The sequence below is a fragment of the Thermobia domestica genome, chromosome 8 (assembly GCF_964235325.1).
Source record: "Thermobia domestica chromosome 8, izTheDome1.hap1.1, whole genome shotgun sequence".
In the NCBI taxonomy this organism is placed as follows: domain Eukaryota; kingdom Metazoa; phylum Arthropoda; class Insecta; order Zygentoma; family Lepismatidae; genus Thermobia; species Thermobia domestica.
Genome location: NC_137461.1, coordinates 268,787,324 through 269,040,497, shown reverse-complemented (window position 1 = coordinate 269,040,497; position 253,174 = coordinate 268,787,324). Strand labels below are relative to the sequence as shown.

General features: G+C 36.0%; 2 protein-coding genes across 3 annotated transcripts; both read right to left on the bottom strand.

Moving 5' to 3' along the window:
* Positions 1-242: 242 nt before the first annotated feature.
* LOC145693617 (uncharacterized) lies at positions 243-52,562 on the bottom strand. Of its 2 annotated transcripts, none has more exons than XM_081769770.1 (7): positions 52,020-52,562; positions 27,416-27,494; positions 20,299-20,403; positions 11,513-11,611; positions 8,541-8,807; positions 4,470-4,534; positions 243-417 (listed from the first exon to the last, which is right to left on the bottom strand). In XM_081769770.1, the coding sequence occupies exons 1-6, from the start codon at positions 52,182-52,184 to the stop codon at positions 4,488-4,490; spliced, it is 762 nt and encodes a 253-aa protein (XP_081625896.1). In that variant the 5' UTR covers positions 52,185-52,562; the 3' UTR covers positions 243-417; positions 4,470-4,487. The 2 variants fall into 2 exon arrangements, with proteins under 2 accessions (XP_081625896.1, XP_081625898.1); XM_081769772.1 differs by lacking the exon at positions 52,020-52,562 and adding an exon at positions 51,821-51,955.
* Positions 52,563-73,522: 20,960 nt separating this feature from the next.
* Positions 73,523-212,605, bottom strand: LOC145693616 (inter-alpha-trypsin inhibitor heavy chain H4-like). Its single transcript, XM_081769769.1, has 17 exons — positions 211,994-212,605; positions 170,057-170,250; positions 166,017-166,124; positions 154,788-154,926; positions 152,741-152,849; positions 150,443-150,609; positions 146,218-146,418; positions 142,515-142,683; positions 138,870-139,261; positions 122,790-123,191; positions 121,633-121,714; positions 118,298-118,336; positions 101,856-101,936; positions 95,706-95,936; positions 83,719-83,843; positions 76,412-76,545; positions 73,523-73,925 (listed from the first exon to the last, which is right to left on the bottom strand). The coding sequence occupies exons 1-17, from the start codon at positions 212,231-212,233 to the stop codon at positions 73,844-73,846; spliced, it is 2,895 nt and encodes a 964-aa protein (XP_081625895.1). The 5' UTR covers positions 212,234-212,605; the 3' UTR covers positions 73,523-73,843.
* Between the last annotated feature and the right edge of the window lie 40,569 nt (positions 212,606-253,174).

Genomic DNA, 253,174 nt, shown 5'->3' with positions numbered 1-253,174 from the left:
CTTCAGGAACACTGTTCGGATCTCCAGGTGGAGATTACTCCAGGAACACTGGATCTCCAGGTGGAGATTACTCCAGGAACACTGTTTGGATCTCCAGGTGGAGATTACTCCAGGAACAATCATCAGAGGATAAAGACATTTTCTAGCAACAAAATAATATCTTTTAGTAAAAAAAAAAAAGTTTTCAGCAATCAAATGGCAAGGATGTTAAAATAATTTTATTACAAAATGTTGCACCTTACTAGAATATAAATGAAATTTATTACATAAAAATGTCTTATGTGAACAAATACAGTACAGTGCTGTTTTCTTATCTTGTTAAGTACTTTTATTAATTAGTTTCTTCTTCCAGCTAGAATTCAGACTGAATTCTTAAGTCATTCGATCTACTCCATCCATACAATTTACTCCGAGCATCTGAAATAAAGACGTCCATAAATTTAATGTTAAACTTGCATAAATCCATGTTTACATTGAACACTTAGATAATGGTATTTTATTATATCTTATACACATAAAAAGAAAGAAAGAAAAACATTTTTGATGCAGAATTACTGTACGGATCTACAGGTTTGTAAAAATTAAAGAACATATTTTGTAATAATAATTATTTTAATAGATTAATGTGTAAATAACCTAAATATGCTGCGTTCTTAGCTGTAAGATCCGTAACTACGTAAAAATACATTAATGAAAGTCGACCTGTTATCTACGGATTCGCCCATAAGGTAGCTAGTAACCACATGGTAAGTGAAGTGAAGTGAAGTACCTGAAGTTAATGTGCTAACTCATGACGCGGAACTGTACAAATGTCCGAGAGTTAAGGGACACACATGATTGTGAAAACTACGTTAATAATGTGTTAGGTTACTTTGGAACATATGCAAGCAATGAAAATATATCGGGATATTACATATAATGCTTTAGTAACGTACAAATAAATAATTCAACGCGTAAGGTAAGTAATTTTATGCCATAAACAGTGTTTGTGCTATCCTCGTTTATATGTATATCCGCCTTTCGCTGATGCGCCTGCTCCCTCGCTACTGCTTGAGCCCACCTGCTACGCTCCTGCTCTGACTGTTAGATAGCATTCGTACATTTAGTTGTCACATAGCACAAGTTGGTTAGTGTCTTTTGCATAATAGTTCTTATCGTGTACGTAGACTGAAGCTTCTTAAAGTAAATCTGTACAGAGGAATGAAGTCCACAATCCAAAAATAATGGTTAAGATACAAAAAGTCGATTTGCAGAAAAAGAAGTATACATAAAATGAATTTATGTATCGATACCTACAACAAATCTGCACCACATTTTTGCCATAGTTGATAAATCGAATTTGGAGTAATGATATTTAGGTTATCATTCATGAGGAATATACAAAAGTTCATCTCAAGTCTTTCACAATCTCCAGTTCTTTCTGATATTGTTGAGATCTACAAATGAAGCCAATCAGTAAGGAAAAAATAATCTACAGGAAGTTTTAAGTATTAATTTAAAAATAAAAGTTTCTTGCGAAATATCTTGAGACTGACTGCTTGTTCCAATAATTAATGTAACTCGTTGTTACAATGTTCAGCGGTGATGTAGTAATGTCAAAATCCCATAGTGAGGTGTGTAGAAGAGGAAGGGAACCAGTGAAAATTTCACATTTCACACTATTTACGCACATTTATCAACGGGTTATCCACACACACCCACAAATAGTCTACACATCTTCATTTTATTTATTTTTCACTTTTCCCAACTTTTACACCCTCACAATCTGGATAGCTGGCCCTTTTCATCCCGCTGGAACTCCTTCCCGATTTTGACCTTGATTCACCCTTATTATGACAATTCTGTAATTTACCTGATTTAGCATTTTCTTTCCCCAACCATGACTATACAGAATTCTATTTTCAACTTTTGTCAATTTCTAAAATGTATAATTCATGCGCTTCGGCTCTCATGCCGGCCAACCGATACAAATGGCGACGTCCGGCATTTTAAAAATTATTATTCATTTTCCTTAAAAAAAAATATTTCGTTTTCTATACAAATAATTCAATAATCTTACATTTTTAGCACACGTGATCTAAGTTGCTGGTGCACCTAATTAATAAACACCATTAATGGTGACGAAGACAAAGACAAGAGAATCATCACCCATCATTTTCATAAATTTGAACACAATTTACTAACATTATTTAGCAATATAGGCTACTGAAATCCAGATTTGCAGCTGGAAGAAGAAAAGTACGCAAAAATGTTCTGGATAAACGGCGTAGTGTGCAAATGTGAATGCATGTGCTATTTTTTTTTTTTTTTTAATTTTGCCAACAATTTAATTTGAAATAATAACGAATTTCAAATTATGAAATGACTTCTACTAGTAACCAGTAAACAAACTGCAAGGAAATGCATTCTAAAACATCCTAAACTTTTTTCAAACATATCATCACCAGAAAAACAGTTGGATATATGATTATATTTAGATCTTATCATGGCAAAAGTGCAGTTTCAGCAGAGCATTCATAGAAGCCTATTGTGAATCGAACCTAACCTAATGCAATTAACCGAATTTTACCTATTACGAACAAATATTGATTTTATTACTTCTCCAATGCCACATCCTGTGACAAAATCACTTGTTCTGCTCAAAGTGCACTCTTATCCCATATCGTTATCTTATTAATTCACTAATTATTATTTATCAATATATACATCACTAATGAATATTTATATAAACATACGATACCCAAGCGATATAAAATGCAGACAATGAAAGTGCATCACAAGTCTTCCGGTATATTATATAATTTATTAATACATTATAATTAGTTCAAATGTAAGTGTTCTAGGTGAGTAGTACGAAATGTCTCCGCCTAGTAAGGCGGCTTGTAAGTAAGTTACTAAGAAGTGCATTGATAGAAAAGACAATATCATTGAAAACAAAGTAACTACTATTTTTTCTAGTTTAATGTCCCACGAAAATGCACCAAGGCTAAGGGAGAGTGATGATAAGATGGATGATAATGGTGGAATGACGAAAGTGGGAGGAAAGGGGATAACCTCGAAAAAAATCCACACACTATGTTTATCCTCCATAAAGACCACTGGGCGGGAACTGGGATCAAACCAGGGACCCCATGCGGAAGATGTTAGTGCTCACCGTGGCCTCCAAAAAACTAATAAGAATTAGTAAAAAGAGAGCAAATGGAATGTTTTAATATATATTTATAGTGAAAATACAATAATCAGATGTTATAATTGATATATAATAATGTCTTCTAAAAGATCCTAAGGTTCAAGCAGTGGTGCTATTCAGCTGGCAGTATGTTTCTTGGAATGTATCTATTTCTTAACTTTAGCAAGGCTAGAGAGGCAAGATTGCGAAAACAGCTTGTTATCTAGTAATACCTTATTCTTCCACTGTCATTATTCAAGTATACTTCGTATTACAAATACAAGTATGCTTGCATAATGCTAAAACATGTATGCTAAAAATGTATGTATACAGGGTGTTTCAAAACAACACCGACAACGATTGGGAGGTGATTCCTGATATCAAGATAAGACAAAAATTATAGTCCAACCCAGGCCGGTAGCCAGCCCAAAAATGTAGGGAGGCCCGGCTGAAGTTAGGGGGGCCCGCTCCAACCATATTATAGTTCATTTGCAAGCCTACCGTGAAAATTTTAGGGGGCCAGCAAAAATTATGGGGGGCGGCCCCCCAGACCCCTCTGGATACGGGTCTGGTCCAACCTGGATGCACAAATGCTTCCTTTCGGAGTTATAGTCTGCCGAAAGCTTAGCTCCAAAACTATGGGGCCTATCGTAGTCGGGTCAAGACCTTATTTAGGAACTAGTATGTGTTCTATCCAAATATCGATGTTTCAGAATTATGAGGTACTTCCACAACATTTTTTATAGAGGTAGTTGGTAGAGTACTTCAAATTATATGCCCGTAGCCAAACAGCCTGTATAAAAATTGTTGCGTGAGTACCTTAGGACTTTGAAACATGTATTTTTGAACAGCGCACATATGAGTTCCTAAGTAAAGTTTTGACCCAAGTACGGTAGGTCCCATAGTTTTGGAGCTATGGACCTTTAAAGTACATTTTTTCCATGTTTTCGGCAGCCTGTAACTCCGAAAGGAAACATTTGTGTACCTAGGTTGGTGTATACTTTCAGTCTTATCTTGGGGTCAGGAATCACCTCCCAAACTTTTTCGGTGTTGTTTTGAAAGACCCTGTATATTAATCTCAAGTATCAAAGATTATATACGAGTATAATCTTTAATAACTTTAAATAATACATTGAAACTGTACAATTCCCAACTTTTAGTTGGGCTAAATTAAATCTGCACCGTATGGACTACTCTGCCTTTCAAATGATATAAAGGTAACTTTATAATGTGAAGTTTTATCTTTTAAATATTTATGCTAGTAAGTTTCCTACTATTTTTACTTATGCTATTAATTTACCTGTTTGTGAAGTAATGCTTAGTTACTGGAACGGAGGTAAGCTAGCAGCAGAATTTCTGGAAGTCCTGAAACAAAAGTTAAATCGTATGAGATTTTAAATAAATGAATATAAATCTACTAATCCCTAGCTCAATTCATTGAACTCTTACGATGTCGGATTATTGAATATCCGTGAGAAAAGAATTTTTGGAATCTTCCAAAAAATGGAATTTAAAAATTGAGATCTTGGCCAAGAATTGTAAGAATGATAAAAAATGCATCAAAAGATTGTGATCATGGCCAATAATTAGTTTTAGAGACCACAAAATTATTAAACGTCCCCTAAATCAAGTTTTCTTATTTTTTACAACAAAGACATCATACTTAGTTAAGTAATAGTTTGGGTTTCGCTACACTATATATAGTTCTCCAGATATAAAACCAATAATAAAATTCTTGATTGAACTATACTGGATCGTTTGATTCAACAAAAAACGAACTCCGTAGCGCATCGGAACAATTCTTAGTCGATAGAAAGAGAAACAAGGCTTTGTCAAGAAAATACCCGAGCACACATTTGCCGTGGTTTACGGCTCGAAGACGGTAATAACATGAATAGTTATTTTGTGTTTTAGAATAGGCGAGAACCTCGTCCGTTGTAATTGCAGTGATGATTTCGAGCAGACAGCTCCGGACTTGTACATACTATAATGGACGAGTTTATAAGGGCTGCGTTGGTAAGCTTGTTTAACAGCATTCAAAATTTCTTCGCTGGATTATGAACTTTCAATGAGTGCTATGAGTTGTGACATGAATAATCATCAGATTTGAAATTTAAAATTAAGGGCTAGCCAAAATTCAAATAAAATATTGGATATGTTTTATGAAAAATTTAATGAAATTATTAATTAAAAAAAATAAACTGACGTATGATTATAACTATTAATTTAAACTCAGCAATACGTCTAAATATTTATTAATGCCGAAATTTTCAGTGGAAATCTTCACCTTCGTCACTAATTCCTATTGAAAATTTCGGCATTAATAAATACTGTATTTACTGTATGATATTAATAACCATTATTAATAATTAAAAATGAGAAATATAAACATATAGAGATTAAAAATAAAGCTAACGTAAGTATTAAAGGGACAATCAAGTTCTTTCTCGTTATATTGAATTTATTTAACTTTAGTTGTCAACCTCTTTCAATAAAGTTTTAATATTTATTTTTCTTTTCCTATATTCTCCTATAAGAAGGGGTATTGATTTTTTAATGAGATACCTATTGCAAATATACTAATACTTTTGATTCATTATTTAGTTTTTATGGTTCCTTTTCTTATAACAATAAAGTAGCACTGTTTTTCTTAAAATGTATCACCCATATCATATAGAATAGCTAGAAACTTTTAATCTTATTGTGGCATATTATATAGGAACATATCTAACGATTGCAACGATAACGTTTATATATATTTAGTTATAGTGCAACAAGGAAAATAGTCCGTACCTTATGATAACAAATCTTGTGGCCAGACTTTTTTAAACTTGTTTTATCTATGCTGTTAAAGATATAGCCTAATAAGTGAGGAAGCCATAGCTAATTGAAGTGTCTTTTTAATTTCTACGAAATAATTTATTTAAATAATTATCGTAGTAAAATTTTGACGGTTATTAAAGTAATTTTAATCGAACTGGGACCTCAATATTTAATTGTGTGTATGTATGTATGTTACAGGGTTAGATTAAACGTTCCAGAGTTGTGCTACAAGGGTGAAATCCCAAGGAAGAGCAATGTAGAACAAAAAAAGTTAAAATAAATAAATAAAATACTAGAAAGTAAATAACGCAATTATTATGTTTACTATGATATATATTGATTCCAGAATCTTCTATTCGATAGCTAAGTATATTAACTACGTATTTCACATCTCATTACAAATATAAGGTAACAATCAAAGTCAGTCATTAAGTTGTAACTTGCAGGAGATCCGAAACTACATCACATTAATGAGTGTTATGATTGTCACTATGTTTGTAATGAATAATGGCATCGCATTTAATAAATAAAGTTATCGATTTGATTTCAGTTTAGCGTCTCTTTCAATAACGAGAATACATCAGACGTGAACGTGGGATCCGAGCCATATGAGCTCCCACCGGGTCACCTGTGATGCCAAAGGCGTGTACAGTACGCTAACCGCTTACACATGATGTAGCTCTTAAGGATTTCGAATAGAAGTTCCTGGAAGCGATATGACTATAACAAACAAACTGATATTGTATCTGCATTATCACTTCCTAGTCTATACGTAACTTCTTCCGAGCCTCACGCTTTTAAACCAACACACTAAAGTTTCATCTAACCGCAGGCGAACATTTCTGTAAAGTTAATTTGATTATGCCTTAGCAAATTTGATTTTAACTAGAAGGTTGGGCTTTCTAGATGTTATGGCTGCCGTTGCAGACTGAATCGAAATTAAAGTAAAGACAGAAAAGAAAGAAAACTGATAATAATACGAGATTAAAATAATATATATATATATATATATATATATATATATATATATATATATATATATGAAGATAGATTAAAGCAGTGGTGATTAGTATGACTGAGGCTGTGATAATTTTAGAAATCTGAGGAAAAAATAAAATAGATGGCTAGTTTTTCTATACTTAAGTAGTTAATGTTCACGAAGGTATGAAATCCAACTGATAAATAAAAAGCAACATGCGAAATGGTAAAATATCTATGATTGTGGTTATTATGAGAAGCTCACTATGTGAATCACTAAATAATGAGGTAGAAGAAGCAAGTTAAATAGTGAATATTGTGTTGTGTATGCAGTAGAAACATGAACATTAAGAAAAGACCAAATATAGGGTGAACGGTAACTACGTGGACAAACCTCAGCAGGTGATTCCGGATACATGTACGAGTAAACTATCTTGGGAACAGATACGAGTCGATCAATAGTTTAAGCACTACAGGGCGCCGAAAGCGTGGGAATATTAACTTGAGAGCCCCATATCTCCACTATCTTGAGTGATAGAGTTAAGATGGCAAGATCACGTAAAAAGAAACTGAACCTGCTCTGTCCAAAAATGCCTATTCTGCAAGTGTAACATTCGTTCGTAATGGAGTCCCAAAGAAAGAGGAATTCCCGGAAAATTTCTGCCGAAATGTGGGTCCCAATTTGCATAGTTCGACGGCTAGATGAACAGCAAGCAATGATGTATTGTCCGAAATGTCATATCGTCAACATTGTCAATATGGCGCAGGAATTTACATTTGCTATGTGAGGTTGCATAACTAACAGCAGGCAGGCGTTAGGTAATAAGACTATGTTCTTGAGTGACCAGACCTGAGAGGGAGAGTCTTTTGAAATGAATAGAAGTAGCACATTATGTAAACAACTGCAACATGTAGACATGGGAGTTAGTCGGAACAGAGGAAAATAAAGTGCAAGAACTCGAAACTATGATGTGTGAAAAGCTACTAAATAAGACAAACACGCATGTGTATGCAACAGGTGGACCAAGTAAATGCAATTGGAAGGTCAGTCTTGTCTCGTTGTCATGTCTCGAAGGCTCTGAAAGTTATATATTGTGCAAAATGCGAAAACTTGATTGGAAAAATAAACCTATAAAACGCATTAGAAATAATAACTTTAAAATAATTAAAAAGATGTTAGAACATTGTCGAGCAAGAAATTGTACTTTGGGTGACGTGGTAGAAAGTATGATAGAAAAAGAACAAGGAAAGTAGGAAGATATAAAATAAGTGGATAGTTTTAATGGTGTAATTTCTACATGAAAAATTCCTAAATCGTAGTATACAGAAACTTTTAAATATCTAGTAAGTGACCTACCAGTGACGGAAGAATCTATTGATTGATTATACTGGTAAAAGTAGAAACCCAACCCAGCTAGTAAGTATCTACCAATTTATCTCAAAATTTTGACAAAAATTTAGTTGAAGTTTACATCATTCTTTATTCTAGTTGTCCCCCTCAATTTTTACATCCCAAACACACCCAAGCAAGTAAGGTTGTACAAAATGAAGACAAATAAAATATACGTACTCTCATATTCTTCTACACCTGGTGTTATCTCTTTCTGTTCAATCCATTGTGAATTACGTCTATCGTCTTGTACGGTTTCTCTCGAGTCATCATCTGCTGAAGAATCACTAAATGTTGGTTTGATTCCAATGGCTCCTATCACTCTGCTTTCTAACCCAGGAGGTGAAAACATGGGTCTCTGAGGACGTTGGGCGTCTCTAGTTACAACACGGTATTGGCCTACTGAATAAGGAGTTACTGGCACTAGATTTGGCGGAAGACTCCAAGCTGCAATAGAATGTACAAGGCAAAAATTAAAAAGAAAATTTATTTGGTTATGATTTACTTAAATTCATTAGAAATCCTGCATTATTACTTTTCAATAAATAACTACAAATTTATTCCAACCTTCCTAGCAGTTATCTCTACAGCTCTCCATCGGTTTTGGGCTCCTGTGCAAAACACTTACATTATTCTATTTTTTTCTTACTCATACAAACCTGATGTGTTTTCTCTCGATAGAAACTGTATATTGTCATAATATGCCTTATTGTCCCACTTTAATTTTTCCTGGGATAATATTTCTAAGGTAACTTCCTATTAATACTTATACTTCCCAAAATTTAATTTTAAAAAAGCGAACGTTCATTGTATTGTTACTAGAAAACAAAACATTCTAAAATTAAAATATTGTTAGCAATAATACTTTTAATAAACTGGATACTTTCAAATATCTAGAACCGATATTAACGGACGAAAGCCATATTCACGAAGAAATTCAATGTCGACTAAAAGCAGGGAATTCGTGTTATTCAGTTCAAAATCTCTTGTCGTCGCGAATTCTGTCGAGGAATTTGAAGCTTAAAATATATAAAATGATAATCATGCCTGTTGTTCTGCATGGTTCCGAAACATGGTCGCTTACTCTGAGGGAAGAACATAGACTGAAAGTATTTGAGGATTAGATCCTGAGACGAATATTCGCACCCAAGAGGAACAGGAATGGGGAATGGCGGAAACCTCATAACGAGGAACTACATAAATTATACAGCTTACCAAACATTTATCAAGTCTAGGAGACTTAGGTGGGCAGGACATATAGCCAGGATGGAAGAAAGTATGAACGCTTTCAAAGTCTTGACTGGAAGACCAATCGGAAAACGACCATTAGGAAGACGTAGGCGCAGATGGGAGACAATATTAAGATGAATCTCGCAAAAATAGGAATAGAAAGTAGAAACTGTATCCAGTTGGCTAAGGACAGAAGTCAGTGGAGAGCTTTTGTGAACGCGGTATTGAACCTTCGGGTTCCACAGGCCATGGAGTTAGTTAGCGATTGTCGGAGGCTACAATGGCAGATAGATGGTTTGAATTAGTTCTTTAATATTTTAGACATTTATTTTCAGGTCAGTTTAATTTTAATATGCTTAATATTAACAAACATTATTTTATTTAAGAAATCGAGTTAAAACATAACAGCTATAAGTCACGAAAGTACTTCGAAACGAGAAATAAGCAACGAAGAATCTTCCAGAAGATGTAACAATTTCTAGTTACAATTGCAATTAATAATAAACATTGTTGACTTCTATTTAGTGCACTTACATATATATTAAATAAATGTATAATAAATATACCCAGGTCTCAAATGACGTATATGAAGGTGATAAACAGTTACAATTAAGACAATTACTTAAAATAAATGAGACACTATTTTAAAAAAAAAAGTTTAAACCAAGAGACCTAGATAAAAATATAATTTTCGCTAAATACAACGATCAGTTATAAACAGTATTACTACTATTGATGAATCAAACAATGAGATCTGTACCGTTATAAAGTACCTCGACTGAGGTGCAGGAAGTGATCGCGAAAAATTTGTTACTTTTGATGAGCTGTTATAAGAGAATTTGTTTTAATTTTATTGCTAAACTGATTATTATTAAACTGATTTAATTTCTCGAAAATTTTGAGTTTTAAACTACTATCCTCTAACAAAATAATTGTGCTATAAATTCAGTATTTTAAGCATAATCATTTTATCGATATTACGACATTGTAATCAGTAGCTTCATTCAGCCGGTTCGCACGAACTGAATGTTAAAATTTTTCCTGAGTACCAACTGTTAAAGTTTTCTGTAATCTCTGGATTCTGTTTTAGTACTAGTTCTCTAGTACTATCTCTGAGAATCCCTAGTACTAGTTCTCTAGTACTATCTCTGAGAATCCCTAGTACTAGTTCTCTAGTACTATCTCTGAGAATCATTAGTACTAGTTCTCTAGTACTATCTCTGAGAATCCCTAGTACTAGTTCTCTAGTACTATCTCTGAGAATCATTAGTACTAGTTCTCTAGTACTATCTCTGAGAATCCCTAGTACTAGTTCTCCAGTACTATCTCTGAAAATCCCTAGTACTAGTTCTCCAGTACTATCTCTGAAAATCCCTAGTACTAGTTCTCTAGTACTATCTCTGAAAATCCCTAGTACTAGTTCTCCAGTACTATCTCTGAGAATCCCTAGTACTAGTTCTCCAGTACTATCTCTGAGAATCCCTAGTACTAGTTCTCCAGTACTATCTCTGAGAATCCCTAGTACTAGTTCTCCAGTACTATCTCTGAGAATCCCTAGTACTAGTTCTCTAGTACTATCTCTGAGAATCCCTAGTACTAGTTCTCCAGTACTATCTCTGAGAATCCCTAGTACTAGTTCTCCAGTACTATCTCTGAGAATCCCTAGTACCAGTTCTCCAGTACTATCTCTGAGAATCCCTAGTACTAGTTCTCCAGTACTATCTCTGAGAATCCCTAGTATTCTCTCTAGTACTATTTCCGAGAATCAAAAATGTAAAGCTATATAGGACTTAATCCTAAACACTGTTGCTAGTATCATTGAAAAAAATAAATAAATTTTGAAAAATCTAATAATATAACCATTCAGTAACAACATTTAAGGAAAATATATTTACTTTTATATTTAAGAAAAATATACTTACGAGCTATAACTAAGTTGCTGCGGCTGGCATTCGACGAGAACAGTGCGTGCCACTTGCTGTCTGACAGTAACGTTTCGAAGCTTCCAACCTCCGAAAGATCTGAAAGAGAGAGATTAATTTGAAAGAGAGAGAAATTTAAATTCTGAAGCTCAATTTATTTGGAAGACAGATAAGAAATAACAATTAGGAAATCAATTTAGTCTGTAAATTGATTAAGGAATTTTAATAATTAACATTCTTAGTAATTTACCAGATGCCCACGTACATATACCCTATACTACTTAAGGCCTGTCAGCCAACCCACTCAAAAAACCAATCATAATTGAGTCCATAGTCTGACGCTGATGGACGTCGCCGTTGACCGATCAAATTCCACCTTTTCCTGCCAACATCTATATAATAAAGGCTTCTATTATTTTTTGGACTCTCATATTTTACTTTAAAGACGAGAACAGTGTTATCGGTTCTCGAAATGTTGGACGACGTAGAATTTATATGGCTGATTGCCCGAGAACAGCTATATTCCTAGACTACCAACTGGCTGTAGTATGCTGTAGGAGTCCGCTTTTGCAATTGAAGGAGTAGAATTAGCAGATGGAGCAAATAAGGGGAAATTACAAGAAAGGAAAACAGAATCAAACAACTATTGGCTGAGTACGAATAGTTATGGGTCCACAAGAAGAGTATATGCAGAACCATAGATTACATTGGGAGCGCGCTGGCTCAGTGGTAGAGCGTTCACCTCTGGTGCGTGGGGTCCCTGATTCGATCCCAGCTCGTGCCAAGTAAAATTTGTGGTGGACAAACACTGCGTGCGTAGGTTTTCTCGGGGTTCCTCGTTTCCTCCCACTTTATACATTCCACTATTTTCATCCACTTATCATCACCGTCTTCTTTAGTCTAGCCGGCATAAGTGTGGGACGTAAAAGTGAAAGATTTCATTTTTTTTTTCATTAGCTATATCCATGTTCTTGTTCGCTTATCACAACTTTCTTGTATCTAAAGGCAGCTTTCCAGTCGTCTTTTCCTCTCTGTGTGGTTTGCTACAAAAGAGAACAAACAATGACATCATAAACCAGCGTTTCCCAACCGGTGTGCCGCGAATGGGCAGCTGGTGTGCCGCGAGGAAATGGAAACAAAATTATTAATTATATAGGAACCTAATTGCAAGACAGGAAATATGTGTATTTAAATTTCGCATTACTATGAACCTCTGCAATAAAAATACTGTAATCGTAATATATTATTGTACATACATTACTACTACATAGATTGTATTTCGAAAACAGAATTTTATTAATATTTAAAATTGTGACGTATATTAACCATGTTAATAAATTATAAGTTTCACACTGTGTTACTTATCTGTTCATTTTTAATGTTGAAAAAAGTATTAATCATCATTGTTATGACCATTATTGTTTCTTTATTGTTATAGATTATTTCGTAACTTGAAATTTTAAAATCTCATTCTATACTTTCGACAAAGCAAACACACATACAAATTACCGCAATTCTGTTTTAAAAGTACAAGGGATTTGTTTGTTCGTTCGTAATTTAGTGATCTTCCTTGTGAAAGGTTGGATACATTCTTCGAAAAAGAAAGTGCATTTTTTAAAAGACTGAGTTCTATATTTCATTGGAACTGTTTTCTATTTTTTAATTTGAATGAAAAGTAAGTATAATGATTTACGATGGAGGAAAACCAGTGATCGAGCTTTATTCTTTGAGAGAAGGTGGTTAGTAATCAAAGAAAACAAATACGACGGTATTTTCTATTTACAAATAATAATAATAATAATAATAATAATAATAATAATAATAATAATAATACCTATGAGTGTGCCGCGAGAATTCAAGTTAGACCCGTAGTGTGCCGCAAGTTAAAAAAGGTTGGGAAACGCTGTCATAGACTATCCTATTCGGAACGACCGTCCTTCACATTTCGTACAGAGGGGGTAAAAAAAAAGTAACGGGTTTGAGGGTGCTTCCTCCCGTAGCCATGTAGTTATGGACGCTAGAGTTAGAAACGAAGACGTCAATGAGAACATGTGAAACACGGCAACCCAAAAGAGGTTACATGATTTGTGTTCTTTACGAGTTTCAACTGACCAAACGTTACTTAAACGAAAAGAAAGAGAAATATGCCATGTATTCGGTTCGGGTATAGTAAATGAGTGTATAGTACAGCCTTTGTTAATGGCGATGAATCCCTCTAAAATGCACCTCGTATACAAGATACGTAAAGGTGGCTATTAAAAGCCGATAATGATCAAACATGTGAAACATTGGAAGATGCCTTCCTTTTGGTTTTCCATGGAAAATACTTTCTCTTCCCTTACGGGCCTTGAAGATTTTCTTTGAAATCCAAATACTTTTTGCCTTCGTTAAACAATATTAAGGAATATTCACTATTTCTGTACTAACTTCATGTAGGTTTTTATTTAAAACTTATAAAAGTCTTATTACTTGCATGTTTACTGAAAGTAGCTTTTTTTTTTTTTTAAACGAACAATAAAAATCATGTCATATTCCATATATCCCATTCTTTATCATGAAAGGCTCTGCACGAACTGCACTAAACTAATTAAGCAACTACGGTCATTTAAAACCAATCAAAAATGAAACTTTATAAGGGAAATCTTTTCAATTTTCTAGTGAATAAATGTTACTTATTCGTCAAATTAATACCAAGAAGAAATTTAATGTCATGACTTTTAAAGACACTAGTTGTTTTAAATTGGAAAACCGCATGCACAGTTCAATACTCGATAGTGCAGGAAGTGTCATTTATTAGGGCAATTAGCACCTGATAGAGCAGGTAGTGACATCTAAGGGTGATTATTATTAATATTAGTAGTCCGAACAGTTTGGCCCTTTATTATTATATCAAAATTTTAAATTCATAGATTTTATTATGTATTGCATTAGAGTTCATTGTTCTATAGGGTATTGCAATTAAAGTTGATAAATAAAGGTTGTATTAAAATTAATGGATTAAGGTGTTATTCTATATTTACTTTTTTTTTTTTTATTTCAAAAGGTTTACTGAACGCAATGTTGATGTTTGCGTATTTTTATATCTACTAGCTAGATTGAAATTTTCTGTCTCAGTGTGTGTTTATAATATACTAACATTAATTACCCGATTCGCTGGATCAATTAAAAAAAAAAAAAATTGTAATATTTTCCGTTAGTCAGTCACTTTTTACTATTGCTAAAGCCCTCTTTGATATCGGTCATTTTCGATGATTTTTATCTCTCCCCCCCCCCTCCCATGTTGCGAGGAACGGCATCGGAAGTATCATTGTTTATCTTACAAGTAAACCTTACGTTTGGGTGAATCGAGTTGCTGACTGAGACACATATGAGAAAGTTGTACTAAATATGGTAAGTATTTCAGTGAAGTTGTAGGTGCGAAGCTCCAGGGGTTTAGCAGATACAGCTACCAGAACATCACATGGAAGTACAGAATAGTCTTCATACAGTTGGAGGTAAAATCCCTGTAAGACCTCTTGTAACGACAAAAGGTGAATAACAAATGTATGGGTACATATTAGGACTAGGGGGAAGTCATATAGTAAGGGTATAATTGACGGCGGCCATCTTGAAATCCGCCATTTTGAATTAAGGTTAAGTTTTTAAAATAGGAATAGGGTCATGTGATACATGATTTAAGGCGCAAATTTAATCAGAAGAACAATGGTGACGTTAATTTTGATTTACGCGCAATTGGTAAAAAGTTATAGGGAAATTAAATATTGTTGCAGCATATGTATTAGTCCTTTACCCCACCTTGTAAATCTTGTGTTAATGATAATAATTAAATAAAAAGCAGGTGGATAAATATTAGGTCTATGGTAAGAGTTGCCTTGATGGCGGCCATGTTCAAATCCGCCATTTTGAATCAGACAAAAGTTTTAAACAAAACGCATAACATTGACACCTTATTAATAGCAAATTTTACCATAAATCCAACGGTACAACCATTTTTGCTTTATCATTAACCAGCATATGTTATCGCATAAACAAGTTGCTAATTTAAGGAAGTGTGACCAAAGTGGAATTGAGTCATAATTGAACTTGGGTCTTTCTTCCAGAAAAGTCCTCAATTAGTACAATCAATATGTAGTTCAGAAAAGAGTGCATAATTTGCACAAATGCTCTGCTCACAGTGAGCACACCTGACAAAGGCAACAATATTTAATTACCCTATAACTTTTTACCAATTGCGCGTAAATCAAAATTAACGTCACCTTTGTTATTCTGATTAAATTTGTGCCTTAAATCATGTATCACATGACCCTATTCCTATTTTTAAAACTTAACCTTAATTCAAAATGGCGGATTTCAAGATGGCCGCCGTCAATTATACCCTTACTATATGACTTCCCAAGAGTCCCAATATGTACCCATATATTTGTTATTCATCTCTTGTCGTTACAAGAGGTCTTACAGAGCTTTTACCTCCAACTGTATGAAGACTATTCTGTACTTCCATGCGATGTTCTGGTAGCTGTATCTGCTAAACCCCTGGAGCTTCGCACCTACAACTTCACTGAAATACTGACCACATTTAGTACTACTTTCTCATATGTGTCTCAGTCAGCAACTCGATTCACCCAAACGTAAGGTTTACTTGTTAGTGACCCTGGAAACTATGAATTCGATACTGATGGTCATTTCGATCATCCCCTCCTCCTTCCCCAAGTTGCGGGGCTGAATTTGGATTTAAACGGCTTCAGAAGTGTCACTGTTCGTCTCAGTCACCCAAAAAACCATAGATTCGACACTAATATCGGTCATTTTCAAACGCCTCTCCCCCTCCCTTAAGTTACCCCGTTAAGTGATATGACAAAACCCATCCCAGGTTCGAACTAAACCGGCATAACGTGGGACGTAAAACTCAAAAAATGTCATTTCATTTCAGATTCGAACCTCATTTAGGTTCAAAATTTGATCGAGATCGGTCCTGTGGTTTAAGAATAATTAAGTTTATATATATATATATATCCCGTCCCCCACTACTAAGTTCTACGGTCAAAGTGATATGATAAAAAAAAAAAAAAAAAACCTAAGGTCCGGACCTAATCTATGTTGATAATTTCATTAAGATTGGTCGGGTTGTTTATGCGTGATAAAATGACAAAAACAGTCACTTTTATTATTATTTTTTTAAACATATACGTCCCCCTCCCATACATTGTGCCGTCAAAGTAAAATGACGAAAATATCCCAGGTCCGAACCTTAACTATCTTGAAAGTTTAATCGAGATCGGTGCGGTGGTTCAAGAGCTATTAAGTTTTATTCATTTTTATATATATTCCCCCTCCTCCCTAACCCCTAAGATCTACAGTCAAAATGAAATAATAAACTTTCCAGGTTCGAACTTCATCTATGTTGAAAATTTGATTGAGATCGATCGGGTGGTTCAAGAGTTATTAACTCACGAACATAGCCACTTTTATTTTTATATTTATTGATTTTTGTATATCTCCTCTTCCTTTACGTTGTTCCGTCAAAGTGAAATAGTAAATTCCATCCCGGGACACAAATCTCATCTATGTCGAAACTTTGATCAAAATTGGTCGTTTGGTTCAAGAATTATTAAGTTTTATTTATTTTTTATCTCTCTTCCCTCCCCTTCCCTAAATTCTACCGTGAAAGTGAATAGCTAAAAGCACTCCCAGGAAAGAACTGTCTACATAAAAAAAAAAAAAAAAAAAAAAGATCGAGATCGGTCGGATGGTAGATTAAAAGTCACAAACATAGTCACTTTCAATTTTATAATGTTGATAAAAAGTTTAAAATATATAAAACGACAATTATGCCTATTGTACTGTGTAGTTGCGAACCATGGTCGCTTACTCTGAGGGAAGAACGCAGAAAAAGTATTTGAGAATAAAATACTGAGACGAATATTCGGACCCAAGAGGAATGTGAATCGGGAATGGAAAAAACTTCATTACTAGAAACCACATAATTTATACCGTTTAACAAACATAGTTAGGTCATCAAGTCTAGGAGCCTCAGATGGGCAAGTCATGTAGCCAGAACGGAAATCTTAACTGGAAACCGAATCGGAAAACAACCATTAGGAAGACCTAGGTGAAGATGGGAGGTTAATATTAAGATGGATCTCGTAGAAATAGGAATACAAAGTAGAAACTGGTGCAGTTGGTTCAGGACAGAAGTCAATGGAAAGCTTCTGTGAACGCGGCATTGAACCTCCGGGTTTCATAGGCCACAGAGTTAGTTAGTATGTTGTTTTCATGCCCAACATTACAATTTTATGAAGATACTACTTAGCTCGTAATTCGAAGAAGCCTAATGCATTTTCATACAAATGCACATTTTAATGCAGAAAATTATGTGGTAACTTCTTAAGTAGAGAATCTTCTCTAATTCTTCGTCCTTCCCATTCGCGATGAAACAAGAGTGCCGCAATATGATTGTTCAAAAAAGTTGAATGAAAAAAAAACTTGCTTTGCTTAGCATTTGTATTTTAGTGTATGAATGTAGTTGTGTTTTTTGGTTTACCTACACATTATAGTAGTGTGAATACATTTCTGAGTTGATTGATTATTCATAATGTAGAATTTCTTCGTTATTAGTACTTTTCATGTCAAAGGACCAACTAGTGTGATTTGAGTAGTGAGTGTGTACAGAAAACTATCAAAATTATGCTTGTCGTCGGAGCCGTGCCGTGGAAAATCAGCAGACTATATGACGCGCCCCCCATACATATGAGTGTGGTCGACAGACCAGCCACGGAGCGTCACCATGGTTGACGCGAATCGTAAGAAAATTTTCAAAAATACACCCTGCTTTTCCTTGATTTTGAACACATTTTATCACTTTTTCATTCCATTTTATATACTGCGCACATACTTTTTCCTAACATAAGTAACGTTATAGGACCGCTTCCTAAAGCAAGAAGAGGATTTAAGTAAATACGAGAACCACTATTTATATTTTGAGCCTTGGCAACACTGATTGTAGTTAGGCGCTCTTTTGTTTGTTTGTTTGCATAGAAACCTTTGACATTGTTGACCATAACGTACTTCAAATTTTTTTGTCAAAAGCCTTATTTGTGTTGTTTACATTGACTTCAAGATAGCGTGACAACAGAAAAATGGAATTAATTCGAGAAAATTTTCGTGCGATGATTTATTACGATTTTCGACGTGGATTATAAAGACAAGAGTGCATCGATCAACAAACTTCCACATTTGGCGATGAAGCCCCATCCTTTGCAACTGTGAACCGCTGGTGCAACGATTTTACACATGGCCGCCATTCGCTCACTTACGAAATTCGCGAAGGTCGTCCAAAATCAGTTGTTATTCAAGAAAACGTTGACGCTGTGCAAAACTTAATACTGCAAGATGGTCATGTGACATACTATGAACTTGAGGCAAAACTAGGCATTAATTCCACCAGCATATATAAAATATTAGATGATCATTCAGTTATGAGAAAGGTTTGTTCTCGTTGGATCCCATATAATTTGACAAAAGCTCAAAAAGAAGCTCGCGTCGATTGGTGCACACAAATGCTCAATAAATACAATGGCGGTGCTTCAAAAGACGTATATAAGATTGTAACAGGTGACGAATCATGGATATATGCATATGAGCCAGAACGTAAACAGCAGTCGACTGTATGGTTGTTGCAAGATGAACCCAATCCAACAAAAGTTGTTCGCGCTCGAAGCACATCCAAAACAAATGGTCGCCTGTTTTTTTTTTTTTTTTTTTTTTTTGAGAAAACTGATCATCTGGCAACTGTGCCTTTAGAGGAACGTAGAACAGTCAACTCTGAATGGTAAACCACAATTGTTTGCCGAAGGTCTTCGGACAAATACGGAATACAAACAAGCACCGTTGGATCATTCTTCATCAAGACAATGTGAGCTCTCACACGTCTCGCCTAACAACAGACTATTTGAACACACAAAAAATCGAATTGATGAGTCATCCGCCACACAGTCCTGATTCGGCATTCAATGACTTATTGTTCCCGAATGCCAAGAATAAATTGCATGGACAATTATTTTCGTCGGCGGAAGAAGCCCTTGATGCGTTCAAAAACCATATTATGGAGGTGGCTGAAGAAGATTGAAAAAAATAATGCTTTGAAAAATGGTTCGAACGAATGCAAAAGTGTACTGATCACAAAGGAGAATATTTCGAAAAGTAATAAATCAATTTTCAATGACAAATTACTGTTTTTCCATTATTAGGCTGAAAATATAAATAGTGACCCTCGTACTAGTAATATTCCAAGTAATTTTTCCTCTCTCTTTTTCTTTCCTTCTTTTGCTTTTCTCCCTAATTTTGCGCCCCCCTTACTTCGGCGCCCGGGGCAATCACTCCGCTCGCCCTTCCCACGCCATGGCACTGCTTGTTGTTAAGATGATTGGACAACAATAAAGTCAAAACGTGAAAACATGTATGTTGCTTCATTAAGATGAGCGTTTATTAAATTTACAAGTGGAAACTGGATTATTTCTTCAAAATGTGAAAATCTATCTTGCTTAAAATACCTCAACTATTTGCCCTTGAAGACTGACCACACTCCATTTATAGGAATTTATTACGCTTTCAACATTCATGAAATAGCTGTGAGGTAAGTAATTTACATAAAGTAATACGTATATGTACCGCGCTCCAAAGTTTCAATTGTATGAGTTCATTACTACCATGCGTCATGCCTGCTGATACATATTAGAAATTAAAAGAAAATAATTAAAAGTAATTATAAATAACAAACTAATACTTACCAGGTCTGAATGAACTACCACCACCAGCAGCACTGTTAGAAGAAATCGGTTGATACCATTGCAGAAGACGAAGTGGCATTTTATATGGTGTGTAGACTTTACCACCTGTTTTGAGAAAGACATAAGATAAATCAAAATTGTTTATTAAATCAATTAAAGAATAACATTCAGTATCTGATTTACAAGCTTTCTGTTATCAGACAGACAAAATCATTAGCAGTTTATTAGAAGAAACGTCCAAGCTACCACCCATTACGTTCTCAATTGATTGCTTAACCACTGATTAAGGACTAGCTCAGGAGAGTAATGCTCCCGGAAGTAGAAACGGAAAACACAGTTCTGATTGGTTGGCGTTATGTATGTCTTGCCACGTTGCATTCAAATAGCAGAATTCAGACGATTGTTGTTGTCGGTCCTCGTGGCCGAGTGGGATAGCGCTATATGCTAGTAACGAAAACCTCTTTTGGCGTGAGTTCAAACCCGGCCCGAGGAAAGTTTTTTAAACATTTTTTTTACATTTTTATAACACTTTTTAAATTAAAATAATACGAAAATAATACTACAAAATGTGATTTACTTACTTTTGTGCAGATAAGTAGTAGTAGTAGTAGGAACGGGTTAGAAGCCCCGCAGGGCTCGTTTTGTTGCCCTTGTACTCCACGATATAAGGCTCGTTTTTTTCCCCTTGTACTAAATGATATAGATTTTGTGACTAAGTTAAAACAACTGACTAGGATAGCGAGTAAAACAGCTGGCTAGAGTAGCGCGCGAAAAAAACGTACTTCCGGGAGTATTACTCTCCCGAGCAGGTCGTACTGATTACCCAGATGAACCACTCCCTATATTCCAAATGAAAATTCAAATCGTTCCCACAATGCAACGAAAGTGACTCGGCGACATTACCGGCTAGAGTTGTGACTAACTGCGTCGTCTGCTACTGGCAGTAGCTAAGTGCATCATTGGCCAATTCTATCAGACTCAAGCGCTCTGAATGATTTGATTCATTCTTGCTTTTAGTAGTTCGTAGTACCAAACTTCCTTGAGTGGCGGCGCCACAGTCTTCACAGTTTCAGCGGGAAGAGCAGCTATAACCTCTTACGCAGAAGACTTACTCTCTTTAATACCTTCTGGTAATTCCCATCTTTACTTTCATACATCATTTCTCTTAAGAACACAATTTCTCAAACAATGTTCTAATCAGATTATTTTCAATCTTTCCATCAGTTTCTTATTGTTCTTCACTCCCTCCAGCTAATTTCCTCTACTCTTTCTCATACCCGCATTCGGATCATGTTTTGAATTGCTTTTCATCGTTCGTTCATAATATCCGCATGTCTACTTCGAACAAGTCATACCTCACATGAAACCTTTGATGTATCTTTTCCTTAATTCTTTATTCAATAACCCATAAAATGTGCTTTTCTTCTTATTAAAAGTTTACTTTTATCCTTCCTATCATTGCTTTTATTTTTGCTCATATTACAGATCGCTTAAATCACTATTGTCATTGACATTTAAGAGATAAAGACATTAACCTGCGTTAAAACCGTACTAGCCAAATAATTCTCATTCAATATTAGAGCCTTTCGATTTCAAATATGTCCTTGTTGGCGCTGCTGTCGATGTATTTTCCCGTACCTCACTCGGAGGAGAAGTGACAAGTTGCTGTGGTCGAAATCTTTCAATAGTTGGATGCGGACATGGTTGCCCCCAGTGAATTGTTTCATAGACTTTGCTGTGCACTGTTTTGTTAGCCATTATAAGTAACCTACGATCTTCCCTTGCCAAGAGCAAACGGTTGAATGACAAATTGACATCACAGACAAGATCATTCACTTCTTTCCCCGAAGCAAAGGGAAGGTTTCCTCCGTAAGAGGGCGGCGAGGGTGGGGCCGAAGTATGTTCCACATATTTTCCGAGGGCACACTTGAAATAAAAAGGCTCTAGAATAATTATTTGAAAAAAAAATATTGTAATAGTTACTCGAGCAATAGTTCCTTAGAACCAGTTCTACAATACGAGGGCTGTGTAAAAAGTATCCGACCTTTGGCCAGAAAACTAGTTGCGAATACCTGACAGATTTGGGACCCTAATCTCCTTCAAAGTAGGCCCCTTGTGCTTCCACACACTGAGCCCACCGATCCTTCCACTGCTGGAAACACCGCTGGAAGTCTTCTTTTGGAATGTTGTTCAGCTCCGTCGTCGTGTTCCGCATTATTCTTCTCTACTCTCAAAACGGGATCCCTTCAGAGGCGTCTTCAATTTTGGAAACAACCAGAAGTCACAAGGAGCCAGGTCTGGAGAGTAGGGAGGTTGGCGAACGGTTGTAATTCCATGTTTGGCTAAGAACGTGTGGATCAATTGGGATGAATGTGCTGGGGCGTTGTCATGATGGACGTGTACAACGAGATACTTTGTATCGTTTAATAATTACCTGTACCTTGGGCAGAAAGTGCTCATACACAAGCACTATACCTGATATAATGTTAATTTTTAAATAACAAAAGAAGAATGTTTTTAATATATGTAGGAAAAATACATTATTGTATAATTGGTAGCTATGTAGTTGTTTATAGATACCTAACTAACATGTATGCTTACAAGACAGTGTGGAGTGAAAATACGTTAAAAGAGTATCAACTAATAAATTATTTTATACTCATCATCGACTTGTAATTTCGATAGAAAAGGTGAGAATACTAGTGTATATAATTATTGAAGATATTTTAATGTGTAAACAATTACTACCACTCAAGATTTACTTATATTATTAGCCGAACCAGGTTGACGACTACCTTTGGTGAGTCGTAAAATTTTTGGTTTACCTCACCCGGGAACTTTGTAAATTCATATCCTGAAGTATAAAGTAAGGGTGAATTTACTTCAGCAATAAGGTTCATGACTACGAACTTAACTATACTTAGAAGTGGTAGAACAATCACAAGAAAAATGATGATCGGTGAGGCAATGGAGAAAGAAACTGGTGACAGTGGTAACGAAGAACAAAATACAGCTCCTGTTGTATCTGAAGTGTTGACATTTGAAGACAAAATCTTAATGGCTTTACAGCGACAAGAACAAAATCTGGCTCAGATGTCCAATGAATTAAAACAGACGATGGAGCGGAAATCCGAAGAATCCAGCAAACAGTATGAGGAATTAAAACAGACGGTGGAGCGGAAATCCGAAGAATCCAGCAAACAGTATGAGGAATTAAGTAAACGATTGAAGCAGACATCCGAAGAGACGAAACAATCTATTATCCAGGCGGTGAGTGACATCACATCACAGTTCGATGAAAAGCTAAGAAGAGTATCTGAAGATTGCCAGGATAATTACAACCATATAAGTCAAGAGGTCAATTGTGTAAAAAAGGATTTGGAAGTAATAGAATCTTCTGTACGGCAACAAAAGATTCAGGTCACGGATAATTCTAACAAAATACGTGCGAATACCCAGTTGATATCTGCATTACAAGAGGAAATCAGGACGCTACAGATTAAGGACAACGCATACCACAACAACATGGTTAATGATCATTTGGAGTTCCCTTGTTCACAGGAGATGACCTCGCATTCACCCGTAGCAGATCAACGTGGACCTCACATTATATCATCTTCAAGTAACCCATCCGATGAGGACATTATTTTGGAAGGAATCCATCCAAGGAATACAGATGGGCGTAAAAGAGATGGTGGAACTACACATCACGCAGTAGGTAGGAATTGTCACTCAATACGAACACGGAATGGTGAAAGAAAGGTAAAGTTAAGTGTAAAGATGAGTGAAATACGTGCTATGAGTAAGTTCAGTGGTAAATGTAACGAAAATGCTACTTCTTTCCTAGAAAAATTTCAGGATGAGTGCAATATAATGTGTATAGATAAATCGCAATATATGAAACTAATCCCTCATTTATTACTCCCACCATGTTCTTTATGGTTTAAAGCAGTACGAGATCACATCAATACGTATGAGGAATTCAAAGCAGCGCTGATTGCAAATTACGAAAATGACTTTTTGCTTGCAAACAGAGATGCCACGATTAGAAACCAACCTTTTAATCCTCGTTTGCACAAATCTGTTGTTGATTTTGTTGTAAATACATATAACGAATTAAAAGTCGTAAATCCGTTGCAATCGGAATCTAGAGTAATTGCATCAATTCGATATTTGCTACCGTTTAAACTACAACAGATCTTGTTTTCTACACAGTGCATGAGTTTTAATCACTTATTAATGCTTGTCCAATGTTATGAAACTCAATACCACGCTCAGAATCATCAAGCAGGATTAGGCAAAATTAAAAGCAATTCAGATCACCTTGTACCTGTTCGTAATCTAAATATCCGTAATGCGAACGATACGGAACACAACCTAAATCGAGTGAATTTAAACAGTCAGAACGAGCAAAATAGGCAAAGGTATGTTGGGAATCCACATAACCTAATTAATCGTGACAATCCTTATGTCAGACCATATAACCAAAGTAGATTTAAAAATAGACGAAATACATGGCGAAATTCAAGGAATACAGTAAACTGCATGGATAGACGTAGTCGTAATTCAAGAGATGGCACTTCGCATCAAAATCAAGAGAATGACACAATTCTTGTACAGAATAACAATACGGGACATAATCACGATTGTGCAGTACAATGTACTTTATTAGAACCATATACGAGTATGAATTTAAACTAACTGCAGCTGATGTGGTAGTGGTTAGACTCATATCAGCTATAGATTGTCATAAACATTTATTTTATTTTTATTCAATTTAATTTTCTTTAATTCTCATTAACCAATGATAATTTTTAAATGATTTTAATTCTCTCTTGTTAATGTGAAGAATTATAATTCGATTTATAATTGATTAAAAGCAAAGGTTATTGATATTATATGGATTTGTGTTGAGAATTTGTTGTCAAAGATTATGTTAAGAATAAGATTCATTCTATTAAGCTAATTATTCGACGACTGTCTTTATGCGCTACCTTACATATTACTCGAATAAGATTCTTCTATATTCTGATGCCTTATGGATACAATGTATATTTTAAAATATCATCTAATGTAGTTATTATATAATGCGCCCTGGAAAGATCAAACATTTTTTTCTTAACATCACCGTTGTAATAATGATTGAAACTGTTAATCATTATGATTTATGTTTTAAAAAGTAATTTGCCTCTTACGATTTTGACTTCGTACCCTTCATTAATTAGATTAATAAGCGACGACGTTTCTATAATAAAAGATAAATATTAATGAAATAAGAGATTTATTATAAATGTAGTTATATATATGAAGCTTAATGAGGATATATATATATATACGAGGGGCGATCAAAATGTAAAGGACATAAGTAATGTAATACCATTATTCTAAACGGACCAGTGGTTCTTAAATATAAAAGCCAAGCTCGCTTGTAACTTTTATATTCAGTCCCATCGTCGGGCGACATTTTTATACAACGAGATACTTTGTATCGTTTAATAATTACCTGTACCTTGGGCAGAAAGTGCTCATACACAAGCACTATACCTGATATAATGTTAATTTTTAAATAACAAAAGAAGAATGTTTTTAATATATGTAGGAAAAATACATTATTGTATAATTGGTAGCTATGTAGTTGTTTATAGATACCTAACTAACATGTATGCTTACAAGACAGTGTGGAGTGAAAATACGTTAAAAGAGTATCAACTAATAAATTATTTTATACTCATCATCGACTTGTAATTTCGATAGAAAAGGTGAGAATACTAGTGTATATAATTATTGAAGATATTTTAATGTGTAAACAATTACTACCACTCAAGATTTACTTATATTATTAGCCGAACCAGGTTGACGACTACCTTTGGTGAGTCGTTGTACGTGCCAGTTCTTCGCTGTCCACATGTCTGGTCTTTTGCGCCGGACTGCGTCACGGAGTCGCCTGAGAACATCTTGATAGTACTCCTTTGTCACTGTTTGTCCTTCCGGTGCGTACTCGTGATGCACAATTCCACGGGCATCGAAGAAAACAGTCAGCAACACCTTGATTTTGCTTCGCACCTGCCGCGCTTTCTTCGGCCTTGGAGAATCGGGATGCTTCTATTGAGACGATTGTTGTTTTGTTTCTGGGTCGTACCCGTACACCCATGACTCATCTCCAGTTATCACGGAATTCAGATACCCAGGATCAGTGTTGGTGGTGTCCAGAAGGTCCTGTGCAACGTCAAAACGGGTGTCTTTTTGTTCCTGAGACAACAACTTGGGTACAAATTTAGCAGCCACTCGTTTCATGTTCAAATCGTCACGCAAAATTGCATGTGCAGAATCTTTACTCACTCCAACATCTTCTGCAATCTCCCGCACTGTCAAACGGCGATCTGCCATCACCAAATTTCGCACCCGCTCAACAACAGCTGCATTCCGAGCAGTTTGGGGCCTGCCGCTACGCTGCTCACTCTCGACTGATGTGCGGCCATCTTTGAATCGGTTGAACCATTGTTTAATTTGTGTTACACCCATCGCATCTTCTCCAAACACCTGCTGAATCTTACGAATTGTTTGGCTTTGAGAATCACCCAGCCTTTGACAGAATTTGATGCAGTATCTTTGCTCAATTCGTTCAGTCATCTTGCGAGAAACACTAAATCCGACGAACACTACCAACAGCACCTCACTTCGCGACCACCAGCTCACGACTGGCACACGCGAACGCGGTGAAAAAATTCAAGCATGCGCATTAACGTTCCTCCTTCCACCGTGCACGGTGGCGCCGCCTGAGAATCACTACTTTACGTGGAAAAAATTAAGGTCGGATACTTTTTAGACAGGCCTCGTATTCCGCGAGATTTCTCTATAACTGTTTTGGGAGGAGGACATTCAGGTTTTTCAGATATAATCTAACAAGATCAATGACGATTTTAATACAAATACGTAGGTCCAAGAGAACTTCAGGGGTGCCAATAACCTCGATTCCCGGCGCCCATGCTGATAAACCTTGAGTCCTAAGAGCTCTTGTGTCAAGATATTATAGTATTGATAGCTGCGAAATAAGACACGTTAGAAGATGCAATTTTGCCAAGAGTATCACATCACTAGAGAAAACATATGTATTTACCTTTGCATTTACAAGGTGTCTCCACGAGAATTACTCCATAGTTTGGCTCCACAACCACCAGCGACGGTCCAGAAGAAACCTGAAAGGCAAATTAAGATCACGTAAAAAAGATTAGTCCTCTAAAAGAATGATTTTTTATTATTAATTATCAACTTTAAATTATTAAGATACATAGTCTTTATCATAACTTTATTAGCTCATGACGTAAGCATACGGCAGGTTGTAGTTTCACTCCAGGTATGTGTTGGCGGAGGGTGTATTTTAGTTCTATTTTTCGGCAACTAACTGGCTAGATCTGAACTAAATTTGGTGGGCAAGAAGACCAATGAGTAGAGACGATTTGGTGGCCGAGCTCGGCAAAGGACAGGCTCACCTCAGCTTGTATGTAGTATTTTATTTGTCGGTAACTTATTGGCCAGATCTGTACGAAACTTGGTGGATAAGTATTCTATCGTCTATGGAAAAAGGATCACTCTACAAAAAGTTGTTCGCTGTACATCCGGGTCAGAGTGGGTCACGGTGGGTGGTGGGTCAATGGGTCATGGTGGGTCAAGTTTTCATTGACACACGCCAACTCTGGTTCCTTCAAGCGTGGTATTTTGTATGTTCTATTCCCGTGCAGATGTTTGTAAGTTACTTGTGTTCCCTAGTGCATCTATTTTGTAAGTTAAATTACCCAGTGAAAATTTACTCTAGAGGACATAATCATCATGGCTAAAATTCCAGCTTTTTCTGGACCAAACACGGTGCGTTAAATGAAAACTATTACCAACTTTTACTAGGTTACTTAGATTTATTCCACAATCCAAGTGGAATGAGGAATCAGACTTATAGCGCCTTATGCAGTCGTTTTTACGTATGATTAGCGTCATATCAAAGGCCTGACTACTGCAAGAAACATATGTTAATATAGCACTCATCGCGCGTCACAACGACTGTACATAAGGCTCACAGCGAGTAAAGCTACGCGGTTAGCACGGGTGTTAGGGTGCCGAAGGCGCTATTTGAAATTTTCTAGTTTAATAATCAACGATTATACTCCGAACCTAAAAGGAACAGTGATAATGATGATTATCGAAATGGTGCACTGAAGGAAGTGGGAAAACACCGAGAAAATCCCCTATACAAAGTCTTCCTGGCGAGAAGTGGGATAGAACCAGCGATCTCGTGCACCAGAGGTGATCTATCTACCGAGCTATTTACAGCTAATTTTATTAAAATCTACAAGTATATTTAACCTACTTCATTTCTTCAAGTGATTTGCAAGTACTTGCTTTTGAAACTTGAATGCTGTGCTTCATATACGAGGCCTGTCTAAAAAGTATCCGACCTTAATTTTTTCCACGCAAAGTAGTGATTCTCAGGCGGCGCCACCGTGCACGGTGGAAGGAGGAACCTCAATGCGCATGCTTGAATTTTTTCACCGCGTTCGCGTGTGCCAGTCGTGAGCTGGTGGTCGCGAAGTGAGGTGCTGTTGGTAGTGTTCGTCGGATTTAGTGTTTCTCGCAAGATGACTGAACGAATTGAGCAAAGATACTGCATCAAATTCTGTCAAAGGCTGGGTGATTCTCAAAGCCAAACAATTCGTAAGATTCAGCAGGTGTTTGGAGAAGATGCGATGGGTGTAACACAAATTAAACAATGGTTCAACCGATTCAAAGATGGCCGCACATCAGTCGAGAGTGAGCAGCGTAGCGGCAGGCCCCAAACTGCTCGGAATGCAGCTGTTGTTGAGCGGGTGCGAAATTTGGTGATGGCAGATCGCCGTTTGACAGTGCGGGAGATTGCAGAAGATGTTGGAGTGAGTAAAGATTCTGCACATGCAATTTTGCGTGACGATTTGAACATGAAACGAGTGGCTGCTAAATTTGTACCCAAGTTGTTGTTTCAGGAACAAAAAGACACCCGTCTTGACGTTGCACAGGACCTTCTGGACACCACCAACACTGATCCTGGGTATCTGAATTCCGTGATAATTGGGGATGAGTCATGGGTGTACGGGTACGACCCAGAAACAAAACAACAATCGTCTCAATGGAAGCATCCCGATTCTCCAAGGCAGAAGAAAGCGCGGCAGGTGCGAAGCAAAATCAAGGTGTTGCTGACTATTTTCTTCCATGCCCATGGAATTGTGCATCACGAGTACGCACCAGAAGGACAAACAGTGACAAAGGAGTACTATCAAGATGTTCTCAGGCGACTCCGTGACGCAGTCCGGCGCAAAAGACCAGACATGTGGACAGCGAAAACTGGCACGTCCATCATGACAACGCCCCAGCACATTCATCCCAATTGATCCACACGTTCTTAGCCAAACATGGATTTACAACCGTTCGCCAACCTCCCTACTCTCCAGACCTGGCTCCTTGTGACTTCTGGTTGTTTCCAAAATTGAAGACGCCTTTGAAGGGATCCCGTTTTGAGAGTAGAGAAGACATAATGCGGATCACGACGACGGAGCTGAACAACATTCCAAAAGAAGACTTCCAGCGGTGTTTCCAGCAGTGGAAGGATCGGTGGGCTAAGTGTGTGGAAGCACAAGGGGCCTACTTTGAAGGGGATTAGGGTCCCAAATCTGTCAGGTATTCGCAACTATTTTTCTGGCCAAAGGTCGGATACTTTTTAGACAGCCCTCGTATCTCATGATCTTCGGCACCAACAAGCTCAAGCATGAGTTCTCTAATTCTTGTTTATAGTGGCATATATTGAAACAGTTTCACGATATCTTTCAGTACTGGTTCATATTTCATACTATCCACACCTGAAGATAATAACAGCTCCGAATAAGAATACTTTTATCCCGAAACATCCGCAGAATTTTTCAAGGACGGCGAAGGGGCAAACCACGACATATATTGATGCGCATAACGCTTAATGCAAAACAATTATTATTGAGGCATATTGCATGATTTTGTGGGCTACATTAAATAGGCCTATGTTAAATATTCTAGTGGGTGTAACCAAATACAATGTGCCTTGGCATGTGTTTCTGGATAAAAGAGTTTTGAAACAACCGAACATCTTTCGAAAATGCAAGGTAAAGTGATTTTCCCCTTGCCTCCGGTGCGGGCGCCCATGGCCTTATCGTTGACAGCATATTGCTTTTGTTCAATGGTGTCGTTCACCTGGTTCGCCCGAATCTGTTAGTAAAATTTCTCAGGTTCTTGGAACCGATTGTTAAAATTTTATCTCCACTTCCATATCCAGTACTTACGGAAGCAATTTTCTAGTTACAAGGTCAGTCAAAAAAAAAAAAAAAAAAAAACTTGAAAACTTGTTTTTTTCACATTGGGCAAGTATGAAACACACGAATTTAATTTTTCTACAGAATCCACTCTACGCTCAATACAAGTTTCCCATCACTTACAAAAAGTGTACCAATGTCTCTGAAAAGCTTATATATATATATATATATATATATATATATATATATATAGGCTACGCAACTAGTCATACACCATTTGTGGCACCTCTTCATCAGATTGCAACTTCTTTCTGTCTAGTGCCTTTAAGAGATACGAATATGTGAAAACCACTGAGGCGAGATTCGGTACGCAAGGAAATGAAGGTTTTCCAATGGTTGCAGCCATTGCACAGGCAGTAGTATGAGGCCGAGTATTGTTATGTTGTAGAAGAAAATTTGTTGTCAGAAGTCCGTGTCACTTCGCATAGCAGGTTTAAAATCTTTTTGGAGATCGGAATACAAGATATTATTGACTATGCGTTCCGTAGGCTCCAAAATGACACCGTTTTAGTCCCAGAAGAATGTACTAACTTCCATATAGATGATTGTGTCCGATAATGGATACTGCCATTGCATGTTCGGTTTCTTACTTCCGGAATGTAATAATGCATCCATATTTCATACCCAGTAACGAATATCTTTTGAAAGTCGCTACCTTCTCTTTTGCGGCGTGGCAAAATCTCGTCACACATCAACACATTGCTACTTCAGTTTGTCTATCAGCTGACGTGGTACCATCCTGGCGCACACATTGCAAAATTGAGCACAGCGTGGATAATGTTACAGATTGAACCGTGACTTATGCCAATGATAGTAGCTACTTCATCCAGTGACTCTGCATTGCTCCTTATTGCACTTTCAATTTACATAGAGCAAAGACGGTAAGCGATAACAAGAAATTATTTGTTGGTATCACGGCCGGACTGGCTACTAGTTGGCGCCAGCGGCTGACATATTGTGTTGGCCCCGAATTCTCAATTCCCCCAACCACAATTACTCCAACTGCCCACTGTTTTCCCCACGATAAAAGCACACTATTATATTAAATAAAGCCACTATTCTTTAGTAAGCACACCGTACATTGTACCATAAAGAGCATAATATAAGATCAGGGTATATGTAATGTAACAATATTTATATGAACAACACAAACAGTAATCGTTAGCATTTTTTCATCTCGCCTTGGGATAGCTGAGATTTGTAATTTGCTAATTAAGAACTACGGACAAATTAATTTAAAGTTAGCACTGGCGATTTCAGTATTCATAAAGGAACGCCCACTGCACGTAGCCCGAAATAATTTTCCGAGAGGATATACCTTCCGAAACAAGCGCAACAAAATCTTCTCGTAAGGACATTAATATCAGTATGCACTTGTGGTACACGAACTATGTCAAGTACCCAGATTGTGTGTATTTATGCAAATCTTGTGCACATATAGACCTACACGGTGGTAATAATGGAATTACCTACTATGGTTGCGACGTGATAAAAGATCAGGAAAGAAATTGTCACTAGTATATCTTAATATTGGTAGCGGAAAGTGGTGTAATGAATTTTTAATTTGATTTACGTACTTTATTCGAAATGTATGTGCAATAGTAATTGTAGTAGCCCTATATGAATACACAACAACTGTGAAGCCGGATTTAACAGCAGCAGCCACAGTTTCGTTTAAAAGAAACACCTACGTACAAAGAATTTACTAATTTTTTACTTATCAGTGCTGTAGATTCAAGAAGTTCGAATTTATAATCAATTTGTTACAATAGCACTAACCTATTTTTCCCACGGTATTTTTCGAAACAACACAATAAGGACATACACTACCTCACCCGTGTGACTTTGAATAACTGACCGCGGCTCGACTTCTTGGCTGATAAAATTGGCAACTACTAAGAGATAGAAACAAACACTCACGAGTGACTCAACAATGGCAAAACCACGGGATCTTGTTACGGTATCCGGTCAAAACAGCGCATGGACAAAAACAGCGCATAGACAAAAACCGCGTAAGGACGAAAACCGCGCATGCAAATACCGCGTGAACAAAAACCGCGTAAAGACAAAAACCGCGCAAGGACAAAAACCGCGCATGGAAATACCGCGAGGACAAAAACCGCGCGAGGACAAAAACCGCGCAAGAACAAAAACCGCGCATGCAAATACCGCGTGGACAAAAACCGCGCATGGACAAAAACCGCGCAAGGACAAAAAAAGCGTAAGCAAATACCGCGCATGGACGAAAACCGCGCATGCAAATACCGCGTGGACAAAAACCGCGCAAGGACAAAAACCGCGCATGCAAATACCGCATGAGCGAAAACATACAACAGCCATGGACAAAAACCATGGATGAACATTTTGCACTAACCACGCTCGCACTCGAGCTCACTCCTTTTAACTGAGTTCGCGCTCACTCAGGTTTGCGATCACTTACCTCAATTGGGCTAACGCTTCTGACCATTTCCCTCGACTGTTCTCGCAATCACTCGCGCTCGCGGTCACTTGAGCTCGCGCTCAGCTCTCTCGACTGGGTTCACTCGGGCTTGCATTCGGGTCAAGATAGAAATTAGGTTGAGAACCACTGCCACAGACTTTACAATTTTTATAGACATCCTTAGGAAAGAGGAGTCAGGGATAATTACAGCATAAGTCCCGTAAGTTTGACAACCCAAATGGCTTTACTGTGTTCAGGTGTCATAATTGACAGGCACTCTTCCTAGTTAAATCGATATAAGGACTAAAAACCGCGCAAGGACAAAAATAGCACATGCAAATACCGCGTAAGCGAAAACAGCCCATGAAAAAAACCACAGATGAACATTTTGTACTAGGCTCGCTCGCGATCGAGCTCACTTTTTTTTCAACTGGGCTCGCGCTGACTGGGGCTCGAGATCACTTACCTCAATTGGGCTCCCGCCTTTGACCACTTTCCTCGACTGTTTTCAAAATCACTCGTGCTTGCGGTCAATGTGGCTCGCGCTCACCTCTCTTGACTGGGCTCGTACTTACTCGGACTTGCACTTACACGAGCGGGTCAAGATAGGAATTAGGTTGAGAACCACTGCTACAGACTGTTCACAATTTTTATAGAAAGGCTTAGCAAGAGGAGTCAGGAAAAATTACAGCAGAAAAATAAAGAATTTTTATTTTATTTATTTAAAGAAAAAAGAAAACTTAATATATTCTGTTTATCCAGTATATTAAAGCATTTACTTAAAAATACATAACCATATTAAATTAAAAATAACAGTATACAAAATATTAAGTGAATAAAGTAAAAGAATAAGGAAAAGTAAACTGCTACAGAAATCAACAAGTCAAATTTCTTACTTGTAAGTTTTATTAATTCTCCAAAGGAAATCGGACTTCCTAGATTCCCTTTATTAATAGTTTAACGTACCTGGTATTCAGAGATCACAGGACCTCGAACTTCCAGAAGTAATGTCTATCTTCTGGTGTCGGGCAGATTAATTCAGTGCACTTATTTCTATATTGCGAAAATTTTTGAACTTCTTGTGTAAAGAATAAAGAAAAGATAGAAAATGGCTCACATAATCAACATCTTGTATGTGAGCCTGATTCTAGTATTTTATTTTCTTACCGCAACATATAAGGTTTATAATTCTAACTTTTAGTTAACGATAGTTTTTTTAAAAATACTTTTGGATTATTTTAACCACTGTAAAATTAACCTTTTATATACTTTAAAATTACTTTCTTCTTTGATTCGGAGTGGGAGTTCATTATAAATCATCTGAGCTCTGTAATATGTTTGATATTGAGTTATAGATTTACTCGTTGCTTTAATTTTTAAATTTTTGTTTGTCATATTTCTGGTTATGTACATGTTGTATTCCGTCCCATTAGTTTCTATTCTTTTTAACATATGTTAATACGTTCTGCGAATATAATTTTGAAAGTGGTAATACTGAAAATTGGTCATAGAGTCTATCTAGTCTAGGGTTGCCAGATTTTGTAAACGAAAAACCGGGACACCATTCTCAGGCTATACAGGGTGATTCACGAAATCCGTAAAAATAATACCAAAGTGCATATGCTGAATTCGTATGGCGATGTTTCTGACCTCAGGAACGCCTCAGTAATTCCTCTATGGGGGAACAAATTCAAAATTTTAAATGGAAACAGGGATTTATTTTGCCTCCATTGAAAGAATCACTAAACGAACAACTTTGAGAGGAAAACACTTTGCCATGTCTCTTTCTGTTTGAGAGCTACACGAGCACATTAATACTTCAATGCGAGGATAGTAAATAATTGAAACTAAAGCGAAATAAGGAAGTGGACATGAGGAAACAAACTGTGTTATTTTCGGAAACAGTAGTTTCTCGTGAATACCTCTATTGAGGGCGGCCAACTTCAAAATGTCAGATAGATACAGGAGGTCGATTTTGCTTGCGTTGAAAAAACCACTAAATATTGGACACTTTCATAAGAATATTTCGTGATAGTTGGTACAGTATGGATACTACAGAAGCTGAGTTGTTGGAGGAAAATACGAAGAGATACGATTTACGACGCCACGTTGGGGTGAATTTTGTTACTTCATATTGCAAAATATCTTGAGAAACAAGCATCGGACGAAAAAAAAAACTGTAGGAAATAAAAAAAGTTAATATTTTGCAGGGAGAAATTTACGTATGCTAAAATTAACCTCTGCTTCTCCACTTAGGGGCGAAACTGAAAACTGATATATGAACTCCATTATTTTAATTGCAGATTCGGGTTCTAAGGGGAAAATATGTAAATTTTATCCGAAACAGTTTTTCGAACTCTGATAGGTGGTGGTGTAATCAGTTAAATATAGGTTCACTAAGGTATCTTCAATTAAGTTTGATAGATAGGAGTTTAGTCAGCACCGAGGCTACATAAAATGCATATGGACCATTTAACGTGGAATTCGAACCACTGTAATAGGTTAAAATCAGGGCTAGATTAACCTATCTCCGTATTGATGCGCACGAGACGAGTCGAGATAGGGTTTTCCTGACCAAACTCGAGTCGAGACACGGCTCTTCCAATAGAAAAATATACATTTTTCGATTCGAGACATCACTTTTACAGCACATTTTTGAGACGAGACAGCCACAAATCTTGTGCACATCCATACCTATCTGGAGGTCTGGAGCTAGAAAAAATAGGTAGGCCCTGCCGGCTTCACTCTGTGAAAGTACACTAATGTCCAAAATGATTGTCGCATATCTATAACTGTCTTCTTGTAAGAATATAATTTGATAATGATTTTGTAGAGCACTTTTAATACTGATACTATTGTATAATCGGGAAATGTATATTTGTGGTAAATTTCATAAGAAAAGAATTATAAATACGAAAATTAGAATGAGTAAAACAAAATGTTGCTAAATAGACAAGAAAGTATTACTTTCGTTTTATCGTTCTTATTTACTGCTCTTTTGACATGAAATTTGTCACATACATGTCTTTTCCGATTATACACGTACTAACATTGTAAGAAATACCGGGCGAATTCGTTATCAAATTATATTCCTACAAAACATTTATAGACATTCGACATAATTTTGGACATGAGTGTACAGTAGGGAAGTTGACGGAATATGCTTCATATTTTTGGTCATATTTTATTTTACGATGATGATTGTATCTTCATGATTCTTTCAGGATAGCCAGTTGAAATTTTGATCAGAGTGGAAGCACCTGTCCACCTGTTGGTCGGAGGCTATAGTCCCTTAAGCCCTCGTTAATCCGACTCTGGTTCAAATGTCAATATTTTCACACCCAGAATCGTATATTTTGTATGTAGATATTACCTTATTTGCAAATTGCAAATTTTATTTAAAATAAATTTTATTTATAATTATATAATATAAAAACAACAACATAATACACGTTGCACTGTAATTTAAGTAAAACATAAAACTATCATTTTTGGTATGCAAAAATAGCCGCCCCCCAAAAATGGCTCTGTCTCTCCTTTGCTCCCTAAGAAATTAAAGTTGGCGTCGTCATTGTTGTAAAATTGTGCCTCAGAAGACAGCAGACAGGACGAAATAGTTTAAATGCGGCTAACAAACAGCGACTGAGAGCAGTAGGTATTTCCATTGTTTACTAAAGTTCCAGCAATGAAACGGTTCTTCGCTGGCAATTGAAGTATAAAATAACTAGTAGTTAAAGCCTGTCACCAGAAAAAATACATTCTTTTTTCTATTGAAAGTAATATTCAAGAAATTATTGCCATAACATATGATCCCTCTTGAATATTTTTAAAAGGCCATTTTTTCCCCTCTGGAAGCTCGATAACTTATAGTACGAAAGAATGGATGTGAATTTCAAACTCCTGGTTGTTTGATTAGTAAAATTAATTGGCTACACAAATCTTCCGAAAACCTTTCGTTTTTAGCTGAGACATACTATTTCTTGTACGTTAATTTTTTTCAACCTAAAGAACCAAAACCGGAACAAACAGGCGTCCCGAAAGTCTTTTTCGGGACAGTTAATTCTACCATTGAAAACCGGTACTGTCCCGGAAAACCGGGACATCTGGCAAACGTAATCTAATCTACTGTCAAGTCCTTGTTTTAAACATATTCTTATAATATTATTTTCTTGAACCATCAAAGGTTTTAAACAGGGTGGATTGATTTAAATCAGTCGGATTTAAATCACGATTTAAATCTTGATTTAAATCACTTGATTTTTTAAATAAAAATCGTTGATTTAAATCAAATTCCGAAATAAAATAATTTAAAATGAAAATAAGTAAAATTCCGTTTCTGTTCTGTTATTTCGGTTACAGTAGTTAATAATCATAATACAATGAGGCTCAAATGTACAGTATGTACACCATAGTATGAAAACAAGTGTCATGCACAAGATGATTAGGGAAAATCCAGTTTTGAACGGGTAACGGAGCAATGCTGCTTTCTTCTCTTCGTAACAATGGGTTTGTGTTTTTAAATCGTTAACTATTCCAATGGGGAAATCAGCATCGACATTTAAGACGGAAATTCTTTCGCATGCGTGTCTGCTTGTTTGTTCCCAGATAATAGGGCGTATTTAGAGGGGTCCTATCTACTCTCCGATTTTTTTTAAAGATTTATAACTTTAGGCGAAATTTATGCATTTCGTGCCTTAAGCTATTTCCATTTTTTTTAAAATATGCCCCCTACCAAACTAACTTCATATCAGTAACTTTTGTGAAAAAAGTGAAATTTTGATAAACGTTGCTATACTTTTTCCTTAATGCTTAATATTTAAATTATAATACCTATCTTTATTCTATTAAAAATCGAATCTTCATTGCTCGATTAAAAAAAGTACCAATAAACTTTTTTGCTTCGTTTTATTTTTTTTTTTTCAAAATTGAAGGCATTGTAGAACATGTTAGATATGCTTTCACGCCTTTCTGCGTCGAGACATAGTATGTGATGACATCATAAATTTAAAAAGATATTTTTTGTTATGCCTATTATTCTTATTTTTTGGCGGGTTTACATTTTACATTCAAAAAACTGAAATTTTACACAGTCGTTCAGTGGACTCCTTAGCATTTTTCAGATGTTTTCAGATCTCTGCTTGAAAACAGGGGGGTCTAGAGGGGAAAATGTAAAAAAAAAAAAATTAACAAAATAGCTTTCTACGGTATTCAGATGGAGTCATATGAATGGTACCGTTTGAAAAGGCTGTTCTATTCTGAAGAGAAGGGCGTACGAACCATGATCCTAGGATAAATAGGGATGTTTCGGGAAACTGTTACCTGAGATCCTGTTTTATACGGGAATCTAGGGTATTTGGGGGATATTATTTTTCGCGGGCTTACTTTTGCACCTAGAAGATTGAAATTTTGCACATTTATTCAATGTACCCCTTAGTATTTTTCAGTTTTTCAGATCTCTACCTTAAAACAGAGGGTTGGTCCAGAGGAGTAAAAAGTAAAAAAGGATATTTTTAACAGAAAATCTCTTTTTCGTGATTTTTCCGCCCCAGATACACGATGGAGACATTTGAATGGTACGATTGAAAATCTTTTATATTACACATCACGACCCTAGGATAAGTAGAGATGTCTGAGGAATTTTTTTTATTACATGTGGGTTATCTGGGGCATTGTGGGGATGTTCTTAGCTCATTGTTAAATATTTTCCCCGCCCTTACTATTCAAGATAGCTTGGGATTTTATACACACATTTAGTACACCCCTTAGTATTTCCCAGTTGATTTTGAGATATGTGCGTTAACACAAGGGAGTCCAGAGGAGATCAAAATTTGAAAAAAAATCAGAAAGATCCCATTTTCTCTCAAAATTTCCCGCTTCAGGGACATGATAGGGAAATGTGAATGTTACCGTTTCAAAGGCTGTTCTATTCTGAAGAGAATGAGGTATGAACCATGATCCTAGGATAAAATAGGGATGATGATATAGCTGCTTATCCATAATTTTCCTTCTAAAAAAGCCCAAATTTAAAAGTGTTAAGAAACATTGTTTGGGATTAACAGAGGTTAACAATTTGGGATTAATTGAAAATTCAACTCTAATACTTTCATTAAATGGCATAATTAGCATTCAATATTAATTCCTAATACTTTTTCTTCAGTCCGCCACTTGTAATTTACGTGAAGAAAGATTTGATTTAAATCAAAAAATCGATTTAAATAAAAAAAAATCAACAAAAATGATTTTTTAAAAAAAAATCATGATTTTTAAAAAAAAAATCATGATTTTTTTCCACCCTGGTTTTAAATGAGTAGGGTAAGCAGCACCCCAAATTAATATACCATATATAAGTATACTATTTACAAGAGCATAATATACAGTACGTAATATTTTTATGCTTACAATGTATCATAATTGAACAAATTTATATAATTTTCATATAGAAGTATCTTAAGTTTGACAACCCAAATGTCTTTTCTGTGGTTCAGGTTGCATAATTGACAGGCACGCTTCCCAGTTAAGTATGTATAAGGACAAAAACAGTGCATGGACAAAAACCGCGCAAGCACAAAAACAGCGCAAGAACAAAAACCGCGCAAGGACAAAAACAGCGCATGCAAATAACGCGTGAGCGAAAGCAGCCCATGGACAAACACCGTTTTACACAAAGCTCGCCCGCGCTCGAGCTCATTCTTTTCAACTGGGCTCGTACTCACTCGGGCTCGCGATCACTTACCTCAATTCGGCTCGCGATTCCGACCATTTCCCTCGACTGTTCTCGCAATATTTGGGCTTGCGCTCACCTCTCTCGACTGGGCTCACTATTCTTAACTGGGCTCGCGCTCACTCGAGCTTATGCTCACTTCTCTCAATGAGCTCGCACTCACTCGGGCTCGCGCTCATTTCCATCAGCATGGCTCGAGCTCGCGATCAGTTCCCTCAACTGGGCTCGTGATCATTTCCCCAAACTGGGCTCGCGCTCACACGAGGTCACACTCAATTCTCTCGAATGGGCTTGCGCTCACTAAACGTAAGTCAGCTCGAGTTCACTTGGACTCGCGCTCAGTTCTCTTAACTGAGCTTGCGCTCACTCAGGCTCACGCTAAATTCCCTCAACTGGGATCGCGCTCGGGATCACTTCTGTCACTTCTTTCGCGATCACTTCAGAAACTAGGCTCGCGCTCACCCGGGCTCGCATTCAATTTTCCCGAATGGGCACGCCCTCAATAATCCTAAGTGACCTCGCGTTCACTCGGACTCGCGCTCAATTCTCTCAAATGAGCTTGCGCTCACTGAAGCTCGCTATCACTTCTCACAACAGGCCTCACACTCATTAAGTTTCGGATCCACTTCTCTCGACTGGGCTCACGCTCACTCGGACTCGCGCTTCGCTCGGACTCACTCTAGTTCATGGTCAATTATTCAGAACAAGCCCGATTGAGCGTGAGTGCCGAGCTCACGAGCGTCGAGCTCGCTACTTTGGACCAGAGCCCTGCAAACCCAGGCCCGAAGACAACCCAGTCCGGCCCAGATGGATCTATATTCTCTGCCCGGCCCAGATGGATATATATTCTGTGCCCGGCCCGGCCAGAATGTCGAGCCGGGCACAAACGGGCCAGACCCTAAACTGGTCTGGCACAAACGAGCAGAGATCTAAACGGGCCGGGCGTAACTTGCCTTAGAACAACTAAGTCTGATAAGTCAATCCTTCAATATGCAATGGAAAATGAGAAATGTTTCGTCATAATATTGCAATGTCTATTTGTCTTTCTCGACTATGAAAATCGTGTGAAAGGTCACCGAAGGTTTGTTTTCTATATACCTATTCTGTCTGTCTATTTGTTATCTGTGCTTGCTCCGTCTAGCCATGTTTATTATACAATAATACAGCTCATGGACGTAAAAGTCTTATACTACACTCATTAGTGCATTACGAGTAACAGAGAAGATATGTAAAACTGCTAACACACTATATGTAACACTAATACTACAACTACTACTGCTAATACTATTATTACTATTACGATCACGAATGCTAGTGCTAATTCCACTATTGCTGCCACTGCTACTATTACTACTACTACTACTGCTACTACCCATTACAATACTAATACGACAGCAAATACCACTACTGCTATTACTAGTAATACGAAAACAAAACAATGAAAATGAAATCTTTGAGTTTTACGTCCCACAGTTATGCCGGCTAGGAGAAGGAGACGGTGATGATGAGAGATAAATGAAATGGTGGAATGAATAAAGTGGGAGGAAACAGGAGAACGCCGAGAAAATCCTCCACAAGGTGTTTGTCAACCACAAAGTTCACTTGGCGAGATCTGGGATCGAAACAGTGACCCCATGCACCAGAGGTGAACGCTCAACCACTGAGCAACCATTCCAGAACACCTAATCGACCCGGCGTCTTGTTGATTGATTTGATCATTATATTCTTTTATGTTTGTAGTATCATACTATAAAGAATACAGGAACATGTAACAACATTTGGAATTTGACTTGATAATTGAACATTAGTAAAAATTGCATTGATCTTATGAGCACGCCAGTTCACGATTTTGACCTCCGTGTTTTAATGGCAGAGCACCAAATTCTACTTAGTAGGTCAAGTACTTGACTTGATCATATGTACTTTAGGTAGCTACGGCTCAGGCCGTATGGATGATAATGGGATGAATTGGTGGAATGAATACAGTGGGAGGAATCGGAACTCACACGCACACGGTGTTTGTACACATAGCACGAGCTGGGATTGATTCGATGATCTCTAGCACCAGGTGTGAATGCTTTAGCTACTGAGCCACCGTTGTCTCTCGTAGATCAAGCATCGGTTCACATTCTACGCAGCCCTGCCATAATAACTAGCATTTCTCCGATTCTTTCTGTGCACAGAAGGTAAATTCGGTACCACCAGACATGCCAACTCTGACGCGAAGTCGTAGCAGTTGTAGTAGTATTAGGAGTGGTTTGTAGTAGTGTTAGTAGAAGTAGTAGTGGTAGAAGAAGTAGTAATAGTAGTAGTATTACAGTACTTTGCAGTCTTGAATAAGTAGTAATAGTAGTAGTATTACAGTACTTTGCAGTCTTGAATAAAGAGTCAGTTTCCCAAACACATTACGATTAACATAGGCTGACAACATTAGTTTTCGATCCGTCTTTCAGTGTTTGGGCCGGGCCGGCACGAAAATACATGTGCCCGGTTCGGCCCTATAGCATTTCTGTCCGGCCCGGTCCAGTTTGATATTACTTGAAACAATTTGCTATTTCCTGAAACGGGCAGGGCCGGGCCGGGTAATTCGCCGGGTCAAATGGGCGCGCTCGGCCCCTGTAGGGCTCTGCTTGTATGTGCAGATGTAGTGTGCAGTGCTTCTAACCATCTACCAAGGTCTCATTGTTTCCGCCCCAAACTGAATTGCTGCTGTCCTGCGAACCAAAGGTAGACACAGGAAATATTAAGTGGGTGGTCATAATGTTCTGGCTAGCCAGTATCGATTCGTAGATGGTTGATTTTTTTATAATCTTGAGCATTGAAAGGCAAGAAAGTCACAATGTTGATATTGACAAAGTAATCAACGAATACCTCTTCCAAATGGTTTGTCGCTTTGGAAAATTGTGAGCAGATTCCAGAAATTTTGATGGCTTTTGATATGTTACTTGTGAACATTTTATTCTAATTTATTTAGGAAAAATCTGTTTCTGTTGATGTTTTCTTAGTACAATGTATAATTGCTTAATAATAATAAATTATTATACGCAATTTTTTTCATAATATGAACAAGTAGTGACTGACTAGATGGAACATCATAAGTCAAAACTGTATTTTCTATAAATTTTCGGTGCCTTCATGAACTTGGAAGGAGAGTCCCTTTTAATATTTTAGCTGGTCGGTCCATGCGCCCTTAGTTAGGCTACTGTAAATATGTAAAAAAAAATCATTAACATACGTTAAAATATGTGAACATATTTTCAAGTGTATTTTATTTCTGCGTTATGTACTCAATGATATATATATATATATATATATATATATATATATATATATATATATATATATATATATATATATATATATATATATTCATTTATTTATGTTCCAGTTGCTTATTCTAGGTTGCTCTGAAAAAATTATGCATAACTGCAAAATATACTAACTTATATTATTATACTAACTTGCCACAGAGAGTTCAAATTTTCACAAGGAACAAATGAAAATGTATTCCAAGAAAATAGAAATCACATAATAATGATAATAATAATAATAATAATAATAATAATAATAATAAAACCCTCAGTTACTGCCCTGAGGAATTTATCTAAGAAATGGGAAGGTATCTACCCTGGACTCAACAAGGCATCATCCCAGCATTTGCCTTAAGTAAAACCAAGGATAATCAGGGAAAAAAAACATCAGTTAAGACGACATAAAATGATATGTCATTGCAAAGTTGTGCAGAATTTTTATATATCGAACTCTAACTTTTTGTTTCTGCCTTAAATAAAGATGCAAAATGAATTTTCAATAGGTATAAATTATTAGAAAGGCATATTGTTTCCCTTCTGTTGTCCTTTTATTTGGAGTCTCGTAGTTAGTTAATCAGAAATTATGTAGGTGCGTCAGCAAAATGTAAAAATATGTACAGTAGACGGAAAATATGTAACAGACTTCAAAATATGTAAAAATATGTAACTTGATTTTGATTTATAAGGCTCCTCACATAGTAATTTTCCAGCATTTCTGATTTTCACCAACGTACATACAAAGAAAAAATGTAAGAACATAAAAATCCGTGGCTTAGTTATAAGCTATTCTTAAGAGGGAGAAGGAGTGCGCCACAGCGGCCGGAATATTGGTGTTCAATTTAACATGGGATCTCAACCATTTTTTAGGCAAATCATAGTTTCATTTCGTTCTTTCGCAAAAATGTCTCAATAGCTCACTCAATATGATGCATCTCATTTTAAAGGTGCAATTTGAACGCTGTGCGTGATATTTTCTTCTTATAAATACAGATAATTATAATCCAAATTCCCATAAGAAAATGATCAAAATTACAGGGAAAAGTCTTCTGTTTTTTTACAGTAAGGAAAAGAGCTAAAAACTTCGGACTTTTTTGAAAATGGAGTACTATCTTTGTACTTGTGCGCTACTGTACTATTTTTTCGCTGTTTCCAAAGACATTCATTACACAATCGATGAGAAATTATATCCTTCATTATTGAATCTACAGAAAACAGAAATCAGATTTTTTCGTGTTCACGTACTTGGCCGTCTAACTGCTAGATGGCACTATAGTCATTCCTCATCCCACTTTCCTTCTCAGCGGGAGCCAGTCCTTTTGAAAACCTACTTTGAACTTCTTAACAGGGGCGGGAGGAAGGAAGTCGTTGTGAAGAACGGGAATTTCAAACACGAGGAATGGCAAAATTTATGACCTCTTTAGTAGATGGTTTCTGTTTCAGCAGTACAGTGTATTTGTAGATGGTTTCTATGAGAAGAAGTAATTTGTGTTTGTAGCGATAAAGTCAACCTTTCGACAGATATTTGTGAAGGAGAAGCCGAACCAAAGTCTTCGTTTATCTATTCCAAGAAAGAAATGAAAACTTCCTGCAGGACTGAGAATATACATACAAGAGAAAAGATAAAATACAATATTATAATCTTATTATAATAATCGAGTAGATTAATCCCCGAAATATTCTTTGTTTACCTGTCAAAAAATCAAGAATAATATAAAACTCTTTCATCAGCTTCCATCGTACAACATACTAAACACAAACATTATATATATATATATATATATATATATATATATATATATATATATATATATATATATATAGTGGCGGATCCAGGATATAATCAAGGGAGGAGCTAAACCATAGTTTGTCTCTTTATCCAGAGTAAACAGGATTGAAGCCCATTTTATCCAGTGTATACCTGAACGTCAGGGGGGGGGGCTATAGCCTCTATAGCCACCCTTGGATCCGCGCCTGTATGTGTATACTGTTTACAGTGCCGGATTTACGTATAAGCGAAACAGGCTATAGCTTAGGGCCCTGCTCTCTTGGGGCCCAAAAATCTAAAGAAAAACTGGATATACATTTCTAAAATATAAGAAAATTTTTTTAAAAAAATAAAATAAAATGTTTATATACGTAGCAACAATGCTTCCTGCTGTGTAGCCTACGTTCATTTAATTAATGGGGCTCCTTCTGCTAGTCTGCTTCCTAAATTATCTCTAGTTTGTTCATTTCTGTATGTAGGGTGCCTATGTTCATCTGGACACATAAAGGACCCCATTACCTTAAACAGCTTGGGGCCCCATTAAACCTAAACCCGACTCTGACTATCTAGTTATGCATGTTTGCTCCCTCTCTTTTCGAAGCAGTGTTTCTTTGATATTGCTTCCAATTCCGGCAGGTTTTACCAAGGGGGGAAGAGTCCTTACTCATTCCAGACATTCAAACTAGGGACTGGACTACTTGCTTCCAACATTCTGTCCCCCATGTATCCCGGTCTGAATCAATTGCCTAAAGCCCATAAAACATTCAAATTCAAATGTAGATGTTGTTCATCAGTGTCGACACCGAAATATTTCTCAATCAACGGTAGGGGTGTTTGGTATCCTCAATCTGTCTTCCTCTTATTAGCGGAGAAATACTCTATATTCGGTAGTAATTTATATATATATATATATATATATATATATATATATATATATATATATATATATATATATATATATATATATAAAGTGCTGTTTAATGTATTGCATAGGAAACTAAATTTTAATATACCCTAGTAGTATAGAAACGCACCATACGGTACCTTACCAAAATAAACATCCTATGCCAAGGATGCAAACATTAACAATAATAATAGAAAAACATACTAATAAACATTTTAAAGACATTCTTTCATTGATAGAGTCGCACTTAAAAGTAAAAAAACAATTTTGGTTATGCATGACTTAAAAAAATGGGATGCGCTCTAATATAGGCTTACATACAGTTACTTTATAAATTCTTAAAATGACGCGCCCCATTCTTTTTATTTAGTCTTGCATAAATAAAATTATTTTTCACTTTTTAGTGCGAATTGATTAACAAAAGAATGTCTTTAAAAGGTGTTTTATCATTTTTTTATTCGTTGGACATATTTTCCAAATCGTAAAGTGATACGCAACCAGGGAAATAAGGGCTGGTTAAAGGCTAGTATTTATTTTAGGATAAAATAGTTGAAAATAAAAACATATTAAAATTTGCTTTTAAAATAAATAGATATATTGCAAAGTATGAAAGTAAAAGTGAAATATTGTATTGTCGCCGGACTTACGTCGCTCTTTGACAGTTCTTAGTTATATGACGTTAGGAAATAAGTTCAATGTAAGAATGTAAGAATATAATGTAATACTGATTTTGCTGGGTACTTTTAATACTGATACTATGTGTATAATCGGGAAATGTATATATGGTAAATTTCATAGGAAAATATTTATAAATACGAAAATTAGAATGAGTAAATCATAATGTTGCTAGATGGACACCAAGTTTTATTTTCGTTTTATTGTTCTTATTTACTCCTCTTTTGACATGAAATTTGCAATTTGCATACATGTCTCTGCCGATTGTACACATACTAACATTAAAAGAAATACCGGGTGAATTCGTTATCAAATTATATTCCTACAACAGCATATTTATAGACATGCGACAATAATTTTGGACATGAGTGTACCTTCCTGAAGGTGACTCATCTTTTAATTCTATTGTTAATGAAGTGGTCTATTTCCCCAAATAAAAACCAATTCCAAGCAGGGCATATGCTCCCTCCTGTCCTTCTAAGCCGGTGCCCAAGGCTAAATGTAACATTGCGCCCCTTTCCTGTTGTAATAGGAAAAATTCAGGATGGTCAGCTACTGGTATCGATCCCAGGACCATTCGAATGTGAAGGAGAGACAGAGGGTAAATCTGGTGATCATATTTTAAAAAAAAAATAAAGAAATGGATTCCACTGAAAAAGAGTCACATTGCCAATACATTTCAGATCTTTGTCTGGGTTTTCTGCCTTTCAATTCCAAGTTTGTTTGTTTTTTTTTAACCACGAAGGCCCAAAATAAATTAGAATATCGACTCTCCCGTTTTATATATATATATATATATATATATATATATATATATATATATATATGCAGGGTTCATTTTATATCAGACTCTTCCTGCACTATTCCCGCGTTATTTACCATCCTTTGAGAAAGAGACAGGCGACAAGTGCTTTAGTTCTCTATGGTGTTTGTGAGCGTTGTAGATATTTGAGTGGCTGACGGCTGATATCATGTTGGTCCCTCTTAGAATATCTCTGTATTTATCATGTTGGTCCCTCTTAGAATATCTCTGTATTTATTTTTTCTTCAGTTCTGTTTCTCTTTTAGCCAAAAGAAAGGAATTTCACTCCTCTGTCCCATTTACATCCGTAACCACCCCCTCCTGCGCTGTCCAACTTTGACCACATGCAGGGAAAAACGAAGGAAAAGGAGGGGTGCCATTTGCTTTGACGGCATTTCAGCAACAACTCCATCTGTTGCCAAAATAAGGAAACACTTTGCACTGCGATATCTTCGATTTGTCAAGGTCACTTGACTCCCGCCGACTCTTAATACTCGTGAATCTGTTTTACTTCAAACAGAAATTCGGTCCTCATCTAAAGTACGTTTGTTTTTACTTTGCACGCTTCCCGCCTAAAGGATTTATCTGTCTGCAATGCCTTGTTGCCACGCTAGGGTTGAGTTAAGAGTTACAATACGCTAGGAAACAGCAAAACGCCACTCCTCTCACAAATCACGGTAACGCATTTCTCCGATTTTGGTAACTAAACATTCCAAATACACATGGCCGAATTAACCCATCTGGAGGCCCGGGGCTAGAAAAACTATGTGACCCCTGCTGACGTTGCCAAATACATACATTTCAGTGAAAGTACAGTAGGAAAGTTAAGGGAATATTTTCATATTTGTGGTCATATTTTATCTTCTGATGATGGTTGTATATTGTATAATTCTCGATCTGATGATGATTGTATCTTGATCAGAGTGGAGGCTCGGGGCTACAGACAGCCTCTCTAAGACCCCCATTAATCATACCCTCCAAATACGCACCAAATAGCAATGACTTCATTTGACGGGCTGGCTGAAAACTAACGTCACCTACACGAAAAAAATCAATAAGACGTCAATTGGATTAAAACGTTCACGTGAGTGCTAGCAGGAAATACTTTATAAGCCAATCAAGTGCATTGGCGGGAAGTGTGTCAAACGCACTCTAAACTCCTTCTGCCATTGTCCTACCTTTCAGCATCTGTGCATATTATGGCAATGCGCTGTTTTCGTCCACGCGGTATTTGCATGCGCTGTTTTTGCCTTGCGCGGTTTTTGTTACTGCGCTGTTTTTATTCACACGGTATTTGCATGCGCTGTTTTTGTCTTGCGCGGTTTTTGTCCACGCGGTATTTGCATGCGCGGTTTCTGTCCTTGCGCAGTTTTTGTCCACGCGGTATTTGCATGCGCGGTTTTTGTCCTTGCGCGGTATTTGCTTGCGATGTATTGGTCCTTGCGCGGTTTTTGTCCAAGCGCGGTTTTTGTCCACGCGGTATTTGCATGCGCGGTTTTTTCCCTTGCGCGGTTTTTGTCCTTGCGCGGTTTTTGTCCACGCGGTATTTGTATGCGCGGTTTTTGTCCTTGCGCGGTTTTTGTCCTTACGCGGTTTTTGTCCACGCGGTATTTGCTGCGCTGTTTTTGTCCATCGCTGTTATTGTTTGCGCGGTATTGACCTAGAACCCTTGTTACAGAGGCAACGGCTCGACACCATGATATTATAAATCTTAAAAGCGATCTCAGATCTATTTTTGTTGGGTTTCAATTTATTTTTCCTGGGTCAAGAAACTAAATTTAACGAATTGTATGAAATGAAATGAAATCTTTGAATTTTACGTCCCACGGTTATGCCGGTTAGGCTAAAGGAGACTGTGATGATGAGGAATGAATGAAATGGTGGAATGAAGAAAGTGGGAGGAAACGGGAGAACCTCGAGGAAACCCACGCACACGGTGTTTGTCCACCATAAAGTTCACTTGGCGGGGGCTGGGATCGAACCCGAGACCCCAAGCACCAGAGCCACCGCGCCCCCTTTCACGAATTGTATTGTCAGGCCACTATACTTTGGGCTCCTTTTATATTCCGCGATAGGAAGCGTGTTGAATTTCACGATTGTTTTTACTTGCAACGACATGACTCTGAAGCTGACATGGTCCATTCTTACTTTATAGGGGATGTGAGTCGCAATAAAATTTTGATGAAACGTTCAATGAGTTTGATGCATGCAGATTGCCGCCGTGCCTGTGCACAAGAATTTAATTGTCGCATACATTTTTCTCTCCCGCTGACCTCCTCTCTTCATTAAAATTTTCATTTGGCCCCCTCTTGATTAGGCCCCTGTGGGCGGCAACCACCACTTAGCTACCTGGGCCAGTCCGGGCCTGGCTGAGGCATAACTATTTTTTAGTGCAATACTTATAATATGTGCCATTTCGTTACGCATTGATTAAGACAATAAACTAATGTTTATACAGACTTTTGGGTGGTGATCCACTTGTCGATGCGCAGCTGGAACGCGTATTGTACAGTTTACCCAAGTTAGAAATAAAGGGCCTTACGCAGAATCGTTTTGACGTATGATTAGCATCATACTAAAGGCCTGACTGTTGCAGGAAACAGATGTTAGTCGAACTCTTTAGTATGGCACTAATCACGCGTTAAAACGACTCTGCATAAGGCCTAAAGAGTTCATTGATGATGGTATCCAAACTAAAGTGGTTGAAGCAACCATTTCCGGTTTAACGTTAACCACGGTAGAGCATAACCACTTCCGGTTTTAACGTTAACCACCGTAGAGCAAAAGAAGGGAGTAGGATAGCGGGAAACTGTTTTCTAAAATCGATAAGCGTAACGATAATAGACTATATTTTATCTTCATCCTGAATTCTCTATTAAGAGATTTTCTCAATATCGAAACCGGAAGTGATAGATTTCTACCACTTCTGGTTTTCGAAGAGATATTAGACAATATATCGAATATATTCTAAGAACGCCTAACTGATTGCAGAAAATGATTTCTCGTTATCTATTACCGCTTTTCCTCTATAGCAATGAATGTTAAAACTTAAAATGGCTGATTCCTTCCAATTTTGGTTTAAATAGAGGGTTAAGAGAGAGACTGTGTCTATTCTTAGAACAATAAATCAATTCCATAAACCGGAAGTTGTAATGGATTTGTATAATTTCCGGTTTTACTAGAGTTAAAGATGGAAATTAAATATTCTCTTGGGACGCTCAATATCGTTTTGATTCCATAGGGATCAACGTTAAAACTGGAAATGGTTGATTTGTAACACTTCCGGTTTCAATATATCGACGAACTCGATTTTAAACTTTTGACCTTGTGTATCCTGGACAGAATCTAATCATAAGGATGTCACAGAATGAAAAAAAATTAAACCTTTCCGTTTATCGATCCACGATTAGGGTTAAGTGCCGTATCGCCGGACCAATTTTTAGGAAATTTATCGGGTCAATTGGAGAATTTATTTAAGTTTGTGAGAAAGAATGAGTACAAGAGAGGTAAGGGGAATAGTAAAAGTTAAGAAAGTGGTTGTATTTGTTGATTGTTTTTGATGTTGTTAGTGGCACTGTATGTGGAGGCGGATGGGCTATTTCGCGGAGGGGTACATTTGTTTTACTATACCGATCCATAAATTGTAAAATATACAGAAAAAAATTTGGCAAGTCTTTAATTTGCCCATTTCATATCGAGAACAGAACGCAACCAATCCCTGCCGAGCTTCTAACCCCTTTCCTACTACTACTATTACTACCCTTACTCCTCCTCCTACTACTACTACTAATAGTTACACTATGGATCCGTATTAAAGTAATACTGCAAGCCTAATGTAACATAATCTAGCGTAACTTAATGTAATCCAACAAAATATTAACCAAATGCCACGGGCGTCTCTGGGGGGGGGACGAGGGGGACATGTCCCCCCAATATTTTGAAGTACAAACTATTCAATATTTTATTATAAATGTAATTATTTACTATCGATAGAATAACATATAGGTTATAGTTAAGGAGACGTACTTCCCATTTAGGGAAGGACGAGAAACGCCAACTTTCAGGAATTATTCATTGACTATCTAGGATGTTAAAAAGTAGGTAATAGACTGAGTTCTTGCCCTTGTACTTAGGGTGTTTAGGTAGTGCAACAGTAAGATGTATCCTCGTGCACGGGAGATGAGAAGTAGCTGTTCTTAACTATTACCACCTCAGGGAATCCGTGAAGGTAAGCAGAAGGTAAAAATGGAATCGAAGATAATAAACAGCTTGGACTAGGAAGTACCATTTAAATTAATGCCTTTGATGTCCCCCCAAATTTTACACGCCAGAGACGCCAGTGCCGAATTCAATACACTTTTGTGCTTTTCTTTTTCAGTTTTCAAAGTGGTCTGGCGATACAGCACAAAAATGCCTACGAGGGTGCCCTTTAGGCTAAGGGAGACGATGATTAAGGCAAGTGAATTGGTGGAATGAGAAAGTGGGAGTAAACGAGACTACTCTGCGAAAATCCAGGTACACGATGTTGTACACCACAACTTACTTGGCTGGGAAACGAATCAGGAACTCCACGCACCAGAGGTAAGTGCAGTACCACAGAGCCACCGTGCCATATCTGGCACAGAATGAGGTAGACGTTTAGAAAATGGTCATTGATAAGCATGGCTTTACATTATCATTGCACAGACACACGTACACACAACTAATAAAAAATTGTAACAATACAACTAACATATACATACCTTGGAGGATTTTGTACTGTGACCTGCATCTTCGGAAACTCGTCGCGATGAAGACACTCCTCTTGACCTACTAGGCAAACTTGATCCAGTAACAAACCCAGAATAACTCAAGCAGAACCAGGAAGTCGCGAAAATCACGAACAATGTTACGTTGCTAAGATTCATAATTAAAACAATAAAATCGACTGTTTTCCAGTTGTTGTTTGTTTTAATGCAGAAAAAAAAAAGAATTGGTATTATTTTACGCTGATTTGCTTAGCGAAAACAAACTTATTTGCGCCAACTTCAACCGAAAATAAGTGTAAAATGGAAAAGAAATTAATTACACCAACGTACTGTATTTGACTGATGCTAAACGCTCGTCACAACCTCGTCCACTGCACAACTCCAGGACGTGATAACGCACTCGATCACAGTCCAATACAAACTCGTCCAACGCTTCAACTATTCTACGTAGTACAGCCTGCAGGTAACTTCTTATAAATAAACCAAATGAACCGTGAAAGTGATTCACTCTCGAACACGTACGTATGGTCAACTTTGATAACAAAATTCCTAAGTGTGAGAGCTGCTCTATGAATCATGTCTTCAAAATGACACCAGTTTTTAATAGAACATGTTTTTTCGTCAAGCTGTAATATCAACCTTAGGAACAGAGTGTATTTGTCAAAGAAACGAAAATAAGGCAAATTCCATTTCCTTATCTAACTCCATGATCTTTTTATTTTTCCTTTCAAACATGATGACATTCCCGAATCAGTCTTCCTTGTTTACTTTAAGCTATGCCTCATCTAAAACAATCGACAGGAAACCACAGGTGGGAAATTTTACAATATACTGTATAAAGTAATCAATATTTACTTCCTACAAATCATTTTACGTCATTTGCAACGCTCAGAGAGAGATAAGCAAATACGTAACTAGTTAAGAAATAAGCTCAAAGATGGGGTAGCTAGAAACAATTTTCTAAAAGATAATAGGCTATTTCTAGTTTAATGTCTCTCGGATATGCCATTGGATGATGAGAAATGATGGAATGAAGAAGTGGAAGGAAACGAGAGAACCCTGAGAAAACCCACGCAGACGGTATTTGTCCACCACAAACCTCACTTAGCGCGAGCTGGGATTGAACCAAGAACCCCATACACCAGAGGTGAACGCTCTACCACTGATCCACTGCGGCCCCTTTAGGCTAATAGAGGATGATTAATGAAAGTGAATGATTGTTAGGATGAAAATGTAGGAGGAAACGGGAGAATCCTAAGAAAGCCCAGAGATATGATGTTGTCAACCACACTTATATGGTTAGCGTACGCATCTTTGACGCGGGAGACCCACAGGTTCGATTCCCGGTGAGAGCTTATGTGGTTCGGATCCCACGTTAAGCTAGATCCAGGTCTCGTATAACCTCGCTGTAGAACAAGACACTAAACTATAATCAGCTAACCAATCACGTGGTCTGGGATCGAACCAGGTGTCCCTCGCAGTAGAAGAGAGTGCTTTAACACTTTTAATAAAATCACTGCAACTGGGCCACTTGAGCTTTCCCATTGCTCTATCTCAGCGTTTCCCAACCTTTTTCAACTTGCGGCACACCACGGGTGTAACTTGAATTCTCGCGGCACACTCTTAGATATTATTATTATTTGCAAATATACATAAAATACCATGGTATTTTTTTTCTGTGATTACTGATCATCTTCTCACAGAAATGAAAGCTCGATCACTGGTTTTCCCCTATGCTAATTCATTATGCTTATTTTTTATTCTAATTTTATAATAGAAAACAATTGCAATGAAATATAGGACTCAGATTTTTAAAAATACGCTTTCTTTTTCTAAAACTGTATCCAATTTTTCACTAAGAACGAAAATCACTAAATAACGAACGAACAAACAAGTATCTTGTACTTTTAACTTTGCTGTTTGAACCATTATTATTGCAATTATTATATATTATTGCATATTATTGCAATCACACAGCTTGCAATGCGTCGAAGTCAAAACACACCTGTTGAACAAAGTGTTGTTCTATCATTCACGTGCGAATGAGTGTTCTACGAACATTCATTTGACGCGTACCGTACAAGTGCTTCCATTTCTCGGTGCTAGTATGACTCTCAATTGAAGCGTAACATAACAGCTAACCGTGGAAATGTGTACGAGCCGAAATACTATCTGCTACACAGTAATAGATGTAGAATAATATGTTACAATTACAGTAATTTTTTCCATGGTAGAAATTCATAGTAATGTGAAATACAAAAATATACATTTTTTCCTATGTTTTGCAATTTGGTTGATATAGAATTGATAATTTTGTTTCGATTTTCTCGCGGCACACCAACGGTCCATTCGCGGCACACCGGTTGGGAAACGCTGCTCTATCTTGTTATTGTGCCTTTGGTGTATGGGACATTGTGTTCGATTCACGATAGGAGAGTCTGTAAAATTGAATATAGTATGGTTGTCCAGATTGTTCCTTAAACTTTAAGCCTTTGTCTTGATAGGGACTTTATACTCTAATCAACCAAGACACTTTTCTTGATGTTTATCTTTTCTCTTTCTTTCTTTCTTCGAAATCTATCCATCCAACAAGACACGAACACGAAAACAAAAGTGAGCCGCTCTAACTGAACTTTGCTCCCTTGTTATATGACTCTCCAGTTTGCCTCACGACGGTAGGTGGACACCGAAAATTGGGAAGCACCGGTCGGGAATGGAACCCAGGACCACGCGGACATGAGTCCAATGCTCTAACCACCAGCGGGGCAAATCTGTCTTCAACATTAGGGGGAGAAGTAAGACCGTTTCCTTTAACAAGTGATGCTCAAAATATTTGTAAAGTTAAAAAACAATTCTGTGATTTGAGGCTTATTCTGGGGGACATCAATTTCATCTCACTTTCCTTTGTGGCAATCGGAAACAAATCATCACATTAAAAAACACGCACACACACACACATTTCAAATTGGATTATTGGGGGGACATGTCCTCCTCATCTCCCCGGGATTTTCGCCCCTGCTCACCACTAAACTATGTTGTCCCTTTCAGTGTTACCTAAGCCACAGTAAAAAAAAAGTATAAAATGATAAAGTGATTGTACGAACACAATGAATACCATTTGCGAACATTAAAAGATAAGCAAGTCATTAATTACACAATATACTTCAAAAATAAATAATGTTTTATATTGTAGGCTATGTTGTTACATTACTCCCTTCGTTGACCTTTTATTACACGGAAGGATGTTGATAACTTCTAGATGAAATGAAGAAAAAAGAAAGTAGGACATAAATTTTGAACAAACGTTTACAACATGATACGCGAGGTCTTTCGAAAATCGAGACGAGACAACACTTCCACAAAATTTACGAAACGAAACGAGAAAACCTTATATCTCGTCTCGCGGGCAACACTAATAGTAACTTTTAAGTAATTGGTCTTGCCCAAGGCCTGTACTATTAACATAAATTTTTGTAGATCGATAGGGTTATCTATATAAATAAAAATGACGGTGAATATGTTTGTGACTAAATAAGTATTGAACCACTGGACCGATCTTGATCAAATTTCAACATAGATGAGGTCCAGGCCTGCGATGGCTTTTATTATTTTATTTTGAAGGGGGTGCGGTGGCTCAGTGGTAGAGCGTTCACCTCCGGTGATTGGGATCCCTGGTTCGATCCCAGTTCGCGCCGTGTGAACTTTGTGGTGGACAGACACCGTGGGTTTTCTCGGGGTTCTCCCGTTTCCTCCCACTGTCTTCATTCCACCATTTCATTCATTTCTCATCATCACCGTCTCCTTTAGACTAACCGGCATAACTGTGGGACGTAAAACTTAAAGATTTCATTTCATTTTACTTTACTTTGATGGTGCGATTTAAGGTAAGGGGAGAGGGAGACATTTAACAATGATCGAAAAATACCGATAATAATGTCGTATCCATTGTTTTTGGGATCGCTGAGATGAACAGTGACACTTCCGATGCCGTTTAGATCCAATTTCAGTCCCACAACTTGGGGGAGTCGAGGAGGGATATATATACCAGATAGCAACCAGGGCCTAGAGTTGAACGGCATTCACCAGGTTCTGGCATATGCTGATGATGTAAATTTAATAGGGGATGATAGGAGAACAGTAGAAATAAATGCAGAGATCTTATTAAACGCTTGCAGGGACATGGGTTTAGAAGTAAATGGAGAGAAAACTAAATACATGGAAGTGCGTCGGGACCGTAATACGGCAAATTGTGGAGGCGTTAAAATATTAAATAATGCTTTTGATAAAGTGGATACTTTCAAATATTTAGGATCAATATTAACAGACGAAAATTATATTCACGAAGAAATTAAATGTCGACTAAAAGCAGGGAATTCGTGTTACTATTCGGTTCAAAATCTCTTGTCGTCGCGAATTCTGTCGAGGAATTTGAAGTTTAAAATATACAAAACGATAATCATGCCTGTTGTTCTGTATGGTTGCGAAACATGATCGCTTACTCTGAGGGAAGAACATAGACTGAAAGTATTTGAGAACAGGATCCTGAGAAGAATATTCGGACCCAAGAGGAACGAGAATGGGGAATGGCGGAAGCTTCATAACGAGGAACTACATAGTTTATACGGTTTACCCAACATTGTTAGGGTCGTCAAGTCCAGGAGGATTAGGTGGGCAGGTCATGTAGCTAGAATGGAAGAAAGTAGAAACGCTTTCAAAGTCTTCACTGGAAGACATATCGGAAAACGACCATTAGGAAAACCAAGGCACAGATGGGAGGACAATATTAAGATGGATCTCGCAGAGATTGGAATACAAAGTAGAAACTGGATCCAATTAGCTAAGGATAGAAGTCAGTGGAGAGCTTTTGTGAACGCGGCACTGAACCTCCGGGTTCCATAGGCCATAGAGTTAGTTATATATATATATATATAAATGACCGATATCAGAGAGAGCTTCAATAATAGGGTCTAGTAAAAAATGTGACTAACGGTACATATTACTATTTTTTCTTATTCTAATCTAGCGAAGCGGTTATTTGACGCTAGTAGTAGTTATAATAATATATTTTCTTTTTCTTTCTCGTTTCAAGGCGACTAACAGCCTGGTAAATGCACTTCCGTTCTTGTTTTTGATCGCAATTTCTTTCAAAATCTGCATGATTCACTACAGTGCATTCCACTCTCTAGAATCATGTTAGTGTCATGGGTTATGGTCTGCTAAAGCGGTTACACTTATTAAGCAGTGGTTTCATTTAACAGAATCTAGAATCTACTTTTTCTTGTGAATAATGTTCGTTGATATAATACCTATCTCTAACTTTTGTAAATATACCGCTGCTTCTACAGGGCGACCCAATAAATTCTCTCCTATTTTAAAGGTTAATAAAACAAAAGGTATTAGAGATAGACAATTGATAGAACGTTCTGCAAGGAAGCTTACTGCAGCTGTTGGGCTTTCTAGGGAGAATAAGAACATAACAAACCAGAACAAAGTAAAGAAATGAAATCAAATCTTTAAGTTTTACGTCCCACGCTTATGCCGGTTAGGCTAAAGGAGACGGTGAGGATGTGTAATGAATGAAATGGTGAAATGAAGAAAGTGAGAGGAAACGGGAGAACCCCGAGAAAACCCACGCATACGGTATTTGTCCACCACAAAGTTCACTTGGCAGGGGCTGGGATCGAACCTGGGACCCCAAGCACCAGAGGTGAACGCTCTACCACTGAGCCACCGCGCCCCCCCCCCAGAACAAAGTACTTACAATCTGTTTCCAATACTATTTTATAATTTTTCAGGACACAACTTTCTATCCGTATGACATTTTTTCTTTCTTTTTTTCTTATTCGCCTTTTTAAATGCGGGAGGTTTTTGGGTCACCCTGTATAATCCCTTATCTAACTGGGCTAGTATTAACTGACTAACATACTGTTGTAAAACTACTCCCTGTAAACCAAGGTGACCAGACGTGCCGTTTTAGCCGGGACAGTCCCTTATTTTCAACCATTGTCCCGTTTTTTTTCTTATTCTCAAACGGGACGCCTAAATCTCCCGTTTTTAAGCAAACATGTCCCACGTGTCCCGTAATTATTATTCAAAATATAAATGGTCAATGCTAATTCTACACTCTTCTGTACCAACACTCATTGTGAAGGTTCAGCCGTGCCTAGAACTTCTGAATATTCAAATGAGAATTCAGTGTTCTGTGGTTCAAGTGGGAATTGAGTGGAAATTTTGAGTGTTCAAGTAGTTAAAAGTATTTTTGGGTAGTACTTAAGTTAGAAACGCTGTGTTATCATTCTTACTTGTGTATTTTGTAAATTGAAAACACTGCTTAGTCCCAAAATGCAATGTGGAAGTCCCCCCCTCCCCGTCGCCGATTCGTATGCGTTCCGTTTTTGAAAGTAAAAATTCTGGTCACCTTGCTGTAAACTCATACAAAGTTTGTTTCCGGAAATGCTTTGCTTTTCCGTTTTCTAATCATTTTCAACGTGATAATTCCAATTAAGCCTGTATTTATGATGAGTAATCCTGCGTGATATGTCTTTGTTTCCTTAAATTAGAAAGATATCTATTTCCTTAATAGTGTTATTGTAAAATTCATACAGTAGAAAAATCTCAATGATTCTTTCTGCATATGACTTTTGCCAAGTGTAAATTGGAAGTCGGTGCTTCGAGTCCAAACAGCACTGATAAATGAAGCTATACAGAGTGTTTCAAAATACCACTGACAACGTTTGGGAGATGATACCTGACACCAAGATTAGACGAAAAGTATAGACCAAAATGGGTGCACAAATGCATCCTTCCGAAGTAATAGGCTGCCGGAAACATGGAAAACTGACGTTTAAATGTCCATAGCTCCAATACTATTGGTCCTACCGTAGACGGGTCAAGACTTTGTTTAGGAACTAGTATGTGCCCTATCCAAATATCTATGTTTCAGAATCCTGCGGTACTTCCGCAACAATTTTTATAGAGGTAGTTGGTGAGTACTTAAAATATATATATATATAACTGCCTCTTTAAAATTTGTTGCATAAGTACCTTAGGATTCTAAAACATATGTGGTTGGATAATGCACATGTTAGTTCCTAAGTAAAGCCTTTACCCGACTACGGCAGGTCCCATAGTATTAGAGCTATAGACCATTAAATTTCATTTTTTCATGTTTTCGGCAGCCTATAACTCCGAAAGAAAGCATTGTGTACCCAGGTTGGTCTATACTTTTTGTCTTATCTTGGTGTTAGGAATCACCTCCCAAACGTTGTCGGTGTTGTTTTGAAACACCCTGTATATGCCTAGACCAAATGCAAGAAGGAAGACTGCGGCGTTAGACTTGCCTTTGAGATTCTCTAGGTATATGACTTCGCCAAGTGTAAATTTTAAGTCATGATTGACAGATGTGTTAATTTAAAGGAATTTTAATATATGGTGTAATGTTGATAAGTCTGAAGCAGGCTAGCGATCGAGGAACTAGCAAATTTGCTATAGCTTTAGTTAGGTCTGCAGCAGTGTAAGTTCAAGCTTATTGAAGCCTAGAGACTTAGTCTTGAAAGTTTGAGTAAGGCTAGTAAAAATCTAAAATGCTATTAGAATTCATTCTCAAAAAATCAGGGTGTGCACGGGACTCCCAATTTTAGAAGTAGACGTTCCAAGAAAATTCGTATGTTCCCTTATGTCCTAGAAACGGAACTTACTGCTGGATTCCCGTAGGGGATAACCACAGGACGAATTTTATCCACACAAATATTGCCTTGTGACATGCATATCCAACTGGAATTCAAGTGAAATCCCATTATCTTTAAAGTTTGTGTAACAAGCCTGAATATCTGAGAACAGGTATGTAACATGTGTTACGTGAGATAGTAACGAGGAACACAGCCAGGAGTCCCCCACGAGAAGACAAATGTCTCGTCTCGAAAACTAGGTGAGGAATACCTTTTAAAATTCGAGATGAGACGAGGATAGACAAAACTTAAAAATTTCTTAAGAGCTGTGGACAACACTAGTTCATCCAAGACTTAGATCTCAAACACTATTTTAGTGTTGCTAATTGATAAAGTAGTTGTACGAACACAATGAAAAGCATTTATCAACGTTTAAAAATGCGGAAGTTATTACACAATCTTCTTTGTCAGATACAAGAATTCCTCTTTCTGCAGTGTGTGTGTATGTGTGTACTTGTATTTTGTTCACAATTAGATCAATTTATTTATTTGTTGTTATTTAGGTATATACATTCTTGATATGGGTTGTTGCAGTGCACTATTTTAGTTGTTGGTCAGATATAAACAAAATAGATTATGTGTGTTTTAAATTTATTTTTTAAAAATCAATATGTAATATACTGTTTGTGGCCAAACAGATATTGTTTTACATTGCTACATGCATATGTATTATATGAAACTTGTGTGTGTGTGTGTATATATATATTGTAATCTACCACTTGCTAGCAGTAGTACCACCGTCATCAGGACGTCTATATGTAGGACAGCATCCAGCGGACATTTACCAGACTTCGATTGGTCTCCTTCCTCTTGCTTGCTTGGAGCACTACGAGAACCCAACCTCAAAGCCTTTAGTCTGCTGCGGGACTCTTGGCTGGCTATTCCTTTTCTCCTGGTTTAACCCGCTTCGGAACTCTGTTGGGATCCCATTCTCAGTTGCTTTGTCTGCTTCGGGGCTCTGTAGAGATCCTGTCTTCGACCGCACGGTCTTGGACTACCTGATTTCTATCTCGCAACAGAGAAACTAACTCTATGGCCTATGGAACCCGGAGGTTCAGTGCCACGTTCACAAAAGCTCTCCATAGACTTATATCCTTAGCCAACTGTATCCAGTTTCTACTTTCTATTCCTATTTCTGCGAAATCCATATTAATATTGTCCTTCCATCTGCGCCTAGGTCTTCCTAATGGTCGTTTTCCGATTGGTCTTCCAGTTAAGACTTTGAAAGGGTTCCTACTTTTTTTTCATTCTTGCTACATGACCTGCCCACCTGAGCCTCCTAGATTTGATGACCTTAACAATGTTCGGTAAACTGTATAAATTATGTAGTTCCTTGTTATGAAGCTTCCGCCATTCCCCATTCCCAATTCCCGTCCCTCTTGGGTTCGAATATTCGTCTCAGGATCTTATTCTCAAATACATTCAGTCTATGTTCTTCCCTCAGAGTAAGCGACCATGTTTCACAACCATACAGAACAACAGGTATGCTTATCGTTCTAAATATTTTAAACTTCAAATTCCTCGACAGAATTCGCGACGACAAGAGATTTTGAACTGAATAATAATACGAATTCCCTGCTTTTAGTCGACATTTAATTTCTTCATGAACACGGTGTACTAGAAGTACTTATGTAAATACTGTTGTTATTAGAGGATTTTCATAAATAAACCGTTAGTGCGGAAGTCGATTCCGGACTCTAATTTCATCAACCTAGCTCTACCTACCAGAACTTTTACAATATATAAAGGTGATTGGATTCGCAAAATTAAGTATTTTATTAAAGCATAATAATAACAGCAATTTATTTGTTACTCCACTGCATAGTTGAGACACTCAGACTTACACAATGGTAAGCGCCACTTCCGGCAAAATTGAATTATTAAGTGTAATGAATTGGGATTGAACGATAGAATAGTATGTAGGTAGTTTAACTTCGGAAATCTATCTGCAGAAAACAGAGGAAGGTTTTCGACATGTGTTATTGCATTGAATTACGTGAGAATGTTGAACCTTCTTTTCCAATTTACTCCAAAATTAGAAAATGTGACTATCTTCCCCCCCCCTTCCCCAAGCCACTCAATTAGAGATAATCATTGTCTTGGCTGCATTTTTACTTGCGTGAGGTTAATCAAGTAAAGGATATAGGGTAACTGTCCCAATAATTGACAGTATAAGAACAGTATTTGACAAATTTCATGTTTTTTCACCCTTTAAATGGGCCTGTCCTACTGATCTCTCGTATAGTTACGAAGGCATCCTTCCTTCATCCATACACACCACCATGAAAATAATAGACTGATAATTATTATTTTTTATATATGTATATGAAAGGTTGTTCATTGTACCAGAAATTGACACTGTGATTTGAGAGAATCACTAGTAATTGACACATCGTGACCCAGTAATTGACATCTTTTAACATCTTATTCCAATGAACCATATAATTTTCTACCAACTTTCCAAGCTGATTTATAAGTTTTTATTTACATAAACATATGTTTATTTCTTTCTCTAATAGAGCTATTACAGTATTTTTGTATACAACAGATGTTAATACTGAAATAATACAAATATTCATAGCACAGAAAAAGAAAATTTACTGAAAAATTCACTTTATGACTAAGAAGCCATGAGTAAAATACAGGGTGAGGCAAAAGTCTGGATACACACTTATAAAAGTCAAACGGTGTGAGGAATCATAATGTCGTTTGGTATGGGGTGTCTATAAGTGAAGCCAGCACTTATAGGGGCTGTGGCGACAGCGGCGGCCATCTTGGATTTGGGTTACGTTTTTGAAATGGGAAGGAGGTCATGTCATATATAATTTACACTGTCTTTTCCTGGGGAATACACCTGTGCAATCCGTTTTGCAAAATCTTCATTTGTGTAGGAGTTATGACCTGTTAACGTTTGGGATACTTGTCAGAGTCGGCATTACAGCATATGCTCAATATGACCTCCATTGCTCTGGATACACAACTGGAGTCTATTTTGTCAGTCCTGCTACACATGTCACAGGGTCTGTGGGTCTACAGAGGCACATTGGTTATATATTGGTAAAAGGGTTCTCCAGTCATTCATCCCGACGAAGTTTTTCTTATTGGCCAGTCGTCAGGCACATTTTGCACAACTCACCTGGAATGCGAGCATACGGGAACATTATAAATGGCAGGACAGTACCATTCGCACACACAGTGAGAGATACAGTATGCAGTCTTTATCTGAACCTTAAATTACGTTATACCTGTTTTTTTCTCCTCGTGGTCCAATCACTTTAATAGTCTCTGGATTCAACTGAAATGTGGCTTCATCGCAGTTGAAAACACGAGAGGAACCCTGAAGAACTTCAATCAGCTTTTTGTCTTCCATTTATGGTTGTATTTCGTTACACCAGTTACGAATTTGCTGTTCGGAGACATTCACACGCTGGCTTGTGAGCTGCTCAGGTATTCATTTAGCTAATTCGAGGTGACGCCCCATAAATGATTCATACCAATGACGGCCAGGTTTTGGTGAATGGATTTTGACGTTTAGAGTTCGACAATTTTCTGAACTGTTACTAGAACATCATTCGTTAACGGGAAACCACACTTTGGAATCGAAAGTACTCAATCAACAATACAGTTTTCTTCGGTCTCAGTAACTACTGTCTGTTGTCTCATTTTCCTACCCTCTGGAGTCCTTCCTGAACACTTGTATTAATAAGGTTGTTCTAGGAACCTCGAACTGTTTCCTTACAGTTGAACATGACATTCTACTCTCTCTGTTGCGATTGCCTTCGACATTGCACTTTGAGTACTCGAAGAAAAGTTTCGATTTACCTGGAATTACATTTGATGGTTTCGTCTTTCTTCTAGGCTTATCCATGGTTGGCAATTGTAAAGAAACGAAGTAGAAACTTTCCTTAGTTTAATCAGTGTAAAGCATTTACAGTATGTATAGTTTATTTTAAAAACTTAATGGTTACTGTAGGCTACTCTACCCGTGGCAACGTGCCAAATAAGAGTAATGCAGATTAAGGGGCTCAAATAGACAAAGAAAAATAAAGAAAAAGACGTAGGACGACTTAACCCCGTACCAAGAGGTATTTACCACTTCCAGAAAAAAAAATTAAAAAGCAAGGTCAGTTCTCTGTTAATCACAAAGGTGTCAATCCAGGACCTTTCAAATTATAACAAATCACACTAACAACTCAGGTGTGCCTTGGTAAATAGTTCGTACACTTCTTCTGCAGTAGCCTAGTAATTGACACTCCTTGACCTAGTAATTGACACCCCCTGTCAACTACTGGGATTTTATAAGAAATAATGTTTTTAACTTTATCAGTCAATTTAACTCCAAGGAAATACGCGGTATACAAATTTCTACTGATATTTATTGAACTTCGGCAAATCACTAGTAATTGACAGAGGATGTCAATTACTGGTTATTGCACATAACCTGTGACCAATAATTGACACCCCCCTGAAAACTTGGTTTTACTTTCAAAAAGCTATATTTATCGGTTTAGTCTGATCTATTAGTCCTTCAATTACCTCAAAACATCTTCAACTCGTCAGTTTTTATTATGATCTATTTGATATGCACCGGATACAGAAACAACCTACCTTAAGATAAACCGTTACTAGAAGTGTGAAAAAACTGTTCACTTCTCACTTTCCATCAATGTTCTGCTACTTTTGAAGTACTACTACCAAGTGGCAAATATTAGCAGTAGTGTAGGTTTGACAACACTACAAAGGAACAAAAGATGACAGCATTTGCTCGTACCTAGCCCCGCAGTCTTGTTGTGGCGAGAAAAAGATGACAGTGTCAATTACTGGGAAAGTTACCCTATAGATGGTGATTGTGGGTGATATGAAGTGATTGTGATACCATATACAGGATTACTGTTTACAGACATGTACACTCATGTCCAAAATTATTGTCGCATGTCTATAAATATGTTGTTGTAAGAGGACTGTATAATTTGATAATGAATTCGCCTGGTATTTCTTATAATGTTAGTATGTGTATAATTGGCAAAGACATGTAGGTGACAAATTGCACGTGAAAAGAGTAGTAAATAAGAACAATAAAAGGAAAAAAATGTTATTGTCAATTTAGCAACTTTTGTTTAACTCATTCTAATTTTCGTATTTATAATTCTTTTCCTATGTAATTTACCACAAATATACATTTCCCGATTATACACATAGTAAAAGTATTAAAAGTATCCAGCAAAATCATTATCAAATTGTATTCTTACAAGAAAACTGTTATAGATATGCGACAATCATTTTGGACATGAGTGTACATTATTAAATTGAAGAAGTAGCACTGTCACATATACCGGAGTTTCTCTCAATTAATACTAGAATCGGAAGTGATACTAGATTTCTACTTCCGGTTTTAGTAGAGAGATTAGAAATTGAATAATATTCTTGGGAGCTCAACTGATTGCAGAAAACCTCCTCTCGCTATCTATTGCCATGTTTACTATACAACGATCAACGTAAAAATCGGAAATTGTTAACTTTACCACTTCCGGTTTCAATAGAGAGTTAACAAAGAAGATGGTACCTATTTCTACAATTCTAAACCGAATTATCCCCCCCCCCAAAAAAAATCGTTTCTTGTTATTTTTGGTCGTTCTCGTTCTGTGTAGATCGATATTGAAACCGGAAATTGAGGTAGATTTTTTATCACTTCCGGTTTTAATAGAGACTTAAAGATGGAGACATTTTTTTTTTCTTAGGACGCTTAATAGATTGCAGGAAACCACTTCTCGCAAATCATTAGATTCTACCGTCTTCGCTTTACAGAGATCAACTTTAAAACCAGAAGTGGTTGATTTCTACCACTTTCGGTGAATGAATCGCCTCAACCAATAAACTTGATTCCTAAGTTTTGCTCTATAGAAATCGATGTTAAAGTGGGAAATGATTGATTTCTACCACTTTCCGTGAATGAATCGCCTCAATCAATTAACTTGATTCCTAAGTTTTGCTCTATAGTAATCGATGTTAAAGTGGGAAATGATTGATTTCTACCACTTTCGGTGAATGAATCGCCTCAACCAATAAACTTGATTCCTAAGTTTTGCTCTATAGAAATCGATGTTAAAGTGGGAAATGATTGATTTCTACCACTTTCCGTGAATGAATCGCCTCAATCAATTAACTTGATTCCTAAGTTTTGCTCTATAGTAATCGATGTTAAAGTGGGAAATGATTGATTTCTACCACTTTCCGTGAATGAATCGCCTCAATCAATTAACTTGATTCCTAAGTTTTGCTCTATAGTAATCGATGTTAAAGTGGGAAATGATTGATTTCTACCACTTTCGGTGAATGAATCGCCTCAACCAATAAACTTGATTCCTAAATTTTGCTCTATAGTAACCAATGTTAAAGTGGGAAATGATTGATTTCTACCACTTTCCGTGAATGAATCGCCTCAATCAATTAACTTGATTCCTAAGTTTTGCTCTATAGTAATCGATGTTAAAGTGGGAAATTATTGATTTCTACCACTTTCCGTGAATGAATCGCCTCAATCAATTAACTTGATTCCTAAGTTTTGCTCTATAGTAATCGATGTTAAAGTGGGAAATTATTGATTTCTACCACTTTCCGTGAATGAATCGCCTCAATCAATTAACTTGATTCCTAAGTTTTGCTCTATAGTAATCGATGTTAAAGTGGGAAATGATTGATTTCTACCACTTTCCGTGAATGAATCGCCTCAATCAATTAACTTGATTCCTAAGTTTTGCTCTATAGTAATCGATGTTAAAGTGGGAAATGATTGATTTCTACCACTTTCCGTGAATGAATCGCCTCAATCAATTAACTTGATTCCTAAGTTTTGCTCTATAGTAATCGATGTTAAAGTGGGAAATGATTGATTTCTACCACTTTCGGTGAATGAATCGCTCAATCAATAAACTTGATTCCTAAGTTTTGCTCTATAGAAATCAATGTTAAAGTGGGAAATGATTGATTTCTACCACTTTCCGTGAATGAATCGCCTCAATCAATTAACTTGATTCCTAAGTTTTCCTCTATAGTAATCAATAGGCTTCGGATTTTTAGGTCCCAAAAAATTCAAATTAGGATTTTAAAAAGTGCATTTTAGGATTTTATAGGTTTTTAAAAACACGGTTTAGGATTTTTAGCGTTATATTACTGAAAACGGAATACTACTACACTTTAAACACTTTGTTAGCTATTTCATACTTAAATGATAACCTTAATTTAGTAAGCTTTATGCTAACCAGTCTTCTGCGTAATAAAAATAATAAAACTCTTCTTATCTTAGACTTTTTTTGATAGCTGAAATATAGTTTAACATATGTATGGCCTGTCGTACTATAGTAGTAGTAGTAGTTTTTGTCAGTTTTGTTATATTTGAAATTTTATACACCACCACAAATATCACTTCACTTTTCTAACGATACACTGAGGAAATACGAATGTTCAAATATTGTTTTTCCGGCAGTTTTCATGTTTTCTATAGCTCAAAAAGTGGTCACTTCACTCTCTGTAATGGCACTGAACAACAAAATATTTGGCAAGATTTTCTGTTGTGAACTTTTTCCTGTCGTCTGACAAAATTCTCTTGAATGCAGAAAAACTGCATTCCACATCACACGATGTAAGAGGCGCATATTTCATACTGGTTAATTCCTCGGGATTCCATAGCAAATTTTCTTGGACATTGTCTCCACGAAGAATTTTGCCCATTATATCTGTGTGAAATCAGGACTGCGTTTCAAAACCGCCTCCAACTTGTCCGCAATTTTTGTTCCAACTTCCCCAGGTACTTTTTTCTCTTTCACTTCTTGAAGAATTTGAAGAGCTTCTGTTAGTGGAAGAGACCTCTTCTCCAATTCAGTGATGGTTTGAGGCAGATGAGAAAAGTTGGCTTTAATGTAACTTAGTTGTTGTACAGCAAACTGTGACTTCAGTGCTTTTTTTGCAGACGTGATTGAAGCGGCTTCAATCTCGTCGAGCGAATCGATGACCTGAACAATGCTTTCAAAATTATCTGCATAGTACAGTGCTGCTGAGAGCCACATTCCCCAAGGGACACAACGGGCTGTGGTGGCAGTGGTGTGTTTGGAAGCATATACTTGAAGGTAGCCACTGTGTTAGGAGCTTTCAAGAAAACCTTCTTTACAGATGAAATTATGTCGTTGACGATTGACTACGTGTTTGAAAGTATTTTTCAAGTTAAAAATAACTATAAAGAATCATTTAGGACGTTATAAGTTCTAAAAGCTAATTTAGGATTTTTTTAGGTCCTAACCCCCCAATTAGGATATTTTAGGTCCTATAAAATTAATATAGTTCTACTTATAACAACTTGAAATGTAAAGAAAACACAAATTTTTTGCATTCACTGTACAGGAATAAAATAGGTTCGAACCTAAGAATCCGGAGCCTAGTAATCAATGTTTAAGTGGGAAATGATTGATTTCTACCACTTTCCGTGAATGAATCGCCCCAATCAGTAAACTCGATATCTAAGTTTTGCTCTACAGTAATCAATGTTAAAGTGGGAAATGATTGATTTCTACCACTTCCGATGGATGGATCACGAACGTCAACGTACTCGATTCCAAACGGGCCAAATTCTACGTACTTGACTCCCTTTGTATCTTGGCCAAAATGAATGGTTGTCCATTAAGTTGTTTTGAGATTTTTGTCTCCTAGATGAACACACATGGACAGACAGGGTGATTACATGGTGTTAAGAAAGTAATAGAACATTATGGGAAAACATCTCTTCTTGTTATCTTTTCAAATTTTCTACAATGAATGCTGTAAATTACTTTTGGAGACGAAGAACCATTGTTGAAAACCTTTTTCAATCTTATCTGTCAGATGTTACCAACACAAAGCAACAAATGTTGTCTTTCTATTCCAGAATACTGTGTGGGTTGCCCATATATAGTTTACCCAAATTTAACGGGTCTCATATCAGTGCACTTCGGATTTAACGGCCAGAACTTTACTAATGTAGGTAATGCAGTTGGAAGAAAGTGAGGCAACAACTTCGACCAGATTTTTAAACACGCATTGATGGATGTAATTGTAATATAACGTGGTTATTATACAGAAACAACATTCAACGCACGCGAAAACAACTGAAGCTTAAAACTCACATCCTATTCTCCACCCTCACAATAAGCAGTTGTAAAGAGTTTTCGGTATTGACGTGGTATACAAATTAAATATTTTATATTCACATTATATAACATAATTTTAATGTAATATCGTATTTTGAATATTGTAATATTTACGGTGCATGGGTGTTTCTTTTCCTTCGCCTTTTATTATGAAAGTTGAAAAAAAATCTTGTACAGTTTAAAATACTAATACAACGTATTACAAATTAGTGATTTTTACAAGTTCTTAAGTGTTCCTCAAACTTAAGCACAAGGAAATATTCCCATTGCAGCACGGAGGTTGAGATTGACGACTAAGAATGACCTTGCCGGTAGCACTTGGGTCTATGATTACTCCTGCTCGTTGCAGCATGGAGGAAAGGTGAGGATACCTCTTACCTGTTTCAGCACGGAGATAGAGATAAGAATCTCCTCTCCGTTGTAGTACAGAGATAGGGTTAATAGAGTCTCTTCCGCCAGTTGCAGCTTGGAGATAAAGGAGTATATATTGCCCGTTGCAGCTAGAGATATTAGGCAAGGAGTGACCAGTTGAAAATTGACGTCTTCTGACTTGGAACGTCCGTTTATATAGCAAATCTTCACGGTGTTCGTGGAGGGGTGTCGCGTGTCGGACAGTGTCCTCTTCGTTTCCGTCCGTGACGACGCTATCTGTCGTCTGCTTGCTAGCAAATGGTGTTGAAACACATAGCTTTGTTTATCAATACTAGACATGTGGTGTTTACTGCCAATATAAGCAGATTTTGCAATATTGTCCATAACATAATTCGGAACTTAACAGACTTCCGATTTTACGAACATTATTTTCCGCAATTAGTCTGTTAGATCGAGGATTTGCTGTACTCGTATCAAATGAAACAAAGATGTAAAGTTCCAGTTTTAATTTACTTTTTTTTAACTTTACACACGGTAATTACCGAAGCACAGTATCATTATAACAAAGGGTTATCATTTGTATGAGGAAAAGACGTTACATTAAGTTACTTTAATATTATACTATATATATATATATATATATATATATATATATATATATATATATATATATATATATATATATATATATATATTGAAGCCAATTTTATCCAGTGTATACCTGAGCGTCAAGGGGGCTATAGCCCGTATAGCCTCCCTTGGATCCGCGCCTATATATATATGTTTTTATGAGATTATACAAGAATAACAAAAGTTTACATAGTTATAGGATGATTATGAACTACTAAAATTAACACAATCAGATTTTATAGTTGTGTGATTCTAGTCTGAAAGTAACCTCTTAGAATGATGAATATTATAAAAAAAAAAGTGTCGCGTTATAAAGAATAAGTAAGTAAGCGGATACCAATTATTTCTCATTCGTAGGTACTTACTTACATATAGTTTTAACATTGCAATAGCTAGTAACCATAAACTACGAATATTAAAATTAAAATTAGATTTCTCGTTACACATTTATATTGTATCATTAAAGATGACTCAACAATATTTTAATAAATTTCTATCCAACATTTGTACTCAGTCACTTTTCTAACTATATTTTTTTATTGCATTTTTAGTGTAAAAATGTCATGTCAAAGATTAAAATGTTTCTTTTACGATTTTATTTTAGCATTTAAATACTCTACTAACAAACACTTATGAGAATTCGGCAAAGTTTTGTACTTTCTGAATCATAACAATTGATATAATTAATTTCAAATATTTTAAAATACCTAGGTACTTTAAGTAAATTTGTAGTTGTTTAGTTTCATTGGCTCTTATCATGTTCCAACGATTATTCCACAGGCTTTTATCATGTAAAATGTTTATATTTCTTTTGTGTATCTGCTTATTTAAAACTAAAAACATAATATCCTGTTTTATGTTAGTAATATACACAATATAGTTAACAAACAGCCACTGTTGACTGTTTCCTAATGATGTTGAAAGAAATATTTGTTCAGATAAAAATAATCAAATGAATACAGGTTTACAGGCTTACATATATTTTTCAAATAAATGAAATAAAAATGTTTTTGTTACATGAATATTATATAATAAACGGTTCTTAACTGTGATTTCATGAAATGTTAAGACAAAAATCTCAGGATACTTTAATCTTGTAATTTTTTTCGATTACTTGATGAATTTTTATACCATGAATACATATTTTTTTTTCCGCAAAGTAAGTAGTTTATTTAGTTACAATCATAGACATTTAATTGAGGCGTTCACAAGCTAAAGCGATTAACTCCATTTTGTTATTATTATTATTATTATTATTATTATTATTATTATTATTATTATTATTATTATTATTATTATTATTATTATTTAGTTTTATACATTTTTGACTTGGAAAACATGCATTCTTTTCAGAGTCAAAATCGATTAATTTCATAGTTTAATAATTTGCCACTAGAATGCGTAAAAGTTCTGATCACTCTAAATTAAATACATTGTATCTACGTTACTAATATGCTCTCTACTGAAAAATCTTGTTTGATGGAGTAATGGATTTGGCATCTGAACGGCTCAATTCATAGTCATGAAAAAATATTTAAAATTGGAATTAAGATAATGTTTTACGCAAACAATTGCAATGTAGAATTAGAAATGAAACAATATATACATACGCATAAATAGAAAGAAATCTTTCACAGGCACACAAATTATTATTATAGACAACATGATACATACCACTCACATAAAATCTAGGACACAAATCATATTTCACTGAGAATATTTTGCGTTCGAAATAAGGTATAAAACATACAAAAACGCTCTCAACAACCCTTGACACTTCAGGTACTGTACAGCCTTTGATATAGAACGTATATTCATTTCCTTGAATAAGTTGTAGCGAGCATTTACACAAAAAGATTTATTTTCCTGTTCTGAGTCATAGCTCATTTATTTTAAACTAATAATTTTCTAACTCATTTATGCTCAGCAATGAATTTCTGAATCGATTTTAATCGGTTGAAATTTGAAGTAATAATTGCATTTATTTCTACAAAATTGGACATGTTGTTTACTTCTGATCAAGTAAATCACACGTGTCGAAAGAATCACACGTGATTCAAAATGTTACCTGAGTTTTGTGTTTTCACATTTCTATAACTCAAAATTGTATATTTCACGAAGAACACTTCTGGAAACTAAGAGATAGTCATAATAATGTAATAATATTACCATTTATTCTGAAAATTCAAATAGACTCAAGGAAAATATCAATGAATGCTCTTGAAAGATAATTGGGGGAAAAAATTACAAACAATTTGAGTTCTCAGTATCAAATTATTTACGTGGGAGTTTATTTGCTTAATTAATTAATCGGGGTGGTCTAAAGTGATTACATTTCAGTACACAGTAGTCACTAAAACTCGGCACTTGATAATCCGGTAGTCAAGGTAACTCGGCCACACCCTGGCAGGAAGAAAAAATCGGCACTTGATAATCCGGCAGTCAAGATAACTCGGCCTCACCCTGGCAGGAAGAAAAATCGGCACTTGATAATCCGGCAGTCGCGGTTACTCGGCCATATCCTGACAGGAAGAAAAAATCGGCACTTGATAATCCGGCAGCCAAGGTAACTCGGCCACACCCTGGCAGGAAGAAAAAAATCGGCACTTGATAATCCTGCAGTCAAGATAACTCGGCCACACCCTGGCAGGAAGAAAAAATCGGCACTTGATAATCCGGCAGTCAAGATAACTCGGCCTCACCCTGGCAGGAAGAAAAAATCGGCACTTGATAATCCGGCAGTCGCGGTTACTCGGCCATATCCTGACAGGAAGAAAAAATCGGCACTTGATAATCCGGCAGCCAAGGTAACTCGGCCACACCCTGGCAGGAAGAAAAAAATCGGCACTTGATAATCCTGCAGTCAAGATAACTCGGCCACACCCTGGCAGGAAGAAAAAAATCGGCACTTGATAATTCGGCAGTCAAGATAACTCGGCCTCACCCTAGCAGGAAGAGAAAAATTGGCACTTGATAATCCGGCAGTCAAAATAACTCGGCCTCACCCTGGCAGGAAGAGAAAAATCGGCACTTGATAATCCGGCAGTCCAAATAACTCGGCCATACCTGGTAGGGCGAAAAAAATCCACACGCAGACACGTTCAGTGTCATTGTCCGCATGCGTGTGTCCCGTCTTACCGCATAAAGTATTTTTCCGAGGTCTGTCTTATCAGATAAATTACTGTACAGTGTGTATTCATTAATTTTCATGTTCGTGTATAGTAAAGGCTCTATGCTTCATAGAGTACCGGTACGTAGCTATCCTTTGTTTAAGGGTAATTGGGTAGTTTATTCTCTGTTGTATTCTTAAGCAACCAATGCATACAAGTAGGTCTACATTATTATATTTTCTAAAGAAACACTCGTACTTATTCTTTTTTTTTAAAACCCCTTTCACGATAATCCGGCATTTTCACAATGTCAGCCACGCTTCAGTCCCCATTAGGTCGAGTTTTCGGCACTCTACTGTATATGTCAAATTATCACTCTTTCAAGTCACCAAATTCCTACATGTTTCATGTGAGTTTCCTATTTTAATGTATTTATAATTGTTAACAGTTTCTACTCAAATTGAAAATAAAACAAAACAGTATTTAGTTCAGAATTAAGTTTTACTATCATATAGTGAAAGATTAGAGCGAAAACACGTCTTTTTTAAATAAAAAATTATCCGTAACAAGCAATTTTTATATTAGCAACATATGAAAGACGTAACATGTAAAGATATCACATTTATCATTTCTTAAAGAATATTAGAGCACTGTTCAAGAAAATTACAAAAATCCTATTTACTAAAATGGACTTGTAATGAAGCGAATAATACAGTTTACTTTCGATTTTTTTTTAAAAAAGAAAAAAAACATATACTTTACATATTGTGAATTAAATCAGGAAATGTAGTTAATCATTACACTTATGGATCTTCAGGAATCGAATCCTCATCTTGCTGGTGATTGGATGGATATAATTCATCTGGACAACAGACACCAATGAATCTGTAAGCAGTTAAAATCATATAAAATTTTTCCACACTAAAGATATTTTAAAATAATAATATTGGTTTCCTATCTTTACTTAAATACAATTTTACATAGCTTTAACTTTGTTAGTTTGTGAATTACCGAAGTTGAGGAAAGACAAGTCAGTTTTTAATTGCGGAAGGAATCCGTACTTCATTTATTTTAGCAAATATTTATTATAATTACAAACTCCAGTATTTAACGCTTAACCCCTCTTCTGTGTAATTTTTGGAATAAGGCTTGTCCTTACCTGTGTAATTTCTTTAAAACATTCTTTACAGTTTCGCACAGAAATGGTTCAGAATACCTCTGGAACGCCTGGAACAATTTCAACCAAACTTTGTACGTTGATGACCTTAGGCATGCAAATGAAATAGCCTATAGATGGATAAGACACCCTTTGTACCCAGGAGAGAGGGTTGGGGTGAAAAGGGGTGACATGTAAAAGTAACCAAAAATCACCGATATTACTCTCGACTAAATAATTTTTGAGATCGCTTACATGAATAGGGACACAGCTCATGCCGTGTAAGTCCATCGTCCTTCATCATAAAAATATTATGCTTTTAGCAAATAACGGATTATTCAGACAAACACAGGTCCGACTACGCAAACATTTCTCAGAAGTAATATTATGTCAAACACAGAATGTGTAACAAGTAGCCTACTCCTGATTGATTATTTCAACGAACACAAGGAAGGGGTTAACGTCAAGTTCCCGTTAACGTCAAGTTCCCGGTTAATTCCTGTTCTAAATTTTAATTAGTGAAAATATGACTGCTTAACGCTTAACCTCGACTTCACGTTTAACAGATTTATTACATGTAATTTCTCTTAATTCCTGTTCTAAATTTTAATTAGTGAAAATATGACTACTTAACGCTTAACCTCGACTTCACGTTTAACAGATTTATTACATGTAATTTCTTGAAATTCTTATTCTAATTCAAAAAGTAACACATATTCAAATAAATTTAAAAGAAGAGAACCATTTCAATTAATATTTCTGTACAATTCAAAGAAAGAAAAGAATAGAATTGATCTCTCAATGAGCAGAAAAACATAGATGTTCAGGTAATTAACAAAAATTAAGTCTACGTGAGGAAACAAAGGCAATACAATAAGCAGCAGCTCGAAAATTTAGGTTTGTACAATTGTCTTGATTATTCTATATAGATAAAGTAAAATATGAAAGAAAGTAATATTCTAGCCAAAAATTGATATTCAGATATTTGAGATGAGCGTGGTTATTAATATTTATATCTTTAGCATATTCATCATCATAAGTAATCTTCCATTATTGGCAGGTCGCTTGCTGCAACTGAGAAGCTTCCATGCTCCACGGTCTTCCGCTAACCTCTTCGTCTTCACGTACAATTTATTTGTTTTGATACCGTCCATTAATTGTAGTCTCCTTAGCCCCCTCCCTCTCTTGTCTGCCACCATACCCTCTAATACGTCCCTCATGATACAGTTCCTTCTTAGTCAATGTCCCAACCAGATTCCTCTTCCTCTTCCTAATAATACCTAAAATTGTTCTTTTCTTTCCCACTATTTCTAACACCCTCTCATTCGTTTTTCGCTTGATCCAGCTAATTCTGACCATTCTTCTCCACACCCACATTTTGAAAGCTTCCAGTCTTTTTTTCATTTTTGTGTAATGTCCATGTTTCTGACCCATGCAGTACAATACTCCACACGAAGCATTTTATGAGTCTTTTTCGCAACTCTTTATTCAAGGGCCCACAAAATAGTATTTTCTTCTTCTTAAAGGGTTCTTTCACCATTCCTATCCTTGCTTTTAGTTCACGCTCACATTTTATATCATTACTAATAATACTACCCAGGTATCGAAAACTAGTCACCTGTTCTATTTTCACCCCTCATACTTCTCTATTTGACACCGACCGCTTCGTTCCAATCACCATGGCTTTTGCCTTTCTAACATTTATTTTCATCCCATATTCCTCATAGACCTTCCTCAAGTTTTCTAACACCTTATTGCTTTTCTCTTCAGATCCTACAACAAGCGCCATATCATCTGCAAATCGTATACACCTAATTTGATTCTACCTTCTACTGAAATGCCGTCTTCATTTTGTGGACTTCTTTTTACTATCTCTTCTTGATAGATACTAAATAATGTAGGCGAGAGCATATTATTAATATGTAAATAATTATTTTACTTATTATCCGTACCAGTGGCGTATTTACGATTTTGTTTCGGTGGGCTTTGCTAACTTTCGGTAGCGGCTTTGCCTGTAAATGTGAAAATTCAGCAAGATATTTCATATACGTACTTTACTATAGTAAGTAAGATTTCGGGGGGGCTTAAGCCCGGAAGCCCCCCACCCTAAATACGCCACTGTTCGTAACATAATGCGTTCAAATGACTAAAAGATCAGAAATACAGTTAATGAATATCAGTATCTTCTTACATATTTACACAAACATTTTTTTACCTGTCTATTTTGCAGGAAAAATCAAGGAAAGATCGAAAATTGTCTGAGAATACTTTCAGTACGCAATGGGGTAGATGCCTACAGTGACCAGGAAGACCAAGTGGCGTTGAACATTCGTCATATTCAATATTTGTCTGAAAAAAAGGATTCATATAAATACATAGATAAATAAAACTGTACACTTGTACAATATGCATCAAAAGAAAATAGTATATTTTATATACAGTCTGTATACAGACTATCTCAGCATTTCTCAACTGCTGTGTCGGAATTTACACGGGAGGGGATGAATGGGGATTTAACTGAACAGCTGCCAAGGTCTGGAAGCCCAATTTCTGCAACCACCTCAAACAACATTGCTGTTGGTCATTAACCCTCGGAACACCAAGATATTTTTGGGTTACATGGAACACCAACGGGGAGCTTCTGAGGCCCACAACTTAAATGTCATTATTTCTCACGGAAAATAATTTATCTTGTCTGATATGAGCTTGGGGTGTCCAAGACATCATATATTATTATTTTGTATTACTACTAGGTTTCTAAGTACAGTGTTGCCAACTATATGTGTATAATTGTTTAAGTTACCATTTTTTATTGATGACAGTAACTATGACCTATTTATTTTATTTGTTTGTGTAGAAAAACTATCAAACAAATCAATAACAACTTATTACAGTATATTATGTGTACAAAGGCGGCTTCTAAAAGCATTTTGGTGTGGTACAGTAAAATGGGGTAGAATGGGGACGAGTGAGGTATATTTTAGTATTCCAATGAATTCAGGATTAATCTTGTGTAATTCCATCCCGGTTATCCTTGGAATGGCGAAATTCTTTCAAATTTTGTTTCCACGAAAAGATGGACAGTGTGAGGGACCTTCATTAGACACTATAGGGGATGTCACCAGAGAAGCAGTGTTGCCAACCCAACAAAAAGTTAATTTTTTCTAGTAGCATAACATCAGGTTTTTTCACCTATGGAATGAACATGTAACACGTAAGCAAAGAAGCTACAACTTGTCTGTCAGTTTTGTAAACTAACACCACTACAGCGTCATGAATATTACAAGAGATTCACTGCAAGGCATAGTTCCTTTCCATCACTATTGAAGCTATTGAAACTTGATTCTCTCTTTCTTATATATATATATATATATATATATATATATATATATATATATATATATATATATATATGTGTGTGTGTGTGTGTGTGTGTGTGTGTGTGTGTAGCAGGTTTGAATGAATAAACTAATAGAAAATAAAATATTTAGGTGCCAAAAAATAATCAGAAAAAATATATATATACTAATTTTTATACCGTGCAGTTGGCAACACTGCACCAGAATAATAGCTCAGAGTCACCCTGCAAGTTGTAATACCAAAATTGCTTCAAAGGAAAGTAAAATAAGTAGCCAAGACACCGGAATATAACACCGTCACCGAACAGTGTGTGCGGTGAATAGTCCCTTAGTACTACCAGGAGGGGGGCTCTGAGGCCCACAACACTTTCTTTATTTATAAATAGAAAAAACAAAACACTAAAAACTAAGCAAGTACGTTTTTTGATTAATGGGGTCAAGGTTGACAATATCATTTTTTTTAGATTTTTTATGCAATTAGAAATGTTAGAAAATATAACAAAAATAATTTGTGGCCCTCCGAATCCCCCCCCCCATTCCCTGGTGTTCCTAGGGTTAAGGACAAAAATCTAGCCGCTGAGAATATCTGTAACCTTACACAATTCTCTCATTGTATTTAGGGAAGAATTCTTACAGACGACTTCAAGCTGTAAACTGACAGAAAAATATAACTCGAAAATTGTAAACCGTTATTGTGAAATTGAGAAAGTTTTATATACACCTCGTAATTAAAATAAAGTTTGTTTATGATTATCTTTAATTTGATTAAGGATTTGATGTGTGAAATAAATGTTTAATAGTGGCAAACAATAATATTAAATTTGTTATCTCATAGACTCAAACTGGTTTATGCTTTCTTTGCATTATAGAGTTTATGTTTTGAGTGATTACTATATTTGAAAATGTAGGGGTAGACCAGTGACTTTCGTAGTGTCAACATCCCCTAGTGTGGATTGCAGAAGAGGAAGGAGATCGAGTGAAAATATCATCTTTTTCGCTGTGTACATACATTCCATTAAGCACAAATACATTTACACGTACTCATAAATATTTCACACCTTTTTATTTCATTTCATTTTCACTTTTACCTACTTTATCACTTTGACCATCTGCGTAGCTGGTCCTCTTCTTCTCGCTGAATCTCTTTCCCGATTTTGACTTTATTTTATCCCTACTGTGACGATTCTTTGCTTTACCTGATTTTGACATGTTTCTATTTAATCATGCTTCTACCGAGTTCTACTTCTTAATTCTTTCTATTTCTCAGATGTGTAATTCCGGTACTTCTACTTTCATATCGACCATTCAATGCAAATGGCGTCGTCTGCCATTTGTAATATTTGTTATAATAATTCAAATTCTATATAGATAATTCAATTATTCTACGCTTTTAGCACACTTAGCCTCAGTTGTTGGTGCTCCTATTCAGGGGGGGCGCCGCAAACTGAGATTACGAACTATGCCGAACACGTGTGACGTCATGTGGTAAGCACAGCCAAGCCAGTGATGTCAGTTTGCGGGAAATTTCCCGTAAAATGCGAAATTCTGAGCACTGGCGGGAATGCGGGAATTTTTCTTTAAAATAAACGGGAAATGGAGACATTCTCAACTTTTTAAAATACGCTATAGACGAACAAATATTCCATCATATATTGTATCAAATATTTCATCAAAGTGGAATTTGAACATTAATGATACCAAGTTGTATGCAACTTTTGGTTGGTTACAATATTTGACACAGCTGCTCTAAATTAGAACTTGTTCTATTTCTATCCAACATTATATCAAATAAAACAAACGAAAATCGCTATGCGGTGGCACTAAAATTGAGTATGTGGACACGGAAAGCAATTGACATTATTTTGATGCATACTAGCAGTAATCTGTTTTGTATAACTATAAAATTAAAGAATATTAGTGCTAAGTACTACAGGCGACTTCCCAAAATTGGCGTAGATTGAGAATATTCCGTGACTTTTTTTTAAAAAAAAGCAAACATTTTTTCATTTTTCTTGATTTAAAAGATTTCTTAAGACGTTCTGGCATGTTATTACTTTGGCGCATGCTCAGATTATTGCGTACAGATTGACAATATGCCTGTATATGATGTGTATGGAACGATCATGTGCTATTTTGTTATATGTAGTTATTTCTTCACGAAATTAATTTAATGCCTTAAAAATTGTTTCTCAGGGTAGGAGTTGCATTCATGAGTGCAGATTCACTTTACGAAGACTTTCTTTAAGGGTCTTCACTTCAGCAAAATTAAAACTATCGCTAATTTTAGTTTTTCTATAATATCTTCAAAACTAATAAAAATATTCGAAAAGCAGAAATGTTTATTGTTTTAAATCATTTATTTATGTTTAAATTATGATCATTTTCATTGATTGATATCGTTTAGATAATTGGTGACAGACGACAGGGACAGATATCTGCACCTTAAATTAAACCGCAATTCCTAAAAGAAGGAAGAAGACAAGTGATATACACACTGAAAAGTGATACACATAACATTCCCTTCCAAACCATAAAGAACGACATAGTGTTCGTTACAAAAAAGTGTACACAGTATTAAAAAAAAAAAAAAAAAAAAAAAAATTTACCTTATCATGCATAACTATAAATAATACCTTTTTATACTACGAGAATGAATTCCATTGCACATCATAGTCTGTCTAAAGCGGTATTTTTTAAAATTGTTTACTACTAGATGTAAACTATATCTATTTAGGTTAGCGGGAAATTTTGCATCACATCGGGAAATTTTGTGGCTTTGGACAGGAATTTTGCTGCAAGAAAATACTCGCGTCTGCTTACCCGGTGACGTCACACATCCAACGATTGGGCTGGCGCAACCTGTAGTGTATATACGAACCTTGCTCCTATTAAACACCATTAATGGTGAAGAAGAGAAAGATTCAAGCTATTTTGCGACTTTTCATCATAGGTTACAGATCCCTTACCAAGTTACTCATATTCTTTAAGTTTACTTTCCATCATAAAGGAAAAAAAAAAAAAAAACCTTCTTACAAATATAAACTTGCTACACATGAAGTGCTGAATGAACTAGCACATTCTATCCTTTAGCTCACTAGTTTCCCATACGATAATAAGATTCAGTCAATACAGGGTCCACACTGATATTCTAATAATAATTTCCCTGTATTTCCACGACTAAGTAAATTTTCCCTGATCTGTGACACCATGAACACTATCATTTATGGTTAGATTTAGAAAAATATTAATTTTCTTAATCGGACTCCATGCTAACACGTCCTGTACACAAATCCTTAAGATACAGCCAATACAGGATTCACACTGATATTCTAATATTGATTTCCCTCACTTTCCACGACTAAGTAAATTTTCCCTGATCTGCGGCAGCATGAACACTATGATTGGTGGTTAGGTTTAGAAAAATATTAATTTTCTTAATCGGACTCCTTGAGCTAATACGTCCTGTACACAAATCCTTTACCTCACTAGTGCTTCATATACGATAATAAGATACAGCCAATACATTGTTCACACTGATATTCTAATATTGATTTCCCTGACTTCCCACGTCTGAGAAAATTTTCCCTGATCTGCGACACCATGAACACTATCATTTATGGTTAGGATTAGAAAAATATTCATTTTCTTAATCGGATTCCATGAGGTAACACGTCCTGTACACATAGCCTTTAGATCACTTGTGTTTCATATACGATTATAAGATACAGCCAATACAGGGTTCACACTGATATTCTAATGTTGATTTCCCTGACTTTCCCCGTCTGAGAAAATTTTCCCTGATCTGCGACACCATGAACATTATCATTGGTGCTTAGGTTTAGAAAAATATTCATTTTCTTAATGGGATTTCACTATTAGCATAGCCGTCCAACCCTCCTGTTTTTTTACTGTTTTAATGCAATATAAGCTTATTTTGTTCCTGTAAATATACATTATGAGTTAAACTTTCTGTGTTTGGAATACATTGGAACGCTAATACCAAACAATAACTATACACTAACGATAGCTTTAGTACCTCGGTATTCTGAATACTCATAAACAAATATCATAATTTAGCATATGTCTTTGATTACCTACAACCAACAGTCCGAACTTATTTCTCTTCTTCTGTAGCATTTGAATTTTTGATTTGGTTTATTGTTAGTCTTTCAGGGCAGTATTCAGAGATAATTCATTAATCAAGTCTTAGCCATGCGATTAGTTTGTAAAATCTTTGAGTTTTACGTCCCACGATTATGCCGGCTAGGCTAAAGGAGACGGTGATGATGAGAAATGAATGAAAATGGTGGAATGAATGAAAATGGTGGGAGAAAACGGGAGAATCCCGAAAAAACCCACGCACACAGTGTTTGTCCACCACAAAGTTCACTTGGCGCGAGCTGAGATCGAACCAGGAACCCCATGCAGCATAGGTGAACGCTCTACCACTGAGCCACCGCGGCTCTACGCGATTAGTTAGTGTTGTATTACCTCTCTACTGAGAAGAGTGTATTTTTTTGGTATTCAGAGTCTGCTTAAAGTTCAGCTAATAAGTTGATTTGGGCATGATTAACTAATATAACCCCAACACTTCGAGAAAAATAAACGCGCCAACTACGGAAATCTAGACGTGTATATGCGTAGTCTGTAAAAATGAAAATATATGATATACGAAATTTGAAATGTTTTCTTTGTTGTTTGACATCAAAACAACTTATAAATTGTTACGAAATCGAATTATAACTAACTTATTCATTTCTGAGGGATGTACTTACGGGAGGAATAAGTAGAAGTCATTTAATATTATTGACAATAGAAGGATTATGTAGAAATTATAAGAGAAGATAATCCATCTGTAGTATGTATCCCTCAGAAAACTGCAAATTTTCTACACATCTTCCACTGTTCACTTTAAGAAACAGTTTTGCTATTGTAGAGGACTCGGCTTAATAGCTGGTTCATAGTTAACTCACCCGATGAGGTGAAAGGAAAGAAAGAAAGAAAGGTAATTAATTGCCTTTGTATTCTCATAATGTAAGTTTCTTGTGGCTAAACCTCTGCTCTAAATTAATTAGTTACATGTGATTAACTTAGCTGACTACAACGTGCTAATCATAGATTTTGAATACACTTGTGACAAGCAAGCATTATCCAAACCCTTAGTATGGAGCTAATCAAAAGTCAAAAGGACTCTGCGTAAGGCTATCAAAGTCTAACATACTTTGACACTGCTCAAACTTCATATCTAAAGATAATTTACCTTTAGCAGCCTTCTATGTATTGTCTTCTTTTTATAATATCTCTTGATTCTTTCAGTTGTTTTTCATATCCACTGAAGGAACTAAAAAAATAAATCGTGACTCTTCTGTGAAATAAAGCGGATTTCTCTGAGTTTTGGCATATTTTGAAGTATTTCCCTAACTTTCCTCATCTCATCTTAATCTCTTTGACTTTGAACCCTGTAATATCTGCTGAACATTACAGCAGTAATATTAGTAAGCGAAAAGTAGTCACAATGAGTGCATATTCTGATCGAATTCATCATTTAACATTATTAAAGGCAATATTGGAACAATCTGACTTTAACGTAGCATATGCCGAGTTTCAAGTGCATTGGTAGGCTAATTGGGACCCTTGTGTATTATCAACCATTTCCAGAAGACATATTAACTATCTTAAACTATGACCTCCACCACGACCTTTGTCAACTACACCAGAAAACACCTAAGACCTAGTTCACAACTAATTAATGAATTAAATGATGTCTCTTAGAGACTCTTCAGCAAGCATACCCGTTGCTTATTCGTTGATTATTCCTTACTCGAAAATCTAAATAAAACATCAAAAATGGCGAACTAACTCAGATTGACGCTTTTTAATCTTTCTCGTCATTTTTCTACTTTTTCTACTTTAAGAACATCCCATAGATGACTGATACACAATTTTAATATCTTTGTATGTGCAAAATTCAATTCATGCTTTATATTTTAAAGTAATACTATTACTTCATAAATACATTCTTATCATGAATATCTACTAAAGCTGAGTTAAATGCTTGCCTAATTATGCCAACTTCAAGATATCAAATACGTGAATATAATACATAGAGAATTAGTACAATATAAAGTCCCCATTCCTTAGTACAACAAAATTTATATATTACCTCATTCATTCCTAGTTGGAACACCTCATGTGTATTGTTGTCAGCAGCTGGAAGATGAATGCCATAGTCATTTGAGACTCCCGGAAGCCACTCAAGGTCATCAAGACTCATTAAAGTCAAAGCTCCTTCATAAAAAACAGAGAAAGAATCATTCATATACATTCTCTGAAAGACATGCATTTTTGATTCAAATGTATTTTTAATGTACATCTATCTACGAACTTCATTTTTCAGAGGAAAGAGATAAATGTAGGTTGCAAATCATGACTACTACCATAGCTTTCACAGTAGTAACGGTTTCACACTCATCAGAAACAAGTTATTAAAGTAATAATTATAATATGAAGCAGAAGTTATTCTGAAAGTTACACTGGATTTGAAAGCAACTAGTATTTCAAACAGAAATCGTATCAATATGAAATAGCTTGTAAAACTTCATTAAACTTCAGATGTTCACAATAACGCACAGTTGTCAACGTCATACATCCATCTGTGCTCCAATGACTTCAAAACACTTCCCCAGCTGTTTTTGGAATCTCTTAACGACTTTACTTTTAATGCTTTGAACAATAGTATGAGTTGTAGTTTAAATGCTTTGAGCAAGAGTATGAGTTTGACTTTGAATGCTTTGAACAAGAGTATGAGTTTTGCTTTGAATGCTTTGAACAAGAGTATGAGTTTTACTTTGAATGCTTTGAACAAGAGTATGAGGTTTACTTCGAACAAGAATATGAAATTTTTTTTGAATGCTTTGAACAAGAGTATGAGTCTTACTTTGAATGCTTTGAACAAGAGTATGAGGTTTACTTTGAATAAGAGTATGAGATTTTTTGAATGCTTTGAACAAAAGTATGAGTTTTACTTTGAATGTATTCAACAAGAGTATGAGTCTTACGTTGAATGTTTTGAACAAAAGTATGAGTTTTACTTTGAATGCTTTGAAAAACAGTATGAGTCTTACTTTGAATGCTTTGAACAAGAGTATGAGTTTTACTTTGAATGCTTTGAACAAGAGTATGAGATTTACTTTGAACAAGAATATGAGATTTTTTTTTTTTTTGAATGCTTTGAACAAAAGTATGGAGTTTTACTTTGAATGCTTTTAACAAGAGTATGAGTTTTGTCTTGCAGTTCAAGAACACTTAAATATTTTTTAGCAAACAATTTTGTTTGAATGTCCCCCAATAACCAGAAGGCAAGAATTTTTGTCTCCTGTGACCAATTCTTCTCTTACCACTCAACAAGACAACTACTCACTACTGCATCTAAACTATCTATTTGTTTAACGATTTGGATATTATTCTGATATCTTTGTAAAATCCATTTAGACGCGAATTCGAAGTCAGCATCTACTTGGACAGTTTTGATATATATTTCATTCTTAATCAAATCCCCTTTCACTGTAATTTTTGGAAACCAATGAAAGCCAGTTTGTTGCAATATACAGGGTGTTACAAAAATGTGCCAAAATATTTTGGGAACAGATTCCTCCCATCAGAATATGGAAAAAAGTTCATATGAACTTGTGCTCGAAAGTGGATAATTTCAGAGTTATAGGGTGCCGAAAACGTGAAACAAATGAACTTTAAAAGTTTATAGCTCCACTACTATGGTACCTATCGTAGTCGGGTCAAGACATCACTGAGGAACTGATATGTGAAGTATCCAAATATACATGTTTAAGAATGCTCCAGTAATTGAACACTAATTTTTTGAGAGGTAGGTGGAAAGCGCCCCAAGCGGCCCTTCTAAAAATGATTGTGCAAGTACTGAAGGTCCTGAAAGATTGATATTCGGATAGTTTACCTACTAGTATCCTCAGTAATGTCTTGACCCGACTACGATCGGTCCTATAGTAGTGAAACGATAGACCTTTAAAGTTTTTTTTTTTTTCACGTTTTCGGCACCCTATAGCTACGAAGCTATACACTTCCGACCACAGGTCTATATGAACTTTTTTCTTCTTTCGATGTGAGAAATCTCATCCCAAAATTTGTGACAAGTTTTCAGAACAACCTGGATACAAGTCCTAGGTTGGAATTAAAATAACTAACGAATCAAGGTAAGTACGCGTAATATCATACACTTTTCACTACATCTGTCTACAATTTACTTGATCATATTAAATTCTACATATTTTAAAGGTGGCGTTAACAAATAATATACTTTTGTAATGATGTACTTTAAATAAACAAACTTTGACAGATTCAGAAACTTTATAAGTAGAAGGGGATTTCCATACAGCAGGAATCTACATCTAAAAGTGGACATTGAATTCAAATTTGCAGATTTCGACAAAGGTCAAAACGTCATCCAATTTAGGATGGCTTGGACGCAATTGTAAGTTGTTTCGTACTAATATTACCATACAGAGTATCTCAAAATTCTGGAAACAAAAGGAGTTTTATAGAACATGTTCGAAATTGCTTGTAACATGTTGAATCAACCAGTGCTGATGATAGTTTCAATCTACTAAGTAACACAGACATTGTGACAATTATGTTCTTGAAACAAAAATAGTGAGGCATTTCCCAAAAGAACGTAAGGATTCCCTATAACCTGGCAAGTAATCCTTACATTCCTATGAGAAATCCCTCGCACACATCTTGCAGAGATTTGAAACATACATTTTTCAATCGAGCAGGTATGACTTCCAATGTCATGTTCTAAACCGCACTCTCTATGTTGCATTGTTTTTGAATTACAGCCCTCTGAAATCCATTTTCCCACGCTTTCAGCACCTTATATGGCCGAAGCTATCCCTCAGTGACCAAAATTCCAAATGACTTTTTTTTTGGGGGGGGGGGGGTCGGCGTCGGGAAGCAGCTCCCGAAGTTTGTTCAAATAGTTTCTTACCATCTTGTATATATATATGTGTGTATATATATATGTGTGTGTGTGTGTGTGTGGTGTTTCAAGACAACACCGACAACGTTTGGTAGATGATTCCTAACACCAAGATAAGACGAAAAGTATAGAATAATCTGTGTGCACAAATGCTTCCTTTCGGAGTTACAGTCTGCGGAAAACATAAGAAAATGAACTTTAAAGGTCCATAGCTCCAAAACTATTCGACCTACCGTAGTCAGGTCAAGACTTCACTTTAGGGATGGTATCGAGACGAGACGAGACGAGACTTTACACAGTCTCGGTCTCGTCTCGGTTGATAAGTAGCGGTCTCGGTCTCGATCTCGTCTCGAGTCAAAAATCGCCGTCTCGGTCTCGGTCTCGTCTCGGTCAACAGATGCCTGTCTCGATCTCGGTCTCGGTCTCGAAGGCCAAGTCTCGGTCTCGAAGGCCAAGTCTCGGTCTCGTCTCGAAAGTCTCGAAATATATAGTGTGAAATTAAAATTGTGAAAGTATTATTATCGTACAGTCTGTCGTTTCCGCTTCTTATTTTTTTGCCTTCATTCTTGACTTAGAATTATGGTATGATGTACACTCATGTCCAAAATGATTGTCGCATATCTATAACTGTCTTCTTGTAAGAATATAATTTGATAATAATTTTGCAGGCTACTTTTAATACTGATATTATGTGTATAATCGGGAAATGTATATTTGTGGTAAATTTCATAGGAAAAAAATAAATACGAAAATTAGAATTAATAAAACAAAATGTTGCTAAATGAATGAGAAAGTTTTATTTTTGTTTTATTGTTCTTATTTACTGCTCTTTTGACACGAAATTTGCCACATACAAGTCTTTGCCGATTATTTACATACTAACATTATAAGAAATACCAGGCGAATTCGTTATCAAATTATATTCCCACAAGAACATATTTATAGACATTCGACAATAATTTTGGGCATGAGTGTACCTCTTCGTAGCTAATTTGCTAGCGCTAATGCTTTCCATGTGTGTGTTCCAGGTTCAATCATCAGTGGATACAACATACCCGGGATAAAACACTAATAGTAACTAATATTTCACTTTCAGCAATTGACTTTGTCTCGAATAGCTTCAGTACTGCCTATACAATTACACTCTATTAAATTAACCCCAGTACTATACAGTAGTTTATTTTCTTCCTTTGAATCAGAATTGTTCAATATCTCCTTACGGATAACGCAACACATAGCAGCACGAATGTATTTAATCGTAAAGAAATTGAAATTTTACAATTTCTCAGTTATTATCCAATACATTCTGCTTTAACTGTCATTTTAAAAACAGAATATAATATTCATTATCTTAACAAATAGAGTAAATTATTACTACAATATATTTTGTTTCAAATTGACCAAATGCTTTATTACCGTTTCACATATCAGTATTTAATTGACACTTTAAAACAGGAACTTCCTTAACCTTGTAGTGGGAGTTACGGCACTGATCTTTGCTATCTGTGGTCTCGGGTTGGATCACCAAACAAGTTAGATTCAAAGTACGATGTCTCGTATAGTTTGCGTCTCACTTTAAGTACATTCTGTTTCTTATACAAGTTCATAAGGTCGTAATGTATTATATAATCATATATCGAGTGCCGTAACATAGATTAAGCTTATTCCTGAGCTCTCAGCGGTGCATGTGATCTTTATTCGAGAAAACTAATCGTGCGTTCATTAAGTTGAAATTTTATATTGATTGAAAATTACTTGCGAAACATGAACATACATATTATATAAATATATAGGTAATTCGAGCTATATGTATCTATTTTCTCTGTCCCGGCAATTCGAGTGATTCTTAACTTTCTAGTTTTCTTTTCTATTCATTTTCGTAGTTTTGCTGCAATATGGAGAGACAAAAATATTTTTTTTTCGCTGTACGAATTTCGTTATATTTTGGATCCACTTTTACCCTACCTTACCCAGTAAAAGTTATATATATGAACTTTAGAGGTAGACTATGCTAATTCACTTTTTGGTCGAAATTGATTTTACAATACCTTTTTAATAGACTATGTTCTTTCTAGTAGTGTAATAATATAAGTCTAAAAGCATCCTATTACTTTGTAACTACTTAGTATAGTTTGAAAACCAGTACGATAGGTCTTACTCAAGGAACCGGTTTATCGCTTCTCCTGTAAAATTATGAAATTATAACTTGGTTTAGTTTATCTCTGTGGTCCAAATATAATAAAATCATAACCATAATCATAATCAACCATTATCAACCCACTGCTGGATGAAGGTCTTCTCTACAACTATTTATCTTGAGCAATTCTTTCTCAGGTTACTCCCCAGTTGTTCTTGATTTCGTCAAACCTTCTTGTACAAGAACATTTTGTTGGTTGTTTTTATCTCGTGGTATCCTGTCTAGAATTGTTTTTGTTCATCGATTAAAATTTCTTGCAATATGTCCAGCACATTTTCCAGTCCATATTAAAAATCATTTCATTAGTACGAGTCATTAGTTACCAAATAATTCATTTCTACTGTATATATTTGTGCTACAAATAGTTCAGATCCGCTACTTTTGGAGCACAGACACGCTAGTTTTTGATCTTCGAATCTGACAAAACTGACTCAATGATTTAAATCAACACAATGTGAGGACTGCATTTGGTCTAGTGGCTAGCACACTTGACTTCGGTTCGCGTGGTCCCGAATTCGATTTCCGGTGGGGGTACAGTTGAACGACCGGATTCCATTATAATCATTAGCTCCACGTCTCCTTTAGACGCCCTAGCATAATCGTAGGACACTAAAACAAACCAAACCAAAAATTAACACAATGTGTATTACTAACTGTAAGTCCTTGAATAACTTCATACAACTATGGTATGGATCAGTAGCGTAGCGTGGTATTCCGAAGTGGGGATGCCAAAGTTAGTCATTTGCACGACACAATACTATTGCAATCAGCAATACATAGCTATTCCGAGGGGAAATATAGGGTTATGACAAATTTAGAAGGGAGACCTCCCTAATTGGTGGCCTAGTGGGACATAGAGAAGCAAATGCGTGGATTAGGGTAGAAGCCAATAAGCAATTGTCTCAGCTTCTTCTTGCCACTACCGTTGTGACGAGAAAACTCAACCCCACTGTTGTATAAACATTGTTTCCAGTATAGCTCCCTTGGGCAGCTTCTGTCTCCCCATACCATACTTCAATCTCGTTCTTGAAAAAGTCGCCCCTACAAATTTGTCATCTTGGGTTCGGAACTCAGGCCCCCATTCGTGAATATGGGCCTGAGTGTATACGTATATCATTTGTAGATGCAAATAGAAAGTATTTAAACCAACTCTGGGGGCCTGTTTCTGCGTATGTATTTCGTTGTCAGATATCCAGATACTGAAGGTAGTTGAGTAAATCTGTCTTCAACATTCGGGGGACGGGTAAGGCCATTCCCATATTTTCTTAAAAAGCGATGTTCAAATATTTATGAAGTTGAAAAACAATGTTGTGGAGGATCAGGAAAGCAGAGTTGTCTTCAACATTGGGAGGAGGGTAGATTTGAGGGAAGAGGGCATATCCGAGGCTTTTTTCTGGGGGGGAGGGGAGATGAGACTCAAATTACAGTAGATGAAAAATCTGATTTCTGAGGTGAACCTATTGTAGGCGATGTAGATGAAATTGTAGTACATATCAGTATTAAAAATCAGTGCCGTGAACACATTCTGTAATCTGAATACATGCATATTTATAATTGATATGTTTCTACTAATGCATCCACAATGATCCAAATTAAAATTTTAAGACACTTGTTTTGTAATAATATAAATAATGACTTCCCCAAAAGTATGGAAGAAAATCAACTATGTATGGCGCAACAATACTCTTATTTGAGCGAAATTATGATGATCACAATACAGGAATTAAACAAATAGTTGAAAATAGACTAACAATACATTTAGATGGGAAATATAAAACCCCAATGCCACAATGATATTATGAAGATACAGAGCAAGAAATTACAGATATGAAAAATATAAGCTATTTATGCATTATGATCTTATGAATCCGTTAAATAATGGATATTCTATACATCAAATATTTTCCAAGAATGAGCCGCTAAAATGAATTATTTTTGAAAATTTATAAGGGACTAACAATAATTAATGACAATGACATATTAAAGAATATGATTTTTTTAAAAATGAAACAAGTCAAGGTACATCAATTTCATCTCACTTTCCTTTGTGGCAGTCGCATACAAATCTTCACAATTTCAAATCGGATTATTAGGGAACACAGTCCCCTTGTTCCACGATTGGAGGGGACATGTTCCCCTCATCTCCCCGGGATATGTGCGGGTGACTGAAGGGCCCAAGCAATCTTTGCGAGGGGTGGGCAGTGCTGGCTCTCTTGACCTACCAGATCTGTGACCGTGATTCTACAGAATGCTTTATGTTTATGCTTATGTGTGTGAGCTCCCTCAAAGAGTTTCTGGCAACGCCACTGGACACACTGTATATTATGAAGAAGATTAATAATATGCCTTTAATTACGATTACAATTACGATGTATTTCATTACGATTAAAGCATAACTATTCTTATACTATTATTTACATAACCGACTTGCTTCAAAAAGACAATTAACTAACCATTTCTGTTTTGTTCTATCTCCTTGATATCGCTCGTACGTTCTATACAGAAACTATAGCTTAGTTCAAAATAGATAGAGTTGGAAATACTTGAATATGCCAGCGTATATCTAAAGCAAAATGTAGAGTTGCAGGGATCTGAAAGGAAGTAGTTGGGCATGCGCATTCGACAGAAAGCAGACGAAAACCCCGTTGCTTGCAGTAGGCCTGTAAGCCCAAGGAACATAGCATCCGGATCCGACAAGAGGAAAGACAGAAAATGTGCATCTGAGTGACGCGCATGCGTAGGTTCCGCTTGTTACAGTACGGTGAGACGGTGAGAGAGCGCATCCAGAAGATTGCAGTGGGAATAATTGTGATAATAACAAGCAAACAATTTATATATAATGAAATACGTCGTTTTTTCTTATTAACAGGGGATGCCGGGCATACCGGCGTTCCCTTACGCTACGCCGCTGGTATGGATTGAGTTTGAGGTGGTCGGTGGTCAAACTAAAAGAAGTGAAATGTAACTAGAACTTTTAATTAACCGTGGTTTTGTGTACATCACGATTAAGACTTAGGGGAACAACTAGAGTTACTGAAAAGTTATCAATTACATTTAATTTCAGTTACAATTTGCATTTACATGTATTGCTGGAACCAAAACTTTGACATTAACATTAACATTATAAAGACTACGAAAAACATCGTCTTTTGAAAAACATTCTTGCACCATAAAACAAATTACGAGTAATTTTAAATTATTTTGGAGTTTAGCTACGTTATTTGCACTATATTTAGAATAATATTTAGCAATTTATTTAAGTTGGCAATACTACTTAAAATAATTGAACTGCGACTTGTAATTAAAACCACTAAAAACTATTGTTGTACTGTTATAGAAGCAAACTAAAGCAACAATCATTGTAAAAATTTAACACGAATACGTTATTTTAAGCAGTACAACAATCACTATCCATGTGTTTGGTATCTCTGAAACAGTTTGAAATAACAATTGTTGTAAATGACATTATGATCACAAGTCTTTTGGAAGCATCTACATGATGAGACGTGATATGTCAGCTCATTTTCGAAGTGAAGTCTCTAGAAAAAGTTAAATTTTTCATTTCTTGTAAACTTTGATCCTTCATTCATTCGAAATACATTATACCATGATCATAGTATTTGACGCTAAGATACAAATGATGCGCATTGCACCGTCTATGCCATTTGAATTATTAGAGATCTCCAAAATGTTGACGTTGGTGATACTGTATTGTTTTTTGTTAGACTGAATAATGTATGTGGTATTGTGGTTTTATTTAATATCTAAATTAGAAATAGGTAATACCTAACACAGTGCAATTTGAGAAAATACAACTTTATTTCGCGTTGGCAACACTGCTTGTTTATCTAGTGGTATTGCAGAGTATCTAAAAGAATTTTCCCTTCAATATTTCACACAACATGGTACAAATTTTCAGCATTTTCAAAGGCGTGGATCCAAGGGAAGGGCTATAGGCGCCATAACCCCCCTTAACGCTCAGGTATACACTATATCTATATATCTATCTATCTATTTATCTCTCTCTCTCTCTCTCTCTCTCTCTATATATATATATATATATATATATATAGAGAGAGAGAGAGAGAGAGAGAGAGAGAGAAGATTATATACAACAGCAGTGGATTTTGTTTCGGAAGAAGCTTGAGGAACGGATAAGAAACATTTGTGTTGTACGTGCAATGCGAAAAAATGATCACAAATTTATTTCGGGAGGGGCTTGAGCCCGACACCTACCCCCTAAATACGCCACTGTACATCAGTCAACCGTTCCCATATTATCTCACACAGTAGCGAAACAAATTTTGAGTAAAGGCAAAATAGCTGTCAATATTCGAGACGAGACCGAGACTTTCGAGACTGACCAAGGTCTCGTCTCGGTCTCGTCTCGATTTATAGAGGTCTGTCTCGGTCTCGGTCTTGTCTCGGTATGTAAAAGTCCGTCTCGGTCTCGGTCTCGTCTCGGTATATAAAAGTCCGTCTCGGTCTCGGCCTCGTCTCGAATTATCGAGACGAGACCGAGACGAGACAGAGACTAGTCTCGGTCTCGGTACCATCCCTACTTCACTTAGGAACTCATATGTGTACTATCCAAAAATACGAGGGCTATCCAGAAAGTAGATTACGTTTTGGAATAAAAAATCAACAAAGTATAGGAAACAAATTTTATTATATACAGATGAAAGCCACACACAAATACTACTTTTTGACATAGTCACCATTCAAATTAAGGCATTTATCGTAGCGATGTACGAGCTTTGAAATTCCTTCGTCGAAAAATTCGGCCGCCTGCGACTTCAACCACTTCGTTACCTCTTCTTGCAGCTGTTCGTCGTCATCAAAACGCTGCATAGCCAGCCACTTCTTCATTGCTGGGAATAGGTGGAAGTCGCTCGGTGCCAGGTCGGGACTGTACGGCGGATGAGGAAACAACTCCCACTGAAAAGATTCAAGAACTTCACGCGTGACATTTGCCGTGTGGGGCCGGGCGTTGTCGTGAATCAACAAGATCTTAGAGCTCAACATTCCTCTGCGCTTGTTTTGAATTGCTCTTCTGAGGTTTTGCAGAGTTTGGCAATACCTTTGAGCGTTTATTGTAGTGCCTCTTTCCAGGAAGTCCACCAAAATCACACCATTTCTGTCCCAAAAAACAGTCGCCATCATCTTCCTTGCCGACATTGTTTGCATGCATTTCTTGGGTTTTTGGGGAGAACCTGTGTGCCCCCACTGCATTGATTGCAATTTCGTTTCACAGTTCACGTGTTTCACCCATGTTTCGTCACCAGTAACGATGCGATCGAGTAAAGAGTCACCATCCTTATTGTAGGCGTCCAAAAAGTGCAACGCTGCAACCATTCGCTGATTTTTGTGGTCCTCTGTCAAGATTTTTGGAATCCATCTTGCACAAAACTTGTGGTAACCAAGCTTTTCGCTGATGATTTCGTGCAACAAACTTCGCGAAATTTGTGGAAAACTCAAAGAAAGTTCCGTTATTGTGAACTTTCGATTTTCACGGACTTTAACATCGACTTTTTCGACAAGTTCGGCAGTCACTTTGCTGGGTCTCCCACTTCGATCTTCGTCGTGAAATCTAGTCCATTTTTAAATCTTAGGCCATTTTTAAATCTTATGACCCACTGTCGCACTCCACCTTCAGTGATAATGTTGTCCCCATACACTTCACACAGCTGCCGATAGATTTCTATCGGTTTACAGTTTTTTGCTGTCAGAAACCTTATTACTGCACGCACCTCGCAGCTCGCGGGATTTTCAATTAACGCAGACATTTCAAACCGTCACAGTATCTTAACGGAGCACAGCACGAACCTCTCACTAGCACGGCTAGATGCCGACTGAGCTGCGCAACGCTCTGACCCCAAGATGGCCGCGCTAGCCCCGCCCCTAGCGGACACAGACGAAAACGTAATCTACTTTCTGGATAGCCCTCGTACATGTTTCACAATCCTAAGGTACTCACGCAACAATTTTTATAGATTCAATTTGGCTACGGGCACATAATTTGTAGTACTCAGCAACTACCTCTTTAAAAATTGTTGCGGAAATACCGCAGGATTCTGAAACATGGATATTTGGATAGGGCACATATTAGTTCTGAAATAAAGTTTGGACCCGAGTACGGTAGGTCTCGTAGTATTGGAGCTATGGTCCTTTAAATTTCATTTGTTCATGTTTTCGTCAGCCTATAACTCCGAAAGGAAGCATTTGTGCACCAAGGTTGGTCTATACTTTTTGTCTGATCTTAGTGTCAGGAATCACCTCCCAAACGTTGTGGGTGTTGTTTTGAAACACCCTGTATATATATATTAAGTTTTATTGTTGATAATCAGTGTTACACACATTTAATATTGTAACTGATACTGAAATTTATTACAAATCAGTAAGTCATTAAATATTTTATGTGCACGTTGTAAAAAAAAAAATATCTGGATACGAAAAAACGGTCGGTAGATTTGAAATCAGCACACCGGAATTTAGTAAGAACATCTGTTTTACTTTATGCCACAAAACGAAAGTTTCAGTTCTGAGGCCTGTATTTAACTACTTTATTTATAATCATTTATCCAGCACGCCTATCATCAGGCAAAGTTTGATCATTACAATTCGATTATTTGTGAAGGAATCAGCTCGATTATTTGTGAAGGAATCAGCCCGATTATTTGTGAAGGAATTAGCCCATGAAAATACGCAAAATGCTACATACAGCAGAATATCACTTCTCAGCTTTATTAAGCGTAAAGTAAAAAGTAAGTCCATTTGTCGAAAGCAAGAAACATTTAGGTAATCACACAGAGAACGTTGGTGAAATTGGAAACACTAAAATTTGTTGTTCCAACAAGAAAGGAAAAATTCCTGTTGTAAATCAAGTGACTATGTAATTATCAAAAACGGTATTAAAGATTAGTAAGTAAAACGTAATATTTACCACCAGGTTCTTCTGTTGTTTTTAATTCTGGTACTTCTGTATCTAATTCTTCCTCTTCGTACTGTGCTGCTTGAGGAATCAGAAAAGTAGGTGCTGGCCCTTCTTCGAAAATATCCGACATCATTTCGAAATCAACAGTGTCACCAAAAATTTGATTAGGCGGTAGATAGAAGGGATTGGCAAATAACATTGATGGATCGACAGAGTGAGGTAATGGTCGGCCTGGATCACCTAGTGGAAAGCAGAAATAAATATGTCAATTTTGTGTTAATTCATTAACAGAATCTTTTAAGCTATTGTATACAAGATGTTATATGAATGTGTCAAAATATATTTTGGGAACAGATTTCTTACATCAAAATAAAAATAATTGGTATGGACCTGTGATCAAAATTGAATAGTTTCGGAGTTACAGGGTGCCGAAAACGTGAAACAAGTGAACTTTAAAAGTTTAGGAGTTATAGGAGGCCGAAAACGTGAAACAAGTGAACTTTAAAAGTTTCCAAGTTATAGGAGGCCGAAAACGTGAAACAAGTGAACTTTAAAAGTTTCGGAGTTATAGGAGGCCGAAAACGTGAAACAAATGAACTTTAAAAGTTTAGGAGTTATAGGAAGCCGAAAACGTAAAACAAGTGAACTTTAAAAGTTTCGGTGTTATAGGAAGCCGAAAACGTGATACAAGTAAACTTTAAAAGTTTAGGAGTTATAGGAGGCCGAAAACGTGAAACAAATGAACTTTAAAAGTTTAGGAGTTATAGGAGGCCGAAAAGGTGATATAAGTGAACTTTAAAAGTTTCGGAGTTATAGGAGGCCGAAAACGTGATATAAGTGAACTTTAAAAGTTTCCGAGTTATAGGAGGCCGAAAACGTGAAATAAGTGAACTTTAAAAGTTCATAGCTCCACTACTATGGAACGTATCGTAGTCGGGTCAAGACATCGCTGAGGAACTGGTATGTGAACTATCCAAATATCCATGTTTAAGAATGCTCCACTACTTGCACACCAATTTTATAAAGCTAGGTGGAGAGTGAATAAGTACTCCCATACAGCCTCTCTAAAAATGATTCTGCAAGTACCGGAAGTTCTGAAAGATGGAATTTGGATAGTTTACATACTAGTTCCTCAGTGATGTCTTGACCCACTACGATAGATCCCATAGTAGTGGAGTTATGAACTTTAAAAGTTCACTTGTTTCACGTTTTCGGCCTCCTATAACTCCGAAACTATCCAATTTGGAGCACAGGTTCATATGAACTGTTTTTCTTATTTTGATTAGTGATGAGCGCAAGAGTCTTGGTCTTGTAGTTTTTGCAAGAGTCTTGCATGCAAGACCAAGACCAAGTACAAGACCAAGACCAGGAATCCCGATGCAAGACCAAGACCAAGACTCTTGCGCAAGAGTCTTGCACAAGTACCGGTACTACTTGAATTTTTAATTGAATGTAAAAAAGGGGGGAGTAATTACATCTTTTACTTGAATTTCTTGGCTTCAGTAAAAATATCGCTGGAGTGAATGTGTTCCCAATAGTTTATGCAATCCGTGTGAGTCGATCTACCCCTGTAGCATATAGCTACGGTATGTCGTTTTCTGAATTGGTTGCTCGCGTTTTCTGTAGATATTACTCGTTTTTAAGCCACACAGGTGTCATCTCGAACCATGTGAGCTTTTTTGGTGGACAAACACCGTGTGCGTGGGTTGTTTCGGTGTTTTTCGTTTTCTCCAACTTTCTTCATTCCATCATTTCAGTCATTTTTCATCATCACTGTCTCCCTTAGCCTTGGTGCATAATAGTGGGACGTTAAACTAGATACTTCATTTCATTTCGAAGCATATTAGAGGTGCTCTTCTTCCAGAACTAAAGAGAAATGTAGTATCGAACATCGGTAATTCTGTACACACAGATAGCGACTACATGGGTATGGCCTTGGCTCCGAGACTCAAGCATCTGTTGGAAATTTTTAATGTGCGCTCATAAAATTAATATCGAAATAACATTTTTATGACATTGACAAAAACTTGCATGTGCATGTGACCGCAAGTTTGATTTTATGAGCTGATGCTTATACGCTGAATAATTGTTTATGAATATAACTTTTAGTCTCCTTAGGTATACGGCACATTGAGGATTGAGCGATATAACATTATACTACAACAAAAAATCTATATTATAAAATTGAAAGTGACTATGTTTGTGACTCCTACGACTAGTGATGTGAGGTTAAAAATTTTCCGCGGAAAATTTTCCAATTCGGAAATTTTCCGCTATATTTTTGCGGAAAATTTTCCGTTCTAAAAAATATCAGTAATCAAAAATGAAATGAAATCTTTGAGTTTTACGTCCCACGGTTATGCCGGTTAGGCTAAAGGAGACGGTGAGGATGAGAGATGAGTGAAATGGTGGAATGAATAAAGTGGGAGGAAACGGGAGGACCCCGAGAAAACCCACGAGCACGGTGTTTGTCCACCACAAGGTTCACTTGGCGGGGGCTGGGATCGAACCCGGGACCCCAAGCACTAGAGGTGAACGCTCTACCACTGAGCCACCGCGCTCCCCTATCAGTAATCAAGTAACAATTCCTAAGCAATCATAAACTTGGTTGAATTCATGTATAGAAATGTTAAAAAGCGAAAGATCGTTTAAAGACTGAAAATTTTCATGGCTCAGACAATTTTCAGTACTATGTAGGAACAAGTTAAACAATTTTACATGAATCAAAATATTTTCTGTTTTATATGGAAAAATTGAAGAACTTTTTATAAGTCGAAAAATTTTCATCATTTTGAAGCAAAAAGTAAAACTTTTTGTGAATCACGACGTAGAAACAAGTGGGAAAAACTTTTCATAAACCGGACAATTTTTGATATTATGTATAGTGATGTTAGGTGGAAAATTTTCCACTATATTTAACTGCACATAGAGCTACAAAATTGAATTTCTGTAGAGGAAAGTTAAGTCAGCAACAAATTATAATTTTCCAATTAGCTTTCGGGAACTGGAAAATTTGCTAATATTTCAAGTTGGGAAGTAAAATTTTACACAGTGTTTCTCTCTCCCTCTTCCTCTGCAAGCTCCTTCGTTGCTAAGCAGTTAGCATACACGCCTTTGGCATGGAAGACCTGGCTTCGATTCCCAGAGGGAGCTCATGTAGTTCGGATTCCACGTTAATCAATTGGTTCTGTCTTATATAGTCTCGCTGCTGAAAGGGACGTTAAACTCAAAATCAACTCTCTCTCTCTCTCTCTCTCTCTCTCTCTCTCTCTCTCTCTCTCTCTCTCTGTGTATGTGTGTGTGTGTATGCAAAGTGCAGAGAACGTACATTGAGTTCGTAGAGTACAAATATTCCATTCTATTATTTAAAATTTCAATTTACTAAAAGTCATGAATATTTTCCTATTCAAAAAAACATACTCCACTTATTCCTACATCGTTGTTTAGCCGTAAAATTTATTGGTAATAAATATTGTCTTAAAAAGTTTCATGAAGTGAAAATCTAACGATTCTTCATTTCGAGAATGTTTCAAAATCTTCAGTGAGTCTTTCCCTCAGAATCCACCTTTGATCTTACAATATTGGATTTAATACGCATAAGACAATTTTCTCATAGCTTTACTACTTTTATAGATTTACATACTGCAACATTTATAAATAAGTAGATATAATATAAAGTTACTACTGTAAATTTTTGACTACCCAAAATTCGAGTTTAAGTAACTCATGAAAACAAATTCTGACCATTTTCTGGAAATAAACATTTATTTATTCATATATTCATTCAGAAGAAAAAAGTGAAATATAACTAATAAGGAAGTTGATTTGTGTAGTTGTTCTTCTAATAAAATAATAAAAGATACATAAACGCTGAATTATTAGCGCTGCATTCTAAAAGCAAGAAGTAATTTCATTTTAATCCCAATATTGAAATTGATTTACATGTGTTAAACACAATAAAATTATTTTTTCTTATTTTCTGTTACAAAAATAATCTTCATAAGGAACTTTTATGTAGCTATTTCATTACATAGGCAGGTTTATATGTGAAGAAATAGTGGAATTTTCTGTTTCCGAAATTGATAAATTCACAAAGGTTTCTTTTCAATTTCGTGTTACATTTTCAATATTGGAATGGGATATTTGTTCTCTACGAACTCGAAGTATGTTCCCTGCACTTTACACACACACACACACACGCACACATCCAAACACACACACACACACACACACACAGAGAGAGAGAGAGACTATGTTTTTACATCCCAACTTGAAATATACCCTATTAGAAAATTTTCTGGTTTTCGAAAGCTAATTGGAAAATGACAATTTATTGCTGTCTAACTTTCCTCTTAGGAATTGAATTTTATAGCTGAATGTGCAGTTAAATATAGTGGAAAATTTTCCACCATGCATCACTATATATAATACCCAAAATTGTCCGGATTATGAAGGGTTTTTTTCACTTGTTTCTACATCGTGATGAAAATTTTCCGACTCACGAAAATTCCTTTCACTTGTTTCTACAGAGCAATAAAACTTTCCGATTCACAAAAAGTTGTTTTACTTTTTGGTTCGAAATAATGAAAATTTTCCGATTCATAAATAGTTCTTCAATTTTTCCATACAAAACAGAAAATATTTTGATTCATGAAAAATTGTTTCACTTGTTCCTACATAGTACTGAAAATTGTCTGAGCCATGAAAATTTTCAGATTCTTTAAACGATCTTTCACTTTTTAATATTTCTATACATGATTTCAATCAATTTTATGAATACTGAGGAACTGTTACTTGATCACTGATATTTGTTAAGAACGGAAAATTTTCCGGAAAAATGTAAAAGAAAATCTTCCACCTCACATCACGACTAAACAACGATATAGGAATAAGTGAAGTATGTTTTTATGAATCGGAAAATTTTCCGTTTCAAAATTTTCCAGAAAATTTTCATCACTACCTACGACCCGACCGATCTAAAATGACCGATATTGAAGTGAAATCTATAGTTTTGTGGGTGGCTGAGATAAACAGTGACACTTACGATGCTGTTTAAATCCAATGGAGAGGAGGGGATATATACATAAAAATGAACGAAAATGACGAATGTTAGCGTCGAATCCATAGTTTTCGGGATTGCTAAGGCGAACAATGATACTTTCGATCCTTGGGGGAGGGGAGGAAGGAGATACATAAAAATGATCGAAAATTACCATTATCAATGTCGAATCCATGGTTTTCGAGGTCATCGAGATGAACAGTGACACTTCTGATGCCGTGCCTCGCAACATGGGGGAGGAGGAGATATATAAATGTATTGAAAATGACCGATATTAGTGCCGAATCCATATTTGTTTGGGATTTCTGAGATAAACAATGACACTTCTGATGGCCAAATTCAGCCCCGCAACTTGGGAAGGAGGAGGGGAGAGAAATAATCGAAAATGACCGATATCAGAGAGGGCTTTAGTAATAGTAAAAACTGACTGACTAACGAATCACACACACACACACACACACACACACACATATATATATATATATATATATATATATATATATATATATATATATATATATATATATATATATATATATATATCTTTAACACAACGAAGTGGGTAATTGATGCTAGTAATCCATATTCACAAGTGAGAATGATTTTGTACAGTTATTTCAAATAACTTGGAGTATGATGAAGTTATTTTGTATTTCTAATAGTACTTTATCTTAAGCTCGGAAAGGCCGAAGCAAATAAACACATAAACTAGAATGTTATAATTGTTCAATGCAGGGGTGTATACCTAGTTTTGGGCCACCCTGTATTTAAAAAAAACTGTTCATTTATGAGTGTAAAATAGTAAAAAAAAAAAAAAAAAAAAAAAAAAGATACGGTTTTCACGTGAGTGAATTCATAAAACAACAAACTTCATGCTAAATACAAATTATATATTTTAAATATGCATTATCCCATTATGTATTTAGTATTGTTAAGGAACTATAAATGCTATTAATAATTGCTCAAAGTTTAGAAGTATAAATAGTGCCCTGTAACAGGGACGAATACTAGTTTTTCATTTTTTTTTAAAAAAAATGTAGATATCGATATAAACCACAGCAAAGTTAAGTTGAAAAACAAGCTTGAAATAAAATACGTACTGACAAAAACTGTGTCATCGTAACCTTGACCATAGTCTTGTGATTGTAGTGGTAGGGAGTAAGACACAGCACCAAAAAGCCCTGTTTTTGAAAGATAAAAGAAAAATGAAAGTGGAAATAATATCTTAAGAAACATGAAGAATAAAATACAACAATAAAAAAATATTATTATTAGCAATAATATAATTTTAGATACCGGTATATACAATGTTCATTCTGAAAGTATCCGAACTGTCCGCATCGCGGCGCGAGAATCAGTCGAGGGTAAGCGGCGCCAGGTGGCAGTGGGGACCGTACCGTAACCCTCAAAACAAGGCAAGGCTTTTATTCTTTGTCTTTGCCCAATGTATATAGAGTAATACAGGTAGCACATTTTCTGCTATCGAGAGAAAAAATTACCCAGAATTCTTGCGCGACGTGACGTCACGTGGAAGAGAGCACGAAACAAACACATTGTAGGGAATACAGTGAGCGGTGTCGATGCGTGAAATTTATAAAGAATGGGTAATTATTGAGACAAAAATGAATAAAAATAACTTTGTTGTTGCTCAATGTCCGAATTGAGAAAGGAAGACTCCATGTATAACATAGCACCCCTTTCCTAAAATGTTGTTTGTACGACAGTGAGTTTCTAGGTGTAAACTCGCAATCAAAATCAATGTAAACAATGCTAATATTTTACAACACGAACTTCATAAGCTAAGTTCCGCTTAAAGAAAAAAAAAAAGTTCCGCCCTCATGCAATTTCTTCTCTGCATATATCGAATTGGCAACGAATTGTTAAAATGTTAAGAGAAAACAATTTATTTTTCAAACATATGAAGTTGAAGAACTTGAAAGAAATTTAAATAACTCGAGTCATGGATGAAGATCCTGTAGGACGAGCAAAAATGTTAGAAAAGAGGATTTGCCCATTTTGTCTCCATAACTCGGTGAAGCCAAAAAAATAATCGAGACAAACCTGATTGGCTGCTCTCCTTTTCCGCCAGTAATGCTCGCTCAAAACTAGGTTTTCCGTATGCCAATATATAGTGTTCATTGCGTTTATTCTTATTTAAATATTCACTTTAACGTTTAAAATGGTTACATGTGCAGCTTATGGATTCGTGTTCGTTACCTTCAATGGGGCTCGCGATCTTATTTCCGTTGAGGCTCATTCTTACTTGAGCTAGGACTCATCTTCCAATAATTATCACACTCAGGGTGGGATCCAGGATTTTCTGAGCGGGGTGCACCAATAATTACCAAACTAACCAGTCACACTGAAACTCTTCAAAGTGACATGTGACAATATTCTTTACCCTTGACAAAGCTGACACATAGAACGGGAAGGGGCGGTTTTTTAAGGAAGGTCGCGTGTTTTCTGTCCTACTTGTCAAATGTTATATTGTTTTGCTTGGTGAATCCTTTTCCTTCAACCTTAAGAAAATCGACTTAATGTATTGCTTTTGCAAAGCTCTGCTTTCTCTTAAGCCACAAACGGAAAAACAATGGCAGAAAGTCTCGGAAAGTGTTGCTATTTTCATTGCTAGCTTCTCATTTTAGATAGTGTATATTTACAACGAAGGGGTGCACGTGCACCCCCTAAATCCGGCCCTGATCGCACTCACTAGACTGCTGGGAGCTCGTGCTCACTAATTTCATTGGGGGTGGAGGCGCGGTGGCTCAGTGGTAGAGCGTTCACCTCCGGTGCTTGGGGTCCCTGGTTCGATCCCAGCTCGCGCGGTGTGGACTTTGTGGTAGACAAACACCATGCTCGTAGGTTTCTCGGGGTTCTCCCGGTTATTCCCACTTTTTTCATTCCACAATTTCATTCATTTCTCATAATCACCGTCTTCTTTTAGCCTAACCGTGGGACGTAAAACTTAAAGATTTCATTTCATTTCATTGGGGTACACGTTTATTAGGTTTGGGCTCACTACACTCAATAAAGCTCGGGTTTACTAATCTGAACTAGAGTAAGGGTCACTACCATTAATGACCTCGTGTTCAATGACGTCAGTGGGACTTGCAATGAGTTTATTACTTTCAGTAGGGAAAGCGTTCACTATTCTCGTTAAGGATCGCTCTTACTCAAGCTTGAGCTCATACTCGTATCCTTCAATGAGGCTCGCGTTTACTCGGTCTCGGTCTCACACCTTCCAGTGAGGCTCACTCTCACTAGGCACCTTGGAGATCGCGCACCCTAATCTATTTCGAGTGAGCACGCGATTAGTTAGGTTCGGAGTCACTAATCTTAGTTAGACTCTTGCTCACTCGCGCGTGGTATCTTCCGTCAACTGGGCTCTAGCTCACTCATCAATGGGGCTCAAACTCACTGACACCAGTATTTATTAATGTGGGCTCGGGATCCATATTTTCAGTGGGGTTCGCGCTATTTATTCTCGTTGAGGCTTGAGCTTTCTTGGTCTAGGACTCACATTCTTTAATGAGGTTCGAACTCACTAGGCTTCTTGGAACTCGCGCTCTCTAGTCTCCTTCGGTCACGCACTTGCTTGGATTCGGGCACACTAATCCGGATTGGACTCTTGCTCACTTTTCTTGGCTCACTTCCGTCAGCTGGGCTCGATCTCAGTACCATCAATATAACTCGAGCTCAAGGATATCAGCGCGGTTTTCACTAATGTGGGCTCGGGTTCATTACCTTTAGTGTGCTCGTGCTCATTATTCTCGTTGAAGCTCGTGCTGATTTGGCCCTGGGCTCATATCTTTCAATGAGGCTTGCACTAACTAGGTTCCTTGGAACTCGTGCTCTCTGATCTCTTTCGGGCAAGCACTTACTTGGGCTCAGACTTCAACACTCAGTGGGACTCGAGCTCACCAAAGTTAGTAGGGCTTGTACTCATTTTTGCTTGGGCTCACATCCTTCATTCAGGTTCGTGCTTAGTCGGTTCTGGTTCAGATCCTTTAATGAGACTTGCAGTTATTAGCCTCCTGGCACTCGCGCTTATGAATTTTGTTCGGGCACATTTTCCGCGAACTAAACCCAAAATAGAGAAACACATAAAAACAAGAACATTTATTTGAGCAATCTCAACCTTAAAAAAATAAAGCCCCAACAATGAAGAAACAGTGCAAGGAAAAACAATCAATGCGATCCGGGTTCTGTGACTTCTGAGGGCTGCAATTAGAATTATCACTAACATTTCCTATCAATATTCATAAAACAACAATGAGTGGATGATAACATTAATATAAATTTATTATAATATAGCAATTTACCCTGCGTATTTGTAGTGTTAGAATTAGTGATATTTTTGTCTCTATGTAGTTTCAACAATCAAATGAAGTTACAATATGCTCGGAGTATACAAAAAGTATATGCTAAAAGCAGAAGACGCAATTTCCTCTCTTCCGCCTGACGTCACACTTCCAGCGACCAATGCCAGTTCGAATCGCATATTTAGCAGCCCCTGGTCTGTGCCTGCGAGCAGTAGTTGAGGTGCTAGTGCTCGTGTTGTGTATACCGAAATAACATCGCGTCTAGAAGTTGTATTTGGTAGATTTGATAAGAATGGAAGGCATTTTTTAAAAGCGCTACGCTGTATTGTGTTAAATTGAAAAATATTACGGAGACTTTAACCTTGCTACGGGAAGCTTACCACAAGGAAGTGATCCAGTGAAGCCATATCTAGCATCTTGGTGCTAGATCTAGCATAATTCACATGCATTTAGCATCTAGCATCTTGACTTTAGCATCTTGGCCAAATCTAGCATAATTTCATTCTTCTCTCTGCTGAACAGAAAAAGAACGAAAATTTAGAAGGTTCAAGGACTGTCTGGAATTATTCTTTTTAGTTGAAGCGATGGTTGGAGCAATGAAACCAGTTAGTATTTCCACAGTTGTAATTTATTGTTGAATTCAGAGAAATGTTCAAAAATAGCAAAATGTGACCCTGCAAAACATATTTACTTATCCATAGTTTTATTACTGTCAGCTGAAACCTGAATGTGTGGTTATCTGGGATGTTTCTATCCCTTTCAATGTACAACTTCAGAGGGGAGGGATATGAGCGTCAGGGGACAGCTAGTAATACACTAAAAGAAATGCTTCAGAGCTGTGTTGGAAGCGGCATGTTGTGCATATATTTCTTAAAATGATATCCATTCCTAAAATATAAATTCGACCTTCTTCCCCTATAATGTGCCATTTACCAATTTATTTCATTATCATTCCTGACAGCGTCATATTAGCTTTGTACATGAATACAGTTAAAACACTTCGTTAAAATAATGAAGATAAGTAGGGGCGGGTCTTTAAAATTAATTAGGAAAGATAATTTGAAAATCTGGCATAATTTACAAAAACCTAGCATAATTCAGACCCGTGTTTGGCATCATCACGAGTCTCGAGTGTGGCAACCCTGGTGATGTCCCGCACGCAAGTTTACACTTGGGACACGGCGTTGAACTAAGGACAGGAAGTGGTCGAGGACGAGCAACGCTCAGAAAGGTCGGCCACATCAAAGACGGAGGAAAATGTGGCTCGTGTGAAAGCACTCTAAGACAAAGAAAGGCATTTAAGTCTCCAGGTAATTGCAGATGAGGTGGGACTGGCGAAAACGCAAGTTTTTTTAAATTATTACTGATAACCGGGGATGAAGCCTGGCTATTCAAGTGCGACCCCGAAAGCAAGAAACAAAGTTCAGAGTGACACACCCCCGCGATACCTCGTCAAAAGAAGGGCCGAAATGAAAGGTGAAGACAATGCTCATTATCTTTTTCGACGTGAGGGTGGTCGTGCACAAAGAATTTGAGCCTGCTGAAACGCACCAGCTCACACAGCGCTGTTGATAGGCGAGTTTTTAGTCAAGATACGCATGACAACGCTACCTTGTCCCCCTTTCAGCTCGGACTTAGAACTGGCCGACTTTTTCTTGTTTCTCGAGGTAAAAAGGTTGCTCAAGGGGAAGCGCTTTGCATCAATTCAAGAGGTTCAAGCCGCCACGACCGCAGCTTTAAAAAGGGTGTCAGTCAAGGACTTCCAGGACTGCTATGAACAATGGAAAAGTAGCTATACTCGCTGTATTGAGGCTCAAGGTAACTACATTCAAGAATATTGACAGCATTTGTAATTGTCATCAATAAATTGTTTGCAAATAAATAAGTTGCGATACTTTCAGAATGGACCCTATATATATAAGAAAAGAACTCCGTGAATTCGTCTGTTTATCTTTCATATTCAAAATGGTGAAAGTTAAAAGACAATATCAGTATTGATTTCATACGAGTCTAATATCATGAAATAAATCTGTTTTTCAGGGTTTTGTTTATGTTTATTATTGATATTTAGGCTAATCGTTAGGCGTTGTTTGTTTATTACTTGTAATTATGCTCATCGTCAGGTGTTGTTTATGTTTATTACTGGTAATTAGGCTCATCGTCAGGTGTTGTTTATGGTTATTACTCATAATTAGGATAATCGTCAGGTGTTTATGTTCGTTACTGGCAATTAGGCTAATCATAAAGTATTGTTTATGTTTATTACTAGTAATTAGGCTAATCATCAAGTGTTGTTTGTTTATTACTGGTAATTAGGCTAATCGTCAAGTGTTGTTTATGTTTATTACTGATAATTGGGCTAATCATTAAGCGATATTTATGTTTATTACTGGTAATTAGGCTAATCGTCAGGTGTGGTCTATTTTTATTACTGGTAATTAGGCTAATCGTCAAGTGTTGCCTATATTTATTACTGATAATTGGGCTAATCGTGAGGTGTTTTTTAATATTCGTTACTGGTAATTAGGCTAATCACCAAGTGTTGTTTATGTTTATTACTGGTAATTAGGCTAATCGTCAAGTGTTGTTTATGTTTATTACTGATAATTGGGCTAACCGTTAAGCGATATTTATGTTTATTACTGGTAATTAGGCTAATCGTCAAGTGTTGTTTATGTTTATTACTAGTAATTAGGCTAATCGCCAGGTGTTGTTTATGTTTATTACTAGTAATTAGGCTAATCGTCAAGTTTGTTTATTACTGATAATTAGGCTAATCGTCAAGTGTTGTTTGTTTACTACTGGTAATTAGACTAATCGTCAAGTGTTGTTTATGTTTATTACTAGTAATTAGGCTAATCGTCAAGTTTGTTTATTACTGGTAATTAGGCTAATCATCAAGTGTTGTTTATGTTTATTACTTATAATTAGGATAAACTTTAAGTGTTGTTTATGTTTATCACTGGTAATTGGGCTAATCGACAAGTGTTGTCTATTTTTATTACTGGTAATTGGGCTAATCGTCAAGTGTTGTCTATGTTTATTACTGATAATTGGGCTATTCGTCAGGTATTGTTTATGTTTATTACTGGTAATTAGGCTAATCGTTAAATGTTGTTTATGTTTATTACTGGTAATTAGGTTAATCGTCAAGTGTTGTTTATGTTTATTACTTATAATTAGGTTAATCGTCAAGTGTTGTTTATGTTTATTACTAGTAATTAGGCTAATCGTCAGGTGTTGTTTATGTTTATTACTAGTAATTAGCCTAATCGTCAATGTTGTTTATGTTTATTACTGGTAATTAGGCTAATCGTCAAGTATTTATGTTCGTTACTGGTAATTAGGCTAATCATCAAGTATTGTTTATGTTTATTACTAGTAATTAGGCTAATCGTCATGTTTGTTTATATTCATTTCTGGTAATTAGGCTAATCACAAGTGTTGTTTATGTATATTACTTATAATTAGGCTAATCGTTAAATGTTGTTTATGTTTATTACTGCTAATTAGGCTAATCGACAAGAGTCTATTTTTATTACTGGTAATTGGGCTAATCGTCAAGTGTTGTCTATGTTTATTACTGATAATTGGGCTAATCGTCAGGTATTGTTTATAATTATTACTGGTAATTAGGCTAATCTTTAAGTGTTGTTTATGCTTATTACTGGTAATTAGGTTAATCGTCAAGTGTTGTTTATGTTTATTACTTATAATTAGACTAATCGTTAAGTGTTGTTTATGTTTATTACTAGTAATTAGGCTAATCGTCAGGTGTTGTTTATGTTTTTTACTAGTAATTAGCCTAATCGTCAAGTGTTGTTTATGTTTATTACTGGTAATTAGGCTAATCCTCAAGTGTTTTTAATGTTATTACTGTAAATAGCTTAATCGACAAATGCTGTTTATGTTTATTACTGGTAATTAGGCTAATCGTCAAGATTTACGTTATACAACTGATAATTACAATACGATTTCGTAATCTACATAAAAGACACTGAACAGTTTCTAAAAATAATTGTTATTTTAATAGTATTTCCGAGGTACTAGACGATCACGAAGCTCTACGTCATTATTTTACCGTCATGATTTTTGAAACGTCATGATTTTAACTATTTTGAAAGTACTAAATACACAGACATCTCCTCTGACGAAGAAAAGAAATTCGGCAGGAAGAGAAAGTCAATCCCTGCCAATGAACGAGAAGAATGTGGAATTGATTATTTCATAATAGTCATGGTAACAATGAACTTTGCCCTAATAATCCTCGAATTTAATGCCCTGCATTTTAAAGAAGCTGGTTTATCAAAATTTCTTTGTGAACATTTACTCTGTCCGTGTGTCCGTCTGTCCGCCCGAGAGATAAAAAATGTGAAGAACCACTTGATGGATCACAATCAGTTTTGCCCAGAATACAGAGCATCAAAAGTTCTTAATTGAGTTAATCGATTCGTCAGTTAGGAATGAAGGTGGTCCATCCACCGGAAGTGGTAGAAGTAAACCATTTCCGGTTTTACGCTTATTTTCATAGATCCTACATCGAAAACGGTAACAGATAGTGAGAAGCGGGTTTTTAGAAAACGATTTAACTTCTCAAGACAACATATCATGACTATCTACAACACTCTACCAAAACCGGAAGTGGTTCAAATTTACAATTACTTCCGGTTTCAATACTGATTTTCGTAGAGCAAAGAAGATAATGCTATCAAGATGCAGCTTTAAACAATCGATTCAGTGTTCCAGGAATAGATTCCGTTTCTACTCTTAACCTTGTATTCAAACCAAAAGGGGTTCAAATTAGCCATTTCCGGTTTCAAAATTTAACGCTATAGAACGAAAATGATAGCAAATAGTGAGAAGTGGTTTTCTGCATGCGATTGAGCGTCCCAAGAATTTAAGAATACATAGGTTGTTCTATGTATTGAAGAATATATTTTATCTCCAGCTTTAATTATTTACTAAAACCGGAAGTGATTGAAACCCAATACAAGTTACGGTTCCGATGTTGATCTGCATATAAAAAACAATAAGGAATAGCGAGAAGCGGTTTTTTAGGAATCAATTTACCCTTCTAAGAATAGGAACCATATTCTCTATATTAAAGTTTATCGTAAACTCGTGATATACTTATCATAGTCCGGGTTCTGGCTGTCCCCCCCCCCCAATTTTTACCTTCTAGCTCCGTCTCTCAGTGCTTCCCCTCAATGCCTCTAATGTGCTGTAACGTAACTTTTTAAATATGTTTATTGGTCTCACAATTTAGATATCTTAATTGCACTGAACATGAGTCAAAAATCGAAAACACCACTTACACTAACTCTATGCTTATGTATAATTCGAATCAAAATCCTATGTGTATTTTAATATTAAATTTTAAAGATTTTTACAGACTTTCTATGTATATTATCGTATTTCTCGAAACGATGGAAATACGTAGAGAACATAGGAAGTTTTGAAGATAGAAACTTAAGTTATGAAATTACTACAACTTACAATACACCGTGTTTCAAAAAGAATGGCCTGATTTTGGACGGTAATAATCACGGAAGAGGGGACGTACGGCAAGGAAATGAGTGTTGTTTGAATTGGCGTGGCCTAGAGCTTCAGAAAATACCAGTTAGATGTCAGTCAATACGTCTTCTCAGTTAGCAGTCAGTCAGAAGTAAGATGGCGTCCTCTCAACAAAGGCGTTTTGTGTGCTGCACTTTGCAGACTATCAGTGATTTCGGTTCAACATGCTTTTCGTCGGCGTTTTGGCATTGATCCGCCTGAATCCAAAAATATTCCTCGTTGGTATCGCAAATTTCAAGAGACAGGATGCTTGTACAAAGGTAAGGCTAGTTTTAGACGGAAGCATTTATCGTAACATTTATCGTAGCAGATATGCTGCCAAAAATCTCATATAATATTCTATGGGATCAAGAATATATGATGCTTTTACACGGTAGCATTTTGGTAAGCATATTGTCGTGACGTAGCAAACAAATCACTGGAGAAGAGCGCAATTATCGTTCCGAAACTAAAACGTGAGATACCTGAAGCTATAGTAGTTGTAACAACAGTTCTCGCTGGTTATATTAAAAAACGAAAACCACAAAGAAGTATGTAGGCAAAGAGCATCCATACTCCAACTCATTTTCCTTTACTACAATTCAATATCCCATAAAAAAAAAAAAAGAGCATGGATATTTGGCACAAAATCTTTCGCTTTCTTTTAACACACCACGGCGCTGCAATCGAACCAGAAATGCTGGGGAAAATGCTGCGAAATAGAGGAAATTATATTGATAAGAAATGCCATAGGATATGCCATGGGGAATGCTATACCATTTGCTACTCTACACAGTAGGATATCGATGATACAGTAGCGGTTCGTGGTCTATACAAGCACCGGTTGCAATGTTGGAATATCAAGGGTATGTAGGTACGCGCAAGCAGGGATGAATTCAGGGGTGGCCCGGGAAGAATGTTCCCCCGAAGAAAATTTATTCCGCCCGGAGAACTCAAAATTTCAATCACAAAATGTAGAAATTACTTCACCCAAACTCCCCTTCCTCCTGAGGAGTTCACGTTCCCCCCATGTGAAAATGACTGCGCGAAAGTGTTTCTGTCCCCCAGCACTCTTGAGTCTTATCCAAAAAATATTCAGGAAATAAGCTATTTATTTATTTACTTATTTTACAAAGATCCACTATCAATGTATGTCTATACACTATTTATATACAAAACTTCTACATTCATGTTATTGAACAAGAGATAAATCGAATATGTAGCATGTGCTGTAAGCCATGGCGTTAACACAAAAAGAAGAAGAGAAGCAAGAAAATTGCATATATTCATGCACGCAGTTAAACAAAATTATTTAATTATATAAACTATGCATTATTTTATAATGGAAGGTCAAGCTTCAAATTTTTCTATTTCTTCATTGAAATCTGAAATGCTGCTCGCCAAGTTTTTCTGAATAGAAAGCATCGCTACCGCAAATATTTTCCGCTTTCTTTTCTTTAGGGTGCAGAAACACCTCTCTCCTCCGACAATATGCATTTTGTTAGCATTTCTTTGTATGAATATAAGAAAAAAAAGTCCATTTTCAGAAACCACGTATTTTTGTCTGCTGTTCTACTATAAAGAAGCATGAAATCTAAGATGTTTTCCTACGAAAATGAAATAATAATAATAATAATAGTTTAACATTCCAGCAAATTAGGCTAAAGAATACACATGATTATTGAAAGTGAATGATTTGAGATTAATTTTCTATGCTCTCCGCCGGAAATCGAACTCGGGATCATGTGTACGAAAGACACAGAGCTAGGAATTAGACCAGTGGTAAGACATTTTCTTCTTCGAGACTCGATCTCCCCCCCTCCCCCACAGAATAGGATATTTTTTATTTTAAAAATAAGACTTATTCCAAGAATTTTCACCTTTGTATTACAAATGTTAAATAAAATCTATTGGCTTCGAACGACCGTTTCCCAAACTTTCAGACTAGATTCGTCCCTGCTACCACGAAACCTGTATTTGTTCTTTGCTAGTTCGTGTTGTGTGAATAACTTCTCTCTTCCGAGCGTACCGGTATGTATCTCTCTCACCCTATCAATTGTGTCAAGCTCTGCCAAGCGGACGAATTCGTAACTATTACAGAAGCTGACCAGTTGCGGAAGAAGGTGCAACTGCAAGCGGGCAATACGGGGAAGATAGGAGCGATGCAAGAATAAATTCACTTTCCCATGTTAAGAGATAGGAGCATGGCTGCCATATGCTCAATGTTACTGCTTCCAGCGGCAACGCTTTCTGCAACTGGAAGCGTAAATCACTCTCTTTCTTTCAGTTTTTTAATTTGATTTTTTTTTAAAAAAAGAAATGCATCAATACAGTTTTGCGCTCAAGCACAAAGGTTTATTTTTTACTGATACACTACTTTAATATTTAAAATATTTTTAGTATTAAAAAAATATCCGGTTGCATAACCATGCAGCATATAGTACCAGCCACCGCTGCGATGATACGATTTTTGTTACGAGAAATGCTACGATAAATGCTTCTATCTAAAACTAGCCTCAGAGTCCAGGTCGGCACACAGAGTATTTGTAATAGTATAGCTAAAACTTGTAGATTTTGTGAGTATTTTACAATTTATCCAGTTTTTGTAGTGTTTTCATCAATACATGTGGACTCTTAAAATCAGGTAATTCTCTTTGTAACAGCCTGTATTTTCAGGAGCAGAAGAGAATATGGGATCATTATATATATATATATATATATATATATATATATATATATATATATATTATATACAATAATTATAACTATTCTTTCAGGCCCTGTTTCCATATTTCCAAACTAAACACAACAACACACTGAGCAAGGCTATGTGATAGTATACAGGGTGTTTCAAAACAACACCGACAACCTTTGGGAGGTGATTCCTGACACCAAGATAAGACAAAAAGTATAGACCAACCTGGGTGCACAAATGCTTGCTTCCGGAGTTATAGGCTGCCGAAAACATGAAAAACTAAACTTTAAATGTCCATGGCTCCAAAACTATGGAACCTACCGTAGTCGGATCAAGACTTCATTTAGGAACTAATACGTACGCTATCCAAAAATACATGTTTCAAAATTATAAGGTACTCACGCAACAATTTTTGTAGAATGAGTTTGACTATGGGAGTAACTTGAAGTACTCAACAACTACCTCTACAAAAATTGTTGCGGAAGTACCAAAGGATTCTGAAACTCAGATATTTGGATAGGGCACATACTAGTTCCTAAGTGAAGTCTTAACTCGACTACGGTAGGTCTCATAGTATAGGAGCTATATATAGACCTTTAAATTTCATTTTTCATGTTTTCGGCACCTTATAACTCCAAAAGGAAGCATTTGTGCACCCACGTTGGTCTACACTTCTTGTCTTAGCTTGGAGTCAGGAATCACCTCTCAAACGTTGTCGTTGTTGTTTTGAAACACCCTTTATATAAAACACACAATCACGTAGCAGCTTGTACACAATAACTATGTCTTCATCAGACTTCCACTCCTTCTGGCTATTTGGGAGATGGTCACCTCTTATTAATTTCTCAGAGATCAACTTTTAATTAGGCTTTACCCTTCATTAAAAGGTAACACTTGATAATACACTTTCACCTGTACAGCTGCGCACTTGTCTAATGAAAAATATACGTTTTACTGGATACATTCTTGTCCCCTAATTACCTTTGTTATGTTCCCTTATTAATTTGTTCTCTTTCTGTCTTCTTCCTTTTCTTTCCTCCTCTTTAAGTAGAATCTTCTCCCATACTTTGTTTATCGTGAATCCTGCATTCCAATTAATCACCGCTTCTATGACCTCTGCTGCTTCCCACACTATCCTGTGGTTTGTCTCTTTCTGATGCTTATGTATTGTGTTGTTGTCCCTTTTCAATCTTACGTCATCTTTGTTCTATTTTACTATCTTCCATCTTCTTTTTTTGTTTCTCCTATGTAAAAATTACTACACTCCGCGCATCTCATTCTGTATATATTACTCCCCTTTGAGTACAAGTACAGCTGCAGCTGTACAAGTGAAAGTGAAAGTGCTACTTTGTAATGAAGGGGCAGAGCATAATTAAAAGTTGATCTGTGGGAAATTTATAAGAGGTTATTAACTCCCAAGCAGGTAGGAGTGGAAGTCTGATGAAGACACAGTTATTGAGTTGAAACTGTTACGTGATTGTGTGTTTTATATAGTATGGCGCTAAATTCGTTGTACAAAAGCAGAGTAGTGATTCCTGAAAGTAAAACAAACAAAAAAGTTCCGATAAACATAGGGCGAAAATCCCATCATTTACGTGTTATAGGCTGCCGAAATCATGAAAAAAATTAATTTTAAAGGTTCATAGCTCCAAAACTATGGGACCTACCTTGGTCGGGTCAAGACTTCACTTAGAAACTAGTATGTGCCGTATCCAAAAATGCGTGTTTCAGAATCCTGAGGTGCTTCCATAACAATTTTTATATAGGGAGTTTGACTACAGGTCTATGATATAAAGTACTCTCCAACTACCTCCATAAAAATTGTTGCATGAGTACCTTAGGATTCTAAAACATGTATTTTTGGATAGAGCACATACTAGTTCCTAAGTAAAGTCTTGACCCGATGACAGTAGATCCCATAGTTTTGGAGCTATGGACCTTTAGAATTCATTTTTTCATGTTTTCGGCAGCCTATAACACGTAAACGATGGTGTTTTCGCCCTATGTTTATAGGAATTTTTTTCTTTGTTTTACTCTCAAGAATCACTCATCTGCTTTTGTGCAACGAATTTAGCGCCATACTGTATATAGTATTATCACATAGCATTGCTCAGTGTTAGTTTGACAATAATTATGTAATAAATAATACCATTATTTGTATAAAACTGCTTCAAAACAAACTCAAGATCTGTGTGTAAGATTATTGAGTATAATTTTTCTTTGTACCTATTTTATGAATTTTTTCGGGTGTCTGTGAAGAAATCCGAGATCATCAGAGGTAGTACAGACCCAGAGAATAAGAACTACAAACAAGTAATAATTTCAAAGAGCCACTATTACGAACACACACAAAAAAAATTAAGCCAATAGTGCTATTTTTTAAAAATTTCTTAAGAACATACAGTCAATTAAAACATTCAATTAAAACATTTTCTACTGACAGATTTTTGAAATAAACAATGAATTCTTTGAACTTCAGAAAAATAAACACACTGCTGAATAAGACTGCACTTATTTAATATAATAACACATTTACACGTGCAGTCTTGTTCAGCAGTGTGTTTATTTTTCTGATTTTCTTTGCAAGACGTATGACTATGATTGTGTGTCTCTTTGAACTTATTTTACTATAGTATTAAAAAGAAAACATTTTCTAAGGAATTGAGTCATTTTGTAATAGATCTTAATTTATGCATTCCAAATATATGTTTGATAACTTATATAAACAGTGAAATTTCATACGTCTAGAAGAAACCTTTTGCTTGATTCACTGTAGCTTGACGTTCCTATTTTGTATTGCTCTGGATTTATTCCCAGATCTTGTACCAAACCGAAGATCAAACCTGAAAATTTGGATCACGCGAGAATCCGAATTTATGTAGAGAAAAGAATTGAGGATGATAAGTACATGGGAGAGATTGTGTAAACACTTTGAGTGCTAATTCCGTATTTTTACGGAGTAGACCCTAGCTGATCTTTTGTAGGCTGCGGATTCCGTATTTATACGTGATATGATTCAAAATTTATTCCAATGGTTTTGCTCCGTTATTATATGTAGTTAGCAGTTTTGAAATATCCCTTGGACTTCGTAGTTCGAAATTTCGTCAATAGATGGCGCGAAGATCCTAATTAATACTTTGTTACCGCCAGTGTTCAAAAACCATGTCCTTATTGTTTGACCGTCAAAATGGCGACAAAAAACCTGTCGGACGATTCAATACGCTTCAGTTTAGAAGTGGAATTGAGCGACAGTGATGGTCATCTGTTTGAAGGAGAGTTATTGGACAATTGTGAGAATGATCCAGATTATCAACAGATCTGATGTAGCAACAGAAATATCAGATATGTCAGGCAAGTAAACTTGAAATAATAATTCCCCTATTCGCATTTATTTTCCTTGCACTAGGTGTAAATGTTATTTGGATTTGTAATGGTTTTGTGGTTGGAATACTGAATATTATATGTTAAGAATAAAGATCAAACTCTAAACTTTCAAACGGTGTATTATTTTAGCTTTTCTAGATTTTGAGATATAGCTACTTTTTTTAAAAAGGTTACAAAATAGCCCAGCATTCTTGGGAAAGCCTGCACTTCAGACCCCAGCACTCGAAGTGTTAAATGTAAGTTTTAACAATTCTGTGGAAACCGTTGAAAGTGTAGTATATAGAGTAACGTTCGGTGAACCTCCTTACATATTACGCTGGGAAAGAGGAATACGGTGTACTTTTATTATTTGAAGAAAGAGAAGTTAAAAGTTAAAAGATGTCACAAGATTATACAGGGTGTTTCAAAAGGAATGACGTGAATTTAAAAGGCGATATGTATTGATAAAAAACATACTACAAAAATGGGATAAATTGCAAAATACTCACTAAATCTTCAAGTATTAGCTATGCTATTACAAATACTCTATGTGCCCATCAGCAGCAGCACGAACAATATCTGGACGATAGCTAAATTTGACATAAACTTTACACAATGTATATCTGCATTTACAGCAGTTATGGCGGCTGTTATTCTGTTCTTCACTTCTTCTATATCAGGAGGTAAAGAGGGGATGAACATAGTATCCCTCACATATCTCCACAAGAAAAAATCACATGGGTCATGTCTGGCGATCTTGGAGGCCAAGAATGTAGGACAGTGTCTCGGGGCCCCTGCACCCTATCCAGCATAGAGGCAGAGTGTGTTTGAGAAACTGACGTACATTATTGTGCCAGTGTGGTGGAGCCCCATCCTATTGAAAAATAAAGTCATCGGAGTCCTCCTGAAGTTGTGGAAATAGCGAATTCTGCAGCATTTGAAGATAGCTCATTCCAGTCACTGTATTTGCCGAATTGTTTCTACCATTTCATCGGAAGGGCGAGGCCGATCTCGATTCTTACCTTTGCAAAGCATCCTGTCTCTTCAAATTGGTAATACCAACGACAAATGTTTTTTTGGTGCAGGCGGATCAATGCCAAACCGCCGACGAAAAGCACGCTGGACCGAAATCACTGAGACTCAGTCTTTGCAAACTGCAGCTCATAAAACGCTTTCTGTTGAGCGGACGCCATCTTACTTCTGACTGACTGCAAAGTGAGAAAACGCATTGACTGACACCTAACAGCGATTTTCTGAAACTCTAGGCCACGCTCATTCAAACAGCACTCACTTCCTTGCCGCCACGTCACATATTCGTAATTATTACTGTCCAAAATAAGGCCATTCTTTTTGAAATACGGTGTATTAAAAAGGAAACACCTGAATGTTTACTACGAACAGCGAAGTTAGTTTCAAATGTAGAACTTAATCAAAATTAAAATAGAAGTAATCGAAAAAAATAAAGAAATCCTGAGCTGTTAGAAGTTTTAGAATTAAAAATAACAATGTTCTAAGTTAGATTAAATTGTACTTGGACAAAGGAAAAAAAAACTAGAAGAAGAAATGTTCAAATATATTCCTTTGCTAATATACAATGATAATAACTTACCACTGGCACTCATAGTATTATCCCACTCAGGTCTGCTAGCTGCAATCAAGAGTAAATAGAAAAAAAAAGTTAAATACGATTACAAAGTAACGTAAAACTAGCTTTTATCCTAATGTAATCTTGAAATACACGTTATATATACTCAGTGGCGTATTTACGATTTTGTTTCGGGAGGGGCTTTGCTAACTTTCGGGGGGGGGCTTTGCCTGGAAATGTGAAAATTCTGCAAGATATTTCATTTACTTTACTATACTAAGTAAGATTTCGGGGGGGGCTTAAGCCTGGAAGCCACCCCCCTAAATACGCCACTGTATATACTAATCTTAAATATTGCATATAATAAAAAAACTTTGAGTGACATCTTGCGCGAATGAACAGAATTCAAGGTTTAAAAAATCCTAAGGAAAAATATTGAGAAATCTCAAGAACAGAAGCTTTAGGTACGCTAAGACGAAGAAATAAGTGGAGGATAACTTAAGGCAAAATCTGAGAGAGATAGATTAGATATTAGCAGCCGTTGGTAGACTTTATGTGTCTACAACGTTGGACCTAAGAATTGTTTTAAACATAGTTCAATAATCATAAAAGAAATTTGAATAAAATATTTATATTACTAATTACTTGCATAAAATGTCAGCAATATGTTCGTGCTGAAATGTAGTTTTTACTTCGGAGCTTTTTAAAAGTTTGCGGATTAAGGAATTCTTGGGGCTTTCGTGTGAGCAAATAAGATAAACTTGGAATCTTGTTACATGCTCTAACACAGCGTTTCCCAACCGGTGTGCCCTGAATGGGCCACTGGTGTGCCGCGAGGAATCGAAACAAAATTATTAATTTTATAGTAATAGCAAATTGCAAAACGTAGGGGAAAATGTATATTTGTATTTCACATTACTATGAACCTCTACTATGAATCTACAATTTTAAGTTTCATACCAGGTTACTGTTCTGTATATTTTTAATGTTGAAAAAAATGGTTATCATTGTTATGACCATTATTGCGTCTTTATTGTTGCAGACTATTTCGTAACTTGAAAATTTAAAATATCATTCAATCCTTTCGACAAATTACCTACATTTGTGTTTTAAAAGTAAAAGAGATTTGTTTGTTCGTTCGTTATTTAGTGATCTTCCTTCTTAGTAAAAGATTGGATACAGTTTTTAAAAGAAAGCGTATTTTTAAAAACCTGAGTCCAATATTTCATTGCAATTGTTTTTCTTAAATTAGAATGAAAAATAAGCATAATGATTTTCCACGGGGATAAAACAGTGATAGAGCTGTCTTCTCTGTAAGAAGGAGATCAATAATCACAGAAAAATACCAGTGTGTTTTACATTTACAAATAATAATATCTATAAGTGTGCCGCGAGAATCCAAGTAACACCCGTAGTGTGCCACAATTTTGAAAAAGGTTGGTAAACGCTGCTCTAACAGAACATTTTAACAAATATTCTTTAAATCACTTAAAATTTATCTTTTTATCAATTTAGAGCATTCAAAAGCTATTAAAAGATTACTGTTATGGAAAAGGTTACTTCCCTTTTCTTTTTCTAGTTTATCTACGGGGTGTTTCAAAACAACACCGACAATATGTGAGAGGTGATTCCTGGCACTAAGAGAAGACAAAGAATAGACCGACATGGGTCCATAAATTCGCCATTTCTGAGTTATAGGCTGCCGAAAACTTTAAAAAAACTTTAAAAGGTCCATAGCTCCAAAACTGTGGAACGTACCGTAGTCAGATCAAGACTTTACTTAATAACTAATATGAACATTATCCAAAAACACATGTTTCAGAATCCTGCGGTACTCACACAACAATTTTTATAGAGGAAGTTTGGCAACAGGCATATAATTTGAAATACTCACCAACTACCTCTATAAAATTGTTGTGGAAGTACTAGAGGAGTATATACTGTTAAATAAGTAATTTTAATTAAACCATTATCAACTTTCTCCGGAATATACGTGGGTCAGTCAGAAAGTTAGTTGCACTCCTTCGTAAATATTTTCGGTCAAATGCTATTTTGATGAAACTGTGTGGCAACACTGCAAGACATGTAGCTGTATCGTGTAATGTAGCGGCTTTCACAAGGCAAGTGGAGGTGTTCTGATAATCAGTTGTAAACATGTCTCGACAGGTACAAGTGGCATCCAAATTGAAAATGGGTGCAGTGATTCGTTTTTTTTTTTTTTTTTTTTTTTTTTTTTTGCGAAAAGGTGTAACTGCACTGAAGTTTATCGGCAGTTGCATGAATCAATGGTGAAAATGCAATGTCACGTTAAGCTATTGCGAAGTGGGTGCAACATGTTTCAGAACGGAAGTACAAATATTGACGATGCTGACAGATGTTTAGGTGGGAAGTGTGGGATCACCCTCCTTATAGCCCAGATCTTTCACCGTGTGACTTCCATGTGTTTAGTCCCATGAAATACGAACTTTTAAAGCGATGATACGACTCGGATGACGAGGTGAAAGCTGCAGCCCAAGAATAGTTATCGGGCATTGGACATGATTTCTTTGCAGAAGGCATAGAAACACTTGTACCACACCTCGACAAATGCTTAAATAACGGAGACAATTACGTAGAAAAGTAGATTGTGAATGGAACTTTACAACACAAATAGAGTTATGGTAAAATATCTATCCTGTTTTATTTTCTTCAGCAGTGCAACTAACTTTTGGACTGACCCACGTAGATACCCAGGGAATGTGACCAACTACCGGAAAGAAAAGCAGAAAATGACCAAAATGTGACACATCATCTTTTGTTATCCTTATATTGATTTCATTCATAAGGCTGAAACTTGCTTGCCTGTACAATTGTACATATCATGTGTTTCCACCCTCGTATAGATATAATATACAGTGCGTTCAACAAGTGTATTGTAGCAAAGAGATACATATTAATAGAAACAATTCACTACAGTAAATGTTGAAAATGGTTTATCTTAGCTGGAAAGGCATAGGCCAAACTTTCTACACATTTTTGCGAACCCTCAAAGTAAAGATTGGTGATCGTATGTTCTTGTGTATGACCGTAAAATTAGTTTCATTTACGATCCAAGTTATTATTTTAGGTTTCTGACCAGTAACAAAGACATCTGCTTATTCGTTGATAAGAATTTTACCTCCTTCAAGTTACGTAGATATATCGTACGCGATACAGAGCTAATCTAATCTTGACCAAACTTGGTATAGAAGGAGATCGTAACTTGCACTGTCGAAATTTCGTAAGAATAAGGGAATTACAACATGAATTTAGGGAAAGTAAAGTGTACACATTGTTAGTACCTCTAACAATATAGAAAAGTTAATAATTGTTGAACTTACATGAAGCATCTTTTGTATCTGTTACCTCAGTTTCGTTGGGCTTCACAACAACCAATGATGTCAGAGGTGTTACAAATGAATACTGTAAGAAAATAATCATTACAAACATAATGACTACGTAAAATACAAGTCATAATTACATGTACATTAGAGAATCTGTAATGATAATTGAACGTCAAGTAATGATAATAAAATTGGTTATTTTTAAAAAAGGAATAAATCATGCAGTCAGTAATATTCAGTTACTTAACAGTATTTGATGGATCAAGACTGTTCCAGAAAAGCGTATTTGAACCATCAATATTGAATTATTTAACACATCATAATTCAACAAGAGTGAATTATTTAACTGCATTTAATTCATTAAGAGTGATTTTATTTAATTTACCAGTGTTTGACATCCCAAAATTTAAGTTCCATTTGTAAAATAACTTAGCATGAACATCAGTTGTCAGTTGTGCGGTACAGACTGAACAATGCGTCATAGCTATATTCTAGAACTCATTTCAAACGGTTCGGCCGTTTTCCCGTGATAAGATCCCATACAATATAATTTTTATGTTTTATATATGGAGGGTTTCAGAGTACAAGGGAACCAAGTCTAATAACAAAATTTGAAAGAAAGAGAGATAAGGTTTGTACGGTACATTTTAGTACATGAAAAAGATACATAAAGTTCGTACAGTACGCTTAAGTACATGAAAAAAAAGAGATATAAAGTTTGTGCGGTACGCTGAAGTACATTGAACAAGAAACATAAAATTTATATGGTATACTTAAGTATATGGAAAAAGAGACATAAAGTGTGTATGGTATGCTTAAGTACATGGAAAAAGAGACATAAAGTTTGTACGGTGCTCTTAAGTACACGGGGAAAGAGACAAAGTTTTACGATACACTTAGGTACATGCGAAAAATCATAGTTTGTACGGTACGCTTAAGTACATGAAAAAAGAGACATAAATTTGTATGGTACGCGTAAGTATATGGAAAAATTAACACTGTTTTTATATTAGAAGCCTTCTTTACTACACATGAATCCTTTAAAACGTTTATACAGAGACCTTAAATAAGAAATATGTCCGAAAAGACCAAAAAAGGAACTTGATTCCTTGTGCACTGAACGCGCCATATGTAGATTAAAATTTGCTACATACCTGTAATGCCAGTCTTAAAGCTTTCTCCTTGGGAGTTTCTTTCTTTTTAATATCTACCTCACTATCCTCCTCAGTATCATTACTGGTCAATATCTCGTTAGCTGTTTCTTCCAAAGTTTCTTGTTCTTCTAGCAGCTGTTTAATTTGGAGATAAGCCCAGAGCTTCTCCAAGAATCCAACTTTTTGTGTAACATTCACTTCAATAGGTGGTCGTGGAATGATCGGGTGCTCAATAATTACGAAATCTCGCACGGGCATGTCGATTGGACCTGAGGAGGATAATGCTTTCACATCTCCTGAGAAATCAGCATCATTCCTGTCAGTGAGTTTGCCTGCAACAACGAGTTCACAGCCGTCAAAGAAAGTGTGGAATTTTTGTTTTGTAACTGTGCCCCAATCCACCTGAAATAATGAAATTTAAAAGAGTTAAAAGCCTGCCTTACTAAAAATAATATAAAATTTACCATTTTTCTTTTGCTTGTTCATTCATAAGTGAAACGAGATAATGAAATGCAAATTACTACAATTGAAGGGTACGGGGAAAAAACAAGGAATGTCCACGTATGTGCTTTTTCGGGTGCTTTGTCCTATCTGTTGGTGGTGACTCTTGGCACTGTTTGACTGTCTATGCCATGCATGCGTAGTTGTAGAAATGTTTATGTAAAAAGTGGCAAAAAATATTATAACCCTATTCTTTGTACGCAGTTTTCAATATTAAAACGCCGTTTTCTCGAAAATGCAGTTTTGTGACATTCCTTGTTTTTTCCCCTTACCCTTCAATTATAGATAATGTTATTCTACAACAGAAAATATGAATTTAAAAGAATTTTTAGTGTTGCCATCCATAGAAATTACAGTGTTGCCAGAATAACATTTTACCCAAAATCTAAGTTAATGCAGCGATTGAAGAAACGAACTCAAATGCATTTGATTACGTATCATATTATTTTCATATCTTGTGAACTACTTTTTACATAATAGTTGTATTTAGTTTATAATAAACAAAATAGTTTTAACATACAGTTATTAAAATTAAATTATAATGTTATGTAAAAAGTAGTTCACAAGATTTCAAAACAACATGATACGTAATCAAATACATTTGAGTTCGTTTCTCTAATCGCTGTCTTAACTTGGATTTTAGGGGAATTGTTATTTTGGTAACTCTGTCATTTCTATGGTTGGCCACCTCTGGTGCTAGGGGTCTCGGGTTCAAACCTTGCTCCCGCCAAGTGAACTTTGTGGTGGACAAACACCGTGTGCGTGGGTTTTCTTGGGGTTCTCCCGTTTCCTCCCACTTTCTTCATTCCACCATTTCATTCATTACTCATTATCACCGTCTCCTTTAGCCTAACCGGCATAACCGTGGGACGTAAAACTCAAAGATTTCATTTCATTTCATTTCTATGGTTGGCAACAATGAACATTCTTCACGTTCATATTTCTGTTGTAGAATAACATTATCTATGATTGTGGTAACTTGCATTTCATTATCTCCTTTCACTTATGAATAAATAAGCAAAAGAAAAATGGTAAATTTTGTATTATTTTTAGTATGGCAGGCTCTTAAACTTAATAATTAAAGTAATAAATATTTACACTGAAAACAGAACTAATTTCAATTGATTATTAACAATGTTAAGAAAGTTCCTTTTAAAAGTAAACGTCCTTCCTTTCATGCTTTCCAATTTCAAAAATTAAAAAAAAAAAAAAAAAAAAAATGTCTGATACAATTTCATACCGCTGATATTTAGATTCAAATTTATATTCACTAATTAACAAATGAAAACAAAAGTAAGAACCAAAAATTTTCAATAATGCTCCTTTAGAAAATGAACGAAATTTCCTTAAAAGGGATAAATTCCAGACACAAATTGCCTTTTAACATTAGTTATTAATGAAAGATAATAATTAAATAAATTGGAAACCGTGTAAAGTTTTTATGTTAATAACTGTCTTCTGGCTGTCGTTTCAAAACGAATGAAATAACAGACTTTATAAAAATCCCACCATGAAAAAGACAATACGTATAGCCTACGTACTGTTTATAACTGTCACACTTCATATTCGAATTCTATATCGGTCTATACCACAGAATCACCACATATTTACTTCCTAAATTCTGAGCTCCTTCGTGGCTAGGAGGTTAGCGTACGCGCCTCTCACGTGGGAGACCCGGGTTCGATTCCCGGCGGGAGCACATGTAGTTCGGATTCCATGTTAATCAGTAGGTCTACGTCTCGTATAGCCTCACTGCTGAACGGGACGTTAAAAACTCAAAATCAACTCAACTTCCTAAATTCTGATAAAAGATAAGAACAAATCACGGAGGAATTGTTTTGAGTCATTACTTTCAGATTGGTTAGTTTAAAGAATGGCAGCAAACTTGAGAATATGTTTAAAGTCCATGATGAAACTGATAAAAACTGAGAACCACCAATTTTAGTCAAACCAATTTTGTAAGGATATCCATTGCTCCGCTTTCAAGTTAAGTTTGTAAAATTGGTCATATAATTATAATTTTTACTTTATCGTCTATTCCTAACTAACACTAACATTTATTATTTATTTCCTAACTTACGAGGGCGTATCGTAGAGTTTTGATTATCACCAGAAAGTTATTAAGATATGATGATGAAATTTTGTCAATGTTATTTTTAGTTCTAATGTGCATGATGTTAAGGAAATTAGCCCCAAACGATTGTTAATTTTTTACAGGGTGTGCCGAAAGTGACCAAAGTGTAAGGTGGATAAGATTGAAGCTCGCGGTGTGATAAAGTTCTTGCAAGGTGATAATGTTAGACAAATTCATGACTAGATAAAAGCTGTATGGCGATGGTCGTCCATTTTATGACGCCATTGTAAAGTGCAAACGGAACTTCCGAATTGGACATTTGTTCCTCACAGATGACCAAATACCTGGAAGTCCATCTCTGACGGACTATGAGGCCACTGTGAAAAAAAGAGGAGTGTTTAATCCTCGAAGATAGACATGTAACCATCCAAACGATTATAAAGAAGACTGGTTTCAGTTATGCTAGTGTGTGAAAAAATATTCATGAAGAATTTCACATGTCTAAGGTATCTGCGCACTGGGTTCTTCGTTTGCTGACACCTTTCCAGAAGCACCAGCTCAATCATTTCAAGCTGCTGTCGACAAAGCAAGAGCGTGTGGCTTCCAGGTATTGCAGCATCCATCTTATTCCCTCGAGCTCGCACCCAGTGACTTTTTCTTGTTTCTCCAAATGAAGAATCCGTTGCGTGGTCGCCATTTTGACAACACAGATTACGTCATTCATGAGGTGGAAGAGTAGTTTAAACCACAATATGCAGACTTCTACACTTCTTCAAAATTCGTAAAGTAAAGGAACGCTGGAAATGTGTAAATCTAGGTGGTGAGCAGAGCCGTAGCTAGAGATTTCGGCGCCCGGGGCGAAGTAGAATTCGGCGCCCCCTACACTCACTTTATCAATCATTATATATATATATATATATATATATATATATATATATATATATATATATATATATATATATATATATATATAAAAGAAAAGCAGCTTTTGTTGTTATGCTACGCTGAATTTTTATTAATCTTGGAAAGGCCATTGCAAAAACCAAAAACGATCATTATGTATCCTTTTTCAAATAAAAGCTGTTTTCAAGTCTCTTATTTTGGACTTTTTGTTAAACTTGACAAAATTACCTTTGGTTGTCTACAAATTCACTAGGAGAACAGTTATGGAAAGTTACTACTATTTACAACGTTTCATACTATCGATAAGAAATGAAATTTCAATACATTAAAAACTATGTGCTTCTAAATTGTTCGAAATGGGTGACAGCAATATTTCCAATAATCATTGTAAACTTTTTAATTTTATTCTGTATGTGACCACATCAATAACATTTTAATTTCGATCTCTTTATGGTAAAGAAATTTTGTGAAATGTAGTGGAAATTCAGAAGGAGTCTTCTTTGTGAATTTCTAAATATTGATCGATGGAGGTGAAGAATATGTTCTGTGTTTGTACTTAAAATCGAAAATATACTTTGGCTACTACATATGTCTGAAATTATAGTAATTAATTTGTTAATGAATGAAAGTTCCGCATTTAAGGTACTTATTATTAATTAACATATTAAAATACTCTAACACGTACATATATAAAGAATGTGTGTACTTATGTTTTGTATGTATGTAGATAAAAACATCACACAACTAGACACGTATGCACAAAATATGCTGGCGATACAAATAATTGATGAAAAAATGACCCCAATAAATTCCTCCAAATTGGAAGCATTCGATATGTCAATGGAATTTGAAAATAAATCATTGGTAGTGATTAGTGTCTGAAAAAGTCGAACTTCTTAGGGATAAGTTCTGATTACTTCAGCCCCTATTCTACAACTGTTTGAAGTTCGAAAATATTATTGTTCCTCTCGTTTACCTTTATTTTTAACATTCCCGCACAAACAGCAGCTTGAATGTGTCTCTTCACTCTTCTCACTTTCATATCTTCATTCTCACCGTCACACAGTGGGGCCAAACCAAACAATTCTTAGCAAAAACTCGAAAAATGAAGTAAAAGATTGACTCGATATAATTTGTTATAATGAAACCTTAATAATGCACACATAAGATAGTGTGCAGGAAAAGACGTGATAGCAGTTTACAATGAACTCATGGGACGTATAAATTTAGTTATCCGCCGAAGCCGGAAAGGCGCTGCTTAGTGACAGAAGAAAGGAAATTGACTTTGAATGCGACTATTCCTACATTGCATGTAGATATTCAGTGGCTGGTAAAAATGGTGACACGTCCGATATGTATACCGACATTCGTTTTGTATATTTAGAATGTTGATGTGATGTGTAGTCAATAATCATATTTGAAATGATGCTAATATCTATCATATCCCTATGATAATCCCCTACTTAACATCATATTTGGAAAATGCTGTGGTACTGAAAGCATATAAACTATGGTCAAACGATAGAATGGCGTTTTAGTAGAAAATATGACATAATATGTCTGTGGTTTTTTAATATGTCGTAGCGGAAACATTGTTCTTACTGTACGCAAAGAGAAAACCTGCACATATTTGCTTTCTTGAGAAATATAGCGCATTAAAATGTTTGAGGAAAACCGCATTCTGGATGCAATGCTGTTTTTGAATTGAGCTGGAATGAATGTGAGAGCAAGTGTTAGGTTATTAGACGTGTGATCCCCATGCACGCAGTGACAAAGTTGAATATAGATCGATTCTGGAATTTTGAACCCAGATCTCGTTGGGGGGCTTCGCCCCAGGACCCATCTTGTTTCTAACATCTAGTCATACTTCTCTGGCATTCACTAACAGAACTAAACTCTAGTCAAACGTATTTGATTAATGGTGGCGACATTTTGAAACGCCAATGCTAAACCATCTATGGCCTATAAGGTAGAACTATATTCCAAATGGTGTTGATCAATTCAGTATTGTGTTTTTTGTGATGCGTGCACAGAAGTGACATTGGAATCAACTGTAATGAGCCTACGCTCGCTCCAGCTCAGAGTGTCCCAATCAAACCCTGAAATGAGCTCACGTAATACACGATGCAATATATGAAACAACCTGAACAGGTTACTGATGCTTGTAAATCATAATGGGCCTTATGCAGAGTCGTTCTGACGCTTAATTAGTGCCATACTCAAGAGTTCAACTAACGTATGTTTCCTGCAGTAGTCAGACTTTTAGTATGACGCTAATCATACGAAAAAACGACCCTGCATAAGGCGGCATATGTTTAATATATCTGATAATATATTCATATCGAGAACTTGTGATGAGATAATTTTTATGTATTGAAGCGTCCTTGCATCTTCATTGTCATAACGAATCCTCCACAACTTTGAAATAATTTTGAGAAGCAAGAACTTCTCTTCAATTTTATTACTCTTCAGTTGTAAAATGAATAAGTACACTTTTTTCTTTCATGCGTAAGAATGTAAGCCAATCGTAAATTTCCAAATCAAAGCATATTGCCCATGCGTTTGTTTATGCCAATCACATAATCTGTTATATAATTTAGGCGCGAATATAAGGAATGTTTCCTTTTATGATGTAAAACTCTGTTTCTGATGAAATAATGTCGAAATAACATTATTATAGCCACTTCACACACCGAAATAATTGGTTTCCTTTCAATTTTCTGCTTCATATTGCGAATTCTTATTTTTGCCAAGAATTCAGTGCTTTGGCCCCACTGTGCGTCAAGATTAATCTGATTGGGTAGAAAAACGTTTTGAATTAAGCAAACTCATCACTGTCAAAACACCGAACACGACTTTGCTCGTTTCTGATTATGAAAATGCTCCTGCGTACACTATAAGTCATTACTCGGCAGCTTGTATACCACATGTCATTAAGAATTCATAATTCATATAATTTCATATCATCTACAATAACTCTTTAAGTAATAAGTAAAAACTTGTTGTGACTTATTTAAACTCTTGGATTGCGAGCGAAGCGAGCAAGAAAATTTTTAAGAAATCTACGTATTTCATTGATAACCGACAGCAATATTGATCGAATAGGGCGCCAATACTTTCTGGGGGAGACTCGTCTTTTACTCATGTCCAACACTACTTTTTCTTTCTCCTTGCTCGTCCGGCGCCCCCTTGCTATCAGCGCCCGGGGCGGGCGCCCCGCTGGCCCCCCCTTAGCTACGGCTCTGGTGGTGAGTACAAAGAGAGGGGTTAACAGCTACAAATCACAACGATAACTGTATCCTGATAATCTTTTTTTACTATCATAATTAAAACTTCACGATACTCCTTCTATATGTCAGTTTTTAGTAATACTTTCTACTTGTTTTGGTTCATTGATATGTAATGAAGAACTAGTATGTTGAACTATAGACACGTACTTTGAAATTACATTTTCTTTAGGGAATACGGCAGCTCAGTGATGGAGTATTCGCCCCTGATATAAATGGGTTTCTGGTTCGAATCCATGCGATTTGAACTTATGGTATACAATATTGTGTACATGGGTTCTTCGATTCCTTCCACATTTTCATCTTATTAGTTTTTTATGATGTCTCACTTTCATTCATCTCCTTTAGACTAAAGGGCATAAGTGAGTGGCTTAAATTAAAGATTTGATTTTTTAAAATATTTTTTTTACACAAATCCTCCCCGATAAACACCACCTTCACGAAGATACTTATATGTCGGGTGCGGAGGATTGCGTGCTACAAAGAAATTTAGAGCTTTGTTGGTCGTAGTTCACTACCAGAAGGGCCACCTCTACCGGTCTGGTGTAAATGGAGTAGCCAGACCAAGAGCGTTCTGGGAAAAGGCAGCAGTTCTTCAGTAGCCAAGTCTGCGGAAATCATAGTAATTGGTACTTGAACTTGGACATTAGTCCCAGGCGTGGTCAGAGTGACTTTAACCGTTAGGATACTGCGGAGTGGAAGCCAACGGGAAACCACCACTTTATTTTCCCTAGTTTACTGCTAGCACAAAGAGAACATAAATAATGATTGGAACGAAGAGGTCAGTGTCAAATATAAAAGTGGAAGGGGAGAAAATAGAACAAGTGAATAGTTTTCGATATCTGGGTAGTATTCTTAGTAATGACATGAAGTGCGAACGTAAAATAAAAGCAAGGATAGGAATGGAGAAAGAAGCCTTTAGGAGGAAGAAAAGTCTGTTTTGTGGGACATTGAATAAAAAGTTGATAAAAAGTCTTTTAAAATGTTTCGTATGGACATTTTGTACTGTATGGGGCGGGAACTGGAAATGTTGGTATGGAGAAGAATGGAGAGAATTTGTTGGGTCGAGCGGAAAAGAAATGAGAGTGTATTAGAAATGGTGGGGGAGAAAAGAACAATTTTAAACGTTATTGAGAAGAGGAAGCGAAACTAATTAGAACATTGTTTAAGAAGAAATTGTATCATGAGGTATGTGCTAGAGGGTATGGTTGCAGGAAAGAGAGAGAGGAGGCGAAGGAGGTTACAACTAATGAACGATATAAAAGCAGAAAGATCATACATGAAGACGAAGGGGTTAGCGGAAGACCGTGGAGCATGGCAGCTTCTTAGCTGCGGCAAGTGACCTGCCAATATGGGCAGAATACCTATAATGATGACGATTGCACAAATAGAGCAAACTAAACATTTAGAAAAACGAAAAATATAAGGTGTGGAATCAAAGGCAAATATTTAAAAGGAAAATTGAAATATATATATTGTTTTAATGTTATGACCTATGGTTATGTTCTGAAAGCTAAGGGAGATGGATAATTAATGAAAGTGAGTGATTGTGAGAATAAGTTCATGGAATAGGAATGTGGGAGGAAATGGAAAATCTCCAGAAAACTCACGGGCGTGATATTGGTCACATATTTAAATGAAACTTGCGCATTCAATATTTTCCTAATATTGTATAAGACAATGGAATCATGAGCAGTGCCGGATTAACGTATAAGCTAAACAAGCTATAGTTTAGGGCCCCACTGTCTTGGGGGCCCCGAAAACCTGAAGAAAACTGGATATCCATTTCTAATGTATAAGAAAATCAATCAATAAAATAAAATTTACATATACGTAGGACGTAGCAACAGTGCTTCCTGTTGTGTAGACTACTGTGATGTAAGTAATGACGTCGCTTCTGCTAGTCTGCTTCCTAAAATATCATTAGTTTATCCATTTCTGTATATTGGGTGCCTATGTTCACCTGGACACGTAAAGGGCCCCATTACCTTCAACAGTTTAGGGCCCCACTAAACCTAAATCCGACTCTGATCATGGGTAATAAATAAATAAGAACAACAAAGAAACTTTCCAAGTATAGATGGGAAGAAAAAGTAAACAAGTGGGTGCAACTGAAAGCAGTGAAGAAGTATTTGAAAAAGCTGCAGCAAGTACGAAAAGGCTGAAAAAGAAAGTAAAACTAGTTAGAATGCACAGAAATTATATATATTAGGGATCGTGATGGAAGAAGAAAATTATTAATTAGTCGACGCAAAATATTAAAAGTCAACAAGATATTAAGAAGAACTGACTAGGGGCGGATCTTGAGGGAATTGGTAAAACATTGGTCACATTGGTAAAAATTAGAGTGGTATCGCTTCAAACGAAGAAAAGAACAGTTACTTAATGTTCTAATTTCTATTTACAACAATTAGGTTTTTCTCCCCTTACTTTGAAACAATAAATCTTATTGATGTGACTTCCCTCACGAGCCACCTTTGGAACTTAATAAACTTTTAACAATCACCTATATATAAAAATACTAGAAAAGTTTATATATTTGTGGCCAGTTCTTTCGATAATCAAACCTCGAAAACTACAAGTGCTAGAAACGTACCGATTTCGGTGATCGATTCTAAATTTCGTGTAGATTTGCCAGTTCTCATGCAAATTTTCAAAGAAAACCTTGTCTTTTTTTAAAAAAAAATTATTCCACATTTTATTCGTCGTTTTGACCCTATTAGTTTAATATTGCCACTAGGACGTTAAGGTCGATACCCTTGTGAAAGGCAACCAGTAGAGGAGCTCTGTATAGAGTTGATGGACAGTTCAAACACTTTGCTTTAATCTGAATGACAAAATCTATTGCAAGATGGCAATTTCGAAGAGACGTACTCGGATATGGAATTATAAGAAAAAAAAGATATTTTTATCTGGTATCATCTATTATTTATCCAAGTTTGCCAGAAACTCCCCCCAACATTCTATATATTAAAATACTACATTTATTGTTTGTCCATAGCAATTCACTCCCTTTGAGAGTCTTCCTGTCCTTTACTTGTGTTCGTAAAGGGGCTTGCAGGGAAGTGGGAAGGAGATTCACGCTCATATTAGAACTGTGTTCTATTTAATTAGCGCGCGTGAGCTAGTCTAAAATAATTTCAATGATTATCCTTCAACAAAGAATATTTTCTACAAAATATTTCCTTAGTGACGCGCATATATATTTAACATGATTGAATTAATTTCAGTTGCTTTTTACAAAGTTTTAGAGAAAATTTCAGTTCAAAATATCTTGTCGTCACGAATTCTGTCGAGGAATTTGAAGGTTAAAATATATAAAACGATAATCATGCCTGTTGTTCTATATGGTTGTGAAACATGGTCGCTAACTCTGAGGGAAGAACGCAGACTGAAGGTATTTGAGAACAAGATCCTGAGACGAATATTCGGACCCAAGAGGAACGAGAATGGGGAATGGTGGAAACTTCATAACGTGGAACTGCACAATTTATATGGTTTACCAAACATTATGACGGCCATCAAATCTAGGAGACTTAGGTGGGCAGGCCATGTAGCCCGGAAGACTAATCGGAAAACGACCATTGAGAAGACCTAGTTGCAGACGGGAGGACATTATTAAAATGAATCTCGCAGAAATAGGAATACAAAATAAAAACTGGATCCAGTTGGCTAAAAATAGAAGTCAGTGAAGAGCTTCTGTGAACACGGCATTGAATCTCCGGGTTCCATACGCCATAGAGTTAGTTAGTTAGTTAGTTTAGAGAAAATATAGTTTAATTGCGGTACGAATTTACTGAAACATCCAAATTTTAATAAAATAACGAATAACAACTTGTAGTTAAATTATCAACCTAGTAGGGGTGATGGATATACACCGTTAATGAAATATTTTGTAGAAAAATGTTTTAGTTTTATTGCTATGAGTGAAAAATAGTAAAACTTTATGCTAAAAGTTGATTAGAATCATGCTTGTGTTGAAGATAATTAAGATAATGCCAAATGAGAACTGCATTTTACTTTTTACAAGCTCGTACTAAAATATGGACTATGTGTAAAATGGTCGAGTGATTGGAACAAAGGAATCCAAGAGAATATTGAATATAAACTACATACTAGAAATTAGTAAAAGCGTTGTTACAAAACCCAAAAGATTTTTTTAAATAAAATCTTTCGCTAAATATGTTATCAAATAGATATAGGTTACAGCAGGAAGAAAAGTAAAATCAAAGAGAAGAGAGGTAGCCGGGGTAGTCCTATCAAAGACTACCACCAGAATAACAAGAAAGTTTTAACGTATTTTCTGTGAATGACAAACAAGAGAGTCGTTATTAATTAGGTATTAATAAATCGACAAAAATGTTCACTAGGCCCGCAGCCAAAACACTAAAACAAGGAGTACCAAGAATTTCTTTTTGATAAATTTAATTTGAGTTTACCATACATTCTTCACTGCGTGTTTTTGAACATATTCTTATGAACAAATAACTCAAACTTTGAGTTGGGGATCAAGGTGTTTTCAGAAGGCTCAGCCCCCCTGGGCATCCACTAGCTTCGGGTCTGGTAGTAACACTGAATAATTGAATCACAGAGTAAGAAAAAACCATCAAGCATAATCTGCCAATAACAATTCTGAACTAAGAGAAAGAAAATAGTCGTATAAAGTTTATTTAATAGTATTTAAATAACCTAGAATCGATCATTAAGAAGAGTAACTATATACTGTGAAGCTGTAGTTTTTAAGGTTTAATTATTTAAAACATATTAAAAAAAAAAAAAAAACAAATTTTAGCTACATTTTAAAATTTTATTAATTTTATTTTCGTTGTTATGCATTTGTGTGTTACAAGCAATGTTTGACATTGTACGTTAAGGTGGTAAACAATTTTGTTATGTTATTGTACAACATTATACAATTTCTTTGTAAATAATAACAAAACTGTTAAACAAGATGTTAAAAATATTTTATTTTAGTATAATGTTAAAATAAATAATGTAAAAATGTTTTAGTTTATAAAAAATTTATTTAAAAAATTTAAAAGCAGGTGTAAAATTTTAACGAAATTATAAAAATTGTATTACTGCAATTTAGCACTTTTTAGAAGTATATAACTTTAAGTTACTTTTTAAAATTGTAACAAAAAATCAAAAACAACAAGAATATATATTTAATAGTATATAAAAAACTACGTTGTTTTATAAACTAACATTTTCTACACTTTTTCTTATGTTAAATGTTTAAATTTATTACTTTAAAAACACTAAAGTAAAATACAATATTTTTATTTCCCAAAAATCTATACAGCATAAAAATATATTCTTTTCAACTAAAGAAACGAGTTTCTAGTAGCTACTTTCTATACATTTTAATAATTTTAAAAAATAGGTTCACAATACTACTATATGTATATTTTTTTTTTACAAAATTTTTTTCGTACGTATAACTATACCAAAATGATACTAAAACATTGAAGAGTGGGAGCTTAGCTCCTTGAGTTACAAAATTGGAAGGGTTCAAGGGATCTCAGCCCCTTTAACTTTCCCAATTTTGTGGCTGAAGGGTCTGAGCTCCAGATTGCGACCCTATGTTTGTAAGAGTAAATTGTCAGGGGACTTCCATCGGTGACCTTCGACTTTCAAGGTGAGCATACATTAGAAAGTGTTACCCACCAGACTTAGCTCTTCGTATTTTTTCTTTCTTTCTATGGGAATATATGAAGGACAATGTCTACAAATGCGTAAACTTCAAGACTACATTAGCGCTGCCTTTGAACCATTGATGAGAACAGGGACGGCTCCACCATATGTGCAACACGTGCATTTGCATGGGGCAGCAAAGTCTGTCATAACTATATTATTTAAAATAAATATTTTTTGTTGGACACAGACTTCATGATGATGGTAATTAAATTTAGTAAGTTGACCTTCTATTTGAATACTACATTCATAAATCATGTTTAGGTTACATTAGTTTAAGGTTACATGGACAGTGCTAAAGCAAATAGTCAAACAAATCCCAGCAGGAATTGCTTGATTGTTGTCAAATACAAGAACTCAATGCGCGAACAGTAGCAAATACCTGTTCTCAGGTCCGTATTTAGGTAAGTGCTATTTTGTGCTCAAACACAGGGTTGCAGAATTTAGGGGTCAGCAAAATTTTGAATTTTTTAAATATTATTCGCAACAAAGTAATATTTAAAACTAACAACCCACAGAGTCTCGCGCATACGCGAAAAGCTATGTTAATATGTTTAATTTGCTCTAATTACAGTAGTTACTAATTAGCTACCTTATCTGATTATTTTTAAAAATGCCATCCTCTCCCACCCCAACTCCAAGGGATGAGGATGAACTTGAACATCATGAAAACTGATACTGTTAAACTCAGTAACCTCCAAAAATATGAATTCAACATTAATATCTGTCGTTTTCAATTACTTTTAAAATCTCGCCCTCTCCCTGGGGAGTGGCATATGAACTTGAAGTTGAATTGTATTAAAATTGTCACTATTCATCTCAGCGACCCTAAAAACTATGAATTCAACTCTAATATTAGTCGTTTTCGATTATTTTTAAAATGTCCCCATGTTATTCTTATGGGGACTTTGCACCCCCATATCTCAGCTCAGCTGTGACCTAGGGATCTGGAGCGGGTCATTTGGATCATTTCTCTGAGAGCTTTAAAATACATTAAAATGTCATGTTTCTATCTATTATGGTTCTCGAATTGAAAAGCGCTAGACAGACACACAGCTTATTGTATTATTATTATAGATGCTATTAAACCTTTACTGACGGTGAATAATATAAACAATTATTTTTTTCTAAATGGATGAGTGGTTAAGCTCGTTGCCTTGTAATCAAGGGATTCCGGGTTTGATTCCTGGTGAAGACATAAGTGGTTCGGATCCCAAGTTAAGCTGTAGGTTCCGTCCTTAGTACGTCATCATCATCCCACGAAAGGCAATGGCAGAATACCATGGGTTTACCTTGTCCAGAGTCCGGATCAAACACTTACCTTCGGGTAGAACACTACATCATAATCTTCAGTGAGAGAATTAGGGCATTTAAAATTACGTTGTAACTTGTAATACCTCAACTGTTACTCAACAAGAGCTGGTATACAGAGGTTGTTTCCGATCTATGGTGAAGAAATTACACACCTTGTGCAGCATCACCAAGCGGGAAGAGTAGGAAGCTGCCAGTCGTGTGAGTTCCTTGGACCATTGACTCTGCGTAACAGGCGTGGTAAGCGCATATCAGGACAAATGCCACCCAAAATAAATGCTTATTGGGAAGGCTACATAACTGCCCTTTCCGACGTGAACTACAGTTACAGTGCCATTGTCAAACTGTGCAAGGAGCGTGGATTCACTGTGTCCAAAAATGGTATATCACAGGCGTTGAAAGGGGCAGGTAAGGCGAGGCGTGGGATGATTGCTGTGTGGCAGAAACAGACCAACTCTTGGCCTGCCAGTAACTGCACACGAGCTAAAATTCGGGAAGTCGGGGCTCTGGTCACCAGGGAGAAGCCACCCACACAGAGCAGTATCGCGAACCGGCTACAGACAAAAATTAAGATAGTGCACACCATGAAGGGGCGTGTTCAAAAGCTCTTGCTAAAACACATTTAGGAACGTCGCACCAATTGTCGAAATCTGTATGAGCGGTGTTAGACATGCGAAAAGTGGAATTTGTTGTAACACTGGACGAGGCATATGTTTATCTGGATGACTGTCACAAGCCACGTGCAACTTTTTAATCGATCGACAGGTGCGAGCAACTTTCGAAGATGGTTTAGTGAATGCAAGAAAAGTTTTGGCACAGGCTTGATGATCACTGTTGGATACTCGTATCAGGGCAAGTTGGCCATACATCGTGTAACCAAAAATTCAAAGATGAATTCGGAATATTATCAGACTAACGTCCTGACACCCGTTTATCGTCATGACATTTCCAATCTCTACGGGAGGGAAAATAATCGTGTGTGGGTGCATCAAGACAAGGTGTCAAATCACACATCTCGCTCAACCCGCGTCAAGACTTCTTTCACAGGAGACCCCACACCGTTGAAGGGCTATGGAAATCCTGTCAGAAGAAGTGGCTGCGGCTTGACATTACTACACTCCGTGCCAGTTTCCTACAGTGGACACTTCGCTGTCGGGCAATTGTCCAGGTGGAGGGCCACCAAATAGAGCACTCTCGATGGTGTAGACAGGGGTGCCCACAAAGGGGGGCTATGACGCAAACTGCGTCATTGAAATATTTGGGGGGTTAAGAATCTATATAAATATGTTTGAAGGGGTGTAAAAATTAATCGAAAAGATTTTTTTCATGGAAGAACACCTACGGATAGACAATTGAGGGGGGTGCGTCATGGGCATGAGGGGGGTGGGCACCACTGGTGTAGATATGGTTTCCCTTAAGCTAAATGCAGTTTGAAATCGTCACCGTAGATCGGAAACACCCTCTGTATTTGCAAAATCATGGTTTGTTTCCTTGTTTGAGACATAAGTTTGTGCGGAAAGGGGCGGCAAATTATTTAGAGCACAGGGGCGCACAATATATAAATACGGGCCTGCCTGTTCCATTTAGTTAATTATCACGATTTTGCTATGAAAACTAGTTTTGCCTTTGTCACAAACAAGTTCCAAGTGGAAACAAGTTTAAAAAAAAGTAGAAGGAAAATCAAGAAATAAAGATAAAAGAGCAAGTTACACTGGAATTGAAAACTGATATATTGAGATTTAAGCTCGACATTTGTTTTATCTTTCACTATCATGGTAGATTATTATTTAAAGAAAAAAACAGACACAACGAGATTGTATTTGTAGTGTTAAGGACTTTCTGAGTGCGAATGTCTTTCCCTCCCATTCGCTGTTCATAAGGGGGTAGCATACTTAAAATCGTGCCTCTTACGATTTGTTCTTACTGGAGAAAGGGAGGCGGCAATGATTACATTGCACAGGGTGGCAAATTACTTAGGTCGGCCCTGGATGAGAATATACTGTAACACGTCTGGCCACTGTCTGATTATCGTATTAGCATTTACACAGTAAAGAAGGATACTCACATTGAGAATTTGTGAGCTCATTTCAATATAAGCATTGGTAAATAAACTTGGATCATTACATTACATAAAAGTGAAATCGTATCATATTTTGACAAGTAAAATATAAATATAATAATATATTTATATTAACTAAAATATAACAAATTTAAATCGCTCAAATAACTTTAAAATGTACTGTAAATATATATACTATATATGAAATATATTTATGATTTTTTTAAAAAAGAAAATATATAATTTACCTTATCAGCAGCGTAAGTGAAAGTAACGTTAGCCAGCAAAGGCGATGATATTCCAGCGTAAAAATCTTTCAATTGAATATCAGAATCAGATGCTTCATATATTCTTCTGGCATATCCATCATTCTTCAAGGACAATTTTTTCAAGAAATTATAATCAGCTCCATCGCCAAAAGCAAGACTGAAAATTGATACTTGATCTTTTCCATTGCTATCACTGATATCGGCTATGATTTTGCTGGGATTGGTTTCTCCTACAGTTGGTTCACCGTCTGTTAGGAAGACAATAGTTGGTTCTGGTCTCTGCTCTCCTTCGGCAGTTGAATTAAATTTTTCTGTTTTACCAGCGTGGGCAAGTTTCAGAGCCTTGAGAACAGCTCCATGTATGTTGGTACCTAATATAGAAGCAAATAAGAGATTAATTTCTTAAATTTCCAAGTTATTATTATATATCCCACGATAGGAATACAATTTATATAAAGGGATATAATATACACGAATCACCAGTTGCACACTACTACCAGTTACCAACTAATTAAACTAACCAAGCTAAGTTGACCAAACTTGAATGTCGCTGATAGTTTGTGTTGTCCTATCACCTCCCTTTTTCTCGTGAAGTGCAATAAAAGTACAAACACACGTTTCTAATTTAACCAAGCTTGAACGTCGCTGATAGTTTGTGTTGTCCTATCACCTCCCTTCACGGTATTTCCCAGAAGTTTTCTTCAGGAGAATGTAATAAATTGGAGAGAGTGTGTAAATTGTAAATGATGCGTTTTATGTAAGAAAAAACCGGTTATTAAGCATATCTTTTCTTAATACTACATAAACATTACAAATTTACCATAATCTCGGGAAAGGATTGCATTATTTGCTTTAGTTATGAATAGGAGAAAAGAAAACTACTTTCCTTTCATTTTTATTTGCTATTGTATGAACACGTTTTGTTATTCTCACTCTCATGCACACACAGACATATACTTACCCTCATACATAACTTTTGTTCTAACAACGTTGCACCACGTTCATTTATTTTTCACGTATCTTTATGCATAATAGTTATTTACACATTTCTGTGAGGTTGCTTTAACCAGGTATTGCAAGTTTAATCTATCAGTTCATTTAACCTTTGTTCTTTTTCTTCTTCAGAACCGGAGCGAATATCAGGAATATAGGGGCCTTCTGTACATATTTTCATTAAATCGTTTACATGTTCACAACTAACTCGGCAACGTTCTGAACATAATACTCTATGTTCATTGTAGAAAACGAACGCTCTACTTCTACTGTGCCTACAGGAAGTAATAGAAGAATACCTGCTACTTCGGACAGAGTTGGGAACATTCTTCTTTCTTCTCCACAGGCAAGATCCAAGAGTTTTTGGTGGATGATGATGTTAGGACCTGCAGGAACTCTTTTATAAATGTTATACTCTATTTCGAGTTCACATTTATTAACATTACAAATGCTGGCCACTTCAGTTAAGTTAGGTGAGTCGGGGGTGTTTTTAAGCACATCATAGAAGTGTGACACCTGTTTAAGAGAATCACCAAACCTTTCCTTCATGTTGTTGGTAATTTTTGATTTGTAATTGGAGAAGAGCCTTGAGTCCTTGGGGTTTCACGTTTTCTTCCATTCTCACACCCTCAGATTTTGTCTTTTCTACAACACTTCAGCATGCAGTGAAAAATGGTATCTTCCAAACGTGTATTGACACCTTCTACCCACCTCAGCGCTGTAACCATATCATTTCCATATGACATTTGCAGACTTTTGCTTAGTTTTGCAAGTGGCTGCAAAAATGTATTTAACAGTACTAGTGTGAAAGTTGTTAATGTCTTTCTTAGTTCCAGCAATAGTCCTCCAACATCTGATGATATGTCTCCTGCATCAACATAGATATGCTCTAACGCAATGCATATTGCAGCATAATGTTTGATTACCACAGAAACACTACCTTTCATATGAAAGCCATCTAGTGGAAGCAGATTGCACCAATTTGTGAGAAGTAGCGTCTATTGAAGATTCCATTTCCTGCAGACCTTTCAGCCGCTTGTGACTCCCATGAAATGCTATGTACAGTTTATTCACTACATTTACAACCAGTTTGATATCTTTTGAAGTTACACTCGCCCTTATCAAAGCCAGTTGCAAAAGATGGCTTTTACAATGAGCGAAAATCAACCTAGGCGAATGTTCTTTGAGACGTGCCTGATCTCCGGATGTTTCACCGCTGAAATTTGAAGCACAGTCGAAAGTCACAGCAGTCAGTTTTGCAGTACTAAGTCCTACTTTATGAATTTCTTGAATAATTGTCTCTTTGAAGCATTCTGCCTTAGTAGACTAAACTGGAACAGCACAAACGATGGTTTCCTTCACTTTGCAAGCCTCTATGTATCATATACAAATATTCAGAATTTCTCTTATATTTACATCTGTGCACTCGTCTGCCACGGGTGAGAATTTACTCATTTTAGAGAACTTGGCTTTTGTAGATTCAGTGATGGCAACACCAAAAGATTTTAGAATAGAAGTAATAGAGTAATGCGACAAGTTATGTGCATTCTCTGGTGAGTTTTTTTATGTGCTGCTTTATTGTTCCTGAATGGTTTAGCGATGCCATTCCACTAACTAGGGGTCTTTATTTGGATGTAGATGGTATTTCTTCGGAAAATAGGAAATATGCGATTTTGAACAAATCTTTAGTTACTACCAAAATACTTTCACGCTGAATGCTAAACTGCTGATAGACTTGGTGAATACTGTCAATGCTTGGTGAATACTGTCACTTAGCAATGAGGACTGTACCGCACATATATAGTCCGAAATTCATAAGTTGTTTCCCATATGAGTGTTTTACTTTTTATATTTATAAATGAAAACAGCGTATAGTTGCTGCAAAACCACACCGAGGCGTTCATGAGGAAAACTACGCTATCCCTTAGCAATCCCGTAGGTATACCCTCACCGAAGAATCAGCGTGGGGTACACGTGGACAAGGAGCCCAGGTAAGCCAAGTTACTATTCCCATCTACAAAAACACGTGTCCCGGAATGAAGAACAACAGAAAAAAAAACGACGAGAAGAAATCAGTATAAATAAAACACAACCCTCAGGGACGAATAAACAAAGAAAATAGGGTAATAGATTTTTTTTCGTTTTCTTACTTTTTTATGTATATGAAAGTAAATAGAACACTGGAATCTCACATTTTAGGACAATAAACATGTCCTCCTCAAATGGAGAAAGCTTTCCATTGACTATTTTCTTTCAAAGCTTCCACAAACCACCTACCAGTCCTGCAGCGTTATTCGCAACTGAGACGGTAGGTTATTAAATGAATGATGAATGAAGCTGCCTCCCAGCCCCGCCCCTTTTGCGCCAATGATTGTGCGCTTGATGATAGGGGTACAACTTGAAATGAGCATGTGTATTTGAAATAAGGTTATTTTCCTTGCTCATGTCTTTACCATAATTATTCATTTGATGTACCTTGGAGATATCAACTTCAATTAAAGAAATTTATTTTCGCTTTAAATCTGTTTCTAATAAGGGTCAATTTGGTGTCTTTGAAAAGACATTTCCAGTATACGTTGTATCAAGCCTATAATTTATAATTAATTGAAATGAAACGAAATAATCCTTTACTTCCGTCTGCTGTAATATTTCTGACATATGCTTTAGCTTTGGTAAGAAATTCAAAAGTAGCAGGATAGATTTTCTTTGATAGATCTTCGTCAGGAATATCTGCGTAGTCACTATAGCCCAAGTAAGAATGGAAATCAGAGGTGTCCATGGGGAGATCTGGATCCCAGACCTACAAGTAAACGAAATAAATTTAAAACTATGAGTATCTTATAAAATTACAAGATCATATGCAAGCACAAATACTTGGATATTTCAGAAAAAAAATACAGGGTTAGCATAAATGATTCTTTCGTTTTATTTTCAAAAAAAAAAAAAAAAATACACGTATACACATGAAAGATGTATAAAAAGAACCACAAACTCACCAAGTTTGTCTTGTGTACTCCAGGTGGCAGCACGAGTTTATTATCTTTCCAATCGGGTGTGGCAGTGTGGCACAGGGTTGCCATACTCGAGACTCGCGATGATGCCAAACGCGGGTCTGAATTATGGTAGATTTTTGTAAATTATGCGAGATTTTCAAATTATCTTTCCTAACTAATTTTAAAGACCCGCCCGTACTTATCTTCATTATTTCAATAAAGTCTTTCAACCGTATTCATGTACAAAGCTAATATGACGCTGTCAGGAATGATAATGAAATAAATTGGTAAATGGCACATTATAGGAGAGGAAGGTCGAATTTATTTTTTTATGAATGGATAACATTTTAAGAAATATATACACAACATGCCGCTTCCGACACAGGCCTGAAGCATTTCTTTTAGTGTATTACTAGCTATCCCCCGATGTTCATATCCCTCCCCTCTCAAGTTGTAAATTGAAAGGGACAGAAACATTCCAGATAACCAAACATTCAGGTTTCTGTTGACAGTAATAAAGCTATGGGTAAGTAAATGTTTTGTAGTCACGTTTTACTGTTTTTGAACATTTCTCTGAATTCAACAATAAATTACAGCCGCGGAAATACTGACTAGTCTCATTGTTCCAACCATCGCTTCAACTAAGAAGAATAATTCCCGACGGTCCTCGAACCATCTAAATTTTCGTACTTTTTCTGGTCATCAGAGGTTAAGAATGAAATTATGCTAGATTTGGCCAAGATGCTAAAGTCAAGATGTTAGATGCTAAATGCATGTGAATTATGCTAGATCTAGCACCAAGATGCTAGATATGGCTTCACTGGTGTGGCAGTACCTGTCGAAAATAGAGGGAATGCAAGGAAAAGGACGTCGTCTGGACACATGTCGTGTCACCAAAGGAACACACATTGAACATTTGTAGAGGGTGTATATATCTACATATATATATAGATAGATAGATAGATATCTTTCCTGTGTGTACGTGTAATACTTTTGAAAATATAGCCTTTTCAAAACGAATAAATTATTTATGTTAACTCTGTATTAGGTTGCTTACTCTACCTGTATTAATACTTCTAATTTCTATATTTGAATGTCAACCGAAAAAATATTGTTGTTAAAATTAAGAAGAGCAAGTTGTAAACAAAATGAAAATAATTTAAAATATTAAGTACATGTTACAGCACATTTCCACTATTATTTTCAATATTACATATGTTATCAATTTGAATGTTCTCTTGGCATTCTTTGACTCATGCAAATATTCATATGATTAATAACAATTTCCCTCTTAGGAACAAAATTCTTTCAGTGTAGTGTTTTCTATGTTAAACTCCTGACACACTTAGCGATCTAAAAATTTGCTCATATTTCAATTTGTTACCAATAATTCATGTAAATAATCACAAATGTCAAGATTTTGGTTCACTCCTACATCGACGCAACTAGGCTAGTTGTCCTCCATGGCAAGAACTCACTTTAGCCTCCCCACCCCCTGACCAACCAAATCAAAACGCTCCCCGACTACACCTAATATTGGCATCACATAGTAATTCTCGTATTCCATTTTTTCTTCAAGTGGTAAAGCTTGATTTCGAAACTGAAATACATAATTTAATTTTTAGTACAAGATAAAACACCAAACTAATTAGTTTTTGATTGCCAAATAATCTGAGAGTAACATGCTTGGCATATTCTTACAGTCTTATCATAACAACTGCAAATCACAATGTTTTTGGAATTATATCGGAATGTATATATGTGTAGAATGAATCAAAAATCTACTTAGCTTTCGAACACCTAGGTGGAATATTTAATTATGACAAACAGTCAAGGTGTTGTCTTGAGTCGGACATTTGCAAATTATATTCGGACATTTTGCAAATCTCTTCAATCGATGTAAGTTAAATGAAAACAAGAAAAGCTGCAACTAAAATTTAACTTTGCGTCCTCGTTTGGCTGGAAAGGTTTTTACAGTGTCCTAGAAAAATAGCTTTGAACCTAACTTATGCTCCATGGATATGATCGTAAGGTTGGTGAGTCGTTGTGCTGTTAAGTTTCTGAGGTATTTTTTTTTTTTAAATGATCTTTAGTTTGCTAAAACTCCTCTCCTTGCCTTATGTGAAAATAAGCGTTTACCCAGTTTTGCTCCTCCCCAATCCGGAGTCCGGGACAGTTCCCCCCCATTATTTATGTCACTGTACTGCTACAGCTTTGATATTGTTAACGAAACGAGAATTCAAAGTTAAAGCCTCAACGAGATACAGAGGAACGAATTCATGATTATAAATATCTTGTGGGGGACTCTAATATAAATATAAATATCTAGATTTCATGTTCTTCATTTATAAATATCTCAAAAATCTGGCTATTCTGAATTCCTAGCGAAATTTAAGCTGTAAAGAAATATACATAGATTATCCCAATAGAATGTGCTCCGTACTTGAAAACACACACAGAAACTGGATAAGTCAAGGATATTATACAATAGAGGATCTGCCCATACGTATCTTTATCATATGAACTCAATGAAGCCAAAAAACAACCGAGAATCGTCTGAGCTGGCACGTCTGTTTGGCTACTCTCGTTTCCGCCATGATTGTTAGGTCGAAACATTGCGATCTTAGTGGCTCGGAGTGGGCAGAGTAGGTGTGGCGAAGCTGTGACGTATGGCTTCACGATTTTGTTATATGGGCAGATCCTCTATTTTATAACGTCCTTGGAATAAGTAGTATTTCTTTTCTATCTTCACGTCTACTTAACTCTATGGACATTACAATAAAGTTTAATTTTGTGAAATTTAAGATCTACAAGACATGTATTCTTAGCATATTTTCTTTTTCACGCGCTATCCTGGCTAACTGTTTTAAGCGTGAGGTTGTATTTGCATCAAAGTTGTACCACTCGAGTGTGACGTGATGTCACGTGGTATTGTCATGGGGGTCAAGGTGGAACAAAACGAGCTCTGCGGGGCTTCTAACCATATTTACTCGCTGACGCTCGCTCAACTGTTTCGTAACGTAAGTAAATCACTTTTTATGCATTATATATTACGTAGAAGAGCAAATGAATACTATTTCTTATCTTATTTTGATGATAAAAGTGTAATCAAAATCTAAAAAGAAAATTCTTCGGCTGGGTTTGAACCCACGCCAAAAGCAATTTACATTGCTAGCCCGAGCTCTAATATGCTCGGCTAGGAGGACCGACAACACCTGGCGTTTGATTTGTGCTATATGTATGCTACGTGGCGAGAAACGGATAACTTTAACCAATCAAAATTGAGTATTTAGTTCCTATGGCTAGAGTCGAGCGTGAATAGAATATATGCGTGTACTTACCGACACTGAAGTGGAGAACTCAATTAAACTAAAATAATCTCCCTCGTTGAGATCATCCAAAATAGATAACATGGCATCTCGAAGCTGTTCGATTTTTCTTCCCCACATGGAGCCACTTACGTCATTCACGAAAATAATATGTTTTCGAAGTGGTTTCAAGTTTGATGGAGCAAAGAAATGAACAAAGTAACCATCAATTACCTGTAAAACAAAACAACAAAGAAGTGAACTAAGTAACCATCAATTACTTGTAAAAAAACAATAAAAAATGAACAAAGTAACCATCAAATTACCTGTAAAACAAAACAACAAAGAAATGATCAAAGTAACCATCAAATTACCTGTAAAACAAAACAACAAATAAATGATCAAAGTAACCATCAAATTACCTGTAAAACAAAACAATAAAGAAATGAACAAAGTAACCATCAAATTACCTGTAAAACTAAACAACAAAGAAATGAACAAAATAACCATCAAATTACCTGTAAAACAAAACAACAAAGAAGTGGACTAAGTAACCATCAATTATCTGTAAAACAAAACAATAAAGAAATGAATCAAAGTAACCATCAAATTACCTGTAAAACAAAACAACAAAGAAATGATCAAAGTAACCATCAAATTACCTGTAAAACAAAACAACAAAGAAGTGAACGAAGTAACCATCAATTACATGTAAAACAAAACAACAAACAAATGAACAAAGTAACCATCAATTACCTGGAAAACAGAGCAATGATAAATATCTAGACAATATTAGTTGTTATTTTTTAAATGCTTCCTGATGTTATATTAAGAAAAGATTAAAACTTGAATTGAGAGAGCCACTGAAGAGACAATTGGCCTATTTTGGTCTTATGGAGGAAAACAAATAGTGACATTTTAATGGTTATTATACAGAAAAACGCCATCGCTGTACCTGGTTTAATACAAACTTCTGAGATGCTTTCTGGAAAAAGTGAATCATACGTTAGTGATGCGATTGCTACCTTATTTGACACAGGGATTTCTGTAAGTTAAATCCTTCATAGTTAACAGAATATTTTCAGTACATCGAAAACAGTATATGGCAAACAAATTATATTTTTCAGGTTTCCTTTGGAGGGAAGGGAAGACTTTCAATATTATATAAAATGTGAAACTAGTACTACAAAATTATTAGCAGCCCACATTGGAAATATGTCCTAGGGGTAAATTTCGTTGCTTCGGAATGGAAATTTATCACTACGGCCACCCCCTGAAATCACCATTGTGTAAAACACTTTTCAGGTCTGTAACAGTTTTTCAATAACTTTTTTTTTCTTTAACAATATTGACTACCATACCTTAGAAGTATGGAATTAATTTGTTTTAATGTTCATTTCAAAAAGGTATGTTTATTTCGAACTATGAAATTCTATTCTTTAGAAAAATCCCATCAACATGTCACACCTTTAGCAGTGTAGCTGAAGAATTTATACTGAGGAAGATGTCAGGGAAATCTTGAAACAATACGTTATAATTTATTACAAGCATAGAGAGAAGATGCTCTTTTCTCTCTTAGATATTTATCATACAGCATCCATCTGTAAATAATTTTTGTCAGATTATCAGGCACTTCTAGTTTATTGGCACTATGAAACCATAATCCTTTATCCTTCTCAACTGTGACGTCTATTCCGGAACCAAGGCGTTACAGAATTTGAAGATTAATGTTGGAACATTTCAAAAAGTGCCTACCATATCCAGGATATGATGAAGGTTATAGATAGAACACAACGTTCGTTTCAGCATCCTTCTAGAAGAATATAACGTAGAAAAACGTATTTATAATCAATTTCTGAAACCTTTCATCTTCCTTTCAGGGCAGAAAGTGTTGACAATTGAAAGAATCTTGTTGATTTTATATCCAAAAATCAATATGGCGGTCAACTGGATACTTCACAGCCATTTGATTTTTTTTCTTTGCTTGCTATTCCTACTTTCTGATGAAAACATAGCAAAAGACTTATAATGCATCTATTGCTGTCTCATCTGAAAATGTTCCTTCCCTTCTCCCGTAAGTAATTTATATACATATATTTACCTATCTATCTATCTATCTATCTATCTATCTATCTATCTATCTATATATATATATATATATATATATATATATATATATATATATATATATATATATATATATATATATATATTCATGGGTAGTTTCATATTTTGCTGTAACTATTGTAAAAATTCTATTAGGTTTTTGATATTCCCAAGTACAATTTCCTCTTAGGGGGAAAGCGAGCGCCCCACCTTGCTTCCCCCCTGATGGGCGCCTTTTGCCTCTTTTACTCTTTTATTTGCACTATGAAAATCTTTATTGTATTTGTGATGCCTATTTATTTATGAAACAAACTTCTGAAGTGGGAGAAGTGAGGTGATTTAAATTTACGATCAAGTTAAACAATAATTACATCATAATCCAAAAATACGAAAATGACCAAAAAATATTTTTTAAAACGAAAAATTGCTGTATTCGAAGCTCGAATTATTACTACTTATTCCTCCTCGTCCACTCAAAAGGTTTGTTTCTTCAGTAATAAGAAATAACACGTAAATCAATGTTTTTATGGTGCAAATAAAAGAAGAATGAAAGAGACTGAAATGGAATAAAAAATGCCATATTTGTGAAACTTTATCGCCATTGCGATACCGCAAAGCATACGTCGATTACTCTAAAACATTATTGTTCTGTTTTCTACAACAAACGGCAGATTTTCTGCACTATTAGAAATAAAATGTAAAAATTTGATTTTTTATTACATCCTAATATATATATATATATATATATGTATTAGTCATTATATAAATCAATATATGTAACTAACTAAATAACTCTATGGCCTATGGAACCCGGAGGTTCAACGCCGCGTTCACAAAAGCTCTCCACTGACTTCTATCCTTAGCTAGCTGCGTCCAGTTTCTACTTTGTATTCCTATCTCTGCGAGATCCATCTTAATATTGTCTTCCCATCTGCGCCTAGCTCTTCCTAATGGTCGTTTTCCGATTGGTCTTCCAGTCAAGACTTTGAAAGCGTTTCTACTTTCTTCCATTCTAGTTACATGACCCGCCCACCTAAGCCTCCTAGACTTGACGACCCTAACAATGTTGGGTAAACCGTATAAATTATGTAGTTCCTCGTTATGAAGTTTCCGCCATTCTCCATTCCCGTTCCTCTTGGGTCCGAATATTTGTCTCAGGATCTTGTTCTCAAATACTTTCAGTCTATGTTCTTCCCTCAGAGTAAGCGACCATGTTTCGCATCCATATAGAACAACAGGCATGGTTATCGATTTATATATTTTAAGTTTCAAATTCCTCGACAGAATTCGCAACGACAGATTTTGAACTGAATAGTAACACGAATTCCCTGCTTTTAGTCGACATTTAATTTCCTCTTGGATATGATTTTCCTCTGTTAATATTGATCCTGGATATTTGAAACTATCTAGATATTTATCAAAAGTATTATTTAATATTTTAACGCATCTATAATTTGCTGTATTACAGTCCCGACGCACTTCCATGTATTTAGTTTTCTCTGCATTTACTTCTAAACCCATGTCCCTGCAAGCGTTTAATAAGATCTCTGCATTTCTTTCTATTGTTCTCCTATCATCCCCTATTAAATTTACATAATCAGCATATGCCATAACCTGGTGAATACCGTTCAACTCTAGGCCCTGGTTGCTATCTTTGATTTTCCTTCCAGAACAAAGTTAAATAATAATGGCGACAACAGACCTCCTTGTTTCATGTCATTTTCGATGTGAAAACTCGTGGACAAAAATTTTCCTACCCGGACTTTACTTTCGGATTCATTTAAACATATCTTAATTAATCTAATTAGTTTTCTCGGTATTCCAAGTTCTGTAAGAACGTTGTATAATGTTTCTCTCCTAACCGAGTCGTAGGTCTTCCTAAAATCAATAAATAGTTGATGTACCGGGGTATTGTATTCCCACTTTTTTTTTCGTTCAGAGCTGTGTAACTTTAAAAAAAAAGGTCTGACTAAAACAAATATTCAATATTTATCATTTACCAATCTGTGTTACAGTTCCGACAATATATTACTTTCTTCAAAGACATTCTGATGAAGGCAATGATATATTACCGAAACAGCAACACAGATTAGTAACAAAAAGTGTTTGCTGCGGCCACATTTTGTTAAACCAAAACGTAATGTAAACTTACTAGAAATTCTCCAGCTGATGGATCTCTTTCGACATCATATTGAACAACGAATTGTCCTTCAAGGCCATTTTCTTTTTTGGATATTTTCCTTTGTTCCTTCCTCCGTGGTGAGAAGTGAATGTGAGCCTCGTTTTGTGAAGTTTGTTCAATTTGTGCTAATGGGTTTGCTAAAGGTGAAATAAAATAAATAAATAAATAAATAAATAAATAATAATAATAATAATAATAATAATAATAATAATAATAATAATAATAATAATAATAATAATAATAATATATTGTGTTTTATCATTTCCGATTCAATATATATTTAATACAGAGATATTTGTATTTGTTTTCATTCACTTATCATATTTATATAATGTATATACAATATTTACTATTTGTTCAATTTGCCATTTGATTTGATTTGTTTAATTTTCAAAATAATATAATTAAGTACATAACAGAAGAGCATTAAATAAGGAAGTTAAATTCACGGCCTGGATCACTGGTGTCATCAGCACATAAGCTTCGGAGGGGGGACAGACTACCGGGGCGACTGAGGTGTATAGAATACCCCCCAGAAAAGTGGAGATTTGGAGATCCTCCCCCAGAAAATGAAAGAAAAAAAATGTTCACACATTGCATTTTATAGCATGTTTGACTTTAAAAAGCAAACAAAACCGTAAAAAATTTTGTTTTATTTTTACCTTTGATAGTCTAGTTTTTTATTTATATTTTTATTTTTAGTTTTATTTTCTTAAATATTTTTTCTTTGAAATGTGGTACTAAAAGAAACACAGACAAACTTTAAAGTTAGTTTGATTATTGAAACAGTAAAACTCAAGCATTTTTTTACAATTTTAGTTAAACTTGAATGTTGCAAAGTATGTCATAAATAAAATAATGATGAAAGGTAGTGTGAAATGAATACTCAGGAAAAAAAAAGTAAAGTTTTGAAACAGGTTTTAGATCTGCAAGCCTATTGATAATGTAAATGAGACTCAATAATGTATAGTTTCCAATTAGTGGAAAATTATGTTTTCTTTAGCTAAACTAAACTCGCTTTGCTGTTTGTTATCTAAACAAAAACATTTTGTTACTTATCAGTTTACTCCACCTTCACCTTCATAGGACCAAAGACTGACTGCCTTTTTTCTTTCACAATTGGAAACAAACTTTTGTGCTACTTTTTTTCATCAACTTTGTCTATCATTGTTTTGTGTACGTAGCAAACTGCTACATGGTTGAGCTTCTTTGGGGTCGTAGTTGACCTAAGGAAGCCTTCACACGAAGTCAATGAGGGACGCAACTCGGTGGCGCAACTGCCTGTGAAGCATTGTTTTAAATTGGAGCTTTCATACGAGGTTTTATCGTTGATTGAGCTTGCTGTAATATTTTGTAGTCAAAATATATAAACCATTCGTTGATGGGTAGTTTGCAAGACATATTATAAGCTTCAACTACAATAATACTCCTGTTCGAAAAATGGAATCTTTTAGTTTAACGTATCACAATTATTCCCTTTAGGCTAAGGGAGACCATGATTAAAGCAGTGGCGTATTTACGATTTTGTTTCGGGGGGCTTTGTTAACTTTCGGGGGGAGGCTTTGCCTGAAAATGTGAAAATTGTGCAAGATATTTCATATACTTTACTATAGTAAGTAAGATTTCGGGGGAGGCTTAAGCCCGGAAGCCCCCTCCTAAATACGCCACTGGATTAAAGCAAGTAAATTATTATGGAATAATTGGTGGAATGAGAATGTGGGAGGAAGCTAGAGTACCACGAAAAAACACACGAACACGATAGTGTCCACCACAAACTTACATGTGCGGGGATCGAACCAGAGACCCACGCACGAGAGATAAGCACTCTACCACTGAGCCACTGTGCCCACAATATTCCTGTTCGAATCTCTCTTTATTGCGTCACTTATTATTATTTTTTTCAACATGTTACCAATTAGCGGAACTACACTGTTATTTTTTCACTTGGAACAGGAATAATGGTGTATTTGAAACCAATATATTTGTTACAAAATATCCGTCATGGTATGGTTTATGTAACTTGTTTTCGTAGAAATATCATTGCATTGTACGTATAATGGAAGCTTACCAGAATTTGTTTATGTAAAAAGCAATCCGCTGACGAAGATGGGAGTTCCTATTGAAAAGTTCGGTATTAATAAATATATGGACACATTCCAAAGTTTAATAGTTATACTCATATGTCAAAGTTTAGTTCGTTTACTAAACAGTAAACTTGTTAAATTATTGAAAACTTAAAAAAAAAAGAAAAAAGAAACATATATTTACGTTTTTCATTGGGATTAATTTCGTTTCCTGATCTTAATTCAGGCACATTGATGTTAGTAATATTTCTTGTCTCTTTTATATACACATCAACGTTGAATTTTTTCACAAGCTGCAATTGTAGAAGAAAAGATGGATTATTTTACAAGATAAAAGAAAATAATTATAGGATATAGTTATGTTCTAATTATTCTACGAGGGAGGGTCAGAAACTAAGGTTACAAAGCTGAAATTTCTGAAGTTTGCGATAATTTTAATACATGGAGTTGGCAACTATGGAGAGTGTCAACCACCCGTCACCTATAGCGCTAGTTGTAGGCAAACACAAATGGCGACTCGTTTGAAAAACTGCTCTCGCGAAGGAGTTCGCTCAATTATTCGATTTCTGTGGGAGAAACATGTAACCGCGGCTGATATTCACGAGCAGCTGGTAGAGGTTTACTGACAGAGTGTAATGTCTTGTGAGTATGTCGCAGAATGGTGTCGAAAGTTTGCGATCGGCTGGTACAGCCCGAACCTCGCTCTAAGCGACTTTCATCTGTTCCCGCACTCCAAGGAGCATCTCGGAGACTGTCGCTTCGCTTCAGATGAGGAGGTAAAACATTTCGTGACAACATGTTTGAACACGCAAAGAAAGGATTTTTACCAGGAGAGGATCTTCAAACTCATTCCACGATGCGAAAAAACCTCAACTGATATCGAGACTGTGTCGAAAAAATAACCTAATGTATGTACTAATATATACATATTTCACGGCAGGCTTTGTAACGTTACTTTCCGATCACTCCTCGTATAACATTATTAGCGTAGAGTGAAACAAAATTCAAACATGACACATATACCAATAGAAATATCTTATTGAGCCGAACAAAATGATGAGGTGAATCTTTATGCGTAGTTTTGAAGAAAATCGCGGAAAACAAATTTTTGGGAAACATAAAAGGTGATGGAGTACAATAAAACGACGCCACTAATGAAGATAGAATCGATACACTTACCAAGTATTTCATCAGGATACAGGCAAGAAACGATGGTACACAGTATGTTAATGAAATTAGGGCTACATATTTTTTTTAGAAAAATATCTTTTTTTAAAAAAAATGACTTTTTGAAAACGAAAATTTGTTTAAAAAAACAAAAAAAAAACAATTCTTTTCGAAAAATGAAAAAAACTGAAAAAGCGAAAAACAAAAAGATGAAATTAACGAAAATCACAAAACAAGATTCTTCGACAAAGATCATCTGTAAATGAATTAGAACCTAATATTATAATTAACTTTTAAATTTTGTTTAACCCTTTAATTGGCAAGCATTGATAGCATTACCATTAAAATATTTAGTTTGCTTTTATGGTTGTACCATGTCCTCCTCATCATAAATTGGTAATTTTTAAAGTATTTTTGTACTTTGGTTACAAAATACAGTATGTTTAGTTCAAAGCAACATTGCCATAAAATAGATCATATGTAACCGAGCAGCATTGTACTATAATGGTCAAATATCAAAAATATTTTCAGTAATTAGCAGCAGTTTCGTTGAATTATCTCTCTACAAAGCAAGAAACCACAAATAAAAAAAAGAAAAAACTTTCTCGGAACGTAGGACATAAAGCTTCTACAATACTAAATTTGACTGTCCCCTGTTGACGAAGATTAGAAATATCTAAACAAGCAACCTGCAAATCATGTATATGAATATTGTATGAAAGCAATAATTCCAATTAAATGATCACTGAAGTTATAATTCGTGCGGATAACGCAATAGGATGCGATGTTGCTTGAGATTAACACTGCCAAATAAAGGGTTAAGTATAATATTGTAGAACGATGGGACACGATCATGAATCATGGATGATCCTGGTCATGGACAATCATGGACAAGTATCATAGATGATCATGGATGATGGTGGTCATAGGCTGTCATGGCTGATGATGCTCAGGGATGATGCTCATTGACGATTATGGATGAGATGGTCATGATGACTGGATTGCTGTAGCTCTATAACAAATAAGTTACAAATACAACTACAGTAATTGCTAACTTTATTTACCTGTCCAAGATTAAGGTTTATAATTTGTTCATATTTTCCCAGTCGTCTTTCGAGTAACTCTTCGTAAGTTAAGTTAAATGTTACTTTTCCTTGTCTTTCAACATTCAATGACACTGAAAAAGTATTCGAATCTCGAGTTCTGTGAAAAGGAAAGAAATACGTGGTGTACACTTCAGAAATATTATTTAAAATTAGAAACTATAATGTACACTAACAAATACTCATAAACTAAATTGCGTTGTAGCCCTACGTATCTCAAAAGTAAGGTAAAAATACACACTTTGAGTAACAAAATCTATACATCTCTGATTGTGCTTTAATATTTAAATATTATCCTATTAATAAGAGCTTGACTCAATCTAAAATTATTTTTCATGTGTTTAAAATACAAAATTCTGTTTCATATAAACTATGTTTTAAGTTGGTTGTTTGTTTGTGGCTAGCCGTGAATGGGTAGCACCCTCTTAGAAGATTACGGCCTCTCTTAGGGAAGAGTGGTTAATATACAGGTGTTTTAAATAGGTTTTCACGAGTCATTTTAATATTAGAAGTGAAAAAAGCAAAGCGAGTTTCTGACATCCTACATATAAAGTGAAAATACGACAGCTGTCCTGAAAGTAATAGACATTTTGAAATAATAAAAAAGTAACAATAAACAAACCAAATTGTATTATATACAGTTGAAAGATACACTCTTAAGCTATTTTCCCACATAATCGTCATGCAAATTAAGGCACTTATTGTGCCGGGGCACAAGTTTTTCAATACTGTCGTGGTAGAAATGTGTCGTCTGCGATTTCAACCATTGGCTTACACCAACATCAGTATCAAAGCGTTGTATAGTGAGCCATGTCTTCATTGCTGGGAAGTGGTGGTAGTCGCTTGGCACCAAATCTGGGTTGTGTAGTGGGTGATCGAACACCTCCCATCTAAAACCATCCAAGAGCTCTTGGGTACGCTTGGCTGTGTGTAAACGTGCGTTGCCGTGAAAAATTCACTCATTATTCCGTGTCCGTATACTTCATACAGTTGACAATGGACTTCAATTGGCTTTTTTTTTTTTTTTTGTCAATAAAAACTTAATTATAGAACGCATTTCACAAGAGGCGGGATATCCTATTACAGCACATAATAATAATAATAATAATAATAATAATAATAATAATAATAATAATAATAATAATAATAATAATAATAATAATAATAGCTTCAGCGGAACGCACGAGTGAAGTTGCTTTGTAAGGGAAAAGATGTAATCTAATTATTACATTTTATTTTTCTTAAGATTTGTTTATTACCAATAATTTTCCATATTAGTTACTTTAACCCTTTCGGCCCTGACGGTAACATATGTGTACATCATATTTTAAGATTAATATAATTACTCTGGAGGATTCAAAATGGCTGGCATCAAAGAAATAGCGGAAAGTGATTTAGACAAGTTCAAAGAATATTGACATGAAAACCCAGCCATTTTGAATCCTCCAGAGTAATTATATTAATCTTAAAATATGTGTACACATACATTATCATCAGGGCCGAAAGGGTTTTAAAATGTATGATAGGATTATACAAAGTAGATACAAAAACTACAACATGAGGAATTGATTTGAGCGTAAAAGCTAAAAATTAGTTCTCGAGACCTTTTCATCAATAAAGCTCCAACATGTTCAATCTCACTTAAAACTTAACAATATGGGCGCCGAAGCGGACAGGGGGCTGGGCCTCCCTGGTTCACGAAAATGTTTACATAATATAGAAAACCATGTATATTAAATACTAGAAATACCAGACGTAATATAGAAATCATGGAGACAGCCCCTTTAGAAAATTTTCTTCGGGTGCCCCTACTTAACATAGTTGATGAGACATTAGTTGAAGGTTTGTTGCCAGTTATATTCAATTTTGTAAATATAATCATCTAGATATTTCGAAATATTTCGTATTTTAATTAAATACAAAAAGTTCAGTGGATAATACCGATAGGTATTTATTAATCTTTACAACACCCTATTTCTAAACATTTTTTTTTTTTTTTTTTTTTTTTTAGTCATAGCATTATAAGAATTCTGTCTTCATTTGGAGTTCATTTTAGGAAAATTTAGAAGCTTCTCAGCTAAAATCTTCATTTTGACGTAGCAGTTACTCTATTCTCTTTCATTTCACACATATTTCCAGCATTTAGCAATGTAAGTAATCGAATCAGTTTCATTATCCAACGTTAAGCAATTTAATTCATCGAATCAGTTTCACTATCCAACATTAAGCAATATAGCTCATGAGACAGTTTAACTATCCAACGTTAAACAATGTAAGTCATTGAATAAGTTTCATTATCCGACGTTAAGTAATTTAATTCATCGAATCAGTTTCACTATCCAACATTAAGCAACGTAGCTCATGAGACAGTTTAAGTATCCAACGTTAAATAATGTGAGTCATCGAATCAGTTTCATTATCCAACGTTAAACAATTTAATTCATCGAATCAGTTTCGTTATCCAACATTAAGCAATGTAGCTCATGGGACAGTTTAACTATCCAACGTTAAACAATGTTTAACTGATCGAATCAGTTTTATTGTTGCAGTATTAAAATTTGTCTTCAAATAATATGAAAATAATAACCCTGTAAAAATGTTTTAACATATCCTTAAACAATTCTTGTGGAGGTTTATGATGAAAAATGTAGAGCTCCTATAATCTGTAAACACGAACTTTGTGTGAGTATTCTTTTGTAGAAAGAGTTTTTTTTTTTTTTTAAAAAAAAACAGGTTTATCAAAAGGTCAGTTGTTTCATTTTTAAATTTTATAACCCTTGCACCAAAGGAGCAAAGGGTTTTGTTTTTTAGTAATATGGTTCTATCTTTATGCAAGTGATTTCACCAGTCTAACACGGGATGTACTTGAACCTGAACCCACAAAGTAGGAGTGATGTATATATTTCCTGAAAGCTTGATCAAGGTAAGATCAAAACCGGTTATCAAAATTGGTGAGGTCTCAAGCATTTCGCTTGAAGACAGCACGTTACTCATTTTTATTAACACCTTTAAGCGTGTCTTAAAGTCCGTTGCAACCCAAAAAAATCTGAAACGGTGAGACAGGTGTAAAAACAAAACAAAGCAAACGAAACAAAAACTAGAATGTATCAAAGGAATAAAGAAATATACCAGTTTCAACTGCAGGATCCCAGACGGGATCCAACTCAAAAGTTTCAAGTGCCAAGGGAGGGTAAATAAACACATCATGTGAAAGATCGTTAAATGATACAGAATTGGACATTGGACAAGTCTCGACTGTCGATAAGCATTGCAAAATGACACGAGTCATTTCCTTTGATATATTCTAGTTTTTGTTTTGTTTCGTTTTGTTTTTGCACCTGTCTCACAGCTTCAGATTAATAGGAGTGGCAATAGACTTTTTCATCAAGAGTCGAGACTTGTTTTCTCTTCTTTCAGTTAATATAAGCTTTCATACGATACTCAACTTGAATCCCTTTCCATTTCAACATTTTAAGTTGGACCCCGTCTGGGACCCTGCGAGGGACCCTGGAACTTTTTTTTTTTTTTTTTTTGCTTTGAATCATTATACTTTTGAAATAATGACATATCCATGTTTTTGTTTCTACACCTATCCCATCGTTTCAGATTCATACGAGTAGCCATAGACTTTGCAATAAAGATTGTATTGATATTTTGACCCACCGCTATTTTGCACAGGCTTATCGTAGAGAGTCGTGACTTGATTTATCTTCTTTTATTTAACACCAACCTTCATACGATATGCAAGTTGACCCCACTTTCCATTTAAAATTTTTGAGTTGAACCCCATCTGTGACCCTGCGGGGGACCCTGAGACAATTTATTTTACTCTGAAACGTTATACTTTTTAAATGATAAAAGACATGTTTTTCTATTTTCATATTTGTCCCACCGTTTCAGACTTTTCGGGGTTGCAACGGACTTAAGGACACGCTTAAAGGTGTTAATAAAAATTAGTAACGTGCTGACCTCAAGCGGAATGCTTGAGACCTCCCTGATTTTGGTGACCGGTTTTGATCTTACCTCGACCCAAGCTTTCAGGAAATATATACATCATCCCCACTTTGTGGGCTCAGGTTCAGGTATATTCCGTGTGACTGAAATCCTTTAGGAAGCCTGTTAAAGACTGAATAAACTATGTAGATCCATACTACTATTTTACAATTTTCAAATAGTATTTACAATGCTTCAGCTACTTTTTCTTTGGGTTAAATTCCGTTAAGCCCCGTCGCGATTGCAGTACAACCCCTCAAATCCGAAAACCCGGCAAATCCTAACACGTTCTCAGGAGAAAAAAATAACTACAGCTGGAAAATGAAAAAAAAAAAGGTTTAATCACACAAATTTAGTTTTTTTTTAAGGTTTTAACATTTTTAGACTTAATGCTTATTCTAAATCATTATCTAATTATATTCTTACAAGAAGACAGTTATAGATATGCGACAATCATTTTGGAGATGAGTGTACACCCGCTAGTCAAGGTCACTGCCCTTTCAACCACTGGGCCACCCTAACCTCAGTCGTTGTTTTACCGCCAATTCAGTGACGAAATAAGTACGTAATATTATTTCCCGGGTAATCCGAACCCCCCGAAATCCGAACAGACTTCAGCCCCAATTAGTTCGGATTTGAGGGGTTGTACTGCACTTACATCATGGTAAACCAAATAGAACCTAATCTAATCTAAACTAATCTGTGTTTTATAAGCTAGCATAGGTTAACAGAATTTATGATCGTTTTTGTAATTAAATGCATTTACAGTATGCGGCAAAACAAACAATACTGAAATCACATCGTTGACATTTATTTATTTATTTATTTATTTATTTATTTATTTATTGTACAACATAATAAAATGTAACAAATGTTGTCAAATAGATGTCAACTAAATGTTACTCAACTAAATGTTACTCAACACATTGTAAATTTAAGAAGACTCGTGCCTGCACATCATGTATTATTCAAAATGTTGACCATTACATCGCGCACATTCTTCATAGTGGTCCTATAGATCGATGGACATGTTAGTGAACACAAGTTACTGGAACGACAGAACAATGACCGAATCTTCTCTCTTCTACGGTATACTGGTTGGGGGTTATCTGTTCGGAAAATTGCTTCCTTCAGCATACCCCAGGCGTCTGGAGCCCTGAGGCCAGGGGAATGGGAAGGACATGGAAAATACACTTCACGGGAAATCAAGAGATGTCCAAACTCTCGGGGGCAGAAAGACAAGTGAGTTGCAATGTGGGCGGTAGTTCCTTCTTGCTGCATTCATCGTTATAATGACAGGTTTTTGTGCGGCAAAAACCGCGCAAATGATGCAAGAATTGATCAATAATCAACTGTCGATCGATGTAGTGATCAAGGTACACAGGGCTTTCATCATTGAACCATATGTTACTGATAAAGACTTCATGTTCATATTGCCATAGCTCCAGAGCAATACAGTAGACGTGAGCACTTATCTCCTCCAGTGAGATGCTGATCCACACCGTATGAGCGGAAAAAGTGCTCGTGAACCTTCTCGTTTGTTGTAAGTAACATTATCTTTGCGCCAATTGCACACTACGTTAGTCCACACACGACTAAGCACATGTGTGGCGCTCCAACCACGTTGCATTTGTGCGCCATCCATACGCGAATTTCAGTACTATTTGTTTTGCCGCATACTGTATATAGAGCAATAAATTTTAACTATCCATTATCATTATCAGTATTCTGTCATTCATGGGAGTCTGCGGTGGCTCAGTGATAGAGCGTTCACATCTGGTGCGTGGGGCCGCTGGTTCGATCCCTGCTCACAATAAGTGAACTTTGTGGTGGACAAACACCGTGTGCGTGGGTCTTCTCGGGGTTCTCCCGTTTCCTCCCACTTATTCATTCCATCATTTCATTTATTTCTCATCATCACCATCTCCTTTAGCCTAGCTGGCATAACCATGGGACGTAAAACTTAAAGATTTCATTTCTTTTTCATTTTTTGTCATTCCCTGTCTGGTTACTTGCCGTAAATTGAGAAGTTATGGCATACATTACGGCTTACAGGGAACTTTTTCTTCACTTGCCGTAAATTGAGAAGTTATGGCATACATTACGGCTCACAGCGAACTTTTTCTTCACTTGCCGTAAATTGAGAAGTTGTGGCATACATTACGGCTCACAGCGAACTTTTTCTTCCTGACGTAACGAATATTCCCTTTCATATAGCCAATAGATTGTAGTATCTTCTTCACCATCCTCTTTTCCTTTCATTCTGTCATCCGTCACATCCCTCTAAATGTATATGGTCAATGAATTGCATTATCTTTTTCACCACCCTCTCTTCATTTCATCCATTACAACCTGCTGAACATATATGGTAAATGAATTGCAGTATCTTCTTCACCATCTTCTCTTCCTTTCATTCTGTCATCCATCACATCCATCTGAACATATATGGTAAATGAATTGCACTATCTTCTTCACCACCCTCTCTTCCTTTCATTCTGTTATCCATCACATTCCTTTAAATATATTTTTCTCAAGTGGTGTTCTAATTAGTTCCTTTTCCTCATCTTAACTATTTCCAATATTGTTCATTCCTTCCTTACTACAGTATTCCTATGACTTCTTTACTCAGTTTCTGTTCCACCTGGTTAAGTTTCTCCATTCTATTCATACCCGTATTTCAAATGCTTTTAAGCACATTTCATCACTATACCGAAATATTTATGTATGTATGTGTGTGTTCCTACTTTATAAAGTACAATACGCAAAACAATCGGTGAATATTTTTCATAACTCTTTACTCAGTGACCACACAATAAATTTCATCTTCCTACACCCATTTGTTTCCATTCCCATCCTGACTTCAAATTCTCGTACATATTTCAAATCTTCATTAGTGTACAGAAAAGAAATTATCATTATTTTTCAGACTACCTATGTATAAAAGCGAATGTGAATTTGTGTTACCTCATCACTCATAGAGATGGGCACGAGCGAGTCCGAGCAAGTTTTCTTTGAAGCTCGACTCGACTCGAAACAGACATCTTTGAATTCGGATCGAGTTTCGAGTCGAGTCGAGCCAAATCTAGCTAAATCCTATGTGAGTTTCAAGTAATCTCTTCAAGTATCCTACACCGACAATATAATTATCAATGAAACTACTACCACTATAACTTATTATTATTATTATTATTATTATTATTATTATTATTATTATTATTATTATTATTATTATTATTATTATTATTATTATTATTATTATTATTATTATTATTATTATTATTATTATTATAACACCACCGTGCATAACCATCGGTGGCGATTTGTATCTGAATACTAAAAACTAGTTGACTGCCGATCTCGGTCGTCGAGAAGTCTTCAGGAGGCAAGGACATCGTTCATGTGGTCTAGGTTTGAGTTTCGTAGTTAAGCAAGTATTCGAGCTCGAACCAAACATTGTCAAAAGTTATGGGACACCGGCTAAACATGTTCAAAACTGCTCGGCCCAAGTTTAAGATCGTCAACGGCCCGGCTCACAGTTAATTCACTATCGGGCCAAAAAGGGAAGTGAGCCGACCCAACAGCTCATCCAACCAAGCCGGCTCGAGCCGGTGGTCACCCGAGCCCAACCAAACCGAGCTGATGGCTCACCACAACCGAGCCGATTCCAGTCATCGACTCAGTTGAACCGAGTCGAACCGACCTGATGGACTCCTTTCAACAGAGCTGGCTCGAGTCTATGGCTCACCTGAGCCGAGTCGGTGGATAAACCCAACAAAGCCGGCTAGAACCATCCGCTCAATTGAGACGAGTGGATGGCTTTTTTCAACCGAGGCGGCTCGAGCTGTTAGCTCAGTTGAACCGCGCCGAGCCGATTGGCATCACTACCCGGATTGGACTTCTGTTTGAGATCAAAAATTGGACCAGGCAAGTCTTAGTTTTGATGGTATGTAGGTACTCATGACATTTGAGGCTGTCACGTTATAAAAATCTATTGTCGTTTCATTACCGAGACGAGACGAGATGCGAGTAGTGTCCCGTGTCATGAGCAACATTAAACGTATTGAAAAGTACTGCTTACATTTATCATGCGTTTCGCTTTCCAGTCTAATCAGACCAAAACGAGTTAAAACGACCTGAACGAGCGAACCATTTATCAAACTCGACTTGACTCGAAACTTGAACTCAGAAAGAGTGACTTGGTTCGGAACTCGACTCGAGAAATTACCTTTGACGCGACTCGGAACTCGAGTTGAATTCGAGTCGAGTCGAGTTTTAGCTCGACTCGTGCCCATCCCTAATTACATAATAACTACTGAACCAATTATAATGGTAATATAACGTTGGGATTGGGGTTATTATCAACCTTGGCTTCTCAAGGATCTTACATTACACTCATAATTTTCGGTATGAGGAATAATGAGGAATAATATAAAACTAATCAAGAACGACCAATATTAGTGTCCAATTCATCATATCTAGAGTCACTGACATCGATAGGACAACCCTGCTCCTGTTTAAGTCTAAATTCATCTTCCATTTTCATGAGGAGGGAAGAAGAAAAAGTGGCATGAAAAATTATCGAAGATTACCAATAATTAGTATCCAATACATAGCTTTCACAGCCCTTTAAATGAACAGGGGCTCTTCCGATGTCGTTTAAGTGCAAAGTCAACTCCATCGACAAGAAGGTGAGGGTGGGAAAGGAAGACATTAAGGATTTCTGTCATTACACTTTCATTGAAATTCGTATCCTAAGAAAGAAGGGATATTTCATCTAGTCATAAATAAAAGAGGAAGTACATTCTCATTCTAGTCATACATAAAAGAGAAAGACACATTCTCATTCATTCAGTTATAAATAAAAGAGAAAGTAAGTTCTCATTCATTTAGTAATAAATAAAATTAAAAGTACATTCTCATTCATTTACTCGTAAATAAAAGAAAATATATATTCTGATTCATCTATTTTAGTCATAAAAGAGAAATATACATTCTCATTCCTCTAGTCATAAATAAAAGAGAAAGTACATTTTCATTCATTTAGTTATAAACAAAAGAGAAAGTACATTCGCATAAATAAAATTGAAAGTACATTCTCATTCATTTAGTAATAAATAAAAGAGAAAGAACATTCCCATTCACATAGTCGTATATAAAAGAGAAAGTATATTCTTATTCATATAGTCATAAAAGAGAAAGATATATTCTCATTCATATACTCATATATAAAGGAGAAAATGCATTCTCATTAATCTACTCATAAATAAAAAAGGAAAGTACATTCTGATATACCTAGTCATAAATAAAAGAGAAAGTTCATTATGATTAATCTACTAATAAATAAAGTAGAAAATACATTTACATTCATCGTCATAAATAGACGGGAAAGTACATTCTCATTTATCCAATCATAAATTAAAAGGGAAAGTATATTCTCATTTCTCTACTCATAAATAAAAGAGAAAATACATTCTCACTCATCTAACCATAAATAAAAGAGAAAATACATTCTGATTCATCTAGTCATAAATAAAAGAGAAAGTGTGTTCTCATTCATTTGGTCATAAATGAAATTGAAAGTACATTCTCATTTATTTACTCATAAATAAAAGAAAATATATTCTGATTCATCTAGTCATAAAAGAGAAAGATACATTCTCATTCACCTAGTCATAAATAAAAGAGAAAGATACGTAGTCATTCCTTCAGTCATAAATAAAAGAGAAAGTACGTTCTTATTCGTGTAGTCATAAATAAAATTGAAAGTACATTCTCATTCGTTTACTCATAAATAAAAGAGAGAATATATTCTGATTCATTTAGTCATAAAAGAGAGATACCTTCTCATTCATCTAGTCATAAATGAAAGAGAAAATACACTCTCATTAATCTACTCATAAACAAAAGTGAGTGTACATTCTCATTTGTTTACTCATAAATAAAAGAGAAAATACATTCTTATTCATTTAGTCATAAAAGAAAAGTGTATTTTCATTCTTATACTCATAAATAAAGCATAAAGTACATTGACATTCATCTACTCATAAATAAAATTGAAAGTACACTCTCATTCCTCTACTCATAAGTAAAGGGAAAAGTACATTCTCATTAACTTACTGATAAATAAAAGAAAAAATACATTCTGATTCATTTGTTCATAGATAAAAGAAAAATTGGATTTTCATTTATCTGGTCATAAATAAAAGAAAAAAATATTCCCATTCAACTAGCCATAAATAAAAGAGGAAGTGCATCCTTATTCATCTAGTTATAAATAAAAGAGAAAGTACCTTCTGATTAATCTACTCATAAAAGGAAAAGTACATCCTCATTCACTTACTCATAAATAAAAGAGAAAACACATTCTGATTCATTTAATCATAGATAAAAGAGAACGCATATTCTGATTCATTTAGTTGTAAATTAAAGAGAACGTACATTCTGATTCATTTAGTCATAAATAAAAGAGAACGTACATTCTGATTTATTTAGTCATAAATAAAGGAGAACGTACATTCTGATTTATTTAGTCATAAATAAAGGAGAACGTACATTCTGATTCATTTAGACATAAATAAAAGAGAACGTACATTCTGATTCATTTAGACATAAATAAAACAGTAAGTACATTCTGATTCATTTCGTCATAAATAAAAGAGAACGTACATTCTGATTCATTTCGTCATAAATAAAAGAGAACGTACATTCTGATTCATTTAGTCATAAATAAAAGAGAACGTACATTCTGATTCATTTAGACATAAATAAAAGAGAACGTACATTCTGATTCATTTAGACATAAATAAAAGAGAACGTACATTCTGATTCATCTAGTCATAAATAAAGGAGAAGGTACATTCTGATTCATTTAATCATAAATAAAAGAGAACGTACATTCTGATTCATTTAGACATAAATAAAAGAGAACGTACATTCTGATTCATCTAGTCATAAATAAAAGAGAACGTACATTCTGATTCATTTAGTCATAAATAAAAGAGTAAGTTCATTCTGATTCATTTAGTTATAGATAAAAGAGAAGTACATTCTCATTCACACATCAGACCTTTGTTACTAATACAGAAAAGAAATAAAATAGAAAACACTGAAATTATAATATAAAGCAAGGAAGACTCTCCATTATTTTATCAAGAGAAGATTTCCAATTATACCCTTATGGGGAATAAGTATACTTACTGTGCTACATGGGCTGCTGTTTGTCCGCTTTGTACAGCATGTTCATATTCCCTCTTTGCCTCTTCCTTTTCTTTTACGTATGCTTTGTACACTTTTCCATTAATTTTACTAGAAAGCGGAAAATTAATTAGTCGTTCGTACAAAATGTAACAAAAAGTAAAATTGCTCAAAATTTTGATCCCAAATAGAAACAAACTACTACTTTGTAACACACACACACCCATGGGCGCCAATCCTGGGGAGGACAGGGGGCCCAGACTCCCCCAAATTTACATAGAAATCGGCGCTGATTGATAATGTGTCTGAGGAAGGTTATGTTACATAGCCGAAACTGTAACATAAATATATAATCTTAATATATATATACTGCTTTGGTAAGTTGAAGTTTTACTAGTAATCTTGAATTTTCCAAAGCTACAATGAATAATTTACACACACACACACACACACACACACACACATATATATATATATATATATATATATATATATATATATATATATATATATATATATATATTAGGAGGTACGTTTTATCATCCAAACTTACTGGAAACCTTCAAATAAACAACGGAATATTTTACATACTTTAGTCGATAATTGAAAAAAGGAAATTAACACCAAAATAAAAATCGAGTTTTCTCCAGGGTTAATTTCCTATCTTGATATAACAAAAAGATCCAATGTTGCTGTGTCAGCACATGAAACCTTTTTATGAGAATTACAAGAATTAAATTTCAGGGCAAATTTTAACTCAGAAATTAATTACGTTTACATAAACACACATAGACATTACATATAAAAGGTGCGATAAATGAGTTGTGGGCCCCCCAATGTGTGAGTGTGGCAAAGATGAGGGAAATCCTAGCCCCATCTTTCCGGAAAATATAATACGTATTATAGAGAGTCGTTTAGACGTATAATTTTAGTGCCATATTAAAGGGTTAACTAATGCATAATTATCACAAGTATATTCAGAATCTATGATTAGCTCATAGTAGTTGGCAAAGTTAATCGCATGTGACTAACTAATTTAGAGCAGAGGGTACCCCAGTTTAGCCATTGTTTAGCCACAATAAACTTACGGTACATTATGAGAATACAAAGCAATTTAATTACCTGTCTTTCTTTCATTTCACTTTATCGAGTGAGTTAACTATGAAGTAATCTATTAAGTCGAGTCCTCTACAATAGCAGAAGTTTCTTAATGTGAACAGTGAGAGAAGTAGAAAATGTCCAGTTTTCTGAAGGATATCTACAAGTGATCGATAAATTATCTTCCCTTCTAATTTCAACATAATCCTTCTACTGTCACAAATATTAATGGATTTATATTTATTCTTCCAGTAAATACATCCCTCAGAAATGAATAAGTTTATTATAATTCGATTTCGTAACTATTTATAAGTTGTGCTATCAAATACAAAGAAAACATTGCGAATTTCGTATTTCAAATATTTATATTTTTACAGACTAAACATGCGCACGTCTAGATTTCCGTTTTTGTTACATGTATTTTTTTCACTCGATGTATTGAGGTTATGTTAGTTAAACTAACTCTATGGTTTACGGAACCCGGAGGTTCAATGCAGCATTCACAAAAGCTCTCTACTGACTTTTATCCTTAGCCAACTGGAGCGTTTCTACTTTGAATTCCAATCTCTGCGAGATCTATTTTAATATTGTCCTCCTATCTGCGCCTAGGTCTTCTTAATGGTCGTTTTCCGATTGGTCTTCCAGTCAAGACTTTGAAAGCGTTTCTACTTTCTTCCATTCTAGCTACATGACCTGTCCACCTAAGCCTCCTAGACTTGATGACCCTAACAATGTTTGGTAAACCGTATAAATTATGTATTATGTAGTTCCTCGTTACGAAGTTTCCGCCATTCCCCATTCCCGTTCCTCTTGGGTCCGAATATTCGTCTCAGGATCTTGTTCTCAAATACTTTCAGCCTATGTTCTTCCCTCAGAGTAAGCGACCATGTTTCGCAACCATACAAAACAACAGGCATAATTATCGTTTTAGATATTTTAAGCTTCAAATTCCTCGACAGAATTCGCGACGACAAGAGATTTTGAACTGAATAATAACATGAATTCCCTACTTTTAGTCGACATTTAATTTCCTCGTGATTGTGATTTTCGTCTGTTAATATTGATCCTAGATATTTGAAAGTACCCACTTTATCAAAAGTATTTGGTCTAGGAATTAATTCGTGCGGTTGGTACGCACACATTGAAGCTGTAGTACAAACACAAAATACATAAATACCTTAAGAAAAATATTGTCCATCGCTAGCCACTACTTTCGCCCATCTGTCAGGCAATGTACGGATTCCGTGGCGAAAGAAGTCCTCATCCTTGGAAGCGATCCAGTCAGAGACCCATGTTTCGATATCTTCTGAAGAAGTAAACCGCTGTCCAATCAAATCGTTGTTCACGCAATCGACCAAGTAGTAGTCCGAAGGAGCAACGTCTGGTGAATACGGCGGGTGGGGTAAAACTTCCCAACCGACATTTTCTAAATAGGTTTTGACCGGTTTTGCGACATGTGGGCGAGCGTTATCATGTTGAACAATAAGTTTATCATGTCTGTTCTCCCATTCTGGTCGTGTTCTGGCCAGAGCTTGCTTCAAACGCATTAATTGTCGTCGATAACGTTCTCCATTCATAGTTTCACCCGGTTGCAGCAGCTCATAGTACACCACACCTTTCATATCCCACCATATGCACAGCATAACCTTTGCACAGTGAATATCTCGTTTTGGTTGTGATGGACCTGGTTCACCTGGTTTCACCCAGGCCTTTTTTCGTTTAGGGTTCTCGTAATGGATCCACTTCTCATCACCCGTAATAATTCGATGCAGAAACCCCTTTCTGCTCTGTCGTTGAAGCAGCAATTCGCAAATGGTTTTTCGTCTTTCAACGTCTCTGTCTTTCAATTCATGTGGAACCCAATGTGACATCTTTTGAATCATTCCCATGGCTTTCAAGCGTTTGGAGACTGTTGTTTGATCAACGCCTAATGCTGCTGCAAGTTGTTCCTGCGTTTGACACGAATCCTGCTCGAGCAATGCTGTCAATTCTTCGTCTTGAAATTTTTTTTGGCTGTCCAGCTCGCTCTTGGTCTGCCAAGCCGAAATCACCACTTCTAAACCGTGCAAACCACTTCTGACACGTTCGCTCAGCTAGAGCATGGTCACCATACACTTCCACCAAAATACGATGACTTTCAGTCGCACTTTTCTGCATGTTAAAGTAATGCAGCAGGACACCCCGCAAAAACACTTTATCAGGCACAAATTGCGCCATGTTCACTTAACTACAAACTGGTGTTGTTGACGCTTTAATCCACTGCCCTATACTACGAACGATACGCGATGACAGGGGTTTGCAACACATGTGTGGATACACGGAACTGTGAGACGCTCCGTTCGTTGCGCCATCTCTTGTCCACCCGCACGAATTAATTCCTAGACCAAATATTATTTAATATTTTGACGCATCTATAAGTTTCTGTATTAAAATACGATCCCGACGCACTTCCATGTATTTAGTTTTCTCTGCATTTACTTCTAAACCCATGTCCCTGCAAGCGTTTGGAATGATAACCAAATCAACTTATTAGTCTGAACTACAAGCAGATTTTCAATATCAAAAATACACCTCCCTAGTACAGAACTAATACAACACTAACTAATAACGTGACTAACGCTTGATTAACGAATACTCTCTGAATACACTCACTAGTGTTTTCAAGTATATTTCCTTTGTATATTCATATGCATCTCTGTGTACTTTGTAAGTTTGCTAGGTCTTACAGCGGTCTACAGATGAACCTCGCTTCATGAATAAAGACATTTCAATTCAATTTACACAAAGCTACTGTTAACTCATCGAAAGATCATGTGTGACAGGAACCTGAGATACAAAAGGTTATTATTATTATTATTATTATTATTATTATTATTATTATTATTATTATTATTATTATTATTATTATTATTATTATTATTATTATTATTATTATTATTACTTACATTAAGAATCCTGAGATGAATGCTTTTTCAGGAAGCACAACACTAAAGAATACTTCTTGAGATTGTTGAGCAGGGTTGGCAATTTTGCTTGTTATGACAGTGGTAGCATATCTATATTGAATGTCTGAGCGGACGTTAAAATTATAAATCCTTGGCTTCGGCACTTTCTCTGGTTTCTTTGTACTTGTTGGTTTCTGAAAAATAAGTCAGTTAATGTTTTTGTAATTGTACAATCTTTCAGAATGTGTCGTACAGTATGAGGTAGGACAATACGCAATAAAATTTAACGAAGATCATACACGGAAGTTTGGGTAAAATTTTTATTGGATGCCATAACTGACAGGCATAGATCTACACAAGATATTAATATAAGATGGTATGATGCAATTAGGTATGACTGCAAAATATCTTGGAAGCGAATTATCCAAGAAAGATGGTTGTCAAAAAGTATTGGGAAGATCTTAGTCTAGCAATGGATCGACAATTGTTGATAATGAATCATGTATACATAACCCTGACCACTACTCTCTTGTGAGAGCTCCTTCATGGCTAAGCGGTTAACATACGCGCCTTTGGCGTGGGAGACCCGGGTTCGATTCCCGGCGGGAGCTCATATGGTTCGGATAATCAGTAGGTCCACGTCTCATATAGCCTCGCTGCTGAAAGGGACGTTAAACTAAAAATCAACAACACCAACAATACTCTTATGTGATTCAGTTCTCATTCTTGATATCTGAGCATTTGAGATTAAGAAATAAACGCTTATACATTGTTCTCAGAGATTATATCCAGGATGTTATAAAATAGAGGATCTGCCCATACAAGAAAATCGTGAAGCAATACGTCACAGTTCCGCCACACCTACTATGCCCGCTCCGCACCACTAAGATCGCAGGACAAGCTCAGGAGAGTAATGCTGCCGGAAGTAGGAACGGAAAACACACTTCTGATTGGTTGGCGTTATCTATGTCTTGCCACGTTGCATTCAAATAGCAGAATTCAGACGATTGTTGTTGTCATTCCTCGTGGCCGAGTGGGCTAGCGCTATATGCTAGTAATGAAAATCTCTTTTGGCGTGAGTTCAAACCCGGCCCGAGGAAAGTTTTTTTAACATTAATTTTTACATTTTTATAACACTTTTTAAATTAAAATAATACGAAAATAATACTCAAAAATGTGATTTACTTACTTTTCTTCAAATAAGTAGTAGTAGTAGTAGGAACAGGTTAGAAGCCCCGCAGGGCTCGTTTAGTTGCCCTTGTACTCCATGATATAAGGTTCGTTTTGTTCCCCTTGTACTAAATGATATAGATTTTGTGACCAACTTAAAACAACTGACTAGGATAGCGCGTAAAACAGCTGGCTAGAGTAGCGCACGAAAAAACGGACTTCCGGGAGTATTACTCTGCCGAGCGGGTCGTAAGATCGCAATGTTTCGAGCTAACAAACATGGCGGAAACGAGAGTAGCCAATCAGACGTACCAGCTCAGACGATTCTCAGTTGTTTTTCGGCTTCACTGAGTTCATAGGATGAAGATACGTATGGGCAGATTCTCTATTTTATAACATCCTTGGATTATATGTTTCACATTGTAGCTGTAAGAATTTGTAAAAACAAAGATAGTTAAACTAAAATTTACTGTTCTGGGTATAACTGAGTAAAATTTACTCTTATATCTGGATGTAATAAACGGTTCTGCGAACTCGAAATACTTTAATAACCGGTTCTACCGAACGGGCTGAATAATAACACTGTATTTTGCGTTTTTGCCGTTGTTACATATTTCAGTGTGAAATGGTTGTGCTGTATCTGAAACGATACGTAAATTTGAATAAATAAATATCGATAATAGCATAAAGACTAGAAAAATGTTTCTCAATTATTTTTTTAACTCTCGGCATCTCAGATGTGAAGATATTACCACTCCCCTCCCTCTTGGAACCATGCGACTACTGTTTCCAGGATTGCCGCGGTGGCTCAGTGGTAGAGCGTTCACCTCTGGTGATTGGGGTCCCGGGTTCGATCCCAGCCCCCGCCAAGTCGACTTTGTGGTGGGCAAACAACGTGCGCGTGGGTTTTCTGGGGGTTCTCCCGTTTCCTCCCACTTTCTTCATTCCGCCATTTCATTCATCACTCATCATTACCGTCTCCTTTAGCAAAACCGTAGGACGTAAAACTCAAAGATTTCACTTCATTTACTGTTTCCAGGACTTTAGAAAGAAGTCGAGTGGAGTCATGCGGTGAGAAGCAGTGGTGCCTATACCCCTAATGGCGAATGACACGCCTCCCATCTTTTCTGATATGCCCCCCGAAAATCAAATAGTGGCTAACTTTAAGCTTAACCAATGTTTTCTCTATTTTCACTCTAATATCTCTACTTTCCCTACAATCCAAGATGAATAAAAAACATTCTTCTACTTAGATAATTAGCCAGTAAATATTAATTAGCCAGCCTGTCTCTTCTTCCTAAATATAGGACGGAGAAAGCTTTGAAGCTTTTAGTAGAATTCGAGAAATCTTTGTGGTACTTCGGCAATATAAACTGCACATCTAATGTAAAATCAGGAGTTGCTGTGTGTGTGTGTGGCTGTTTGTCCGAGTGCGGCCTGAGTACCAGCCGAGTGGACCGATAGTTACCAAATTTGGGTCACGAGTACCTTGGTCCAGGCCCCAGATGAAGACGAAGTGTCCTTTTTAAAAAAAATTCGAACCATGGAGGGGGGTCTCGGGGAAGGCGTTTACCGGGACATGTAAAAGTAGTAGAAGGTGACCGATATTAGTGTCGAATTCATAGTTTTCGCGGTCGCTGATATCAATGGCGACACTTTCATTAGCGATGACTTTCAAATTCAGCTACCATTGTATGCGAGCCGGGGTTCACCGGGGGGGGTGCTTTCCGAGCATGTAAAAATAATCCAAAATTACCGATATTAGTGTCAAATCCATAGTTTTCGCCTCGCTGAGATGAATGGTGACACTCCCAGATTATATTTGGCTTATAATTTCAGTAGCATGATAGTGTAGGAGTAACGTAATGGCCATACGAATAATACAGCTAACATGGGTTCGAATCCTGTTCACGCCAAAGTTATTTTTTTACAATGTGATTGTGAAGAATCGACTTACCATACTGGACAAGCAATACGTATGAATGTGGAAGCAAAGACCTATATCATGATAGAGACGATTTACGAATGTTGGTTGGGAAAGGGCAAGGGAATTACCAGGACATTCCAAAGACATAATTGATCTGCAATATACACATTTCGTGTTATCGTTCTCAGGAAGAAACACTACAACAATTGTTAAACAAAGTTTGGCTAAAGCAATCGGTGGTGTAGTGATAACGTGCCAGACTTCCAAATGGAAAATATTGGTTCGATTCCCCATCAGGTAGTATGATTTTTTCGCATAAAATAATGGCTGCAAACAGAGATTCATCCTCTAATGGAGAACTTACAAGGCATCACTGGCGATAGTTCGAGTACACAGTGTGTGCGTTCTACATCATACACTGCAATGATAAGTATGTTTCATATTTATATTCGTCCCCCCACTTTCTCTCTTTATTGGCGTTTCTCTACCCTGCCCTTGCATCTTTCACTTTCCCCCTCTCTCCCTCTCACACACACGCACTTCATGTTCCGAACTTAAAACGGAGCAAGAGCCCGATATACCTGGTCTGGAGAATCTAATTAACTGGGAACTTCGGCGTCGTGTTTTTCGTGCTCTGGGGATAACATCTCCAGTCCTGGTAACCTCTGACAGAAATACTGTTTAAACGCAAGGGAATAAGTAAATTCTCTTTTTTATCCTCTGGGTCACTGAGTCTCAGTCGAATTACCGGGTCACTACGGATTTGAAACCTTGACCCAGTGCTGGTCTATAACCGAATCAAAATTATCCGACTGACACGATGATCCGTTTTAGTTCATAGTGTGTTAATTCTATCTGTGCAAATTGCGTTATATCCGGAAGAGATGAAATCAATGCTGGATGTTCGGAACAGATAAATCTTTGGAAAAGACTAAGAAATGATAACCTCTTCGGTTATTTGAAAACAAAATTTTATATATACCAGTTCAACACAAAATTTATTCCCATCCTATAATTCAATGTGTTTTATTCACTTTGAAATTTGAAACATGCTACATCTATGAGGAACATAAACTTTTCCTTTCGAACATTTATAACTTTTCATTACGATACAGTTTGGACTTTTAATATAGCGTATTTCTGATGGAAATCTAGCAGTAAAATAGAACTCTTCAATTTTCTCTTTCTTTCTTTCTTTCTCTCTTCTTTTCGTTTCGTTTTTAGTTTTTTTTTGTTCTTTTTTGTTCAATTTGCATTAGTAGTCTGAAATGGAGGATATGACCAACGCTATCTACTGGGTTTATTAGAATGTATTTTGGATCAGTACGTCCAATGAACACTACCGATTTTTCAATCGAACCACGCGGAAACAAAGCATGTGTGTTAAACTTTTGATGTTATCCTAGATGTGTCTCGGAGATCTACAGTTCTACTTGAAATTGAGTATGCTATCCATTATGAAAGTGACATAATGAATGTTTAAAGGATCCTCTATATATTCAAATAGTTCTGAAAAATATGTAGAAAAAAACATTATTTCTATATTACTGTTGGATTTCTGGAAACGGAACTTTATAATGTTAGGTTCTATTCTTACTTCGTTTGAATTCCATACTTTTATCTGTTCTCACTTTTCTCTTTCTTCTTCTCTCCTCTTCTCTCTCTCTCTCTCTCTCTATCTGTCTCATTTCTGAATCTCTATGTAATAGACATCCATTGGTTTCAATTTTTCATTGTGTGTGTTTCAGTTTCTCCTTACATCAACCTATGAATCTTGTTTCGTCTCGGTTTTGTTATTTCATTTTATCGAAACTAATACTTGTGTAGTTTGAAATTAGAATTGCGCTTATGTTGTTAGGTAATTTTAGTATGGGAGAGAAGAAATAAGGAGAAAGATGGGGTCCCTTTTCCTGACACGATTATGGGATAAGAAGGTGTATATTGGGTGGCCTAACTGCACGGCGTTAAGTGTCGCGATTTTTTTGATGTGGAGTGTACAAGCTTTGCTTTTAATAGACTTGAATATGATTCCAACTACTCACTAAGTAAAACAATACGTTTTCTGTAAAAATTATTAACGTATAACAGTTTCGCCAAGAACCACTTTGGCTTCATCAGACACTGACACCAAGTGTTAGCGAAATTGCAGAGGGGGATCTAGAATGTAAAACGGGGAGGGGGCCAGCCACACCCCAGGCTATGATAGGTATATCATGAGGTTACTATAAACTTAGAAAAAATATAAATAATACCTTAAATTGTTTTTGTTACTCAAAAAACTGGGGGGCCTAGGCCCCGTCGGTCCCGGGTTAGATCCGTCACTGCAACTGTTACACGTTAATAATTTTTACAATAAACGTTTTGTTTTGCTAAGCGAATAGCTTAAGAGTCTTCATTCCGGCGAAATTAAAATACCGCTAATTTTACAGAAATTATGTGATATCTTCAAATAGATAAAAGATAATCGAAATGTGGAACAAGAGCGCCCTAGACAATATTATTTTACATGAGAAACCGTTATCACGACTCACTTATCTGCTTTCGATTTCGAGACATTTTGAAAATCGGCATTTATTTTCGCGTTTCTAAACAGCTGAAAACGGGAAGCCACTAGGTGACTTGTGATAACGGTACCTCACGCAAAATAATATTGTCTAGGGCGCTCTTGTTCCATATTTCAATTATATTTTATCTATTTGAAGATATCACATAATTACTGTAAAATTAGCGGTATTTTAATTTCGCCGGGATCAAGACTCTGAAATCACTTCAAATTAGTATGTTTTGACATTCATTTCCAAGAACTAAACATCCTTCGAGAATCAAGGGTGGCATCTGGCCTCTGCTGCGCGCAACCATGCGGAGAAGAACCTTTTGTATGCCTATAAATCTTCAAGAGATAATGCAATTCCCCTGTACTGTAGAATCCTTTGTTGTGGCTGGTATAATCACGAAAGAAAATATTCTTCAGTTGAGAAATTTTCTTCCCTAATAACTCAACAATAAATTAAACTTTTACAGTTTCGATTTTGCCAAGTTATCAAATTTTAACTATTCTAAGAATAACAACAAAAAGATCCAAATTAATTAATTTGCTCCCGAGTTATTGGCAAAAGAAAATTTGTCAATTGTCAAATACAGTACTTTCTTTTCCGTGTGTACAAGTCATATTACTCATATTACTATAACATTTGCACTCCGTGGGAAGGGGGTTAGTGCCTTGCAGTGAAAAATAAGCGCCCGGGGCGATAGTTTTTTTTTCATTGCTCAAATGCGCCTCTTCGGTTTCGGCACCTGAAGATTTGAACCGAAACGGGCTATCATCATTGCAATATCATTCTTCAACCTTTATTTCATCATTAATATTTATTTGAGGAATGGGGACAAGGACAAGGTTGGATTTAACAAATCACAACTTTGAACAAGAAAACAAGAAAACAAACAGAACAAAACAAACAATAAAATTTGAAAAAAAAAACAGAAAAAAACATGATCCTAACTACTAATTATTATCTAATAATGAGTAATCTTCTTTTATATAATCTAACTAATCTACTTTGATTCTGACTCGAGTTGAACTTGACGTCAGGCCTATCATTTTCATCATTCATTGCTTCTGATCTATACTTAGCCTTTCCCGTACTATTTCCTCTTCTTTTTTTCCGTTTTGTTCAAGTTTTTCCCTGTATGATTTGTTTTGGTTTCACCTGTATGTGTAATTTGACTCTCTCCTGTGCGAGAATTTACCACATTCTCCAATTATAACACTAATCACACACATCGCTTAGCACTATTTAGCCCTATCCACACTGAATTTTTGTAGTTTGGACACTAGCACACTATCTCACTCCTGTGTGAGAAACACAACTTAACACTATTTCACTACACTTATTTCACTCACTACATTCCCCTGTCGTGTATTCTTCTCTAATGCCTTGTTTATCTTATGTTTGATGATTTTGTTTCTAATTTATGTTCCTCGGTTGTTTTGTATCCTCGTCGCCATAAGTGCCTTTACATCGCAGTGACGGGTATGTGACCGCGCAGTACTCCAAGGAAGGGATGGTTGTATAAGAATTTGTGATTAATTTTGAAGAGTTTTTATTTTGACTAGGGAATTAACATAGGTGAAGGGAGTAAAGACACAGATTTGAAGCATCAGTTCACTGTTATTGAAGCATCAGTGCACGAAAAGATTCGTATTCTCAGTTTTTCTATTTATTGTTTTATATGTTAAGTTAAACACCACAATATGTATCACTGATATCGCAGATCGTATTATTTTTTAAAATCGTGTTTGTAACCTATTGTCAAAACATTCATCTCCAGACATGATGTAGAGAGAAGAGAAAGAGATACGACATCTGTAATATATGTATATGTGATTCACTAAGTAACTGTAGAAATTAGTTAAAGGTCACATAAGAGAGCGAAAAGGAGGTCTAGAAGTCTGAACTTTTTAGAAACGTCCTAGATAGGTGAAAATATAGTTAAAAATTGCAAAGGGTATCATGTAATTTACCTCTCTTTTCTTATATTCTAGTATACTTTTTCTTTCACATCCAAACATCTCTATTCAGAATTACGAGATAAAGGTGAAGAGAGAAACATTCCCATTTCAAGAATTATATAAGGAAAAAAATCTTTTGACTTAGACTAGGTTCGAACTCGCAACCCTTGAATCCATGGCTCAGCGCTCTACCGATTTTTTTTATCTAACTTTTTTTTTAATTTTAACTATTTAGTTACATGCTTAGTAGTACACAAAGATCACAGGAAGGTTTAACATTAAAAAAACTCACCAATACATATTGATAGTATATACAAAAGACGAGACGATTAAGTTAAGACTGTTAAAAAATTAGCAAAATATTTCCGCTTACGAACAATAGGAATGCTGGTAGCAGCGGATTTTAGGAAAGCAAGGTAAAGATCAGGGTGATAAGGGCCGGGGGTGGTTAACAAATAGACAAGAGTGTGTGCCACAAACCAAATAACAGTATTATTCTTTGTAACAGGGTAGTAATTAAAATCTGGGTAAAGTATTAAAGCAGTGGCACGAAAAGAGGAAGGAGGAAGACGGCATATTTTGCTTAAAAGTACACACAACTGCTGCCAAATACTAGTGACTGAGGAGCAAGTTTCGAATCTATGACTAAGAGAGTCAGGTTGTTGGCAAACATTACACAAGTTATCAGCACCAATGTTTAAGTGATACAAACGTTCTTTTGTTTCATATGCGTTATTAACAATAACATACCAAAGAGATTTGTGGGTATAGTTCAGAAATTTAGCATGAACATTACACCAGATACGAGACCAGTTATGAGAGGGTTGCTTGACTATTATATGTGGTGTAACTGCGGGATGAATGTTTAAATAGTACCAATACAAGTCCTTAACAGACATGCATTCTATTTCACATTTTGTCAAAAGTGCATAAGCCATGTCTATTATGACGTCTTTCAGGTGAGGATATTTCCAACTCCACGGGAAGGCATTGATAGGTCCCTCAAGGTCAATACACGCAAAACACGCTGCAAACACCGCTGCAGAGACAGTGCTGTGAGTAGAACACGCAACCTGACAGCTGCGATGTAATAAGAGAGCTTTGGCTTGAATGTTTACATCTAGAAAGCCAATGCCCCCGTCCTTGGGAAGCAAACGTAACTGAGTGGAAGAAACACGTAATAATTTGCCGTGCCAAAGGAAAAACAACGCAGAACTATGTAAGGAGCGGGCGATATTGTGGGGGAGGGGATAAATCTGGGCGAGGTGCCAGAGTACGCTATACCCAGTCTGTTTAAGAAACAACATTCTGCCTAATAAACTAAAATGACGATGTTTATGAAAATAAAGAATATTTTTAATTTTTGCAGCAACGTGGGCAAAGTTAGTAGTAATGGTACGTGTGGTATTAGGAAACCATTCAATTCCTAGTATTTTAAGAGAGTCGACAACCGCAAAATAAACCCCATACTCTTGAGTACAATTGTCATTTAAACACATAATTTTCGTTTTACTGTCATTTAATTTTGCACCAGATATTCTTTGATACTTGGTTAGTAAATACAGAATATGTTGAATTTCTACAGGGCTGTTCACGAAGTAATGTGTGTCGTCGACATAGCTTTGTGCAACAATTTTAGTATTATATACAGGGACCCCTGGTAAAAGAGATTGAACAGAAAATAACAAAGGAGCCAGAGATAAACTAAATAAAATACTGGACATGCTATCGCCTTGAAGGATTCCGTTATTAAAAGGAATCGCTACACTTAAGCCGCCATTAATCTTCATCTTAGTGATTCTCTGAGAATAGACACCTTTAATCATAGAGATAAATTTGTCACCAAAGCCAAAGCGAGTTAACACATTAAACAAATATTGATGCTGAATTCTATCAAAAGCCTTAGAGTAATCCGTTGAAAGAATAGCCACTGTATGATCAGTTCTACACTCATAATATGCTATAAAATCTCGAAGATTGGATAGCGCTTCATACATACGGCGAGTCTGTCCATGGCCATATTGACAGGGGCTTAAGAGATCTTCAATGTATGTTTTCATTCGCAGAGTGAGGCAACGGGTCAAAATTTTGAGGTCCGTACACAGTAAGCTGAGAGGTCGAAGGGCATCAACGTCATGGGCGTTCGCATGTTTGGGAACCAACACAGTGATACCCGTTCGTAAGGAGGTTCCTAAAATGCAACTATCACGATACTCGTTAAAAAGGTCAGTGAGAAAGGGAGCAAGGATGTCAATAAAAGTGACATAGAATTCCACGGGCAAGGAGTCGACACCAGTGGATTTGCCTCGCTTACCAAGTTTAATGGAGGTCATGACCTCGTCTACCGTGAAGGGCTGGCTAAGACGCTCCCTGTCACCATCGGTTAAGGTAGCTGGTATGTGTTCAAAAAGAGTATCATCACTGACAAACAAAGAAGGCGTGGCATAGAGATGTTTAAAATGTTCTATAAGATATGCAGTCACGTGAGGTCCCTCATATAAATGTCCATCGGGGTCTTTAAGATCCGAAATCAGCTGTTGTTTACCTCTACTACGTTCTCGCTGTACGTGGACAGTACTAACAGATTCTGTGGAATCAGTCGAAGGAATCTTGTAACGCACAATATGGCCGTACATACGTCGGCGATGCATAGAGAGAAGAAAAGCCTTGATTTGATGAATTTGAGGCCGAACAGATTCTCCTTGAGCCTGAGCCTTCACATAGTCCCGTAAAAGCTTAGAATAATATGCATACTGTTCACAGAAGGCCTGATGACGATGAATACTGTATTGTTTACTAACAAAACGAAACACAGGTTTTATACGTTTCTCCCAAAAGTTCATAAGAGTACCTTTATAGCTGCGTTTCTCCTCCATTAAGGATGCCCACTCAGCACGGATGACAGATTGATAGTCCGCTTCAGCGAGGATCGACGTATTAAAATACCACAATGAATTACTTTTAAGGAATTTTGTTACGGGTAAATTGATAGTCATAACGACACAATAATGATCACTAAAAATCACAGGTTCAATTTTGATGTCCTTGACGTAAGGCAATAAGATGCGGCTGGCGTAAATTTGATCAAGTCTCGAGGATGAATGCGATGTCCAAAAAGTATGACCCGGAACGCTGGGAAAATAGAAACGCCACACATCGACGAGGTCATATGTTTCAATCACTTTGTGGAGGGAAGGTGAGAAGGGGTAATGAGGCTGGGCATCTATCTCTGAAAGTACTGCATTGAAGTCTCCAGCGAGGATACAGGGGTTGGTCCCATTATATAACGCCTGCATGAGATCAGTTTCGAAGAAATTGTTCCGTGCCCTAGTTTGAGAGTTCCCAGCAGGAGCATAACTGTTACATAACCGTATAGTCCGTAGGTGGCCCACAGTAAGTCTATCAGTTAGAGGAGTAGGATGTTCAATAAAGTCTATATCACTTCTATATATAATTGCAGTTCCTAAGCCTTGGGGATTAAAATTAGAGCACCAGGAGTGAGTAAATAGGTTGGAAAATTCAGGCAAAGCCACTTCCTGTGTGAAGAGGATATCTATCTCTGCTTTACGGATGAAATCACTCAAAGCATGTTGCTTAACCAAGGAACTTAAACCGTTTAAGTTTAGAGTGGCGATACGAAAACTATACATTGGGATCCACCAAAGAAAAAAAAATTGTAGAAAGAAGAAAGAAGAGGACATTAAAGAGAGAAGGGATATTACGAAAGATCCGATGCACTGTCAATCCCTTTCCTAGGACGAGACTTTGAACGGGTACGAGCGGACTCTACAATATAACTATCTTGAGACTTTATTAACTTCAAAGAAAAATCACTGTCACCACTTTCAGTTTTCTTTTTCTTGCGCCGGGTTTGGGACAAAAACACATTTTCACTTGCACTAAGGTTACTAGCAGTAGAAACAACCACATCACTGGGCAGAACACTATCACTAGTAGGTGGGGCGTTGACACTTGGTGGGGCACCAGAAGAGGACAGAGAGGTGAGAGTTGTCACATCAGATTGGCGGTGCACTGAGGGAACGTCATCACTGTTGAGAACACGTTGGTCAGAAAGTGAACATAAACCAGTATCAGGTTCCTGTGGAGGCTCAACAATATGGTCATCACTAATGGGAGGGGCCTCTTCAATATTCACCGTGCCGTTGGCAGAATCCATAGTATCAGAAGTCGACGGAGCTGTATGCATCATGGAATCACAAGGAAGGTGCACGGGAGGATCGGGCGATTTGACAGCAGGAATGTCACGAGGCGAGGTCAAAAGTGGGAAGGTGTTGAAATTAAGTAATTCTGGTGTGGGCGTTGCGGAAGGAAGATTAACAGGAGCAGGGCGTGACAAAGGGGAAGATCGGAGTACGGGACGAGAGGATAGGGGAAGGGTACTAGAGCGACGCTTATCACAATCTTGGAAAAAATGTAGAGGACTATCACAGAAACTGCATGTCTTGATTTGACCATTATATGTGACCCACAATCGTAAACCTGCCATTGTCACATAGGAAGGTATGGAATGCTTAATGTTCATGCGTATCAACTTCCTGCCAGTACGAGTTTTATAAATGTGACCTGCATCATAGTATTCGTCTTCAATATGTTGCACCTCGCCGTACTTAGAAAGCACACTGATGATTTTAGCATTATCAAGTTCACTAGGACATACGTGTAGTTTAACTAATTGCGACATATTACTAGCAGAATCAAGGTCCAGAACAAATTCACTGTCATCATCTTTGTACACAACTTTACCTTGTGAATCACGTAGTATTTGCTCATAAGTAATCTGGTTTAAGAGTTTAATATACAATATTTTCCTGTTGAAGTCCATTTCTATTGAGATAACCTGGTCCGGGGATAATTTGAAGGTTGAAGCAATCCACTCATGGAGTTTAATCGACGTGGGACGATTACTGACAGGACGAAAATTAATTCGTATAGTATTCACTCGTAAACTAACCATGTCGCAAAACCGTTATCAAAAGACCAAAAGAATAGCACTGGGTCGTAATAAAGACGTTCACAGTCCAATACCACACACAAATGTGCAAAACACGAGCAACAAAAACGAAGCGTTCGCAACTGCACACAGCTTACAAGCACACAGCAGACGAGCGATGTGCACACCGCGACTGCACAGACCGAACTCGACTAACTGATTGAGCTAACAACTTCTGTTGGAAAAGCCTGATTTCTACAACTACTAGTTGCTGAATGATGTGTATTAACCAAGTTTGCCGAGATAATTGCTTCATATAGCTATTGCAATAATAATAATAATAATAAAGCAGAAGAAGAAGATCAGAATTTAAAAATTCGCATATGTTAAAAGTTTGACGTGCAGAGTAAGTCCTAATATGAGATTTTGTAAGCGTGGTTTATTCGTGCGTGCTATTCAAACTGCGTAATTCACTACCTAGTCCCATAAGGGTTGTACAGTATGGTACAGTAGCCTTGCGTCCTCCAACCGTGAAGAATGTTTCGGTTTGAACCTATGCGTGTCCTAAGAGGAAGGAGGAGATTGAAAGAAAGAAAAGTGGTTTAGAAATTATGCAAACGTAGAATATCTCACGAGGTGAGGTGATATAAAGTTCAGCGTGTCTTTCAGCTACTACTCTATACAAGACGTGCATCTACGACTTAACGTGGAACCCGAACCACACGACTCCTGACGGGAATCGAAACCCGTATCACCTCTAGTTCTATTATGGGAGACACAGGAACATGTAAAAATAATCGAAAATGAACGGTATTAATGTTAAATCCATAGCTTTTGAGTACATGAATTATGTATGATACCCTCTATATCGTTCACATCAAAGTTTAGCATTATCGGCATGGAGGTTTAATGGGAGAGGTGAAAATTAAAAATTCCTAATTGAAAGATATGATTGTCTATTCAATAGCTTTCGGGGTCGCTGAAATGAATAATTACACTCCCGATACTATTAAATCCCAAAACTTTACTCTTTCGTTAGCAGGAAGTTTATTCATTTACTTAACTCAGGACACCTTAAAGTTAAGGATATGAAACTCGATGCATATATTTCTAATTCAAAATTATTAGATACGTATTGTAGCTTAGACTTCTAAGGAAAGGAAGGGACAATTTACGCAATGATTTCCCTCACATTCGAATAAAATACTGCCCCATTATATTGCGAAAACTCATTTCGAGTGGTGTCATTGCTAACAGTTTTCCGTATTTGTTTATATCCCTACTCATTTATAACAGTATCTCACTTTTCCTGTGACGGGAGCAACACCTAAGCGAGCATTCAGTAAAGTAAATGCCATTAAAATCTATATTCATAGCACAGTGGTGCAAATAAAGTTGAGCTCTTTGGCAATCTTTAGCATGGGAAGCGAATAAAGCCACCACATTGGAAAAGTAGCTAATGAATTCCTCTCCGAAAAAGATCACCCGCACATTTATTTTACAGGTGGTGGTTTATAGCTATACTTAAGTTTGTTGAAATTGCTCCAGTGGGGCGAGACACTGAAGTCATTCGTAATAAGGGGGGAAGGGACATGTAAAAGTAGACAAATATGAACAATATTAGTATCGAAATCATAGTTTTCGTGGTCGCAGATGAATAGTGACGCTGTCGATGTTGCTTAGGAACAAGTTAAGCCTTGGTTGGCATGGAGGTCAGAGTGGGAGGGTGACAGGCAAAAAATAAATAAATAAATAAATAAAATAAAATCGAAAATATCCTATATTTGTGTCGAATATATATTTTTCGGTATCTCTGACATAAATAGTAATATTCCAGATGTGGTATATGACCAAGGTCGTCCCCATTTGCATGCGGTTTCAGAGGAGAGAACCGTTGAAGATTTCAGAACAGTTCCTTTGACTTAAGTTTCAGTACACTGAGAGTGAAGAGTGGTAACACACAAATACTGGTGTCACATCCGGACCTATCAGAGGTATGATTTCTGGGGAACTGTCGTTGCTCCAGGGAGGCATTACCCCCTGATCAGTCCCTAAAATTCTTACTGCTTTACAGGGACATAGGCAGGAATTTATTTCAGTGATCGAAAGCATTTTTAGGGGTAAATTGTCCAGATGGTAATGTATACGTATACTAAATTCATTTGAAATCCCTCCAGGAGCTCATGTAGCATCGTACGTTCAACTGTACTTTTTCTGAGTCAAAACTTTGTCTCTCTGTCTGTCTGTCTGTCTGTCTGTCTGTCTCTGTCTCTCTCTCTCTCTCTCTCTCTCTCTCTCTCTCTCTCTCTCTATATATATATATATATATATATATATATATATATATATATATATATATATATATATATATATATATAACAGTAACAGGGTCGGTTGTAGACATTTCGTAACTGTAAGCAAACAATATTTAGGCGCCCCGCCTATATGATAATAAAATAGTAGAATGCTGTAATGGACAAAAATTCTTCAGATAATTGTTACAATTACAAATTTCTTCAATATATAATAATTCAGTCTTCCTGTGAGTATTAAAGGAAAATGGCGAAATTAAACCTAATTAACTGTGGATGAATCATGACCAAAGTTCCACAGCACAGGAAACAACTAAAATGTATACCTAAGATGTATTTTGACAAATACAGTTGAAACAAAAGTCGAAATAGAATAAAACTAATGAGCTTCAAATCTAACATTATCACAGGTTTGATTTGGACAAAGAGATATGCTCTTACACTTCATTAAAAGTATATTTAAAAAGTGTTTTCTAGTGATACAAATATGGTAATTAGCTTAATTTCTCGTTTTCTTTGTTACTGTAAAGTTCATGTTATAAAGACACTTTTCTGGCTTTCAATTTGGCACAATATCTTATTATTGCATCCATATCAATTTCATTCAGAATGTCATTTTCAATGGCTATCAAAGCTAGTCCATTTAATCGTTCTTGAGATATACTTGATTTCAAATAATTCTTTATTAATTTTAGTTAAACTAGTTCAATACACAACAAATGACAAAAGTGTGTGTCTTAATTTATATGTAATTTGTCCCCGATCAGTGGCAGAACTTTAAAATCAGGTTTCTCCGCAAAAATTCTTTTCAGGGCCCTTTATGCCTATAGAACAATTCAATTCTTTCATGTTTCTTTCCCACATAGACGTTCGAAATCAGGCAGTAACACAATGTAAACACAAGCAATGATGCACCCAAGATTTTTCTTTGGGGTCCGAAGATTTTTTCGGAATAGCCTACAAAATGCAAATAATTTTGTGTATTTGCCCCCTGAAATTGTGCTAATTGGGAGATCCAGACTCTCAGATTACCTGTTCAGTGTTTCGTCCACACATATTTTAGGGGGCCACTCCCCCCGGGAGGAGATCAAAATAATACGTCTATAATATAATAATAAATAAAAGAGTACCAGCAGTGGCCCTCTGAATAGTAAGTGTGCTTCCCGGAAGATTTTTTCTGAATGGAAAACTGCACCTATTAGGGATGCGCACGAAACAAGATTTGTGGCTGTCTCGTCTCGAAAATGTGCTGTAAAAGTGATGGCTCGACTCGAAAAATGTATATTTCTCTATTGGAAAAGCCGTGTCTCGACTCGAATTTAGTCTGAAAAATCCTGTCTCGACTCGTCTCGTGCACATCCGTAGCACCTATGTCGGTACATCCCTGAACACAAGTAACTAATAATCAAAACTCTACTTTGCATTAGAATTATTACTAATTTAAAATATAGCTCCATCTAAATTTATTAGCAGAAAATGGCTTAATAATTATTGTGGAGTGGAGTAGATTTTAGTTTAGCGTCCCGTTCAGCAGCGAGGCTATATGAGACGTGGACCTACTGATTAACGTGGAATCCGAACCACATGAGCTCCCGCCGGGAATCGAACCCGGGTCTCCCACGCCAAAGGCGCGTACGCTAATAATCATTGTTATCTGTCATAATAAAACGAGCATCTGTATACGCTGCTGTGATTGAAAGTGAGAGTATTGAAAATAATACTTGTCATCCAAATGACCTTTCGTCGCTTTCGATTTTATCGTTTCAAGTTATATACTTATATGCCACGGGAAAACTAATTGTATTCAAACAAATTTTAAAATACATGAAATTTAATTCAGACCCGTAACTGAAATGACCGTATCGTTTCATTTTAATTCAACAATTAAATTACTGTAATCAGGTAAAATAAATTTACAGTCAAAAGAATGTCGACCTGCAAATTCTTTCGTTAACAGTGACTGATATTGACAACTCCCCACCTCAATATTTGTATGATTTTGTCCAGCACTCGAAAGAAACTTTTTCGATTCCCGGCGGGAGCTCATGTGGTTCGGATTCCACGTTAATCAGTAGGTCCACGTCTCACATAGCCTCGCTGCTGAAAGGGACGCTAAACTAAAATCAACTCAACTCGAAAGAAACTTTTTAGATCCTTCGGTTGCCTCTTATTTTCTTTCACGTTTTGTAGCTTTCTTTTACTGTAAAATGCTCACTTGGTTTTATATCGTTGGTCGAGTAATGAATGAAATGGTGGAATGAAGAAAGTGGGATGAAACGGGAGAACCGCGAGAAAACCCACGCATACGGTGTTTGTCCACCACAAAGTTCACTTGGCGGGGGCTGGGATCGAACCCGTGACCCCAAGCACCAGAGGTAAACGCTCTACCACTGATTCGTTAACTTGGTAGACGTATATGAAGAAATCACTAACAGAAAATAGTTGATAGCTTTACGCCTAACCATCTCAGCGACCTCGAAACTATGAACTCTACATGAACATCGGTTGTCGTTTTCGATCATTTTATATGTTACTCCCTTCCAAGGTCGCAAGGTGTCTTGCCCCTTATCCCAATGCATGAAAAGCAAATGATATTTTCGCAAACAGCCAGGGGCAGGGAAGGAGTAACAGAACGCACACAACTCGCTGTATAGCTTTAGGGCAAATACCTAAAGGCACAAGCAATAGGCCACTTGACCAAGAGCAATGTTGCCAAACATAAGACAAGATAAGCCCACGCTCAGCCTGTTCGACACAAAATCACTGACCCTTCGAACAAGATAATATTGTCGCGCTCTCAGAGTCAGGTTTTAATTGCATTTGTGTTGAAGTACGTTTTCTTTGGTTTTTAAACATTTGATGAATTTCTTACACACTGTTGTGTATGATATTTTCTATGTGGAATATTATTGTATATTTTGTACTGTACACGTTGTGTAAATAGAACTCATCTGTATTTCTTACATTGACTTTGAAAACTTTAGTAATGCCCTCATGCGCTGTGTACGGCTTTAAAATGAACACTCGAAATAGAAAAGTTGGTGAAGAGAATGTTAAGTTCCGTTCATTTCCAAAGCAGGGAGATATACAGCAATTATAAAGCAATAGGGGTGTAATTTTGTCATCTGTGGTTGGACCCAAAAAGCCGTAGATCCACGCTGCTTATGCCCTTAGCAGAGCTGAGCTGATTTTGAGTTTAACGTCTCGTTCAGCAGCGAGGCTATATGAGACGTAGATCTACTGATTAACGTGGAATCCGAATCACATGAGCTCCCACCGGGAATCAAACCTGGGTCTCCCACGCCAAACGCGCGTACGCTAAGCTTGTGCCCTTAGTTTTATGAATTTTACCAAATTAATGAATATCTACATATTTTAACACAGTATATGAGTTCTTTGCTATACTGCTTCTGTAATAATATTTTTGTCATTAATTTGCTTATTATGTATCTTTCTATATAAAATAACAAGTTCTGGCTGGCTGATTGATCAACGCTAGGCCAAACCGCTTAGCTAGAAACTTGAAGTTTAGAAAGGGCATGTGATTTGTAATGTAAGGTTCCACTAAAAGAAGAATATTTGGAAATTTGAAGGGAAAAGGGAGAAAGAGGAGTGGCAATTATCTTAAAATGCCCATACCTTGGAATCTTTGAGTGTTAACGACATGAAATTTGGTATATGGACTTCTCATTTAAAATAATTAGATATGTATGTAAGCGCTTTTATGATATTTGCCCTAGAAAGGAAGAAAATAGGGTAAAGTTACAATTGTTATAATTGGATGGTCATAACTCGAAAATCGTTAAGGTTATTGACATGAAAATTGGTTGAGTTGATTTTGAGTTTAACGTCCCATTCAGCAGCGAAGCTATATAAAACGTGAACCTACTGATTAACGAGGAATTCGAAATACATGAGCTCCCACCGAGAATGAAAATTGGTGTTTAGGTTTTGCAAGTAAAACAATTAAAGACATGTTTCTGCGTTTTTTCATTTTTCCTTAGAAAAAAAGGTTTAAATTGTAATTGGTAAAATAGAATGGCCATATTCCAAAATCCCTTAAGAGTAGAAACATCTTGATTAAAGATGTATTTCAGTTTTTTGATATTACGGTTAGAAGAAAAACAGCAGGAAGACAAAGTTGGGGGTTGAAATTGTTAGAATAAGATATGCCATATCTCGAAACCACTTAAGATCAGAGATCTTAGGGATATGAGAAGTGAGAGGCCGGAGAAAGAGCAAATGCAAGCGTCTGGGGGCGGACTCCCCGCCTAGCCGAAAGCAAGTTATGCAATTAAAAAATTTGCATCAGTTAAACTTTACACGGCGGTTTCTGGGTGTTGGTTTTTGAAGCTCCAAGTTAATCACATAACTTCAATTTACATGTGTTTATTTTCTAAAATTCAGCAATTGTTTATAAGTGGGTATTTTGGACTCAAATTTTACATTTAAATTCATATGTTTTTTCGTTATTTATATCTGTATCAACTTTATTTTCTTTATCAGAAAGATAGAAGATAATTTATTAGAATATTTTCATAGTTGAGGCTTTTGTTATACAGTAATGTCAATCTTAAGCACTCTCCTTTAATATGTCACATTAGGGTGGGCCAAAATATAAAACGAACAGTAGGCGATTGTCCACAAGGTTTATTTTATTCCTTGTGATGTATAAAATAAATAACCAACCTGAAATAACCAACGAAATTTCAGTACAATTAAGTCATATTTACAGGTCGCTTCATTTTTGCCTTGTTTTAGTTATTGTAGGATTAAAAATGGATCTGAAAAGGCATGGGGACGCATTCGGTCACGCTGTCCCGCGTGCCTATTTTTGCCATTTGTAATATTTTAGGAAGTAGGAGATGCCATGTATATTTTTTGAAGTGAGGCTAACGGCGTCCCCCCATTCCCCCTCAGTTTTACCCCTGATTTGTTGCCAAAACTTTTAGAAAAATGTCACTATTTGTATCCTCAATTTAAAAAACGCTTTCTTCAGTGGAGTGGAAACATTTTTAAGATGGTTTTCGACCAATCGAAGAATAAACTGTTTCTGTTCCTAGTCTTTTGTCAAGGCTTCATTATACTTTTGGATGAGACTGATACCTCTTTCAGCTACATTATTCACCACAGCCATTTGTTTTGATAATTCACAAAATTCTTGAAAAAAAAAAAAGCATTATCTCGCCAGCGTTGTAGTGTTTGTTTGAGGAAAGATTGAGACTTCTCTTTGCCTTTTTTCATTAGGACATCAAATATTGAGTGTTCTTGCTGTTACTAGATCCTCCAAATTAAGTTCTTCGGGTTTCTTTGTCAATTTAAGTCGTAGTGGAATGTTTGGTTATGCTGGCCGCTGCAGGCTTTGGACCATCTTTTCCTTTGTTTCTTCTGATACTCTCTCATCAAAAAAAAAAAAAAAAAAAAAAGCTAATTCTGATAAAAGTGCAGACAAAAACTAGAGATATCTTGAAAATGCTGCACATGCACTACTAGAAATGCAGTCCTCTGAGTAAGTTTTCAAAACTGACATAAAGTGAGTCATTGAGAGGGGTTTGGTTGACAAGGGGAGCTTCATTCCACTTTTTCACATAAACAAGGCTGACAAACAGCGCTAAACATGTGATAATTTTACTTTCGCGCAGTCATTCTAAATTGAGACTTAAAAAAAATTCAATGCTTAAATGCCTTTCCCCATCCATCTAGCGTGATGTTTTGGGTCTCGAGCTCGAAATTACTGATTGTCGTTGCATCCACCAAGAAATATGAGAAATAAACGCAAAAGTTCCTTATAATCATCTCTAGGCTTCTTGGCTTAAGAGCACTTGGTAAATATTTTAACATCTGATATGTTTGTGCATCAATGGATTTCGTGCATAGCATCTGTGCATCACTGGACTCTCAAATAGGTTGTCAGTTGTCTTTGTAAATCATCCTGATTTACTGATGACCACTGTTTATGAAATTGTTTGAACGATGAAGTTGAGAGACCTTCTGCCGGACTAAACAAACATTTGAAGATACTAGAGAGGGGCCGTGGTGTGTCAGTGGTAGAGCGTTCACCTCTGGTGCATGGGGTCCCGGGTTCAAATTCTGCTCCCGCCAAGTGAACTTTGTGGTGGACAAACGCCGTGTGCGTTGATTTCCTCGGGGTTCTCCCGTTTCCTCCTACATTCTTCATTCCACCATTTCATTCATTTCTCAACATCACCATCTCCTTTAGCCTAGCCGGCATAACCGTGGGACGTAAAACTCAAAAATTTCATTTTATTTTTTAAGACACTAGAGAGGACTACCTCCATAACATGATGACACCATCTAATGATCACAATGAAAGCTACGAACTTATCCGGCTATCCGGCTATTAGCACAGCAACTGTGTTAAATTACATTGTAGTCTTGACGCCTATCATATAGTATACATGAATATAATACCCATTAGGAACCTAATATTTTTCTAGTGCAGCATATATTTACCTTAAATTTACGAATGAACGAGTATATACGGAGAAGGGTATACGCTATATTTTTGAGAACGGTCCAGCGTATACCCCAGAAAACTTCTAGCGTTAGTTCATTGGTAATACTACATAAACAAAAAGATTTAAAATGGAGCGACCTGTAAATATTAAGCAACAGAGCTGAAATTAAGCAAGTAAATAGGTTATGGCTAGAGGAAAAAATAAGCCTTGTGGACTATTATTTTGAACAAGTTGAATTTTTGCATTTGATTTTGGACCACCCTAACGTTATTAATACATGTATCGTTTTAAAAAAATAATCCTATTCTTTCTAAAATTATTTATGTAGATCAAACAAGGAACAGAAAGAAGTAAAATTCGTCCTTATCCGTTTGTATTTCAGCTGCTATTTGTTCCTTTCGTTTTGTAGAAAAATCAAAGTACAGAATTGTGCAGGAAAATTGCTTTTGAGAAAGAAATTAAATGAAGATTGTTTAGGAAATTGAAAGGGAATCACTTGCGGTATCGGCATTTGTAATACTGCAACAATTGCGGTACTTCGAGTATTGACTTTTGTGGTATTGGGACATTTGCGGTACTATTTGAAATAACTTCTTATTCTCTTTGCTAAGAGAAAATATTTTCGAGTGTTCAGTTACAGGATAAGCACGCAGTATCAACTGCTACACAACGACCAAATTTTATAACATTGGTGTAGCTAGCACTTTGTTTTAGGGGAAAATAACATGACTGTTTTAGGGGACTCGGGTTTTTGCATACTAAAAGCAGACTAAAAATATTCTTTCAGAATATGAAACCATTATTAACTCACATACATACATACAAACTTTTCTCAGAACACTAAGAACATGTAAACTCAAATATAAGGATCAATTATACAGAAAAGTGAAAAGAAAAACAATTACTAGGATACATCGTAGACACATCCGAAAGATGTAAACAAATGCTTGTTTGTGATTGGCCAAAACTGGAAAATGTAAACAAATTCTTATCTCTCATTGGTCAAATGCCTGTCCTTAATATTTAAAGGAAACTTCTAGAAATGTTTATATTTTTGTTTTCTTTCATAGCTTTCATTAACACTTTTCCAAGAACTACAGATAATTATGATGGATAGATTGAGACAACTTACAATCACAATAATAAAAACAATAAACAACGTAGCCTCTATTCTGGAAGAAACAATAATTACTCCAACTTTTGAATGTGTACCATTTTCCTCAAGAATTTCTTGACATCTTTTGAGGATACATAATCAGTTAATGCTTTTTCTATTCTTCCGTCCAATTCTATGTACGCTTGTTGTCTACGTTTCCCTTCAATGTTTAAAGGTCTTCTTTGATACAGCTAGCTGCTGTACACAGCCTCATTTTTTAGATACTTCTAAACAACACACTTAGGAGTTGATTTACTTATTAATGATTTGATTCTGTAATTCCACCTTCAACAGCATTATTCGTTCTGTGCTCTTGATTCGAGTAGTTTCACATGAATATGTCAATACCAGTATTATTTAACCGGCATTATTTCTTAATCACTGTTCTGCAAGATAATCTAAAAACCTAAAGTCTTTCGTGATGTGATGCATCTTCGATAATGGAAAGCCACCCAATAGCAATATCATCTACAGGGAGAAATGGTAGGGCAAAAGAAATTCTGAGGCGGAGCCTCACCTCTGGAACTGATTTATAGTTGAGTCCTAATTCCTGAACCTTCCTCCACAAGCATTGATTAAAATGGAACTTACACCAAGTAATGTGCGTTTCCTGGAACAGTGTTCTTCGAGATGTTATTGCTTTTTGCTCGAAACGTAATTTGCTTAATTTCGGATTCCAATCATAATATTAATCTTCACCAAACTGAAAAACTCTGATATCTCTTACTATCTCTTGCTGGTAAAAGGACGAAGATCCAAGGGACAATATTTGTTTCCTTCAAGATATGTTCCCGTTCTTGAAATTTCAATATTGTCTGTACTGAAAACCCTGATGAGAAACGCATGGTTTCTTAGATGTTTCGATTATTGTGATAGTTTCCATTAAGCAGCCCGCGTGATCTCCTCTTATATATTCATGACCTACTAAAATCAGCCAAACAGAATGAATCACATATATTAGGCTGTTGCATCTGCATACCCAACCTCTTTATTAATGTATTCATTCTAATTTAGATTAACGGGGCTGAAACGGGTGATTTCGGCGCACGTTCCACGGTGTGTATCGCAAATGTCCTACTGTTTAAGGGAAAGTTTTGAACAGTACCGCAAATATCCCAGAAAAACTGGTGTTCTGGTTTTACCGCAAACGTCCTGATACCTAGAAAACTAATGAGTTCAAGCAATGACCATCCGGATTCTCTAAGATTTAAGTACAGATAAGAGGGTATATAATGGAAAAGCATTCTACGTAAAAATATTGAAGCCATTGAAGAACCTTATACACAGCAGGGAACAGTAACATCTGCATTAATTGAAGATATATATACTTGAGAAACTCGGCACTACATGATGAATTATTTACAACAGTACCAGTGTTGTCAACGGCTTGAGCGGATCGGATCACGGTTCAGTAACCACCGAACCGAGCCGAAAAGTGAGCCAAGGAAAGAACATCATTAGAAAATTAACAGGCATCATAAAAAAATGAATTTGTTAGCAAGTGTGAACCGGAGGTTTTAATATTTTATCCCATTTAGAACATACATAAGTATAAATTAACTAAACAAGCAACTGAAAAGTTCTTCCTCCGAAAGAACATTTTACAAGCAAATGAAGAAAGTGATGAAGTGAGAAAATTAAAAGTTCTGGAAAGAAATTCTGATTGACTAACGCAACTGGATTAGGCCAACTGGGGATACAACTTAAGGAAAAAAAAAGAAAAATGAAATCTTTGAGTTTTACGTCCGACGGTTATGCTAAAGGGGGTGGTTATGATGAGTAATGAATGAAGTGGGAGAACCCCGAGGAAACCCACGCACACGGTGTTTGTCCACCACAAAGTTCACTTGAAGGGGGCTGGGATCGAACCCGGAACCCCAAGCACCAGAGGTGAACGCTCTACCACTGAGCCACCGGGGCCCTTAAGGAAAAGGAAAGAAAAGCGCACCACAGACAATAACTCTAGAGTTGTGGGGAAAGTTGTCCAAATAGACTTTTCTTTTTATTTACATTTAAAAAGAAATAAAATATATTTCCATGACGGAATAAAATTCCACTAATATAATAGACATCTAAATTAGAAATAGCAAAAGACAGCTGAAAGTAAGGAGAAAACAGTAATTTCACATCAGGTTCCAAAGAGAATACACAACAGCAAGCGAGTAAGCAGACAAGAGCGTTACTTCTCCTGTGGTTCTGTCCCGAGCGAGTGTCAAAGGTGACGTCATTGCACGAGTAGGACAGAAACGCGTTCAGTGATGAACTTACCAAGGCAGTAACTACTGTATTTACTCCACAGAGTCCGACACTCTATAAAGTGCCTTTTATCTATACAGGATTATGCGCGATCAACATTATAACTGTTACATTTTTCATTCTCTGTTGCAAGAAAATAATTGACATAAGGATAGGACCTGTACTTAAACGAAAAATTACATAAACGGTCTGGTAGTTTTAGATAGAACGATCCGTCAACTGGAGGTGGGGTAAGTTCTCAAACATTTAAATATACGACGTCTTATGTAGGTGCACTACGCAACCAGTTACTAGAGAACAAGCCCCGAAGTAAGACTGGTATCAAAACGAGACAATACGAGACTACTTACAGTATTAGTCCCCTTTCAATCGACAAATAGCTATCTCAGTCTCGTCTCGATAGTTCCGAAGTAAATTGTGTGAAATTAATGCACACTAAATTCGACAGTAGATAAATAAAATATACCTCCCTATTACTTCAGAATATATCCTGGATGCACCATTTTCTACTAGATAAAGTATGAATTAGAAATTCATATACAATATTCAAAAATGCATATGTCTATTTCCATTAAATATAACCATTAGATATATTTGAGATTAGTTTTCCCAGTTGAATACGTATTTGAATCGGAATGAAATAGTACGAATCCATTTCCAGCAGGAGCAACTGAATAAACTTGCCGCTAACGAAGAATAAAGCCTTGGGCTTTCTTGGTATCGGGAGTGTCATTATTCACTTCAGCGACCCCGAAAACTATTGAATAGACACTCATATCTTTCAATTACGAACTTTTAGGACGTCGAAAGCTTTGGATTTAACATTAATATCGTTCATTTTCGATTATTTTTATATGTTCCTGTGTCTCCCACAATAGAACTAGAGGTGATACGGGTTTCGATTCCCGTCAGGAGTCGTGTGGTTCGGGTTCCACGTTAAGTCGTAGATGCACGTCTTGTATAGAGTAGTAGCTGAAAGACACGCTGAACTCTATATCACCTCACCTCGTGAGATATTCTACGTTTGCATAATTTCTAAACCACTTTTCTTTCTTTCAATCTCCTCCTTCCTCTTAGGACACGCATAGGTTCAAACCGAAACATTCTTCACGGTTGGAGGACGCAAGGCTACTGTACCATACTGTACAACCCTTATGAGACTAGGTAGTGAATTACGCAGTTTGAATAGCACGCACGAATAAACCACGCTTACATTTATTATATATAATTAATAAAATCTAATATTAGGACTTACTCTGCACGTCAAACTTTTAACATATGCGAATTTTTAAATTCTGATCTTCTTCTTCTGCTTTATTATTATTATTATTATTGCAATAGCTATATGAAGCAATTATCTCGGCAAACTTGGTTAATACACATCATTCAGCAACCAGTAGTTGTAGAAATCAGGCTTTTCCAACACAAGTTGTTAGCTCAATCGGTAGAGCGCTGAGCCATGGATTCAAGGGTTGCGAGTTCCAATCTAGTGTAAGTCAAAAGATTTTTTTTCCTTATATAATTCTTGAAATGGGAATGTTTCTCTCTTCACCTTTATCTCGTAATTCTGAATAGAGATGTTTGGATGTGAAAGAAAAAGTATACTAGAATATAAGAAAAGAGAGGTAAATTACATGATACCCTTTGCAATTTTTAACTATATTTTCACCTATCTAGGACGTTTCTAAAAAGTTCAGACTTCTAGACCTCCTTTTCGCTCTCTTATGTGACCTTTAACTAATTTCTACAGTTACTTAGTGAATCACATATACATATATTACAGATGTCGTATCTCTTTCTCTTCTCTCTACATCATGTCTGGAGATGAATGTTTTGACAATAGGTTACAAACACGATTTTAAAAAATAATACGATCTGCGATATCAGTGATACATATTGTGGTGTTTAACTTAACATATAAAACAATAAATAGAAAAACTGAGAATACGAATCTTTTCGTGCACTGATGCTTCAATAACAGTGAACTGATGCTTCAAATCTGTGTCTTTACTCCCTTCACCTATGTTAATTCCCTAGTCAAAATAAAAACTCTTCAAAATTAATCACAAATTCTTATACAACCATCCCTTCCTTGGAGTACTGCGCGGTCACATACCCGTCACTGCGATGTAAAGGCACTTATGGCGACGAGGATACATCCTCGATCCCTCAAACAACGGCTTGGGGCCCAGGACCCACTCAGAGCACTTAGTGTGGGCCCTGGTCAGTGGTGTCCCACCGCCGTCGCACCGGAAACGGGAATGGCGCCTACGCAGCTTAGTCACGGAGGGTCACGTTATCTTTCGTATTGATTCTTATCGTTATATAGTTCCATAATATCTTATATATTTGTTTATTGAAGAACACGACGTACCGCCACCGAAACTCAAAATTCACTCCGGCCCGACGCATCCGGAGTTCCATTCCGGTTTGTGCCGGGGATGTGTCGAGTCCACATTCACTCACGCGTTTCCTTCCGGGGCACGCGGAATACCAGCGTTCCAGGAGATGACCTCCGGTCCGAAAAGAAAGACACAAACACACAATTCACACACTCCGTTTCTTTCTCTTTCAAATCTGTTGATTCCTTATTGGTTCCTATTTGCTAAATTCCTTTCCTCATATTGTTTTTTACTTCGTTGGGAAAAATCAGTAGTTATTTTATTTACTACTTTGAAGTCTCTTTCATCGGAGATAACATCTTCCATTCTTCTTGTTCTTATGATATCCCTGTCGTTTATTCGATCCTCAAGTAGAGGGCACCACAATATGTAATGTTCCGGTGTGCCAAATTCGCCACAATCACAGTTTCCGTCTTCTTTTAGTCCAAATCTTTGAAGGTATTGGCCATAGGGGCCATGTCCCGTGAGAAAGTGGATAAGGCCAGCAGATGGATCAAAGTGGTGCCATTTAAGTATTTCCCTTATGTTTGGGATTAAGCTATATGTTCTTCTTGCCTTTTCTGAATTATTCCAATCTCTTTGCCACTTGTCTAATATTCCTTTTTCTATATCTTGTATGTTATCCACTTCTATCCCAATTAAGTCCTTTACTCTATTTTTATCCCCTTTTTTGAGCCAGTATGTTGCCGCCCGTTGGATTATTAATAAATGCATCTACTTTAACCCCATCAGTACAGCTAACGCATTGTGGGGAGTGGTACCAAAAGCCCCGTTTAATCTGATCATTATATTTCTTTGAGGTCTTTCTACTTTCTGTTTTAACGTGTTATTTTCTAACAATCTGTGGGCCCACACGCTAGCAGCATAGTTCATGGTTGCCCCTAGAATTGAGTCATGATAAATTTTTATTACTTTACGTGGGAGCTTGTATTTGTTACTTGCAATATTTATAAGTTTGTTAGTAACCATATGACCTTTATCAATAATATAGTTTATATGTTGTCCAAAATTTAATTTATCATCAATTTGAATGCCAAGGTATTTGAATTCATTAACTTTTTCTATTTTCTCTTCTCCAATTTTAATAATTGGATCCCTTACCAATTTTGTTCCGAACATCATACATTTAGTTTTTTTCTTTGATAATTTTAGTTTACACTGTAAACTCCAGTCTTGCAATATCCTTATTATTTCTTTCGAGTTCTCTTCTATTTCTCTTCTTGTGTTTGCCGAGGTTATTACTGCAAGATCATCTGCGAAGGTTATTACCCGATCTATGCATTTATTTTTATTTAATGCTTCCAAACATGGCTGAAATTCAATATTCCACATTAATGGGCCTAAAATAGATCCCTGTGAGCATCCTTTTTGCGTATTAATGATTATATCTCCGTTTTCTTCTTTTATTATTATGTTTCTATTTTGAAAATAATCTTTTATTGTATTCACTAAATATTCTGGTATTTTTAGATCTTTTAGTCTTCTTACTAGCGACGGAATCCACAGATTGTCGAAAGCCCCCTCTATATCTACGAACAATGTTAATACATTTTTTTTGTGCTCCTGCACTCTATGATTTTCTCCACGAAAGCGTTGAGAGCGTCCTCAGTTGATTTCCCACTTCTGAAGCCGTATTGCAGATTATCTTCTTCAATGTTTCTATATTTGTTTAATCTGGAAGCTATTGTTTTTTCATAAATTTTTGAAATGTTCCTGAGGAGGCATATCGGTCTGTAGGAGCTCACATCTGTTGGGTCTCTATCCTTACCCTTCATTAGAATTATTAACTTTGATTCCTTCCAAGAGAGCGGAAACTTCCGTTTCCTTAGTAGAGTATTACATAGTTTAACTAAGTAAGGTATCCATATTTCTTTTTTCTTCTTGTAAATTTCATTTTTTATTCCGTCCAAACCTGGGGCCTTTCCTGATTTCAGTTTCTTAATTATGTGTTCCATCTCTTCATTTGTTACTAAGTCTATAATTATGTTCTTCATTTTCTTTTGGAATAATTTGACTATATTCTTCCCTTAATTTCTGTTGTTGATCTGTTTCTTCATTTATATTATCTCTTGGGAAGAATTTACTTGACAGTTTTTGTATAGTTTCCTCCCTTGTTTTTGTGAATGAATTATCTTCATTCTTTAGTGATGTCAGCGTTATATTGTTAATTTTCTGCATAATTAGTTTGTAAGGAAGCCCCCATGGATCCAATTCTATATTATTTTTAAGAAAAGTTTCCCAGCTGTTCTTTTTGGCAATTAATAGTTCTTCTGTGTATTTTTGTTTTGCTAGCCTATAGTTCTCTAATCTTCTTTCCTTAAGTATGGGAATTAATGTGGATTGGTAACTCTTTCTTTTTGCTTTTGTTATTTTCTTTAATCTTTCTAGTTTTGGAGACCAAAAGTCGTTATATTTTTTCTTTGATTTGCCTTCTAGAATTGATTTCTCTAGAGAGATCTTAGTTTTATTTTCTATATCTATTACTAATTTTTCTACATCATCGTAGTCGTCAATTTGTGGTAGACGTAAATTTTTTTCAAAGAGTTTCCAGTCTATTTTTTGTATATTATAATTTTCTCTTTTTGTTTCCAGAATAGTATCTTCGATGTTAAAAGTTATGACTTCATGATCACTTGTTGTTACACTGTCCTGGACTGCCCAATTCACTATTTGTTTTTCTATTTCAGTGGAACTTATAGTTACATCAATGAAGGACTTCCCTCTCGGTCCTACGAATGTCGGTCTATTACCTTTGTTTAGAACTATTAAACCATTTTGTAGAATAAAATCTTCTAGGACTTCGCCTTTGTCGTCTGTTATCGGTGAGCCCCACATGCTTGATTTTGCATTTGCATCTATTGTAATAATAAAATAATTCCTCGGTTTTTCCCAAATTATTGTCTGTAGTTTCTGTATGAAATCTTGTATGTCTAAGCTATATTGGAAGTATGAATTTATCAACCAAAAGAATTTATTACCAAACGTTACTTCTAAGCAAACGGTCCATTCATCACAGTATTGCGCTATTTTCAGAACTTCAATATTTTTATTCATGATTACAGTTATGACTTTCGGGTCATTTCCTTCTTTTACTATTCTTGCTGTAGGTGGGAATGTTATTAATTTGCTCTTAACAGTATATGGTTCCTGGATGTTTACTATGTCTATTTCATTTATTTCGGCAAATCTCTTTAATTCCATTGTGGCAACTTTGGATCTTTGAGCATTATTTTGCACTAATTTTAATTTTGTGATTTTATTATGCATATTTGGTATGGACCAATGCCTCCTTGCCGGATTTACTAAAGTCGAAATATATTCGCCCGTGAGCATTGACTAGTTGTTTATATACGTTTTCTAAGTTCCAGTAAATTCCGCGTCGTTCAAATGCTTCGTCAACTAAGTCTACTAATTCCCAACCATTCGCTGGTAAATCATATGTACGTAACTCCATCCTATCTACTTCTTCAAGAACAGGATATGTTATAGACCTTCCCTTCTCGTGGAGGTCCCTAGTTATTTGCCTAAACGCAACCGTTAATATCTGCTTATCTTCCAGCTTGGCTAATTTATATTGCCTCTCCATTTTCTCATAAAGTGGTCTTGGTTCTTTAAATATTGGTGACTTATCTGAAATATCTGGAGATGTCGACGAAATTGTTTGATCTTGAATTTTCTTTTCGTTGCGTGGGAATAAGTATTTTTCTTTACCGTTTATGAATGAATTTTCCAATTTAGGTATTTCCAATTTTTCGCTCCAATTTATGTCTATTTTTTCTGTTTTTCTTTCTATTCTCCAATAAAGATGTGAATTCACTCTGAATTGACTTCGCTTCCTCTGATTCTTCTGTTTGAATATATTTGTTTTGTGTTGCTACGTTTCCTCTCCTCTTTCTTTCTAGGAAGGCTTCCAGTCTTATTTTGTCTCTTCTAATTTTGCTTGGGAGTTTGTTTTTTCTAGCTTTACCTTTATGTGTGGTGTCTTTATCCATAATTAATCTTACTAATTATCCTTTCACGAGCTACTCTATAGGATACACATTCCTCTGTATTTGGAGTTTGGCATGTCTTGTGTCTTAGTTTACAAGGAACGCAGATGTTTTTGTCCTTTTCGTCACAGTCTTCACTTTTGTGCCTCAGTGTACCACAGTGTCTACATCTTACTTTATCTTTATTATCACAATATTTTGCGATGCCCAAACTCCTGACAGATGTAGCACTTCGGCACCACCAGGAAGTCCTTAACTTTATGTGATTCGTAGTCGATGTAGACTTTATCCTTATTTATCAAGTAGTTCCTGATATTGGGGGAGACTTCAATAACTAAGTGGCATTTCTTTTGATTCTTTTTCCCTGCACGAAATCTGGCCTTAATTTGCTGTGCTATTTATCTTCAAAATTTTGTTTAATCATTGTTTCCAAGATTTCCTCATCTTTCAAGTCGGACGGGGCAATAGTATACGACGGCGCCCCCTACATATATTCCAAGTAATTTTTCCTTTCCTTCTCCCGAATTTTGGGCCCCCCTACTTCGGCGCCCGGGGCCATCGCCCTGCTCGCCCTCTACTGCACGGTACTGGGGGCACAGTGGCTCAGTGGTATAGCGCCTACCTCTTATGCGTTTGGTCCCCTGGTTCGATCCCCGGCCAACCTGGTGAATAATATCGTATCCATGTTTTTTTTAGGGTACTCTCGTTTCCTTCCACGTTTTCATTCTATCAATTCTCCCATCATCATTTACTTGCTGTATACATGTACCTTAGCCTGAAGGCCATAATCGTGAGACGTTAAACTGAAAGATTTCATTTCATTTTCCACGATAGCTAAGACGCTATTATGGATTTTCAAATGAAGGCTAAGCAAAAAATCTAAATTTAACAATGTGCATAAGAGGAGATAACAAGTGTTAAATTTAAAACAAATAATAATCACGAAGGAGTCACGTTCTTTGTAAACAAATTAATGAAAATAAGTCTCAGTACAACTTATCAACCAAGACTCAAAGTTTACCACAGCGAAAAAGACCTTAACCTACTTCATGTTGCCAAACAATTCCTAGAAAATAAATACATAAACAAACCATCTTTATCGTTCCGTGTGACTTCTCCAGTTCCGATTTTTTTTAAATATATATATATATATATATATATATATATATATATATATATATATATATATATATATATATATATATATATATATATATATATATATATATATATTAAAAACGAATTATTTCGGATGATAAAGTCCATCTTCGAAGAGGAAATTTGTGCAAATTCATTGGTTTTCAAAAAGCACCTGCGAGGTTGATAGTATGGCTCTGTTCCATAATTTAGCTCTCGTGCAGGTGAAACGGTATTGTGCGGATACTTGATTTTACAAAATGGTGTTTCTATACATCAATTGCACTCCAGAATGGAGCTGTGTTGTGGTTCGAAGCCCACGTTAACAACATATTCCCATACCTCGTAATCTTCCTGTTGGATAAGGGCCTTAACACGTTTTCTTGCTAAATATGATTAATAATAATAATAATAATAATAATAATAATAATAATAATAATAATAATAATAATAATAATAATAATAATAATAATAATAAACAATTGAAAAATGAAATTAAAATTTTAATTTAACAGCAGTATAATACTTAAAAAGTGTTACAAAATTAATTTGGCCACTAACTTTGAAATAGTGTTACTGATTGTGTAATTTGATCTCCCGAACACAATATACTAGAGGTAGCCCCGCATAGTCTAGTCGCTAATGCTCTCGCCTTCGGTGCGAGCGGTCCCCGGTTCGATTCTCGGTGGGGACACTCGGTCGAAAAAGTGTAAAAAGCTTTTTCAGGCCAGCCATTCTGAATGAGGTTTTCCTGGGTTTTCCTCATTCATACCAGGCAATTGGCGGGGAGGTATCTAACATAAAGATTCCAAGTCGCGTCCTTCCTTAGTGTCCCTCAAATGTGACTCAAATGTATAATATATATAGAATTACATGAACTGACATAAAATAACAGGTATACCTACTTCTTGCAAAGTTGAAATTTGGCATAATCGTAGCTTTCCTGGGATAACCCGCAGAAAAATTGCCAAAAGTGAATATTTTTAATTTTTAGGAGTCTAAATGGGGGATGAAGAAATTACCACGATATTTAAATCGGCCTTTTTTTTTTTTTTTTTTTGACAAAATCTCATGTTTTAGGTACTTGGAATAAAAACTAGAAATTCAGTACGTTTTCGTTAGCGTTATCTAGGTAAACCACAAAATATAAAAATTTCCAACTGTAGTCGGGTTTTATGGACCCCCTATGTTATTTATATAGACACCTTTTACACCCCAAAATTATTGGGTACTTCCTGTAAGGTTACAGTGATTAAATTTGACTTGATTCTATTATAGCTTTTCGGGACTAACCCACAGGAAAATTGCCAAAAATGAATATTTTAATTTCTAAGGGGTCTAAAGAGATTAAGAAATTACCTTATTATTTAAAAGGATGTTTTTTTGATATACAAAATCTTATCTTTTAGGTAGTTGAAATACAAAAATAAACTTGAAATTCGGTAGACTTGTGGGTTTAAGAGGTGCAAGGCCGTAGACCAAGCAAACTCGGGGATTTTGGGGCAAAGCCTCCAGCTGGCCGAATTCAAGAAATATTAAGAGCAAATGCACGAAATTCACTCTTGATGCAAAGGTTAATACATAAGAGACACGAGGCCGTGGGCCGAGAATACGCAGGAGTCTCGAGGCAGAGCCCAGCCAGCTTACTTTTATGTATAAAATGAAGTGATAAATTACAATTTTGCAATACTATTTTTCGAATACAATACTATTACAAATGAAGATATTCGAAAAAATACAATCCAATCAGTTAGGCCTAATGTTATGAATTTAACAATCACCTAATGTGATTAATGTTCGTACGTTTCCTTAAGAAAATTTCCCTCGGCTGACAAAATTTGTCCTTTACTTATCAAATTTTCCCTACTTCATTGAGTGTTCAATTCCTATGACAGAAGTTATGTGATAAAATTAATTTAGCCAACCACAGTTGTTTCCTTCATTTTTTTTTTTTTTTTTTTTGCTTCTATTTCTTTTACTTTTCCCTTCATTTTTTTATTTTTCTTACAAAAAGATACACACAAATAAACCCCTACAACAATGAATACATATTATGCAACTTTGATCACACACAGTTCTGGAATTGTATTGGTTCATTTCTGAGCAACAAAGAAAACTTCAACAATTTGTATTAGTCAACCAGTCTGCCCGAAAATTTCCCTGAATTTTTGCGTTTTATTGAAATCATCCCTTCTTCTCTTTTTCCTAAATTTGCTAAATTTAAATTAGGGAAATATTCCTCAAAGTACCAACACTGAGTGATGGATGGTGCCGTTTCAGACGTCAACTTCCGTATGTCTGAATCAGAACTGGATAATTTCAGATGTAGATCTGGCTCCACGTTAAATATGATATGGTCTTATATTATTTTTTCGTACGTGCGAAATGAGAAAATGTCTCGCACATATAGGCTAATATGTAGTGGCTAATGGTAGGAAATACCTTACATTTCTTTTGAGAAATTCAGTGGTAGACTGGAACCAGAACTTCAGTGATGGTAAAAGTAACAGCATTTTGAACGCCGAATTACAGGGCAGCTCGGTAAGTCGTTTTCTTTGACAGAATGAAATCCAAAATTTGAATCTAGAAAGGGAATTATCATCTGATTTATTTATTTATTTAAGGGACAAATTGGAAAATACAGACTTGGTTGAGACGTCAAATGACTTCAATTTACTTGTTCTTTTCGTTGCATGTAATATCGAAAGATATCAGTTTTAAACGGAGTGATACAATTCTGTTCACGTTACATAAGCTTGTCATGACTGTTGCATCATAATGGTGAAATAAAATCTTGAATAAATACAAACATTTTTTTCAACAAACATATTTCAATCAAATAATTTGAAACAAAAATTTTTAAACTAAATAATTGAAAACAATATTTTCAATCTAAAAATTTTCAAACCAAAAGTTTCAAACAAAATTTTCAAACAAAGAATTCAAACAAAAATTTTTTAGATCCTAATTGAAAGTCAAAATTTTGGAGCTAAAATTTTAAAACCAAAACTTTCAAAGTAAAATAATTCAAATAAATTTTTCCAACCTAAAATTTCAAACAAAATTTTTCAAACTAAAACTTCTCAAACTGTAATTTTAAAAAAATTAAGCGTAACTTTTGAAACTTTTAAAAAATATATGAAATGAAGAAATGAAAATGATCAATCAATCAAATTGTGCCAAGAATAACTTTCCAGTGATCAACCAATCAGATTGGACCACGAATAGTGATCTTAGACAGTGAGTTGTGATAAAAGTTCAAATGTTTTTGCATTATAATCGATTTATAAGTTATTAAATGTTAAAATTTTGACCTTAGACTATAAGTCATAATCATAACCATAATTTTAAAATTCAAAGTGTACAGTTGTCGATGTATATCAATAATGTTTAATCATACTTTAAGCAACATCGCCAGCAAGAGGTTGACAGTTCACTGAAATCAATGAAAACACTCATTATATAAAAAGAATCATGTTTGACTGTCTCCAAACAGTTGCATCGCAAATTTAACTTCTTGATTGTTTCCTGCATCTTTCCTTGCACAGGAAACAATCTGAACAAATCAAGATTTTATTAAGTGCAGCGCTTCAGGGAGAACCAATGAGAACACGAGCCACAGCGATGCTTCCATTGAACATCGATATAAAAAACAAACTGTTGTTTATCATCTCGACCACTAATTCATCATCACGGTCGATCTCTAGGTCGCAATATAGCGTATATCTCCGACATGCGCTTACCCATTTGAATGCATGTGTTTGTGCTATCATCGAGGCCAGTGATCCGATCTAAACCTCGACCTCGACCTAGAGGTGTCTTTGGTATATCTTTACCCTAATAAGTATTGCACAACATTTCCCATCTCTTTATAAAGAGCAGAAAACAATAAGCTGTTAAGAAGAAGGGCTCTAATAAAATTGATAATTTTTACTACTTTGTCAAGAATAATTTCCATTTTGGAGGGCTTTTGTAGCTAGTCTAGTTTATTAATCGGAATGGCTATATTAAGCCAGGCACTTGCTAATTAATAGCTTAGCCCTTGATGTTGGAATATGTTTTATATATACATCCTTTAGCGTTGTTAATTGGTATTTCTTCTTTTATTTATTTATTTATTTTAATTCTATTCTTTCAATTGGTTGAGACGTAGATAATGTACATTACAAATATCCCAGGTGTGAGCAACATGATAATATAAATTTAACAAAAATAACTTATCCCACAAACTCTCTTTAAATTTCTCGCGGATCTTCCGGGGTCCACAAATCACAGATTGGGAAACATCCACTAAAGGTCAAGTTAGGTAGTATTTTAGAAAAGCAATATTTTAGAAAAATTGTCCATTTAAGTTCCTTGTACTCTGAAGACTGAAGCAGTTCACCGTAATCTCCGAAAAGAGCATATTACCTCATTTTTCTAAAAACTCGCTCGAACCATTTTCAAGGCCCGAAAAAGGAGCATATTTCCGGGTAAAAGAGGATCCATTATCATTATTATTATTATTATTATTATTATTATTATTATTATTATTATTATTATTATTATTATTATTATTATTATTATAAACAGGTGAATTTGTCCCTAAAACTAAGAGTTTTTGTGTAGCTAATTAATTTTTAAGTTGCAGATACCAAGGTAAGGGAAGTCTGCCGCCAATAACAGCCTTCTACGTGACCCCGTTTGGTATTTAGAGCAATTTAAAGATGGCGCAGTGACTTGAACATTACTTCAAGGAGTAGGTGCATGGTGTTTTCGGTTTTTATGAGCCGAAGGACAGAAACCATCTGACATTCATCGAGAATTGACGGAAGGCTATGGAGAGAGGCTATGGCTATATCTAAGAAACAAGTAAATGTGGTGAAACACATTAGCAAGTGGTAGGAAGACTGTATACATTATGACGAAAGTGGCAAACTAGTAACGTCCATTATTGGAATGTGTGTGATGTCGAAGCGATGATTTGTGAAGACAGAAGAGTGAGGTTTGATGGCATTGCAAGCCTCATAATATGATTCAGTGAGGAGTGTCGTCCATGGCTAACTTGACTTCAGAAAAGTGTGTGCGCACTGGGTTCAAAACAACTGGGTTCAAGATCAAAAATTTGAAATAGGCTTAAATATGGATCAATCTTTGAGGGTTGGAATACAAAAATGATATAAGGTGGTAAATTTGGGATCATTTGATAGGAGTTAGAAGTATTACATTTTCTTTTCAGATGATGTTGCGGATTCTGAGTCAAAAATTAACATGACAAAAAGAAAACATTAAAAAATCTGAAAATATGAGATGAAACAAATATGGAAAAGATAAAATCAATGGTGAGTGAGATGATTGCTGCTGTGACGAGTGTAAAGGTCTGAGCAAGAAAGTAGCATAAGTGCCTATTTTTCAATATTATGTAGTATTATTAACGAAAATATTAAGTATAAATGATAAATAAAAATATCGCAAGAACTGGTGGAAGATCTTTAAGATGATTGTGATGATAATGGTGAGAAGTTTATCATGTGAGTTACTGAGTGAAGAATTACAAAAATCAGTCATATAAAGATAATTGTATTGTACGGAGTAGAAACGTAGGCTTTATGAAATAACAAATCATATTCTAGCTCTCGAGAATTTGTATGCTGAAGAGATTGTAAAAACTTGATACAATAAACACATGAAAAGCATTGGTAACAATGAAAATAAATAATTGGAAGTAACTAGAAAGACATTAGGACATTATTGAGGAAGAAATTGCATCCTGAGTGACGTGGTAGAAGATGTGGTAAAAGGAAAACAATGAGATGGAGGAAGATTAAATTGGATAGTATTAACGGTGTAATTCCTATCTCAAGACGAAATTCTCTGATGATCATAGCATGTAATGACTTCTAAATACAGTAGGACGTCGATAATCCGAACGTCAAAAATCCGAACGCGGTTCCTAGAAGTTTTTTACATTTGGTTCTAGCGCTAGCGATAAACAAATTTGAGTGAAGACAATGTTTTTACAAAAGCTCATTCATGTGTAATGGTGTCATACATATTTTTAATTTTATTTTCCCTTAGCCCTATACAGGTTAAGTTTTAAGTGTGTTACAAGAACACTGCAATTTAGTGTACAAGCATGTTCTTCAGAAACACTTAATGTAAGTAGCCTTACGTACGGTATTGTAATTACTGTATGTACTGTATAACCACTGTATCGATAAAAGAGCACACCGTACAGTACCGGTATATTTAAGCCTAAATGGCATTTTCTTCGTCATTTTCGAAAATCCGAACAATTTGAAGATCCGAACTACCTGTGGTCCCAATTAGTTCGGGTTATCAACGTCCTACTGTATGTAGAATTAACCTACCAGTGATGGAAGAAAATTTGTGATGAATGTATTGCTGAAAGACAGATCCCGTTAGCTCTAACTTCCTATTTACTTAAGATATTCTGGTAAATTTGGTGGGGATTTGCCAACAGTCGACCTCGTCGTTCTCAAGTTTGACATTCCAAAGGCGCCTATGAACTTCACTAACATATTTTGTTAGTTTTAGTTTACCTGGTGTCTTAGTCACAACTTTTTTTCCTACGCTTTCCCAGAACCCAATCATGGATTATCGTAAATGAATCAAATTATGACCAGAGTAAATCAGATACTGAATTGTTATACTGTAACAATTCTTAGAATCGTGTTCTCTGTAGTCTTCTGCATACTCATTCAATTTATTGTTATTCTCCGTGCTCCGGGTAAGTTCCAAATTAACACTTTCTTTTTGTTGGTTGCTTGTATTAGGGGGCAATCGTGTCCACAATCCCAGTGATACGTAGCCTATGTAAGACTCTTCCAGGATGATCTTTTGAGAGTCTTTCAGCAGCATGCTCTTAGTCTAGCAGCATGATCTTGGTCTTCGTTTGCATTGTGATCCCTGGTCTTGTTCTCGATCTTGCATGCAAGATCAGGCCTCTTGTGCTCATCACTATCCAAATTCAAATGTTTCAGGATTTTTGTATGTATACATACATGGGCGGCGATTAGGGGGGGCAAGAGGGGGCAGTTGCCCCCCCACTTTTTTGAAGTGACCACTTAACTCTTTTAAATTATATCATCTATTTTTCGGTGATAGGCTAGAATCTTCATTATTCGATTTAAAAAGTATCAAAAAAGATTTTTACTTCTGTTTTCTTTTTCAAGCCTGGAGGCATTGTTGAACACGTTACATATGCTTTCACGCCTTTCTGCATCGAGACGTACAGTGTGATGACGTCATAAATAAAAATATTTTTGTTATGACTTTTTTTATTACTTTGGCACCTAGAAGACTGAAATTTTGGACACACATTCAGTGCACCTCTTAATATTTTCCAGATTCTTTTCAGATTTCAGATAAAACAAGGAGTCCTGAGGAGCAAAAAGGTTAAAAAAAAAATCTTTTTAACAAAGATCCTTTTTTTTTTTCGATTTTCCCTACTCAGATACATGATGGAGACATGTGAATGGTACCGTTTGAAAGGCTGTTCTGTTCTAAAAAGAATGCTGTACGAACCATGATCCTAGTATAAATAGAGATGTCTCAAGGAATTTTTACCTGAGATCCTATTTTATACGGGAATCTGAAGTATTGTAGAAATATTATTTTTAGCGGGTTTACTTTTGCACCTAGAAGATTGAAATTTTGCACACACATTTAGTACACTCTTTAGTATTTTTCAGGTTTGTTTCAGATTTCTGCGTTAAAACAGGGGGGTACAGAGAGGCAAAAAAAGTACAAAGAAGGAATATTTTTTAAACAAATAATCCATTGTTTCATGATTTTCCCATCTCATGATGGGACATGATGGAGACATGTGAGTGGTACCGTTTGAAAGTATGTTCTATTCTGAAGGAAATGATGTACGAATAATGATCCTAGGATAAAGAGGGATGTCTCAGGAAAATTTTATATTACATCCGGGTCATCTGGGGCATTATGGGAATGTTCTTAGCTCATTGGTAAACATTTTCTCGCACTTAGTTTTCAAGATAGGAGCTTGAAATTTTTTATACATATTTAGTACACCCCTTCGTATTTTTTAGTTAATTTTGACATCTGTGCTTTAACAAAGGCGGTCCAGAGGAGATCAAAATTTGAAAAAAATCAGAAAAAATCCAGATTTCCCTCAAAATTTCCCGCCTTATGGACATGATAGGAAAACGTAAAAGGTTTTCTAAGGTTGTTCTATTCTAAAGAGAATGAGGTACTAACCATGATCCTAGGATAAATAGAGATGATGCTGTAGCTGATTGACTGAAATTCAATAGTTTACCTTTAAAAAGCCATAATTTAAAATAGTTAATGTATATAGTTTCATCTGGAAATGTAAAGTTTTTGCAAATATTACTGGTTCATAGAAAAAAAATAGTACCATATAATATTTGTCGTTGCGTAAATATGTATTGGTTACTAGCAGCGTTCACCCCGCTTCGCTGCGGTCACCCCGGAACGCAATAAACCTTGTTAATTAGATAATTTTTACTTTTTCGCTTTCAAGTGATATGATAAAAACCATAGTACATTGCAGTAAATGTTAACATTATATCGCCTGTCATTTATGTTAACCCGCCGAGTGACACGGTCATGCGGGTTGCATATAAATACGTTTATTTTTACCTATGATGAACTAACAAAGGATTTGTACGTTATGGACACTTGATTGGTCAATTATCTCAAGACACTGGTAATTAAAAATTAAAGTGATATGATAAAAACCATCTAGGGTCCAAATCCTAATAACCCCCCAAAAATGAAAGAAATTGGTTCAGCCGTATTAGCGTGATGAGGGAACAAAGGATTTGTGCGTTCTCTTTTATATATATATAGATTTGTCTTCCCGTAGAGTTACGACAGCTACAGGAATTGCGTTTTAATTGCAATTCGAAGGAATTAATACTACAATTGCATCGTATCATATGTTTGTAGTATTTACTGTCTTTCATTTTCTAAGAGTAATACCATACATTTAATGGCAAGTGTGGAATTAATAATGTAAGTTGTTCATTAATCCCCAGTTTCAATATAACTTCTGCAAAACAAACGTCATTATTCATTAGTATGATTAATGCTAATATTCCTATCCTTTCTATTTATTTGTTTTGCAAATATGTTATTAAATAATCTCATCACACAATTTTCCAGGCAGAATTTTAAGATTTTCATGAGCAAGGAATCAAGGGTTAGTACCTATGTGCGTTGCTCTTGTCAATTTACTTAATTAAATATGAAACACGATATACGGTAATTTAACCGAAAAAGGTAGTATCCTATTAGTTATACAACCTGTCTTCAAACAAAGTGTTAGAAACAACCAGGAACATTAACATTGATATACACATATTCAGATCATATCTTGCCCCCCCATTTTTAACGTCCAATCGCCGCCACTGTATACATAGCTGAATACGTTAATTGTTTATTTCTCACATTTTGTTCAAGATACGGGAGTTAAAATCCGGACTACCCCTTTGCGTATGCCACCATTGAAGGTAAAATTCATGAATAAGGCACACTAACCAATCAATTCGGTACAGTGTAGGTAAATCGATCAGAACAATAAGTTAATATGCATAAGGTATAATTATAAACATAAGTGTAGGAACTAATGCTTGGTTTTATAGTTTGTTAGCTTACCTGTAAGTCAGACGGAAGATCGTTCTCTGTCACATTGTTGCTAAGTTCCGTACCACCTGTTTCATCTTCATTAAATACTGTTGACGATGGTTCTTCTGTTGTAACAATAAAATCGTTTTGTGTATCAGTTGATGATGATAGTGATAAAGTGGGTGATATAGTCACAGGCCCGGAAGAACTCAAACGAAACCATAAAGTCAAAAAAACAATAAGAAACGAGAGTTTGTTACAATGATCCATAACTGAAATAATAATAATCAAAATAAAAACTCGCAAGGTTTTTCGATCTTATTTCATGGAATAAATAACGAAACAAATCGTGTTATTTTACGCTCACTTGCTCAGCGAAAAGATTTACAAAATCATTTTCACCACAAGTAAATCGTCCGTCTGGCTCCTCAGCGACACCTACAAGCAAGTGACTCATCGCATCGTCTGTGCCTAAGTTTTATAACAATTCATTAATTTCAGTTTCTTCAGCATTGCCAGATCCTCTGTGAAGACGTTTCATAAAGTATTTGCTATAAAAAAATTCCAATTTCTTTGTTTTCTGTTTTCTTTCTTTTTGCGGTATTCTTGATGTTTATTTCTCGACAGCAATGGAAAGTCTGCACAAAATGACAGGGTCATTTGGTTATCTAACAACGAAAGAAAAATAAAAATATTTAAATCTCGTTTGTTTTATCTAAGGAAAAATTCATTACTGACCTTTTACTTCATCTCCATCTCATGCACTTTTAGGAAATGTAAGATAACAGCTCAGTTGGTAGGCATAGGCAGGCGGTTTCCAATTGAAATTTATCGTGCGTTGTATTCTGGAGATAAAAAGAAAAGCATTTTGCAAAATCTCCACTTCTGAGCGTTAATGCAGTTCTCGTGTTTAGAACAAATACACCTGACAATTAGCGCGAAAGAAATGAAATGAAATCTTTAAGTTTTACGTCCCACATTTATGCCGGCTAGGCTAAAGGAGACGGTGATGATGCAAAACGAATGAAATGGTGGAATGAAGAAAGTTTAAGGAAACGGGAGAACACCGAGAAAAACCCCCACACGGGGTTTGTCCACTACAAAGTTCACTTGGCGCGAGCTGGGATCGAACCAAGGTCCCCATGCGCCAGAGTTAAACGCTTCACCACTGAGCCACCGCGGCCCCCAATTAGCGTGGAAGAGATGTAAGATCAACAACAGTGCTTTGATCGCTGTCAGAATTTGATACTAAAGTTAAAATAGTAGAACAAATCAGAACGTAGTGAAATTTAGAAGATATTATATAGATTTTATTTATTCTTAAAAATCTGTAAATCGACACTAATTAGTGTTGCCTTATAAATTACAGTTATGTCAAACATTATGTCCAGTGGCGTATTTAGGGGGGTGGCTTCCGGGCTTAAGCCCCCCGAAATATTACTTAGTATAGTAAAGTAAATGAAATATCTTGCAGAATTTTCACATTTCCAGGCAAAGCCCCCCGAAAGTTAGCAAAGCCCCACCCGAAACAAAATCGTAAATACGCCACTGATTATGTCGTTGTAGAAGGATTACAGTTGCGGCCCTAGTAAAGACTAATTCACATAAGGTGCTGCTCCGTCTCCGTGTCGTATCCCACAAAGTTAATTTTCAGACTGTGACATTGAAAATTCATTTGGTTCTCCTTTTTTAATACTGATATCACGTGTCTTGCCCGTACCGTTCCCCTGCCATGCACCGAAAATACCACCTTGAAAAGAAACACTCCGATCGCGGATCGACGCCCGCGGTCCTTCGGTTTTTTTCGGAGTACCCGAAACGACACGATGTTGACCAGAACCAGTAACAACGTCTTACTACTTGCAGCTCATCTTTGGAAATGATTTAGAAAACAATGGAGGCACGAAATGGGAACAGTATGAGTGAATGGTCCTTGTCATCACACGGATGAAACATATTAGAGAAACAGCTTGGGTACGGCATCTTGTGTGTGAATTAGCCCCAAAACCATGCAGCTTTTCTTTCAGAAAACTTTGTGCGCCGGGAACAATTAAAATACAATAGAGTTTTAAAAAAGACGACACTTTTAGGGAGGCGCACAAATGGTGTCATAAAAGGTTGTCTCATCTTTAAAAATTTTATGTTTCTATTTCCATAATTCTATCTCATTTCATATCTCTTAACGAAAATTGTGTGATATCTTGTTTCGCAGACAACACTAATTTTAGATTTCACAAAAAAAAGAAAGAAAAAGATATATGTTATTTGACAAATATCTTAATAACATGACCAGAAAATATAATCTATACAACTAAACTTTTACAACAGTGATTACGGAAACATTAAGGGCCTTATGCAAAGTCGTTGTGACGTGTGATTAGTTGCATACTAGAGAGTTCGACTAACATATGTTTCCCGCAGTAGTCAGGCCTTTAGTATGACGCAAATTATACGTCAAAACGACTCTCCATGAGGCGCTAAATTTCTTTCTTCGCTCTAACAACTCAATAGGTTGAATTTGTTTGTAAAATGAACATTGAAACAAGGCTCAAAAAAGAGGAAATTTCATTAAAAAAGAAAGAAGGAGGAAAACAGTAACATTTCTAGGTTCGAAAAAGATGACATCTGATAATCTTATCAGTGGGAGAGGGAAAAAATTAAAATGCGGGGAGTAGCACTAAAACACTATTTGCTAAAGAACGTGCAATTCACAAGAGTGAGATGTAACCACAATTTATTGTAGCTCTGGACTGGAAGGAAATCCTAGAAGAAACGTTGAAAGGGACATTTAAAGGGACACGACGTTAGCCTAGAGGGACGTTAAACTGAAAGATTTTAGTGTACAGTGTGCCCATAAAAATACTATTACTTTAAGGTGGTATAATGTCACTTTGGATAATCGTATTTAAATGAAATTTGTTATGCTTGAAAGAAAAACTCGAATATTTTTGTGCATGCTAACAATGGACAACTATGCCAATAATGGATGGAATCAAACACAGAAACTCATGTTTACTTAGTGATTAGTCGATATGGGTTCATTGTTGGATATTTAGCAGGCAGTTGCTGATTCTCCTGAAGATCACTTGGGAAGCTTTCATGTTTCTATAATGTTATAATTTGGGGGAGCGAGAATCCACATACCATTTTGGAAGTTGAAAGACACTCTCCTAAAGTGAATGTCTTTTGTGCCATATCGAAACGTCAACTCTATGGCCCATTATTATTTCGAGAGGCCACTGTCACAAGTCCAACTTATCTTGGCATGGTCTCTAATTGGTTATTTCAACAATTGGAAGAAGAAGAAAAAGGTAATGACTATATTTTCCAAAAAGATGAGGCACCTCCTCACTGGCATTTACATGCTTGGGAACGTCTGAATGAGCAGCTTCCAGGTAGATGGATTGGACGTGCCAGAAATGATGATAATATCCTGAGTTGAGTTGATCTTGAGTTTAACGTCCCGTTTAGCAGCGAGGCTATAACAGACGTGGACCTACTGATTAACGTGGAATCCAAACCACATGAGCTCCCACCGGGAATCGAACGCGGATCTCCCACGCCAAAGGCGGGAACGCTAACCGCTTAGCCATGGAGGAGCTCGATGATAATATCTTCTTCAAATGGCCGCCGGGGTCACCTGACTAGAATAAATGACTTCTTTTTATAGAGTTACGTAAAGGATTATGTGTATGTACCCCATTGCCTCAAAATCTGCAAAAAGCGCAAGTTCGTATCAGTGCTGCCATCCAGTCCATTTCATCAGATATATTGGAGTGTGTGTGTGGCGTGAATGGGAATACCGTCTTGATATCTGCATCGCCACTCGTGGAGCCCACATTAAATGTTTATGAGATATAGAAAAAAAAAACCTTAAGTTTTTCTTTCAAATGTGGAAAATTTCATTTAAACACGATTATCCAAAGTGACGTAATACCATCTGAAAGTATGATAGTATTTCTATGGACACGCTATATTTGTTCTCTACTTTTTATACTTAGTGCAAACTAATATGTACTAGTAATAATTGTTATATTTATTATTTAAGTTATATTTCATGAATTAAGAGCTTAAAGTGAAAGCCAATGTAAATGTGTAATAATGCAAAGCTATTTGTTAATAATTATTCGTAATAAATTTAATTCGACATATTTACAGTTTGTATCTCAAACAATTAATTATTGCATACAGTGAAGAGGTTCAATATGTAATGTGATAACATAATTTAAACCTGCCTCTGTAATCATAAAATTAGAAGATAATCATGGTGTACTGCATCAAACTGAATTAAGCCATGAATGCGATAATTAACATTTTTACCGCGGGGTTGACTTTGTTTTAGAAAACAATTATTATACATAGAAGTTTAGATCTCCTCAAATACAAAATAAAAAAAATAAAATAAAAAATAAAACTACCTTTATTTGCCCTGTATCGAGATAACCTCTTGGACTTCCGATAGACTCATAGGCACCATTTCCGTTGTTTTCGCAGAAACATTGCTCAGGATCGTTATCAGTGGGCGGAGCTTAAATGACATTTCAAAGTCCTTTCTTCGTTAATATTACATACTGTATATAAAAAATTGGATATTTATGTATTTATTTATCAGCATGTTGTTCTAAATTAAAATTTAAAAAATTAAAAATAGTTGAATTTCCCATTGTGCTTTCTATCGTCTTCTACACACCATTCCAAATCATTGTCACTCTTCATGCTTCAGGTAAATTTCAAAGACTAATAGAAATAAATATTTAAATAGTACATGTGCCAGACTCTCGCAGACTGTTCTTGTACTTGCGCGAGTCTTCAAAATGCTGTCTTGGTCTTTCTGTTATACCCCTAGGTCTTCGCCTTGGTGTTGCATCGGGATTCCTGGTTTTGGTCTCATGTTTTAAATGTGAACCACTAACAAAGTAAATATTCAAATAGTACCTATGCAAGGTTCTTTTTTTTTCAGGTTGGTCTTGGTCTTGCGGGAGTCTTCCAGGTACTGACTTAGTCACAGTCTTACACCCTTAGATCTCTGGCTTGGTGTTGCATCGGGATGCCTAGTCTTGGTACCATCTTTTAACTGTCAACCGCTAATAGAAATAAACATTCAAATAGTACATGTGCAAGACTCTCGCAGCCTGGTCTTGTTTCTGATTGACTCATTCAGGTAGTCTTGGTCTCGGTCTTGCACCCCTAGATATTCTTGCTGTTGCATCTAGATCCCTGATTCTGGTCTTGTGTTTTAAATGTAAACCAGTAATAGAAGTAAATATTCAAAGAGTACCTGTGCAAGAATCTTCCAAGTTGGTCTTGGTCTTGCGCAGGTCTTCCAGGTACTGTCTTGGACTCGCTCTTGCAGCCCTGTCTTTATCTTGATATTGTGTCTAGATCCCTGGTCTTGGTCTCGTGTTTTAAATGTCACCACTAATAGAAAAAATATTCAAATATTACGTGTGCAAGATTCTTTCAGGTTGGAATTTGGTCTTGCTCAAGTGTTCCAGATACCGTCTTTGTTTCGGTCTTGCACTCCTAGATCTTCTTCGTGTTGCATCAGAATCCCTGGTTTGGTCTTTTCTTTTAAATGTAAACCACTAATAGAAATAAATTTTCAAATAGCACGTGTGCAAGATTTTTCCAGGTTGGGATTTGATCTTGCGCTAGTCTTGCAGATAGTGTGTTGGTCTCGGTTTTGCACCCCTAGGTCTTCTGCTTGGTGTTGCATCAGTATTCCTGGTTTTGGTATCATTTTAAATGTAAACTACTAATAAAAGCAAATATTCAAATAGTACGTGTGCAAGATTCTTCTAAGATGGTCTTGGTCTTCCGCGAGTTTTCCACATACTGTCTTAGTCTCGGTCTTGCAGCCCTAGGTCTTCATGTAGGTGTTGAATCTGGATCCCTGGTCTTGGTCTCTGTTTTATATGTCACTACTGATAGAAAGAAATATTCAAATAGTATATTTGCAAGACTCTTCCAGATTGGGATTTGGTTTTGCACGAGTGTTGCAGGTACTGTTTTCGTCTCGATCTTGCACTCCTAGATCTTCGTCTTGGTGTTTCATAGGAGTCCCTAGTCTTAGTCTTGGAAGACCAAGACTAAATCTGCAAGACCAACATTATTTTGCTCATCATCAATCTGTAGCTTCCGACTCCAATAGGGAAATAATATGAGACGAAACTTATTAAGTAGCAAATTTCTATCACTTCCGAGTTCAGTAGTGTTATATGGGTGGAGATGGTGTTTTTATCTTGCGACACTGAATTGACTCCGAAGAACAGCTTGTCGCTTTTTGTTACCGTTTTCTTTCTATATCGAGCAACGTTAAAACCGGAAATGATTTATTTTTACCACTTCCTGTTTGAATAGAGTGTTAGCGAAGGAGATGGAACCTATTTTTGGGGATTCTAAATCGATTCTAAGAAACAGCTTCTCGATATGTTTTGCCGTTTTTGCTCTGATACCAGTTAACAGACGGAGGATTGAAATTCTTCCCGGAAAATTCGGGACTGTCACGGAATCTAAATCTGCGTCCCGGCGTCCCGAAAATATTTCTCTGGACGCTTAACTGTCCCGATTTCAGCGAAGAAGAAAGGTAGGGAATATTATAGTTTGATTTTCTTCACAGGATTAGGTTATTATTCTCTTCAACTTCGGAATGAATATGGCAATCCTACATATGGACGGACATTGTCTTTCTATTAGATTTGTTATATTTGTGCATAGTATTGTTTGAAAGTATAATAATAATAATAATAATAATAATAATAATAATAATAATAATAATAATAATAATAATAATAATAATAATAATAATAAGAAGAAGAAGAAGAAGAAGAAGAAGAAGAAGAAGAAGAAGAAACATACTACCCTAACCAAATATACAGCAACAATAATGGGAAAAGTAACAGAATATCAACAAAAGCTTTAACAAATATTTACATTACAATATTCACAACTTAATTTTGCCCCATGGAGATCGGAAACTTGCTTTACAGGGCGCTGTAAACACTAAGTATTGGGGAGCTTTACTCTCATTTTTTATTCAATTTTTACTATTTTAATTTTATTCAATTTTCATTACTTTGGACAATTTTATTAGGCCCTACTTGTTACAATTTTCATATACTATATTTCATTTTCAATATGTTCATGCGCCGCTTATCCTTCTGTACTATTACATTAATAGTGTGATAAACAATTTTATTTAAAACAGGCAAATTCGGCCATCTTGGCTCGTATCACTTTGGTACATTTACTTATTTCCAACAATTTATAATTGAAACAAATACAGTGACATAGTCCACAAGGCTCTACGGCTGGGACTTGCTTTATAAATCTCCCGTGAGGGAGGTAACTGAAAAAAAAGGGCTACAGATGAATAGAAGAAGATGGCGTCCAAGTAGATAAGTATAAGTGAGCATTTTTTTAAATCATAATTTTAACTTTCAACAATTTTTACTTTAGATAAATTTTAGTTTAATACAATCTTAAAAGGCCTAATATTTAGTAGATCTTAAATATGCTTGGCGCCTCTTCTTTCTTTGAAATATAACAACCGGCTATTCGTCCATGTTGGACAGGACATTTTGTAAAAACAATTGTTTTAACTTATTTTTCTAAAAAACAAAATACCATAAATGTTCTTTTTAAACACAGTCTACACTTTTTAGGGACTCTCTAAGGAAAAAAGCAACTTTGTTTGCATTCTGATTGTTCTTATAGTATGTGTAATGTGTTGTTGTGTCTTTCATACCCTGTGTCTCAACAAAGAAAACCGCTATTGATAAACTTTCTTCAGATGCGAAATCAGCATTCTCGATTCATGTCACTTTTTATCTCATAGTGACATGCCAGGAACCTATTTACGAAGACTTCGTCTAGAAGCAATTCTAGGTTGTGTGTGAAAAATAAATAAATAAATAAATAAATAAATAAATAAATAATAATAATAATAATAATAATAATAATAATAATAATAATAATAATAATAATAATAATAATAATAATAATGTGTGCCCCCTTTATTGTTTGCCAGACATCAAGGTGGTACTCAACCTCCCTCCGATATTGTATAACATTTCAGAGGTTCCGAATCCACAAGCATCGATAATTCTGTGTTCATCCAAATGTTGAAATTGGGTCTGGAACACAAAATTCTTCAAGTACCCCAAAGAAAAAAGTCCAGACGTTCAAGTCCGGTGATCTCGGAGACCATTAAATTGGATCTCCCTTCCAAACCAATTGTTCTAGAAATGGTTATCCGGAAATTTTCTCACGCAACGGTATAATGGAGAGGAGCCCCGTGTTGTTGGAATATGTATCTCTGTAGTATTCAAGGTACAGCATAATTTTCCAACATTGCCAGGTACTCCCATGCGCAAAAAAAATTGCGCGTATACTGTAACTCACGATTTTCCGCATTTATTTCTTTTTCCTTACGTTTATGGGTAAAATTGAGTTATTAGTATGTGGAGATAATAGAGGGCAATCCATCTAAGGAGATATTTCCAAAAAATATAAAAAATAATAAAAATATAAACAAAAAACAAAATTATGCTCGGTTCTGTGTATACTGGCAACGATGATTTCTAGGGATTTTTTCAGTAGCACAGCACGATTGCGGAGGGAATTCAGTAGAGGAGTCGAGGAGATGGATCAAGGAACTGGATAGTGGACTAAAATGTTGCATTTATTGGTTAAAACCTAGTGTGTAGATTGCCTGCCAAATATAAATTAGCTTCTGTAACTAAGATATCGTACGAAAATATAGAATTAAACAGAAAAACTCTAATGTTAAGGTTCGAAGCGATACGCACCATGGTTATGAAGATTATTTCTTAAGAAAAAAGAACAAACATAACGTAGACGATGTGGTTAGGTGGATAGAGTGGCAGACTCGTAGTTATTTTATTACTTTGACACCACATCGAATCCCATCCTATCCCATTCTCTCTTTTTTTTTTTTGTTACAAAACATTATAATTTTCATGTTAATAAGAACCGAAGCAATATACTAAGGACAACTTATTGATATCCAGGATTACAGTATTATTGGTAATAGCTATTGTTTTCAGTTCATGTTGTTGTATAGCTTCTCTCACCCAGTTTTCTTGGGAAAATAACAATTTTGTCTACAACAAAATGTAAAGGATATATACGGACAGAAAAAGACATCTTAGCATCAAACGTGATTTATCGTGATGAAATGGACTAGTTTGCCATTATTTAAAAAAAAAACTAAAGTAAATTACTGAAGTTGACTTCCCTTTAGCTTTTAGCTAAAAAAATATTTTTTTCTTTATAAGACTATACTTTATGAGGTAAGGTGTGTGATCATACCCACAAATTTAGCTAGGGAGTGAAAGATAATCGTTTATACAAACATTTTACAGGTTTAGGTGCGTGAAACACCAATACACCATGGTCTCGCTTATTCGACCATCCTTTGTTACACATACCGTATGATCCGATATATCATTGCAGAAAGCACCAATCGGCAAGAAGAACTGCAAGTTATGGTCTTAATCTATTTTTCATGCTCTGGAGTATATCACCTAGCGCGCCCGTCTACACGTTGACTCATACATCTATCATTCAGTGCAGACACGTATCCAGGTTTTCTATTCGGAGGGGGCCCAACACGAATCCTCGTAAGCACGTAATTCTAATGTTTTAAAAATATCAATATCAATAATAATAATAATAATAATAATAATAATAATAATAATAATAATAATAATAATGCAACAGTTCTGTATTTCTCTTAAACTTTTTCCTACTTTTCATTTATAAACCGGTTTGCTTTGGAAACTGCATTATAGCACAAACAAAATGAAACATATTTTCGAGAGAAATGTAACTAAAGAAAACTACGTATATCACATAACAAAAATAGTAAGAAGACATTGAGTGTATCGTTCTAATATATTAAAGTTAAAAACAGAACGGAAACAGAATGTTAATCCTAATTAATTCCTGTTCTTTAATTCCAAATGGTATAATGGCATTATGGTATGTTCTTAGGATTATAACAAGACAACAGCACATTGCCCAAAGTTTGGACACTGACTATTAGTAAACTGATATAAAAGAATCTCAAAAGGGTAAAAGCATGTTTATTAAAAAGTGCTTGAGTTTCGGAGGGGGACAGCCTTCAGGCCCTCACGCTGGATACGTCCTTGATTCAGTGCAGTGCAGTTATTTGTTATAAAACATTATTATTAGATGTGTAATATGTAAAATTATATCATAAGTTTTACTTTTAATAGGTCTTTTCTTAACACATCCATATTATCCAGCGTTCTGCCTGCCTGTTTATGTCGGATAAGCGAAATTCTACTGTATTTCCAAAGCTAGCATATACATGAACTAGAATTGTATTGTCCTAAAACAGACAATAGTGTGAAATGCTTATATTAAAAGGCTGGAATAAAAAAAAATAAATACTGTTTTGGTAGCGTGAGAACAAATTAAAAACAATTCAATATATTTCCTAGGTATTACATTATCATCTTATTGTGTCGATATGTATTCTTTTTTTTAAACATAGTTTTAAAAGACATACCATTCTCAATATTCCTAAGGAAATCGAAAGAAAAACTCCTATGTGCCTCTTGTGGCAAAGCGGCTTAAGTGCGTGGTCTGAAACGTTAAGGTATAGATAGAGTACCCGTACTTCAAAAATGCAAATCCGGGACGCTACTAAATTACGAGAATCTTTGAATTGCTTAAAATTGAAAGAAGTGTTGAATACTAATTTACTTTTCTCCATTAGATAGAGTTGTTCAAGCATTACGTTATCGCATTTTTATTCCTTTCACTAGACCTTCTTCCAAGGGCGCCGATGGGGCCGCGGTGGCTCAGTGGTAGAGCGTTCACCTCTGGTGCTTGAGGTCCTGGGTTCGATCCCAGCCCCCGCCAAGTGAACTTTGTGGTGGACAAACACCGTGTGCGTGGGTTTTCTCGGGGTTCTCCCGTTTCCTCCCACTTTCTTCATTCCACCATTTCATTCATTACTTATCATCACCGTCTCCTTTAGCCTAGTCGGCATAACCGTGGGACGTAAAACTCAAAGATTTCATTTCATTTTCAAGGGCGCCGATTTCTCTGTAAATTTTTTTTTGGGAGGGCATTCAAATGCAGACGATATATATTAGGATTTTAAGGCAAATTGCATTCAAATTATGCCAAATATTGTATATTCATAAATACAAAGGGGGCCTACATGAGCTTTGGGGGGCCCGGCCCCGTAGGATCGGCGCCCTTGCCTTCTTCCTAGTTAAGCAAACATAAGCAGATGATTTACTCCCTTCCCCTGGTAAGCAAAATTGTTTTTGTTTCTCAAGATTTGTTGTGTTTCGTGAAATAACAGCAGGAATTTCCAGATTAGTTAACCATCTAAATGAATGTTTTCACTTAGAGCCATCTCGTCGATTCGCTTTGCCTAGGTCTAAAATAAATTAAGGGTCAATAATGAAAGAGACATGTGGATCGAAGATCTTTCTTTGTTCGAACTTTGATTTTTCAAATCCATGATGGGAAATTATATTATGTGTACAATTTTCGAAATTAACAGTATACAATCGTAAAAATATCTTACAAAACGATGGTTTATTGCAAAATACTTTGACTCAAAGAATAAATTACAAGTAATAAACTTGTTACTTTTCCTGAAGAGTTTAAGTCTTGAATGAGACAGAGGCTCTTCAGCGTAGTGCTTGGAAAGATTGCCTCACTTGTTCTACCTTCCCGTGACGCAGCCTTGATTCGACTTGATCCTAAACGGATTATTCAGAAGTCGAAGTCGGAAGATGTTTCCCATTTTTCCCAAACACTCTTGGTCGATTACAATCTGCCTCACTTGTGAGGGGACAACCCCATGCCGTAAGCGTCGGTGGACTACCGTAGGCAACTAGCGACATGTCCCCAAAAATTGGTGGTCCGGCAGCCAAAAATTGGTCCCACTTCCGCTTTGAAAATTATACCACCACCGGCAGAGAAGCGACGGAACGCCAACGAACCACAAAATTGTTCCCCTAAAATACGTTAAATCGCCTTTGCATTAAGGTGAGTCTACAAACATTTTTAAAAAAAGTAAAAATAAAGTGCCCTGAGCTGGGGGTGAATCACCAACCTTAGGGTTATTAGTTGCGTGTTCTTCCGAATTCGCCACGGAGGCGATTATGAAGACACAGCTTGTAGAGTGATAAATCGTTGAAGTATTTTTAATATTTCTAATCAGAGTGCTCTATTAACAGTGTATATTTGACGATAACTGTTTGGAATCAGATCAAATGCACTCGTCATGTAATTTTATAACAAAATGGCAAGCGCCTATTTACTTTTTTCATAGTTCTCCCATATTCACTTGCTAGTTCTATTCACGACAGTTGCCAACTAAATGCATACAATTATACGCACCCATCTCAAGATTTTTCACATCATAATGTAAAGGTAGGAGTTACTCTTGACCCCCGGAGCTCAAGTATTGTCCTTATAATAACAATTCGTCAGGGAAAAGTAATATATAATAATAACCGCATGCACATGACTGGCGATAGTTCGTGTTGGTCCCTTTGCGATTCTCCGTGACAAATCAAAGGAGCGGGGATCAAAATGAAGTCCTCGCTGTTACGTGGTGGTAACTTCAATATCCCCGATTCTAGATATCTGCTTCGATTCGACGAATCCCTGTCGCTAGTGGCACACTAGCGGCAATCCTTCGACGCGTCGCTATATTGACGATCGCCATTTACCAGCAAGTGGGCCACTAGGTGTTGGCGAAGTTTACGGTATGGAGAAGCTAATAAACAAACAAACCAATAAATAAATCTAAAACCTTATAAAAAAGTTTTCCCAAAATTTACATCTAGCAAAATCATTTGTTGGTATTCCAGAACTGCAAATTCACCTGTATTCATAATTTACTTCTATCGTAGTTTTGATATGAGAATGATGTGTCTGAAACTGTATCACAGGTCATTAAGACTTTTTTTTTTTGCTTTAGTCAGATTTAGCAGTTTTACTTAGCAGTTAGTCAATTTGGATTTGTGATTTCAGAGTTTTAGAGATTTCCTTAAATTTTTCATTTCTACAACAGTTTGCAACTAACACCATTAACGTATCTCTTTCGATATTTCCAAAGGTAATCGCTTGGTCACTCCCAGTATATTTCAAACAATAAACTAATTACGGTGTCTTACTCCATTAATCCGAGCTACATTTTAATATCCAACAACTCTGTGCATTTTCCCTTAAATCTGCAAACTTTCTACTAGGTTAAAATTGAGTATTTTCTATTTTCTTCCTTTCTTGCTAAAACGAAAGTGTTCTTTAGACAACCTGAAATGATGACTCTATATTACATTATGTTGCATAGGGCATTTTATGTAGCATATCATTTTTGACAGTTGGTCACTTTCTTCGTATATTGAAACCAACAGGGATTAAGTCCTTCTACACTTACATGAGAAGTAAACAAACTCTTTTTAATTCGTGGAATTGTGCCAATGCACTAGGTCCAGAGAGTTTTTAATTTAAGATTATTATTATTATTATTATTATTATTATTATTATTATTATTATTATTAGTAGTAGTAGTAGTAGTAGTAGTAGTAGTAGTAGTAGTAGTAGTAGTAGTAGTAGTAGTAGTAGTAGTAGTAGTATTTTATTGACTTAGGTTTTCCTGAATATTAAGCAATATTTCACAAAAAGCTGGTATTTTTAAACAAATGTGTTCGATATCAAGTTTTCATAAAGTAGTCACTCTCTCCTATAAATAATTTCTGAGGGGCCGCGGTGGCTCAGTGATAAAGCGTTCACCTTTGGAGCATGGGATCCTTGGTTCGACCCCAGCTCGCACCAAGTGAATTTTGTGGTGGACAAACACCATGTGCATGGGTTTTCTCGGGGTTCTCCCGTTTTCTCCCACTTTCTTCATTCCATCATTTCATTCATTTCTCATCATCACCGTGTCCTTTAGCCTAGTCGGTATAACCGTGGGTCGTAAAACTTAAAGATTTGATCTCAAATAATTCCAACCCAAACAGTTGCAGGAAGTATGTCATTTCGAATAAAACAAACTACTCTATAAAATTCTGAGTATTATTATTTTTTAAAAATACAATTCTAGCGGACCTTATTTCTAAATCGAAGGGTAAGAAGACTAAATTCACTCTTATTATTATAGATTAATTTCAATTGAAGCAGTTAAAATAGTTGGGGAAAAATTAGAAAGCCATACCCTATATTCCAGTGTGCCACAACCGGATAACAGGCACACTGGCGTGCCCAGCAAATTACAAGAATATTTGTCGAGTTTATTTTATTTATTATTATCAACGATTCTCCCATGGATCAGCTGTCTGTATACAGTTGAACAAACAAGTATCACGTTGAGGGAATGAGTGTAATTATTTACTTTAATAGTAATAGAAAGGTATATTTTCTTGTATTTTCTACCGGGAATAACTGCATCCGGTCTAGAAAGCTGGGGCTAACAACGAAGGAACCCGATGTGCCAAACACACACCACTCTATAGTCATGAGTGCCACAAGTCCTTTTCTACGTTTTGGCACCCTAAAGGTTGTTGCCTTCAAAGAGAGAGAGAAATAACTTAAGTCTATTGCACTTCCATGCTTAAATAAATACATTATGTAAATAACTGTTTCGTTTTCTGTTATTATTATTATTATTATTATTATTATTATTATTATTATTATTATTATTATTATTATTATTATTATTATTATTATTATTATTATAAATTTCTTAGGAAGTTGACTGCCATATGTATGCACATTGCTCTCCCGTGCAGCGCCTCGTGTATGATTTTCCATACATAAACTATATATTCCAAGTTTGTTGTGTTCGTTCTATAGGTGTGTTTGTAATTAGATGCATATGGCGTAGAAGTCAAAATTTAATGTCCACGCTACGTATATGCAAAACCATAGACAAAGAAATTTATGAACAAAGGCATTTATGGCGCTAAAACAAAGGGCAAAAATAAAGAATTACTGGCGGATTGTTGCCCGTAGTGCACAGGTATTAACGGTTAACAGTGTTAAATTTAAACACATAGTTTTAATTAAGCACGAATTTAACTTATAGAGTACAATGCGGAAAGGCTGAGGAGTTTGCTAGGATCATTACAATATCGAACTCGTAAAATGTACTGCAAACCTTTCCGCAAGCCCCCCGTAATGTTCAACAGATGTTGTGTATTAATGCTCATTTCAACGCAAACCTATATAGACCTACGCACTTCAATACTCAACGAAGGTGCAGAGACTATTCATGAGTTCCAGTATTAAACTCTCTCACCCAATGTATTCTCCTAACATGTCTCCCAGCGATTACAATATTTTTTGGTATCTCAATCACTTCCTAGTAGGATAGCTTTAACTAGAGACCACTGATTAACCTGGTATTGGATGTTTCACTTTCTTACCTTTGGAGTTGACAGTCATGGGTTGGACATTTTACACGCAAATATCTAATATTAACAACGTTTCTTCTATAATTTCGTAATATTGTATTATTTCTTTGTATTATTCATTAGCTTGGTTAGACTTGTTTCAACACTTTTCTCTTTGCACCTATTCCCTAACGTTGGATAAAAATACACTAGCTCTCACCGGGAATCAAATCCAGAACCAATGCACTTGAACCATTTGGCCACAACAAGGCACATTTAAAAAGAAGTTTCGATTTTGTTAGAAAAATTGTGATTGGGTGTAACATTTAAAAATATATTTAAGAATGGGTACGGATGAAACGCACTGAATTTTCTCGATCGAATTTCTTAAACTGACTCGTGTTAGGCTGCAGCTATTACTGAAACATTTATTTGGGAAATGCGAATAAAATAATGTGTTTTAGAAAACTTTGTTCGAAGCAACTTACGTCCAAAAGTAAAGTACCCATTCGTTATATTTCTGTTAGAAATAACTTATGCCATACATTAGAATTATTAAGGAGATAATTGTATGTGAACTATGAGCAAAAGCGTCTGAGTACTTTCTGAGAAAATCGTTAAAAAAGTCATCCCCAAGAATAAAATATCCCTTGTATATCTTTTCAGGACAAACGAGTTATGCTATTTATGAAATACGAACAAAATTGCCTGAGTCGTTCTCGACAAAATCGTAGGGTAAAACTTATTCCGAAAAGTAATATACCACGTCTAGCTTTTTAGGATGATGGAATTATACCATATCGTTAGGTTATTTATGTTACATTTATTTATGAAATATGAACAAAATTGGGTCAGGCGTTAATAGGAAAATCGTCGAAGAGTAGGCTAAACTTCCTCTTCTGAATGTTTACAGGACGAACGAGTTGTGTCATATTGTCAGGTTATTAATGATACATTTATTTATAAAATGTGGTTGAGAAAATTGTTCAAAAAAACATCCCATACAGTAAATTACACCTTACGTATTTTTTCAGAGCAATGATTCATACTATATTTGTAAAAATACAAGCAAAATCTTTACAGCCGTTTTTGAGACAATTTAATGATTTTAAATTTTCATCCTTCAGTAAACTACCCTTATTTTTAGGTGTCGGGGGATATAGAATTCGAGACGATAAAGTGTTATAAACACAAATCTCCGGGTGTAGATGAAATTCCGGCTGAGTTAATTTTAGCTGGAGGCGAAAAACTGTGGAACAAGATACACAAATTCATTCTCCTTATATGGAACAAGGAAGAATTGCCACAAGAGTGGAAAGAATCATTCATTGTTCCAATTTACAAGAAAGGCGACAAAACTGACTGTAATAATTATCGAGGCATTTCTCTTCTGTCAACATCCTATAAAATCCTTTCAAATATTCTGTTAGCAAGACTGACCCCATACGCAGATGAAATTATTGGAGATTATCAGTGCGGATTTAGACGAAATCGATCAACTATCAACCAAATATTTACCATTCGCCAAATACTCGGAAAAAAGTGGGAATACAATACCCCGGTACATCAACTATTTATTAATTTTAGAAAGGTGTACGACTCGGTTAGGAGAGAAACATTATACAACGTTCTTACAGAACTTGGAATGCCGAGAAAGCTAATTAGATTAATTAAGATATGTTTAAATGAATCCCAAAGTAAAGTCCGGGTAGGAAAATTTTTGTCCACAAGCTTTCACGTCGAAAATGGCCTGAAACAAGGAGATGCGTTGTCGCCATTATTATTTAACTTCGTTTTGGAATACGCTATAAGGAAAATCAAAGATAGCAACCAGGGCCTACAGTTGAACGGTATTGACCAGGTTATGGCATATGCTGATGATGTAAATTTAATAGGGATGATAGGAGAACAATAGAAAGAAATGCAGAGATCTTATTAAACTCTTGCAGGGACATGGGTTTAGAAGTAAATGCAGAGAAAACTAAATACATGAAAGTGCGTCGGGACCGGAATACAGCAAATTATGGATGCGTTAAAATATTAAATAATACTTTTGGTAAAGTGGATAGTTTCAAATATCTAGGATCAATATTAAGAGAGGAAAATCATATTCACGAAGAAATTAAATGTCGATTCAAAGCAGGGAATTCGTGTTACTATTCGGTTCAAAATCTCTTGTTGTCGCGAATTCTGTCGAGGAATTTGAATCTTAAAATATACAAAACGATAATTATGCCTGTTGTTCTGTATGGCTGCGAAACATGGTCACTTACTCTGAGGGAAGAACATAGACTGAAAGTATTTGAGAACAAGATCCTGAGACGAATATTCGGACCCAAGAGGATCGGAAATGGGGAATGGCGGAAACTTCATAACGAGGAACTACACAATTTATATGGTGTACCCAACATTGTTAGGGTCGTCAAGTCTAGGAGGCTTAGGTGGGCGGGTCATGTAGCTAGAATGGAAGAAGGTAGAAATGCTTTCAAAGTCTTGACTGGAAGACCAATCGGAAAACGACCATTAGGAAGACCTAGGCGCAGATGGGAGGACAATATTAAGATGGGTCTCGCAGAGACTGGAATACAAAGTAGAAACTGGATGCAGTTAGCTAAGAATAGAAGTCAGTGAAGAGCTTTTGTGAACGCGGTATTGAACCTCCGGGTTCCATAGGCCATAGAGTTAGTTTTTTTAAAGTGTTATAAAAACTTCATGTCTAGAATTCGGTCCAGATACGTCGAACAGTATGGCCTCTATTTGAATACATGAAAAAGCGTGACGAACCGACAGACGAACAGATGGACAGACATCAAAATTACTTTTTCGATATGTGGGGGCGTGAAACTTGAATTCATTGAAATCTCGAATTCGATTTTTATCACTATTACTACAATTTCTTCTTTCGTCGCTTGAACGTGAAAACGAATAGGAATACAACGACACGTAAGGTGATAATTTGTAATTACCAAAATTTAATGAGTTAAGTTTAATATGTTGCCGTGCTAGAAAAAAAAGCTTATGCCTGTTTGTTATATCATTTTAATATCAGTTTTTCACGCTACTATATTATGTAGAAATATGGTATGATTATCGTTCATATTCATGCTATCTTTTGGAAATATTCGTGTTCCGCATACATAGATCTATATAATTTAGCTTCGTTCAAGGAAAACATTCCTTACACAGACTTATGATTGCATTTTGAAATCGTGTTTTTGTCGTCGTTAGAATTTAGTAAATATAAGCATAACACTCAAATTAGTTTTTGACTTTTACAGAAAACCAAATTTCTGTAAGAAAAAAAAGCCCAAAAGAAAAAAACTGCGGCTGACTTAATCCCCACCCTCCTTGTGCAGTGCATAGTAAAACGCAAGTGTTATATAAATTATCCCCTACTCTCATTCGTTGCCGCTAGCGCAAATTATAAATAAAATTTTTAAAAAAATCATTCCTATAAATCAAAAAGGCCATCTAATCAAAGTAAATAATTTTAAAAAAATAAAAATTAAAAATAAAGTAATTGTTTTAAGCACTCAGGTTGTTAAATATATAATTTGCTTGTAGTTTACTTATTGTATATTATTTGTTTAATCATAATACTCGTAATTTTAATCTCACGTTAAATTCTTAGCCGTAATCGCTCGTAACTTTACAGTGTATTATAAAGATTTATAAATTATTTGTTTTAATTTGTTTTTTTTATTCATTATCTTTACGGCAAGCACTTTTCTCTTCCCCAATATCTTTTCAGCGGCCGGTGAAAACGGGAACTGCTTATATAGTTTATAATGACCTTTTGTGGGTGCTAAGAGCCACAAAGCCAAAGTTTAAAGCAAATGGTTAAAAAAAATGTCGTCTGTTAGCAATCCAAAATAAATCGTCCTATTCCCAAATATCGGAATTCCCTAAACCCACAAATATCGGTCATAATTTCTTGCAATTGTGGATATGAAAAAGAGAGAGAGAGGGAGAAAGTCAATACTCTAAAAAGAAAAAAAAAACACAAGCACACACACACACACACACACACAAACGATAATTTGACATCAGCTTTTTCCTTTCTTCCTTTCTTTCACGACAACAAGCATCATTCGATGTAACGTCATGTCGATATAACAAGGCGTAAACTTGGGAAGACTGTCAAGGTCGCGTATGTTATTTTCCCTGTTCTTGACACACAAATCCGAAGTGAGTTGTCTGCTGTTCAAGAACGGGCAGGTAACATACAAGACCATAAACTGAAAACAATAACTGTTTCCAATAGTACACGTATTCTAATACTGAATAAATACGTCGATTAAAGGATACTATCAATAAGTTATTTCCTTATTATACTGTTTCGGTTCTTATTAACATCAAAGTTATACACTTCCAATAATGTTTTGTTAAAAAAAATGGGATGGGATAGGATGGGATTCGATGTGGTGTCAAAATAATAAAATATCTACGAGTCCGCCACTCTATCCACCTAACCACAGAGGCTACGTTGTGTTTGTTCTTTTTTCTTAAGAAATAATCTTCATAACCATGGTGCGTATCGCTTCGAACCTTAACATAAGAGTTTTTCTGTTTAATTCTATATTTTCGTACGACATCTTAGTTACAGAAGCTAATTTATATTTGGCAGGCAATCTACACACTAGGTTTTAACCAATAAATGCAACATTTTAGTCCACTATCCAGTTCCTTGATCCATCTCCTCGACTCCCCTACTGAATTCCCTCCGCAATCGTGTTGTGCTACTGAAAAAATCCCTAGAAATCATCGTTGCCAGTATACACAGAACCGAGCATAATTTTGTTTTTTGTTTATATTATTATTATTTTATTATATTTTTTGGAAATATCTCCTTAGATGGGTTGCCCTCTATTATCTCCACATACTAATAACTCAATTTTACCCATAAACGTAAGGAAAAAGAAATAAATGCGGAAAATCGTGAGTTACAGTATACGCGCAATTTTTTTGCGCATGGGAGTACATTGCTTCTGTTGTAATTACCTATGACAGAATTTTCATTCAAGCACACATGTTTAATTTTGGGCTGCTGCGTTCATGCTCCACAAACTAACGTGGATTTTCCTTACTCCATATCTTGCAGTTATGCCTATGCATCTTACCTGACGTATAGAAAGGGCCTTCGTCAGAAAGAGCTACCCTTTTAAGAAAATCGTTGGCATCATCAATGTGTGATAGCGAATTCATATCTTGGAGCTTTGTCATTACATTGAAGTTTTTGAACAAGCTGTAGCTTGTAGGCTGTGAGACGTAACTTTTTATGCGCGATATCATGCACAGTCAAACGCGAGATTTGCAGCTGTCTACTCACCCGCCTTACGATATATCGATTTGCGTGGACTTCGTTGAAAAGCTTCCTGAAACGTCTCCACTTCTTCCTTCAAGGGGTTTATCCCACTGCCTTTCTTCTTCAACACAGAGCCAGTTTCCAGCAAATTTTTGTGCCATCTGACAATGAAATGGCGGTCTGCGGGGTTGCTGTCCATGTAGTTGTTCAAATCTTTTCTGTGCGGTTACAGGGGACTTGAATTCTTGGAATCAGAAACAGCACTTTACTTTCTGACGAACAGTAAAGGACATTCATTTCACTCACGAGTAAAAAGATAGTATAACTTTAGAACACAAGACCACTAGACCTAGTCGTTTAGATATGCTACTGGTTCTGTTCTCTACTTGTTCGAGCCCATTTAAAGGTTGCTTGAAAAATAATAGCTATATATTTGTTCTGATTACTTTTTTCAATACCCAGACATATTACTATATTTTAAAAAAGCCACTCGGTCGCATTTTCAGGACGACAAAGGAGGGCACATTGGGTGGAAAGAAGAGATTTGGTAACCCTGCCCTCCAAGGGCGCCGAATTCTCTGTAAATATGGGGGCCCATTCAGATGCAGAAGGTATATATATGAGGATCTTAAGTTGCATTCAAATTATACCAAATATTGTATATTCATAAATACAATAGCTGCCCCACATGAGCTTTGGGGGCCCGCCCCCCAGGATCGGTGCCCTTGCTGCCCTCTATCACACATAATTGCATTCCTGCTGTATTTTCTCGGGTCAGTCTCCAGACAATTAAGTAATTAGAATTTCCCGTTTGTACTATAAGTTGTGAAACCAATAAATTACTTGGGTTTAAAGAGCATTTTGATTTGATACTTAATTTTGATAGCAAACTGACCTTCAACTACCAAATAGATTATATTCTTCGTAAAGGAATGACATCATTTTACTGCTAAATGCAACTTAAAAAGAAATCAATTCTGCAAATTTATTAGTGTTTAATGAATTCAAAAAAAGAAACAAAAAAGTAACGGTGTCAAGTGTACAGCACATGAAGGAATTAGGTTTGTATGGTATGATATTTCCTCAATTAGTATTGAAATCGGAAATGATAGTAGATTTCAACCATTTTCGGTTTTAATAGAGATATTAGAGTAGAGACAGAAAATATTCTTGTAGCACTTACTGGATTGCAAAAAATTGCTTCTCGATATCTATTACCGTCTTTGCTCTATAGTGATCGACGTTAAAACCGGAAGTGGTTGATTTCTGTCACTTCTGGTTTCATAAGGGTATGAACATATTGGATGCAACTTATTATTAGAACGTGAAATCGATACCAAAAAAAAAAAAAACCTCCTCTTTATCTCTTATCATTTTATGCTGTATTCAGACCAGGGATGGCCAAGTACGGGCCCGCGGGCCACATGCAGCCCGCGAGGTCTTCTCGTACTGCTCTCGCGAAGATAAATGTTAACATTTTTTAAAATATATTTTATTACGTACATAAAAATGATGAAAACAATTAAAACAGAATGACTTGTACTAATACACAAAGTGGATGTGTTTTGGGCGCGGAAACCAAAAATAAATTTAAGGTTAAAATTAGTTTGATTAGTGTTCTATTTCGTTTATTTGGGTACGTTGAGAATCAAAAATTTAAGCGTACGATACCACTTTTGTTCACACTGTAACGTAGAAAATGAGTAGTTGTGAATATTTTTTAATATTTTTAAACGTCAGTACTACTGAGAGCAGGTATACGTATACTATGTTTTTACTTGCGGTTTATTTTTTTTTTTTTCATTTCTTGCATATGTTTTCATGTTTGAGAAATTATCCAAAATATTTCCACCCAACATTGAAAATGTAAGGATATTTTTCGAGCTAAAAGAGTTTTATGACTCGTTGAAGAGATTTTGTTGTTGAGAACCTGGTAACTCTGAATCTGTGTATGATGCTGGTGGCATTTTCGCGGATCCCAAGAGCTTCAGATATCTTCTGATCTGATTGGCCGATACAGATACGACATCACGAGTCATGACATACATATAGCACAAAGTAAACGCCCACTACTGTCGGCCCTCGTGCCGACTCGCGTGTTAGCTGCCCAAGAGGTAACACGTCTTTCGCTGGTCGTCCGTCCAGTGTCGTATCGTGCGAGAGGCATTGAATGCGCCCAGTGTACTTTGTGTTTGCTTGGAATTTACGCTGACTTGATTACAATATACTTCAGTTTAGTGGTGACTAGTGAGTTTATTTAGAATTATAAAATGTCTATCAAACGTGTCAATACATTAAAATTAGGATTTCGTGCGATTCCTAACCGTCCGTCCACAATAAAAATCCATGAGTTTATTCAAACTACGTTTAAGTTAAAGGAAGAACAAATACTGAGTATTGAGTTGGATATTTATCGTAAATGTGTGTATATTAAGTTATTGTCTGACTTGTTGTGTGACAAATTATTAAGAGATCATGGTGATAGTGTTAAATTTCAAGATGATAGTGGAACATACCCCGTGACTTTAGAATTAGCTGATCGACCTTTAACCTATGTGCGAATACATGCTATTCCCACGGAATATAGTGATACTGATGTCACGCGTGCCTTGTCTATCTATGGAGAATGTAAAAGTATAAAAGACGAAATTTATGACGATACTCATATTTATAAAGTTAGATCTGGACGAAAGATCGTGACTATGTATTTGTTTAAACCTATACCGTCCTTCCTGGATATTCGTAATCAGAAGTTCCTAGTAACTTATTTCGGTCAGGACCGTACTTGTTATTACTGCCAATCTAGAGATCATTTACAAGATCAATGTTTTCAGCGTCAAAAACGGGCCTTTGTTTCAACAACAACCATGGAACATACTGAAAGTGATAAGGAACGCTCTCGGGTTTCGCCAACCCAAGAAATTAATGTGGTTAAACCTGCTAATTTGCCTACTTTAACGTCAGATGTTGACTTTCCAAAGTTAATGACTGAGCTTACTACCCCTGTGATACAGGGCCGTTCTCTAAACACTATTCCGATAGTGCCAAAAGACAGTGTTCCTAGCCGACCATGTTCCGGAGCAATTAAGGAAAACGTCTCTCCCAAGGATATTAGTGATAGTCAGGACAGGACCTCATCTGCAGCCCCTCCAGCTTTACATGGTACTTCTTCACTGGCTGAGTCAGATTTTCCACGGGAACATCAAGTTGTCACTGAACAAGATAGAAAGACGCTTTTGATAGACAGTGATTCCTCCTCCACTAGTGTTGTTGATGGTGATCAGAAGCTCGAGTGCATCTATAGTGTATCGGAAGTTTCCTCTGTAAGTCCCATTTGTCCAGTTCAGTCCAAGGAAAAAGATCATCCTTTCCCCCCTGTGAGTTGTCCTAGTGGGAAAAAAGGATCTGATGCCCGGAATTCCCAGGAAGCCTCCCAAGACAAGAAACGGAAGAAAGCAGGAACGGCTATAGCTCAAGTAAAACAACCTAAGAAGACGGATCAAGGACCCTTAGAAGTATCACCTAGGATCACCCGGTCGTCTGTAGCTAAATTAGTGAGTACGGAATATCTACCTGATACCGCAGTTCCTTCTTCAGGTGAGTCACCAACAGTTTCTACTCCTACCTAAACATTCAGAAACACAGTGCTTGCAGCCAAATAGTGGTGTGGTATTATGAAGTGTGTTCCTAACATTAGACAACTTCCTATAACAATATTTATGTGTACTATCTTAAAACTAGCAACTATAAATATCAACGGAATACAATCGCCAGTCAAACTTGAAGCTCTCAATGACTTTCTACTTAAATCTGAAATAGATGTAGCTTTTCTCCAAGAAGTTGGTCCAAAGATTGTAAACGTACATCCATCATATAATATATATAATAATTGTACATATAATAGCCTTGGTACTGCAATTTTGGTTAAAGAAGGCATCCCGCTTACAAATGTAGAATTACATCCTAATGGTCGAATTATCAAAGGTCAGGTTAATGATATAACTCTAATCAATGTTTATGCGCCCAGTGGAAGCCATAATAGAAAAGAACGGAATAATTTTTATGCAAATGAGGTAGCGCCGTTTTTTAGTGGCCCAAATAATGTTATCTTTGGCGGAGATCATAATTCAAGTATAACTCACACAACAGAACCAACTTACCATTATTGCCCTACCTTAAATGAATTGGTAAAGAATTTGTCTTTGGTAGATGTGTGGGACTTCAAACACCCAGATTTAAGGGGGGACACATTTATTACAAAAACTTCGAGCTCAAGGATAGACAGGATTTATGTAAATGATAACTTCAAATCCAAGGTTGTTTCTGTATACCGATATCCCACGTGTTTCACTGATCATCTCTGTGTAATAATGGAAATTAAAATTAATGACCAGAAGATTGCTCGGGGACGGGGATATTATCACATGAATGAAAGTCTGCTCAATGATGAGTCATTTTGTCAGCTCTTTTCTAAAAAGTGGGCTTATTGGCTTAAACAAAAGAAGTGGTTTAAAACATATATTGAGTGGTGGAATCAATACTGTAAGGACAAAATCCGAAGCTTTTGTAGGTGGTATTCCTCTGAAATTTATGCTGATAAGCGAAAACTTTATAATTTCTATTATAAATGTCTATTAGAGGCACAAACTGAAGCGATGACAAATCGCTCGGCCCTTATCTCTGTACGTAAATACAAAGCCAAATTATTACAATTCCATAAACAGAAAATGGAAGGGATTAGGTTACGTAGTAAAGTTCCAGGATTTCCGGAAGAAGAACAATGCTCTCTTACACATGTGTTAACAGAAGCCAAACGTGGACGGAGGAAACTTATCACGTCACTCACAGATGCTCAAGGCTCCATTCAAACTACTCAGGACAATATTCGTAACACCCTGTATGATTATTACTACCAGTTATTTGGGGTCGCTGCTGCTACCGGCTGCGAAAATAAATTACTTGACAGTGTGCCTGCAGTGCTAAATGATGAAGACAATCAAATTTTATGTGCTCCGTTTACTAAAAATGAAGTACAAAGAGCTGTAAATGCTGCAAAAAAAGGAAAATCTCCTGGTCCCGACTCAATCTCTGGCCGTTTATATGTTAAATTTTGGGATATAATGGGCGATACACTAACATTGATTGTAAATGAATGGTTCTTTGCTTCAGAGACTATCAAGCGCCCTAATCCAGCCGTCACGGTCTTTATCCCTAAAACTGTTCAACCATCTAATGTTAGCCATTATAGACCTATATCCCTTCTTAATACAGATATCAAAATTTTTAGTAGATGTATTAAAAACAGATTACAGGACTACATGGATAAGTTATTACAAAATTTGCAATATGTGGCTGTTAAACAGAAAACCATCTATCACCTTTTATTAACTATTCGAGATAGTATTACTATTTGTAATGATTGCGCTCTTAAAGCGGCTCTGATAAATTTAGATTTTAAAAACGCCTTTGATAATATTGAACACTCGTACTTATGGTCTGTTTTCAGAAAATTCGGTTTTAATGAACAATTTGTTACATGGATGAAATATTTTTATAAAGATGCTCATACGAAGTTAAATGTTAACGGTCACCTATCCAACAACATTCCCATCAAACGTTCAATAAGACAAGGTGATCCCCTTTCAATGTTGAGTTTTGCTATTAGCCTTGCTCCCCTGTTATATGCTATGAATGACCGCCTAACTGGTGTAAATATTATTACCCCTGCTATAAAAGTGGCTAGTTATGCAGATGATGTAACAGTTTTTGTCTCTTCAAAACTAGATTATTCTCTCATGATGGAATGTGTTCGTGAATATGAGGTAGCATCTGGGGCTAGATTAAATGTTTGTAAATCGCATATGTTAAACATAAACAATAGTATTGATTTTAATGATATAGATACCGTCCCTCAGGCCGACAGTATCAAAATTTTAGGAATTACCTTTTATTCAAACATAATGCACACTATTGATCATAACTATACGAATATTGTAAACACACTGCGTCATTCAGGTTATGTAAATCAATCCAGAAATCTATGTTTATATTCTAGAGCTAAATTTATAAATGTTTATCTCTTAAGCAAAATCTGGTATTTGGCAAATGTATTACCTATGCCTCAACTCATAGGAAAACAAATTCAAAGTTTATGTGGTTGGTTTCTATGGAAACATCAGGTCTTTCGTGTTAAATATAATGTAATGTGTTGTTTACATTCACAAGGTGGCATCGGTCTGTTCAATGTGCAAGAAAAAGCTGCAAGTTTGTATGTTACTCGCTCAATGACCTTGTACACAGACGAAGCGAATAGTGTAACACAACAACTGCTCACTTACGTATTAGAACGAACAGAGAGGAGTCTACCCCTGTGTATGGCTGACCTCCCTCAAAGCTGTAAGTACTTGGAAACTGTTTTGTGTGATTATATATATCTGTCGCAGCTTTTTGATTTTAAAACTTTAAGTAGTAAACAGCTGTATGTTTTTAAAATGACTAGATTATATGTCCCACCTAAAATTGTGTTAGATGAGTACTTGTGTAATTGGTCCAATATTTGGGCCAATATCAATGACTTGACCTTGTGTGTTGCCAGCAAATCTATCTGGTTTATGATTGTCCATAATGTTATTGATACTAAAGAAAAGAGAAACAAATATGGTTTTAGTCCTGATGCTCTTTGCAATAGATGTAACAATATAGATACGTTGATTCATAGAATCACGACATGTCTGGAATCCACAAAAATCTGGTCTCAGTTACGTCACTTTTTAGCCATTCTTACTCGTAGTTCGGAACGCAATATAAATATTAGCATAGTTTTAAGACCTGATTATCGTTTTTATCCCGTTAGTAAACAACATAGTGTCAATTGGTATATAGGAACGACCGTCAAATATATTTTTAATTCCAACTTAGAAGCAGGAGGAGCCTTCTATGTACAGTATTTACAAAAAGAATACTCCAAATTAGCAAAGGATGTACGTAATAAGCTATTTGCAAATTTTATAGCCAACTCATTGTTCTAGTAACTTCCTTTCTTTGTGCCAAAAGCCTAACCACTTCCATGTAATTGATTCTTGAGTTACAATAAATTTTCTTAAAAAAAAAAAAAAAAAAGTGAGATAGCGCAATATGCTTGTAAGGAAATTTGTTTTAGGCATGGGTTCAAACCCTGCCTAAGGGAAATTTTTGTTATTTTTAAAGATTTTCTAACACTTCGTTTGTTAAAATAATATTCAGAAAGTGATTTAACGATTATTTTTAAAAATTTTCATTAAACTTCTTTCATTAAAATAAGTTTGCCCTTGTACTATACAGATCGAAAGTGATTTAACGATTATTTTTTAAAAATTCCATTAAACTTCTTTCATTAAAATAAGTTTGCCCTTGTACTATACAAATCCATGGCAAAAGCAGTAGTAGTAATAGTAGGTGACGTCATCGGTACGTGGCCAATAAGAATGCTACTTCAGCCATGTTTTGGATGAACCTCTTGGGATCGGCGGAAATGCAGACTGGTGCATTACATCAGCATACTTCAGAATTGCAAAGTGTTTCCTCAAAAATTACATTATTTCGAATTTTTAAAAGTCAGTGGCACTTCAGTATGACTAAGAAAAGGAAGATGAGTGATGAAAACCGAAAATTTCAGAATAAGTGGGAAAATGAATTTACAGTATCATATGAAGTTGCGGCTCTCGACAAGTAGAATTTTTTTATAATGCGGCCCCTTAGTTCAAAGTAGTTGGCCATCACTGATGTAGATCATTCTTTAAAGCGGAAGTTGAAGTGAATTTCTATCTCATATGGTTTTAGTAGAAAGTTAAAGTTGGATGTTAAATGTATTATTGGATATCTTAACTGATTACAAGAAACCGCTTCTCGCTATTTGTTACTGTTCTTGTTCTTGTTATAGTGATTAACATTAAAACCGGAAATGCTTGATTTCTACCACTTCTGGTTTGAATTAGGGATGGTCAGAACCGGTTCCTGGTGGAACCGGTTTTCGGGTCTGAACGGATCCGGTTCCAGAAGATCCGATTCCGGAACCGGTTTTTCGGATCCAGGTCTGGGACCGGTTGTTCGGATCCAGGTCTAGAATCGGTTCTTCGGATCCAGGTCTGGAACCGGTTCTGAAAACAGAACCGGTTCCTCGTGGAACTGGTTCCGCTGGAACCGAAACTTTGTGACCATCCCTACGCTAAATCCGAGCTGCTGGCAAGCTGTGAACAGTATGCTAGATGAAATGGTGGAAGCGACAGGCAGGCGCCCAGGCGGCGGCAGCTTGTCTCATTTGGCTAAATAAACTGGGTAACTGACAAACTCATTGGCTAAACAGGCAAACTGGCCAACTCATTTGGCTAAACACCTACTGGTGGACCAAATTTTTTTTCTGGGGGTACAAGCGGGTCTGGGCGGGGAAGGAACAAGCGCATGGTCCTCTTTGCATTATTTTTGAAGGTGAAATTTGTGCCTCCTTTACGGGTCTTTGGGGGCTTTCGGATCCAGGTCTGGAACTGGTTCCTAAGATCCGATTCTGGAACCGGGTTTTCAGATCCAGATCTGAAACCGGTTCTTAAGATCCGGTTCTGGAACCGGGTTTCCGGATCCAGGTCTGGAACCGGTTCCTAAGATCCGCTTCTGGAACCGGGTTTTCGGATTCAGGTCCGGAACCAGTTCCAGAACCGGTTCTGAAAACCGAATCTCCGAGAACCGGTTCTTCGCGGAACCGGTTCCGCCGGAACCGGAACTTTGTGGCCATCCCTAGTTTGAATATCAGCTCCATAAACGAACTTTGTTGCTAAATTTTAACCCTCTTCATCCTATCCAAAATGGTTAGTGATTCATCAGGTCCATATCCAGGGGGGGCGATGGGGGGCCTGTCCCCCCATTAATTTTTACTGCTCCCCTAAAGTTTTTCACGGTAGGCTTGCAAATTAACCATAATATGGTGATGAACTATAATATGGTTGGATCGGGCTTCCCTTGCATTTTTGGGCTAGCTACGGGTCTGTGATTCATCGATTAGTTCTTGGAATTTTTTTTGTTTCCCGGACGGACACATAGACACGGACAGACAGGTGTAAGTACCGTATAAGGGTGTCTCATAAAGAATGCAACTTTTGAAATGACCGCCATTTCTGTTCTGGTAAGTTGGCAACACTGAAGGTTACACGATTTTCATCTGTGGTCTTTTTGTGATTATAAGTAGTCACGTAGCGCCGAACAGCACATGATTGTCATGTCTTCTGTGCGACTAGGAATGCGAGCACTTCACGGCAGAACAGCGTGTTGTTTAAGTGACCGACATAGTTGGTCGTAGTGAAGCGCTCCATTCCTACCTGTATAGAAAACCCATGACACTCATGCACTATTCGGCGCTACGTGAGTATTAACCACAAAGACAGATGAAATCAAGGATGTTATAAAATAGAGGATCTGCCCATACTTATCTCCATCATATGAACTCAATGAAGCTAAAAAAAAAAAAAAAAAAAAAAAAAAACCGAGCATCATCCGAGCCTGCACGTCTGATTGGCTACTCTCGTTTCCGCCATGATTGTTGGCTCGAAACATTGCGAACTTAGTGGTGCAGAGCGGACAGAGTAGGGGTGGCGAAGCTGTGACGTATGGCTTCACGATTTTGTTGTATGGACAGATCCTCTATTTTATAACATCCTTGGGTGAAATCGTGTAACGTTCAGTGCTACCAACTTACTAGAACAAATATTGCAGGCACTTCATAAGTTTATTTATGGGAAACCCTTTACAAAGTAGTTTTGATTTATATACTGGACATTGGATGAACAATTGCAATAACAAAGGATTCGTCTAATTCTACCATTATTAGGTACTCTTTTCAAGGTCATGATTTTTCGGTCATCATTATCATAATCGAAAGTATTCTGTGAACAATGGCTCGTTACTTTCATCAAATTAAGAAACTTTTCTTTCCGTCTTTCGCTTTTCCTCTGCCATAACTTTTATCACATTTCTGAGAATACACCTCTTTCATTTCAAATAATGTTCTAATTAGTGTCCTCTTTGTCTAACTTCTGTTAATTTTAGTCTATTTTTTTCTTACATTCCACATTTCTTCACTAGTTTTCTATTCGATACCGCTGATTTTCTGTTTTCCTTCACATCCAGGTTCAAAAAGTCTTTAGTCATTGTTAATCCTTTTTATCGTAATTCCTGCGTTTATGCTCTGTACAACAATATTGTTCACGAAACAAATAATAGGCCTTCTTCCAACACCTTATTTGGCTAAACAACAAAATACTTCTCTCCTTTCCAAAGAGTACTTTCGTCACACCTATCTTTGTTTTATTCCCCATCTACATTTTCAAATCTTCATTAACAATCCTCTTCTTATTCCTAAATGCTTCTTTCGCCTTGCCTTAATTTCACATTCACCTCTCCATTAATATTCCATTTCTACTTTCTAAATACTTCTTTGCTCATTCCTATTGTTGCTATCATTTTGCACTCCCATTATACATAATCTCCAGTAATGTTATCCTCCTTTCTAAACACTACTGTTTTCACTTCACATCTTCATCAATAGAACAGGATTTGTTTCATCATTCCTATTCTTTGTATTTCTTCCTCACATTTTAGAGCTTCACTAATAATGCTCTTCTTCTTCTTCTTCTTCTTCGTAAAACGGTTTTTGCAATTCCTATCCTCACTTCTCTTCTTTCAAAAGAATTGTTTAGTCATTCCTATCTTTGTTCTTATTTTTATTCACATCTTCACCAGTAATGCTTCTCTTTTCCCTGAAGACTTCTTTCGTCATTCCTATCATTACTTTTTTCATTCACATTTTCATTGATAATGTTTTTCTACTTAGTAAAGACATTTTCCCCATTCCTGTCCTTGTTTTTATTTCCTATCCCTATTTCAGATCTTCATTATTAATCCTTTTCTTCTTCCTTGAGACTTCTTTCGCCGTTCCTCTCCTTGTTCTTATTTCTCATTCTCATTTCAAATCTTCACTAAAAATGCGCTTCTTCTTCTTTCTAAGAAGTTCTTTCGTCATTCCTATCGTTGCCTTTATTTTCCATTCAGTCTCAGTGCACTTATACTTTCTAAAACTTTCTTTCTCCACCCCCATTCTTGCATTTATTTCGCATTCGCATCTTCAGTAATAGTACTTTCTACTTCCTAAAAATTTCTTTGGTCATTCCTATTGTTGCTGTCATTTGTCACTCACAATACATAATCTCCAGTAATGGTATCTTTCTTTTTAAATACTATTTTTTTCACTCTTATCCTTGCGTTTACTTCCCTTTCATATCTTCATCACCATTCCTATACATTTTATTTCTTGTTGTTGTTCTTCTTCTTCGTAAAATGTTTTTTGTCATTCCTATCCACATTTTTCTATTTCCTAAAGAACTCATTCGTCATGCCTATCCTCGTTTCTATTTCGCATTGACATCTTCACTAATAGCTTTTTTTTTACTTCCTATACATTTCTTTCGAGATTCTTATCCTTGCATTTATTTCCCATCCACAATTCAGATCTTCAGTTTTATCTGCTTTGCCTTACAGGTTTCCGGAAATCCGTGGGCCGAGAAAAATGGGTTGACAGTTCGATCAAAAATTGCAAGCTTTTTGCTATTAAATAATTACACAAGTCTGCAACCAAAAAGCTGTTTGCATGAGTTTAGCTGATTTTTACGTTTCTGGGTGCACCCGCGTTTTTTCTTGGGTGGTCAAGTTTTTGCACAATCGAAATGTAACGTGGTCAGACAGGTAGCTGGAAATCGCTAAATTGCAAATGTATCACACGAAAATAAAAATGAACATGGAAGATTAAATGTATTTGTGGTCCCCGAAAGATGAAAATACATGTATATTGGTCCGGATGGGAATTACTGACACATATCGTAATGTGTCATGAATGAGAGTACGAGATTACAAAGATAAACCTAAAACAATAAATCTGTTCATAAAACGAATTTAGTAAGATTACATTTTATGTTTGTAAAACGTTGGAAAGTAGTTCTGGCTACACTGTTTGTTATTCAAATACTACGAATTACTGTTTGTTGGCCCTGATATTAGTAAACTCATATCCGACAAAGACTTCATCAGTTCAATGACTCCAACTCAAAAAAAAAAGGCTTTGGTTGCCTTTAGTGTGATCATCAAAACCTTTTTGGCAAACAGAAAGGACCCACAGTACAAGGAAATGCACTCAGTACAAGGATGGAAAAAATGTTGCAAGTTCCAAAAGCTTGGTTGCTCCATGAGTTTAAAAGTCCATTTTCTCAACTCTCACCTTGACTGCTTTCCTGACGATGTGGAAGCAGTGACTGAAGAGCAGGGGCAGCGTTTCCATCAAGATATCAAAGAAATGAAACCATGGTATCAGGGGAACTGGAGTGTTACGATGATTGCAGACTACTGCTGGATGTTGTATAGGGATCTTCCGGCAGCCACCTACAAAAGAACAAGCTCCTAACGAAGTTTGACCTTTAAGAAAGACGATTTCACAAGCAATCTGATTGAGGGTGTATTACTTTTTTGTCTTCACGTGTGTGTGTGTGTGTTTGTACATTAATTTGTGTTACACTGTTAATGGTGTTTCTGTAAATCGCATATTTGTGTTCAGTTCATATTTTTGTTCAACAATGACCACGTGTTTGTTCGAAACCCAGACGTCCCAGGACAAAACGATTGCCATTCCTGGATTCAGCGCACCCAAACACATACGAATCAGTTAACTAAACCGAAACAGCTTAGCATTGTTTTATTTTTGCAAACCTGAGTTATTTGACCTTGTGAACATGATAAATGAAATTGATATAATTGTGAATAAGGTGCACAGATTTAGCCAAATACAGTAGAAAGTGTAAAATTCCGATGCTATATCAGTTTCGTCATCAGACACGAGAATATCTTTCTGCACGGTGTGTACATGACTTGTTCACAATTAGAGCAATTTAATTGTTATTGTTGGTTGCTGACATATATACATTCTGAACTTATATATGGTTGTTGCGCATTATTTTAATTGTTGGTCACAAAATAGAATATTTGTGGATTATTATTAATATTATTGTATGTAGTAGTTTCATTTTTTTTTTCAATTCAAGATATAAATATAATGTACTGCTTACAGTCAAACAAAATTGTGTGGCGCCGCGTAACGTAGTCGCTGACGATCTCAGCTACTTTGCGAGCGGTTCCGGGTTCGATTGTTGGTGGGAGCCGGGGTCGAGAAAGTGTAAAAAGCTTTTGAGGCCAGCCATCTTGAATGAGCTTTTCCTGGATTTTCCTCATACACCAGGCAAATGCTGGGGCGGTGCCTACAATATAGGGAAGGTGACCAGAACTTTTACTTTCAAAAACGGGACGCATACGAATCGGCGACGGGGGTGGGGGGTGACTTCCACATTGCATTTTGGGACTCAGCAGTGTTTTCAATTTACAAAATACACAAGTAAGAATGATAACACAGCGTTTCTAACTTAAGTACTACCCAACAATACTTTTAACTACTTCAATACTCAGAATTCCCACTCAATTCCCACTAGAACAACAGAATACTCAATTCTCATTTGAATATTCTGAAGTTCTAGGCACGGGTGAACCTTCCCAATGCGTGTTGGTACGGAAGAGTGTAGAATTAGCATTGACCATTTATATTCTGAATAATAATTACGGGACACCTGGGGCATGTTTGCTTAAAAACGGGACATTTAGGCGTCCCGTTTGAGAATCAGAAAAAACAGGACAACGGTTGAAAATAAGGGACTGTCCCGGCTAAAACGGGACGTCTGGTCACCTTGAATATAGGTCCCAGGCCGCTTCCTTCCTTCCCCAATCCTTTCTTCCTTCCCTTTCCTCGGATAGTGTGCTCACCGAGGGACGTTATCCCTCATACGTGACAAGATAAATGGCCTTAGATACCGACAGTCCAGGAATCTAAAATCCATCCATCAAACAAAATTGTTTCAGAATACCACTTGCATTTATATTGTAAACATAAAGCTCGTTCGATTCGCAAAATAAAGCTTTTTATTAGTGGAGATTAATAACGGTCATTCATTCGTTACCCCACTTCATAATTAGAAAGAATTACTTCTTAGCTACGTTTTCTCTGCGTAAAGGTAATTCAAATGAACGATAACTTGAAGATCACACATAGCATTATTATTTACGGAACTTGTAAAAAATAAATTACCACGGGTATACTCTGAAACGTAATTGCAGTGAAGTATTAATTAATTGTGATTAAACATCATTTTTCAGCACCGATGCAGGATAGAAAACAGGATATATTACTTTATATTAAAATCCGATCAGAGCTACTACTCCGAACATTTATCCGAGGCTCAATAATGTACACTCATGTCCATAATTATTGTTGCATGTCTATAACTATGTTTTGGAGGAATATAATTTGATAACGAATTCGCCCGGTATTTCTTATAATGTTAGTATATTTAAAATCGACAAGGGCATGTATGTGGAAAATTTCATGTCAAAAGAGCAGTAAATAAGAACAATGAAACGAAAATAAAACTTTCTTTTCTATTTACCAACATTTTGTTTTATCCATTCTAATTTTCGTATTTGTAATTATTTTCTTATGAAATTTACCACAAATATAAATTTTCCGATTATACACATAGTATCAGTATTAAAAGTACCCTGCAAAATCATTATAGAGTTATATTCTTACAAGAACACAATTATAGATATGCGACAATCATTTTGGACATGAGTGTACTTCTAATCGAACTTCGGACCACACACACCTACACAGAAAGCATCCTTAATCGCCATATGGTCAACAATTCAGTAAATAATTGTAAAGTATTATTATAACAAGAGACTATCTGTTTACTATAATTCAAAGATAATTAATGAGTTACTTTTATTTTCTAGATAATAAGCTACAATACAAAATCAGCTACCTTAAATGTATATGCATTTTGAGTCTAGATTATATTTACAATGAATATGTGTAATGGAGTTAAACAATAAATTAAAACATTAAATCAACATGTCTTAATCATCAGATTTTTTAAAAAAAATTATTACAGTGTTATTATTAGTTTTTCCTTTAAATGGTCAACTTTTTATGTCAAATTTAAATTCACCACTGGTGAAAATTATTGTTAAGATGTACGTACTGTAAAGAACGTTCATGATTTCCTTTTATGGTCCCTATTATCATTTCCAATACACACAAAATTGTTCTGCTTTTATATACATTATCATTACACTGTAATTTTTATTAAAATATTTATTGTTACTATGCAAAAATTGTGTTTAATAAAAGTGCAAACCAATTCACATAATGCACTCGATTCGAAATTAAATTTCTATCATTTAATTACGATTTTAACATTTTCATTTTAGATTAATTTTGACTTACGTTGTAGCTTTTCAAGTGTTTTTATTAAAATTAGTTAAATTTCTCACGGTATAATTTAATCCGTTATATGTCAATTATTGTAAATTTTAACAGTGGATGGCTTTTGCCTGATACAGTATTGTAATATGAGGGCAAATCATATTTTAAATGGAAATAAAAAAAAACTCAATTCCCAATCTGGTGCTGTTAGGTCGTTCATATGTATAGAGCATTGGCGTCATTTCAGACTTCGCTTGGGGGGGGGGAAAGCAAAAGCACCACCGACATAAGACTTTCACGTTTTGTACTAGTATATTAATAGACAATCTATTAAAGTATATGTATTCCTCAAACTCTTGGGGGGGGGGCAATTGCCCCTCCTGCCCCCCCCTAAATGACGCCCCTGGTATAGAGCAATTAAGGAAGTCTCGTAACAACTCAAACCTATGTCTGGATAAAAGTATTCTTTTTAATAGGAAATATAACTGATGTTATGCAGCAATGTGTCAAGTCAATAACAAACACTTCCTACTTCGAGTCATGAGGAAATTCTTGAGAATGTAATTGTAAGCGGAATAAATGACTCTACCAGAAACGAGGAAGAAAAGGTAGGTGGAAAAAAGAGCAAGTTTTAGTAGTAATCAACTATTTTTAAATTGTCTTAATTTTATCACGTTGAATTTTAAATTAATTTTTAAATTTTTTATTGCTAATATACAGAGGTAGAGTCCATTTCACCCAAATGTGTGTTTTTTTTAACGTATTTGATACTACCAGGATTTTTTTTGTTTATCTCCGTTAAACCAAACGAGAAGAACCATGTGAGACGACGGAGTGGGTATAAAGTAAATTGTTCATTGAACATCACCCATTCACCACAGCAAAAAGTCATATTCTGTCGTTCAGTCCGTCTGGAGTAGCACGCATGAAAACTTTACCAAAAGCGCCCGCCAAGTGTGAACTACGTAATATGATTCAATTTATCCATGCGACTACTGGGTTGGTTAAATTTCAAGATCAGACAGTTCAGAAACCCAGGGGTGGACCAAGGCAAAATTTTCACCCGAGCAAAGTGACTTTTTTGGCGCTCCCTAGTGCTAGCCTATATTTTACATTTTATTACAGTGATTTTAATATTTTAAACCATATGGCCCTCGACACGGCCACAATACCGCACTTATTGGACAAACTGTGATTTTCTCCAATTTTTAATCAACATTCAAAATTATTATTTTATTCATGTGAACGCAAAAGTTATTTTCTTGCCTTGCTCTAAACGCTTTTGAGCTGGTGACAAACTACGTTCTTTCTTTGCATGGAGGTGTTCTCTAGACCTACTGGCATCGTCAATAATACAAAGAAATCATTCTTTACTGAACCAAATCCTTATCTCATTAGCAGAATGCTTCGGAACAGCAAACTTTTTTTCTTTTTTTCAGTGAAGTTACCAACTCATGATTTTGGCTACTAAGATTATTTTATATATATCTTTCATATGAATAATTTTATCAATTCTTGGAAATATTTTTAGATACAAAATTGTTACATTGTGGACCAGCTGCGAGACCAACGCTTTGTTATCTCAACTACCGTGCGAACTGAGCTTGCAGTCAGTGTGAATTGCAGACAGAATAGTCATTCTCCACAATTGCCAATCTGTATTCTTTTTTTTACTAAACTGTTTTTTTATTGAACTATGATGTGAAGAATCCATCAGTTATAGACTGAATTCTTAAAGTTGGTCAGCAGCACTCATTTAATTGCAATTTCTAGTTCTTCGTTCTTACGAAATTAAAAGACGTGTTGCCAGAACTACTGAATATGCCACAACTATATTTGTATCAAGTATGAATATATAAACTTGTGTATTTCTCATACTAAATCTTAAAAGACACTGCCAACCAGAGACATGGCGACGGGATTTTCGCTAGTATTGGGAGAAACGAGAAGTTCGCGGTAGAGTAAGGCACATAAAGCCTACGTTGGACGAACTTACTTATGTTCTACAATGTAAATGACTACACCTAAGTATTAAGGTTTTTGTATGACTACAACCACAGCCTCAACAAAAGAAGCGAACATTTTTTTTTTTTTTTTTTTTTTTAGATAATCATCTAAAGTGCGTCATTCTTGGAGCTACAAAACCTCGTTGGAAACTGGTGCTCTACCCAATCCCCACACTCATTGCCCCTGTTTCGCAGTGAAAGCCCAACTTCAACATAGATTGTGATTTAGTGAATGTAATAACAGAAATAACCAAAGGGCTACCTTCTCAGTGTTTTCATTTGTCATATATATACAGGCCCGTAGCGAGCCCAAAAATGTAGGGGTGCCCGACCCAACCATATTATAGTTCATTTGCAAGCCTACCGTGAAAATTATAGGGGGACCAGTGAAAATTTAGGAGGGCGGCCCCCTAGCCCCCGTCGATACGGGCCTGTATATATATAAACAGGAATTCTTTCAAAGTAATTTTCTCTTTTTATTTGTGTGTGCGCGAATACTTATGGAATCATCAGCTTGCCAGTCGTATATATGTATACGTGTGCATAAAAGTGAATACAGTTGAACCTGAATTTCCGAACCTCTGACACTTACTTTATCATTGCTAATTTGCTAACTGTTTCTTTAGGGACTCTCCTAGGAGCCAGTACCCAAGGAAGGTGGCAGGTAGCAACCTATTTTTTCAAAATAATAATAATAATAATATTCAAATACATAATATAAGTATATTTAGTACTTGAAAAAATATATATAGTATCAATTACATTGTGTTTATTATTATTATTATTATTATTATTATTATTATTATTATTATTTATGTACCGATATGTATAAAAAATCATATCGAACATTTATTGTTCGATCATATGATTACTGGTATATTGTAAATTGTTGTTATACCAATAACTTCAGGAGTCATATATATTCGACTATGTAACAATCTGCTCTAATAACGTGAAATACCAATACGTTTCACGTACGTTGAACGTGGTTTACGCGGCGAGAATAAGGATTCAAAGATAGTCACCGAATATTTTTTTTTTTCGTAGTGCCGCTTCTAACCCTTCCTATGTTGTCGCAAAGTGGTATCTATATTCGATTTCACAAATGATTTGGCAAGAACTATACATAGCAAAACAATAACGTCTCCTAGACACTACTCTTTACAAAGGCCGACAGTTTGGCGCCATAGTGTGTTTCCTAAGAAATCAAGAGTAAGTGTTGTATAGATATACTGTCCCCCTCCACTACCACTTTAAAAGAGTAACGTCTATAAAATCCAATAATATTCATGGCCTGGTAAAAATTCGGAAAGAACATGGCCCGCTCTAACAATACCAACTCCTCCTCCACTCTTTCTTCTACATACCATGGCTCCAATTTGTCGATACAGCCCCCCTAGTACATTGAAACTCTCTTCTTCCATGGTGAAATTGAAAAAGATTATGTAATTCACGCTACTTTACAACAATATAAAGAAAAAAGTCAATAGAAAACACGTTATAAAATTTACTTTTTGAGGCTCGTTTTGGTGCCCCTTGACTATGGTGCCCCAGGCAGTACCCCGGCCCTTGGTCCGTCCATGCAGAAATCGTAACTTACACCTTTTACAAACCACACGATTCACGCGTTGTCTGCCGCTACAGATTTCCACTACTGCCTACTTTCGTCATGTACGTTGGTAAGTCCTTGAAACTTTCTGCAATACTCTTGTACACATTCGTCACTTACTCATGGACGATGAATTGCAACTGTATTATACCCTTCCGCCTCGAGGAATTAAATTATATCATGTAGTACACACTTGGCGGGCGCTTCGATTGCACTCAATATGTTATCACGCATACAATCGAAGAGCCCGCCAAGTGTGCACTACGTGATATAATTAAATTGCAGAGTCTGGCCATCGGTATAGGGGATGAACCATATTCAATGAACATTCCCCTTTACTCATTTCGTCATCTCACTTGATCCTTCTTTGGTGGCTTAACGGAAATTTGAAGAAGAAAACATTTTACGTTCAGTATTCAAATCAGGATATTTATAAGACTATCGATTATACAAGCATATGATGAGGATAAATAGCCTTGTTAATGGCGCCCCTAATCATTCATTCAATATAAGCACAACTAGGACTTAAATAAGTATATTGTTCAAGTAGGATACTTAAACAAAATCCGTTTTTCTGATAAAGAATTTGGGTTTCGACACCATCGAAGTGAGTGCCCTATATGGGAGAAATATTAATTGATATGTAAAAGCGAATATTTGTATAATGCAACCATGTTAGTAAGTTTCTGTATGCGTGGTATCTATAATCAGGAGTAAATAAAATAAAACAAACTATTTCAAGAATTTTTCCCCTCTTTCTAATTCATCAGTATTCTTTGACTACGCTGCTAAATGTGGCACATGTTAATATGAATTTTTCTTCTGTAAAATCCCATACTTCTAATAAAACACCTTTTCACTCAACAAGTTATGAAGGTCTAATTTGTTAAATATATTCCTTTCTAAAAAAACATTACTAAGTATTCAATAACATTCATTGAAAATAATCTCCAATATGTACTTTTTCTATATATCTTTTTGATTCAACATAAAAAGGAATCTCGACCATTTTGTGTTTGCTCCACTGACTTACTGCTTCCACCTACATTTGATAAATGGGTTAGAACATACCTTTGGTCAGAATACTCATACGAAACAAAGACATCTTGTGAAGTATTATACTAAAAAATTGTTTTACATGTCTAAGATTATTTCTTTCAAAATTATTACATTTAAATAGGAACAAATCCAGAATACCCACACCCACAGTAGAGATAATGGGACGATTTAATGGATCTCGAATAAAGACTGTGGATTTAACGAACATAATTGATTAACGTAGCAAATGTAGTTGGAAGAAGTAGTGGTAGATTTAGGCAAGCTTGTGGTCCTAGGCAATTTGTAACCGGTAGCCCCCCGTTCGCCACTACTCACCTGATAACGTCTTCATTCACTTGTCAGCTGTAGTGAATACTGGGTCAGTAGTTTAGTAGATGACGTCACGCAACGCTTTTTGATCAGTTTGAGTATGAACTATGAAGTTGTTTTGACAAAATTTG

Coding starts and splice junctions, on each gene's coding strand:
- LOC145693617 (XM_081769770.1), bottom strand. CDS start 52,184: ATGAATCTTAGCAACGTAACATTGTTCGTGATTTTCGCGACTTCCTGG. Junction 27,495..52,019: donor ACAGTACAAAATCCTCCAAG/GTATGTATATGT, acceptor TTTGCCTTTCAG/GTTTCTTCTGGACCGTCGCT. Junction 20,404..27,415: donor GACACCTTGTAAATGCAAAG/GTAAATACATAT, acceptor TTCTCAAAACAG/GTGGTAAAGTCTACACACCA.
- LOC145693616 (XM_081769769.1), bottom strand. CDS start 212,233: ATGGATCATTGTAACAAACTCTCGTTTCTTATTGTTTTTTTGACTTTA. Junction 101,937..118,297: donor TAATACTATGAGTGCCAGTG/GTAAGTTATTAT, acceptor TTTCAAAAACAG/GGCTTTTTGGTGCTGTGTCT. Junction 83,844..95,705: donor AACAACAGAAGAACCTGGTG/GTAAATATTACG, acceptor TTTTTTATGAAG/GAGCTTTGACTTTAATGAGT.